Source organism: Taudactylus pleione, unplaced genomic scaffold (assembly GCF_031769625.1).
Source record: "Taudactylus pleione unplaced genomic scaffold, aTauple2 ptg000296l, whole genome shotgun sequence".
NCBI lineage: Eukaryota > Metazoa > Chordata > Amphibia > Anura > Myobatrachidae > Taudactylus > Taudactylus pleione.
Genome location: NW_028284698.1, coordinates 16,697,855 through 16,985,000, shown reverse-complemented (window position 1 = coordinate 16,985,000; position 287,146 = coordinate 16,697,855). Strand labels below are relative to the sequence as shown.

Genomic DNA, 287,146 nt, shown 5'->3' with positions numbered 1-287,146 from the left:
TTACAACTGCATACTTATTAAGGTGCATACAAACACAACGATTTTGTTATCAACGATTTTCTGAACGATTTTATGAACGATTATCTGTCAGATTTTTTAGAGTGTAATGAACGATTTTTTTTAACTACAAACAATTTTTGCATATTCCCTTAATGAAAATCGTTGAGTTGGTCAGTCTAATTGAACTACAAACTACAAAATACAAACGTGAACGCGCATGAATGATAATCGTTCATCGTTTTAACTTAGAAAGTGAACAATTTTTGCAATGATTGAACGATAAACGATATCTTTAACGATAATCGTTCAAAAAAAATCGTTGTGTGTGTATGCACCTTTAGTGATAACTGTGACACCTACAAACGTTAGCAAGTGGTCCTTTCACTTTGGCTGATGGTGATACCTAGTCATCTAATTTAGCTGACCCTCCAACATGATTAATTTTACAGAATTAATTAATTGATGAGAGAAGTGTTTTTAACATGTATTAATGAATTCAGCCCAGGTTACTGCAGTAGGAGAATGAATTAAACAATCAGGAGAATTCTGTATAAAGTTAAACGGATCATATTGTAATGTCATAGTGAGTCAGACATTGTTCTTAACTGTTAATTATACCCCTTCTACACTACAAACAATAACCCGGGTTATTGCACATGAACGCGCAGCAACCCGGCTTTCTGTGCAGTGTGAAAGGGCAGGGTTGAAATAAGCCGCGTCGAGTGACCCGGTATTTCAACTCTAGTCACGAGAAGGGTTGAAAGCTTATTCAACCCTGCTCGTGATGCAGCGTGAATGGGAAACCCGGGTATATGCGACCCGGGTCCCGTTCTCTGCATAGGAAGAGCTGGTGCTTGAAGATGAGATCGTCTCCAGTCGCTGGCTCACCACGTGATGCCGATGACGTCATCGACCCGGCATTAGTGCCAGGTCGGACCACCAGTCTGACAGGTGTCTCAGCCGGGGAGCATAATCCCGAGTGTGACCCGACAGTCAGATGTAAAAGTAGTATAAATCACATCATGTCTGGAACATTGACTTCTGAGTATGAAATTTACTCTGTGGCTTGTTTAGCCTAAATTATGTGATGAAATAAGCTACAGTAAGTGCAACCACACTGAAAGGCCACCATAGAAATAGAATATTTATGAGTCTGTCCTACAGTATTAGAATAATTTAACCTGGCTTACTTTGGGTGCTCTTTTCTGCGATTTGCAAGTACTGGTCCAATGGGATCCTTGTTTCAATATATTATATTAATTAAAAAAAAGAACATATAGTTCCTATAGTAATACTAGATAGATCTAGAATGGCAGGGAATGTTTTCTTTTTAGAGGCTTACTGTATATGGTGTTTTCAGTTAAGTTAGCTATCAATTTCTAAGCACAAAAATATATGGCTCATTATAGGTACCCTCATTGTTGACAGATAGCAGACATACACAGCTATAACTAGGCATTTGCACTCCATGGGCAAAAGATATCACTGCCCTCCCCCTCACACACACCTTGATATTAGTGATAGAATGAGCCACAAGTTCAAGTCAGTTTTTAGCGTGCTAAGACAGATCAGGTGAGAGCAGTTGCTGACCAGTTCGGTATCTCAGGCAATATTTTGTGGGGAGGGCTGCCATGACTGTTCAGTGCCCCCCTGGAGCAATGGCACCCTAAGCATTTATATATGAAGCCTATGTCCACGGCTGACTCTGAACACGTGGAGCAATTGTGCCCTATATGACCTAAGCCCAGAGGTGGCTCTGGATTTGGTGTGTTTCTTTCTTCATCCAAGGATAACTTTAGTATGGGGGTGTATAAAATAATATATGCTCTCTAGGTCGGGTATAAAATGGTTATTCTCTGTACTAATTCTCAGATGACTGTCAGTAACACTAGAATAATATTATGTAAAATGTTAGGAATGGTGGATAAGTGCGCAAAAGTGAAGACCAGCAGCAAGTCAATGAAATCTATGGAAGGTACTCCCACACCTGCACCATATATATAATAGATACAAAGAAAATGTAGAAATCATATAACCTGCACTTAGTCATAAAAAGTCAGACATGTCTGTCTCAGCAGAGTCCTTCAGTAGTCAATAAACAAACATATGATGGTATCTATTCATAGGGGTGTATATCCTCTCGTATCTCCGTCAGAGTTCCCCAAAGGAAATAGAAAATAAATACATATAGTGAAGCACAATTTATTATCAACATAAAATTATAAAGTAGCATTCATGACAGACGGGAATCCCCAAAAGTGACTGCAAAAGTAGCAATTACCGGATCGCTGCAAGAACTGTCAACGGGCTGTCTATTACAGAACGTGTGATGTCCAGGCCCGGATTTCCCACAAGGCAACCTAGGGCCCTGTGAGTCCCAAGGGGAATGTGGATGGGCCCCTTTTGACTCGCGGGGCCCCTTTTCCTCAAGAAATCTGTCCGGTCAAAATGCTCCCAGAGGAGCACTGTGCGAGTACCGTGTGACGTCATGATGTCACGAGGACCCGCTTATACTCCCAGAGTCCCGCTAAAGCGCCGCTGTCTGCACTGTCAGAGAGTGACTGTGCATAAGAGGGGGGAGGAGGATAACCGGGTCCTCCGACCAGCTCCATCCAGCTCCAGCTCACCCCCAGCACAGCAGCCTCTGCTACTGACTGCCAGGCTTGCAGCTTTCCACCTTCTAATCCTTAGCAATCTTCAGGCTTATGTATTGTATTTAATGGATAACGAGGAGTAAAACCTTAGGGTGTTAGGTTTAGTTTGGGTTATGGTATTAGGGATAAGGTTTTAGGGTTGGTGTATAAATTTGGGTTAGGGTATTAGGGTCAGATCAGGTGTTTGAGTTGGGGTAATAGGGATGGTGTAGGGTTTAGAGGTTAGGGTATTGGGGTTAAAGGTTATGGTTAGGCTCAGGTTTGAGCTTAGGGTTGATTTAGGGTCAGCATTAGGGTAGGGATGCTTTGCATGAATCAGGAATGCAAATAAAGTGCTATGGATTGTTTGAGGGAGAGGGGCCCCAAACTGATATCTTGCCTAGGGCCCCATGAGGTCTAAATCCGGCTCTGGTGATGTCAACACATCAGTGTCCATCCCAGGCACGTCACTGGTTCCGCTCGGTGCAGTAATCCTAGGAAATAGGGGTCCTTGTTAGCCGCTTGGTTCTCCACGTCTGTACCACCAATGTGTTTCAACTCTTGTTCTGGAGTCTTTTTTAAGGCAAGTCCTAATCGTGCCATCAAGCAAGATTCGTTTAATGAGAGTGCCATTTCGGTGAACTTTTTGGACATTACAATATTAGTTGAGGAAAATTCATTGCATACCATGAATTATTCAAAACCCACAGTCTCACATGCATATATTGAATTGGACAGTTGCCATCACTCCAATTGGCTACATTCAGGAGCTCATTCAGAGTCGGTCGAAGCGGCCGCACGGTCGTACGGGAAAGGGGCCGGATATTCAAATGATTCCCTCGCAAGTTGCGTCCCTAAGTTCGGATCAGTAGCTGGCCGACCAAGGGGAGGAAGCGGCCGGAATTCAAAAAAATACGCTCCCTTCTCGTACGCATTGCACGTCATCTCCGGGCATATAAGGATTAATCAAGACCATCGGGAACCATCGGAACTGGTCGTAGAGCTTAGGGTTGACCATACCCTCTCTTAAGCTCTACGATCATGTCAGTGTAAAAACCTCCCATGTCACATGTGCCATGATGCTACTTTGTTAATTATGCACTCCTATAAACCATATGCACTCCCAGAAAACGCTGTTCGCATAATTAGGCACGCCTGCTTTCGGATCTCCACTCCCCCGTTTTCAAGCACCTTCCCCTGTTACCACCCACAAACGCCTCAATCTGTCACTCAAACTACCGACCTGGCTGTGTTCAAGGAGAGAGAAATTTCTGATCGTAGCGGCTAGATTGCGTACGCGCATTGCGAACTTTACGCATGCGCAGTATAGCGAACATCGGTGGCGTACGACCGTGCGACCGCTTCGACCGACTCTGAATGAGGTCCTCAATCCCTGGTAGCCAACTAAGGAGTTTAAAACGTAACTGTAGCAACCCTAACACCTATGACACACAATCCAGAGATATACAGGCCAAGTTTTTGGCATCTGGATATTCATCTACTAATATAATAAGAGCAAAAGAAGAAGTAGAGAAGATACCCAGGGAAAATCTGCTAAAAAAACAAAATGAAGGATAAAGAGAAACCCCTATCTACAGAATGGTCATTTATAACCTCATTCAGTAGTCAACATAAGTACATAGAAAAAACGTTTAGCAAACATTGGGGAATCTTGCAGAAAGACCCTGCTCTCGATCCATATCTTCCAAAAAAAACTTAAATGTATCTACAGGAGAGCTCCCAACATAGGCTCCCGCCTAGTAAGAAGCTCCCTGCCTATTGAACGTAACCTAGGTGGCATCAAGTCACAAGGATTTTTCCGATGTGGATCTTGTATAGGAGGCAAAGGTATAAAGGGAGATGGACATAGCAAAACTACAGAAGCAATTATAAATGATAAACACTGTGCAATCATAGATTTCACCACATGTAATACTAAGAGTGTGATATATGCTATAGAGTGTAGCTGTAATTTATTCTATATTGGTAGAACCTCGAGGCCTCTTAAAATCCAGATTGGGGAACATCTTAGACATGTCTGCAAGGGACTTGAGACCCATGCCCTCTCAAATCACTTTAAACAATACCATAATAGCAACACAGCAGAAGTAAAACGCTTTATGGGTATACAAAATATAAAAGGACACTGGCGTAGAAATGATTTGGCCAAACAATTGGCCAAGGCATTGATGAAAAGCATCTTCGGACTAGGCACTTTAACCCCAGGAGGGCTAAATTTCAATTTTGAGATTAAATGGTTCTTATAGACACTTGTGTCTCTTTTGCACTTTATCTAATGCACTTGGGTCACCTTTTGAATATGCACTTTCTATTCTATCCTCTTGGTTTTAATGTGATGTTTTTTATACTTATTATATGCGTTTTTAATCTTATGATGTTATTTTCTTTTTCATTCTTTTCATTTGGGATATTTATATGATCAACAGGATATCGACTCCATCCATTTATATCGGAGTGAAAACCCAGAGGTTTACATTTAGTATGTACCATACGTACCACAGCCTAATACTAAGAACTGACTGTTTAGGCTGTATCCATAACGATTAATGGAGGCACGGTGTCTGTAATCCAATTAGAAAATCCGGATGTGACGTGTCGTGACTACATATCTGAGGACGACACGGCACAGCGGTCTATGGACGAGCGGTGAGAGGATGTTTGTTTATATCCATGGCAACTCCAGATATTACATTAGACTTGGGATTTCGGACATTGCTGGCGCAAAGGATCATGGACTTCCTGTATAGAGATCATCTGTGCTGGCAATCATGGACTTCCTGTATAGAGATCATCTGTGCTGGCAACGATCCAATTGGGTAGGTGGGGTTTATAAGGACAGAATCGTGCTTGATGGCATTCACGATTAGGACTTGCCTTGAAAAAGACTCCAGAACTGGAGTTGAAACGTGTTGGCGGTACAGACGTGGAGAACCAAGTGGCTAACAAGGACCCATATTGCCTAGGATTACTGCACTGGAGCGGAACTAGTGACGTGCCCGGGATGGATACCAATGTGTTAACATCACACGTTCTCTAAAGGACTGCCCGTTGCAGTGATCCGGTAATTGCTACCTTTACAGTCACTAATGGGGATTCCCGTCTATGTCATGAATGCTACTTTATAATTTTATGTTGATAATAAATTGTGCTTCACTATATGCATTTATTTTCTATTTCCTTTGGGGACCTCTGACAGCGATACGACAGGATATACACCCCTATGAATAGATACTATCATATGTTTGTTGACTATTGAAGGACTCTGCTGAGACAGACATGTCTGACTTTTTATGACTAAGCGCAGGTTATATGATTTCTACATTTTCTTTGTAACTAGAATAATATTACAAGCCATAGTATAGTATTCACACATAAGGGGCATCTTAAGGGGTCTGATGGCATATGAGGGGCATATGAATTGGTCTGTTGCACATAAGGAGCATGAGGAGAGGTAAATACTGATGGGATCAAGAAAAACTGAAGAAAATCCCTAAATGTTTATATGCTTCATAAATATGAAAATGGTGCAATCACTGAGACCTCTCTCTCTCTCTCTCTCTCTCCATTGTGACATTGTCAAATCGTCTCACTCAGAGGACAGACAGGCATGCCACTCATATATCACCTATTGTGGTGGCTGCTCTGGCACTACAGCAGGAGGGCAGCAGCATTGTGAGCTGGCCATGGCCTAGCAGACTTTCCGTAGCATGATGGGGCATGTAGCTCTTTTTACACATTTGCAAACGTTTGAATATAAGACGATTTTTTAAAAAAACTATTTTTTTTTAAATCAAAGATCGTTTTATTTAGTTTTTTTTCTTTTACTGACCCAGGTTTTTGCAGGGGGTGTTTTGTGTATGTTCAATAGTAAAAAAATTACTTCCCTATCTAGTACTGTGACATCATTACTACAGTATTTTCCCATGTTAATTTGCTACTGATAAATTATGCTGTGAAGTTGAGCGGTGGGATGGAAAATCGACTGTACAATATACAGTATAAGTTGCTATTTTAGGTTTATTGTAGATATATACCTAATTCTACTGTCATGTCCTCCATTCTGAGATTGCAGTTGTTACAATATAGAAATCTTAATATTGAACATATAATGCATAGTATATTCTTTTGTTTTATCTTGTATTATAATGGTATGCCCTGTTTTGTTTTACTGAACCAAACATTCAGTGCAGACCATTGGGTGGTACTTAGGGGAAACATTTGACTATTGGGCCTTCAAATACCTTGTTACATCCCTGTGTGTAGGCTTACAGTATATGCAGATCCATGTTTTATCATAATGATATGCTGACAATTTGTTCTTTGTCTGAACATAGTTTTTATTAAGTGATTTATTCCAATTCCTAATTAAAAATAACAATAGTTTGCTTTCTATGTAAATAAATTATATTTCCACCGGCCAATAACAGTTACCTCGATCACTTTTGATAACTCGACAATCCACCCTGCCCCACAACCTCACTGCCTAGGTGTAATACTTGACTCTGAATTGTCCTTTGTTTTCCACATTCAATCTGTCTCAAAATCATGTTACATACATCTAAAAAACATATCCAAAATTCGACCATATCTCACACAAGATACTGCAAAAACTCTAATCCATGCACTTATTATTTCCCAAATTGACTATTGCAATAGTCTCCTTTCTGGTCTTCCCAAACACAGGCTAATGCCATTACAACCCATTATGAATGTAGCTGTGAGGCTTATCTTCCTTTCCAAACGTTCATCAAGTTCTGCCCCGCTCTGTCAGTCCCTCCATTGGTTTCCGGTTTTCTACCGTATTCAATATAAAATACTTTTACTTACACATAAGGCTATTAACTAAACCACACCAACATACATCTCTACACTCATCTCAAAATATCTCCCAACCCGACCTCTCCGCTCAGCACAAGATCTGCGTCTCTCATCCCCTCACGGTTACAGGACTTTCTTCGGGCTGCACCCACTCTATGGAATGCCATACCACGCACAATAAGACTTTCCCTTGTCTCTAATCCTTCAAGCGTTCACTGAAAACTCACCTCTTCAGGCAAACTTATCAGATTCCAGAACCGCCCACATAACCTTCATAGCTTCCATATCTAATTACATCCCCTTTCACGCATAACCTCACACATTGGACCTCATTCAGAGCCGCTCGCAAAATGCGAACGCTCACTCTGAATGTGGACGGCCGCATGTAAAAAATGTTCTGGCCTCCTGGCCGCTCACTAGGCTGTGGGTGGTAACCCACAGCCTAGTGAGCGGCCAGGAGGCCAGAACATTTTTTACATGCGGCAGTCCACATTCAGAGTGAGCTTAGCGAGTAACCAGGTTGATGGTAGTGATGGTCGAGACCATCGCGACCATCGGGGCTTGTGACGAGACCCTTGGGGTAGGGTCTCGTGTGCCGCAAGCCCCAGAGAGCTTCCGGCTCTAATAGCGCCGGAAGCTCTCCCACTGACATCACTGGTGATATCAGAGGGGCCGCCCACAAATGGCAAGCGTTCGCTTGGGGACGCCTCCATTTGTGAAACCACCCCCCCACCACGCTTACAAAATGGGGCGAGCTGTCGATCAACATCGACAGCCACCCCTTTTGTAGTGATCCCCGGAGCGAGAGAATTTCTCTCTTGCTCCAGGGCTTGTGCAAGTGCAGTGAGGCCACTGCGCGTGCGCAGATCCAAACATCGACCCAATTGCGAGCTCTCAGGCGCTTGCGAGCGGGTCTGAATGAGGTCCATTGTCTTTCTTTCACATCCTCCTGATATTTGGCCGATATTCCTGTGTGACTGGATCATGCAGCCCACCAAGGAACTGTGCATTCTGCCTGGATGAAAATGCAATATACAGCACCTATCCTTGTGTATCAGTGCCTATTTCCCTATAGATTGTAAACTTGCGAGCAGGGCCTTCCTATCTATATATCTGTCTGTTATTATCCAGTTTTGTTCTATGTATGTTTCCAATTGTAAAGCGCAATAGAATATGCTGCACTATATAAGAAACTGTTAATAAATAAATAAATAAATAATAAATAATTTGGCTGATATAAAAAGATTTTAGCAAATTTTTATTAATCTGGAAATGTAAATTGTACTGTATGGCAGAATTTGGTAGTAGTCCAGGAAAAAGGATGTCAGGTAAAATAATGACATCATATTTAGGTGCTAAGTAGAGTTTCCAGGTTTATAAATGGTTAGATCTAGAAATGTTCATCACTTGAGTACTGTTAGGTAGTGGGTTCATTTTTCAGTTTGAGGAGGAAGAGATCTTCGTTCATTATTGTCCTTTAAAATTCCAGATTAACAATAATATTCTACAAGTGGACAATTGTTTTTAGGAGGGGGTTCAAAAATATGCACAATGTGCTGCTGGTCGTTAGCCAAACTTGGCTAATTTTCCCCAGTACCTCTATGGAGTTACTTACTGATGTTACCGATCATGAGAGGCCATCACCTGACCATTCCTAAGGCAAGTTGTGGTCAGATTTGGGGAAATAAAACTAATTTATTAAAGTAAATACTTCATCGTACAAAGCTGCCCAACAATTTGTCAAGAATATACCCACTTCCACAGGAGATAAATAATGATCATGATCTAAAGTGCCACGTTAGATAGAACAATATGATCATGATTGAATGAAACATTTTGAAATATATCAAAATATCAAAAAGAGAATGAAGGGTAAAGATGATAGATAAGATATTATAATTGTCATGCTCCGGCCCTTAAAAATCACTTTCTTACCACTCCGGTGTCTGTCCAGGCTAGTGCAGTGCATCTCTACTGGTTAGCACAGAGGTCCGCTCATGCTGCACATCGCTGCTGGCTGGTGCTGAGTTCTATCTGTGCTGCTCCTGTCCCGTCCGCTCAGTGTCCTGTCACTGAGCATGAAGACGGCTCTCCGCAGCCCCTTGCTCACAACGTGTCTTCCCAGCATGATGGCACACAAGCTGCACGCCAGAGTTCCCTACTAAACAACAGTATGGGCGCAGCCATGTTGGACTCTGTTACCTGACGCTCTTCTTCAATTCAGAGCGCTGCTCCCAGACCAGCTGATTGCAGCGTCCAATCTCTGGGGATCATCCCTAATAAATAAAATTTCCTGACTGGTCTCTATTGCCAGTACAACATCACTTCTGCAAGTTACAGCTCTGTGCTGAGCTCCCAGGTACTCTGTATCTGAACCGTTCCAGAACCTGATTCACTACGGTTCGCAATTTTGCTTATACGCACGCACCGCAGTTGCTAATATCAGCGGTGCTATTTAAATGTTTGCATTCACATTGCAATCGCATTCTGACATAAGGACGCCCACTTCCCCTTACTCACATCCGTATACTAGGGGAACATAGCAAAACAATCAGTAACATCAAGTAACATCGGACCCATATTGCTAACATCCACACATGCTATCAGGGCTTTGGCTGCTTATGGCCACGCAGTGAATAATTTATGCACGCCCCTGCAATGGCGTTGAAACATACTTGCACATCTGCATTTGCCCTACCACCCCCCCATCACCACCCACAAACGGCACTTCCTATCACTCTGCTTTGGGTCTGCGTAGCCTCTGCAAATCGCAGTACCGATTGCTACTGGCAGTTCCCACCCGCGCACTGTGATGTATACGTATGCGCAGAATGCTTGCGTGCGTATTACCAACTACATTCCTTGCTGAATCAGGCCCCTAGTCCGTACATTCCAGTTCCAAGTCTGGTTATCATGTCTCATATTCCATCTCACACTCCAGTCTGGTTTTACCACAGAGACTATTATCTGCCTCCATCGGTTCCAGCCGATACCTCCAACCATTGGTCCCATCCGATACTCCAATCATCGGTTACATCCGATATATTCAACATCAGTCCCAAACCTATCCAGTAACGTAATTCATTATCATCGGTCTAAAACCGAATCAAGGCCCTCATTCAGAGCCACTCGCTAGCGGCAGTACGCTCGTTCCGAGCGATGTTCGCACATCTGCGCATGCGTACGGATCATTATACGCATGCGTGAACCAGTCAGTGCGGCCGAAATTCATGTGCTCGCAAAATAGCGAATGCCTGCTATTTTGAGTGACAGAATGAGGCGTATGTGGGTGGTAACAGGGGAAGGTGCTTGAAAATGGGGAGTGGAGATCCGAACGCAGGCGTGCTTAAAGGTCAAAACGGGCGTTTTATGGGTGTGCATAATTAATACAGCAGCGTCATTGACCACGTCACTGGGTTATTTTAAAGCCAGAACTGCTCGCAAAATAGCGGTTGAAAACACCAACCACAAGAATAGCGAGCAGTTCATACGCTGTACGATGTACTCGATTAATCTAATAAATAGCGGACATGACGTATGGTGCGTGCGGCCAGGGGGCGTTTTTATAAAAAAAACGAGCGTATGTTTTGCTCGCTCGTTCAGACTTAGAGGTGGGAACAGACTGCAATTTGCGAACGGATCATTTGAATAGCCACCCCTTGTTTTTGAACGAACGACCACAAATAGCGAACGGCTCTGAATCAGGCCCCAAGTTCTTCAATTCATCAACATTGGTCTCAAACCGATCAAGTTCTACAATTCATCAACATTTGTCTCAAACTGATCCAGCTCTTCAATTCATTGACTTCAATGGAGGGAGCCATTCATTGGCTGAGAGAGGTGGGGGCTGTCCTCTCCCAGCCAATGAACGCTCAGATACGGCTCTATTCGGGAGGTAACAACCATCGTGGTTGTTACTTAGTGCGTGGTTCGTGTTTAATCGTTTTTTTTTTTTTAAGAAGACCATGGATACCTACAGGGAGAAGAGGACCGCTCCAGGTAATGTAGGTGAGTATGTGTGAGTGTGTATGTAAGTATTAAAACTTTAATTTTATAGTGTGTGTCTTGTGTTTATTTAAACATTTATTTATAGGTGAACTACAGGTACCAGCGGGCCCTTAATGCCCTGCATGCTGGTACTTGTGGTTATGGAAGTACCAGCATGCAGGGAAGGCAGCATGCAGTTCTACTGTAAAGACAATGTTCATACGCCTATTTTTTACACTACACCTACACTAACAACCCACAACCCACCGTCTAGGGGTGGTGGGGATAGTCCCGGGCTATCAGTCTAGGCCAGGGGTGCTCTGGAGAGGGAGACCCCTTTATTGGGGGTCCCCTATTCCCAAGGGATCCCTGGCCAGGGCTTACTAGTGGTCAGGGCTGATGCTGTGGCTGGAGGGGCCGGTGAAAGGGCTCCCCTGGCTGTGGCATCAGCCCTCTTCTATAAAGGGTCCAGTGCTGGTTCTGGAGATTACAGGGGAACCCTACACAATTTTTTCCCCTGTAATTCCAGAACCAGGACAGGATCAGAGCCCAGTGCTGGTTGTGCTTAGTACAGTTCAACCCTATGCAATTTTTTCCCTGTACTTACACAACCAGGACTGGCTATGAAAAGACCAGGGCTGGTTCTGTTTTAGTTCTAAATGTAACTCTTTCTAAGCTTTTTACAGTAAGATACATGCATGCATCTCACTGATGTCTGCATGTATCTGTGTCAATCCGACCTGCTCATGCTGAAATCGAAAGCATGAAGCAGGTCTATTCATTTGGGGATTTGAAGTTCGATTTGAAGTTCGATTTTGAGTTCAATTTCAAATAGAATTATAGTAAAAAAGGGATTTGTGTGTTGGTCTATGTAAAAGTACTGATGTTTTTCCGATGTTCGATTTTGTGCAGGATTTGAGTAAAATTCTGTTTAGTGTTCTATTTTGCCTTTAGTAAGTACCCCAATGCAAAATCAAATGAAAATCGAGTTCAAATTGAATGTCAAATCACTCAAATATCAAAATCAGCCTTTAGTAAATGTACCCCTCAGTCTGTGCTCATCACTCTCCAGCTGCACCTGATTATCCCTTATTGTCACCCTTAAAAAGGGGTCTTTTATATCAGACATATGGAAAGTCATTATTTGGTGTTTGCACTGAAATGTCTGTCTTCTGCTGAATATCATAAATGTTGTTGAGTATTAGTTTGCTTTTTTTTCTAACCTACTCTTTTTTTGATCCATGGTTATGCTTGCCTCCTGCCCTGGCAGAGAGGGGATTTAATTATGCATGGAGTTTCATGCCCGAAAGCTATTCAATTAATCGTCATTTTCCCTGCATGGTAAACCATGAGTTCATGCGACCTAACCCATAGATTATGCGCAAAGTGCAGGAATCTATGGGTTTCCCTGCGTGCTAAAATGCAGAGTCACAGTTGTGCTGCAGTTTGACCAACAATTTAAAGGCATCAAGATAGGAAATGTTGAACTTAAAATATCGTTCGCGGATGATCTGTTACTTTTTATTGCTCGCCCCTCCACATCCATCCCAGCTATCCTACATCTCATATCAGTTTTTAGTTCTTTCGCGGGATATAAAATAAATGTAGTAAAATCTGAAGTACTTCCATTGTATAGACCAGATTTAGTACCATTATTTATATTTATTTACAGGTGAACTACAGGTGCTTCGGCATTTCCTGTTATCTCCTCAAAACTGAAATACTTGGGTATCTTTATCACTCCATCCATTCACCAAATATACAATGCCAATTTCCCACCAATAATAACTAAAATGATACAAAATCTTCAACATTGGGTTTCACTACCACTCTCTTTATTGGGGCGAGCAGCTGTTATTAAAAGTGTTTTATTCCCTAAATTAGCATACCCACTCCAAATGATACCTATGTTTCTTTCTAAAAATTATACTGCCAAAAGTACAACAGCATTTCAACGCTTTTTATGGAATCATAAAAAACTTAGGATTGCTAGAGGCCGTCTACTACTTCCCAAAATTAAGGGGGGTCTGGGACTTCCTGACATTCTTACTTATTCATGTACCACAGCTTTTCGGTATATCTTGGACTGGTGTCTCGGCCAATCTAATTTTACTAATGGACTAGTAGAAGAGGCATTATTTGCGCCTTTTGCCCCTACAGCCTTGCTTCATTTACCTCGCTCGAAACTACCAAGGGGTATCATACACAATATATTTTTAATGGATACATATAGAGCTTGGTCCGTCATACATAAACGTTTCAAATTAAATCCTTATGTCACCAAATTTATCCCATTGTGGGGAAACACAGATTTTGCTCCTTCACTTACCATTTCTCATTATTCCTTGTGGAAAAAAAAAAGTCTGGTAGCCATCGGGAATGTATTTGACCCTGGAGACAATTTTTATACTTTCCAGCAACTCATGGATCTATATGATATTCCTAATTCCCACATTTTTTTATATTTACAAACCCGACATTATATTAATAGCAAAACAAGTCCGGGTTCATTTGAGCCCCTACTACATAATATTACACCTTCTACCTCTATATATTCTCTTTTTAAGTTGGTTTCAAATTGTAAATTTAAACTTCGCTATCTTTATAATGATTTATTACCCCAAGATATAGACAAATTGTGGCATAAAGGCCCTCATTTGGAGGCGGTCGCAAGAAGCAATCGCTCTCTCTGAATGAGGGCGGCCGCTTCATTTTTGAAATTCGGCCTCCTGGTCGTTAGTTACCACCCACAGCTTAACGACCAACCAGGTTGATGGTCACGATAGTGAACACCATCGCGACCATCGGGGCTTGCGACGAGACCCTAAGGTTGGGTCTCGGCAGCCGCAAGCCCCAGGGAGCTTCCTGCTCTGATCGAACAGGAAGCTCCCCCTGACATCACTGATGATGTCAATGCGGCCACCCACAAACAGGTAGGCGTTCCCTAAGGAACGCCTCCATTTTGGAAACCAACCCCCCGGCCCACCTACAAAACGGGGCAAGCAGTCGATGAACATTGACAGCCGCCCCTTTTGTAGAGAGATCCGGAGCAAGGGAGTTTATCTCTCGCTCCTGGGCTTGCGCACGCGCAGTGCGGCCGCTGCACGTGTGCAGGGCTAACTATCGACCGAGTTGCGAGCACATCTGAGACCCAAAGTGTGGTCCTTCTGGTCAGCAGATTTTCCTGATTTTACATTTTCTACCAGAATTTTCAAACAACTTTCATCCATATTGAAATGGATAAAATCGACTAAACTTCAGGAAATACATTTAAAATTTCTTAATAGAGCTGGTCTCCAATTTTAATACCTAAAAATGTATTACCACTATTAGTAGTTCTTGTAACCTTAGCTAGAAAACTGATCCTACAATATTGGCTCTCAAAGACAGCTCCATCAATAGAAATGTTGATTTTTGAAATGCTGTCCATACTTTATTTTGACAGACGTTCCACTCTCTACGATATTGAAAAGGGAGTTAAGTCATTTTATGTAAAATGGGCTTTATATCTAGACTATTTACCCACGGAAACTTCTAATAAAATTATGAAAGTATTTGAGGATACCACTTGGGCTTTACTTAGGCGTCTCACATAGATATAACTGCTTGACAAGACATACCCACTTTTATTTTTAGGTTTCCTAAAACTGTATCCGACGTGATTTTTAATAACTGATTGGCAACTTTTTTTTTGTTACATTATTTTGTCTGATTTCTATCCCTTTTCTTTTTCTTTTTTTCTCTCTCTTTTTATATAAAATAAAAATGTATTCACCGTTATTGTTGTAAATACAATGTATATTTTTAATGATATTTTTCATGTAATACAAAGTTTTACACTTTCTTATAATGTTGGCATTTTCTGAATACAATAAAATTGTTTTTCAAAAAAATGCAGAGTCAGCCATTTAACACAATTTTTTTTCTCGCAGCTCCTGAGGCTGCGCAGAAAAATCCATCCACTGGGGCTTAGCGCGTAAGGTTCCGGCAGCTAATTGTATCAGGCAGCGTGTTCAAGTAGATGCGGGGTAAACCCCGCACCTATTTGAGTGTATAGGAAAGGGGGCCATAGACTGCACACCCTGAATATATATAATGGGAGGTGCTACTTGTGGAGACTACTGTTGCAAACACAAGAAGAAAAAGTACAGGTGCACAACTCCAACATTACTTATTATATTACTAATTATATATAATATATTATGCAATAGAATTTTGCAATACATAGAGGTTTTAGCATAATCATGGCCATGGTTATGGGCCTACCCACCGCGCCCAGGTAACCTCTGAGTGTAGGTCCCTAACATACTGGGGTTGAAATCCAGAGCACAGGACACCCCCAAACAGGCTCAGATGAGCCACTCCAGGGCATCACTCTAATGAGAGAAGGTGAAGTGTAAGAAAGTGTAAGATGGATAAGAGCAGCTACTGCTGCATATATAAGAAGGTGAAAAATAGAGGTTTCAAAATAATACATATATATTAAACAAACATTAGAGGTGCTAAAAGTGCAAAAAAGGAAAATATGTTTCTAATGCGATGCCCTGAAGCCGCCCAACCAAAGCAATCCAGGGGACCCACGCCCCAAAAATCAACCCATAGCTGCACTGCAGTATAAATATTTATAGGACTTACCTAGAATTGTGCTTGTACAAATGAGAAGTCAAAGTGCCAGAATCCTTGCTTAAAACCAATGGGGGAGGAGTGCTAATCTAGGCTGAAGACATCTCATATCTTCAGGTGTGCATGGGAGCACACTAAATAGAGTATATAGAAAAGGGGGCCCTAGACTGCACACCCTGAACATATATAATGGGAGGTGCTACCTGTGGAGACTATTGTTGCAAACACAAGAAGAAAAAGTACAAGTGCACAACTCCAACATGATTATTCTAAAACCTCTGTGTATTGCAAAATTCTATTGCATAATGTATTATATATAATTAGTAGTGTTGGAGTTGTGCACCTGTACTTTTTCTTCTTGTGCCCACCCCTAATCGAGTCTCCCACACAGACTCTTCCCATTAACTGGTAATCCTTCGGCTCCTGATCCACCAGTCTATTAGTGCACAGGCCAAATTCTTCAGACTTGTACCTGTGCAGCCTCATTATACCAGTGCCACTCTAGCCATCTTTTCTGTCTCTCCAGTACTGTTACCAGTGCATCCTTGGTACCAGCATTATGTGTATAGCCTGTTACAGTACTTCTGTCCTGTTACCTGCACCAGCAATATATTCTGTATCAATTATACCACAGTACTGTTTCCTTCCCACTCCAGTTCTGGCAATTTGGCCTTGGCACAAAGCTATGCTTGTATGGATGTTCCTTGCTATGTAGAGCATTGGTACTGCTGAAAATGAACAATGTTACATTTTCAACTTGCTTTAAATTTAATTAAGGTGTTAAATTGCAAAGTTGATAATTTATGAATGGGTGCAAAGATATAGGACCTCATTCAGAGCCGGACGCTATTTGCTGTCGTTCGTTCAGAAAAAAGGGGTGGCTATTCAAATGAACCGTTCGCTCTTTCACGCCTCTAGGTCTGAATGAGCGAACAAAACTTGCGGTCGTTTTTTGGATAACTACGCCCCCTGGCCGCTCGCATCCTACGTCATGTCCGCTATTTATTAGATTAATCGAGTACATCGACCAGCGTATGAACTGCTCGTTATTCTTGTGGTTGGTTTTTCCTACCGCTATCTTGCGAGCAGTTCTGACTATAAAATAACCAAGTGACGTGGTCAATGACATTGCTGTATTAATTATGCACACCCATAAAACGCCCGTTTTGACCTTTAAGCACGCCTGCGTTCGGATCTCCACTCCCCGTTTTCAAGCACCTTCCCATGTTACCACCCACATACGCCTCCTCATGTCACTCAAAATAGCAAGCATTCGCCATTTAGCGAACAAACGATTTTCAGCCGCACTGACTGGTTCGAGCATGCGTATTACGATCCGTACGCATGCGCAGTTGGGCAAACATCGCTTGGAACGAAAGAGCAAACGCTTACAAGCGGCTCTGAATCAGGCCCATAGTTCATATTTTCTGCCATTATTATCAATGAACACTTAATATACACAAGCAGTACATTTTAGATTATATTTGCAGCTAATCAAATGTTCTTTCTGGCCATGAAAGTTGTTTATTTAATTTTTTCCCCCCAACTATTATTGTAGTGCCTTTGCCTAATTTGGAGAAGTTGTTTGTTTATTGAGTTTGATAAATGTGACAGTGATATGACCTACCTCCTTTTATTGGCAGAGAGGGAGGAAATGACAGGAAGACATTCAGTAAAGCACATCTTGTTATCATGCTTGAGTGGAAAATGTTCTCTCTTTTCCACTTACTCAAGTTAATTGCTCCTCTAATTATGCTTTTATGCAAATCTAGAAAAAAAAACTGGAGTAGCTATCATCTTTCTGGTTGCTAAACGACCCAGTGTACCTATACAAGTTTGTCTCAGTATAAGAAATTACAGCTACTTCTAACAATGTGTGGTAGAGTCTATTCTCATAGCCATTAGTAATGGCTATCTATCTAAGTGAAAAGACTCTGCAACACATTGATATACGAAATTGTATAAAAATAATACATGTAATGGCCCATTAGCTGTATTATTTTTATACAATTGTGTTTCTTCTTCTAATCTGTACTAAAGAATTGTTACTGCAGCCATTCTCCAGGTTAACACATTGTGAGGGTGATTTACTATACATGTAATGTAATTGCTTCCCATACATATTTGCCTGTATACAAGATAGAAGGAAACAATTAATTTTTATTTTTAACTCAGATCCCATAAGCTTGCTACAGTTACATGGGCTTGTAAATCTTTATATGAGCAGGTCTTTTAAAGTGACAGTTACCTACTTTTTGCGGCTTCCCTCGGTGAAATCTCAGTGGGCAAGTTAGCAGCGCGGTGACACGATTTGCATCATCACAGCCTCACCCACGCTGCAAAAGCCGTGATTCGCAGCATCACACAGCGGGAACAGGGCACAATGAACTGATGCTTAGTGAATTGCAGTGGGGCGAGTTTCTGGAAGCGGGAAATTTGTGAGTCTCCTAGACAGGGGGCCTGATTCACTACGGATCGCTATTCTGCTTATATGAACGCAGCGCAGTTGCTAATATCAGCGATGATATGTAAATGTTTGCATTCACATTGCGATCGCAGCCTAACATAAGGATGCGCACTTCCCCTTACTCACATCCGTATACATTGGCAACATAGCGAAACAATCGGTAACATCGAGTAACATCGGACCCATACGCACAGTTAAGGCAGGTCAGACCTCACTCAGGAATTGCTTACTTCAGCGCATGCTATGAGGCCTCAGGCTATGACTGGTATCGCAGTAGCTGATTTAAGCACGCCCCTGCAACGCCTTCCCAATGCACTGGCACGCCTGCTTTTCCCCGGCCACCCCCCCCTTCACCACCCACAAATGGTGCTTCCTGTAAATCACTCTGCGTATCCTCTGCGATCGATGTCCCATTCGCAATAGCTAGTTCGCGCACGTGCACTGTGATGCATGCGCAGAACGCAACAATCGGCCGATTGTGTGCGTATAAGCAACTGTGGGCCTGATTCTGACCCGCTTGCGAGGTCAGAATGGTGCCCTAGTGCGCATGCGCACGATGGAGGGAGCTCCGTCGTGCGCATGCGCGAGACCCAAATAGGTGTATGGGTCTCACACCAAAGGAGGCGTGCTGTCGATGTTGATTGACAGCATGCTTCCTTTGGTGGGCGTGCCGGGGGCGTTGCTGCCCAGACGGAGGCGTTCCCTTGGGAACGCCTACCGTCTGGTGCCGGCCCCACTGACATCACTAGTGATGTCAGTGGGAGTGCTTTTGGCTCTGATAGAGCCAAAAGCACTCCTGGGCTTGCGGCAGCGAGACCCTACCGCAGGGTCTCATCGCAAGCCCGATGGTCGTGATGGTCTTGACCATCGCGACCATCTTTTTGGCCGCTCGCATAAGCTGTGGGTGGTCACCGGAGGCCGCTCCAATATTAGGTAGGAGGGCCCTGATTCAGAGCGAGCGCTCTTGTCAGAGCATCCGGCTCTGAATCAGGCCCTGTGATCCTTGCTGAATCAGGCCATGAGAGAGTAGGAAAGGTTAGTGTGTGTATGTTAAAAATATTAATAATTATAATTAGCTTACTGCTTGTTCCAGAATTACTTACTGTTGTTTCACTTTTACAAGGTCTGTACTCTCATTTCTCTTGGTCTTTCCTAGGGGTCTATTCATGCAGCAGTGGAATCCCTTTATCAGTAATAATAGTTACTGCTGACTGCCCACTACCCCCCTTTGCCAATACCCTGCCACAGTCAACTTGCTCTGCCCCACCCCACCCCTGCTCTGTCAGGAGTATATGTTAGTGAAGTGACCCTTCATATGCCGGGTCACTACATACTGCTGCCTTCCCATTGCCTTCGGTTGCAGTGGTGTATCTATAATGGCTCTGCTGCTCCGTTGAATGGATGGTACTGGCAGCATATGCGCAGACAGGTACCACTTGCTGAGACCGAGATATCTCAGAGGAACACAACTGAAACCAGAGTTACAGAGGGCCTTGTTTTTGCATCGATTGGACAGGTGAATATACCTGAATTGCTACTTAACAGAACTATATATTGCATCAAAATGTTGCACGCCACTGCAGCTGATCAGGAAGCCATTAGGGTGCAGCAATTGGCCATTGAGGAGGCCGAGAGGTAACAGCAATTGGATGTTGAGAAAAAATGGAGACAACAGCAATTGGTTATTGATGAACTCTGCATGCAACAATACCACAACCGCAAAGCTTTCAAAGAGGTGGTGCAGCATCCAGTGGCAATGTCTGGCAATATTTTCATGGATGTCACAAATAGCTCAAGCTCCATATGAGCTAGTAATATTTTGCAAAAGATGATGATGTTAAAGCCTATTTAAGAACTTTCGAAAGACCTGCTGATGGGGAAAGTTGGTCTAAAGGTCAGTAGGCAGGCCTATCGCCACCATTCCTGTTAGAAATAACGCAAAAGGCATATTTTGCCTTGAGACGTATTGTTGCCATGGACTATGAAAATTCAAAACTGAAATTTTAACTTATTTGGGTGTCACGATGCCTGTTCAAACACAATGAGTTCATCAATGGGCATACCAAGTGGATAAACCTCCCTGCTCTCAATGCATGCCCTCATCTATCTCACCGAGAAGTGACTACAACCAGAGACTGTGACAGGGCCACAGATCATGGAAATGGTCACTATGGACCAATATCTATGGTCCCTGCCTACTGTACTGCACAAGTAATTGAGCCACAGTGACCTTAAAACATGTAGATCAGCTTGTGGAATTGGTGGAAAGATATGATGTGGCTGAAGAACTATTGAGTGTACCCCACATGCCCTAGTCCCACAACAGCAATGCCAGTAACTACTGCTAAGTGTTCCAGGGTGAAAGTGCGCTGGGCGGTGGAATGAACGTCCGAGACTGTAGGGTTTGGAACCTGGAGATTGGTCAGCTGTGCCAGGAAGGTTCTTGCCTTGTATAAAACTTGATAAAAATATGATAAGATGTTTTAAATGTTAAATTGGTAATGGAAGTTAAACCATCTAGAGGGTGTGCATAATAAAATCACAGGTGTTGAAGATTGAATAGGTTTTAATATATCACTTGATGTATACAAATACCAATTATAATAAAAAAAACATCTTGTACTAAACCATACACATCTACCTCATAAAATAAGCATATAATAAATATTAAAAATGGGGGCGTGGCCTGACTGTCAATTGAGGTAGTCGAGTCCTCTTTGAGCTCCAGCCCACTATAGCTCCAGCAAGCCTCGGTAGCCTTTATCGCGACCAGAAGAGCTCATTAACTGCCCTCCCCCACCCCCCTGTGCCTTATATTGCCTAAGAGGGTTAAGTCCGCGGAATCTGGGTGCGCTAGGCACGCTCGTGGATTGCTGCCTACCTGTTTCTTCCTAAGTCGGGGACTGGAGTTTGGAGACTAGCCGCAGCGTCCCTCTAGCGGTATCTGGTTGGCGCATCTGTCTGCAGGCGCCCGACTGAGTGCTCCCCGCTCCCCGTCACTGACCACAGGACACATCTATTTTGTCTTCTTTTCCCCTGATATTTTTCACTCTGGTACTGGTATTTGCTATTTCTTATGCACCGGCCCCCTCTTGTGGTACTTGGTGATCACTATATTAAGCTTTGAAAGTGGTACCTGCTATTATATATTCATTATTATTATTACATTTATTTATTTAATTTTTTTTTCCTTGTCTTTAATGATCCCCCTGAAGCGCACAAGCTAAAGATGTATGTATATTACCACTCAGCCTGCCTGGATCAATATTGTAGAACCATGTGTCTTATTTTATTATATTTTTTATTACTGCTTCACTATGTCGCAGAGAATTAAAAAAAATTCCACCATCCACTGCAAATTTTTTCAGATCTAAATCTAAGGGCTCTCAGAATTCTTTGCTGCTTCCAGAATCCCAGCCCTCTCCATGCCTGTCTGACGCAGGTACTGATCCCCAGATTCAAGCCGTTATGACGGGTTTGTTGGAGGGAGTCCAATATGCATTCAAGCAAGAACTATCTAAATCTATAACAGAGTTTAAATCGGAACTGACGTCTCTAGGCAACAGAACAGATGCTCTGGAGTCTCAATTGGACGACTTATGCCGTTCCCAACAATGCCTTGATAAAGAACTCTCTAGACTTCATGACGAGATGGAGATGCTCAAAGAAAGACAAGAAGAGAATCATTCTCGCCGTAATGACTTACTTACCTGTAACACAGCAGAATCAGTCCTTGGCTCTTCTTTAGCATCATTTCTAAAAGACTTTTTTCAACACATGGTGCCAGCCCTCACAGATGAAGATTGCTTATGTGACAGAGCCCACAGGGCGCTTCGTTCGTTCAAAGCCCTCTCCTACTCAAACACCTAGGGACGACATTGTCCGTTTTCATTATTTCCGTTCAAAGGAATGGCTATTGTCAGCTATCTGAGACTCCAGTGATTCCCTTACAAGATATGCAGCTGCAAGTTTTTCAGGACCTGGCCCCCTCCACTATTCAAAAACGGCGAGACCTTCAGCTAGTTACTAAGATTCTGCGACAGCACCAAATTCGCTAACGCTGGGCATTCCCCTTTATGCTCCAGGTTTCAGCAAATAACTCTTTGCATAATGTTAAGACTCTTACTCAAGGTCAAGAATTATTAGTCAAGCTTAATCTCCTCCCTACGCCAACCTCTCTTCCGGTAACTACTACACTTTCTCCCAAACCACAACGCTCCCAACCTCTGCTACCAGATTGGACGAGGGTATGCCATCACCATTCTGAGTACTCTGACCCCACTTGAACAGTGAGGTTACTCTATGGTTGTTCAATTTCTTTATTATAGGGTTTAATTCCCTTGCACTGTAATTTTCTTATGTTACTTGAGAGGAACAGTCCTTTTTCAGTTTTTTTGCGACAATATGTTATTATTTTTATGTGTATCCAGGTTTATATGTTGTTTTTTCTATTTCCCCTGCCCTTGCCTACCCCTGCTCTTTTCCTTTTCCCCTTCTTCCCTTCCCTGTTTTTCCCCTTTATTTATTTATTTTTTCTTATATTGACACAGGTTTATGATCCCTGTACTACAGGGATTTTTGTTTGATTTGGTTATTGCCGATCTTATATGTAAGGGTCCAGGCAGCCCTGACTCTATTAGACAGTCCTTCCACTAACCCCATGTTCCCTTTAATATTCTTGATAAATGTTATGTTGATTGATTTTATTGCAGTCCTTATTTGGGACCCAATTTACCAGGGTCTTTACCCAAATGGGTTCTCTGTTTCTCTCTCCTCTTTTTGTTTTTTTTTTCTCTGTGGCTCTCCCATGTTTTTCTCCCCCACTTCCTTTCTTTCTGTCCCCAAGGGTGGCTCTACATGGGCCAAATTTCTGATTTATTATATCTATGTCTTATGTATGTAGCATCTCTTTATATATTTGTCCATGTCTCTTAAATTGCTATCCATTAATGTGAACGGTCTTAACTCTCCTAAGAAATGTACTATTTTCTTGGGGGCTTGCAGGAAGGAGAAAACCGATGTTGCATTCCTACAAGAGACGCATCTTATGGGACTGCAATCCCAGCTCCGAGGTAGGTGGTTCGCCCAGACCTTCTTCGCTTCAGCGAATTGTAAAAAATGTGGCGTGGTGATTTTTATTCGGCATAATATCCCTTTTGTCCATATTAAAACTGTGATAGACCCAGAGGGTAGATTACTTATAGTGATTGGTACCCTCCGTACTGAGATTTTCACCCTGGTGTCAGTGTACGCTCCTAATCAAGACCAGCCCCAATTCTTTGATTCTCTGTTTTGGCGTATTAGCAGAGTGGTACAGGGCCATATTATTATGAGTGGGGATTTTAATACCATTATTGATCCCCTGATAGATAGATCTAACCCACCTGCAAACTCCTCCAGGATGTCTCTTCTTAGAGCTTCTCGTACTCTCCTGGCTTTCCTTAAACATTATGGCCTTTGTGATTCCTGGCGTCTTAAACATCCTCACGCCAAGGACTATACTCATTTTTCAGCTCCACATCAACATTATTCCAGGATAGATATGATCCATATTTCCTCCTCTATTACCTCTCTGGTTACGGAAGCCGGTATTTCTCCCTTTACATGGACAGACCATGCGGGTGTCTATATTCTTTTAGATATATATTGTTCTTTTCGTGGGAAGCGTAATTGGTGTCTTGATGACTCCCTCTTACAACATCCCCCCACTTTGCTAGAAATAAAATTGGCGATGACCCGCTATTTTGAGAATACCTTGCCTGATATTACCTCAAGTATCCTCTGGGAAGCCCATAAGGCTACTGTATGGGGTTTCCTTATTTCTAAAACCTCAGCAATTAGGAAAGCGGCTGCGCAAGAAATTAATCTCCTTGAGTCGCAAATCTCTGTACTATTGATTCAACATAAGACATCCCCTAGCGCGTCCGTGCTAACCCAAATTGAGAAACTACGAGGTCAGCTTAATGCCCTTCTGTCTCGCCACGCTGCGCTTATCTTGCAAATACTTCATCAGCGCTTTTATGATAAAGCCGACAAAATTGACTCAATAAATTGCGTTGCAGACAAGCATTAGGTGCGAAAGACAAATTATACTCTCAGTCTTCTGATTCTTTTACCTATGATCCTGAAGTTATGGCTGAGGAATTTCCGACCTTTTATAGTTCCCTTTTAATTTATCAGATTCTTCCCTTCCCACTTCTGCTGGAGCCGAGGGGGTGCGTTCATATTTGTCCTCTACCCCACTACCTAGTCTCTCAGAATCCCAACTAACCACTCTCAATGACCATATTTCAGTTGAAGAGACAATAGCTGCTATTAGATCAATGCGTTCCTCTGCTGCCAAAGGCTCCGATGTGTTTACAGCCCAATACTATAAGTTATTTGCAAAAGAACTTGCCCCACATGTTACATCTTTATTTAATGATATCTTGGAGGGCGCTTCTTTTGCTCGTGATACGACTCGGGCTGATATTGTGGTGATCCCTAAAACTGATCGTTATCCTACTCACTGTATTAACTATAGACCGATCTCATTGTTAAACGTCGACCTGAAAATTTATGCTGAAATCTTAGCGACTCGGTTAGCTCCTTTGCTTTCTTATTTGATACATCCGGATCAGGTTGGGTTTATATCTGGACGTCAGGCATCGGATAACACTAGACGGGCCATTGATCTAATATATTCTATTCATAAAAGGAAACTTCCTTCCCTGATTTTAGCTCTAGACTCGGAGAAGGCCTTCGACTAAATTTCTTTGCCCTTTGTATTTGCTGTCCTAGACAAAATGGGCTTCTCGGCCAAATTTTTAGATGGCGTTCTTTGCACTCTACCGTTCCCCCATGGCACGGGTCTCGGTTAATGGTGTTTACTCCTCTAGTTTTGGGATCACTAACGGTACTCGGCAGGGCTGTCCCCTCTCTCCCTTAATATTTGCTCTAATTATGGAACCTCCGGCAGCTAGGATCCATTGTAATAGAACTATCTCAGGAATATCCCCAGGCCCCTCTGAACATAAAATTGCATTATATGCTGATGGTGTTTTAGTTTCTCTCACTGATCCAGCCCAATCCCTAAATTCACTTCTAGAAGAAATAAATTCATATACTCAACACTCGGGTTATAAAATTAATGTTACAAAGACTGAAGTTCTCGATTTCTATATCCCAGATACTCTAAAACAAACCCTAGAGGCCATGCTCCCTTGTACCTGGCATAAAAAGAAGATCAAATATCTCAGTGTTTTTTTAACTCATCACTATCATCAGCTGTTTCAGGCAAACTTTCCTCGCCTTTTAGATTGTATTACGTTTGATTTGCATGACTGGTCCAATTATTTTATCTCTTGGATAGGCAGAATACATTCGGTTAAGATGAGCATTCTCCCTCAGTATTTATTTCAGACCATTCTGATTTACATTCCTTCCTACGTGTTCAAATTCCTTCAGTATCAAACTTCATATTTCATATGGAACCAGAAACGCCCGTGGATTGGACTAAAGCTGCTTCAGCGTCCCTCCAGGGGAGGAGGTTTCGGCATTCCTGATTTTAAAATATATTATTATGCTGTGCAGCTCTCTCATTGTGCTCAGTGGTGTAACTTTAATGCAAGGAAGGTCTGGATTGCTATCGAAGCCGAAGAGCTGGGGCTGACCACTGTATCTTCCCTGTTATGGCTACCTAGGATTCATCACCCCTGGATAGTCTCTTCTTACCCTGTAGTTTCCTGTTCTTTAGCAATTTAGGATTTAATCAATAGATGTTTTAAGTTAGCTCTAGGCCCGTTCCCTTTGATACCATTACGGTTTATGCAAATCATCTTTTATCGCCTGGTCATCGGGTAATATTTACTATTTAAATGATATCACTATAGATACTAATTTTCCACAATTTTCTGAAATCCAGGATAAAGTAGCAATTCCATCCAAAAAATGTTTTCAGTTTTTACAAATTAGACACTTCCACTCCAAAATTAGCAGACCTTTGAGTCTATATGTTGGAGACGACCCTCCACTAAGGGTCTTATTTCTACTATTTACTCCTTATTAAGGGAAGAAGTAAGTCCCAATCGGGACTCTCATGAATTGGCATGGGAACGAGATTTGGGGCACTCTACAGATGCTGAGGATTGGAGAGAAATTTGGGACAATGCTGCTGCCAGTTCCATTTGCGTCAAAATTAAGGAAAATATTTACAAATTGCTATATCAATAGTATTATGTGCCATCGCGGCTACAAGTAATGTTTCCTGATGCTTCGGATAGATGCTGGAGGGGTTGTAGTGGCGAGGGCACTTTTTTGCATATCTAGTGGACTTGTCCCAAGTTAGCCAGTATATGGCAGGAGGTTGTCGATCTCCTCTCGTGCCTCTTTGAGATTACAATTCCCTCTGATCCTCAGCATTTTCTACTTCCCTTACAGTGCCTTACAAAAATATTCACCCCCTTGGCTTTTTACCTTTTTTGTTACATTACAACCTGTAATTTATTTTATTTTTGAATCTGAATTTTATGTGATGGATCTGCACAAAATAGTCTAATTTGGTGAAGTGAAATTAGAAAAATATACTGTATATAAAAAAGAATCTTTATAAATAAAATTCAGAAAATCGGCATGTGAATATGTAATCACCCCCTTTGCTATAAAGCCCCTCAAAAGTTCTGGTGCAACCAATTACCTTCAAAAGTCACATAATTAGTGAAATGAAGTCCACCTGTGTGAAATCTAATTGTCACATGATCTGTCAGTATAAACACACCTTTTCTAAAGGCCCCAGAGGCTGCAACACCACTAAGCAAGAGGCATCACACCATGAAGACCAAGGAGCTCTCCAAACAAGTCAGGGACAAAGTTGTTGAGAAGTACAATTCTGGGTTGGGTTATAAAAAAATATCCAGATCTTTGATGATCTCCCGGAGCACCATCAAATCCATCATCATCAAATAGAAAGAACATGGTACCACAACAATCCTGCCAAGAGAGGGCCACCCACCAAAATTCACAGACCGGGCAAGGAGGGCATTAATCAGAGAGACAGCACATAGACCAAAGGTAACCCTGAAGGAGCTGCAGAGTTCCACAGCAGAGACTGGTGTATTGGTGCATGTGACCACAATAAGCTGTACTCTCCATAGAGCTGGGCTTTATGGAAGAGTGTCCAGAAAAAAGCCATTACTTAGTGATAAAAATAAGAAGACACGATTTGAGTTTACCAAAAGGCATGTGGGTGACTCCCCAAATGTATGGAGGAAGGTGCTCTGGTCAGATGAGACTAAAATTGAACTTTTCAGCCACCAAGGAAAACGCTATCTCTGGCGCAAACCCAACACATCCCATCACCCCAAGAACACCATCCCCACAGTGAAACATGGTGGTGGCAACATCATGCTGTGGGGATGTTTTTCAGCAGTAGGAACTGGGAAACTGATTCGAGTCGAGGGAAAGATGGATGGTGCTAAATACAGGGATATTCTTGAGCAATACCTGGTTCAGTCTGCCTGTGATTTGAGACTGGGACGGAGGTTCATCTTCCAGCAGGACAATGACCCGAAGCATACTGCTAAAGCAACACTCAAGTGGTTTAAGGGGAAACATTTATGTGTTGGAATGGCCTAGCCAAAGCCCAGATCTCAATCCAATTGAGAATCTGTGGTCCGACTTGAAGATTGCTGTTCACAAGCAGAAACCATCCAACATAAAGGAGCTGGAGCAGTTTTGCCTTGAGGAATGGGCAAAAATCCGAGGGGCAAGATGTGGCAAGCTCATAGAGACTTATCCAAAGCGACTTGCAGCTGTAATTGCCGCAAACGGTGGCTCGACAAAGTACTGACTTTAGGGGGGTGAATAGTTATGCACGCTGAAGTTTTCTGTTATGTTGTCCTAGATGTTGTTTGATTCACAATATAAAAAAACACAACTTCACAGTTGTAGGCATGTTCTGTGAATGAAATGATGCACACCTTCAAACAATCAATTTTAATTCCAGTTTGTGAGGCAAAAAACCATGAAAAATGCAAAGGGGGTGAATACTTTTGTAAGGCACTGTATATCTGCCCTCCTTATCCAGGTATCAGAAAAAGTTATGATACATAGTATCTGCTATGACCTGCCAAATAGCAGCAGATTGGAAAAACCCTGATCCTTCTCCTATGCAAGCAATATTATCATGTATATGGTATGCCTACAAGATGGAATACATGACCGCTTTATTACACAATACATTGAAATCATTTGATAAAATATGGACCCCTTGGTTGACATACCAAAACATTCCCTCCCCATCCAACATTTAATTTTGTATTTTTTTCTACCACACTTAGAATGAGTATCTTCCTACTCAAAGCCCAACCACCATTCTCTCCTCTTATTTTCCCTTGTTCTATTTATGTTTTTTTTTTCTTTTTTTCTTTTTTTTACTCTTAGACGGTTTACCACACCCTTGCCGCGAGATATTTTTCTTGCTTCTATACTTTTCTTGTTTTATACTGAGAAAATTAATCACTATATTATTGTTTTGAACTGTTACAGTTTTTATTTTATAAGCATATTATGTGCTGTAATTTATCTTTAATATTTGATTGTACTATTTTATTGTGATTTGCTCAATAAAAAGAGTTTATAAAAAAAAATATTAAAAACAATTAAAAATTATTATAAATATATTGTTTTAAATGTGGTGGCTTGGAACATGCTGCTAATTGTCCACAGAGCTAGCCTGCACTGCAAACCGACAGGCTGATCCAGATAAACAAATGTGCATAATTACTGTAGAAGTTAAACAGGTAGAGCTCTGTTTAGGGGCCTATCCATTAGAAGATTTATTTTGTCAGAGACCAAAGACTTTTCCTGCCAACAAAAAGTCTTTTGTGCAAATAGTCTTTCACAAACATGATAGACTTTTATGAACAACTTTTTATAGACCAAGGACCAAGGATTGTCCCTGAAGAGACAAGGGAGTGAAAATTTTTAATGAGTGCAGTGAATATTCATTAAAGAAGTCGTTTGCAGTTCACCGTTGGTCGTTCACTGCATATCCACTGAATGACTTTCTAAAGTCATTCAGCAATATGCAGAAATTGACCAGCATGTTGGAACGACAAAGGTCTTCAAAAGTCGTCTGCAGGAGTGCGCTTCACTGGATGTTTGCAGCCTATCCATTACACGACTTTGTGATCAATGCGACCGAAACCTCTTTGCCAATGTACTATGCAGCATGTGGTGTATGACACCCCCTACTGCATTTGTGATTCCAGCACTGCAACCGAGGTCGCAGGCTGGGATCACCATCACAACCATCGGTGGTTGATGTTTGTGGATGGCGCTGGGCTGTTGGCCTGCTGAATAAGCCTCAGCTTACTCAGGCTGGCCGGCTTGCGAGGCCAGGAAACTGAGCCAGTCGACGCAGTACCTGGCCTTGCCTCTCCCGGAAAATGGGGCAGGAAGAAGGGGCTCTGTGCAGAATGGGTCCTGTGCATGCGCCGATTCCCGATAATTGGGAATCTGCGTTCTGCATTGCACGCTGAATCAGTGTTTACAAATTGCTATATCAATAGTATTATGTTCCAATCCTGGGTCAGACCCAGGATTCTGGTGGAAAAGCGGTATTAGAGATTTGTTTTCTGACATGCCTGGTAAAACAACAGTCATTAAACATGACATAATCACTGAACCAGGGATTAAGGTTAATCTAAAACCCAATAGAATACCAGAAACCCAGAATTCCTAAAGTAATTTAAAAAAATGTTGGCGTTAGATATTATTGACGAGGCACACAGTGAGAGGTCAAATCCCATTGTACTCATTCTAAAACCCAATGAGAACTCTTTTGCAATTACTTCTGTAAATTGAATAGTGTGTCAAAATTTTATGCCTACCCGAATAGCAAGATAGTTCTTGACATTGCAAAATGTTAAATTCTCAGTGGAACATACTATGCCAGGCAGTCAACTGACCAATGCAGCTGCTTTGTCCTGTTTCTTTTGTTTAGGGACTATACTGTAGGTGTTCTGCTCCACAGGTAGAAACAGGAAGAGGGGTTATATGACAAAAGCACTTAGCCTTTAGAGAGGGTAACTTCTGTTTAGTTAGAGCCGGACAGGCTAGGGTTTATGTTTATGATTTTGTTTATTTTGCTACATAAATAAAACTACCTGCGGTTAGTTTGCTGGACATTTATAGAATTTTCACCTTCTGCCCAGATGGATAGGTTTGTGTGTCTTATGGTGATTTGTAGAACTATATAAAGTTGATACACACATGTGTCCTCATACGTTGTTGATGAATCCATGGCAAATTGCCCCTCACAGCACTCCAAGTATAATGCGACTCGTCTTGTGCCGAGTTATGCCAAATTTTATGATTTTTGGTTGAAAATGTGTCTCAGTAGCACATAGATATTCAAGAGGCACATATAACATCAATCAGTGCAGTTTCCTGGTGCGTCTTAAGGTGCCCATACACTTAAAGACATGAAAATGACTGCACGATTACAATGTCGTTTGTCAGTCTGTGATGTGCCTTCACTGAACGAGCAGTCGTTCAGTGTAGGCACATCAAACATCTGCATGTTTGCCCGATGATAGATGTCTAAACGACTTGCAGGAGGACGCATCGCTGGTCATTTTAGACATTTTTGCAAACGATTTATGAATGATTGAACGATGACGATATTGTTCAACTTAATCGTCTAGTGGATGGGCACCTTTAGTTGCATCGCATTGCAACTAAAGAGCATTTTTTTCAAAAAAATATGCAAAAAAGTAGCTCGGCGCAAGCAGGACCTGGCAGCTCAATCACATCAGGCGCCTTGGGCGTATTGAGACTACTGTAGGTATATATGAGGAATGTACACACCTGTAGTAGCATCTTTTCTCCATGTCTTCATAAAATATAGAGACTTTGGTAGTAAGATTATTGTCACTGTTGTATGTAAATATTGCATCTAGACATATGGCAAGATAAATATATATTAGCAGAGTATAGAGTGACAGCAGATATTATTAGCAGAGTGTACTGTCATAAATATGGGTAGCGGATTGTGTTTGATGCAATAGTCCTCAAGATATGGAGTTAAACCCAGCTACACATGTCTATGGTATAGTTTGTGTAATACATGTGTTTATGCTGGTGGCAGTTAATCAACACGTGGTATGGCAGCCTAGAGTTTAGGGTAATGTCGGGCATTGTAGTGTGCCAGGCGTGAGCTGGGTGAATGCACTGGCTGATGATAGCCCCAAAGTCCCTGTACGTATCGGTGATGGGATAGGTTACATGCAGTTATTTTTACTGGCTGTACTGGCATGTATCTGGTAAGAGCCTATGGAGTCCATCCTGCCCTCTGAGCTGCACTGGGTCCTAGTGACCGCTGGCTTATTTCTACCTACAGGATGCTGGAGGTAAGTAGTGAAGGAGTACACACCTTCCAACTGTATCAATCAAACAAATGCAGAATATTATCCTACAAATGCAAGAGTGTCAGTATATAACAAGCTCTAGAAAGCATAACTTTAGGCAGCGCCATCTATAGATGATGTTGTCTTTAGAAGTCTATGAGCTTCAATCTGCACAAACCCCTAAAGAGTGATCCGAATAGGACTCATGGGTCATAAACCTGGACAGCTCTTATTGGAAGAGGTGTCCAAGGTGGGAGGTATTCATGTAACCAGGCATTATTAATTATTGATATGCATGAAATAGAGGGTGTGATGTATCACATAGTATATCCAATACATGATACATGCTGACCATAATCTATTTCATGCTGTGCACTGTACATTACTTTTTGTTATTATTCTAGTCTAATGACAGCTTGTTTGTACTAGTTACTACGGTGAAAAGAGGACAATAGGGCGCTAATCAGAATAGATGTATAAAAATATATATATAAATAAAAAATAATAATTAATGAATATATAAAAAATAATACTTGGCTAAGGAAATTTTATTAGAATATTATTAAAATAGTGTCCTTGGATATGTCTAGAGTCCCGCTGCTTCCAATGAGGAGCTGAGCCTCACATAAATAATGCAGAACAAAAAAACAATAGATAGAAGCGCAGAGTCAATAGGCATAAAATAAGTAATAAATTAATTAATTGATTGAGAGTAATGAATATGAAAATTTAATACACTAAAAAACGAATATACGTAAGATCAGAGATAAGAAAAAAAGACAATAATACATGTAAAAAATGTAATAATATACTCAGAAAAATACATATATTTAATAAATATGACAATGGTTAATAAGAATCTGCTGCACACTTCTGGTAATGTAGTAGACAACCAAGGGCAATGAGATATCCTCCTAATTGGCAAAAAGGGACCAAGTATAGCAAAACTTGAAATAAATGTAACTTCTTTTGAAACAATTAGAAAGTGGCAAGAATATTGACCATTCCAAAATGTCTCTAAGTGGAAATCCTTAATTGAAGAGTAGCAAACTTGAGGAAAATGTAACTTCTTTTAAAACAATTGAGAGTAGCAAGAATATTGACCTATCTAAAATGTCTCTGAGTAGAAATCCTTAATTGAGGTTCCTCTAAGTAGCAGTCAATATATGAATAACTGGAATCTGTCAGATCTCCGGATCTGAAAAGCATGGATCGTGGGGAGCCAAAGCTTTGAAAAAACGGCTTATGCTGAGAGAAACGCGCCAGCGACACCCCCCCAGTGATTTCGGAGGCTCCAACCACACCACTCCAGAGGCTCCATTACCACACCACCCAGTGCCACTCACCACTGTGTGGGTTTATGCCGGGCGCACGGACATCAGGTGCCAGCTATTACTGCGGTGGCTCCTTCCCACAGAACGAGCATGGCCAGCCCGCCTAATTAGCAGCACGCATATCCAGGTGCACCTACCCAGTGCTGTTTTCCAGCGGCTCTGGACCCACACCGACTCCCCACGATCCATGCTTTTCAGATCCAGAGAGCTGACAGACAAACACACACTATCTCCTCCCAGGTACCTGATCCTATTACCATTTGAGGAGCATATACTGTCTAGGCACCAGGATTCTTTAAGCCAGTTTGAGTAGGTCTCACTGCCACCAATTGTGAGTACAACATTCTTTTAACCTCACCTGTTGGGACTTTTAAACCGACAGACTACTGTGACACTGATTCATATCAAGGTGGATATTTACGGTGTATTGTGGCATATAAGGTGTTAACACCAACAAAGGAGATTTTGGATTATTTCCAGTTATTCATATATTGGCTGCTACTTAGAGGGGCCTCAATTAAGGATTTCTACTCAGATACATTTTAGATCTCTCAATATTCTTGCCACTTTCTAATTGTTTCAAAAGAAGTTACATTTATTTCAAGTTTTGCTATACTTGGTCCTTTTGCCAATTGGGAGGATATCTCATTGCCTTTGGTTGTCTACTACATAGTGTGCGGCAGATTCTTATTGACCATTGTCATATTTATTAAATATATGTATTTTTCTGAGTATATTATTAAATTTTTTACATGTATTATTGTCTTTTTTTCTTATCTCTGATCTTATGTATATTCGTTTTTTAGTGCATTAAAGTTTCATATTCATTACTCTCAATCAATTAATTAATCTATTATTTATTTTATGCCTATTGACTCTGCGCTTCCATCTATTGTTTTTTAGTTACTATGGTGATGGTGCATTGGGTGCTGTCATCAGCAGAATTCTCTGTCACAGACTTCTGAATACTGGCATCATTCACATAGTGATTAGTGGGGTATAAGGTAAGAGTGTTTGGTTTTGTTTCTTTGTATCACTGAGGAAAAATGGGATTTTGGTACCTACCGGTAAATCCTTTTCTCTGATTCCACAGGGGACACTGGAGGTTCTTACGCTGGGGTATAGAGGCATGGATAGCTGGAGCCGGCACTTTAAATAATTTAGAAGTGTGAAGCTCCTACCTCTCTATGCCCCACCAGCCCTCAGTTTAGAAAATGAAGGCCGAGAGGAGATGGAGAACAAGCGGAGTAAAAAAGGGAGAGAAGAACACACAATAACTGAATCATACAACATACGGAACAAGCCGAACAGGCAGGCTAAGAGCGCTGAGGTGGGCGTCCAGTGTCCCCTGTGGAATCAGAGAAAAGGATTTACCGGTAGGTACCAAAATCCCATTTTCTCTTTCATCCACTAGGGGACACTGGAGGTGCTTACGCTGGGGACATCCCAAAGTTTTCCCCACGGGCGGGAGCGCTCTGCGGCGCCTGCAGGCGGCCAAAACGGGATGCCAACATAGCAAACATATCAAATTTGTAAAATCTGACAAACGTGTGAACTGAAGACCAAGTGGCCGCACGGCACAACTGTGACGTGGAGGCTCCTCTACTGGCCGCCCATGACGCACCCACAGAATGTGTGGGATGAGCTGAAATAGACAAAGGAGGCCAACGGTCAGCACTAACATAAGCCTGATGAATAGTCAGCCGGATCCAAAGTGCCTGGATGCTGGCCAAACCATGCTAACAGCATCATAGAAGACAAAAAGCGACTCGGACTACGGAGGGACGCTGTCCTGGCACCATAGATCCGGAGAGACCGAACTACATCCCAGGTAGAAGGACCACCAGAGTCCTCCACCAACGACGGTACCACAATAGGCTGATTAATATGAAAAGTTGACACTACCTTGGGAACGAAGGCGGCTACCGTCCGGAGTTCTGCCCTATCGGCATAAAACACAAGGTAAGGTGGCTTATAGGACAGAGCACCCAATTCCAAAACCCTACGAGCCGAAGTGAGAGCCAAGAGGAGGACCGTCTCCCAAGACAGGTACTTAAGATCAACCTTCTCCAAAGGTTCAAACATGGGTGACTGAAGAACAGAAACACCAAGCTAAGGTCCCAGGGAGCTATTGGAGGTACAAAAGGAGGCTGCACGAGCAAGACCCCTTGAAGAAACATCTGCACCTCAGGAATGAGGGCCAATTTCCTTTCAAAGAAAATGGAGAGGGCAGAAACCTGCACCTTTAAGGTTCCCAGACGAAGGCCAGAATCCAGACCCGTCTGAAGGAAAAGCAAAAAACCGGGACAAACTAGAAGTCCTAGATGGAAGAGCCTAACTGGAACACCGTGACATATAAGCACGCCACATGAGATAATGCGCAGCTGAAATTGGCTTCCTGGTGCATAGCATGGTGTGAATAACCGTGTCTGGGATGCTTTTGCGTCTTAGGATATCGGTTTCAAGAGCCACCCCGTTAAACGCAGCTGCGCTAAGTTGTGGTGTATGAAAAGGCCCTGCTGTAGATGATCCAGGCACAGAGGAAGGGGCCACTGATCGTCCAACAACTTCTCCGAGGCCAGTTTGGAGCCACGAGAATTACAGAGGCTGTCTCTTGTTTTATCCTTTCTAATAGACGAGGAAGAAGCGGAATCGGTGGAAAAATGTAAACGAAGTCGTAGATCCACGGACTTGTCAGAGCATCTACTGCTTCCGCCTGCGGATTTCGACTTGACATGTATATTGGGAGCTGATGATTCAATCGTGATGCCATGAGGTCCACCTGAGGACATCCCTATTGACGTATCAGCACGTTGAACACGTCTGGATGAAGCTGCCATTCTGACTGGTTCTCGGCCCACTGAAGGATCTGAGTTACTTCTCGCATAGCCATGTGACTCCGAGTCCCTCCTTTGCGGTTGATGTAAGTGACGGCCGTCACGTTGTTGGACTGAACTCTTACCGGACGAGTCTTTAAAAACTCTGTTGTCTCTATCAGAGCATTGTAAATCGCTCTGAGTTCCAATACATTTATGGGCCACTTCTCTTCTAGAGGGGACCATCAACCCTGAAAGTAATAATCGAGGACTCCTCTGACTGGAGAACAGTCATCAGAGTACGCTTTTGTGTGGTGGGTGCAGATGCCGCTGTACCCATAAGCTGTACCAGGGTGTCTAAAGACTTGGTTAAATCAGCCACCCAGAGAGGCCTGGATTTACGTGTCTCAGCTAACTCTGACGTTAAATCCGTCATTACTCCTACCATGTCAGTGGCCCATGGAGGAGCAGGTGTGGCCGTAATAGCCATCGTTGGATCTATTGCTATACAAGCATTACATAATGTGGATCCAGCGGCATGCGGCCTGGATGGTTTGTTGTTACACTTAGAACAGACAAACATCTTTTGAGCCGCTTTTGTTCTGTTTGACATAGATACACACAGTCACCCAGAGGTACACCAGAAGTGAATTAGAAATAAAACAGAATGCTGGTTGGGACACAGAGGAAGAGGTACTCCCTCCACAGATTAGATTCCCTGCACTTACACCCCAGTGATAACTCACAGCCTCTTGCCAGGGATGTAGTCAGGAGAATCAGCCTTCTGCATGTGCTGCACCCTACCTATAATGGAGAGATGCAGGCAACAGTGGGTTAAACAAACAGCAGCCACGCTGTTCTCACAGCCGCTGCCACGTAAATGGGACAGGGAGCCTGCGCTGTTAAGCTCCGCCCCCCTTCCTCAAGCCCACAGTGGCTCTAATATGACTGTACTAATTAATCACCTCCCCCTGCAAGCCCCGCTGTGCTCAGCAGCGGGGAGAGGGGAGATGCAAGTCAATAAGCCACTGCTCAAGCCCTGCTGAACAGGAGCCTCTAGCCGCTCAGCAGTGGGAAGAGGGGAGAAGCTCTATTATCAGCGCCATAGCGCTCTCTGCATCCCGCACTGGCCGCGGGGCAGGAGACGGGGGATGCGCAGGTGATTTACTCACTGTGCTCCCTGGACAGCTTCCCTCCGAACAGCACTTTCTCTTTAGGGGGAGTCACCTGACCGGCAGCCACTTCTGAAGACTGCCCGGCAACCCGGCTTTGTAGAAGTGCTGTGTGTGTGTGGTGGTAAGGAGCTGTCAGTGCTTTTAGTATAAGCACTGTGCACTCCTTCCTGCCTTCTATTAAGGACAGGGCGCCAGGTACCCGGACACCACCTTTAGAGAGGTGGCGAAGGGTACCTAAAAGGTGTAAAAAAAGATGTTAGAAAATAATAAAACTAAATAAATAAAATAAATGTGTTGCTGGAGCACAGCAGGTTGTGACCAGCTCCGTAGGCACATTTTCTAAACTGAGGGCTGGTGGGGCATAGAGGGGGAGGAGCTTCACACTTCTAAATTATTTAAAGTGCCGTCTCCCGCTATCCACGCCTCTATACACCAGCTTAAGCACCTCCAGTGTCCCCTAGTGGATGAAAGAGAAATACAACTAATATATTGAAACGTCCAACTATATACCTGCTTTTAAGTGTATTTTTTTTAATGCTGAGTGCCACCCTGTTTTTTGGATAAAATACAGATAGATAATGCAGAAAGTTATAGAGCAGTGATTTTCAACCTTTTTCAACTCGAGGCACACTATGTAAAATGTTTACATTGCCAATACACACTATCCGGAGATGCAGCGTGCGCGACCTATGAGACCACATACATATTGGCTCCCACATAAAAAAACACATTCATTGGCCTCCACAGGAATAAAACACGCTACATTGACCCCCACAGAAAAAAATATATAATTGGCCCCAACAGAAAAAAATTAACATTGGCCCCCACAGAAAAAAATAACATTAGCCCCCACAGAGACAAAAAAAACCAGAGAAGGGGTGGTTGTCCACGGGCGGGTGGGAGAGGAGGGCTGGCAGGATGACTGGCTGCCAGCGGGAGGGAAGCACTGACTGGCCGCCGGCTGGTGCAAGATAAGGGCTGGCTGGGTGACAGGCTGCCAGCGGAAGGGAAGCACTGACTGGCCGCCGGCTGGTGGGAGAGAAGGGCTGGCTGGGTGACTGGCAGGCCTCGGGCGGGAGGCAAGTGCTGGTTGAGTCTCTGTTGGGGCGGGCAGCCCTGGCAACACGGCGTGCGTGACCTGTGATATCACGCCACTGCATTTAGGCAGGTCACAGTCTGGGCGCGCCTGAGCCTCCTAGAGGAGCTCAGCAGCAGCGCTGCCCTGTCCGCACTAATGTGATCAGCAGGTCTGCGGCACACTTCACAACCGGCACAACGGTTGAAAGCCTCTGTTATAGAGAAAGTAAATATATATTATATATATCAATTAGATAAATACTGTAGATATATATTGAGAGGCAGTGTTACAAACTACAAACCGTGATAATAATGTCCCAGCATATTTTTAAAACAAGCACCAATTACTTTAGCAAATTGGTCAGGCCGTAAGTCTCCCAGGCATTCACAGACATTAACCACAAGATGAGAAAGGCTTCCAGTTTCTACTGTTGTTGGAGTCCTAGGGGCATATTTACTAAAGTGTGGGTTTTTTAGAAGCGGAGATGTTGCCCATAGCAACTGATCAGATTCTACTTAACAATTATCTAGCACCTTATAGAAGATAACAGCTAGAATCTGATTGGTTGCTATGGGCAACATCTCCACTTCTAAAAGCCCACACTTTAGTAAACATACCCCTTACTGTGTACGCACACCCAGCCATCTTCTGGATTCAAATTCTTGCCCCTAGTGCTTTAAAACAGGATCTCACCTAGCAGTCAGTGCTAGGTGATTGTTCTGTGATCCTGCGCACACCTAGCAAACTTTGGAAAGTGAACTTGGTTTCTCCTTATTGGCCTGTCTGATTATCCCTCTGTCTGTTCCTTAACTTATCTCTCTGTGTTCCGACCTGGCTCTGCAAAGTGGATTCCAATTGTATTTTAATTCTGCCATCTGACCTGCTGTGTACCAGCCATTTGGCTTTATAATTAGACTACAGTACATTTCTGTCTCATACCTGCATGTCATTACTGCCTTGCTGTGTACTGACATTTGACTATCTGACCATGCTCTTGACACTTCTAGACAGGTGAGCAGCACTCCTTCATTAGTATTTTATTTATGGGTGCTCACTTTCTGAAATAAAATGTGAGGATGTTTTTAAGTTTATCTTTAGAATTAAGAGTGATACAATACTGTATTACCTGTGACAATCAGATGTATACTGAGACCGAGATATAGAGATACATAAATGAATATATATATCTACTGTACCAGAAAAACTAAAATAATTATTAGCATAATTCTAGTATATACATGTGCTGGAAGAAGCTGCAACTAATAAGTGCACCATAAAATACATATAATTGCAAAAAATGTGTCGAGTGCACTTATTTCTCATGAAAAAATCTAACTTTATTTATTTCATTGACTGGTTAGCGAATATCTTTTATAATAAGTTAAGAATAATAATGTGCTGTTTCAAAAACCAATATAAATTAGAATTCTTATATCTACTACGTACAAGGATGGTTCAATACAGTAAATAAGGTAACAAGGCCTCTCATTGCGTAAATGTATTTAACTCGTACATATACGTATAATCAATAGTAGTGCCTTGGTACAGATGATTTCTCCACATACTTCCAATAGTACACCAAGGTATCTATCTCAGCATAGAAGAAATAAGTGTAATTTGCCTCAAACCAGGACATGATAGATTTCTGAACTTCACCATCGGTTGCGAATCACCGTTCCAACCAGGTGCTTCTTCAATGGTCCAACAAGATGGAAATCACACAGTGCCAGATCAGGGCTGTAGTTAGGATGGTCCAGTACCTCCCAATGGTAGCGCTGTAACAACTGTTGGCTGACTGAGGCCTGGCATTATCGTGCAGCAATACGAGGTCTGTTCACAACAACCCAGGTCGTTTTTGACAAATAGCCCTCCACAACTGGCTCAATGTGTCACAATACCGGACAGCATTCACAGTATCTCCCTTGGTGAGTAAATCAACAAGAAGCTCGCCTTTGTGGTCCAAAAACACGGTAGCCATCACCTTCTTTGCTGATTAAGTTGTTTTGAATTTCTTTGAAGGTGCGATGCGTGTTTCCATGTCATGGATGCTTGCTTCATCTCCAGTGTCACTTGGTGCACCCATTTCTTCGCATTTCACATTTCTGATACACTACAGGAATTGCACTCCCTCCTCATGGTGCTGCGTCAAGTGCATGAGAGAGAATCCCATCCTATTGGTTTTGTGAACTTTTGTGAGTTGCCTCAGTACCCAGTGTGAACACTTTTTCCTGTACCCCAGTTGCTCATAAACAATGTTGTGCACAGTGTCCACTAAGATGTTCAGTTTGTCAGCGATATCACTAACTCAAGTGTGTCTGTCCTCCTGAATCAGACCTGCAATGCGGCACAAATTGTCATCTTTGGTGGACGTGCTTGGCCGGCCAGGTAGCTGCTCTTCTTGAACGTCTGTCCTGCATTTATCAAAGGCAGTGCTCCAAACCCAAACCTGTTTCTGTGACTTGACGTTATCACCGTACACCTTGACAAGATGGTGATGAATTTCAGCTACTGATGTGCCCTAAAGACGCAGAAATCCTGATCACACTACGCTCCTCAATGTTTGACCATGTTTCCGCCAGACCCGCCATCTTACAACTGTTGATGGGACAGTATGACTGATATTAGGTGCAGTTTAATGGCTGTGAGGGGCAGCATTGGTCTACCTGCTCTGGTCTTGTTACCTTACTTATTGTACCACCCTTGTATGTACCTATATATGTAACCTATAGATGCATGCAGGAGAAGTTTAAGATATTACAGAGAACATGAGCAGACTCTATGTGGGCTCCCTCCTCTCTGGCAGCGCAGTAGACTCTGGTTTGGTGCTGTAAATGTCGCCCGTGCCTTATTCCTAAAGACATCTCTACTGCGCATGGGCAAATCACTGGGGAAAATGGCCCGTTGTGTAATTTTCCATATGATTTTTGCTGCTCTGCAGCACCGGACCACCGGCAGACGGAGACTGTGGAGAGGTAAGTATAACTATATATGGGTGCAGGGTGCGCAGAGCGGGCCTTCCTGCACCAAGGGGCCCATGTGCATTGCACACCCATTATAGATACACCATTGTATGCATGCATATAAATACTGTATACAGTATATAATATGTAAATGATCACCAGCATTATTTAAAAAGAAAAAAAATATAAAATACTTTGAGAAAATCACAGAGTGAAATGATAGAGATAAAGGGCAAAATTTACTAAGCGGCGGGTTCTAAACCCTGGCGGTTTGGTGGCGGTTTGGCAGCAGTTTTGCTATCCGCAGATTTACTAAGGCCAAAACTGCAAAACCACCGCAAAACCACCGTCAAAACAAATTTTAGACTAGAATAGAACAGGGCTGTCATTTAAAAACAGTCGTCTAACCGCCACCAAACCGCCGGGGTTTAGAACCTGCTGCTTAGTAAATTTTGCCCAAAGTGTTAAATATAAAACAAACAACATTTTGTGCATGTATCCACTAAAAACTACAATTGATAAGGTTGACTACAAATATGCAAAGAAAGCTTATTTTACCAATGAAATCACTGCATGTGCTGCTGACTTTGCTGTGCAGTAATATTATAAAATTGGCATTTTGCTTTGAATGACAACTAATTAAACGTTTATAAGACTCAACTTCTTCAAGGACCAAAAATTGCATGAAAGTCATTACTTAAGCAAAATAATCTAATGTTATGGTTATTTAAAAGTGTGAACTGATCATTTATTAAAACATGCATACATTTCATGAAATTTTCAAAAGCTTCAGAAAGTCAGATCATGACCTGTATATATTCTGTTATTTTCTACAAAATGTAAAATATGTGTTAAAATACTTTCTTCTATTGTTTATGCTTGTAGAAGCCTCATCATATTCAGACAAATGCTTTTGTTATTATCTGGTAGGGGATGGTATTGTCATCATAATCTGTTAATTATTTTATTATCTGGTAGGGCAAAGGAGAAATTATACATGAAAATAAACTATATTTATGTTTTTGAACCAAAATAGACATTCATTTTTAACTACAGTATTTAATGATACAAATAAAATATTGAATTATTGGGAAAAACTTAGGACACAGCACAATCGATCAAGTATTGGGGGTATATTTACTGAGAAGCGTGTCTGGCCATGTTCAAACATGCTGGGCATCTCAGGGACTCTGAACCCCAGAAGAAAAGGGTGTTCACTCCAACACACTGCAACAATATCAGCAAAAATACTTGAACCCTACATAATAATAGAAATTCAGAGGTATTAGTAGCATACATTTGCAAATATATGATTAAGCGCCGGGCCAGTGTCAAGGCTCCTCTATACCGGCGCCCTAACATTCAGGTGTTCACGTCTGAGGCGCAGGGCACCCCAAAAGAATCCAGCCAAGGACCATCCCCAGGGTGTCACACGAAAATAGGAAAAAAGGTGATAGTGAAGTGTAAAGTATAGATGTGTAAAGATAATCAATAAGTGTTAATATAGTAAGAAAGAATTAAAATTCCATGAATAATAAACAAACAATTGAAAAGGTGATTTGAAAATATATCTATGTGAGTTAAGTGGTGATGCCCTTAAGAAGCCCAGCCAGATCAACCCCGGGGGCCCCACGCCCAAACGTTCACCCCAAAATAATTAATGCTACCTAATAGTAGCACCCACTCTGGGTAATATAATTACATATTAATGTACAGCATAATAACAGCACATATATAAAAGCCGCAAAATCAGCAAAAATACTTGAACCCTACATAATAATAGAAATTCAGAGTTATTCGTTGCATACATTTGCAAATATATGATTAAGTTCAAGTATTTTTGCTGATATTGTTATAGTGTGCTGGAGGGAACACCCTTTTCTTCTGTGGTTCAGAGTAAACCTCGCCCTTTACAAGCACTGTGCAATACCATTAAGCTGATATGAGTGACCACTATATTTTTTATAGCATCTCAAGGACTCGCATGAATTTTTTACGCCCCAAATTACGGATTTACAAAGAATCATGTTTATCTACCTATTTTGGTTCAATGGCAGTGGCAAACGCAGGATTTCTAGAGGAGGGTTTCCAAATGCTTGATTTTAGAGTATTGTGCCCATGAAGAGGGCATAATTATCACTTATCCAGCTTTATTATGCATCAATCAAAGAGCATTGTGTGTCATAATTCCAGCATATACAGGACCAGCGATCACATTATGCCATTAGAAACGCCAATTGTGCCATCCTGCCTGAGCTGAGTGTTTTTATTTCAGATGTGGGCACCATTCCAGACCATGGGAGCAAGTCTGGGGAAGCAGCAGAAGAACCTAGCACTGCCCTGCACATATATGTATATATTGGTCTCATCATGCACTGGATAGTGTATTATTATACAGTATTATTAATTAATCCTATTGATGGTCTATGTACCAATGCATCCATATCAGTGCATGATTTCCAGATCTCCTAGTTGGTGCTCAGGTACATTTATTACTGGCTGACATATGTTAAAGATGCTAATTATTTTATTTGTGATACTGAGAAGAACATACAGCACTAGTAACATTCTATTATATTACTATTTCTATTGTATTCATGGTTTGGGCACCCCTCCCCCCCCCTGCGTTTGCCTATGAATGGTGTTACTGATCATGTTGCATGGTGTGCGAGTACCAGCGTATTGGCCCGTTCGTAAAACACTCCGTTGAGCACTGCATAGGTCAATGTGATCTGTGCAGTGCTTTTGAGTTTTATAGGTGAAATAAAGGGTTCACAATTAAGAATAAAAATAGTGTGCATACCATACTTGCCTAGCCTCCCGATTCGGCCGGGAGCATCCCGAAAATTAGGAGCCGCGCCCGCCCCCCCGGAAAGGAAGACATGCCTCCCGGCAACCCGTTCGCCCCCCCCAATTACAATATAAACACCGGCAGGAGGGAGGATTGGGATGAGATTCGCACTGAATCGCATCATCGTGGCCCCACCCCCTGCTTCACATTGCCGTTAATCTGGGCATTGTGAAAGGGGACGGGGCTATGATGACACAATTGTGCTGTCACGCCCCTTTTTGCTGCGACACGCCCCCCCGTGGAAGTCCAACAGCTCCCTTCCGGAAAGAAGGAGCTAAAAGTTGGTAAGCATGGTGCATATCCCTCAAAAGGATAACAGCACTGGACCTCTGAGCCCCTTCTGGTACAGGAAAATCAGGGGAAACCGCAGCGTGGGGTTCTCCCTATTTTGCTATAACCAGCACAGGGATGAACCAGCTGGTGGTAATGCCATAGCAGGTGGACACATGGGGGCATATTCAATAGGCTGCGAGAAAAGCAAAAAACCTGCACCTGCGAGGTATTTGCTGCAGGTGCGGGTTTTTTGCTATTCTATTATGTGCGTGTTTTGTTTTAATACACACGCTGGGAGGTATTTTTTTGCACACCTCCTGAGCAAGCGTGATTTTTCCTGAAATCGATGATTTCAGGAGAAATCACCGGGCCTTACTCTGACACCCCCGCGGCACCCCCCCTGAGGACTAATTAAGCAATTGGAAGTAACCAATTAGCTTAATTAGTCCTTAATTACTTACCTTCTGCAGCGCAGTCTTCTGCACCTTCTTCATCCTGGATTGGGAGCCGGCTCTTCTGCAGCAGCTTTGAGTATGTCAGTGTGTGTGCTGTATGTAAGTGTGTATGAGTGTGTGTGTTTATGAGTGTGTGTGTCCCGGTGTCAGTGTGCCTCCGCAGTGCTCGAGTTTGATCCCCCCGGAATGGGCGCTGGGAGAACTACATCTCCCAGCAGCCTTTGCTCCTCCCACCAGCCCCCCGGGACTCCCAGCAGCCCCCTCTCCAGTAAGAAGAGAGAGAGGAGGCCACCGGGAGCCGCGGAGACCCGGGCAGGTAAGTGACTTTTTTCTTTTTTTTAATTCACGTGGCGCGTGGTTTTCAGTGATGAAAATCCTGTGTCCACTGTTTTTTTAATTGAATCCCGCATTTATCGGGAGCGCGCATACCTGCGGGATTCCGAAATTGGGCACGAGGGGCTCGAGGTTTTGCTAAACCTCGCGCCCAATTGAATATACCCCATGAAGTGAGATCCCCCTGACAAAGCATTAGCCAACCCCAAACTGGTCAGCCCAGGACTGACAATTCTTGAAAAGTGGGGAAGCCAAAAATAAAATGGGGTCCCCCTTCTGAGTATCAACCAGCCCTGGTGTGAAGGCCGGGGCACTTCCCTGCACCTCTGGTGGCGGTGGGTGCGGGGGTAATGGGTTAAAGACCGATATTGTTCTTTACAGTGCAACTACAGCTCCCAGCAAGCCTGCCCTGCTGCACTTGTGTAACCACAAGTGCCAGCAGATCACTGCCACCTGTACCCCCACTGGACATGCAGAAACCAGTGCGTGCATCCTTGGATGCAGTTTCACTGGCCCCAGCAGCATAGTTTCCCCGGATATCCTGAGTAACGTGAGGGTTACTCAGATGTCCCATGGCCCAGCGATGTTTATGCAGTTGATCCGATGCTGCGTTTTCGGATGCAACAGATGATCAGAGAAGCCGGCAGTGTGCGTTATTTTACACAACATGCCTCCTGTGGCGTTTGCATATTTTAGCGCAGCCACTGCACATGTACAAAGACACAGTGGTGGTGACTTTACCATTGACCTCTAAATCAGCCCCATTGTCCAGGTGCAAAATTCTACCAATATGTATAGCAGGACACGTATTGTGCAAATAGATGCCTCCTGCCGGCTTCTGTGATCTGCTGCTGAGTCCGAGGATGCAGCATTGGATCATTTGTGTGAACATCAGTCATCTGAGTAACCCTCGTGCAGTGGCGTAACTAGGGTATTTTGGAGCCCAGGGCAAATTTGTAAATGGAGCCCCCACCCCCCCATGTGCGCGTGGCGTGATCACAAAGGGCGTGGCCACTGAAAAATGGTGCGTGTCAACATGACACACACCCCTTTCTTGTCACTGGGAACATTTCTTTCCGTTTGCACCTTGATGCAGTGCCCCTTATACAGTCCCCCCTATGCAGTGCCCCTAGTAGTGGTCCCCCTTATGCAGGCCCCCAGTAGTACCCCTTATATAGTACCCCCAGTATACAATGCTCCTAGTAGTGGTCCCTCTTATGCAAGCCCCCAGTGGTGCCCCTTACACAGTTCCCCCTGTAGTAGTCCCCGTTATGCAGCCCGCCATTAGTTCCCCTTATACAGTGCACCCAGTAGTGATCTCCCATATGCAGCCCCCCAGTAGTGATCCCCCATATGCAGTGCCCTTTATACAGTGCCCCAAGGAGTGATTCCCCCTTTTGCAGGCCCCCAGTAGTTATCCCCCCTATGCAGTGCCCCTGTAGTGGTTCTCCCTTTTCAGTGCTCCCATTAGTGGTCCCCCCTGTGCAGTGTCCCCAGTAGTAAGCCCCTTATATAGTGCGCCAGTAGGAATCCCCCTTGATGCAGTGCCCCCAGTAGTAGTCTCCCCCCCCCAGTAGTAGTCCCCAGTACAGTGGCGTAACTACAGCCCCCGCAGACCCCGCGGTGGCTTGGGGGCGCGGGGGCTTGTGGGGCACTGTGGCTGCAGATTCCGTGCGGACTAGCCATCCGCATGAAATCTGCAGAAAAAGTCCCTCCAAGGAGGAGACAGATGCTAGAGGTCCTACTGGACCTCTAGCATCTGTTAGTCACCCAGGCAGGGCGGTAGTGCGGACAGCACATAAGTGCTGTCCGCACTACACTATTAGTATAACAAACACACAGCCGCCGGCGCCGGCAGCTGTGTGTTTGTTTTAGCAGCCGATGAGAGTCAAACAGACTGCCGGAGCTGGGCATCTTCTGGCTCCTGCAGTGGCTGATGGGAGAGCTCTCCCATAATGCAGAGTGGGCCGGCCCGGGAGGACGCCAGACGGACGAGCTGATGCCGGAGCGGGGATCAAGGTAAGTGAAGGTCTTTATTTTTTGGTGTGTCTGTCTGGCCGGGGGGGTTACTACTACTGGGGGGCATTGCTGGGGGGGGTTAACTACTGGTACTGCTGGGGGAGGGACTGCTACTGGGGGGTATTGCTGGGGGGGTTACTACTACTGGGGGGCATTGCTGGGGGGGTTACTACTACTGGTACTGCTGGGGGGGGAGTACTACTGGGGGGCATTGCTGGGGAGGTTACTGCTACTGGTACTGCTGGGGGGGACTACTACTGGGTGGCATTGCTGGGGGGTTACTACTACTGGTACTGCTGGGGGGGACTACTGGGGGCATTGCAGGGGGGTTACTACTACTGGTACTGCTGGGGGGGACTACTGGGGGCATTGCTGGGGGGGTTACTACTACTGGTACTGCTGGCATTGCTGGGGGGGTTACTACTACTGGTACTGCTGGGGGGGATTACTGGGGGGCATTGCTGGGGGGGTTACTACTACTGGTACTGCTGGGGGGGGACTACTGGGGGCAATGCTGGGGGGGTTACTACTATTGGTACTGCTGGGGGGGACTACTGGGGGCATTGCTGGTGGGGGTTACTACTACTGGTACTGCTGGGGGGTACTGCTGGGGGGCATTGCTGGGGGGGTTACTACTACTGGTACTGCTGGGGGGGACTACTGGGGGGCATTGCTGGGGGGTTACTACTACTGGGGGGTACTGCTGGGGGGCATTGCTGGTTGGGGTTACTACTATTGGTACTGCTGGGGGGGACTACTGGGGGCATTGCTGGGGGGGTTACTACTACTGGTACTGCTGGTGGGTACTGCTGGGGGACATTTCTGGGGGGGTTACTACTACTGGTACTGTTGGGGGGGACTACTGGGGGCATTGCTGGGGGGGTTACTACTACTGGTACTGCTGGAGGGGACTACTGGGGGCATTGCTGGGGGGGTTACTACTACTGGTACTGCTGGGGGGGATTACTACTGGGGGGCACTGCTGGGGGGGACTACTGGGGGCACTGCTGGGTGGGACTACTACTACTGGGGGCACTGCTGGGTGGGACTGCTGCTAGGAGTACTGCTGGGGGGACTACAACTGGGCGCACTGCTGGGTGGGACTGCTACTAGGGGTACTGCTGGGGGGACTACTACTGGGTGCACTGCTGGGGGGACTGCTCCTGGGGGCATTGCTGGGGGGGACTACTACTGGGGGCATTGCTGAGGGGGAGGGGACTACTACTGGGGGCATTGCTGGGGGGGCTACTACTGGGGGTACTGCATTGGTGGGACTACTACTGGGGCACTGCACTGGTGGGACTACTACTGGGGGAATTATATAAGGGGCACTGCATAGGGGACCCCTACCTGGGGCACTATATAAGGGGCACTGCATAGGGGGGCCACTACTGGGGGCACTGTACAAGACCCCTGACAACGAGCAGGTAATTTAAAAGTAATTAGAAGCCTTACTGTGGGGTATAAAATGGTGTCAGGGGGCAAATATGTAAGTGGCACTTTGGTCATAGGCATTACAGTGTGCGGAATAATGTGTAATGGGCATTATGGTGTGTAGAATAATGTGTAAGGGGCATTACGGTGTGTGGTATAATGTGTAAGGGGCATTACTACAAGGAGGAAAAATACTGCAAACTGTCTAGGGGGGTAGGGCACATTTTAAACTTTTGCACTGGGAGCCAAATTGCATATAAATGGCCCTGTTATTATTTTACCAAAATGCCATGGGGGGGTCGTCAGAAATATTTTTGGCAGGGGGGAGCAAAATTTATAGTTATGCCACTGCCCCAGTAGTAGTCCCTCCCTATACAGTGCCCATTATATAGTGGACCCAGTAGGAGTCCCCCTTGATGCAGTGCTCCCTGTAGTAGTCCCCAGTAGTGGTCCCCCCCAATGCAGTGCCCCCAGTAATAGTCCCCTCCTTAGTAACAGTGCCCCCCCGTAGTGCCCCCCCCGGAGCAGTGCCCCCAGTAGTAGTCCCCTCCTTAGTAACAGTGCCCCCCCAGAAGTGGTCTCCCCCCACCCGAAGCAGTGCCCCCAGTAGTAGTCCCACCCCGATAAATACACACTGACATTAATGAATAAATAAAAGTAAAATACTTACCTGAATCCACGCTCCGGCTCCCGCCGCCGTCCGCACGTCAATCCTCCCGGGCTGGTGCGCTCTGCTTTATGGGAGAGACGTGCCCCGCTCGCCCTGCCCTAGGTACACCACTGCCCTCGTGTTACTCAGAATGCCTGGTGTTTTCACACAGTCGGGCCAGTGAAGCTGCATTGGATGACACAGCCACTGACCTCCTCCCACCCAAAACAATAGGAAAGACATGCCCTCATTTTCTAGGACATTGGCTATCACTGCCCCCTCCCTCCCCCAAACGCATGTCAGTCATGCTGAGGCTTAGGGGTCAGTGCGAGCGATCTCGCAGACCCTGATCGGCACATGCGCAGTACAGATCCGGTGCATGTGCCAATCGGCCACCATCGGAGTTGTACACAGACCTTCTGGTTTGCCTACAACTCTGAATCAGGCCCTGTGCTTTATAATGAGAAAATGTGAATTCATATTTCTGCCCGATACCCCAATATACATACAGTGTTATCAAAATGTATTTAACCACCGACACATTTTTTACATTTTGTTGCCACAGAGCGTTCATAGCGACGTCGCTTTTTGATCCTTCGTTGTCGGCTCTTCCTATCATTGTGAAGCAGATTTCACCAAGCGTTGTATTGTTCACCCACTAATAGGGAACGTGAGCTGGGTTTAGACCGTCGTGAGACAGGTTAGTTTTACCCTACTGTTGAGGTGTTGTCGCCATAGTAATCCTATGGCGACATCTCCAAGCGCTGTCATCTCCAAGCGCTACTGTCCCTGCCCAAGCAATTTCTTTTAGGCATGACCCAGGTCATCAAGAGCCAGGTCGCATCTTTCAGACTTGAGCTGAGTCGTCAACCTGGGTTGCACGTCCCAGGAAAAAACGATAGCGACCAGGGTCGTGGACCCGGTACTGTCAAGCCGGTTCAGACTTTTCACACATGCCAGCCCCGGGTCAATGCGCGTTCAACATATATCATGCTTGTAACTGCAAGCACAAATTTAGACAGGTGTAATACACGCACAATAGTGGTTGGCTTGACCTGCCGCAGGATTTTGTCCGCTTCCTGTGTACAATTTACGGTATGCCTGCATATGCCGCTGCACTGCCTTAATTAAGCACGCCCCTATAACGGTGTTATAACGCCTGCATTCGCCTGACCACAAAGTCACCACCAACAAAATGGCACTTCCTGTCAATCAATATCGGAAGGGTCTGCTTGCATACTGCGTGTAGTCTGCGTACCATAACCCGATCGCACTGGCTAGTTTGCACACGCGCAGTGCGAGCATATGCATGTGCAGTGCGAATTAATCAAACAATCGCGTGCATTCTCTCCTTTGCGTTCCTTGCTGAATCAGGCCCTCTGTCTCTGTAAGAAATCTTGCTTGTATATAGTTTACAAAATGCCATTTAGAAGATACTTCAGAAAGTGTTGTGATCTGAATGCCATGCTATATGACAATACCATGCAATATGTATAGTGGCAATAATACACCCAACAAAAGATAGCACCACCACTACTGTGAACTGTGGGCCTGATTCAGCACGGATAGCAACTGCTTAATCACAAGCAATGAAGCTGTACAAATATTCTAATGTCTGCCACAGCTCAGCCGGCATAGAGATGCCCACTGCTGCCTTCTGATATATATCATAGTCCTGCGTATACATTGGTAACATCGAAGCACATCGGCCCCTCACGCACAATTACAGCAGTTCTGACCTGTCACAGAAATTGCAAGTCTCGTCGCACGCAGTGAGTATTCAAGCTGCGTAGGCAATCGCAGTGGCTAGTTTATGCATGCCCATGCAACGGCGTTCAAACAGACAGACACGTCTGCGTTTCTGCAACCACTCCCCCCGATACCACCCCTCAAATGCTCACAGCCTCTCACTCACTCTGCGATAGATTCCTGTTTGTGTCCAAAATCGCAGTGTGATCGCTGCTCACGTGCAGTGCGTAACAATTGACCGATCTGCGTAAGTGGTTGTTATTGCGATCCATGCTGAATCAGGCCCTATGATAGTAGATGAATTAAGTCATTTGATACTTTCCAGCAGCAGGGACTATTAATTATATTAGTATTGATGGGAAATGTGAATAGTGCCAACCAGAGAAAGCAGATACACTTCACCTAAAGTGTCAAACTAGAGAGAAAGATTTTCTTTCAATAGGACACTGATCAAAAGCACATAGCAAAATCAATGACTCAAAAAGAATTAAGATAATCTAAATTCTCAGAAATCCTGACCTTAATTATATTGAAAATGTGCAGCGGGCCTTACACCTGCCATCCATCGCTGCACCCGACACACCTGAGCCAGCTTAAAGAACTTTGCGAGGAGGGTGGACAAAGATTGCTCCATCTCTGTAATCAAAGTTAAAAGAGACTTATGTAAAAAGACTACTGACTGTAATAGCTGCCAGTGGTGATTCAACGGTATGTAGTTATGAGACTGGCGGCCGCGATGCTGCTGGTCTAAATCCCGACGGGGGAAGCCCGGCAAGGAACTTAGGATAGGCATCGAAATACTGATACCTATCTTAATCCCAATGCCGGAATCCAGAAGGCCACCAGCTCAAAAGAGGTAAGTCCAGGGCGGCCTTAGTTTTAGCCGCAGTGGGGGGGGGGGAAGGTTAGGTTTAGGTAGCATAGCGGGGTTAGCATTAGATTTGGGGGGGTTAGGAAAAAGCACCCCTAGTGGGGAGGTTTAGTGTTAGGCACCACTGGGGGGGTTAGGCACTAAGGGGGGAGGGTTAGGTTTAGGAATGAAGGGGGAAACTTAGGTTTAGGCACTAACGGGGAGGGTTAGGGTGCAGCGTGGGTTAGGGTTAGGCTAAAAAGAGGGAGGGTTAGGGGGAAAAGGGGAGAGGGTAAGTATACTTACCCGGGATACCGACCATCGGGATGCCACTGTTGGTATTTTGACAGGAGGCATCCCAACAGCCGGTATTACATACCGATTCCGATTCAACTTTCTACTAAGGAAGATGAACACTTAATAAATTACCTTATTTATTTTTAGAATTTCATTATAGTTTTATTAATACCTTTTTTGTGGATCTCTGTGAAGATGTAACAAATCAAAATATTCAATTCTCAGCTTTTAAACTCTTGTGTGAAAAATGCATTGTAGGCCCAGTACTTTTTGAAGGGTTAAATGTGTTGTTACAGTCAATCCGCACATCACTTGCCAAAACTGCATTATTTAAAAGAAAATTCCATCTTGAGGTCTGCCTGCTTCAGTGGATGTTCACTGCAATAAGAGATTTCTTGTTCTATGAATTGTAGGCTTTATGTTTTTCTTTTGCTTGTTTTCTCCTTGGTTAAAATAATAACTCTCACATGGGGACTAGACATAAAGCTGTACTTTGCTATATAAAGTACAATAGATTATCTATAATACACATTTAGGCGCTGTGTACAAATATTTCCTCCTAACAATTATCATAACAAGCAAGGTTTTCAGGTAAAAAAACATAGACCTAACAATTTTCTTTTACTAACAATACATTGCACATCTGATAAGTACATACATTTACTGTATCAATAAAAAAGCAAGAATAAAGTGCTTCTCCACTTGGGATAGAGAGAATAAATATTGGTGTGTTATATCCAACACATGGAAGGAAGTCAGCAGTCCTGTACTGGACAATGGCTGTGAGGGCTATTCCAATGATTCCAAAAACACCACCAACACTTCACCGCATTCCTCCTTTACCATCACTCATTCATGAGATCTACATAGAATTATAAGAGAGGCATCTTATAGTGTAAAAACTTCAACATGATTTATTCAAAAAAGGTCAATTCAATTGCGGTACCAGGCCACTGTTCACCTGTGTTGTTCTTGTGGTTTTTACTAATGTATGAATAAATCATGTTGAAGTTTTTACACTATGAGATGCCTCTCTTATAATTCTATGTAGATCTCATGAATGAGTGATGGTAAAGGAGGAATGTGGTGGAATGCGGTGAAGTGTTGGTGGTGTATTTGGAATCACTGGAATAGCCCTCACAGCCATTGTCCAGTACAGGACTGCTGACTTCCTTTCATGTGTTGGATATAACACACCCGAGCGACGTTCAGAACATTTGAAGTATTTTTTATCTATTATGATTTACGTGACATTCAGAACTTTTGAATGATCTAATTATTTCATTATTTATTCTCCCTATCCTAAGTGGAGTGCTTTATTCTTGCTTTTTTATTGAATCATTTGTGATTGGTGTTTGTCACTGTTTAGAGCTGCCCCTCATTTTGGATCGCGGGTGATCAGATCTAATTCTAATAGATTTACTGTATATTTATTGTGGCTTTGGATTGCAAAATCTATGTATAACTATTTTATTTATAAGCATTGTTAATGCTGCCTATGTCTTTATTTTTTTGTTGCTCAAAGCTGGATCATGTTGGTTTTATATTACCTAACATACTGTATATAAACCTCTAGGAGATTGTTTCATATGCTCAAACTGTATCTGTTGCATTCACATTATTATAAGGGAATGTCTTGTTCTTCTCATGTGCATGTATTATTCAGTCATGAAACGCGTGTTGTATATTTTGTAGACATTCACAATGTCGACATGAGAATGTTAACGTGGCCACAATGTCGGTCAGCAACTTGACACTAACCATGACGAGATTCGGCACGTTAACACTGTTATGTTATCATTGTTGAAATGTCAACAATAATGAGTTTGCAACTGCATTTTATTTTTCCTACATGGCACTACAAGTCTCAGCATGGTAACACCTCTTATTATGTATAAAATTATGGCATGCAGTCTAGGAATGGTAACATTATAACCTGTAGTAAGGATTTTTAATATATTTTTCCTGATAATAATAGCCTTTTTGTTGTTACTGCTATTCGATCAGTTATATATTTGTGATAACACCCCTACTAATTTTATTTTTCACATTTTAGCTAACATTATGTTACTTACATATTTTTATTTGTAAATAATGTTATTGTGACCGGATCACTGTCTTGTTTCCGACGCCCCCGCTCCACCCACGTGGTTAAGATGGCGGCCACAGCGCTGAAGGCGCTATTTTCAAATGGATGAATTGGCGCTAGGCATCAATTTCAAATAAAATGTTGGCATCAGGTCCCATGTAACAACTTATGTGCGCCGCAGTCTGGCCCCCTCCGGCAGCTGCGGCAGGGGAATGGTTAAAGTCTTGGTCCTGAGGGAAGTCAGCGAGATGCTGGGACATGTACAAATATTGTGTTCAGTTGTGTTGCGCCAGCAGCCCCAGACTAGTTCCAGCAGCTGCAGCAATGCGGGAAGTGTTCACAAAGTGGCACGCTGGAGGGCCGGCTCCCAGTACCCCAGTGCAGAGAGCGGGACCAGGTGTGCCGCAGAGTCCAGCAGCTGGTGTGCTGAACTAGAGAGTGTTAATATAGAGCTGCTGCAGGGCTAAGTGCTGAATACTGGGGACTGGGAGCCTAGCTCCCAGTGACAGGATCAGATCATTTTTAATAATTTGTAACATGGCAAAAAGCCATAGTCCATGAGAATCTTAAACATATTTGGTAGGGAGGTGTAGGGACATGAGAAAGAGAACACTGGCCCTCATTCAGAGCCGTTCGCTATTTGCGTTCGTTCAAAAACAAGGGGTGGCTATGCAAATGATCCGTTCGCACATTGCAGTCTGTTCACACCTCTAAGTCTGAACGAGCGAGCAAAACATACGCTCTTTTATTTCTTAAAAACGCCCCCTGGCCGGAGCAGTTCTGAGTTAAAAAAAAACAAGTGACATGGTCATTGACGCTGCTATATTAATTATGCACACCCATAAAACGCCCGTTTTGACCTTTAAGCACGCCTGCGATCGGATCTCCACTCCCCGTTTTCAAGCACCTTCCCCTGTTACCACCCACATACGCCTCATTCTGTCACTCAAAATAGCAGGCACTCGCTATATTGCGTACAAATGATTTTCGGCCGCACTGACTGGTTCGCGCATGCGTACTAAAAACCGTACGCATGCGCAGATGTGTTAACATCGCTCGGAACGAGCGTACTGCCGATAGCGAGAGGCTCTGAATGAGGGCCCTAGTCAGCAAACAAAGATACTCTATAGGCAGATGTGCAGAATGTTATGCCATTGATGTCAGGCAAAGGCATATTTGTGCCGCAAAGTGGTCAATAGGTAAGGAAAACATGACTATTGCCATTTGTAATACATATAAAAGGCAAGTCCACTTACAGAGCCGATGGAACAGAGTATAAAGCCTGAATTCCAGAAAGTTACAACTAAACCCAAATTGTTTAAGGATCTCAAAACACAAAAAGGTCAACTGATTCTGTCATATTCTTTGTCCTCGCCCAGAGATAGCAAGAGAGCAGAATGTTAATGAAACAACGAGTCCCAGCATACCCTAGGCTCTAAATTATCCAGGCCCATTTCTGCCACATAAGACCCATTCTCTTCTCACGTCGCTGGCTGCCTGTAAGATGGCAAATCTATTTCAAGTTTGGCTTGCTGACTTTCACAACCCTACAAAACAAAATCCAAGGTACCTGAAGCAGCTTCTGATTCCTTACTGCCCACTCACTAACAATAATTTGTAGACGAAGGACTATTAGCAGTACTGTCAGGATCTGCAGCTTCCAGCCTGAGGCACTTCATTAATTACTGTCTGTCTGTGTGCACAGCATAGCTGCACACTGGTCTATCATTAACGGAGACTTGCTCTGGTTGGGCCTTGTTCCTATTAAATTCCAGACAGCCCTTCACTCCATGCCGGTTATAAGTTTTTCGTACTTCTGGTTTCCAGTCCCCTGCTTGTCAGTCGAGTTCCTGAGTCAGTCTAGCTGTGTTTCGTGTGTGCCGTTTATTCCATCCAGGCGGCTCCACCTGCATCTCTTCCACACGTGCTGCTTGTGCCATCTGGGCAGCACGGAGCACGTCCTACTCCAGAAGCATCTGTCACCATCCGGTGGCTTGTGTCAACCTGGTGTCACCGGTTGCAGTTCAGCGCTCCAGGTGCGCAATCTAGCACACCATCGCAAGTGTCATCCCGGCGGCACTGGTAACTACTCTGCGTTCCAGGTGCACAACCTAGCACACCGTCACCAGTGTCATCCCGGCGGCACTGGTAACAACTCTGCGTTCCAGGTGCACAACTTAGCACACCATCGCCAGTGTCATCCCGGTGACATTGGTAGCAACTCTGCGTTCCAGGTGCGCAGTCTAGCACACCGTCATCAGTGTCATCCCGGCGGCACTGGTAGCCACTCTGCGTTCCAGGTGCGCAACTTAGCACACCATCGCCAGTATCATCTCGGTGGCATTGGTAGCAACTCTGCGTTCCAGGTGCGCAGTCTAGCACACCGTCGTCAGTGTCATCCCGGCGGCACTGGAAGCAACTCTGCATTCCAGGTGCGCTATTAAGCACACCATCGCCAGTGTCATCTCGGCAGCACTTGTATGAGCCCCATGTTCTTGTTGCATACCTCACCTGAGTCTCATCAGCCCAAAGGCTGCAACGGTCCTGGGGCCCCAGGTCACTATCAGCCCTCAAGGCTGCTCCAACAGCTCAAATGATGCTTCACACCATCAGTCCCTTGGCCACGACTATAAAGGCCACAATCAGCCTCCAAGGCTGCTCCAACAGCCCCAAGGCTGCTTCACATCACCAGTCCCTTGGCCACGACTATAAAGGCCACAACCAGCCCTCAAGGCAGCTCCTACAGTCCACAGGCTGCATCACACCTCTTGCCCTCCGCACAACTAGTCAAAACAAACCAGCCCCAAGGCAGCATCGACAGCTGCAACCAAATCCTTAACCCTTGGCCATGACTAGTACAATACATTCCAGCCCTCAGGGCTGTCATCAGTTGGCTCTACATTAATACCTTCGATTCTCTCCAGGAATCATAACAAGTACCTAGAATCATCTTTAATTAACTTCAGTGTTGAGCTCTTGGCTTGGTGGCTCCAGCTTTATGAAGCTCGATTCCTAGCTCAAGGGGCCTTCAGAAACCGTAAAAAAACCACTCCAAACTTACCTGTTTACGCAAGCATTTCATTAATGTCCCCTTCGTTTCTGGAGAAAAAAAAATACAACCCAAATGCTTAGCTCCCTTTTCTGTAACTTTATTTTGTATCTTGTGTAATTTTGAAAAGCAAATGTAAAGCACTTTGAGTCTTATTGGGCAAAAAGTGCTATATAAATAACATTATTATTATTTTTATTATTATTAATAATAATAATAATAATAATAAAACAATACAAGCATATAAAAATGTATATTCACTTGTTGTTTTGAACCTGAATTCACAGTGACCCTAAATCAGAAAAAGTCCCAAATGTTTCAGATTGGACAAATTGATATGTCCACACAATAAAAGTGCTCCGTATTATGTATACTGTAGAATTCAATAAATAGCTTGAACTTGACATATGTCAATATGACTCCCGGATTACCATATGTTTAAAATGACAGTAAACAGAAGCTTAAGTTACTTTTCATGAGTAATGTTAGCTTCCACTTACGATCATCTTAGTAGTTATTTTCTGGTTAACATCAGGCAATAACACATTATATGCTATAGATACCATTAAGAAGTCCAGAGATGGGGGGTTCTAATACCAACATCTCCCACACCCTCATATCAATAAAGACAGGGGTCCACTCATTTGATACAGATGTTGTCTATCTTTGCAAAATTGTTGGCTTGTTGTGCTATCATATTGTTCCTACACATTTTATGCGTTTCATTAAAAAAAAAAAAAAGTAGTATAATTTTCAAGCACAAATTTTAGTATGAAAACCTGTATGTAGATTCCAGCTTTTTCCTGTTTTGGAAAGGTGCATTAATGTCAAATCAAAAACCACAATGTATTTCTTGGTGGGGTTTACAAAACAAATAGACACAATTACTTTTACTGTTGATCACTTCTTCCTATTTCAATAAAAAAACTTCTTGCCAAGTTGGTAGATTGTCTTTGCCATGTTAGGAGAAATAAGCATACACATGCTACTTTCAGGAATTTGAAAGTCTTCTGGAAAAAAAACTCCAAGTTATAATTTGTGTGAGCACTGCATAAACTATAGCTGATACTGGAATGTGACCATCCCAAATACAGGCTCAGTAGCAAAGGGGTTATTCCTGAATTGCTTAGTTGGTGATTTCTATTTTATATTGTTTTTAATGTAATATGAATCCTTTTTAAATGTATTGTTGGCCAGGGTGTCCTGAAAAATATATGCAGTGGTATATGAAAATGTCAAAATTAAACCATTATGTATTGAAAACGATGTGTTGAAATCACTTTAAATATTGTTCCAGTATAGCCTTAATTTTTGCCAAAGTAAGAGGTAATATTCCTTATGATCTCATTCCCCACAAAATGTGCAGGACAAAGTTATGAAACCAGTATGATTTTATTTCAAAGCCACTACATACAGTATAAAACATACAAAAGCTAAAACCCTCTGCACTTGCTTAAAACTTGGACTGTTATATTATGAAATATATGAAAATCACAAAATACAGTAGCTGTAAATACCGAGAAGCATAAAATATAATACTACATGTATTTCAGAATAAAGACATTGAAAAATATACACATTCTGACACAAGAAAATCGTCCTATTCAGGAAATGATGATACTGCATAAACATTGGCCGCTAACTTGGAGGAGGCATTATTATATGACAGAAAAATAGACATGGCAGTTTTGTAACCAGTGACCTGTATACAGGGTTTTATAAGACTTTAGGATTTTGCTTTTTTTGCATCCTTCTTCACACTGTCTGTACCTGGATCAGCTTTTCTTTTACAAGACTGAAAAAAAAAAAAAAAAAAATTAGTAAAATATTTCACTAAATTGCGTTAAAAAACAATTGTATTTGATTTAAGTGTTAATATGTAGAACTTAAAAGAGGACAGTCCGTTCTAATTCCTCTACTGATGACCAGGTGATTTGCTAATTATTGTTATTACTAATGTTTGTTACTTTTTCGTACAAAAACGCAAGCAGATATTACATTTGTTTCTTAACTATCTATTGATGTGCTGCATAGTTGAGCAGAAATATATTTAGTTTGGGAAGATAGTAATGTGTGCTAACACATTACTCTTGTCCAGTCTATCTACTACAATAGTATTTGGATGAGAGTCACCTCTGCTGTTGGTTTTTTAAGTACTTTGTTACTGCATTCTGCAAAATAATAAACCTTTGGTTCCTTGCTCATTGGTGTTGTGCTATAACTGAGTGACGCCGCAATACAGAAGGGATTGCTTTTGCATGTGGTGATGAGCGAGCTCTTGTGGTCGAGGAGTCGGACACACTAGGGATCCAAATGCATTCAACAGTAGTGAACTAAATAATAAAATGAGCATTAATGGGAAATTAGGCCCTAGCAGCGTTAGATTATGGGCCTGATTCAGAGATGGATGCTTCTGTACAGCCGCCGTGTCTTTGTACGCAGTAAGGTGTCTTGTGAAAGACTTCTCCGGGGGAAGCTGACACTGCAGTGTCCATTTCCTCAGCCAACTGGAGGCTGCGGGAGAGAGATCGGGAGATCTCTATCCTGCTCGTAAGCCTCAATAGCCTTAAAGCAGTTTACACTATCTGAAGCCAGGGCCAAACTTCTAAGAGCTTCACTGTTTAGAGTTTGGTACATAGGTCTAAAATCGCAGTCCCCATTGATAATAATGGGGACTGCGATCTGCTGGGCTAATTAGCACTCTGCCACAGATTTCTGTGAAATCTCCTGCACTGAGCTATTAGTAAGTAGCAACAATTCATGAAATTATGCAGAAACTGCAGTTTCTACATAATTCTATGATAAAAAGGATCCCAAACTCCACCATTACAGTCCAGGTTTTAAGGATATCCATGCTTGAGCACAGGTGACTTAATTAGTACCTCAGTCAATTTGATTTAACCATCTGGACTCAAACATGGATATCCTTAAAACATGTACTGCAATGGTGGAGTATGGAAACCTCTGCTCTAGCCTGCTGAGATCATAAAAGGAAGGTAAATGAACGGTGCTTTGTAGAACGTTTTTGCCTCTGAAAAGGTAAAAATGCATCTAACCCGGTATGTCAGTTATTGGGCCTGCAACTACAGTATTGCAGTACTGATTGCAGATCTATGTCCTGACTCATGCCTTCTTGGCCTCCTAAATTAAAGACCTTTATTTAAGATACTAGGCACCAGCTTCTACTTCCTGACTACCCAGTCAGTTTTTAAATTTTTTTTTTTTAATCACGTTTGTTTAATTATATATTCTGAATCACTGTTGGAACTGCAGACCACATTTTATCTGCAGAAATATGTTATGTTTTAGATATATATAAAATCTTGCATTCAATCATATTATTGTTTTTTGCTCACTTAATCAATTTACTTTATGACTATATGCAATTATAACATTGCTATCCAATACTATATATCCTGCTTTCTAACACAATAATGAGTATCATCAACACATACATATTCACATCCAATTATTTACAGGGACAAACACCTATCTTCCCAATTATATTCTAATGCTATTAATATTTACTTTCTTCTCCCACAATGTAAAGTTTAGTGTAACGGGAAATATCCACGTATGTTTCGGCAGCACAGTATTTAGACTGAACTTTGGCTGTACAAAGAGGAAGCACAGCTCTCTATAGTGGTAAATAATACAAAATAATGTTTGCAAAGCATTGTATTAGCAAGTGCAAGACTGTAAAAACAAAACAGTGAACATCTTATTTAAATAGTTTGTTACTAATAGCAATATAGTGTCACCAAGCTGCACTTTGTGTTGTCATTATATTTAATGTTATTGTTATATGTTTGTTATTGTATATTGTTTTAATCCCTACTTACTAACAGTATGTTTAACAGAAATCCATAATAGAGGCTACAGTATTTAAGCACACTTTAAGGCATGTCATAATTACTAACAGGGAAACCTACGTCTACTGTTTACTTTGAAATCTTCATAATATATTTTTTCTTTTATGTTTTTCCCAGTTTAAAATAAAAAAATTCCTGAAAAAATAAGTGCTATACAGTATGTCCAGAGAAAATAAAATTCACTTACAGTTGTGCCCTCATACTATTAGGCTCATTATTCCATACAGCGAGTTGCCTGGCTCGGTGTAACAGTGACTTTTTCTTTAAATTTGCTACTTATTTGCAACGTGAACTCAGCAAAACACCACTCAATCTGTACCAAAGACGCCGGGCTGCGACTTTAACTGCACAGGAATATTTTTATATATGTACAAAGCTGCAGATAAGCACGACAGAACTAGGCGTGAAAAAAGCTGCATCATAGTACACATCTGTAGGAAGAGTAAAAAAATGATTTCCACTAAAGCCGGAATATATTATGCAATTATCGTCCCAATCTGCTAACTATTGGCGAATCGGACAGATAACTGCATAGTGTATGACTGCTACTGATCAGCGATGATTGGACGGTTGGGCATGAAAAATCTTCCAACATGCACGAATGATCTGATAACTGGGCAAACGCATCTGGCAGTGTGTGAGTGCCCAACATTTCCCCTCTTCCTCCACATGGGGGAAAATCAGAAATATCTCAGTGTATGGGCACAATATCTACTGGATTTGAGCTTGTCAGATAAAATGTCTGTCGGTCTGGGAGACATTTTATCTCACAGTGTATGCCCAGCATTAACCCCAAGCACTACAAAAATGTAAACTGGGCAGATCTTTGAAGTACAAAACACCTCCAGCCATAAAATAAAAATAGGCGAAACCGTTTTATCATGACGCACATGATTTAATAATAATGCAGATGGAATAAACCCCTACCTCCCACAAATATAAATAACTAAATAGAATCCGGCTGTTTGGCCCTCAGGCTTAGCGCCTCCATCACAATCAGACAGACAGAGGCTTGTTAGTATGGTCTGGAAATGACTGCATAAACCAACATGCCTGTAAATGATCTAATCTATTTTGATCGTATTATTATTGAGCATCACAGTATTTTGCTGACCACATTCTGTGATACCGGCTAATAATCTAATATTTGCTGCAATATTGCAGTGTGTGGTCAGCAGAATGTATATGAATTATTTATTTTACTGTGATAAATGATATAGACACACACATTGCATGTCCAAATACTTATTTAACGTAATTTGTAATAAAAAGTATAAATATTCGCTTCTAGTATTCGCAGATCTACATTTACTAAGCATTATTAAACATGCAATTGTGTGTTCCTTAGTAAATATATTTACCGATGACTTTGATGTCTTTTTCTTTTTCTCTGCTCTTTCTTTTTCTTCAATCTCCAAGTTTTCTTTTTCTATCAGGGAAATTAGAGTATTGCAGCGTCTCTGTAGCTCCTACAAAATAAAAGAATGTAATAAAAAATTATAGAATGCCATGTATCAATACTATAGTCTATCTACAGGGATTTTATGGCATAATACACAAACCCATGCCTTTCTCCAGACTCTATTAACTAAAGAGTATTGAATGGAGGCTATTGCAGATGAACATAATTATTAATAACATAACATTAATACAGATGAATCCTCATCTGGCTCATATGGTGTAACATGACCAACGCGCCTGAGACACCTCGAGAAGTGTAGCATACCGTATTGTTCTCTGCATTTTGCATCTTAGTTGAATTGCAGATGCAGCAAAAGCTATTCACAGAATACTAGAGACGCTGGGCTGCAACTGTGATCTAGCAATGCAAGTGTTGCCGCTCGAAGTTCCAAGTTGTTTTATTAATGTGAATAAGATGTACATTTAAAGCATGAAAGACGCTAGGCACGGCCGAGTCATCCGGGACCTGTAGTGGTGAGCAGGACTATTGGACGCAACTGAAGCCACAATGTATGAAGACACATCTGTAATGTAGACTGATTAGGACTGAATGTCTTTTTATTTACAATAAAATATACGCTTACAAATATTTTTAATCTGTCCTCCAGTATCCTAGCAAGCAGTGGCATATCTTCCTATTGCCTAGATGGCCCTCACCAGGGGCGCCGACGAGCAAAGGATCCCTGGTCTCCTTTTATCTTGTCTCCTATGCGCTGCTCTGCTCTATCTCTCATTGACTTCTAATGTGTATCAGGCTTCTTATATGTCCCTTCATATCAGAAACATTTAAAATTAGAGAGACTAAATTTTTTTTTTTTTTACCTAATATATCTCTTCCCCCACAATACCCACCATATACCAATCACCACTCACTGATTCCCATATGTCAATCATGCAGGAGAAGAGTGCCATATCAATCACAAGGCTCTATTCGCAAGGTTATTTGCATATATGCAAATTATCTTGCCCACAATGCATCTAGTTTGTTATTGATGCCCTCTTTTCCTGTGTCGTTGACACATAGAAATTAATAAACAGTTCATTGCATGTATTAAGTGTTATAACTGAAAAAAATATAAATAAATATATATATATATATATTGTCTCCCTATTTCTGCAGGCGTGTAAATTGAACTACCCCCAGTGTAAGCATAGTAAATTCATGTTTCCTTAGTTTGAGGAACTTGCCATGATCCTTGTAGGTTGTGGATATTTCATGTTGGGGAATGGGACAAGATACTTATGGACAGTTTTTATTCTTAGGTTGGTTTTAGGAAAGGACCATTGTGGGTTGTCATCCTAGTGATGTACAAGGTGGAGTTGTTAAATAGCATAATGCAGTATAGACAGCTGTATTTAAATATATTTAAATTACTTTACCCATAATGCATTTTGTTTATTTTTGACGCAATGTTTTAAATCTTTTCCTGCGTGTTTTTTGCATAAATAAATTAATAAATAGTGGGTTGCAATAGAGTAAGTTCTATAAAAGATATATATATTCTCCCTATTTCTACAGGTGTGTGAATTAAACTACCCCCAGTGTGTCTTAGTTTTTTTTGTACCAGTAGAAACAGTCATTGGAGGGGGGCGCCAGTCCCTTGGTTTGCCAGGGGCGCTCGGACCCCTAGATACACCCCTGCTAGCAAGATCACCCAACAAAAGAGAGCATAATATATAAATTGTCCAAACGGGTTGGGTATGGGTTGCTGGCGATCAGGATCCCGGTGCTCAAAATCCCGACTAGGGGGCGAATTTAATTAGTCGCGAAAAGCCGAGATCAGCGAAAAGTGCAATGATTTTGCCTCATTCGCCTGTGTTGGACGTGATGTTTTCGCCATGCGCGGGACACTTACCTCCGTATTCAATTTCAAAACAGGCGAAAACGAAGATAGACGAATGTATTTAATAACAAAACTAGTGAAAAGGGCAGCAAATTTTGGGGAAATCAGTCTGTACCCCAAAAAAAGGCTCACTGACCCTGGAAATCAATATAGAAGAGTATTAATAGTCCTAACAAAAGTATTTAGTGATCTTAAAATGAGTCAAATGCCTGTTATATGTATGTTTGCATAAGTGTGAAAAAATTATATAATGCAATGTTTTTGAGAAAAATAAGTATCGCAGTTAAATTTGGGTACTAGTATATTTCGGTGTCTCTAAAGTGAAGATTTAAAAAATCTCAAAAAAACACCTGCTGCAGCTTCCTGCAATCTTATAGCCCCCCCCAAAATACCTGGCCCCTACTTTTTACCATTTTTCCAATACTTTTTACTTTTACGCCCCAAATGGGACATGTCTTTTTTTGGGGCAAATTAAGATAATGTTTTTGCCCAATTAGTCATTAGGGGGGATGTCCAAAGGGTTCTGAGCCAAGTCCCCACATTTGTACCCCAAAATATGGATTTTGCACATCTTTTCTCCTGCCTTTTGCTAGAGATACTTTTTTGCCTGTTTTTGCCTATGGAGTTTTCGCCTAGGTGAAAACTCCTGGGAATTGAAACAGGCGAAAAGCGCAAATCGGCAAAAACTTGTCGCCAAACGCGGCTTTTCGCCTAACTGAATTTTGTCCTAGATGAGAATACTGACACATGGAGGTAAGTATCCTAACGCTAACTCTACCCCTAAACCTAACCCTCTCCCCCCGCAGCCTAAACCTAACCCTTCCCTCTCGCAGCCTAACCCTAACCCTCCCCCTAGTGCCTAACCCGAACCTCTAACCCTAAGCCACACCCTCACACTTACCAACAGGATGTCAGCGGTCAGGTTACTGTCATCGGGATTCAAGGCAGCATTTCATGGGTCTTAGTGTGGCTGGCATAGGACTGCATACAAGAAGAGGGAACACCCCTTAGCAAATTCATCTAGGATTGAATACAATACATATGTACCGATTCCCTATAAACATACAGTACAAACCATAAATGTGTCTAAAATGAGCAGTGTTTTAGACAAAATGGAATGAAAGAGATAGCTCTAAAGAGCCATTACATATGTATTGTATTCATTCATAGTTGAATTTGCTAAGGGGTGTTCCCTCTTCTTGTATGCCGTCCTATGCCAGCCACACTAATTAAGGGAATCGGTATGTAATGCCTGTGGCTGTATAGCCGCTGGATCAAATACCAACAGCAGCAGCCCAACGGGTCGGAATCCCGACAGCTTCAGGTAAGAAGTCTAACCCTCCCCCCCCCCAACCCTCCCTTAGGGGTGCCTACCCGCTCCTTAGTGCCTTATCCTAACCCCCCTGTTAGTGCCTAAACCAATCCCCTCCTCCCCGCACCCTAAACCTCCCGGGGGGGTGTCTAACCCTAACCCCCCCTAGTGGTGCCTAACCCCCACTTTCCCTACCCTAACCCTCCCAGCAGGGTGCCGAGCCCTAAGTCCCGCCGGGGGTCCCTAACGCTAAGCCCCCCCCCGTGGCTACACGCTAAAACACCCGGCTTACCTTCGCTTGTTAAGCCGGGTGTCGGGATTTAGTAGTGGGGCTAATGATAGGCGTCAGGATTTTGACGCCTATCTTTAGTCCCATGTCGGAATATCGCCGGGCGGGATAGCGCCCGCCTGTATCCTAACTACATCCCGTTTATAGTTAGAGTGAAAAGTACAAGAGAAATAACATAAACTAATGTCTGCTACCCCAGTTGCTGAGGGGAGGGGGAGGCTGTGTGTTTGCATGTCACTCCCAGTGTGGGCCAGAGGCAGAGTGGAGGGAGAGCCCTGGGGTTCTTTATCCTCAATCCTCCTCTGTGTGGTCGCACTGGGGGCTGAATTGTGGCTGGGCTGCTCACAGCAGGAAGCTGGTCATGGCACTCTAAGTGCCAACATAGTCAACATATAGGTCGGGCTGGCCCTAAGGTAACAATTCTACAGTATATTCTCTCTTGATAATGAAGTTTTCCCACACTCCATGTGTTCTCGCCAATCATATAAGAACCTTTATTCTTTATGAACAATGGTTCCAGGTAGTAAAGTGATCGAACAAGCAAGCACTTTACTTCTTCCTGATTGCCAGGACGAGTTCTTCTCTTGGCGATTTTAAATTAATATATTACAGAACAATATGATACGTGGCGATAGGGATTCTTAATTTTCGGGGCAAAGTGTAAATAATAATAAATATGCCCTTTTGGATAATAATGTAAGAAATATTTTAGGCCACACTGTTTAAAGTGCTCTGGGGGAGGGGTCTTTAACCATTATTCTTGCTAGGGTCCCTGGTGAAAACTGTGGTTAATATTCGATTCTGCACCCCTAGTTAGGAATGGCATTATAATCATAGCTTTAACCATCAGTTTTAAAAAGGTGCAATAGCCAATAATTTTAATAGAAGTGATTTTTTACAGTAGTTTCTAAAGATTTTCTGTATCATGCTATGGTTTTTTTCACATAGTATACAACTTTATGATACACTACCTTTATTAAATGCAAATTAACCTACCATTTTATTTTGCGTAATTATCAGCATACAATTAGTACTATAACAGAATACTGACATTTTTTAATACCAGGACTGACACATTTCAATTAAAAAAAAAAAAATCATTTGATATGCAATATGAATAGGTTGAGGAGACACAGACTCAAAAATTTCATAGAAAATTTCCATAGCAAATGACTTAAGATTTCAAAAAAACTTCTGTTGATTCTTTGAGGTTTCAAATTTGTCCTTCCTTACCATATCTTGGGATCTCAAAGAGTAATTTTCATATCCATGTCTATAATGTACTGTCTGAGCATGTGGCAGTGGTACACATTCCTTTTGTGTGTAATACTGTTAGCTATTAGTTACTGTAATGGTGTAGGATTAATTGATTACAAGGTTAATAGATACTGAGTAAAAGAGAAGAAATGAAGATCTTGGGTATATTTACTAAGCTGTGGGTTTTCATCTTTGCCATTTTTTCAATGTTTTCCGACAGGATTGCATCTCACAGTTTATTACAGCCCAGAATCCAATCTTTACAATAGATAGTACCGTGTTTCCCTGATAATAAGACCTACCCTGAAAATAAGCCCTACCCTTACTTTTGTAGCCCGGTCTAAAATAAGCCCTACCCCGAAAATAAGACCTACCTTTTTTTATTTTTGAGCTGGGAACGCTGCAGAGACCAGCGTTCCCAGTTATGCAGTGCGCGGGTGACGTCATGACGTCACCCGCGCACTGAGGATCCTGTGCGGCCGCGCCTGCTGGATCATATTAGATCCAGTCAGCGCGCAAGTGAAAGGGACATCCCGGACGGCGGTGACTCAGGTAAGTACCGTACTTGCACTGCAATAAGGGGGCCTGCATAAAGGACACTGCTACAGGGGGGGGGGGGGCTGCATAAGGGGCACTGCTACAGGGGGGAGGCTGCATAAGGGGCACTGCTACAGGGGGGAGGCTGCATAAGGGGCACTGCTACACAAGGGAGGCTGCATAAGGGGCACTGCTACAGGGGGGGGCCTGCATAAGGGGCACTGCTACAGGGGGGCCTGCATAAGGGGCACTGCTACAGGGGGGCCTGCATAAGGGGCTGTCAATGTTAGTTAAAATAAGACCTACCCCGAAAATAAGCCCTATGGTGTTTTTTGGAACCAAAAAAATAATAAGACAGTGTCTTATTATCGGGGAAACACGGTATAAACACAGGTTGGGTATGAAATAGCGGCAGTCGGGATGCCAGTTGTCAATATACCGACACCGGCAACCCGATGCTCAGTATCCTGACAGGGGTACAAAACTACGCTAACCCTCCCCCTTTTCCCTCTTACCCTCCTTTCTTGCACCATAACCCTCCCACCCCAGACCCTAACCCTCCCTGTTACTGCCTAAACCTAACCCTCCCCCCTTGGTGCTTGAACCTAACCCTCACCCCTTAGTGCCTAACTCTACCCCCCAGTGGTGCCTAACAGCTATCCGTAGCCTAACCTTAACCCCCCATGGTGCCTAACCCTCCCTCCCCCCCACCCCACGGCTAACACCTATCCCAGATCCAGGCCCTGCTATTCTTATGTTCGGGATGCTGGCTGTTGGGGATTCCGGCATCGGGATTCAGGCGCCTATGTTTAGTTCTGGTTCGAGATTCCGACGCAGGGATTTCAACAGCCGGCATCTTTTCTGTCGGCAAAGTAACTACGTCCCTATAAAAACCCCTGATTAAATATGCACCGTCACAGTTTAGAGCCCACCCACAACCCTTCTTAGACTATACTACATCCAAACTATAGAATTATAATGAACATGATATAATGGAAGTCAGTGTAGTTATTTTTTTGGTTTATTTGAGCCAAGAAAAGACACTGGTTTTCTTTTGTGCCACATTGCATTACTGAGATCACCTTCACCCACCAAACAGTAATACAGGTCATAGGGCCAGATTTAGAGGGGACGCAGACGCATCTTTATGCTAATGCTGTGGCTGATTCTGACCATACTAAGAAGGCCACTTACAGCGGCGCTAATCAGTCTCGCACCATCGAAGCTTGCACCACCAATATGGCAGGAGCAATTTCTCCATCTGAACATGGCGTCCTGTGTCAGCGCTACTGCGTCTTCATACACGGCTCCTGTCAGCGACATGCCCGCGGCTGGCTAGCCACCCCCATGTTACCTTCCACAGCTCTTGCGTCCAAATATGAACTTCATCTCTCTGAGGTCACCATCGGGACGCATGCGCAGTACTTATAACATCGGCCAACTGCGTGCATATCGGCATTGCGTGCAATTAGCGTCCAATCAGGCCCATATAGCGGGATGTACTAAATTTGTGGTGTACTTCCTGCCAGTCACCGAAACCTTACTAATCACATATGTACTAACATATGCAATTAGTATCGCAAAGGACAGCTCTTGCGATAAGAGCTGCCCTTTGCGAAGCAGCCGACACCGTGTGAGGGGGTCTCGGTGGGACTCCGCCCCCTCCGAGCCCCGGGAACTTCCTGTTGGTGACCTGTGCAGGAAGTCCCGGGCTCCTTCTCCTCCCTGCACCCGGAAGAAGATTTGGAGGAGAAGGAGGTGGAGGACCCAGGAGGAGCAAGGGCCGGAGACCAGGAGAATAAGGTGAGTGGGGGCCAGTGCTGGGCGACTGCGGGGTGTCGGCGAAGCGTCGGGTGCGGGATGCGGTAAGAAGCCCATAGGCTTTTATAGGGTAACACCAGGGTTTTACCACATTTTTCCTTTATTACATCCCGACCATAGTGTGTTAACTAAATAAAATGAATCTTTATCAGGTAATAGCTTTGTCTACTGACTGATGGGATTACATAACAGAAGCTGAGGGGTAAAACATACATATTCACAGAATATCTGTATGTTGAAAACACCACTTTCAGGCTTCTATGAGACAACCATTAGAAATGTGTATTTAAATGTTCTCTTAAAATAATTTCGAAGGCCAATGCTAAATAATAATTAACTGCTGTTTGTATTCATTCAAAATCACTCCAGGGTTGCAGTGTATGAATAACAGCCAGCCGAGGAAAGGATGAGTAAAGTGGGAGCTGCAGCACAGGAACCCCATGGCTATACCTGACAGCGGTGGTAGATATTAGAATAAAAATGTTTATTACTTTAAATATTTGTATCTTTTCTCCTATTATGCTGCATTACATCAACAGCCTCTTGAACTGTTTGGTAATAGAGCCTGATTTAGAGTTACATACTATTGCTGGCCGCTGTGACCTTTGGGCCTGATTCAGGCCCACTCGCAAGCGTGTCGATGGCCGGGCAGTGTGCACGCGCGTGCGCGAGCCCCGGAGTGAGCGAGAAATCACTCGCTCCGGGGCTCGCAGCAAAACGGGGCGGCTGTCGATGTTGATCGACAGCTCGCCCCGTTTTGTAGGAGGGGTGGGGGAGTGGCTGGACAAACTGAGGCGTTCCTAAAGGAACGCCTGCTGTTTGTGGGCGGCCCTATTGACATCACTAGTGATGTCAGTAGTGAGCTTCCTGCTCTATTAGAGCCGGAAGCTCACTGGGGCTTGCGGCAGACGAGACCCTACCACAAGGATCTCGTCGCAAGCCCGATGGTTGCGACCATCGCGACCATCACCTGGTCGCTCGATAAAGCTGTGATTGGTCGCCCACAGCTTAGCGAGCGGCCAGGGGGCCGGCTCAAAAAAACCCAAAACTCCCTGATTCAGAGCGAGCGCACTGAAAGAGCGTCCGGCTCTGAATCAGGGCCTTTGTACGCAGTGGCTGTGCAATAAGATGCTAATGCCGCAGGAATCGTTTTGTGTAAATAAATGCCTTCTGCCAGCCTCTGTGATCCGCTTCTGTGTCAGAGGATGCATCATCGGATCACTTACGTGAATATATTTGAGTAACTCTCAGATTACTCAGGATAAGGATGGAATTTACGCAGCCGGGGCCAGTAAAGTTGACATCGGCACATATGTGTAAATGAATTCTTATCTTTTCTAAAAGGAAGGATCTTTATTTCTTACTTAATCAGCTCTCACAAGTGGGAAGGATAGTATGCTGAGACTCACAACAATAAAAAACAAAATACAAAGATAATCTACTGCAGCTTGTTCTCATTAGTTGTCTCCCAACCACAGTTTATATCCACATATTTTCCTTAGGAACTTATGGAAAGGTGGTAACAAATAAAAATAATATTTAAATTCTTTCTTATATATCATATATCCTTTGAAAAAAAGTTCTACAAACAAAATGTTGCAAAGTAATAAAATTTAATGATCATAAAATATTTAAAAAATCACCCATACATCCAAAAAGTTCGGGCCATTATGGATGAAACAGATACATCTTAATATACCAGCTTGGGTGAAGGTGGACTCATACCAAACAAGCTCGTAGAAAGCTCAGAAGATGTTATATCCCCGGGGATTCCAGCCGACTCTCAGGCACTGTTCCAGAACCGATTGCAAGGTAAGGTCCCGCTGTCCCCCCTCTCTGCCAATGCGTTTCAACCCAGGAAGGTCTTTTTCAAGGCAATCAGGGTACATCCTATTTGGGGGATCTGACCCAAGCAGCCTAAGCGCAATCATTGAAACATCTCTTTCTCTGTTAAACTGACCTCGGCACGTCTTGAAAACAGGGGGAGATGCGCCCGTTTATGAAAATGCTCCCTGTCGCCACCACTTCCCTGCGCCCCAAACAGGTGCAACATATCCATTGTGTTGCAGACACCGAAGAACACATTAGCAGTACAGATCCTGCACTGATTGGCAACCAAGGAGTTGCACGCAAACCATCGGGTTTACGTACAACTCTAAATCGGGCTCATAGTCATTCTTTAGGATCATTTTAGGGACTTTGTACATTTTTCAGGCATACTTGTGTTTTTTTCTCACCACCAAGTGTATGCTTCATTTCCATATTAATCTATATCCATGACAATAGCTCAAATTTTAACAGGTTGCAAGCTAATGGCAAGGGATTTCTAAATAATATATGAAAATATCAAGGACCAATCTGTATTGACTAATAGCTGGGAAATAAAATATTAACTATGAGTGTTTTTCATCTACACTGCTTCATATGAAAATGTTAAAATGATGCAGTCACTGTAAACTTCAATCTGCTGTGATGGGTCCATCCATACAGTATCTACTGAGTTACAAAGCCTTGAAAAAAACTTCCAATAATGCAAAAGAAAAATCAATCACTGACAGTTCAACAAGCACCGCATCATAACTGCAAAGCTGGTGTATGCTCTATGTATATGTGCTTGTGTGTTTTTATTTTATAAGATAGCTTTCACTTGCATTCTATTATATACATTTAAAGACCATGAATAAAAAATAAAAATGTCTTTGTGAAGACACCATGGGGTAAATTTGCCAATTGTCAGTTTTGTTTTTGGGGGCAATTTTCCGTTGGATTTGCAATATGACCATTTACTAAAGGCAAGCCGGCCAAATGACCGACATTAGAACATCGAAAGAACTATTGATTATTATACATAGATAAGTATACACACCACAGCTTTACTAAGCATCAGTTTGCAAACCGACCACAAACCGCCTGCCAACCAGTGAAGTAATAGATTACCAACTGACAGACGTGCATTGTTCTATAACACATTCTATTGGACAAAGCACTTATTAACATCTCTTTCACATGTAAGTGTACCTTTCCTTTGTGTTTTGTTACTGCAAAACTAAAAGTGCAGTAATGTTACCTCATATAGGATAGGTGCTTGATGGATATCTACACTGGCAATTGTTTAAAAATACAATTGAAACATTTGTCAAAATAGGCTTGTTGAATCATATTGGGGCTTGATTCAGAGGCGCATGCTATTGCAGCCGCAACTGCGACTTTTTATACAGCGTGATTGCATCTTTATGCCCTTGAGGCACCCAATGGTTCTCCTACTGAGACGCCCTCCAGCTGCAGCGCTAATCCACCAGTCTGTGTATTAAGATGCGCCATCGGTCACACCAACGGCATTGCACCACCATATGGAAGGGCAGAATTTCCATCTGAACATGCCCGCCAGTGTCAGTGCAACTGCGGCAAAAGGTGCCATTTCTGACCACGACAAGCCCTTGTCTGCCTAACAACCTCCCCGTCACCTCCCAGGAATGCCACTGAAATTCTTGTCTCTTGCATCCAAATTTGTTCTGCGTCTCCCGACGGTAACCATCAGGACGCATACGTTGTGCGAATTGGACACGTGCAGGCTATAAACATTGGTCGCTTGCATGTAGCATCGACAGTGCATACACCTCTAAATCAGGCCCATTGTGTGAATCATTGCACTACACCAGTATACCACATTTGGTGTACCTTTACAAAATATATTGTTTGTCATGTTAACAATTTTTTCACATAACCAATAAATAAATAAACATTTTAATGGTAAGTATGCTGAAATGAACTTAATGACAGCAAATAATGGGACATTATCGTTTCCTCTTAGGAAGTGAGGCTATGGATGGGTTTGTATGTGTGAGGGTCCTCTCTGCTCCTTCTCCTCTCCCCCTCCATCTAAACAGATAACAACTTAAACAAAGAAGACAGATAAGACAAACACTGAAAAAGAAAACCTATACTAATTATGGGTAAACACTGGCAGATATATTGGCCGATCAATCGGCCAGTGTGTACCAGCGATATGTCAGTGAACAACGTAATTTGGGTGTAGTATGTATTATCGCCGGACGCAGGGCCGGCAGTACAAATCCCGACAGCGGCATCCCGGCAAGGGTGAAAATCCTGATTGTCCTTAAGATAAGTATCGCTAACCTAATTCCCCACCCTAACTCTACCTTAGGGGTGCCTAACCCTAACCTCCCCCCCCAAGTGCCTAACCGTAATCCCCCCTCTAAGTGCCTAAACCTAACCCCCCCCTCCCCGCAGCCTAAACCTAAGTCTCCCGAGGGGGTGCCTAAACTCCTCTTCGCCTAGCCTAAACCTAACCCTCCCGGGGGGGTGCCTAAAGCTAAGTCCCCCCGGGAGCCCTAAACATAACCCCCCTCCCCCGCGCGGCTGCCCGCGCCCGGCTTACCTTCGTTCGGTATGCCGGGCGTCGGTCTTCTGGCATCTGGTAATGACAGTCGTCGACTTTTCGATGCCTGTCATTAGTACCACGCCGGGATTAGAAAGTCTGGAAGCCGGCGGTCGGCATTTAGACCGTTGGCTTCCAAACTACATCACCGTCATTTACAGGCATATCACGTAGGCTGTGCTGCACAGATATATTGGGGCATCGTGCTGTGTGAACGGGCACGACCCCCCGCCCCCCCCCCCCCGGCCAGATGATATTTGTTCAGTGTGTATGAACAACCATTTCAATCTGCAGACATCTGTTAAGTGTGTACCTAGCTTGACACTACACACCACAGGCACACACAAACAAACAAACAAACACTAACAAGAAAGACGAGAATTCACAGTAGACAAACAATGAGACAAAATTTTATCTAAAACAAGACTACACACAAAAGGACAACTTTCAAAAATTTGCTATAGAAGTCACCAAACTGCTCTCTCTAAACTCAACTCTCCTACCATCAACTCACTTCAACGCCTCACTAGACCCTCATAATGTGCTTGGGCGATTTAGGATTTTTATATAGGGGTTTGTGATGTATAAATTGCATGTGGTATGCAGGGGCATATTAAGAGAGGAGGGAGCCCGTGTGCATTCCCCGTCCGGGCCCCCTCATCTCTCCTCGGCAGCCGGCAGTGGACTGAACGCAGCAGTAGACTCTGGGCACTAGTCTGTGCCCAGAGTCTACTGCGCATGAGCAGGTCACTGGGAAAATGGCGGGGCCAACATTTTCCCAGCGATTTTCCCACTGGGCATGCCGGGGTGGCCATTTTTCATACGTTTTTTGCAGGGCTGCAACAGCTAGCGTGGGAAAATATGGGTGCAGGTTGTGCGGTGTGGGCCCCACTGGACCCAGGGGCCCTTGTGCACCCCACACGCTGCACCCATTATAGATACACGCCTTTTGGTATGTTATGACCAGTAGAAAAGCACTAGGAAGTGTTTGTTGGATTTCGGTTGCTTTTCAGTCAGCTTTTCATTTCTATTTGCCGTCTGTTTCCATCGTAAATGATAAACCGACAGACTTAACGCCAGCAAAAACTGACCAACATCGGTCAGTTATTAAATGACACTGAAAACGCCTGAATAATAAATACACATTTTTTGGTCACAAACACGCCACCTATACCAATCGGATTTCAAATCGACACAAAACCGATGGCTAGTAAATTTACCACCACATATGTATTATTATTGAGTGACATCTAGTGGCAGCCTAAACATATATGTACTGCAGGATAATGAATTGCATTAAAACATTAACATTTTCACGTAACTGGACTGCATATTGCTGGAATAGCAGCATATTTAATTTGGGGTTACTATGAAAGTCTGCAGTTTAGCATAAAATAAAAGAATGATATCATCTCACATCCCTACCACTAAAGAAAATAGAAAATGTTAGAAATGATCCGACTTAGCGGGCAATATTGACTACTACATAAATTGTAAGTATGAAAAATTAGCCTGAAGATAAATGTGGTTGATTTCTATTTAACATTAAAGAGAAAATTGCCTTGTACGCAGCTCTACAGAAAGCCTGGTGCTTTCATGTAACCTCCGACCTTGTTTTCCTTTTCTCGAGTGTGTTGTGATGCATCCACTGCCCATGAGCCATACAATAAGCAGATGTGCTCTCAGGCTGAGAGACAGACATGCTATGCATGTAATATTATTAGCCTACAAGATTAATTCAGTTAACTAATGCATTTTCCATTTTCAGCTCCATAAAGGATTGTGATATTTTCTTATGAAATTAGAGTAGAGTGTGAAATATAATTTAGTTTTTCCTAGAAGCAGTAACCCTTTGTGTGACCGATCTGCCTACTCAACAGTAAAAATGACTATCAGACTATGACTAAGGGCCTGTTTCAGAGATATATGCTAACTAGGGGTGAGCGGGTTCGGATTTCTGAAATCCGAACCCCCCCGATCCGAGGCCGATCCGAGTCAGGCTCGACTTTTCCCGCCTGACTCGGATCTGAAATCGAGGCAAAACGTCATCATCCCGCCTTCCGGGTCTCACGGGTTTTGGATCCTATATAAGGTACCCGCGTCGGCGCCATTTTCTCACTCGGCTGTGGACAGTGAAGAGGGAGGGTGGGAGTTAGGGCTGGCTGGGCTGTGTAGTGTAGTGCAGAGTAGTGTTGTGCTGTGCTGCGCTGTGCTGCTGTTGTCCATAGGGGCTGTGTCCACTACTTCAAAGTCCATAGGGGCTGGCTGGACTGTGTTGTGCAGTCAGTTGTCCATAGGGGCTGTGTCCACTCCAAAGTTCTGTGCAGTGTCCCAGTCCTAAAGGGGTGCTGTAGTGTTGTCCAGGGGGTGCTCTGTCCGTCAGGGGTGCTCCCCCCAAGTGCTATAAAAAAAAATAAAAAATTCTGTGTTTGTGAATTGTGTGCGGAGTAGCCGCACGTGCATCAACAAAGTAGTGCCAAGCGTGCGCCTGTGTCATAAGTAAAGGGTCGGCTGGCTTGACCGTTAAAGGGTGCTGTAACCCCCAAAGTACACTCCAAACCAAATAAAACATTTTTTTCTGTGTTTGTGAATTGTGTGCGCAGTAGCCGCACGTGCATCAACAAAGTAGTGCCAAGCATGCGCCTGTGTCCCATAAGTAAAAGGCCGGCTGGCTTGTCCGTTAAAGGGTGCTGTAACCCCCAAAGGGCACTCCAAACAAAATAAAAATATATATTTTTTTGTGTTTGTGAATTGTGTGCGCAGTAGCCGCACGTGCATCAACAAAGAAGCAGAGCCAAGCGTGCGCCTGTGTCCCATAAGTAAAAGGCCGGCTGGCTTGTCCGTTAAAGGGTGCTGTAACCCCCAAAGGGCACTCCAAACAAAATAAAAAAATATATTTTTTTGTGTTTGTGAATTGTGTGCGCAGTAGCCGCACGTGCATCAACAAAGTAGTGCCAAGCGTGCGCCTGTGTCCCATAAATAAAGGGCCGGCTGGATTGACCGCTAAAGGGTGCTGTAACCCCCAAAGGGCACTCCAAACAAAATAAAAAAATGTTTTCTGTGTTTGTGAATTGTGTGCACTGTGGCTGCACGTGCATCAACGAAGGAGCAGCGCCAAGCGTGCGCCTGTGCCCCATAAGTAAAAGGCCGGCTGGCTTGTCCGTTAAAGGGTGCTGTGACCCCCAAAGGGCACTCCAAACAAAATAAAAAAATATTTTCTGTGTTTGTGAATTGTGTGGGCTGTAGCTGCACGTGCATCAACAAAGGAGCAGCGCCAAGCGTGCGCATGTGTCCCGTAAGTAAAGGGCCAGCTGGCTCATTTCTTAAAGGGTGGTGTAACCCACAAAGTGCACTAGTCTCCAACAAAAATAAAAAATTATTTTCTGTGTTTGTGTGCGCTTTAGCCGCACGTATATATCAATATAACATAAATGGAGGACCAAACTTTCTCCGATAAAAATAAAATAGGGAAAGATCAAGAACCACTTCCTCCTAGTGCTGAAGCTGCTGCCACTAGTCATGACATAGACGATAACATGCCATCAACGTCGTCTGCCAAGGCCGATGCCCAATGTCATAGTAGAGGGCACATACAATCCCAAATGACAAAGTTCAGGAAAATGACCTTGAAAAAAACATTTAAATCATCTGAAGAGAAACGTAAACTTGCCAATATGCCATTTACGACACGGAGTGGCAAGGAACAGCTAAGGTCTTTCCCTATGTTCATGACTAGTGGTTCAGCTTCACATGACGATGGAAGCCCTCCTCCCGCTAAAAAAATCAAACGAGTTAAGCTGGCAAAAGCACAGCGAAGAACTGTGTGTTCTAAGAAGATATCACAAATCCCCAAGGAGAGTCCAAGTGTGGTGGCGGTTGCGATGCCTGACCTTCCCAGCACTGGACGGGAAGAGGTGGCTCTTTCCACCATTTGCACGCCCCCTGCAAGTGCTGAAAGGAGCACCCACAGTCCACTTGCTGATATGCAAATTGAAGATGTCACTGTTGAAGTACAACAAGATGAGGATACTGGTGTAGCTGGCACTGAGGAGGAAGTTGGCGAGGAGGATTCTGATGGTGATGTGGTTTGTTTAAATCAGGCTCCGGGGGAGACAGTTGTTGTCCGTGGGATGAAAAAGCCCATCACGGTCATGCCTGGGCAGAAGACCAAACATTCCACCTCTTTGGTCTGGCAATATTTCTATCCAAATCCGGACAACAACTGTCTTGCCATATGTACCATATGTATAGGTGAAATAAGTAGGGCTCGGGACGTTAACCACCTAGGAACATCCTCCCTTATACGGCACCTGCAGCGCGTTCATAAAAAGTTACTGTCAAGTTCAGAAACTTTGGCTAAGACCGTAAGCAGTCCAGGGACACCTAAATCCCTTTTTCCTGTTTTATCCAAGAAATCGGTGGATGAGGAGGATGAGGACGACATCTTGCCTCCGTAGAGCCAGTTTGTGCAGGGACACATTAATTGCCAGCTTGTTTTGTGGGGGCCCAAACGAACCAATCATTTCAGCCACAGTCATGTGGAAGACCCTGGCGCTGAAATGATTGGTTTGTTAAAGTGTGCATGTCCTATTTATACAACATAAGGGTGGGTGGGAGGGCCCAAGGACAATTCCACCTTGCACCTCTTTTTTTTCTTTGCAGTATGTACTGTTTGGGGCCTAGTTTTTCAAACTGCCATCCTGTCTGCCACTGCAGTGTCACTCCTAGATGGGCCACGTGTTTGTGCCGCCCACTCGTGTCGCTTAGCATAGTCATCCAGCTACCTCGGTGCAATCTTTTGGCCATAAAAACAATATTGTGAGGTGTTCAGAATAGACTGGAAATGAGTGGAAATGAAGGTTAGTGAGGTTAATAATTGCATAGGAGCAGAAAAACCCACAAATTCTGTGATTTAAGCTGTTTTTATGCTTTTTTTAAAAAAAATACAGATCCAAAACACAAAACCCAGAACCCAAAACACGGAAGGGTGGTTTTGGCAAAACCAATCCAGATCCAAAACACGAAGAAAGATCCAGATCCAAAACCAAAACACAAAACACGAAAAGTGGCCGGTGCACACCCCTACTGCTAACGTATTTGGAACTGCGATCTCTTACGGATCGCAGTTGCTAAAATATGCTAATGCCTTCCAAACTTTAGCCAAGCATAGGGACGGCCACTACTGCCTTCTCATATCTGTCTGATGACGTGCAGCAGTGTAAACATTGGTAACATTCTTGCACATTGGCCAGTCACGAGGCATGTAAGTCAAGTCACAAACACTGCAACTCTCCTGACATGAAAGCACTCTCATGCTGCGAAGGAGATCATTATGCACATCCATGAAGCGGCGTTTAAACAGTCAGACACGCATGCGTTTTTCTAACCACCCCCCTGAATGCTGACTACCTGTCACTCACTTTGCAAGTGATTCCTATGTACGAGAGTAATCGCAACGCAATTGTTGCGCATGCATAGTGCAGCGTTCATGCATACGTAATAGCAAGCACTTGTTCTGCAAAATATCAGCATTATGTCTGTCTCTGAATCAGGCCCTGAATCCGTATGGTATAACGCTGCAACCGAATATGAATCTAGAACATTTATCTGAAACTTTGCTTCCATCAGGGAAAGACCCTATAACCCACAGTGAAACATGACAGCCACCTGGTCTTGGACACTGGTGTATGTTGCCAGTATTGTCCAATTCAAAATGGCAAAGGGTCATCCCCTTTTAAGGTTGACGTGTCTCAGCCAACTGGGCAGCAACAGACTGTTGTCTGGACAATAGATCATGTGATTTTTCACACTTATACCCCTTTTCCACCAAAATCCTGGGCCGTACCCGGCTTAGACTCCTTTCCACTGCACCCTCGGCCTGGGTTTTTCCAGGGTTCACAACCGTTTCCACTGAACACGGGTAAGCCCAGCAAAACCTGTGAATGTCATTAAAATGGCCTTAATTCAGGTAATTTTTAATGACATCCACATTTAATGACATTTTTAATGACATCCTTTATTATTTCTTCTTATTATTATTATATTATTATTATTTTTTTATATTTATTTTATTTATTATGTATTTAATTATTATTCTTATTATTTATTTAATTTAATGACATTTTGGATGACATCCTTTATTCCAGCTTCTCCTCTGTTCTCTGGGTGATTGCATCAGCAGCCAGCACCCTGGAAGGACCAATCAGCTGCTCTAGCAATTACTGTAGTGTCACCGGGTTTTACCCGCTAAAAACCCTGCTCGATACCCGGGAAGAAATCCTGGGTCACTAAGCTGAATCCCAGGTAGACACACAATTACCCGGGTTTTTTAGGCAGTGGAAAAGGGGTATTAGAGGGTTTGCACGTAAATGGCACCTTACAAATTGCACAGGTGAATGTCGGGACTATCTTTTCCAGGACTTTCACACAGAAATGCATTGATGTCTACCTCAGAGCCAATAAACACTGTACAAGTTTTGCAAATAGGCTAATTTTCCTCTGGAAGAAAAACCTGTTGCTGTCAAGTGTCAAACAATAGACTGAAAAGACCACTCCTCTGGTTATGCTGGCCATACACGCTGCAATTATCGGGACGATCCGCCCGATATCGGCGGATCGCCGCGATAATTGTAGCGTGGGGGGGGGCGACCGAGGGTTAAATATTGCTCGGTCGGGCATGCTGGATTGTCCAGCATGCCCGTCCGATGCGATATTACCCAGTAAACTGTCGGCCGCATCGGGCAGTGTATGCCCAGCGTGGCCGACAGACAGACATTTCCTGTGTTCCTTCCTACGGAAGGAACACAGGAAATGTCTCCTCCCCCGGGGGGCGGAGCGCAGATGTCGGGCTATACACTGTGAGATTTCTCTCACAGTGTATGCCGCGGACATCTGCGGCTGGCAGCCGGTCAGATAAAATGTCTGTCGGTCTGACAGACATTTTATCTGGCAGTGTATGCCCAGCATTAGTAATGCATGAATTGCTTTGCACATGACCTGTTACATTTCCTGATCCACATGAAGACTGGTAGTGAAAAACACTGGTGTGAAGTTCTGGGAAGATAGAAGGTGAATCACAGGTCCATATCAATCCTCCCCCATGAATCTTAAGTGGAACTGAAATGCTGATCCCAGTAGGGTAGCAAAGGGATTGCCTTCACAGCTTCAAGCAGGTGGACAGTATGCCCATCAAACAGATTGTTTTATGGAGGGCTGGGTTGATAATTTAATTGCAGACAAAACCTTTTTTCCTGTCTTCCACGAGGAGCTGAAACCAAGAATGCCATCCTTTTTAATTTTAAAGAAGCAATTTGTTTCATTTTGGAAACAATTTTATTTTGATGGGAATTCTTATTTTAAATGCAGGGATGGCTATTGGTACCAGGTTTGCCCCCAGCTATGTTAATTTATTTATGGCATACTGAGAGCTTGTTACCATCTGGTCCCAGAAAAAGCTGAGATAAACCTGGTATGTTGGTTTTAATTTATTGAAATTTTTTGCATTTGGTAACGGGAAAAATTTGCATTTTCTAGAATTTTGCTTTAAGTTAAACATAAATAATTATAATATAATTTATAATACATGTTTGGTATCTTACAACTAATTTACTGAAAATCCATTTTCTACATTTGTGTATAAAAAAAAGAGGTAAAAATAAATACAAAAAAGGTGTAATAAACTCATGAATTACAATAACTTTAAGCAATTATATAGCAAACATCATAGAAATTGTGTTTATTCCTAGGCCAATTTAAATAAATTTATGTTTTTTTATCAAAAAACATTGAAAAATATTTGAAGTAAAGAACGCCAACAGGTTTTGTGCTTACTTTATATGCACTTGATTCATAGAATATAGTAAAGCTGTATAGACCCGTTGGACATTCCACTCAATCTCGGTACATAGAAATGTGATGGCAGTACATATGATAGTGTAATTCTGTGACGGATGGAATCCCCATCACCCAACAGTAATATGCTTATAAGAAGCTAACTCGGTTTTTAGACCTTAGGAATCTTTTAGGGTGCAAATAAGATGACTTTACAGCTTACACCTTAAAATTAGTATTTATTACACAGGATCATAGATGCCATGCCAGAAGTGAACTGTCTCGGCTGGGAGATCTTTAAAAGTACATAAACTGCATAACTAGAAGGATTTAATACATCCATCTATCCCCTCTCACAAGATGCAAGTAATAATGGCCAGGATAAAAAATACCATGTGTGGCCCTGGGACCAAAAGTGGCAAGTGCGGGAACCACAAGTGCCATTTCGGACAGAATCTTTGGAAAGCAAGTAGCGTGTTAAGAGGGCAATGCAGGTGTAAATATATAAAACTGTACATACCATTAGCATAATAGAAATTACACCCAACGCAGGTTTAAAAATAAGACATATATACGTATAATACTAGTCTAAATATAGGAAACAGTATAAACTATTAGCATAAATAAGAGGTCACTGCAGGTCAAAATATAAAAAATTGTATACACTATTAGTATATATAAATGTGGAATACAGGTGTAAATAATAGGAAAGGGTATGCAGTAAACTATACAGTAAGTAAGAGGACACTGCAGGTGTAAATATAGGAAACGGTATAAACTCTTAGTATAAATAAGAGGAAACTGCAGGTCTAAATATAGAAAACGGTATATTGACTATCAGTATAAATAAGGGCACTGCAAGTACAGATATAGGAAACAGTATTAGTATAAATATGAGGGCACTGCAGATATATATATATATATATATATATATATATATATAGGCAACTGTATACACTATTAGTATAAATATAAGAGGATGGCAGATGTAAATGAAAAATATGGTATATACTATTAGTATTTATAAGAGGGGAATGCAGTTATAAATATAGGAAACGGTATACAGTACGAGTATACAATAATAATACAAACTGATAATACATACCATGGCAGTCCTCGACTTGATGAACCAATCAAACCTAAATTGTGGAGCATTTCGGACGCACTGCCGTAATTCTTCATATACATTTTCTTTGTCAAAACCCATTTTATGCAGCATGCATATCAGAAACCGGTCTTCTTCTTCTGTGTAGTTTTTTCCTTTGTTTGTTCCATATTGTATCCTTAGTTGATGAAAAGGGGCCTTGTACCTTGCAATCTAAATACAGTGAATTCAGTAATCATTAATTATCTGTTTTTATTAAAAAAGCACAATCTGTTCATTTCCACACAAACCACGTTCCTGATACATTTGCATCTTGCCTTCTGATGCCTGAGCAAATGTCATTAGAAATCTAATGTTGCTTTTATCCTGCAGCTTAACAAGACTTCAGACAGTTTATGCAGGAATAACAAACTATACCTAAACCTATTTTTGCTTAATTACAGTAATGTTTTTTTTGTTTGTTTGTTTTGCTTGTGCAATGCAGCTTTAAATGTATATTAATGTATTCCAATGCCAAAATACAGCACAATAAAGTCTACTTTCCCTTTATCTGTCAACCTATGGACTTGGATATACAGTATAGCGCCTCAGCTGGGGAATGATCAAATCACAGCTTTTCTGTGGGCCTGATTCAGCAAGGAACGTAGTTGCTACTACGCACGCAATTGGCCGATTGTTGCGTTCTGCGCATGCATCGCAGTGCACGAACCAGCCACTGCGATCGGGAAGACCCATTACAGAGCGATTGACAGGAAGTGCCGTTTTAGGTGGCGACAGGGGGGTGATTGGGCGTCTCAATGGCGTTGCAGGGGTGTGCATAAATTATCCACTGCAATGCCCTACGCAGCCTGAGGCCTGATAGCGTGCGCTGAAGTTATAAATATCTGAGTAAGGTCAGGGCTTGTGCAAGTGTACATGAGGCTGCAATGGTACTCTATTGTACCGATGGTTTTGCAGTCCTCCTAAGCATTATGGATGTGTGGTGAGTAAAGTAGGTGTCCTTATACTATGCTGCGACGGCAATGTATTAGCATACTATGGCAGTTGAACTGCGTGCATAATCGCAGTTGTGATCCGTAGTGAATCAGGCCCTGTGTTCTTTTGGGCAGAATTTAAACCACTGTATTTATTAAAGACCATAGCACATGTAAATCATTGCAAAAATGCCCTTACAAATTGCCAACACTTTTTTTTTTTTTTTTTTTTTTAAGACTATAGTTTGTGAGATTTAGCAACCTGCAGCTTCACAAACAGAGAAACTGAAGCGGTTGAATCAAGTGAGATAGCTCCTTGTACCCCATGCCGGTGGATACTATGGTGATTAAGTAAAAAGTGACTGCAGGGCGGGTGTAGAGGGTGAGATACATCAAATCCAAAGTAGATTCTGAATTAAGGACCTCATTCAGACCCGCTCGCTTGATGCATACTCAAATTCGGGAAGGCAGGCGATCGCACAGCAAGGCATTAGCACGCCCACTATGTCTTGGCGTGCGATCGCTTTGTGTATGCAGACCCCCACCAGCCAGTCTAAAGATGCCCACTTCCGCAGGTCATCTCCAGGAAGTGTATGCAACCATCAGTACATCAAGTACCATCGGAAGTGAATTCAGCGCATGTGGTTGACTATATCCTAACGCAAGCACTTCAGTGTGAATTACAACCAAGTGACGTGTAGTATGACGCTGCCTGTTAATTATACACGCCTCTGAAATGGCGTTAAGACTCTCAGGCACGCCTGCATTCACATCTCCCCATTTTTAATGGCCAGCCCCTGTTGCCACCCACAAACGGCTTCTCCTGTCACTCATTCAGCCGGGCTGTCTATGCGCGGTGAGTGAACGCTTCACGATCGCTCACGCTGGTTCGCACACGCGCACTGCGATGCGTATGCATGCACGCAATGCAAACGTCAGCAGCCTGCGTGCGAACGCTTCCTAGCGAGCGTGTCTGAATCAGGTCCTAAGTGCCAAGCTCTCCTGGCTGAGACAGTATATACCAAGAAGTCCGGTATATCTCTACAAATTCAAAGGAAATTATTTATTAAGTATAAAACTCCAGTTTCAGTTTTCGCTAGTGCTCTGTGATCCCTACTTGTTATCAATACATTTTGTTTCTACCGAAGTGTTTAATAAAGAAATCATGTGATACTTCTAAAAATAAGCTGTTCTGTGTGCGACCGAGTCTGTAAAATCATCACAACAGACCGTAGTGTAGAAAACAGCTGCTGACACTGTAACGTAGCATTTCGTATGTAGATACAGCTGCAGTCGCACACAGAACATACACATGCAGCATGTCATTTTAATCATCAAAGTCAGCTTGTGCATCTTCTTCGTACCACATTGTGAATAAGATGCACAAAAAGAAGCTCAGCATGAGCAAACTCGCACAGGATTAGGTGTGACTAAAAGGGCAGTTTAACGCGACTGCAGTTACAATGACGGAGGACTCATCTGTACTTGTTTATCTTAAACTTTGCACACAGAAGGCATTATAGGGTAAATGTAGCACTTCACATTGCGGGGCTGATGCAAAGTGAGAACTACGCAGATTTGTGTGATTCTGGCATGTACCTTCATCTGCAGCTGAAGAAAGGGAAGGGGACTGGACACTGCAACATACGTAGGCAAAGTACAGTAAGAGCATGCTAGTGCAATTGAGGACACATGCAGACCGGCTCACAAGGCCTGATTCTGAGCTGGGAGTAAAGCAAAAAAGAGCAGGTAACTGTGGGTCTGATTCAGCACAGGACAGACTTGCAAAGCCGCACACAAGCAGCTTTGCAATTCCGTCCTTGGAATTATGTTATTGCAGCAGGAGGCGTCACGCTTCCTGCATGTATTAATGATCCCAGCTACGTCCATCAGCAATCTGCGATCAGCAGCGAACTGAATCAGCCCCTGCGCACCTTGACAAAACCATGTTGCACTTCAGGTGGGGCAGATTTAAAATGTGCAGAGAGATTTAGGGCCTGATTCAGAGCCGCTCGCTCTGACAGAGCGAGCGGCTCTGAATGACCACCCACAGCTATTGCGTGTGGCCATGATGATGGTCGCGATGGTCAAGACCATCGCGACCATCAGGCTTGCGATGAGACCCTTGTGGTAGGGTCTCGTGGCCGCAAGCCCCAGAGAGCTTTCGGCTCTAACAGAGCCGGAAGCTCTCCACTGACATCACTTGTGATGTCAGTGGGGCCGCCCTCAAACGGCAGGCGTTCTCATGGGAACGCCTCCGTTTGGACAGCCACCCCCCGGCCCGCCCACCAAAGTGTCGATGTTGAGTGACAGCTCGCCCCCTTTGGTGTGAGACCCGAAGCGACGGATTGCCCGTCGCTAACCGTGTCTCGCACATACGCACGACGGAGCCGGCTCCGTCGTGCGCATGCGTGTGGGCCACCATCGACCCGGTTGCGAGCGCTCAGCGCTTGCGACCGGGTCTGAAACAGACCCTTAGATTTGAGAGGTGTGAGTGCAAACTGACATCATAATTTCTGTGTAAAAAAAAAAAGCTATCCAGCATTTGTGGGCTACATGCAAAAGCATCCAGTATTTACGCTGCATGCAAAAAATAAAATAAATGTATGTGAACCCTTTTTATTGCAACATGGTTTGTCATGTACTCAGGGCCTGATTCAGCAAGGAACACACGGATGCAGACGCACGCACCTGACCGCTGAGAGAAAATGCTAATGATTGCATGCGCATGGCAATTGCAGCACAAAGATGCAGACGCCCAAAACTACATAATGCCGCACCCTATATCCTCCACTAATGTCCGTACTGATGCTCAAGGCTGAGAAAACATTGGGAACATCGAGTAACATCGGACCCGCACGCAGACTAAGGTAGACCTGACCCTGCCGTAGGCTTTGAGAGACTTCCTGCACTCAGAAGGATGCCAGGCTGCATCCAGCATCTCAGTGGCTAATTTATGCACGCCCCTGTAGCAGGGTGCGAACGCACTGGCACGCCTGCGTTCGGCCGTCCACTCCCCTTATCCACCCACAAACGGCACTTCCTGTCAATCACTTTTCCCTGGGTCTGAGTATCCACTGCGCTCGCTTTTGCGGACGCAGTGAGCGGATCGTGCACGCGCACTGCGACCCAGATGCATACGCAGAGCGCAAACATCGGCCGATTGCGTGCGTCTGCATCCATGTGTTCCTTGCTGAATCAGGCCCTCAGTTACTTGCACTTTTTTGCTTTACTCCTGGCTCAGAATCAGGTCTATAGACAGACAGGGGGGATGCAACAAGCCTTCTAACGAGTGGAGAATTGGACAAGTGTAAAAGTTCCCCATAGAAACCAACCAGCTTCTACCTATAGAATGTAGTTGATAAATGCTAGCTTGAGATAGCTGTAATATTTGCTGGTGACAGGTGCACCGATGATGATGGTTATGACAGTTATCGTCACTAAGAAAAGCACACTTGTGATTGACTGATTGTATCTACTGCATGCACGGTTTTCTTCGTTGGTGCTATTATGCTTTTATGTGCTTTTATGTGCATGTTTTAGCAAAAAAAATGTTTGTCTTTTTATTTGAACATGGGATGGAGAACTGTTTATGTTGTATGAGAGAGCTTTGTGACGTTTTGTTGATGCCCTAGCAGCTAATGTGCATATTACTAGCAAAACAAATGGTATAAAACAATGACTAAATATATATGACATACTGTATATGCCTGGCTTTAACCAGGCACATATGCTACCGGTGTCAACCTGCAAGCGTCTTGAGTTAGTAGCGGCACACAATTGCATTTTTGTTCTATAGTCTATGCCTTTTTTACTGCAACCAACTCTGCATCATGCCGTATACCTTCTCACATTCTGCCCTTTTCACAAGTAGAAAAATATGGCTGCAAACTTCAATGTATTTACCAAATTCCTTGATGAAAAATGTTCAAACTTTTCTTGGTCTGAGCTTTGTCTTTCACTTACTTTGTTAACAGACAATGGGGCTTATGTAATAGGTTTGAGAGCTGCAGCTGCTGCGGAAACTCCTGTGAGTCTTCCTGTATTTTTTAAGTGCCTTAAAATTATTGCTGCTTCAATAATATGGGAAGACTTACAGGAGTTCCACAGCGGCTGCAGCTCGCAAACCTATTACATATCCCCTTATACGTGTAACCACAGAGATCCATTTATCCCTTGACCTGTTTAATGTGTACTGCACTTTCTCTCCACAAGTATTCTGTTCAGACCTCAATGGAGGGATAACTACACACATTTGTACAAATGAATCATAAAAGACACCAGATTTCATAGGAATGCATATATTTTATACATCTTGAGTATATATTTGTTTTATTAAAAAAAATGACAATTACTTTTGCATCCAGTGCTTTTTTAATGCTGATTCTTCTTTGAATCCTTGCTTCACCTCTTTCGATCTGAGCCATGATTTTCTCAATATCCTGTAATTCATTGCAACGCTCCCAAAACACAGCTGAAAACAAACACACTTTATTTGCTAAACTTTCAATTTATGCATACATGGGCATAGATAGTGAACTATGAATTCAGCCATTTCCCCTTTTTGCTTACAATCATGAAATGTTTGGGACACAATGATTTGTTATCCAAACGACTTGTCGACATGTAGAAGATCGATAGAATGTCGACATCAATATGTAGACATGTATTTAGGTCAAAGTGGTTGACACATTCAAAATGATTGGCTGCCGATCTGCGAGCTCCATTTGGCTTGCGGACAGCGCCAGATTTGAAATGACTGTGGTGCTTTGCCGTTGTCTCTCCATCCATGGATGTCTGCCGGTGCGCCAGTAATCAGCTGGCGACCTGGCACCAAATCTTATGCATGATGAATAATCCCGACAGCCGGCTTCCTGACTGTCATATCCCGGCAAGGGTATAAAGACAGGCGTCGATATGCCGACGCCTGTCATTAGACATACACTGGGAAACCGACACCCGGGACCCCGATCGAAGGGACGCCGGGCGCTGAGCGCGGATCGCCGCGGGGCGGGTGAGGGTTAGGGTTCTCGGAGGGACATAGGGTTAGGCCCCCCCGGGAGGTTAGGTTTAGGCTAGGGGAAGGGGGGGGTAGCGTTAGGCACCCACCGGGGGGACTTAGGGTTATGCACTTATAGGGGGATTAGGGTTAGGCACTGGGGGGGAAGGTTAGGGTTAGGCACCCCTAAGGGAGGGTTAGGGGGTAGAAGTAGGTTAGTATATACTTACCTTTGATGATCAGGATTTCCTCCTCTGCCGGGATGCCGCTATGAAACTAGAGCAGCTGTCACTATAGGGGATCATTGATCTATGGCCCTGATTCAGAGCCGGACGCTCTGACCAGAACGCTCGCTCTGAATCAGGGCCCACCTCCATTAATATGGAGCGTCCTCCTGGACGCTGGTTTAGCTGTGGGTCACCACCCACAGCATATACGAGCGTGCAGGATGATGGTCGCGATGGTCTTGACCATCGCGACCATCGAAACTGCGAGCAAAAGCCTGCGGTTGAGTTTCTCAACCGCAAGGCCAGGAGTGATTTTGGCTCTATCAGAGCCAAAATCACTCCCACTGACATCACTAGTGATGTCAGTAGGGTTGGCTTCAGACGGTATGCACGCCCCCGACACGCCCACCAAAGGGGGCGTGCTGTCAGTCAACATCGACAGCACGCCCCCTTTGATGAGACACTCCGAGCGAAGGAAAGTCCTTCGCTCGTCGCGTCGTGCGCATGCGCAGTGCAGACCATCGACCCACTTGCGAGTGGACAGCCGCTCGCGAGTGGGTCTGAATGAGGGCCTATATCAGTTAAGTGCAGCCTCTGGGCACACCAGCTAAAATAATACATACAACATTTTAAATGTGAGAGTAGAGAGATTGTATAACCATAGAGAGTAATGGTCTTTACTGTGAAGCAGGCCCCACGGCTGTAGCATTACACCCCAAGAGTCCGGTGCTAGTTGTGGATAATATGGGGACCCCTACTTATTTTGTCCCCTGTATTTGGCTCACCGAGGTGCTGGTTGATAAAAATACAGGGGATTCCTACATCTTTTTACCCCCATATTTTCACAACCAGGACTGGCTCAGAAAAGCCCGGTGCTGGTTGTACTTTTAGGGAGGGACTCCACGTCATTTTTGTTTTTAAATTTTTATAGCTTTTGTAACACAGATGCATGCACAGATCTCACTGATCTGTGCATGCCTTTGTGCAATTTGCACCTTGTAATGAAATTCACATTACAAGGTGCAGGCTTCCCGCAGTTTTAACTCACATGTGAGTCAAAATGGGACCCAATTACTCACACCCTATTAAATTTGCGAGCTGTAGGACAAACTCGCACATTCTAAATGTGCAAGAATGTGCGAGTTTGATTTGCACAAAAACTTGCACCCCATTACTGTACATTTGGCCCTACGGCTCTCCTGACACGCAGAGAGAGGTCATGCTGCCCTGGAGGACACAATGGCTACTTTATGCACGTCCATGAAACTGTTTAAACAGTCTGTCACGCCTACGTTTTTGTAATCACCCCCACCTCCTCGTTGCCACCGCCAAACGCTGCCAATGTGTCACTCAATGTGCGGGTGGTTCATCTGTACGAATGTAATTGCATTGCAATCCCTGCGCGTGGTCAGTACTGCGTTTGCACGTGCACAATATAAAACATTAGTTTGTTGTGCGAAAAGTATTGCTATTGCATCCGTCTCTGAATCAGGCCCCAAGACACAAAGCTGAAGACAAAGTAGCACAATGAAGAAAAAAGTAGCAGGAAAAAGTAGCAAGGTTGAGGATAAAGTACACAGGGCAGGTCCAATATAAGCAACCCTTGCCATGCATCATTATGCTTAATCTACGATTAATTCCTTTGCAACAAAAGACCTAGTATACTACTTGTGAATTAAGACGCAAGATTGAGGAAAAAGTAAAGTGGAGAACAAAGTAGCAAAACTGAGGAAAAAGTACACAGCACGGGAATCGCACCAGGCTTCTTGCCCCATATAGCAGAAAAGAGATAGGTGTGTGATCTGTACAGGAGTTGAGAAGCCTAAAACCTAGAATGCCATAAATGGGTAAATGAATAGGATGCACAGTAGACAGAAGAGCATATATTATGATTATTGACTGAATGCATGAATACAAGTTGCAAGTCAAATACAAATCTATAGCTTATACACACTGTATAATCCAAACCTGTATAATCACCCAACCTTATTCTCACCCTGCCCAAACACTCTGGGCCTGATTCTGAGTTGTAAATAAGTGTGTGTCTGCATCATAGAGCACAGCATCGCATACACATCTCAGCCATTTCTCTGCCGCTGCTAAATGGCCGTTTCTGGGTGGAAACAATGTGAACACACGCAAGAGAAGTTTTGGTGCGAGCGTTGAGGGCATGTAGCCATAGTAATTTACTATTCATGCACATGCAATGTGGGGACCAAATTCAGACGGTTATCCTGCACCTATAGCATGAGCTAGCTGTGAGTGATGATGGCTACTCTCACGTATAGATGAGTACAACTCTGAATGTGTGTATAGTAACATTAGCATTCCGTTCTCAATCTCCATTCAGGTTCTGCAGCTGGAATATTGAGCTGCATTCACATTACATGCAACTTAGAATCAGGCTCCATGTCCCATCTGGTTCCACAGCATGTCACATTTAATATCCACCTTCTATATGCAGTCTTCTTTCAATTCAGAACCCTTGGTCCAATTTCCTTTACAATCCTACTATATAGTCCTTATCAATTTCATCTGTAATCTACTGTAAATGTAATGGCAAATTGTACTGGAAGTTTTGTAAGATTTATTAATAATATAAAATAATTCTTATCTAACCAACCACACATTTATAACTGTAATACTCTTAGAATACATAGGCATATTGAGACATCTGCTCATCTCCTGATGCCTTAAGCTACCCATACACAGTGCGATATGCACCTTGGGACGCGATGGCCGATCCGATGTCTGACATATCGGGCGGTCCCCACACACGGAGCGATCCGCTGCCCGACCACCCGATATGCCGCCCCCTCCCGCACCCACATAGTGCTGCATGGGATTGTACATGGCATCCCTAGATCAAGTGAACATGCAGTAAGATCTGGAGGTGCGATGTACAACCCCACAGGAGCGCGCACTGGACGATATCATGCCCACACACAGTACGATATAGCAGCGATATCGTACCAGTCCATTGGATCGTCTGCTATATCGCACGGTGTATGGGGCCTTTAGACTAGTACCAAAATTGTGACTTTCTGCAGAAATTGCCAGGGAATCACTAGAGGTAAACTGCTGGTGTGACATCCTTTGATAACATTTAATGGATATCTTTGAAAATATATTTGTGGCGATTTTCAGCTGTGATTTTTACTGACACACTGTCAACATGGTCAGCAAAATCACAGACATGAAACATTGTTGGAGAACATCTATTAATTTTCCTCCCGTGATAAACTGGCAGCCGCTTCTAAAAATGCTTTAGCCCAGTAAATAAAATGCTCCTTGTAAATATAGCTCAATAGAAATCATTGGTATCTGGCAATTAACAGCCACACAGAGCACATTCACAGTTGTTAGGCAGCAACTTGTCTAACCTCAAATTGTCCAGGAAAGTGTTAAGCAGCACAACACACGTTTGGACCGCATACCACCTGCAAATCTGATTTGTGCTCTCTCCTAAAAAGGGGAATAGCTAGACCCCAATAAACTAAAGGAGAAACAGAATACAAGGAGGGAGTGCAAATAGATTAATCAATAAACATACATTGATTATACCAGAATAACAAATTGAACCATTAGTAAAAAATCCATTTGCCACTGCGAGAGACAGAACAAACATATGCGCATATGTAAGTATAAAAAGTGCATAAAATATATAGAATACATTTTCTTTGCTTAGATGACTGTGCATGTATCCATGGAGAAGCAATTCTATTAGTAATGCAACATTGTATCATTCTCAAATGGCCTGCTGGCGGGGCCGGACTTCATGTGCCCAGGTTAGGTAACAGTGTGGCAGCCCTGCAGGATGGAGTGCTGTCAGGCCTGCTGGTAAGGTAGCGACTGTTCGTGGCTCCTTGTCTCTAGCGGCGGTATGGAGAATCCGTCTAACTGCGGCAGCAGGGACATATTCTAAGCTTCCTGGCACGTTTCTTGATCTATCGTGCCTGGTCGTTTCATCAGAGCAAATGAGAGGTTGATTGATTAATCTATTTCTGCTCCCTCATATCAAATTAATCAGAAGTCTGCTGGAGCGTCCTAGTCACATTGCGAATTAGACGTATTTTCGGCATTTTCAACTGTATGAAAGGTATCTTGAGGGAAAGGTGGCAGGTGCCTTGCTGTTAGCACCATTAATTCTATTCTGTTTTCTCTCAAAATAAGATGTGTCCTTTAAAAAAATCTCCTTGGGCCTATGCTGCCAAATACAGATATCAGGGTCTAAACTGGTAAGACACTTCTGTGGTGATTATACATATGAAGTATCTGGAGGAAAAATATCATCACATCTAAGAAATCTGATTCCAGCACAATGAATGTAGCTAGTAGTGGTAAAGCTAGAATATAAATGTTTTGAAGAGAATCTAAATTTATTGTAAAGATGAACAAACCTGAGTATTCAATGACCTCTTCCGGTGTCTTTCCTTCTACCTCTCGTGCAATGTTATCAATATCATCACGGCCATATTTCTCATTAGCTTTGATAAACTGGTTGAAGTCTCGTTTGTTCCAATTTGTAAATCCCTATCAACCAAAACAAAGGAAAATGTATAAAACAGATATCTATTTTATATGACTATATTCCAAACAGCTTTCTTGCACATCAAACTCTCATTCACTGGGATGTTCTCATGCAAAACCACATTTAATGGAAGCCCCAGATCAAATACAAGAAATCTCATGCACCAATTGATAATATGCTGAGTTGCAGAGTTGTAATACAGCGCATACAGTATGAGTGCTCCTCTGTATCATTAAGGCTTTGGCTATAAGAGGTGTAACATTTAACTGCAGGATACTATGTCATAAGAACTGTCTGATAATCATATGTGCAAGTAAAGAAAATGCAACAATATGTGACCAGTGGTAACAGAAGAGCAAGCAGAACTCAGACAGATCTCCGGTGATAGTCCTCTATAATAGTGTAGTGAGGTATAGCCATTTCTGCTGAGGTCAGATGTAGCAGGAAGGAGGGGGATAATAAAGTCATGATATTTCAACTTCATAAAGCATATTTGGTATGGTAAAATACAATTGGTAAGGGCTCTATTGTAGCCATAACCTTTATTTAATAAGAATGAATTTCAAATCATATTATTATGATAGGAAAGTAAAAAAATAAAATAAAAGAAGGTTCATTATTCTCATACTTACCAACTTTGCCCCCCCCTTCCTCTGGGAGGGGACAGCCAGGTCAGCACAGTCAAAGGGGCATGGCGGCCGGAAAGGTGGGCTGTGCAGGGGGCATGGTGGCACAGTCATATCATCATGGCCCCGCCCCTGCTATACACCGCAGAGAAGTCAGACACTGTATAGCGGGGGGTACGATAATGCGATTCAGAGCAAATCGTGTCATCTTCCCCCCCCCAGACCACACACTTGTGCTTTGTAAGTGAGGGGCTGCAGGGTGTGCGAGTGGGTGATGGGTCATGCGTGGGGGGGGGTTACAGGTGGAAGGGCGGTGCAGAAGACTTGTCCGTTTTTCCGGTTGGCCGGGAGCACCACACGATTTTCGGGTGTACGTGAGAATTCATGCACATAAAAAGTGAAGGCAATAATCTCTGTACACAGTGGGCCTGACTATGTGTCAGACAGATCTCTGTGCACAGACACAAATGGCAAGTGTTTGCATACAGCACATGCGCAGATACAAACTTATGCATCTTTGTGTATATCCCTCTTATTCCGAATCGCACAGAACTTGGCCGTAACTGACTTTCCATGAAACTGGGCTTGTCGGCATGGCAACAATGTGAGTACATAGAACCGCTCTGATTTGTGATGGTGCTATGTGAGGGTCATGGGCCTGTATCTAAAGCTCGATGCGATTCCAAGTTATGTGTAGGAGGAAGGGAAGCCTGTTACTGTTGGATCTGTTGCACCTAGCAAAGCGCTAGTGTAAGTGCTGATACTAATGATGACGGTTGTGCGAGTGGCGTAAATAAAGTGGGAACGGAGCGGCAGACGCATGGACCCCCTCATTAGCTGAACGGAATCTTGCATTAGCATAAGGTTAGTAAATCTGGCTCCTGCAGCTGCACACAGACACTCTGCATGCGGCTCCAAGCTAGCCCCTGTATCTGTAATACACAACCTTTGTTTGTACATAGTGTGCATTTTCTCTTTTAATACATCTTTGAAACTCACATTTCAATAATTTTTCTTTACCAGTTTGCTGTTTAGTTACATTTTCTGTCAATTAATTAGTATTACAACATAGGAGCACTTTTATCTGTTCTTTTGGGTACACACAAATATTTTATTTTTAGAGCTTTGCAAAAGACGATTTGGACATATAACTTGTTCTAAAATTTTAAGTCAGTTTCTAGAAAAAAACAAAACTTTTTTGTTAGGTATTTTCATGTTGTATCAGATCTGTGCGTGCATTTTAAGAGCTTTTCTTACTACACATTAGCAATTGTACAGCAAAAAAAATATATACATTTGTACCCTGTAAAGATACTGCAAAAACCATTATCTTTATTATTCTCCATAATGTACAGGTACTTTTCTCCTAAGTCTTCTGTAAGATTAGGGTGAATTGTTCATCTGAAAATTGAAGTGAAATTATAAAGGAAGTGCATCTTTAATAAGATACAATTTTGAACTATGATTGTCTTCAATCAGCAAATGCAGTTTCTGTTTTTATGTTTTCAAGTTAAGAAAATGAACATAAAGAAGACTGGTCCCAATCTTAGGAGTACTGCAAGCTTTTGAACATCTCTATACAGATGTGTCATCATACACTAATGCTGCAGTAACGCCATACAGCCATTATTGGTGCACCAGAGCGTCTTTTTGCGTCTTTTTCGCCTCAATGTGCAATGTGTTGCCTCTAAGGCGCACCTGGATACGGCAATGATTCATTTGATATGCGATGTGATATATCTGTATATGAAGTGCTACGATGCAGTGGTCGCAGCTTTTGTCCACGCCAAGCTCCATTGTGCTTCATTTACAGACTCAGTTGCACGCAGATGTACAAGTGTTGCATATCACATTAACCAGTGCAGTCTGCTGATGCGTCTTAGTCACACTCCACTAAGACGTATTTTCGGCACAAGCAGAGTCACACGGGACCTGGTGGCTCACTCACGCAAGGCATCTCGTGCCGCATGGCATATTGAGGCTAGGTGTATGAGGACACATCTGTATGGTGACAAATAGAATAGTGCTGTATGTTGGGTGTGTTATACACTATTTGGTATCAGTCTGTAAGGATGACAAACTAAAAAGTGAATTATATATGCACAGCATCATTTATTTCTCTAGCTTTTACGCTATTCTTACATTAGGGACTGCTAAGTGCCACTTCTCATTTTATGTGCTGGGTATAATTCACAACAGGGGCATTTTGTAGGAGCCCCTAAAGGGGTACGTCTCTCACATCCAGAGGGGGGTTTACTTTCTGGATGCATCTCGCCTTTATGCATCTATGCATTTCCCTTTACCTATCTTCTATTAAAGTTCTCTTCCATTCCCCTGTTTGTATTATTCTCCCTTGCCCTTATATGTTATGCCACACTATATTATGGATCCCTTTGCTTCCACTGTTTATATATGCTATCTCTTATTGTGATTGTTTTACCTATATCAACTAGGGATGTGCAGGCTCGGATAGGTTCGAGTTTGCACGTGGAGTTCGGATTTTTCCCTCCAAAAAAACGGAACTCAGAACGAGGCAAAACGTCATCTTACATGGACGAACATCATCATTCCTGGACAAAAGACCAGGAATGATGATGTTCGTCCATGTAAGATGACGTTTTGCCTCGTTCTGAGTTCCGTTTTTTTGGAGGGAAAAATCCGAACTCCACGTGCAAACTCGAACCTATCCGAGCCTGCACATCCCTAATATCAACCTATTGCTTATACTGCTTGTGTTATGCTCTCTTTCCCCTCTTCTGTTATTTTCCCATTCTCCGCTTATATTATGCTTACCCTCCTATTGCCTGTTTGTATGATCATGGGCAACCTGCTCTGCTGCAAACCCAACCAGCCATGCGCACTATAAGAGCTGACTTTACAAACATATAGTAGGCATGTAAAAAAACATTGCAACCTTAACAGATACTGTAACTGGGAAGGAGGTCCCCTCAGCCTCCAAACCACATGGCACTCGCACCCGATGCGGTTACTGTAGTTCTGCCTCTCAATCTCAGTATATTTACATTTTCTTATGTATAGACTACCATACAGTAAGAAAAATATGTTAAAAGGGCAGGGAGTATATAAAGCTTAAGGAGATAGGTTATATGAACAGAATATATTGACATACTTATTACGTATCTCCTCCAATAAGCTAATGTATAATATCAAAATAATGATTGGAATCGGTAATAAAATCTGTAGTAAAAAAGTCAGAAAGTTGGAGAGACAATACCTAAGAAGACATTACTACATAGTAGTAGTTATCTGCTCCATAAATAATGTATTATACCACTTTCAAACTTACAACCCGGAATTTCCCTGCTCAGACCCGGGTTTTTCACCTCAGCAAAATCCTGGATTTTTGCTTGAGACCCCCCTTTCACACTACACCTGAGACCCGGGAAATTCCCAGACATAAGCAGGGTTTTTCACAGTTTTCACAGTTTTGTCACTTTGCTGGCCCACAATAACGAGATGATGCTATAAATAGAATAAAAGGCAAGACAATTGTCGCTACACAACAATTTTTTTCAAAGTCATGTGGTAAGGGCCAACTTCCAAATTTGTTCTATATGAAAAGAGATTGAATGCTCATGTTAAAAGCATATACAGTATATATATATATATATATATATATATATATATATATTTAGGGATGTGCAGGCTCGGTTCTACTCGGTTCCGTTCGTTTTTTTTTCCCGAATCTTATTGGGTTTCAGCTGTCACGAGTTTTGGATAGCCAATAAGATTCGGTAAAAAAAAACGAACGGAACCGAGTAGAACCGAGCCTGCACATTTATAATATATATATATATATATAAACAGCAGCAGCTGTGGCACTCCTAGCAATAATACCAGAATAGGGCAGCGTTTAAAAGTCAACGTTTCAATGTTTTAATCACATTTTCCTCAGGAAACATTGAAACGTTGACTTTTAAACGCTGTCCTATTCTGGTATTATTGCCTGGAGTGCCACACCTGCTGTTGTTTTTACCCTACATTTGTGGAGGCACCCAGCCAAGTTTGGAGGTGCCGGACACCGGTGTGTTTGCTATATATATATGATATCCGGGTGCCCTCGGTGAGGTCATTCACAATGCCACTTTGAAATATATTTAGAGTTGTTACTCTTAAATCCTGGAGTGCAGCAGCATTATTTTCTGTTTTTATATATACATATATATATATATATATATATATATATATATATACACAGTCAGGTCCATAAATATTGGGATATTGACAGAATTTTCAGATTTTGGCCTCTATTCACCACCACAATAGTTTTGAAATTAAATAAACAAGATGTGCTTTAACTGCAGACTTTCGGATTTAATTTGAGGGTAATTACATCCAAATCAGGTGAAAGGTGTAGGAATTACAACGGTTTCAATATGTGCCTCCCACTTTTTAAGGGGCCAAAAGTAATGGGACTATCAACTCAAAAGCTATTTCATGGACAGGTGTGGGCTATTCCCTCGTTATTTCATTATCAATTAAGCAGGTAAAAGGTCTGGAGTTGATTCTAGGTGTGACATTTGCATTTGGAATCAGTTGATGTCGACTCTCAATATGAGATCCAAAGAGCTCTCACTATCAATGAAGCAAGCCATCATTAGGCTGAAAAATCAAAACAAACCCATCCGAGAGATAGCAAAAACATTAGGCGTGGCCAAATCAACTGTTTGGAACATTCTTAAAAAGAAAGAACGCACTGGAGAGCTCAGCAACACCAAAAGACCCAGAAGACCACGGAAAACAACTGTGGTGGATGACAGAAGAATTATTTCCCTGGTGAAGAAAAACCACTTCACAACAGTTGGCCAAATCAAGAACACTCTCCAGGAGGTAGATGTATATGTGTCAAAGTCAACAATCAAGAGAAGACTTCACAAGAGTGAATATAGAGGGTTCACCACAAGATGTAAACCATTGGTGAGCCACAAAAACAGGAAGACCAGATTAGAGTTTGCCAAACAACATCTAAAAAAGCCATTACAGTTCTGGAACAACATCCTATGGACAGATGAGACAAAGATCAACTTGTACCAGAGTGATGGAAAGAGAAGAGTACGGAGAAGGAAAGGAACTGCTCATGATCCAAAACATACCACCTCATCAGTGAAGCATGGTGGTGGTAGTGTCATGGCGTGGGCATGTATGGCTGCCAATGGAACTGGTTCCCTTGTATTTATTGATGATGTGACTGCTGACAAAAGCAGCAGAATGAATTCTGAAGTGTTTCGGGCAATATTATATGCTCATATTCAGTCAAATGCTTCAGAACTCATTGGACGGTGCTTCACAGTGCAGATTGACAATGACCCAAAGCATACTGCAAAAGCAACCAAAGAGTTTTTTAAGGCTAAAAAGTGGAATGTTATGCAATGGCCAAGTCAATCCCCTGACCTGAATCCGATTGAGTATGCATTTCACTTGATGAAGACAAAACTGAAGGGAAAATGCCCCAAGAACATGCAGGAACTGAAGACACTTGCAGTAGAAGCCTGGCAGAGCATCACCAGGGATGAAAGCCAGCGTCTGGTGATGTCTATGCATTCCAGACTTCAGGCTGTAATTGCCTGCAAAGGATTTGCAACAAAGTATTAAAAAGTGAAAGTTAGATTTAGGATTGTTTAGTTTGTCCCATTACTTTTGGCCCCTTAAAAAGTGGGAGGCACATATAGAAACCGTTGTAATTCCTACACCGTTCACCTGATTTGGATGTATTTACCCTCAAATTAAATCTGAAAGTCTGCAGTTAAAGCACATCTTGTTTGTTTAATTTCAAAGCCATTGTGGTGGTGAATAGAGGCCAAAATATGAAAATTCTGTCAATGTCCCAATATTTATGGACCTGACTGTATATATATATATACTGTCGAAGCCGGATGATTGGCTGAGACCAAATCTTGCAAATTAATATCTGGCGACGCCATTTTGTGTCGCCTCTGACTACGCTATTTTGCGTCCTCAGTACAATACCATTGTGTACGATGCTATATTTGATTATTAGCGTTGTGCATCTGTTTTGCTACCGCATATTGTTGAAAGTCCAATCAAAACCTATACGCACATTAGATAATACATATAAAACATACAAGACGCACAACGCAGTTGCGCTGTACATCAAAGCAGATAAGCACAAAACACATAGACGCACAACGCATGCTAGCAAATTTACACAATAACACCCACACATGCAATCACTTATAACAAGGTTCCCAAGCATTAAGGTTAATATTAGAGGTTTTATTAGCAAATACTTAAGTTGTGAAATGTAATGTATATGATATTTAAGGTACAGAAACTAGTAGACAAGTCATGTTTGGTACCGTTCTAAATCACTGTTTATTTGCAGATCTCCTGTTCTATCGGCAAGGAGATCGCATTATGCGTCTGCAAGTTATGAATCATAGGGAATTAGTGGTTAGAATGTATATCTGTATGTAGTGGCTAGTTTAGACCAGTTCTTCGGCGGGAAAACCACACAAAGCAACGTCTGAGGAACTGGGACATACCCCTTAGTGACGCTGTATGAATTGTCCAATGACCTGCATCGTACCAGAATGTCCAGGAGCAAGAACCAATGGAAATCTGTTAACTAGTTTCTTTGTTCTGTAAGATATATAACCTTGGTACTGTTTATAGTATACAGCCATTCTTCTTGGATGACCACAGGCTTCTGGATTGATGACTGTATACTGGGACCAGTGCACACACGTATGTATTGGCTTGTACTTTTGTATTTACTTGCTTTTTGCGCTAATTGTCTAATTGTCTAGATCACAGCGCATTAAACTTTTCATTGAACAATATAACTTTTTGTGCTTTGGAACCACAATTGGATTGGAAAGCAATTATTTCTTAAGCGACTTGTAGCGCTAAATAGCGACATTTGGGTATAGAGATTGAGTGGTACAATAATATATATATATATATATATATACATATATATATATATATATATATATATATATAAAATCCGCGGGTGGCACTCCCAGTAAAATAAATGATGTAGCAGGTGCCCTCCTTTCAGAAAGACAACCAAGTTGTCTTCCCATGTAGAATCCCCATAGGCGGCACTCCGCGTAAATATAAGACAACAAACAGGACTGTGATCAAGTCATACACCGACGATTCGGGGTCCTTTATTGCCCCGTTTTCAAGGTAACCTTGAAAACGGGGCAATAAAGGACCCCGAAACGTCGGTGTATGTATATATATACCCACTGGCAATGTTCTCCTGTGCACTGTCCCCACTAGCACCGTTTTCCTCCACGTGTGGCCTTGTGTGCTCTCCGGCTGCCGCTGATAATGTCATCAGCATGCCGCAGGTAGCCCTAGCTGGCCAATGGGAAGCTTCTAGGTGCAGCCCGGGAGTAAAATCCCGGGTTGCATCATCATTCAGACTTGAGCAGGGTTGTCTTCCCGGGATTTAAGTCTCAGGAAATACTCTGGTCAATTGCAGAGGAGAGACATACGCGAGACCTGGGAATTTTGGCTGAGGTATTAGAGATTATTCCCACACTGCATCCATAAACTTAACTTCTATTTGGGCTCTTTCACAAGCAGTAGTAGCAGACAAAATACTGTATCATGCTTTCAGTTTACAAAATGAATAGTATGTCATGTGAATGAACTTACGGGATATAATTTTAATTCTTGGAGGAGTTCTTTTTTTTAACATCTGCCTCCTTCTAATTAGCACAACAGTAGTGGTCCAGTGTCCAACAACTATCACATTAATAAGACACTTATACCTGGCACTTAATCAAGTCATTCTCCACATGGCAGAAGCAGGTGTATTTTGAATTTGTAGTGCTGCTGGGATCTCAGTGCTTTCTTCTGTTGAGAGCATTAAGTGGATACAGTAGCAGCTGTAGAGCCTCCAACCAAAAGGTATCAGTACTTAAACGGGCAAGTGGATTGCCTCTCTGGCCAAATAGGTAGCAGAATATTCCTGGATGTTGTTATTTTATTGCTCAAACTTCAGCTATGCGGTTTACTATTTAGCACATGTGACAATTATAGTATCAGTGAATGTACATGCAGTGACTAGAAAGGAAATATTTTCTATGTACCTGGGTTAAAAGTGTCTCCTTTTCTTCTGACTCTGATGCACCAAGTGACTCAGACTCATCAATCTTCCTTTGTTCTTCTTTTTGTACCTGAGACGCGTTTGAGAGGTCTGAATTCCTAGGGACCTGAAATCAGAAGTCAGAATGAGAATTGGCTGCGGAGGAACGATGTTATTATACATTCACACTCATATCAATCTTACTTTACAGCACACACTACAGAAATTGAGCAAGGTAAAGCTGATAAAAGAATTGATGGAGTTTTCCATGCAGCATTTGTCAGACTAACTCTGCAGCTAAGCTAATAACCCTACATTTAGAATAAAAACATTTTAGAACTGTTTTTATTCTAGAACAAGTAGTATAAAAAAATTTTGTACTAAGGCAGTGCAGGCAAACTGTTTGTACTAAAGCTGTGCAGGCAAAAACATTTATAACATAACATCAATTTATGTTCTAATATTATCCCACCCTGATCCAATTATTGACACACACAAAGAGAAAATATTATAGCCCCTCTTTTGTGCAATGGTGGGTAAAGCAAATGCAGAATATAAATAGATGCTTTATTTTACCAATTTGACCCTCAAAAAAGTACACAAAGTTAGACTTAACCTTTCATTATATATATATATATATATATATATATATATATATATATATACATACATACATAAACACACATACACATATATATATATATAAAACGAAAAGTGGCTAGCACTCCACATACACCTTAAACCTGCCCAGGTGCCATCAGAAGTATGAAAATACTTAATATATAAAGGGCAATACTGCGGCACTCACGGGTCTTGTAATGCAAGAATGACTCCAACTCAGGGAACGTTCGTTCAACGTTTCAGTCTTTTGGACTTTTATCAAGAACTCAATTTGAAAAGTGAAACAACACATACCTTTATAGCAACATATCGTTAGCTGCAGACCAGTCCTGCTTCCGCCCTCCGGCCGGCACCGTCCCGCAGATGACGTCATCCAATCATGTCTCCGGCCACCCGGCATGCATGATGATATCACACGCCGCCGGACCGCCGCGCTCATGGTCGACATCACCAGACCGGGTCTAAGGCACACCCACAGGTGGCGGAAGTGCATGATACTAAGCCAGTATACAACATTGTACCTATAATAAAACAGAATAGCACAATGGTTTATATGAGGACATGATCCGCGATGGTATAGTCAGACACTACATGTCTAAAGGGTAGAACATACAGTGAACAATAAACAAGACAATAAAAATAATAATAAAAAATAATAAATAAAATAAGTGCAGAGTGCGTTGCTAGGCAACGAAAATAAACTCAAGAAGGATAGACAATGACTGCATACATATCGTGACCACAATAACAATGTGTACACATACACCTAAAATAAAACAGATGTGCAAAAAAACAAATGATGGTGATACACCTGAACATATAAGCAGAGAAGAATAACGAAAAATGTAAAAAGGGTCAAAATGACTACATGAGATGGTGGGACATGAACTGTAAGAACTAAGGAGGTGAACCCCCCGAAGAAAAATATAAGGAAGAATCAAATTGTGGATCGCCTAGCAAAATAGGGACAATCTCTCAAATGAACTAGACAGTACAAAGGCAATGTGGTAACAGCACAATCCGCAATAAACTATGGTCCAAGGTTACGGAAGCAATCATTGAAAAAGTACCACTGTGCCTGAAGGATGTGATATGGTTAACTTACAACACCTGGAATTCTAAGGTGGTCTCCCATCCTTATACTAGCCAGGCCAACAATGTATTGTTTCCGAGATCAGATGAAAATCGGGCACATCCATTGCTGTATGATAGTAAGTATATAGAAAACTTAGTAACACCAGAGGCCCGGTAATCCCACTCGAGCATTCCGATAACCTAATTGTTAAATCAGACTGTGTCAGAGGAAATAGATACAAGATGCCGAAACCGAAGGAATCAGTAGTTGGAAGAAAAACCAAGCATCCGCCAATGAAGGTAAGGGGAACAGGGATAAAAATCAGTGAAAGTGTACATAGACTTGAGTAAGCTAAATATCAATGCAAACACAATAACAGAACAGCACCGTAATAGTTCAATGTATAGATCAACATCGTGGCGGTCCACCTGCAAAACATATTCACAGAAAACAGGCAAAAGATAACGTTTCATTAAGATCGAAAGGGGAGACAGAATTCATCCTGTGTATCCACCGTGCCTCAAGTTGAAGGAGTCGCTTATCCCTATCCCCTCCTCTCTTGGAGATGGGAACATGATCGATTGCTTTGTAAGACAGGGTGGCTAGCGAATGTCTATGTTCACTGTAATGTCTGGCCATTGGCTGATCAATGTCTTTGCCATCCAATGCCTGCCGAATGGCTGTTCTATGTTGGGCCATCCTCACTCTTAGAGTGCACGAAGTCTTCCCCACGTATACAAGTCCACAGGGGCATCTGATGATATAGATGATAAATTTGCTGGTACACGTAAGAACATGTCTGATAGGTATGAGCTTGCCTGAGTGTTGGTGTACCACATCTGGTCCTACTTCAAGGTATCTGCAAGTTGTGCACTCTGTGCACCGGTAGCATCCTGGTTTCTTAGTAAGAAAGTGTTCACTGGAATTAGAAGAGTATTTAGAAACATTGTTGTGCACCAACCAGTCTTTAAGGTTCTTGCCTCTTTTATACCCAATCATCACCTTGGTGTTCTTAAGTGCTGGAAGGCTGGAATCAGTATTCACAATAGGCCAAAGCTTTTTGGTGGTTGTTTTCACAAAACCGCTTCCGCTATTGAAGTGGTTAATAAACAAAATTGGTTTATTGGTCTTAAATCCAGGGGTGTCATTATGTTCGCTGACAATTGTCTGTGATAAAGCTTTTACTTTTGCAGTTTGTAAATCTTTCCAGTTGTACCCCCTGTTGAACAATTTCAACATCATCTTATTAATGTCATCCTCTGCTTTTCTAGAGTCATTGGTTATTATTTTGATACGCAAAAACTGTGAATAAGGTAGGCTCTTGATCAGGGAGATAGGATGTTGACTCTGTGCATGGAGTAATGTATTGCAGTCAGTAGGCTTGATATATAGTGTGGTTTCAAATGAGGACCCAGTCCAGGCAATATTGACATCTAGAAAGTGTACCTTTTCATGACTACAGTCAAAGGTAAACTTGATGTGGTCATGTGCTGAATTGATGTTGTTCATAATGGTGATAAATTCATCCTGTGTTGCAGACCAAATAACCAAAATATCGTCTATATACTGCGTGAAAAATAAAAGATGCTGATTACAGTTATCTAAAAATAAGTTTTTTTCAACAGAAAACATGTATGTATTAGCGAAGGAGGGTGCCCCCTCATCTGTAGAAAAAAATAATTGTCGAACAAAAAATAATTGCGCGTCAGTGTTTTTTCCAAGAGTTGGATATATAGGTCAATAGGTGGTCCATCATAGTCTACATGATACCGGAGAAGTCATGCATACACCGTAAACCTTCTTTGTGAGGGATGCTGGTATAAAGTGATACCACATCAATGGTACACAATAAAAGTTTCGTAGGTAGATTTTGTAATCCATGAAGTTTATCCAAAAGGGCATTAGTATCTTTTAAGAAAGTAGGTTCCTTCATGGTAAGTGGTTGTATATAAAAGTCCAAAAATTTAGATACTACACTGTATAAGGAACCTCTAGCCAATATGATCGGACGGCCTGGTGGAGATTGCAAAGACTTGTGAATTTTGGGTAACATATATATTTGAGGAACTACCGGGTGGCTTGTTGCTAATTGTTTGACTATATTGGTATCCAGGGATTTATCAGACAAGGCTTTTTGTAGAATGTTGTCGAGCTCTTCCTTGTACAGAGCAGTGGGGTCATGATCCAGTCTGGTGTATACCACAGAGTCACTTAACTGTTTATAAATTTAATCTTTATAATAGCCAATGTCTTGGATTACCAAGGCTCCCCCCTTGTCAGCTGCTCTGATGATAATAGTGGGATCTTTACTTAATTGTTTCAGGGCTGTAAATTCAGCCCTGGAAAGATTATGGTGCATTCGGGATTGGTTTTTGTAATGGGAGGTGACATCATAATCTAGTAACCGGGTGAAACTTTTAATAGAGGCATTGTATGATTGAGGCTTAAATGTGGATTTTTTCTGTAGAGGGCCTTTATGGTGTGACATACTGTCACTATCAGATAAAGGAAAAAATTCTCTAAGTTTTAAATTGCGGTTAAAGCGCCATAAATCCTGCTTCCAATGGAAGCTATCAAAGGGACAGGAGGGAATGAAAGTCAGGCCTTTATTAAGGACGGTCCTTTCTAAATCCGTAATCGGCCTGTTAGATAAATTAATAATCAGGTCTTCTTTTTGTATAGTTTCTTTCCTCCTTTCCCTCTCCCCTTGCCCTCCACGTCGCGTGCGGGCCCTCGTTCTTTTTGTGCACGCGTGGAAACGCTTAAAGGGGGTTTTTGTGTCAGGGGGGTAGGTGTGTAATCTTGGTCACTCTGGGACGAATTTGCCCCTGCTGATTCGTCTGTGTCAAAAGTGGGTCTAAATCTCCTAAATCTGGATCTCTGGAACTGGGTGGCAGACGTTCTGCCTGTTGCCCAGGAGTACATTCTTTGTTCCTGATAATCCATGTTCACTTTTTGCAATTTATCCTTTTTAAATTTAATTAGTGCTTTTTTGTACTCATCTATTTGTGTGTTGAGTTTGGTTAACCCGATGTATCATTAATCAAGGATGTTTGATGTAATTCCTCAAAGTCCTTAATTCTTTCTCTTAAACCAACAAGCTCTTTCCCTGATTCCTCTATTACAAGTAATATTAAATCTAGAGAACATTTATTGAGTACTGCGACCAAGCGTCTGCAGAACTCCACATTGTTTCTACCTATTGTGGGCACATTTTTAATGTGAAAGCCTCTAGGGATCTTTCTTTCCTTATGGTAGTCACTGAGCGTTACTCCATGAAGGTAGTAGTCGATCTCTTTTTTCTTAAGTTTTAACAAAGTCTGGTACAATTCTTGAACAGAATCTACACCTGTTGCTTCTAACAATGTATCTTTAAAATACAGATTCTCTGAGTCTGTTCTCTAGATTTGTTGGTTTGAGAACCCATGGCACAGGGGGTGTGCCATGGGTTCTCACGTGGCACCCTCCTTCGCTAATACATACATGTTTTCTGTTGAAAAAAACTTATTTTTGGATAACTGTAATTTCAATCAGCATCTTTTATTTTTCACGCGGTATATAGATGATATTTTGGTTATTTGGTCTGGAACACAGGATGAATTTATCACCATTATGAACAACATCAATTCAGCATCAAGTTTACCTTTGACTGTAGTCATGAAAAGGTACACTTTCTAGATGTCAATATTGCCTGGACTGGGTCCTCATTTGAAACCACACTATATAGCAAGCCTACTGACTGCAATACATTACTCCTTGCACAGAGTCAACATCCTATCTCCCTGAGCAAGAGCCTACCTTATTCACAGTTTTTGCGTATCAAAAGAATAACCAATGACTGGAAAAGCAGAGGATGACATTACAACTGGAAAGATTTACAAACTGCAAAAGTAAAAGCTTTATCACAGACAATTGTCAGCGAACATAATGACACCCCTGGATTTAAGACCAATAAACCAATTTTGTTTATTAACCACTTCAATAGCGGAAGCGGTTTTGTGAAAACAACCACCAAAAAGCTTTGGCCTATTGTGAATCCTGATTCCAGCCTTCCAGCGCTTAAGAACACCAAGGTGATGATTGGGTATAAAAGAGGCAAGAACCTTAAAGACTGGTTGGTGCACAACAATGTTTCTAAATACTCTTCTAATTCCAGTGACAACTAAGAAACCAGGATGCTACCGGTGCACAGGGTGCACAACTTGCAGATACCTTGCAGTAGGACCAGATGTGGTACACCCACACTCAGGCAAGCGCATACCTATCAGACATGTTCTTACGTGTACCAGCAAATTTATCATCTATATCATCAGATGCCCCTGTGGACTTGTATACGTGGGGAAGACTTCGTGTACTCTAAGAGTGAGGATGGCCCAACATAGAACAGCCATTCGGCAGGCATTGGATGGCAAAGACATTGATCAGCCAGTGGCCAGACATTACAGTGAACATAGACATTCGCTAGCCACCCTGTCTTACAAAGCAATCGATCATGTTTCCATCTCCAAGAGAGGAGAGGATAGGGATAAGCGACTCCTTCAACTTGAGGCACGGTGGATACACAGGATGAATTCTGTCTCCCCTTTAGATCTTAATGAAACGTTATATTTTGCCTGTTTTCTGTGAATATGTTTTGCAGGTGGACCGCCATGATGTTGATCTATACATTGAACTATTACGGTGCTGTTCTGATATTGTGTTTACATTGACATTTAGCTTACTCAAGTCTATGTACACTTTCACTGATTTTTATCCCTGTTCCCCTTACCTTCATTGGTGGATGCTTGGTTTTTCTTCCAACTACTGATTCCTTCGGTTTCGGTATCTTGTATCTATTTCCTCAGACACAGTCTGATTTAACAATTAGGTTATCGGAATGCTCGAGTGGGATTACCGGGCCTCTGGTGTTACTAGGATTTCTATATACTTACTATCATACAGCAATGGATGTGCCCGATTTTCGTCTGATCTCGGAAGCAATACATTGTTGGCCTGGCTAGTATAAGGATGGGAGACCACCTTAGAATTCCAGGTGTTGTAAGTTAACCATATCACATTCTTCAGGCACAGTGGTACTTTTTCAACGATTGCTTCCGTAACCTTGGACCATAGTTTATTGCGGATTGTGCTGTTACATTGCCTTTCTACTGTCTAGTTCATTTGAGAGATTGTCCCTATTTTGCTAGGCGATCCACAATTTGATTACTCCTTATATTTTTCTTGGGGGGTTCACCTCCTTAGTTCTTACAGTTCATGTCACACCATCTCATGTAGTCATTTTGACCCTTTTTACATTTTTTGTTATTCTTCTCTGCTTATACATTTGTTTTATTTTAGGTGTATGTGTACACATTGTTATTGTGATCACCATATGTATGTCGTCATTGTCTATCCTTCTTGAGTTTATTTTCGTTGCCTAGCAATGCACTCTGCACTTATTTTTTTTATTATTTTTATTGTCTTGTTTATTGTTCACTGTATGTTCTACCCTTTAGACATGCAGTGTCTGACTATACCATCGCGGATCATGTCCTCATATAAACCATTGTGCTATTCTGTTTTATTGCAGGTATAATGTTGTATACTGGCTTAGGATCATGCACTTCCGCCACCTGTGTGTGTGCCTTAGACCCGGTCAGGTGATGTCGACCATGAGCGCGGCGGTCCGGCGGCGTGTGATGTCATCACGCATGCCGGGTGGCCCGAGACACGATTGGATGACGTCATCTGCGGGGCGGTGCCGGCCGGAGGGCGGAAGCAGGACTGGTCTGCAGCTAACGCTATGTTGCTATAAAGGTATGTGTTGTTTCACTTTTCAAATTCATATATATATATATATATATATATATATATATATATATATATATACAGTCAGGTCCATAAATATTGGGACATTGACAGAATTTTCATATTTTGTCCTCTATTCACCACCGCAATAGCTTTGAAATGAAACAAACAAGATGTGATTTAACTACAGACTTTCAGATTTAATTTGAGGGTAATTACATCCAAATCAGGTGAACGGTGTAGGAATTACAACGGTTTCTATATGTGCCTCCCACTTTTTAAGGGGCCAAAAGTAATGGGACAAACTAAACAATCCTAAATCTAACTTTCACTTTTTAATACTTTGTTGCAAATCCTTTGCAGGCAATTACAGCCTGAAGTCTGGAATGCATAGACATCACCAGACGCTGGGTTTCATCCCTGGTGATGCTCTGCCAAGCCTCTACTGCAAATGTCTTCAGTTCCTGCTTGTTCTTGGGGCATTTTCCCTTCAGTATTGTCTTCATCAAGTGAAATGCATGCTCAATTGGATTCAGGTCAGGGGATTGACTTGGCCATTGCATAACATTCCACTTTTTGGCCTTAAAAACTCTTTGGTTGCTTTTGCAGTATGCTTCGGGTCATTGTCCATCTGCACTGTGAAGCGCTGTCCAATGAGTTCTGAAGCATTTGACTGAATATGAGCATATAATATTGCCCGAAACACTTCAGAATTCATTCTGCTGCTTTTGTCAGCAGTCACATCATCAATAAATACAATGGAGCCAGTTCCATTGGCAGCCATACATGCCTACGCCATGACACTACCACCACCATGCTTCACTGATGAGTTTTGGATCATGTGCAGTTCCTTTCCATCTCTTCTCTTCACATCAATCTGGTGCAAGTTGATCTTTGTCTCATCTGTCCATAGGATGTTGTTCCAGAACTGTAATGGCTTTTTTAGATGTTGTTTGGCAAACTCTAATCTGGTCTTCCTATTTTTGTAACTCACCAATGGTTTGCATCTTGTGGTGAACCCTCTATATTCACTCTTGTGAAGTCTTCTCTTGATTGTTGACTTTGATACATATACATCTACCTCCTGGAGAGTGTTCTTGATTTGGCCAACTGTTGTGAAGGGGTTTTCCTTCACCAGGGAAATAATTATTTTGTCATCCACCACAGTTGTTTTCCGTGGTCTTCCGGGTCTTTTGGTGTTGCTGAGCTCTCCGGTTCGTTCTTTCTTTTTAAGAATGTTCCAAACAGTTGATTTGGCCACACCTAATGTTTTTGCTATCTCTCTGATGGGTTTGTTTTGATTTTTCAGCCTAATGATGGCTTGCTTCACTGATAGTGACATCTCTTTGGATCTCATATTGAGAGTTGATAGCAACTGATTCCAAATGCAAATGTCACACCTAGAATCAACTCCAGACCTTTTACCTGCTTAATTGATAATGAAATAACAAGGGAATAGCCCACACCTGTCCATGAAATAGCTTTTGAGTTGATCGTCCCATTACTTTTGGCCCCTTAAAAAGTGGGAGGCACATATAGAAACCGTTGTAATTCCTACACCGTTCACCCGATTTGGATGTAATTACCCTCAAATTAAATCTGAAAGTCTGCAGTTAAAGCACATCTTGTTTGTTTCATTTCAAAACCATTGTGGTGGTGAATAGAGGCCAAAATCTGAAAATTCTGTCAATGTCCCAATATTTATGGACCTGACTGTATATGATCAGAAAGTGGTACTGTCTCTTTTGGTAAACTATAGCACTACACTGCAGCAGCCTATTGATAGTACACCAGTCCAGTGCCTTTGTACAATGGTAAAAGTATCTGCAGCTAGTTTTATATGTCAGCACAAAAAAACCCCAAAACATGAAAATAAAGACTGGCCTGTCCTGCACTAACTATACATACGTCTCCTTCTCTGAAGCTAGGTACAAAATCTGGTAATGTACAAAAATGTGGAAATGTATGGGAGCAAATGACAATTGACCATTTACTCCCACGCTGGAAAATGGACAAAACTGGACGTTTGGACAAATTACCTACCTCAAACATATTCAACCAATTTGTCTCAATGACCAGTTTTGTCTGTTTTCCAGTGCTTGGGAACAAATGGTCAATTGTCATTTCCTCCTATACATTACCAGGTTTTTGTTCCACCAGCCAGATTAGACAGATAATCTTATAGTGTACACCTAGCTTGAGTGAGAAAGCGACTAGAGAAACTGACACACCTTTTATTGGCGCCGGTATGTAATGTCGGCAGCCGGATCAAATATCGACAGCGGAAGCCCGGCAGGTCGAAATCCTGACAGCTAAAGGTTAAGTACCCTAACCCTCTTCTCTCCCCACCTAACCCTCCCTTAGTGGTGCCTAACCTTAACCTCCCCCTGTTAGTGCCTAAACCTAACCCCTCCTCCCCGCACCCTATCCGTCCCGGGGGGGTTTAACCCCAACCCCCCCTAGTGGTACCTAACTCTAACCCCCCTTTCCCTACCCTTACCCTCCCGGGGGGGGTGCCTAACCCTAAGCCCCCCGGAGGTCCCTAAAGCTAACACCCCCCCCCAGCTACACGCCAAGACTCCCGGCTTACCTTCGTTCGGTGAGCTGGGTGTCGGGTTTTAGTAGTGGGGCTAATGATAGGCGTCGGGATGTGGGTGTCGGGATAGCAGCGGCCGGGATGGCGCCCGCTGGTATCCTGACCGCATCTTCTTTTATTAGCCTCTAACACAGGGGTGGGCAATAGATAGCCCCCAGCTGTTGTAAAACTACATTTCCCAGCATGCCATGCAACAGTTTTACTATTTGACATGCTAAAAAATTTTAAAAAATTAAATATTCTTTTATTAATTTTCCCATGTCAAAAAAATCAGACAAATACAATTATCTCATACAATATATAGAATACATAAACATTGCACATCATAGGTGTTAACTGTACACTCTATACAGTTACATACCTAAGCACAGAAACAGATCGTCACAAAGAAAATAAAAAAGACAAAAAATAAATAAATATATATATATATATATATATATATACACACTAATATTTTCTCTCCTTCCCCCTCCCCCCACCCTAATCTACTTGTCTAACCAAATGTGCATACTTCTCATGGTCCAGTGTGGTATTAACAAACAATATCCATAGTTTAAAAACTGGACCTTCCTGGGTCATCCATGTACGGGCTATACATACATTAGCCAGGCTGCATAGATTCACAATATATTTAGGGTGTCTATCTTGCCCAGTTTCATCAACTGTGCCCAGTATGCACACATTTGCTGATAAAACAGCCCTCGCAACTCCAGTATCTGATATAGCCCATAATATAGGTCCAGAAATGTAAAACCTGTGGACAATCCTATACCAAATGTAAGAAAGTACAATCAAAAGCCCCACATTTAGGGCACTTAGAGTTTGCCCTACCGCTAAATTTATGCAAACGGATTGGAGTAATATATACCCTATGCAATATAAACAGTTGTATTTGTTGAAAACGAATGGAAACCGTAGATACCCGTGGGCATTTCAATGCCATTTTCCATTCATCCTCGCATAGGGTCCCCAAATCATTCTCCTATTAACTTCTAAGATCCAATAACTCATCTGAATGATAAGCATCCAGCAAAAAAGAATACAATTTGGATAAAGATCTACATGAGTCAGTGGTCATTATATGCTTTTTAAAGAGGAGTCAATAATATCTGGGGGATCCAAGAAAATTGAGCAGACAAGGGACCATGCTAAAACTTTTGCATGACATTCCAGGATGTGTAGTTCAACAACAGCTGGAGGACCGCTAATGCCCACCCCTACTCTAACAGGTGATCTGTTAATCAAGACTGCTCATTACCTGGTTAAGAACCTGGGACATATATGTACAGTGTTGAAGTGGGGCGTTATATGGCAGTATGACATACCACTTCTTCCAGGCCTGCGCAGCTGCTGTGATCAGCAGGGCGCATGCATGTATAGGGACCGGGGGAGCCAGCAGCCACTGTATCTATCTGCCCTGGTGGTCACCAGTACAATAATTGTAGTACAGCACACGTGACATCATGGCGAAGAGAACAAGGGTCATGGCGAAGAGAACAAGGAGCAGCCAGAAGACAGAGAAGAAGGTAAATGTCTGTTTGCTGGAACCAGAGGAATACGACTGGAGAGACAGAAGGGGACTACAGTTGGAGAGACATGAGAGGCTACAGCTAGAGAAATACTGGAAGGCTGGAGAGACAAAAGTGGACTGGCTGGAAATGGAGAGACACTAGGGGGGCTGAAGACAGAAAGATGCTGAAGAGACAGAAGGAGCTGGCTGGAGCTGGAGAGACTCTGGGGGTTTGGAGAGACACTCGGGGACTACAGCAGAAGACATGGGGGCATGAGGCTGGAGAGACACAATGGGGAAGAGGCTGGAGAGACACAATGGGGGAAGAGGCTTAAGAGCACTTTGGGGAAGTTGCTGAAGATTATCCACAACTGGCAAGATTATAATGAAAAGGCTTGGGAACAGTAATCTTCAATAAGCCACCAATTCTAAAGAAACATTACTGATATAAATTGTACCACATTAGCAAATACAGTTGAACAATAGAAAATTGTTTAATCAGGGAAGTTCACATTTTGACCTGCACCAAATCTTCTGTTACTATGAACCTCTGCTATATGATGATATTGGTTATATTCCTACACAAACGGGCGTCTTCCGGACAATGTGATCTCCTATGTGCATAGTGAGTACCAGAGGATCAATTTCTTCAAAGGTTCCCCATTGCAGAGAAACCACATTTAGCTAAGGAAGACTCTTAAGTGACTGGCCTGTACGGCCGGAAACCCAGGGATTATAATATAACTTTTTATTAAGTAGACTATTGATACAGTGAATAATAATCACAATAGTGATAGAATATAATAATACAAAATCCGAAGATTCAAGTTTCAAACTTGAAAAGCAAATTATTACATTATAATTGAAAAACAACTTTAGGGGGTAGGGAACGATGGAAGGATGAAGGGAGGAAGAGGCACTGCTGGCAGTCCAAAAGAAGTAAATAGGAAGTGTTTAAGAGCACTGTGATGAAACCATTGAATGGGAACCGAGGAGGGAGTGTGGTACGTTAATTCGACAAGCATCAGGTCGACATCCATTATGTCAAAATGGATTACAGAATTTGTACTTAAAGTCCCTGGTGGCTCAGTGGTTACATACCTGGACCCGGCGCCTGCAGATGCTCCAGAGTCTTTGTTCAGATCCCGGCCACCATGTGACCAGCACTTCCAGCAGTGAGTTTTCTCCCCTTACCCCTAGTGCCTAACTTTAACCCTTGCCCCCCCTTCCCCGCAGCCTAACCACCCCCTGCATCCATACCCTAACCGTCCTGGCAGCGCCTAACCCTAATGCTGGCCACACACATAGCAATATTTTACCCGATCTTGGAACGCAAGATCATGTAAAATATGGCCAAATCCTCAGTAAAATGTGAGTACCCATTCACGGTCATGATGCAATGCGCGTCTCCGCTGATCGCACATCGCATCATCAGATCTGCCATGCAGTAGGGAAGATCTGACAATCTAGGAGGCGATGCACTGTGAAAGTCTGGATGCAGGAGAGATCGTATGAAGATTGGACACCAAATTGTGTGCAGATCATGTGGAGATCATGTGCAGAGCTGCTGGGCAGAGTTTCCAGGGAAATCGTACACAAATCGTACACATCGGCTGATCGTGTGCAGATCGCCATGTGTGTGGCCAGCTTTACTGTCGGCTTTCTGAGAATGACGAGATTTCACATGAATTTTAAGTGACTAGCCACGGAACCCAGACCCGATCAAAAGTGGAGTATTTATCATTAAGGTGATATGTCATTTTGTTAACCAGAAATAGCTAATGACTGTGATCTGAATCTGAATACTTAAAAAATTTAGCTAACACATTTAGCAGCAGAAAATGTATTTCAGTGTTCATATAATGAAAGCTAATAGCTAATACTATAATAATAACGTGCTGTACAGACTCCTCGTCTTTTAAAGAGTTAATTCAAGTTCTAAGAGGGGTCTATATGTAAGTACCCTATCAGAAGTAAGCTGTTCTGACTTTCTAGTTGCAGATTTGTCCCTTTCCATTTACTCACTTTGCTTCTTGACTAGGAGCAAGTGATTGGCCATTATTATGGTTTATATTATTGTAGTTCTACAAGAATCATCATGCCTCAGAGCTTGCTGGAACTTTTACTTCCCTAGCCCCATAATTCAGTGCTATTTGAGCGGGGTGCACATTAGTTGCCACTTTCCTACCTCGCAATGTTTACTGTACTGACAGTAGGGTAGGGCTGGCACACACTTCGACAGGACAGTCTTACAGATGTGTCCTCCTACACTATTGCTGCAGTCGCTTTAAACGGCTATTCGTGGGTGCCCAGTCTGGTGTGAGGGGGCTCACCGAGCATCTTTTTAGCTTGAATATGATATTAATTTGATATGTGACACTTGTACATCTGTCTGCGAAAGAGTCTGAATCTCTATATATGAAGTGCTATGATGCAGCAGACACAGCTTTTTTGTACGCCAAGTTCCATTCATCTTGTACATATTTAAAACTAATTCCTGCGCAGTTAAAGTCACAGCCTGGCATCACTGGTACAAATGTTTTGCTGTGTCTGTGGTGCGTATAAGATAGAAATTGAATGAAAAAGTCACTATACTATGGCTCACTCGCGTCTTGTGCTGCATGGCGTATTGAGGCTAGGTGTATGAGGTCACAACTGGACATTGCTGTTCTTCCCTATTGTGATTAGCCCAGCCAGCTGCTGTTAATGATCTCAGGACCTCATTCAAAGTCGGTCGTACCCAGTGATGTTCGCAAAACAGTGCATGCGTAAGTTTCGCAATGCGCGTGCGCAAACTAGCTGTTGTGATCGGAAATTTCTCTCTCCTTCAACTTGGCCAGGTCGTTAGTTTGAGTGACAGGATGAGGCGTTTGTGGGTGGTAACAGGGGAAGGTGCTTGTGAACGGGGGAGTGGAGATCCGAACGCAGGCGTGCCTGACTATGCAAACGGCGTTTTATTGGAGTGCATAATTATCTAAGTAGTGTCATGGCACATGTGACATGGGAGGTTTTTACACTGACTTGATCGTAGTGCTTAAGAGAGGGTATGGTCAATCTTAAGCTGTACGACCAGCTCCGATGGTTCCCGATGGTCTTGATTAATCCTTATATGCCTGGAGATAACGTGTATTGCAAACGAGAAGGGGGCGTGTTTTTAGTCTTACGGCCGCATCCTCCCCTTGCTCGTCCAGCTAACGATCTCATCTTAACGACGCAACTTGCAAGCGCTTCATTTGCATATCCGGCCCCTTTTCCCTTACGACCGACTCTGAATGAGGTCCTCAGTCCCTGCATATTAAATAATTTGTGATTACACCCCGAAAATTAGTTTCTCTGAGCAAAGGGGGCTGCAAAATAAAGTTATTTTCAACTGAAATTTACATTTTGTTTTACTGCTCATGTGTACAAAGGTAATCATAACAGAAAAATTAACTCAATAGACCAGTATTCTCTTTATGACTGATCTGGCACCACTAAGGAAAATATATAACCTGGAAAGTACACATAAATGAAGAATGGGACAAAACCATTAGGACAGGCAACAAATTGTGTGAAGATAACTACAGTCACCGGCACAATCCTTCATACTACAAAGAATGTTTTATGTATGTGATTAAACTGCTTTTTCACATTATATTGCAAACGTTACAGGTACGAATGTGTTATCTTGCTCAACTTACTTATATGGCAATGGTATGCAGTCATTATGTTGCAAGTTAGAATGTTGAAATGGGCAAAATGTCAACATTCACAGTGACGCCACTGTCATAATGTCGGTATTGTCGATAGTCCATTTTAGTGCTAGGGTTAGGCTGCGGTTAGAGTCAGGCTTAGGGGCAACAATCAAACACTATGTCAACATGCCAACTGTTGATAATCGCAATGTCGGTATACTGCCAATGTCAACACCATGTCAATTTCGACATTTAACATGTCAGCATAACGTCCATGTGGACAATCTGAATTATGAATTAGTATCAGAACACACATGCCTCTCTTTTGGGCAGCACCTTCTTTAAACTTATAGCGCCTGATGCAGAGGTGTCACATAAATTGTCACTGAACTGCATGGTGTATATTCGCTCATAAGCATGATGTGTGAGACATAAGTCCTCTATGTGTATAATTCATTTGTCAATATCATCATGAGTGTGTATTTACTGTATACCTCCCTATACTTGGTATAAAAGAAATACCTGGAAACAAGCATATTTACACTTATGTTCAATCAGGCAGTAGCGACGGAGGCGCAAGGTAGTTTGTGGTGTCCGGGAATCCCTGGGCACGTGCTGGCGATGTCGCTGTCAGTGAGTCACCGGCCATCTTTTTTTCTGCTGAAGCCCACCCTACACCCTACATATTGTATTCCCCGTGGTTATGACTCCGTGAGTGACTGGTAGAATGGAGTCTGCCAGCTCAGGATGTGCTGTGAAGCAGGCTGAACTAGAGAAGAGGCTAGTTACCAGACGGTGAGTACATCTTCAAGTTCTTCATATTTATGATGTACCATTGGGAAGGGTTGATTCACCTCAGAATCTGGACATATATTTAGTCTATTTCATCAACAATTATTTGACAGACTTTAGAATACTTTGTACTGTAATATAGAAACATCCACCATTAAGATTCATCACTGATTGCATTTATTTCGGTGAACTTTGGGCATTGTTTTTGCTTGTCATGTATACTGGTATTAGCCTATATTTTGTTTAATTTTGCTGCTATTACTTACCTGTGTGCAGCATCACCCCTTCGTGCAGGAACGAACTGGGGCTTGACCATATATCCCGCCCTATGTCATTTTAGTTATGTAAGTGAAGCATGGGGAAGGAGGGGAGGGGGGCACGGTATCATAAACATGCTTCGAGCGCCATGGCTCCACGCTAAGCCTCTGTGTCCAACTCTCTATACTGTAGCGTGCAGTTCTGTCAATGCAGCAAAAAAGGGAGATGCAGGTGCACACTATAAGCACTAAGCATTCTAATAACTCAAATATTTATAATAAACTCCAACAATTAACATATTTTTCTTTCTTAAATTGTATTTTTATTGAAGCATCATATGAATTGTACAAACAAAACATAATATATTGATATAAAACTGAGGGGTCTATTTACTAAGCAGTGTTAGGAGACAGAGTGAAAAGTGATAAGAAAGTGAAAAGGTGCCAGCCAATCAGCTCCCAACTGTAATTTTTCAAACACAGCCTGTGAGATGGCAGCTGGGAGCTGATTGGCTGGCACTTATCACTTTCTTATCACTTTTCACTCTGTCTCCTAACACTGCTTAGTAAATAGACAATACCGTTAAGTCACAAAAATATCCATACATATAAAATATTAGGAACATAATTTGAAATGGTAACTACAAGCAAACAAACGTAGAGCTGATTATTATAACTAGCTTAACTTGATTTTTTAAGTAAGGTTTTAGGACATTTTAGGCCAAAGATGTTTGCCCACCTACTACGTAATAGTGAACCTCATAAGGTGGGTCCCCAACATCCCTAATACTGACACAATAAATATATTTATCTATGACTTAAGGTGCATACACACACAACGATTTTTTGAACGATTACCGTTAAACAATATCGTTTATTGATAATCGTTTGTAAAAATTGTTCACTTTCTGAGTCAAACGATGAATGATTTTCGTTCACGTTTGTAGTTTTTAGTTTAGTCAGACTTGTCAACTCAACGATTTTCAGTAAGGGAATATGCAAAAATCGTTTGCAGTCCTAAAAAATCGTTCATTATATTTAAATGAACATAGTAAATGAACAACTTTAGTAAACGATTTTAGTTAATTTTTTCAAGGGAGAAAATCGTTTACTAAAATCGTTCATTAACTAAATCGTTGTTTGTGTATGCAGCTTTACCTTTAATAGAGCCCATTTAAAATTACTTCCATGTAAAATACCCATACCAATTAAAATAACCTGGGGCAGGTGGTAGGAGTGCTAGCCCAAAAGAATCACTGCTGCCCCAGGTGATTTTAATTGGTATGGGTCCTTTACATTGCAGTACACACATTTTTATTAGGGATGTGCAGGCTCGGATAGGTTCGAGTTTGCACGTGGAGTTCGGATTTTTCCCTCCAAAAAAACGGAACTCAGAACGAGGCAAAACGTCATCTTACATGGACGAACATCATCATTCCTGGACAAAAGACCAGGAATGATGATGTTCGTCCATGTAAGATGACGTTTTGCCTCGTTCTGAGTTCCGTTTTTTTGGAGGGAAAAATCCGAACTCCACGTGCAAACTCGAACCTATCCGAGCCTGCACATCCCTAATTTTTATAGGTTCTATTACAGGTAAATCCTAGATAAATTTACTTAATGTGTCAGTATTAGGGATCCAGCTTATGAGGTTTACCGTGACGTGGTCAAACATCTTTGGCCAAATATGTACTAAAAGTTACTTAGAAAAAAAGAGTTTATTTGTTGGAGGTTATTATAAATACTTTGACCATTAGAATTCTTAGTGCTTATAGTGTGTACCTGCATTTCCCTTTTTTCTGCTGTAGAACTACAGGTCTCAGCATGGTAGCACCTCTTATTGGGGGAGATGTATGACGCCTAGAAACGGTATAAGCGCACGTTATGTGCGCTGATACCGTTTCTCCTCGATGTATAATCGGGGGTCTGGGCGCTATGCGGCCGTCATTATCGGCGCTGCTATCTACAAGATAGCAGCGCCGAGCGGCAGGGCCATGTATCAACGGTCATAACGCATGACCGTTCGGCCAGCTGTAGCTGTCGTTATCGACAGCTACAGCCTGGCGCTAGCCTATCCCCACAGCAGGGACAGCGCTGTCCCTGCTGCGGCGGCTGCCGGCTCCACGCGGGGATCTCTCGATACTTGCGAGATCCCGCGCATGCTCAGTGGAGCCGGCCGGGACAGAGACACAGCGCATCAGCACTAGGCTGATGCGCTGTGGTCTCTAGCGGGTAGCGCGGAGGGGGGAGTTAACGCTCCCCCTCTCCGGCCGATGAGATGTTCATACTTCTTATCGGTAGTGCTTCCTGCTTCGCCTCGGTAAAGAGGCGAAGCGGGAAGCGTTATAGCGGCACGTTAAGTGCCGCTATAATACATCTACCCCATTTGGTTAAGATTAGGATGTGCAGCCCAACCCCCCTTTAGTTCTGTTAATGTAGCTTCACTCAACAGAATGTTTTTGGATTTTCAGATACTGTAGACTATAGTGAATGCCCCATTCCAACCCACTTACGCCTTTCCAATTGTAAGAGTAGATGTGATCGAAATGTGTATAATTCTACATCATCCGTGCTTTCATACGTTCGGTTATCACGCATGTGCAGTAAGAAACTACAAAAGATACACTCTGCCAACAGGTGTATGCTGAAATCTGCATCAGCCCCATTTAATGCTAGAGTTATACCCCTTTTCCACCTAAATTCCGGGTCTGACCCGGAGTTGGAACAAAGTTCCTATACGGATCAGACCCGGAATTTTGCCGGCGCTGACTCGGGATGTTCCCGAGTCAGCGCCGCTCACACCGCAGTCGGGTCTGCATAGACCCGGCTTTTGCGGAGTGAAAGTGGACGCTTGGAGATGACGTCATCTCCAAGCGCCACTGAAGCCGGACCAATCGGTCGGCTAGCAGCGCACTCCAGGTCATCGTGACCCGGAGTGCGCTGTTCCCATAGCAGGGTTTCACGGGCTACGCCCGTGTTAAACCCTGCTATTTACCTGGGTTGGATTGCCGGGTCACTCGACCCGGCGATCCAACCCTCTCCCCTTTTACACCAGGGAGCTGCCCGGGTTAACCCTTCAAAAACCCGGGTTTTAGCTCTGGTGTAAAAGGGGTATAATACACAAGCATAGCATATGGATTAGCAAAAGCCATTAATGCTGCCAGTGTGGCAAGAGACAAGCTGAAGACATGAGACAAAGAATAGAATGCTTCCAAACACAGTAGCTATAATTATTTACTATTAAAACGGAAATCAGGTTGTGGGTAGCTTAAAAAATGTTACTGCTGCATAACTGTGTGCTCTTCCAAACCTGTTAAACAATGGGTGCAGGATATATAAGTGTTACAGAGAAAGATGACACAAGTAATGGTTGGTCACCATTGCCATCACTATAAAGTTTATGCTTATGGCTATAATGTAATTTTGCAATCTTATTATGTTCCCTAAAAAATTTGGGGTAATATTGTAGAAAATACAGTATTGTCAGCAGCAGCGGCTCCTACCCTCATGCAAGAGGGGGGCTTTCGCTGCTGGTCTGCCGGCCGGGTCCTGGCGTCTGCGGATTAGATCTGGCCGGCGCTGCATGTGCATAACATCTTCCAGGGACTGCCTGTCCTGTGCGTGATTGGCAGGTGCCAGTTACAGTGTACCCATTGCAGGCACTGACTACAACTAGCTCAGTCAAGAGGCGGATTTTATTGGGGGGGGGGGGGGGGGGCTGCAGCACCTAGGTAAAATCTGCCACTGACATTGGAAGGTGCTAATGGAACAGACGGAGAGGGTAAAATGTAGTAATATAGAAAGCAAGGCTAATGTGGTTCTGTTTTTATGCCACTGATTATTATCAAAGGAAGGAATGAAGCAAGTTAGCGGTAAGCTTAAAGTAAAGATATACCTGTATCTCAAGGCTGCTGTTTTTCGACAGATGTTGGCAAAACTGCACAATATATTCTTGAACTAAGTATTATTCTCACAGATGTTTTTCTGCTGCTATTGACTGCCATAGATGTGTCCTCATACACTTTTCCTTTTGCGTCATATGGCACGAGACCCACGGTTAGCAATTCCTGTGCTGGGAACTCTTTTCTCAATTTTGCGTATTAGTTTGCATACTGTACAGTGAATTAGATACTTAGGGCTCCATTTACTAACGAGTTCCACTTGCAGTGATATTTATCTTTATCGTTCACTACGTTATTTTTTAATTTTTATTAAGTATTTATTAAAACACATGCCTGGTGAGAGCGCTAATAAAGAAAGCTCTACTCAGCCCTATTTTTCTAATGCAGATAACGCATTTTTTTTTCCTTTCAAACCAGTTGTCCTGCACTTGCGCATCAGAGGAGTAGAATCCAGCGCATGTGCAGTGTCACAGAGCTAGTGTGATGTCGGGGAGTAGTTTTGGATGGAAGGACGTGCTAAAGGGTCTCCTCTTTTGACAGCATAGGTAAGTGTAAGCGAGTGGGGGCTTAACTGTGAGTGGGTGACTGGTGCTCTGAGCCGCTTCGAGGCAGAGTTGCTGCAGGCTGTGTGGCCATTCACAGGACCAGCACCCAGCACCGGCAGGAGTGCTTTGGGGGTCCCGCTTATTGCTGCACCAGGGGGGGGGGGGCAGTTGTCTGACGAGTGCCGGGTGGCTTTTGTTCGCTAACCCGGCAGAAGAAATTTGTGACGGGCAGCCTAGCAGAGTATCAGGCTGCTTGTCATTACAGTGCGGCAGCCATGCGGAGCTTTGAGTAGCGCTTGTGAGCGGTTTAACTGACGCCAGTGCCTGGGGAATTAATTTGACATATATACGAACGGTAAGTTATCGTTGCCGTTCGTTATTAAATAAAGGGTACCATATAATATCATGGATGATGCGCTACTGAATTTAAACTACTCTTATTTTTCATCACTAACAAGTTTAAACAGCTGAAACTCGTTAGTAAATGGAGCCCTTAGAATTAGGTTTTTTCTTGCAAAGGAATTGGTATAAAGCCGCCGGTCACTGGTATCACGTCTTTTACCTTTTTACCCTATATTGTGTACTTTACCTCAGTGTTGCTACTTTGTCCTCAATTTTGCATCTCAATACTCTTTTACGCACCTACAGCGTCACAAAGGGCCCCATTTACAAAAAAAGGGAAATACCAGCGGGAATTTTCGTTTAGTATCACTGTGATACAAACGAAAATTCCACTGGTATTTAGTAATACTTACCCCTCCGGCGAGGTCCCGCGAAGTCCAGCGGAATCCTCGTCCTCAACGAGGTCCTCTGCTGGGCTGCTGGCAGCCTAACGCTGCCAGCGACGGGACTCCATTGTTATGCGCATGCACGACGGTCCGTCTGCGCATGTGCATGACAGGGAGACCCGGCAGTGCCCGGAAGGCTTCGTTGAAGCCGGGTAGGTACCACCGGGTCTCCATTGCCGGCTATGGGGCCCGCATCGCTCTCACCATCTTTTAGATGGCGAGAGCGATGCTGTAGAAACAGCGGTAATCTTAGACAGCAAGAAGGTATAACCCCTTTAGCGAGCGCTAAAGGGGTTATATTTCGTTTATAAATGGGGCCCAGTGTCGGTGGCAATTTGTGGACAGGTGTATGTGGACACATCTGTATGAGTGTGAAATAAGGTTTTTCCAGGATGTCAAAACGCAAATAGAGGGAACTAGACAGCCCTAGCTGTAGCCCTGGGAGAAACAACTTCATGTAGCAGAACCAGCAAATTATTTTTTTTCGTGGAACCAGAAGCAGCCTGTGAATAGTTCTCCCACTCACTCCTGTGCCAGGGACCAGAAAAGCACTGGGTAAAACGACTGTATGTGGCTACCCCTGAGAACTCGGCTAAGGGAGCTGCACTACCACCTTTTACAAGGAGTTAATACACTATAACTATGTTTTTCGGTAATATTGTAATAAGCACACATTCAGGCAGACATTCCTTTGTTTTCTGTATATGTTCAAGGATGGTGTTAAAATTGATAAACATTATACCTTTATACATATATTTTAATGAAATGCTACTGCCATCTACTGTCATACATTAGTATTTAATTCCAAGTATTTTCTATTAAGCTTGACTTCACACAAATACTCCTATACTAGTTTATGCTTTGATGCTATTTTACAAATATGTATGCAAAACACTTCCCTGATGGACTACAATCTTGCACTGATTATAGTCTCTCTTGCAAAATCAAAAGTTCATAAAATACCAGCTTTCGATACAAACAAATCCTTTAACATCAGTCTACACATCTCTACTTCTTAATATCAGCAATCTGTATTTTGCCTTGCTTGTTTCTGTTCCTTGCCCAAATTCAGGGGCTACGAGATTTAAATGAGACATAAGAGACAGCTTTATTCAGCCACACTTTAACCATCTGAAAAATATGAGATATGGTAAGAACTTACCCTTGTTATCTCTATTTCTACGAAGTCCATAGGGTTCCACAGGATACCTTGGGGTATAGGTGATGACGTCAGGCATCGGGCACCATAGAGTTAAGTTTTCAGCCTCCCAGGATGCACTAGGGTCCCCCTCCTATACCCCACCCCCGAGCCAAGGCATCTCAGTTACGTACCAAGCCATAGGCCGGAGGAGGAGAAGGAAGAGAGAAAAAAAAGATCTGGACACACACAAGAATCACATTCTCACCAGAGGGAGACGGAAAAACCGGTGACCAGAGCAAAGCCCATCTGCAGCACAGGTGCGACAGGGCGGGAGTCCTGTGGAACCCTATGGACTTCGTAGAAATAGAGATAACAAGGGTAAGTTCTTACCATATCTCATATTTTCTACTTCAGGGTCCATAGGGTATCCACAGGATACCTTGGGGATGTCCCAAAGCAGTATCCTTCAAGGGTGGCGACGCTCCTGTGCTGAAAGGAGAATCCGCCACCCGAAGGAAGCATCCTGAGAGGCAAAGGTGTCAAATGCGTAATACCTCACAAAGGTATGGACAGAGGACCACGTGGCAGCCTTGCAGATCTGGACTGCAGAGGCACCACGTCGAGCTGCCCACGAGGGACCCACAGACCTAGTGGAATGATCCCTCACAGAGGATGGAACCGGCAGGCCTTCATGAAGATAAGCTTCTGAAATGGCCATACGGATCCAAGTTGCCAAAGTTTGTTTGGAAGCAGGCCAACCCTTTTTACGGAAGCCATAGAGAACAAACAAGGTTCCGAACGAACTACTTCCGAAATGAAGAAGTGCGGTCAACATAAGTCCTTAAGACCCGCTCAACATCCAAAGTGGCCTCACCCACTGAAAGACCAGGTGAGGTAAAAGCCGGCACAACGATTTCTTCGTTAATATGAAACCGGGAAACAACTTTGGGAAGAAATTCAGGACGAGTGCGCAGCACTGCCCTGTTCCCATGAAAAATCAAGAAAGGGGGTCTACAAGAGAGAGCCACTAAATCAGAAACACGTCTGGCCAAAGCGATGGCCAGAAGGAAAACAGTCTTAGCTATTAGCCATTTAAGATCCACTGAGCCCAGTGGTTCAAACGGCGGTCCCTGGAGAGCCCTCAGGACCACAGCCAAATCCCAAGGTGCCACAGGTGGAACAAAAGGTGGCTGAATTCGCAGAACACCTTGCATAAAGGTGCGCACATCAGGGATTGTAGCAATCCTACGATGGAACCAGACAGACAGGGCAGAAACCTGCACCTTCAAAGAAGCAAGGCGAAGCCCATGGTCCAGTCCCGTTTGTAGGAAGACTAGTACTCTAGACAGACGAAATTCCCTAGGTGTATAACCTCTCGGCCGACACCACTGGAAAAACGTATGCCACACACGATCATATATTCTCGCGGAAGACGGTTTCCGAGCTCTGAGCATGGTTCGCACTACAGAGCTGGAAAAAACCCCTGGACCTTAACATGGCCGTCTCAACAGCCACGCCATCAAAGACAGCCGAGTCAGGTCCGGGTGAAGACAGGGACCCTGTGACAGAAGGTCCGGTCGTAGCGGCAACAGCAGAGGACTGTCCACGGACAGACCCTGAAGGTCTGAGAACCAGTGCCGTCTGGGCCATGCGGGAGCTATCAACAGAAGCGTCCCTCCTTCCTGTTTGAATTCCCGGATTACCCGCGGAAGAAGGGAAAACGGAGGAAACAGATAAGCGAACCGGAACGTCCAGTGGACGGACAGAGCATCCACCAGAGACGCCTTTTCGTGTCTTGTGCGAGACCCGTACACCGGCAACTTGTTGTTGTGCCGGGACGCCATGAGGTCGATCTCTGGAAGACCCGACCTGTCCAACCAGCAGTTGAAAAACATCCGGGTGCAGGGACCATTCCCCCGGATGAACGTCCTGGTGACTGAGAAAGTCCGCCTCCCAGTTCAGCACTCCCAGGATGAATACTGCTGATATAGCTGGGAGATTGCGCTCCGCCCATACCAGGATTCGGGACACCTCTATGAGAGTCGCCCGACTTCGGGTTCCTCCCTGCCGATTTATGTAGGCCACGGTGGTAGCGTTGTCCGACTGGACTTGCACTGGGTGACCTTGGAGAACCCGATGTGCCTGCTGGAGAGCATTGAACACCGCGCGGAGCTCCAAAATGTTTATTGGAAGCTCTGCTTCTGCCTGAGCCCACCTGCCCTGGAACAAGTGTGGACCCGAGACTGCTCCCCAGCCCCGAAGACTGGCGTCCGTTGTCAACAGGACCCAATTCGCCACCCAGAACGGATGACCCTTGTTGAGATGGGTCGTCTGCAACCACCAGGCTAAGGACAGGCGAAACTCTGGAGTGAGCACCATCGTCTGGGATTTTAGAGACTGAGGCAGCCCATTCCATTTGGACAGGATCAGGTGCTGCAGAGGTCTGGAGTGAAACTGGGCATATTCCACCATGTCAAATACCGACACCAATAACCTCATCGCAGAATGCAGAGACACCCGGCGGCTCTGCAGACAACTGCGCACCCTCAACTGCAAGGCAGAGATCTTTTCCCCCGTCACAAAGATCCTTTGCTGTCCGGAGTCCAATAAGGCTCCGAGGTGCAGAATCCGCCGAGACGGGATCAGGGTGGACTTCTTCCAGTTTATTAACCAGCCGTGCCGTTGCAGTACCGCAATGGTCAGGTCCAAGTGGTGTAGAAGGAGCTCTGGAGATCCTGCCACCAAGAGAAGGTCGTCCAAGTACGGTAACATGCGGACTCCCTGCAGCCGCAGGGAAGCCGCCATGACCGCCATCACCTTGGTGAAAACACGTGGTGCTGTCACCAGGTCAAAAGGCAACGCCCGGAACTGAAAGTGGTCGCTGCGGATTGCAAACCTGAGGAACTGTTGATGGCGTAAAAGAATAGGGACATGCAGGTAAGTGTCCTGTATGTCCAACGACACCATGTAGTCCCCAGGTTCCAGCGCCAGAATGATGGACCCTAGAGTCTCCATCCGAAACTTCGGCACCCGCAAAGACTTGTTGAGAGCTTTGAGGTTGAGTATCGGACGATACGACCCATTGGGTTTCTGCACCAAAAAGAGATTGGAATAGAAACCCTGGCCCCTCTGGGAGAATGGAACAGGCACTATAACTCCAGCCTGGAGCATAGTGTACAAAACCTTCCGCAGTTCCAAGGCTTTGTTCCGGTCTGATGGCAGACCCGTGGTGAAGAATCGAGACGGGGGTCTGTGCCGGAAGGAGAGGGCGTACCCCTGAGAAACCACCTCGAGAACCCAAGTGTCTGTCGTGGTGACTGACCAACACCGGGCGAACTCTAGCAGGCGGCCTCCCACTTTGGGATCCCCCAAAGGGAGGCCCAGACTGTCAGGCCACAGGCTTGTCATCTGGCTTAGGGGCCGGACACCTGGTACTCCAGGCCTGCTTCCGGGGCTTGGCCGATTTTTTGAGGCCAGCCTGTCGGGGAAAGGATTGTGCTTTAGGCCTACCCTGGGCCCTATAAGGCCGAAAGGACGACGTACCTGAACCTGAAGGAACTGCAGCAGATGGGAGACATGCCGATTTGGCTGCCGCCAGTGTGGCTACAATTTTGTCCAGGTCCGGACCAAATAGAACTTCTCCGTTAAAAGGCAACGCTTTCAAGCCCTTTTTGGAATCCACCTTCCAAGATCGCAACCATAAGGTGCGACGAGCAGCTATAGCTGCCGAAGAAATGCGAGACGCCAGGGTACTGATATCCAAGGCCGCTTCGTTGATATAAATTGCCGAATCCCAGAGATTGCCGATCAACTCAGTCTGTTCAGCCGAACAGTCGGAATCGAAGTACGCCTCCAAAGTGTCAGCCCATCGCTCCATAGCTCTGGCAACCAAGCAAATGGCCATAGCCGGCCTAGCTGCCCCCCCCGCAAGGGAATAAACGGACTTTAGGTAGATCTCCACCTTGCGGTCCGTAGCATCCTTAAGGGAAGACATGGATGGCATAGGTAATGTGGCACTACGGACTAGGCGTGTCACATGAAAATCCACCTGTGGAGGGGATTCCCACTTAGAAATATAATTATCCGCGAACGGATAAGCCACCGCCAAACGCCTCTGTGGCTGGTATCATTTTCCAGGCTGTTTCCACGCCTCCTCTAAATGGTCCACCAACTGACCCGAAAGAGGAAACACTGTGGCATCGCCCTTCACATCTTTGAAAAAGGCATACTTAGATTTAGCCGCTGGGGGAACTTCGTCCTCAATCACCAAGGCTGTGCGGACCGCCCGAATAAGTCCAGGAATATATACTTTGGACTTAGCATCAGCGTCCTTAGTATGGAGAGGTTCCTGATCGTAAGGATCCAGAATCTCCCCATCATCAGACGTCACTTCGTCATCCTCATAAGGAGCAGACAGAGAGGCCACCGGCCGCTTATGTGGCCGCAACACAGACTCCCCTTGTAACACATCCGACAAGTGCTGTACAGAACTAGTCAGGGAATTAACCCACGCAGGCTCCTGAGAGACCGGGGGAGGGGAAATAGGGAGACTGTGGGGTACCATCAATTGCCTCAGGAAACCCTGCATGGGTGACGACACCACTGATTGCTGGGACAATCCCATCTGTGAGAACGCGGGCTGCGGAGCTAACTGGCCCGCCAAGGTTGTAAGCGCCTTAGCGAAACAAGCCCAGGGCGGCTCCTGTACCGGTGCTGTGACCGTAATTGGCCGCGCCAATAAAAAACACTGACGGCATAGCCCCTCCGTGCTACCCTCCCCCTCCGCTATAGGTACTTTACACGTAGTACACTGAAGCTGGAGAGGAAAGTCACTCTCAGACATGATGGTGGAAAGTATGTGACCCCTCTCACAATACTCGTTAGTATAGCGAGAGACCACCCTGCAGCACCGCACCGCAAGGGCTTTAGCAGAAAGAACAGGGACAGTGATAAGGCTGACAGTAAGAAATCAAAAGTACAGGCAGCAGCGCTAGCACAGTCACATACAATGCACAGAAAAATAAATCCTGCACTATCAGCGCTGATACTCAACTACACAGACACAGAGTCTGGTAGGACACAGCGCTGCATACACAGACCTGACCAAGCGGAGGAGAGGTATGCGGGGGGACCCAGACCACGATGCCTCCGATCTTAGGCTTCCAGCAGCGTTCACCATGCGTTCTGAAGATGGCCACCGAGGAGCATAGAGGAGGCTGGCCTGGGGGAGGAGCGCTGCCACAGGGCCAGTCGGCGTGTGCAGAGAGGGCTGTGTGCAGCGGGGGAGGCGCCGGCTGTGAGACAGGGAAGGCTTGCTCCCTTGGCATGCATTTAACCCCTGGGATGCTGCAGCGCTACCGCTCTGCCGCGGTCCGCTGTCCCAGGGGGGTAGTGGAAGCGCAGGTTAATATCTGGCTCCTCGCTGCAGCCAGTCCCCAGGGAGCCCCCTGCCTGGGGACTTTTGGACCATGTTCAGCAGGGTCCCACCGCGGGACCACTGCTGCTTACCTGTTGTCCCCCTTAGATCCGGCCATGGTCCAAAACATCTGGGGTCACTGCTAGCCGTGACCCCAGATGCTTACCAGCATCCCGGGATCGGTACCGGCGTTCTGGTACCGGCAGGGGTGTAGGGAAGACAGCATGGACGTCAGTACTGACTGTCCATGCTGTACTTCCAGATGTGCAGCCACAGCTGCAATGAAAACTTCAGGGGCTCTTCTAAGCCCCCCTCTAGCAGGTGCATCCGACTCCGGCCGGGCACCACACGAAACTGGGATGCCTTGGCTCGGGGGCGGGGTATAGGAGGGGGACCCTAGTGCATCCTGGGAGGCTGAAAACTTAACTCTATGATGCCCGATGCCTGACGTCATCACCTATACCCCAAGGTATCCTGTGGATACCCTATGGACCCTGAAGTAGAAAATAGGATGATCTCTCACATTGTATATTCTGTGGATGTTTGGATACAGATGTGTCCTCATACACCTAGCCTCAATACATCATGCAGCTCAAGTAAGCCGCTAGGTCCCGTGCCAATCGGCTTACGCCAATTGTATAATTCGCCCAAAAATGTAACAAACCGCCTAAAGGAGACTGAATTGATTAATTTGATATGCAACACTTGGATATCTGTAAGCTGTTGGATGGAGAATTAACTCATAGCAACCAATCAGATTGATCTATTATTTTCTAGAAGGTGCTAGATAAATGATAAGTAGAATCTGATTGGTTGCTATGGGCAACATTTCCACTTCTAAAAACCCACTTTAGTAAATATACCCCCTAGTATTTATGTTGTGGGAGAAAAAAATTAGATCTTATTAACAATTCTAATGCTGGGTACACGCTGGCCGACATACTGGCCATTCAATTAAACAGCCGATTTATCATGTGTGCGTCGACCAATGTGTACAGACGATATGTCTGTGAATTACGTCATTTACAGACATATCTCGTCGTCTGTGCAGCACAGTCAATGGCAGATATATCTGGAGATATATCAGCACATTGTGCTGTGTGCAGATGTGGTCAGACGAGGAGTGGGGCATGACGCGACCCCTGGCCAGCGGGACCCCCGGCCAGATGGCAGTGATGGTTGTTCAGTGTACTTGAACAACCAACATCTGCATATCTTTCACGTGTGTACCCAGCATAACATGTTTCTTTTATTGAATTTGGCATTCAAAACCTGAAAGCTTAAACTGCAGTATGACTCTACTGGGGATAGACAATGGAAACACTAGACAATACAGTGATTGAAACTGTGTTGGCTACACTGCAAGGACATTTATGCTGATATGTTATTTTTTGTTTGTTTGTTTGTCCTGTCTAATTCCGGTGTCAATATATTGCAGATGGTTGTGGAAATATTATTCAATGGGAGACTATCAGATTTTCAATGAGGACAGATCGTTGGTGCATGTTTAGCTGGAGCATTTGTGACAGAAACAACCACTTTCCAGAGCATCAGTTTCCTATATAAATAAAACATGCAGACATCATCAGCTAAGAGGAATGCAGCTGCGAACTAAAATAATAATAATGGGAGCACCAAACCTTGAAGAGGATTGTGTTTTAAAATCATAGTACTACTGTAGCAAGTGTGCCAGGAGAACTCAATATTCATCTTGCAGACTAGGTTTCCACAAAAACAGTCTGACAAGATATCTCCGGAAATTCAACATACACAGTAGAGCTGCACTTGCCAAACCTCTGATTAATGACAAGAAGGTGAAAAGTAAAACATTTTATCAAGATTATAAAACATGGATGTCTTATCGCCTGATGTGTCACCCTTCATACTGTTCCCTACGTAATACTAGCTTGACTTGTGGAGAACATCCAAGGAAGCCTATAATCTGGAATGTGACACATGGAAGCGGATCTGAGATGGTTTGGACAGTGATATCTTGGTATTCTTCTGTTACTAGACTTATTTTCAAAGGCCATAATACTGTGAGTGCAACCCATGAGCCAGATGTTGTTTCCCAAAAATGAGCGAAGTCACAAGTTGGCAATACCCTAAGACACAGAAGAGTTCAGTCTCTGTTTGAGGAGCATGAAGATGAACTTCAGCATCAAACCACTGTGGTCAGTTTTAAAGAGTATAGTGAGAGGCAGATTCCCTTCTCTGTCATCTCTCAAGCACCCCAAAGAAGTTATTAATGAAGTGTGGTACATCCACTAGATACTATTTAGAATTTATAAGAGTCTATTCCAAGTAGGGATGAGCGGGTTCGGATTTCTGAAATCCGAGCCCCCCCGATCCGAGCCGGATCCGAGTAAGGTTCGAGTTTTCCCGCCTGACTCAGATGGGAAATTGAGGCAAAACATCATCATCCCGCTGTTGGATCTCGCGGGTTTTGGATACTATAAAAGGTCCCTGCGTCTGCGCCATTTTTCACTCCGGCTGTGGACAGTGAAGAGGTAGGAGTGGAGTTGTGCTGCTGTTGTCCATAGGGGCTGTGTCCACTCCACAGTCCATAGGGGCTGGCTGGGCTGTTGTGCTGCTGTTGTCCATAGGGGCTGTGTCCACTCCAAAGTCCATAGGGGCTGGCTGGGCTGTGTTGTGCAGTCTGTTGTCCATAGGGGCTGTGTCCACTCCAAAGTCCATAGGGGCTAGCTGGGCTGTGTTGTGTAGGGATGGCTGGCTCGTCTGTTGAAGGGTGGTGTAACCACCAAAGTGTCGGAAAAAATTATTATTTTTTTTTCTGTGTTTGTGACTTGTGTGCAGTGTCCCATAAAGGCTGTAGTCCTAAAGAGGTGCTGAAGTGTTGTCCAGGGGGTGCTCTGTCCATCAGGGGTGCTCCCCCCAAGTGCAAAAAAAACTATTCTTTTTTTTCTGTTTGTGTGGGATGAAAAAGCCCATCACAGTCATGCCTGGGCAGAAGACCAAACATTCCACCTCTTTGGTCTGGAAATATTTCTATCCAAATCCGGACAACAACTGTCTTGCCATATGTACCATATGTAAAGGTGGAATAAGTAGGGGTAGGGACGTTAAACACCTAGGAACATCCTCCCTTATACGTCACCTGCAGTGCGTTCATAAAAAGTTACTGTCAAGTTCAGAAACTGTGGCTAAGACCATAAGCAGTCCTGGGACACCTAAATCCCTTTTTCCTGATCTATAAAAGCACCTGCAAACCACACCGTCAACTCCCTCCTCGTCAATTTCCTCCTTAGCCAGGATCGGAAGTAGTCCTGCAGGCCATGTCACTGGCATGACTGACTCTCCTATCCGGGATTCCTCCAGAGGATACTGCATTGCTACGCCTACTGCTGCCGCTGCTGCTGGGAGTCGTTCATCATCCCAGAGAGGAAGTAGGAACACCACTACTTCTTTTACTAAGCAATTGACCCTCCAACAGTCCTTAGCGAGGAGGATGAAGTACAACAGCAGTCATCCTGAAGCAAAGTGGATAACCGAGGTCTTGACAGCTATGCTGGTGTTAGACGTGCGTCCGGTATCCATCATTAGTGCAGTGGGATTTAGACAACTGATGGAGGTAGTGTATCCCCAGTACCAAATCTCATCTAGATTCCACTTCACTAGGCAGGCGATACCGAGAATGGACATATGATTGTGACAGCCCACTGGGTAGATGTATCGCCTTATGCAGCAACAACAGCAACGTCACCAGTAGCAGCATCTCAGAAACGCCAGCTTGTTCCAATGCAGGCTACACTGTGTATCACCAGTTTCAGTAACAGGCACACCGCCGACAACCTCTTAGAGAAACTGAGGGAAATCATCGCCCAATGGCTTACCCCACTTAGACTCTCCTGGGGATTTGTGATATCTGACAACGCCACCAATATTGTGCGGGCATTACATCTGGGCAAATTCCAGCACGTCCCATGTTTTGCTCACACAATAAATTTGGTGGTGCAGAATTTTCTGAAAAACGAAAGGGGCATGCAAGAGACGCATTGGGTGGCCCGATAAATTTCTGGCCGCTTTCGCCATTCAGCGACTGCATGCCGAAGACTGGAGCTCCAGCAAACACTCTTGAACCTGCCCTGCAATCACCTGAAGCAAGAGGTTGTGACACGGTGGAACTCATCCCTCTATATGCTTCAGAGGATGGAGGAGCAGCAAAAGGCCATTCAAGCCTATATATCCACCTATGACATAGGTAAGGAGGGGGTATGCACCTGACTGAAGTGCAGTGGAGAATGAATTCCGTGTTGTGCAAGGTTCTCCAGCCCTTCGAACTTACCACACGTGAAGTCAGTTCAGACACTGCCAGCTTGAGTCAGGTCATTCCTCTCATCAGGCTTTTGCAGAAGCAGCTGGAGAAAGTGAAGGAGTAGCTAAGACGGAGCGATTCCGCTCGGTATGTGGAACATGTGGATGAAGCCCTTCAATCACTTTGCCAGGATTCCAAGGTGGTCAATCTGTTGAAATCAGACCACTACATTTTGGCCACCGTGCTCGATCCTAGGTTTAAAGCCTACGTGGTGTCTCTCTTTCCGGCCGACACAAGCCTGCAGAGGTGCAAAGACCTGCTGGTGAAAACACTGTCAGCTGAAGTGGAAAGTGACAGGTCAACATCTCCTTCTTCATTTTCTCCCGCAACTGGGGCTGCCAGGAAACAACTTAGGTATCCTAAGCAACCCGCTGGCGGTGATGCAGGGCAGACAGGACCAAGTTTGGACATCTGGTCTGGACTGAAGTACATGGCAACAATTTCTGACATGTCTACTGTCATTGCATATGATACTGCCACCATTGACAGAATGGTGGAGGATTACATCGGTGACAGCATTTAAGTAGGCATGTCAAACAGTCCGTACCTGTACTGGCAGGAAAAAGAGGCAATTTGGAGGCCCCTGTACAAACTGGCTCTATTTTACCTAAGTTGCCCCCCCTCCAGTGTGTACTCCGAAAGAGTGTTTAGTGCAGCCGGGAACCTTGTCAGCAAAAGGCGTAGGAGGTTGCTTCCACAAAATGTGCAGAAGATAATGTTCATCAAAATGAATGATCGATTCTTCCAGGGAGAACAGCCTCCAGAAAGTACAGAGGGACCTGTGGTGGTGGATTCCAGCGGGGACGAATTAATACTCTGTGAGGATGAGGATGTACACAACACTGAAGAGGGTGAGGAATCGGTGGATGAGGACGACATCTTGCCTCCGTAGAGTTAGTTTGTGCAGGGACAGATTAAGTGCCAGCTTGTTTTGTGGAGGTCCAAACGAACCAATCATTTCAGCCACAGTCGTGTGGGAGACTGTGGCACTGAAATGATTGGTTTGTTAAAGTGTGCATGTCCTGTTTATACAACATAAGGTTGGGTGGGAGGGCCCAAGGACAATTCCATCTTGCACCTCTTTTTTTTCTTTGCATTATGTACTGTTTGGGGCCTAGTTTTTCAAACTGCCATCCTGTCTGCCACTGCAGTGTCACTCCTAGATGGGCCACGTGTTTGTGCCACCCACTTCTGTCGCTTAGCATAGTCATTCAGCTACCTTGGTGCAACCTTTTGGCCTAAAAACAATATTGTGAGGTGTTCAGAATAGACTGGAAATGAGTGGAAATTAATGTTATTGAGGTTAATAATAGCATAGGAACAGAAAAACCCACAATTTCTGTGATTTTAGCTGTTTTTATGCTTTTTTACAAAAAAATACAGATCCAAAACACAAAACCCAGAGCCCAAAACACGGAAGGGTGGTTTGGCAAAACCAATCCAGATCCAAAACACGAAGAAAGATCCAGATCCAAACCAAAACACGAAGAAAGATCCAGATCCAAACCAAAACACGAAAAGTGGCCGGTGCACACCCCTAATTCCAAGGAGCGTACAGTCTGTATTACATGAAAATGGTGGCCTTAATAAAAAATATGTATGTCTTTCATAACTGTTTCCATTATTTTTTATTGATGACCCCCTGTATTATCTGTCCATCTCTCTTTCACGCAGTAACTGTAACAATGTGTACATGGTTCTAATCTACGGCCAAAAAGCATCAGCAAAAGTATTCAGTAACAGAACATATGTTATGCCCCATTAATATGCCCATTAAGTGATTCTTGACATTTGATTTCAGACAATTTCTTGACAATTGATGTCAGGCAATTTTGCTAAAGTATACTAAAAGCAGAACATAATTCTTTAGCCATACATGTTTCAAGACATATGATAAAAACATTAAATTCCATTATTTGTATGCTGTACTATTGAGCTCTGTGACACTTTGAGTTTCTCCTTAAACTACAAGACTAGATCATAATTATTTTTAATCCATTAAATCTAAGATTAACCATTTACAAGTGGTGTGTATGCAAGCCTTTGAAATTGTTAACTTAGTGTGTCTCATAACTCATACAATAGGTACATCATTATAAAAGTATGGTTCTCACCTGTGCCAATTTCACAAAATATATCGCTTTTTTGTGAGCATTCCGTAGAAAAAGATCAGATTTAGTATTACAGAATAATATCTTTTATGATATTTTCAGCGAGATTTGTTGCCTTTATTAAGTGTGTTCCCTCTAGAGGGAGTCGGCAGATAAAAATGTTATAAAGGAGATATATATAAATGTCTGCAACAATATTGTGACTGACGATACAGTTAAATTGGGAGCTTGAAACCTAATTGCCAGTATCTTAAAAAGTCATATCTCTGTATACATGCAGCACACCGTATACGTTTTATATATATATATATATATATATATATATATATATATATATATATATATATATATATATATATATACACTCAGTATATATCTATATATCTATATAGGTAGGTGTGTGTGTGTAAGAGGGAGATGATATTTAAATACAATCACACAGCCAAAACAGTTTTGATTTTAGTAAAATCTACTACGTATATGCACTTTGAACCTCATGCTGAGTTAGGTGCACGCTGCTGTGCTTAGCATAAAAGCTGTACTTTGCATGACCACAAAAAAAAATGTACGTCTACATAGTTTGGGGTCGATTCAATTAGGCGTGAATTACTCGCGGCCAGCAGTAAGTGTAGCTATATGTTCCTCCGGACTCGTGTATTTTTGTTGGCAGCCCCATAAGGCTGCATACAAAAATGCACAAGTCCAGGGAGAGATGAGAAATGAGAGGGGCGAGTTGCGGTGCCGTTAGCTGAACTTCCACACTGCTACAACGGCAACTCGTCAAATTTAATTGACCCTTTGAGAGAGGAAATGGGGGAATGAAGTGCTGTACACATGTATATTTAGTTGAATGCATCTCTAGATTCATCCAGCTCTGCACTACTTTCATATGCACCAGGTTTACATCAGATACACTCACACCCAACCAGGTAATAAGCAATAATAAACATGATTTATTATATGTCAGTAAAATATAATATTATTATACTTAATTTGCAAATTATAGAAAACAAGAATTAACATTTGCTCCTGTTATCTATAATTAGTCTTTTTTCTAGTGCCATGCATACAAGGTGGGCACAGGGCTTTGCCCTTATATTATTTTATTGTTTGTATATTGTATTTATTTTTACACAAGTTAGGGGAGTCTGAGCTTTTCCATAGAGTATAAAGTCTTCACTTCATTTCCACCTGCTTTCATAATGAAAGTACATACCTCTGTCCTCATCTGCAAATCAAATGTACCCAATTCCAATCAGAGTAAAGAGTAGCAGCACTGTTCCACCCAACCCTGTTAACACATAGTTGTAGGCAGGTATGCCTAATGTTGGCTGTGCTCCTGGCAATCAGGCCTTTTCAGGGAGGGAAAGGTTATAGCAATGGAATACACTACAGTGTGTTTCAAATCAGGTTACCTAAACACATTATTCTGTGTTTTCCAAAATGGCAGTGGAGGAGCCAGCAGAAGTGCGAGTTTTCCAACCAATAAAATCTGCACACATGACACAAATCTGACAACAGTAGGAGTGCTGACATATCAGCGTATCTTTCTATCTACAGAATGCTGTACCAGTCTGTCTCCATCAGTCCATCCAGTTTGCAGATTGAGGAGATTTAAGAGAATTAAGTATCCCATAGATCAATCATTTGGACCAATTTGGCGTTCTGCCGATAATTTTGTAAAAACAAATTGGCAATGATTGGGTTCATCGATCACAGATTCCAACCAAAACATAACTGATCGGAATCTGCGAATAAGGATTTCCAACATGTTGGATTTTGCAGATGAAACGTGTATCAGAGAATGGTAAATCGTGGGATGGGGACTTGTTCAATGTGATTATTGGTTTATGGACTGCATCACTCTGTTGTTGCACTGAGGAACTTAATAAAAGGGTAAATACACCTTATGTAGGTGGTAGGATAACCTGATTACTAAATTGAACACATTAACTCCTATTCAAGTAAACATAACTTTCATTTAGTATTGATAAAGGAGTTAGAAAAAACACTCATGGAATACATGGCTAATTAAACATTAAAAATAGTAAGTGAAGGAAAAAAAGTAGTACTGTGAGTTAAAGTAAGGAATTTAGTGAAACCTTGTTTGTGTTTACACCTTCAATAAATTGGTGGACACAACAATATGAATCTCATGCTTGTTTGAATAAACAGGTGCATCTCTGCGTGTTTTATTTCCAAAAATGTTGGGTTCCCTTTACAATGTCCCTAACATAATTTTCATATAAATCTGGATATATATATTTTTAAATTGAGATATAGTTTACTTATTCTAGCGCTGGTCATCCCCCTTTCTTTTGTCTTTGTTTATATGGGAGACTGACACCCTCTATTGAATAGCTGCTTTTGTTTGGCAGCGCCCATTTGGTCATTATCTTCTGTTTATGTCCCTAACATAAGAGGGATTGGGTATGGGATGCCGGCAATCGGGATCTTGGCGGTCAGAATCCCGATGCCGGTATCCCGACAGGGTTAGGATACCGACACCTGTCGGTAAGTATCCTAATCTAATCCCTACCCTTCCCTCCCTGCAGCCTACACCTAACCCTCCACACCTAGTGCCTAAACCTTATCCCCCCCTCCCGCAGCCTAAACCTGACCCTCCCACCCAATGCCTAATGCTAACCCCCCCCTTCGTGCCTAACCCTAACTCCACTACTTACCGTCGGAATGCCAGCGATCAGGATTCTGACTGGTGTCGGGATTCCAGCGCCGGCATGCCGACAGCCGGGATAAAACATCCCCATAAAAGTATTATCAGATTTAAGTTGTTGTTAAGTAATATGATTTATATTTCTCTATTCAAAGGATAAATCATAGTTCATACTAAATTTAGGATCAGCAATATAATATAGTGTTATGATAGAATTAAGTTCTGCATACTAAATGGGCCAAGTGCTTCTTATCTGCCGTCAAATTTTATGTTTCTAAATTGTTCTTTATTTTCACATGAAAGAAAATATCATGTACCCATCAGTTTATAGCAAAGATACTCCCAGTTTATCTACTATATAAAAGTGAAAATTTGTCCTTCTGTCCTTCTATACAAATCCACAGTTTACAAGCCACGATCGTGAAATGTTACATACGAGCATATTAAAACACGGCGGAAGCAACTAAAAAAATTTGAAATCGAAATTACTGTTAATTTTTAATTAATGAAAAACCACAATTTTTGCATAGCATTCGCCCTCTACAGGTCAGGTACGGAATTACAAAAGGATTTAGCTTATCTACTATTTTTTCTTTTCTATCTTCTTTACTACATCATAGCGAAAATTTGTCCTTCTGTACTTCTGTCTTTCTATACAAATCCACAGTTTACAAGCGAAGATCATGACATTTTACATACGAGCGTATTAAAATACCACAATTAATTGCTGTTAATTTTTAAATAATTTAAAAACACAATTTTTGCTGGAACGCTCATTGTGGGGCCTCACTGCATATGGGTAGGTCCTCGGAGCAAGCGTTTTGTGTTGTCATGTTTTGTCATGATCTTAATGTTTATTATCGAAGAGAGCTTTAGCAGGCTTTGCCAGCATTTTCAGCTCTCTGACTATACCAAATTCCGCAACAACATTTACTTCTTTCTTCCAACTGTGTCAAAATGATGACTTTGCAAGGACCCTGCTGTACTGTGAGCTGCCAAATATTACACATAGAATGCTTCGACCCAAAGTTTTTCTGTGTAGAAAACAGGGAGTCGCTGTAGATGGTCATCCTGGTATCAGAGCAACAGAAGCTCTTGGCCGTATTAACACTTTACATCCTACAAATTTTGAATGCTTCTATATCCGAAGTTTGCATTACACCGTTACAGGTCCTACTTCCTTCGAAGACTTTAGGACTGTTGATGGGGAAGTTTGTCACACTTTTCGTGAGGCCTGCCTAAGGAGAGGTTGGTTGGAGGATGATGTGCAAACAAACATTCTTAAAATCCCGGGCAACGCCGGGTACTCCAGCTAGTATTGTATAATAACAGAGAAAGGTACAGTAGAACCACAATAAAAAAATAAGTATCAAAGTGTGACATGCTTGTGTTATGTTCACTGTGCTATATCGGTGGTTCTTTATTCCACAAAATTATTAGAATATTAAAATAATGTGGAGAGATTGTTAACAGAATCGTTTAAGTATCTTGGCCATCGGTTAACTGTATCACCAGACAGAACATTAAATTGTGTATTCATAAGAAAACCATTTGTTTCCTATATTGTTGATAATTTTGTTCGATTAGAGATTTTAACAAAACAAACCATTTAATCGTTACTGCAGGGTCAGAGCTTGTCAGTATGTTATACATAGTTAATAAAGGATATCATCCTTCAACTTCATTATAACTAACACATCCTTTTAATTACTGGAGGGGCAAAGCCTGTCAGTTCATTGTGGATATTATTTGTTAGAAGGTGAAGGTAATCCTAATTTTGTATAATGTTGCAACTATAAATTACACTGTAATAGAGAGCTGATTACTCAGAAACCATTCTTGCGGTGGAAATAGCTAAACAAAATGTTATCTTCAGAGTTAGGAATTTAAGTTCAACAAATTCTAATGGCTCCAATGTGAGATGGTATAATGTGTTTAACAATACATTTATAGTAGATCCCACAGAGCCACCATAGGAAAATATAAAATCTGAATGTGTAACACTTCCTATAAGAGATTCTGTATTTCGGGGAACTAGAGCCAAACTTCTCTGAAAGAAGACTTACAACGTAGAAACTGTCAAAGTGTTAAGTCAATCATTCTTCTATACCTTATTGTGAAAACAGGAGTAGTTTAGTTAGATTAAAATAAGTAGTTGAGAAAAAAACATTCTGATATGTACTACACTACCAGCAATAGCTTTAGTGTTTAAAACAACAGTTTCAATAGCCCATACCTTTAAAACCAGTTGATCAACAGTACATTTGGATGAAGGAAAAGCACTTGAGTTAGAAGATTCTGTCTTAACGGAAGAGACAGAGCTTGCCATGAATTTCTGTGTACTTTTTCTGTGTACTTTTTCGACAAATCTGGAGCCACTGGTCCCTCACCTTTCTTCCTTATTTTTTGTTAGAACCCTTGGTGACATAGGTATCGGATAAAATAAACAAATCATACAGAAGTTTCAAGAAATTGGCATGATGACTATAAGAACAGCCTGTGGATTTCTTGTCCTTCACAATAGTGGTTTGCCTTTTAGTTTAACTGAGATGACATCATGTGGTTATCAGATTAAAACCGGTTTTGGACTATCTGACGAATTATATCCAGATGAAGAGACAATTGTCCGGGGTGAAGAGTGTTTCTGCTGAGAAACTCTGCTTCCTAGATTCTACATAAAAATAAAATGGGGAGATCACTTAAACATTGAGTTCCACCCAGCACATGATTCCTTTCATCTTCCTCATTGCCTGGGAACACTTGGTTCCTCCCTGAATATTGATATATGAAACTGTTGTTGTATTGTTGGAATTAATCTTTATTTGTCTTCCTCTTAATAGGTTGAGCCTATACAATGGCATTTACGACTGAGTTCCAGGGCAGTGATTGGCAATTTAGATTCTAAACATGGCCAGTCAATGAAGATGACAATGATGGATCACTGTCCCCTCAGCCTTGAAGACTTGCAACTGTCAAGTTCCAAACTGAGAATAGATGACCTCTGCTGAGATTGTAAATTTTAGGAACTATAGGTGGGACAATTGTGTCTGAAGATGTGCATAGTTTTTGATGATATTTGTTCCATTTTGTTAACAATTCCATCTAAAACTTTCTTGAGTCAATATTGGGCAAACTGGATTTCCTCAGAAATAAGACACCCTTTTACACAGGAATTTCATGGCAGGTTGGGTACGGGATGCTGGCCCTCTGGGTCCCGGCGGTCAGAATCCCGACGCCGGCATTCCGATAGGTAAGTATCTTAACCCTACCCCTAAATCCTTCCCGCAGCCTAAACCTAATCCTGCACCCCCTGTAGCCTAAACCTAACCTCCCCTCCCGCAGCCTAAACCTAACCCTCCCTCCTAGTGGCTAGCCCTAACCCTCCCCCCCTAGTGCCTAGCCCTAACCCTCCCCCTAGTGCCTAACCCTAACTCAAACCCTCCCCCTAACCCTACTAATTACCATCAGGATGCTGATGGTCAGGATGCTGGCGCCAGGATTCTCACTGGTGTCAGGATTCCGGTGCCAGCATTCTGAGCACCGGCATCCCGACAGCCAGGATTTAAACTACTTCCCTTCATGGCCAGACACATCAAAATCTGTTTGAGAGACAATAGAAACCTGACCAGAACCTTGTCCATCGCAAAAACACTGTCTGCAACCAAACTAGACTTTTGATAATTGATAATCAATCCGTGAAGTGCTAATGTATGCATAGTCATCTGGAGGAATACCCAGAAATGTTAATACGATTCTGCCTTGATTCTCTAGATACAGAATAACAGTGATGCCTCTGGCTCTCAAGAGTAGCCATTATGCCAATGATCTTTTTAAAGACCCTGGGGCAGTCACAAGGTTGAAGGTAGGCTTCATAGTTAATAAAACACTACAGAAATACAAGAAAGTTCCAGTGGAACTTGAAAGAAAGGAAAACTAGTGACTTTCTGGTTAGGGCAAATAGAGGGGAAGCAGCAGAGACTTCAGCCAGCTTTATTCTTACAGTGTCCAAGTTCCTGCATGCACCTGTATATGACATCGTTCCAGTGTCTCCCCCAATGGATATAATAAAAAGGGGGATTACCAGTTCTTGTTGTCAACTGCCCTGTCTCCTGCCTCCCAGCATCTACTGTAGATCCCCTTACTGCTGAAGAGAAAAGGGATTAATGTAGCAAAATAAAATAAAAAAAAATCCCTTTTTCTTTTTGTTAGTTATGTACTGTAGCTTATTTAATTTTTCATTTGTATAACATTTAAAGATTACCTTATATCCAATGTTTTTTCTGTAATAAAGTATTTCTTTCTCCAGTAGCTCAAACAGTCTTGGTGGAAAAAACTGAAAGTCTTGAATGTTCGGTTGCTTAGGTGGCCGGGGTGCCTTAATGAGATAGAAATTATATTTTATCACTGGTAATGCAGAATTTATGAATAATGTGTTGAGTTAAAAATCAAAACTAACATAGGGCCAAATGTTATAGTCTGGACATGCAGACAGCATCGAGTTTCAGTTTCAAGCGGGTCTGCCGGAGGTTTTAAAGGGGCAATCATTTAAAAAGGCACAGCCAGGTTTGTTTTTTACTTTAAATGATTGCCCCTTTTAAAACATTGGGCAGACTTGCCAGAAACTCACTGATGCCTGCAAGTCGCAGGCTATTATACAGTACTTACCCCATTTGTGTTGAATTCTATATATTATAAAGACATGTTTTAGTGAATGAAACACACCCAACTAAATGAAACAAATACAAAATTGTCCTAATCAATTATTCTTAAATATTTATAATGAAGTGAGAAGCTTCAGCAGTGAACCATGACTCCATCTCCATTTCTAATGGAACCAATGTAATTTAGATGTTTGCCTGATGGTGACTTGACATGTACAGAAATAATAAGCAAACTCTAATATGTATTAGGCTAAGAAATGTGTTTGTGACCTGGAGAGAACTACCTACTGTTATTGAACTGCACCATCAATTCATTAAATGATAATGCCATCTTTACAGTGGTGATGACTGTGACCTTCACTGGTCCCGGTCATCATAACTCTACTATCAGCAACATTCCAAGTCCTAGTCTTGTCCTATTGTATATATTGGGTTAGCATCCCAAACCTGCACTACGGTGATGACACTCAGCATTGACAACATAAGAATTGTTAGTAGCCTACTCCTTTCTAAAGGCTACATTTCTTTAGTGATCCTGCAGTGCAGAGAATGGATAGTTAGCAGCAAGAGGTTGGGTTGTTAATTTTTCTACCAAAAAGGTGACATTTCCTAGTGCTAAGATACAGGATTTGTGAGGCAGGAGTCATTGGCTATGAGCACATTAACATATTATTTATTATTATTTATTTATTACCAGTTATTTATATAGAGCACACATATTCCACAGCGCTTTTACAGAGAATATTCGGCCATTCACATCAGTCCCTGCCCCAGTGGAGCTTACAATCTATATTCCCTATCACATGCACACACACATACACACCAGGGTAATTTTTGTTAGGAGCCAATTAACCTACCAGTATATTTTTGGAGTGTGGGAGGAAACCGGAGCACCCGGAGGAAACCCACGCAAGCACAGGGAAAATATACAAACTCCACACAGTTAGGGCTGTAGTGGGTATCGAACCAACGACCTCAGTGCTGTGAGGCAGTAATGCTAACCATTACACCATCTGTGCTAAAAAGTGGGTGTTCACTGCCCAACTTAAAATAAAAGTTATTTGGGTAAAGTATTTTTTCGGACACTATGGGGCCCATATGTAATAGGTTGTGAATTGCTTGTCCCAGCGTGATAGCCACAACATTTAAAGCAGCAACCTGGTTTTTTGCTGTAACACTATTTGCCACTTTAATTCTAGCTGAATGACCAGCATATCACAACCTATTGCATATGTGCCCATATATTTAGTATAATAAGCAATAAGAATTATGAGTGCTGCACTTACTATTCAAAACCTTGACAGAACAAGGGTCAGTGGATAAAACAAGGTTAACCTCCTGTTCATTGTTTATTATCAGACCATTAAAAGAATAGTTCATCTGTTAAACTTAAACCCCCTGCACTAATCTTTCTTTTGGAACTGATACATACAGTAGGCCCGTATTCAATTTGAAGCGAAAAGTCAGTTGCCGGATTTTTTGCCGTCATCGCTGGTTTTGCCAGCGAAAAAGTAATGCGCTCGTCCCCGTTTATCCCCGTATTCTATTCCAAATTGGCGAAAACGGGACCCGGCGAATGTGAAATCATCGAAAAGTTCTGTCGTTTTTGGGAAAATCAGCCTGACACTCCCCAAAAGATGCTCTGACAGGGGGGATCACTCTGGAAACCCCCGAATAGCCCGGCTGAAGGTATTTGGTGTTTTTAAATGGTCTCAATCTGAGCTATATAGCATTTTTACAGAAGTGGTGAAGAATAGCATTTTGGAGGGTTTTTTGGGGAAAATAAGAAGACCCATCAAATTTGGGGTACGTGAAAATGGGTACTAGCATATTTTGGAGCTGCTAATGTGAAGTTTTAAAAAACGTGAAAAATCCACCTGCCGCAACTACTTGCAATCAAAAAAACACCTGGGACATACTTAGGGACCCCCTCCTGAGTCTATTTCACTAATTTTCAAGTTTGTCCCCCAACTTTGTTTATTTTTTGCCCCCAAAACTAAAGTACTTTTTTGGGGTGTCATAAGGTACTTTTAAATGTATTTTTAACACAGATTACCTTTAGGGAACTGTCCAAGGGGTGCAGGGTGGTTTTGGGAAGTCTGCACCCCAAAACCCCAATTCTGCAGTTTTTCTCGCCACCTATACATAGGCGATACTTTTTCGCCAGGTCTGATGCAATGACTTTTCGCACCGGCAAATAGTCGGACTAATTGAATACAGGGATAAATGAAATCGGCAAATATGACGTCATCGGCGAAAAAGTATCGCTGAAACTGACTTTTCACTTCTAATTGAATTGGGCCCATAGTTTGGAAAATTAAATTATAGGAGTGTCTGATTGGTTAATAAATAAAACCATGAAAACACAAATCTTATGTAATATTTAGAGTTCTCCTTCTATTTTCTGTTTGTAGCTGTGTGTACTAATATTTTTATTTAAATGTCAAATCTACTGTGGTTTGTTGGCATAGTGTATTTACATATAAGCAAATGTGCATCTTTTACATGTAGAAATGAATACTGAAAACAAATTCTGAATACAAACATTACGAGACTGTTAGTACAAACTGCATTGTTACACACAGTGTATTAATAATGCAGAGTATATTTTACCTTTGGAGCTCTAGGTTCGCTAACTCGCAAGGCATCTCTGAAATATGCATCCACAGCATAATTGGCCTTGCGCTCTCGTTTTGGGGGCTCTATCCATTCCAACATGCTCAGCTAAATGCAAAGGCAAGAAAAAGAAGCACTTTAGAAAAGTATCCACTTTACTGGAAATTACAAATCAACATTATAGGCTTTAAGTGGCCAATTAGGATTGTATAGCAAGAAATTAAATTAAATTTTGATTCTGAACGGTTACATTATGACTCAGCTGCAATCTTCAGCAAGGATACAATGTATTTTATAGCAATACCAGAATGAAACAATATAAATAACTTTCTTTGACTTAAATGGCAATAAAGACCAACTATATCAACAATAAAGGCTTTGAGAGGTAAGTATCACATTTTAGGGTAAAACATTGTCAAAGACAGTGTAGGTCATTTACAAATGCAAAACAATGTAAACCTGCAGTGCAGAGCTGTTCTTGCCTTGTGACATCATATATTCATTGTTTTTCATACAGTATTGATGAATCTGTTCATCAACTGACAGTGACAAAAAGAGGATTTTTTATACGTACATTAAATCCTTTTGTTTGACTCCATTGGGGCACACTGTGAACACACTGGGGTATAGTACATGCTGAAAAAATCCAGGTACTTCCCCCTTATACCGCATGTGTGCAGGGGCAACTTCAGTTATGTTTAACTAAGCCGTCATAATAGGATAGAGAGAAATGTACAAGAATGATGAAAAGAACAATGTCCTCCTAGAACATCCAACAACAAACTTAACAAGGAGTGAGCACCTCATGTCCCCAATGGACTAGCCGTGTCTTGCTAGTAAAAGCATTGCCTATTTAAATAACAGGCAAAAAACATGATCAGTAGGTTGTACAAGCTGATGCTTCGTAAATAAACTTCTTAAAGTAGGATTTAAAGTAAGTACTACAATCTTCTTCTCTTAGTCCTCTGATTGAGTAACACTGGCAACATCCCAAAGCTGCCTCTAATTATAGGTATGTTCACTGGAGTGCAAAACACCTTGCCTCCAAAATTGCCATCCTTGGATTCAAACACATGAAATGGAATGTAACCCAAATACTTCAGGCCAACCAAACTCTTGGGCACTAGAGACTGACCCGGAAACCTTCTTGAAACAGTTGGGGAAGGGGATCTATACTCATGAAAAGTGTACAGGCTGGTTGCGCCACCTTGGATGTAGCACACACTAGCACAGCAGACACCATATACCCTGGCTAGCAGGCTGATCAGATCATGGTGACATCTGAGAATCCCCCCGGCAATGTAGCACTGGAGTTGTGGCAGATAACTCCTTTGATAGGAGTACACCTCCCAGCCCATGAAGCCCTGTAAATCTGGGGAAACTATATACTAAGAAAAACCACCCCCAAACCTGGGTGTTCACGGCAGACAGGATACAGATAGGGAGTGTTGGTGTTCCTAAAATGGCTGCTGCCTCTGGCAGGCTTCTGCATAAAATATGAGAGCCCACCAGGTAAAAGGTGCATGAGGAGAGAGGAAAAAATCCACAGGAGTCCAATCCCAAAATCGCGGCAATCCCTAAACCATCCACTCCAATGCAAGGAGGTGCAGTACACAGGAGACTCACTCACTGCCTTTCCCGACCCCAGGATCAGGAGCGGGTGTTTAGCAGCACATGCACTGCAATGGTAACTCTAACACCTACACAGCTTTCCATCGTTATGTGGACTCCTCAGCACAAGCCTCCTAACCATAGCCCGAGGCAAGGAACAAATAGAATGAACACAAATATAACAAAACAAAACACATGCTACAGGAGCAGACCTAAGGAAGCACACACACTCTGTGGCACATAAGTAAACTGAAGTGCTCCACAATTTAGACTGCCCTCACTCCTCCAGCACCTACTATTACTAAACGTGTTCACACTATCCCCCAACTGGAGGACTAAGGAATGGTATTGATTGTAGAAGTACCTAATATTTGCTCAACACAATAATCTTCCTGGACTAGGCAGAACAGATGTTACATGTCAATAGGGGCAACTACACATACAATATTTTCACCACATGTCAATAAAATAAAGACCCAAAATATTGCAATGTTGGAAATAAAGTCCCAAATGTCTCCTTACTGTTTGTTCTATAATAGGGATGAAAAGAAACAGTATTTTAGGAGACAAAATAATAATGAAGGGTTTGGACAGAGCATGAAAAAAGGAAGTACTCTGTAGAAAGCTTTTTACTCTTGCAGGCTGGCATCTCTCAGTTATACTTCATCCACAGACCAAAATTAGCGTGAAAATGCTTTGCTAAAATTGCCTATATAAATGTGGAATGGGGCGTGGATCTATGTATGTACAGTGCTCTTTGTCTTTTTCTCTGAATAAAGTGTGTATAATTTTATCTTAGCTATGCAACTTGAAATAAGAAACTAAAAGCAGGATTTTAAGTATTTTTTGCAGACTTGCATTGACCTATATTAGACACTACGGTACAGTTACATACATTCTTTATTAAAAGTCATATTTTAATTCATAGCTTTTATTCAAACTCACATTAAAGAGAATACTTGCCTTTAATGGTTTTAATAATTTTGACTTCTGTATTACTAATAAAATCAATGTAATCAATGTCTGTATTACAAATATATCCATGGACAACAATAGCAATTTGGGCATATGCAGATTTCAAGAAACTATTGCACCTCATTAGTAAAAAGAAACAAATTGCTGCTCTTGTGTAATTGTGACATGCAATTGCACTTTGTGTTTCCTCATACAGATATGTCCTCATACACAGAGTAAGTTGCGCCGAACGGTGTAGCGTATGAACTTCTTCTTTAAATTTGCATTTTCACACCGCAGATGCAGCAAAATACCACTCAGGGCCTGATTCAGAGATGTACGCAAACCTGATGGTTTGCATACATCTACGATGGTTCTGGGCATGTGCAGACGGGTCCTGTGTGCTCACTCGCAGAGCCCCCTTACCTGTAGCATGATTGACATGCTGCAGCATTTGGGGGGGCGTGCTGCTCCCATTTTGGAGGCATGCTGAGCCCAGGGTCTGCATTGTCCGAAGCAGACTTCCTGGACCCAGCTGTCTAGTTCTGTCGGCCAGGCTGAGTTAGTCTCAGGTTACCCAGCCTGGCCAAAGGAACAACTATCTCGACCAATTGTCACGATAGTTGTTGCTTTGGCTAGGCTGCGTAAGCTGAGACTAACTCAGTGAAAATTGGCCCAAGTCTGGTCACAGCAAGGCCATTGCTTCTAAGGGGGGCCTCTGCGAAAAAGCAGAACCACCTTTATACCCTCACAGAGTCTACCAAGCTTGGCTTAAGAGTGGTAAGGCTCTTTCCAGGCGCCAGGGGAATTAACTAATGTGGCATCTTTGCCACCCCAGACATCCCAAATTAATGGCCAAGGCTCCCTTCAAGCTTGGTAATTAGTAGTGAATATGCAGTTGCTCAATACAGCCTATATAATATACAAAACTAAATACATTTTTATAAATACAATTTTACCTTTTGCTTTTCTCGATAATCTTCTCCTTCAAAATTATATAAACTCGTTTCTGTCTCCATAGAGAAATTTCTAAGAGAGCTCTCGCCCATATTTTCCAAGCGCTCTGCCATTTCAGCAGTCTAAAAGAGAAATAACATTTTAGAACTTAATAATGTGAATAAAGGCTCCATAGACCATAATATTGTTTTCCTTTAATTTAAAATCTGAAGGGAAGATGTTCTAAAACTATCACTAGTTTACTGTAACAATAGATCTTTATAGCAATACAATAAAGCTTAATAGACAATAAAGCTCATTTACACAAAAGTCTTAAAAAAACAAAAAAGGGATATTTGTACTTATATTAAATTCTATTCTTTAAGTTCACTGGCTAACACTGGGGTATAGTGGGAACAGAAGGAGTGCGGACACTTTAAATCTAGAACACTCGTCCATGCTCCTCCTCCTGTACACCACATGGCTGCACGGAACAACTTTAGTTATCTCTAACCAAGACCCATGGGAGAGGATAGAGGGGAACATACAAGAAGGAGGAAAAAGCAATGTCCCATGAAAACATCAAACAAAAAACATAATAAAAAACAAAAGAATAAAAGGGTGGGTACTGAGTGTCTTCCAATGGACTCAAATAAAATATGTCATTTAAGTACCAAAATCTTCTTTTCTTAGTCTGCCATTTGGTTGACACTGGGTAAACACTGAAGACATCCCAAAGCTGCCTATGAGTGTGAGCACGCTCAGTGGATGCAATGCAAAACACCCTCTTTCCAAAGCTATCATCCCTAAATGTTAACGCATTACACATGTAGAATCTGGTGAACGTATGAACAAACAACCAGGTGATGGCTCTACAAAACTGCTTAGGCCAACCTTTAGCCTGGTAGAATGTGCCTTAAGATTCTCAGGAACTAACTGTCTAGTCTCAGTTTTAAGCCTAGTCTCAGTTTTAAGTTTTAAGAGTAATGAAGAAATTCACCTACTGCCTACTGTAGCAATGGACTGCCTGTCCTACAAACATTCAACACCGGATGACATGAAGTAAACCCTTCAAACATGTCTACACTTCCAGCAACAGGGTTTTTCTCTGGACCAAAAAAAAACCTGAGGTAGACAAATACCTGAACCTTTGGTGAACATAAGTTTAATTTTAGACACTCCTATAAGAATAGTAGCAATGTGAACAACCTAAAGGACAAAATAGTAATCCTATCACACTCTCACCAAGTGATGTATGTCTTCTACACACTACTGTAAGTTTGGGCTGAAACTGGTTTGCTTGCCTTAAGCATAGTCCGAATGGCATCTTTAGACAAACCCTTTGTTGTACGGAACATGGATTCAGCAGACATACCGTTAAAGGCACCAGTAATAACCTTAGGGGAAGCAAAGGAGTTTTGGCATTGTAAATCTAGCCTTGGTGGAAGTCACCAATATGGACCCTCTGCCATTTGAGAATGTGCAGCATGCTCTGTAAGGCCAATCCAGAGCATTCAGTATAACTGGAATGCCTCCCCATTTTACTTTTCTTATAACACTTGGAAGCATCACCTCTGGAGGGAACAAGTAAATGAGATAAAATTCCCCTTGCACCAACACAGCATTTATCAGAATGTTTGCACCTTATGGTACTTCCAAGACATTATCATGTTGAAAAGGTTTCTGGATAAAGGAACCACTCCCTAGGTGAAATTACTGGCAACTAAGAAAATCTGCTTTTAAGTTGTCAACATGAGGAATAAACAGTGCCATAATGGTTTGAGCAGCTTTCTCAGCCCATCTCATAATTCGGCGGGTGACTCCTGGTGCCCCATGATGATTTAGATATCCCACCACAGAGGCATTGTGGGATTGGATCTTAACTGCATTTTTGCACAAAAGATATTGTCCACTTACTAAAGGGTGCCTTTAGCTACAGGACACTGATTGGAAGTCTGGACTCCTTCTGTGTCCAATGACCCTGAAAATGAGCCTGAAGTATGACAGATCCTCCCCAAAGGCTGTGTCATGCTCCAGACACTTAAAACTACCTTTGTACGTCTTCGGTGCCTGTCCAGGCTAACCCTGAGGTGCACTCGTGCTATGCATCACTCCCAGATAGCACAGAGATCCGCTAATGCCGCACATTGCTCCCGGATGGTGCTGAGGTCTACTCCTGCCCGTCTGCTCAGTGTCCTGTCACTGAGCATGAAGATGGCTCTCCGCAGTCACTTGCTCACAGCGTGTCTACCCAGCACGATGGTATATAAACTGCACGCCAGAGTTCCTTCCAAAACAACAGTATGGGTGCAGTCATGTTGGACTCTATCACCTGACGCTCTGCCTCCACTCAGAGCACTGTTCCCAGACCAGCTGATCGCAGCATCCAATCCGTGGGAATCCACCCCTATAAATTCAATTCCCTGACTGGCCCTCATTACCAGTACAATGTCGCTTTTTGCGGTCCTGTCTCGCTGCTTAGTGAGGTAGGGCTGAGTTCAAAAGGACTGACCCCTCGCACCACCTGAGGTACACAACTACTGAAACCTGGGTCCCATAGATCTAATTGCAGTAACTGGTAAGAGAAGATACTTTCAAGTCATAACTGAGTATCACTTCACCCTCCTTACCGTGATTCATCCCAAATCTGAAACATCAAATGAAAGTGAACCTGAAAGAAGCCCACAGAGTCCAGTAAGTCTTAGGGAACTAACTACTGTACTCAGAATAACCATACCCAAGCTTTGTACCTCACAGCAGACAGGGTACAGACCAAACATTGCGGCTTTCTAATAGCTGGTAGAATATGCTGGGACTTGAATTTCACACCTGTAGGCAGTGATGGATTAAACCCTATGGAGGCCCCTAGGCAGTCGAAATCGCGGGGCCGCCCTTGTAAATTGACTCCTAATACGTTTTTAATTTTACCAACCAACAATTTTAGTAAACCATATGCACCAAATTTTTTTTACAATCTGACAGCAGACAGAAGATGAGCTTTTAAGAGACAAACTGTAATGTGAATCTGATGTCTATGGTTTATGTACTTTACTTGTTAATGGATACATTACATTAATACAGTATTTCTCTATAAAGTCTTTAATGTAATGTTAAAGTTTTTGTTTCTTTGAGTTGATTAATTTTTTCTATCTTTTGGAAACAATTTAAGAAGGCTTGATAGTTATTTACTTTCAAGATCAAATCAATATTATTTTGATCCGTTGTTTTGGGGCCCCTAAAAGGAGCAGGCCCATAGGACGGTGCCTACTATGCCTATTTGGTAATCGGCACTGCCTGTAGGGACATAGGTTGTGCTCTAGCACCTGAGAGGCATCTGCATTGTTCATTAAGCAGACACTGAGACAGATTCAGTGATGGATGCAGTGCTGGTTTACACAGCTGAGCGATGTTTTGCTATTGCACATGCGCGAAGAGTCCGGTAGTCCCTTACTGCGCAGGCACGAAACCAAGTGTCCCATACCGTTCACAATTGCATATTGTATCTCTAACACTTGAAAAGGGGTCTGCGTTCCCTGGGTGTTTCAGGGTGGAGACTGGGAGATGACCTACAGTGGTCACAAAAAGGGCCGTTTCATGGGCACGTTATGTGAGTGTCACAGGTGTGGCTGGGAACACTGCTGTTTTCTCCATCACAAATCCACAGCTTCAGAGGCCATGTTTATTTGGATATGAGAAGAGTAGCAAGACAGACTACCACTACCACAAATGTTAATGGTGCGACCGATGCTGCGTCAATGTTGGAGTGTTTACAATCTCCATCGCAAATACACAAACCACGGAGCCGGAAATTGGGCATCTCACCACTTGTACACTCCATCGCACCGTCCAGCACAAAAGGAAGGCTGAGATTGGCAGTTTCATTTTACTGCAACCGCTATTTTGAGAGCGGATGTGAACGCCATTGCATTACCAACCATCTCTAAATCAGGCCCCCTGCTGTGTACAAAGGGCATTATTCAGCACGGATTGCAAGTCTGCAGATGCACGCACCCAGTCGATGTTTGCGTTCTGCGCATGCGTATGCACCGCAGTGTGCGTGTGCAAACCGGCTGCTGTGATCGCGAAAGCAAATGCAGCGGATACACGGAGCCATCTCAGAGTGTTTGACAGGAAGCACAGGTTGGGGTGGAGAGGGTGTGTGGTCGAAGGAACACAGGAATTCCTGTGCGTTTGAACGACGTTACAGGGGAGTGCATAATTAAGTCCCTGCGAGGGCATACGTAGCCAAAGGTCTAGATGGTGACAGGAAGTTTTGCAGTTTGTGAGTCAGGGTCAGCTCAAACACAACTGTGCAAATGGGTCTGATGTTACGGATGTTTTTGCTACCTTGCGGATGTATGTAATGGGAAGTGGGCGTCGTGGTATAGTGCTGTGAAAGCCCTGCGATCACATAAATTTGCATAATTTTGCAGCGACCGGGTGCGTGTGATTGCAGACTTGCGATCAATGCTGAATGATACGCTAAGCTCAATAATGAATGTGTGTAAAATCTACACTGTGTACCACCAGAAGCATCTTAAACTCAAGTTACCAATTAACGTAATTTATTCACTGACATACAGATGTGTCCACATACATCTATCCTTCGTGCGCTACAAGTCGCGTCACACATAACACGTAAGCGTCATGCAAATAAGACGCATTTGAAGGGTAAAAGGCACTCAGCGTTACGGAGTTATGTCATGGCATGGCGCGACTAGAAGGGTTGTTTAACTCGCATGAAGGCTAGGTGTTTGTGGACACATATGTAAAATATTGGTAATCTATTAAACAGCAAAAAAGTGTTGAGCAGCACAATTTAGGTTCTGTCCAGTCCAGGGGGGGATTGGGCCGCTGGGACACTGGGCCAGTTTCCACTGGGCCACTCCCTACAGTGGCCGGTGGCCGCCCTCCACTCACATACGCTATCTGTCGCAATCAGAGCTCAGCTTAGATCGGGCATCTCTACAGCTTCTTTCGATTCGCAGAAGCTTACTAAAGTAAAAAAAAAAAAAGCGCCCAGCGGGGGAGCTGTTGCGCATGCACAGCCTCAGCAGCTCCTCCCACAAGCCTTTGCAGAGCCTCTCAGTCACCACTGGTTTCGTACTGATGTGTACTCTTTTTACAGTATTCCGGTATTATTGGTGGGGAGATCGCATCATGCATTCTCGAGTTATGGATCGCTGAGCCTACAAGCAACAAAATGTATATTTCATGAATAACTGTTAGGATGTTGCAGGGGGCGGGAAGGGAAAGATTCCCAGCTGTTAGAGGCAGGGAGAGTCTATTTGAACCAGCCTGTTAAATGCTCTGTAACAGATGCTTCTCCCCTGGGAACCAATGACATCAGCAACAAATTTCTCAATTGTCCTGTTTATTCTGGGGGGGTATAAATATGTGTGCTCAAACGCTGGGTTCTTAGTCTTCGTGCTGAATGCTGAATGACGAGGGTTCTCTTGCTGATGCCTATCTTCGGGTCCGGAAGCGCTGCGTATGTATATTGTACTTGGGTCTGTATAATTCCTTTTGCGCCTAAATTGTGTCTGGATCAATTGCGTGTAACTGTCTGAACTTTTACTTGAATAACACTTGTGCTTTGGAACCACAAATTCCAGGTCTAAGTCTTTATTTACTGTATGACTGCGTACGCAAATTAGCGTCATCCTTAGAGGTTTATAGGAAGGATTTTAGAAGGTACAGGCAGGGGTATATAGAGGTTCTGATCCAGTATCGTTAGTTGGATCTGACGACACAGGGCTAGGGAGGAGGTTAGAGCTGACGACACAGGTCTGGGGTGACACAGGGGCTAGGGAATGATGCTGAGACACACAACTGTGGCTAGGGACTGTGGCTGAGAGACACACACTGGGGCTGGGGAATGAGACTGAGAGACTTTTCCAAGACAATGTGCATGAAATGAAAGAATTGGATTTAAATTGGGTTGAGATTAAGTTGGCAGTGTGGAGAAACCATTTAACTGGCATATTTAATTTTCTTTTTTTTAATAATACGCCATAAAATATGGCTCATGGAAGCAACATAAATTACCAAAATAAATATGAATGTAGAGGTGGTCATAATACAGAGATTCACAATACATATAAATATAACCATTCCAAGAGATTTTTTGCTAACTTAGGGCCTGATTCAGAGATAAATGCAACTGCAAATTGCACACAGGGCCTGATTCAGACCCGCTCGCTAAGATGCATACTCTCGCTGTTGCTGATAGGTATGCAGTGTGTATGGATTGTGCGCATGTGCAAACCTTAGCGAAAGTTCACAATGCATTCGCTCGCTGCACATAGACAGCCCAGCAGAGTGAGTGACAGGAAAAGCCGTTTGTAGGTGGTAACAGGAGCTCGTCATTAAATACGGGGGAGTGGAGGTGCAAACGCAGGTGTGCCTGTGCATCTCAACGGCATTTTAGAGGTGTGCATAATTATAAGACAGCATCATAGTACACGTCACCTGGCTTGTTTTTACACTGAAGTGCTCGCAGTGCTTGCGGCAGGGTATCGTCAACCTCAAGTGCTGCGATAGCATCTGATGTACCGATGGTTGTATACACTTCCTGGACATGACGTGCACAAGCAGGCATCTTAAAACACCCTGGTGGGTGTCTGCATACACTATGTGATCGCTCTCTAAGAAAAACTGGGCGTGCTAATGCATTGCTGTGAGCTAGCACTGCTACACAATTTGCATACACATCGTGCGAACAATTGCATCTAGAGAGCGTCTCTGAATCAGGATTATTTGCCATTGCGCATGCATCGCAGTACGCGTGCATGAAGGCAGCAGTGCGTTCGCTGTGCGTTCACGCAGACCACGGAGGCCCATTGCAGATTGAATGACAGGAAGTGACCGTCTGAGGGTGGAGACAGGGGGTGGTTAGCAAGACGCAGGCGTGCCTGGCCGTTTGAACGACGTTATGTGGGCGTGCATAAATTAGCCTCTGCAATTGCATACGCAGCTCTGCGTGGCAGAAGAGCTCCCTGGCCTGAGTCAGGTCAGACCTGCCGCAGGGGTAAAATGGCCGCCAATGTACTTCGATGGTACCGATGTTTAAGTAGGTATGCGTAGTTGTATGCAGGTGAGAAGGCAGCAGTGGGCATCTTTATGCTCGGGTGATCTTTGCGAACATTAGCATATTTTTGCAACTGCGTTGCGTACAGATACGCAGTTGCGGTCACATTAGCGTACATCTCTGAATCAGGCCCTTAGTTTTATTTTTCAAATCTATTCATTTCCTTTAAGAACTAAAGACAAAGGGGCCTGATTCAGACACGGACACAATGCCGGTGATTGCGCAGCTGAGCTACTATGGGTAATCTGCACATGTGTATTAGTCACACTGCACATGTTTCAAGTTTATTTTTCATTGTTGCTCGCAGTGAGGATTTATTGGCAAAGTGATTGACAGGCAGCTACCATTTGTCGGCGGATAAAAGGGGGTAGCGTGGCGTGTCTCAGCTTGCGACTGTGATCCCATACACAGAAAAAATGACTCAAGCGTCTCCTTTCCCACGGCCATTCTGTGTGACCAGGAGTCTGATAATCGACTGATCTGCGCATGATGCTGCGTCTTTGTAGCCGCTTGGATTTGCAAAGCCGTCAGAGGCTGTCTCAATACAAATCCTGGTGGCTGCGACATTTACATATTATTGCACAGCCGCTGTGTACAAATACGCAACTGCGGAGACATTAGCGTACATCTCTGAATCAGGCCCAAAGTCCAGTAGGATTTAGCAAGCACTATAGTGATCAGTCAATGAAAGGGTTACATCAATTCATCCCCTTGTACATATACTTTACCAGGATTTACTGTCTTTTTCTTCTCTTTCAGAAAAAAACAATGACTTTATTAAGATAGAACAAAGAAGCTGTAGCAATGACATGATGAATTGAGGAAGCAGCACTGATGTTACCTTCTTCTCCCCCCTTTCCAGAATGGTGGTTATATCTTCATCTGTCAGTTCACTATCCTTTGATGCAAACACATGGGTGGCTCCATGGCGTATCATCTGCAGCATCTCATCCTTTGCCAGCTTGTTTGACTGCTGGTCTATTAGCCTCCCTACAGATAGAAATGACATACACTCTGACAGCTGCTTGTCTAAAATAAATAGTATATAATGGTGAACAACAGTGATGACAATGCCCCAATAGTTGAATACATAATACAAGTATGCAAGATTAAGTTAAACAACAAATACAATGTAACCTTGGCTGGAAAAGGAAAACTTTACACTACATGATGCAGCGTATCCTACATACAATAAGTAATAGTGATCCCTGAGACAAGGACTGGATAAAGGATAGTGGGATTCTTAAACTGAATCCTTTTCTCTGACTCTATTGGGGGAGATTGGACCGCGTGCATAGAGCTTCTTTTGGGAATCTGGTGCTTTAAAATATTCAACATAGAGAAACTAACCAAGAGAGAGTAATAATTTCACCCCATTTTTAAAACTTTGATCAAGTTTTAACGAGAAAACTAGAATATAAATGGGTGGGCACTCAGTGTCCCCAAATGGATTCAGGGAAAAGCACTTACAATAAGTATGAAACAGATTTTGTACTTCAAAGACAATGAACCCATGGGCTGTAGGAGCATGAGTACCAGGGTCGTAACTTGGGCAGAGCAAGTGTGGTGACGCCGTGGGTGCAAGGTCCTGCATGAGTGCCACCACGGTCGCCCGCCATTGCCCCTGTGGAACCCTGTCTTGTATTCCGAAGTAGAAACAAGACAAGGAGAAGCCAGGGGCACATATTACAGACTATGCTTTGGAGAGGGGGTCACACTACAGGCTACACTATGGGGAGGGAGGTCATACTACAGGCTATACTATGGAGGGGGGTACACCACTGGCTATACTATGAGGAGTGGGGCTACGCTACAGAAAAAAACATTTAGCTCATGATCAGAGTGGATCTTCTAGAATTACTTTATTTTGATAGACGAGCAGCCCTTCTAGACATTCAGAAGGGGGTTCAAAAAACAAATAAAAATCTGCGCTCCAAGATGATAAGGAAAATGCTGCTAAGTAAGAATGTGGTCCCCACCACACTTACACAAATATAAAATAAACACAAATACCAAGCGCAATATCCTATAGGGTACCTATAATAGAATAAATGTCCACTACTGTAAGATTATAGGTTGTCCATATACATCACAAATCTTCCATCCAATGGAAATGTATTTCTTCCACTTTATTCCTCCAAAAGAAGAGAGAGTCAACCAATCAGTGGGTGCAACTTATTTGAGTGGAATTATAATATTCTTACTCACATCTAAACTTGAAACAAACGTCTCTCCTCAGACTTTTCAATCAAATAGATTCTCCTGGATAGAAGTTCTATGTTGGTTAGCGTTGCCCCTCAAAGAGAATTTAAAAACAGGGATATCCCATAGTGTAATTCTTAACAGACTTTATTTAACACATATAAACATCAATAAAATGACCGCGTACCAAATGGGGCCTTCGGACCAAGGCAGGTAATATCAACATACAACAGTGGACCTTTAACCCGGATAAAAGCCCACGTCCATATGGTACCTCTCAAATCCCGTCTGATCCCAAAAAAGGCCAAAGTCCTTGCAGTCACACTCCTACAGTCACACTAACGCGTTTCGGCTGGTTGCCTTTATCAAAGTGTGACTGATCAAAGATACTACCGGTTTTAAATACCCTTAAACACACCCCCTAAACTAATTGGAAGGTTGTTTTCCCATAAGATGTGGATAAACCTGGGCGTGTCTATTGTGCGCCGACACTGACATCATTATGTCTTTCTCCGGTCTCCATAACTACATAAACACTCTCCGGACCGAGAGTGAGCACCGGAAGTGGCGTCTTCCTCTCCACGCATCACTCCCGGTGCAGTGGGTCCTGCTCACCAACTGATCCCCACCCGAAGTGACCGGGTGTCTCATACTGCTTCCGGCAGGACAACACATGGCTGGCATGGTGGGTCCATCACCTGATGCATTCCCCGCCGGGAATGCCTACTTCGCTTCCGGTAAAACAGCACGTGGCTGGCATAACAGATCCATCGACCAGGCGCTCCCCACCGGAAACGGGCATCTAAACTCAATGGAACAACCAATTATGTTCCACTCTATGTAACAGGAACAAATATTCTGACATCATAATAAAGTGCTTAGTTATACAAAATACAGTAAATACACTATGACAAAATCTCACAAATAGCACCAAATACAATACATATTATATGCACCATATCAATAAAAAAGGAGAGAGGGCATAAAAAGGGGACTAAAAGGATAAGACTCTTATTAAGAATAAAAACATGAATACATATAAAAATATGAATACATATAAATACCTAAATTCCATTATTTAAAAAACTTTTTTTATAAAAACCACTTAATTTCGATATCACTTTTTTAGTGATTTCGAAATTAAGTGGTTATATATATATATATATATATATATATATATATATATATATATATATATATATAAAAAGTTTTTAAATAATGGAATTTAGGTATTTATATGTATTCATGTTTTTATTCTTAATAAGAGTCTTATTTTTTTAGTCCCCTTTTTATGCCATCTCTCCTTTTTTATATGTGATATGGTCCGCGCCAGGAGTGAAACATGGGGAGGAAGACGCCACTTCCGGTGCTCACTCTCGGTCCGGAGAGTGTTTATGTAGTTATGGAGACCGGAGAAAGACATAATGATGTCAGTTCCGACGCACAATAGACACGCCCAGGTTTATCCACATCTTATGGGAAAACACCCATCCAATTAGTTTAGGGGGTGTGCTTAAGGGTATTTAAAGCCGGTAGTATCTTTGATCAGTCACACTTTGATAAAGGCAACCAGCCGAAACGCGTTAGTGTGACTGTTGGAGTGTGACTGCAAGGACCGTGGCCTTTTGGGGATCAGATGGGATTTGAGAGGTACCATATGGACGTGGGCTTTCATCCGGATTAAAGGTCCACTGTTGTATGTTGATATTACCTGCCTGAGTCTGAAGACCCCCTTTGGTACGCAGGCATTTTATTGATGTTTATATGTGTTAAATAATGTCTGTTAAGAATTAAACTATGGGATATCCCTGTTTTTAAATTCTCTATGAGGGGCAACGCTAACCAACATAGAACTTCTATCCAGGAGAATCTATTTGATTGAAAAGTCTGAGCATAAACGTTTGTTTCAAGTTTAGATGTGAGTAAGAATATTATAATTCCACTCAAATAAGTTGCACCCACTGATTGGTTGACTCTCTCTTCTTTTGGAGGAATAAAGTGGAAGAAATACATTCCCATTGGGTGGAAGATTTGTGATGTATATGGACAACCTATAATCTTACAGTAAAGTACATTTATTCTATTATAGGTACCCTATAGGATATTGCGCTTGGTATTTGTGTTTATTTTATATTCAGAAGGGGGTTGTTCGATTCCATAAGAAGTGAAAGCTCTATTTAAAGTATTTACTTGCAACTAAGCAAGAGGCAATTATAATGAATCAACCGACTGGTACCTTCTACCACACTTTTAACTAAAGGATCCTGCCTTGGTTCCCCTGGTTGGGACATCACTCTCTTGGTATCATTTCATGACTTCCAGGCCGCTGTTCTGCATTTACTGGACAAGACATTCCCTGATCAGCATGGTTTGCACAACCCTCACATTCATGCCAAGCCAAGCCCATGGTGTTTTTCATGCCAAGAGAAAACCATGGTGTTTGTTATTTTGTTTCTAGTTTGCTGTTACGTCTATGCTTCTCCCTATTCTGCCTCTGCTGAATGCATATACTATGCCCTATTCCATGCCACCTCTATCCACTTATTCACTTCCAATCTTCTTTTCATTCTGTCTTTTTTCTTTAATTTTTTATTTATGAAAGGAAACCACAACAAAAGATGACATCATAGAAACAAATAATTTCCTTTGTTTTCTGTAATTTTGATAAAAGAAAGAAGAAAAAAAAGGAGAGGGGAAAATGAGGGGGAGAGCAAGGTACATAGTGGGCTTATAACAGTAGTCAAAAAAGAAAATACAAGTGTAAAAATAGAGTCAATACCAAAAAAACAAATAAACATATAGATAGCTAAATAGTTCTTACATAAACAGAAGGGCTTGTATCCCTTGTGGAGGACACCAAGCCAGCAGTAGAGCAATTAGTATGAGATCTCCATGGTCAAGGGATAAGGGCTGGTCCAGAAGGGGGAGAGAAATTACGGCCCACTCTATAAAACCAGGGAGCCCATATAAGATCAAACTTATGAGGTGTATCATGCAGATAGTAATACTTTCCATGCTTGCAATAAACCAGACATAATTTCTTAGGACCTGAAGTGTAAGCGGAGCAGAGGTTTTCCAATTACGGGTGATTAGAGATTTAGCCGCAGCCAAAATATGGGAAAACAATTTTTTGGATTGTGAGTTCACATCTGGGAAAGGGCGAGAGAGCAGGAAAGACCAGGGGTCCAGGGTAAATTGCTGCTCAGATACAGAGTTAATAATATAAAGGACCTGAGTCCAAAATGGAGTAATATGAGGGCAGGTCCACCAGTTGTGGAAAAGAGTGCCTCTTTGACCACAGTTCCTCCAACAACTTGGATTGGAGGTAGGGAACATTTTGGAGATTCTGTCCGGTGTGTAATACCACCTATAATAAAGTTTGTATGCAGTTTCTTTAATTTGCGTGGAGATGGAACTCTCGGCAATCTCTTCTCTAACCTCCACCCAACAGGACTCATCTGGGGGTGGTCCAAAGTCCCTTTCCCTTTCCATTCACGTTCATGACGGCTCTGAGACTCACAAGTAGTGTCAATTAATAAATTATAGTTAGTAGAACTCAAACCTTTACAGAGAGGGGAACTAAGGCAAAAGGGGTAGGGGAGCGTAAAGCCTCTGCCTGAGGAAGGGACAAAAGTAAATGACAGATCTGAAAAAAATCAAAAAAGAGGGGGCGGAAGGAGGGGCATTTTTGCTGAATATCAGCCATGGAGGCCCAAGTATTACAAATTTTAAGGTTGTGTAAGTCTAATCCCCGCTTGCACTCAAAGCTTAAAATGGGGAGAAGAAACCCCAGGCAAGAAATCTCTATTACTTCCTAACAGGACCAGGGGAGAGATGGGGGAAGATAAACCACACCGGATTCTGCATGAATCCCAAATAGACAGACACAATTTAAGGAAGGGGAAATAATTAAGTGAAGGAACTAGATAAACCCCATATAGAAACCCCATATAGAAGCAAAAAAGTGGACCCCATGTGAGGCAAAAGTAGCTGTCACTTGGCTTGCCAAATAATAGAATTTAGTATCAGGGTATCCCCTACCTCCTCCGGATCTGGGTTGTTTAGAATATTCAGAGAGATTCTAGGGGTCTTATCATTCCAAACAAATTTCAGAAAAGAGGATTGCAGATCTTTAAAGACTACCGCTGGAACCTTAACATGGAGAGTTTGGAACAGATAGAGGAGTTTGGGAATCAAATTCATCTTATTAGCAATGATCCTTCCCAGCCACGAAATGATATATCTCCTCCACACAGCAAGGTCTTGTTTGATTCTGGAAAGAAGTCGGGGGAAGTTTTCTTGGTACAGGTCTTTATAGAGGGAAGTGATAAATACTCCTAAATATTGTATTCTACAGTCTTGCCATTTAAAGGAATAAGACAACTGTAAACTCGCCCTCAATTGATATGGGACATGTAATAACATAGCCTCAGACTTGGAAAAATTTATTTTATAGCCCGAGAGGGTACCATATTCGGCCATCAATGAAGGGATGGTAAAGAGGACTGAGGGTGGGTAAGGGAAAGAAGAACATCATCCGCAAACAGGGAAATTTTAAATTCACGGGAACCCACCTCCACACTACATATAGAAGTAGAATGTCTAATCATGGAAGTCAGGGGTTCAATTATCAAAGCGAAGACCAGAGGAGACAGTGGACAGCCCTCTCTAGTTCCATTAAATAGGGGAAAGGACTCAAGAGATGGAGCCATTAGTGAGCACTCTTGCCGTGGGAGATGAGTAAAGAGCGGAAATACCTGTAAGGAATTCCGCAGAGATACCATAGGTTCTTAGGGCATTAACCATAAAAGACCAAGAGATCCGGTCAAATGCCTTTTCAGCATCCAAGGATAAGATAATTGCTGGAGACAGTCTATGGTGTATCATTTGGATAAGGCCAATTGTCCTCATAGTGTTGCCTCTGGCCTGCCGCCCTGGTATGAACCCTACTTAGTCATAATGTACAAGGGCACGAAGAATCCTGTTGAGGCAATCAGTCAGAATCTTTGCATAAAGTTTAAGATCAATGTGAACAGAGATATAGGACCTCATTCAGAGTCGGTCGAAGCGGCCGCACGGTCGTACGGGAAAAGGGGCTGGATATGCAAATGATTCCCTTGCAAGTTGCGTCCCTAAGTTCGGATCGGTAGCTGGCCGACCAAGGGGAGGAAGCGGCCGGAATTCAAAAAAATACGCCCCCTTCTCGTACGCATTGCACGTCATCTCCGGGCATATAAGGATTAATCGAGACCATCGGAACTGGTCGTAGAGCTTAAGGTTGACCATACCCTCTCTTAAGCTCTACGATCATGTCAGTGTAAAAACCTCCCATGTCACATGTGCCATGACGCTACTTTGTTAATTATGCACTCCCATAAACCGTATGCACTCCCATAAAACGCCGTTTGCATAATTAGGCACGCCTGCGTTCGGATCTCCACTCCCCCGTTTTCAAGCACCTTCCCCTGTTACCACCCACAAATGCCTGAATCTGTCACTCAAACTACCGACCTGGCTGTGTTCAAAGAGAGAGAAATTTCTGATCGTATCGGCTAGTTTACGCATGCGCATTGTAAACTTTACGCAAGCGCAGTATAGCGAACATCGGTGGCGTACGACCGTGCGGCCGCTTCGACCGACTCTGAATGAGGTCCATAGGTCTGTAGCTGGCACAGTCATTCTGTCTTTTTAATATCCATATTTTATGTATTTGCCTAGGCCTTCAAACAAATCATAGTTAACTGTGTTATATTCGGTCACTCTATAACTATACGAATCAGATTTCATTATTATTTATTTTAAAACAGTTCAAAGAAAAAATAATGTACTTTTAGGCCTACATAACATACATACTGTTTATTTTCCTTCTGTTGTATTGTGTACAATAACAAATGTCTTATTTTTGTTTTTTGTTTTTAAAGTTACAGTAGCTCTATTCTGCTATGCAACAAGGCTTATAGTGACTTTGAAATAACTATAACATCTAACTGGGGAGAAAAGCGTTATATAAATAAAATTATTATCATTTCAATTTTAATTGGCATATTAGGTCACACATAAAACATAAAAAGCTATTTTTTCGTACTGAGAAACACATGTACATAGTAGACTTTATATACAGTATGTGATACAGATGTGTCCTCTTACATCCTTGCCGATCGCGCTACAAATGTGTACACGCATCGCTACGGTACGCACTGCGATCACACCATGCAATCCTATGGAGTCGCGTGTGCGAAAGCAGTGCACGTATCTGCTAGCGGATACACGCCTTGTGCCATGTGTGGCGTGATTTGCCAAGTATGCAGCAAAGATGTAGCAGTACATATCTGTACATTATATAAACTCTATGGTGGAACAAACTGTATTTGCTAGTGGATCCCAGTTCAAAAATGCATACAATATGTTATATTTATAGACAGATTTAAAAACTGAATCCACAGAATGTTCTATGCTGCATACAGTATATGCTACAATGTGTAAGACTTCTCCTGACTTAAGTATTTTGTCTTTGCAAATAATGCGGAAACATTTTTCTCTCAAGTAAGGGAATCCCTTAATGAATTCCTCCAGTCATGTAAATTATTAATATTCAGATAATATATTAGTGCACTAAAACTAGAAGGTGGTCGACTGTAATGTTGACAGGAGAAAAGCAGCAGTTTAAATGACATACTGGTATATCTTTCATCATTAAGTTTAGGAGTGTATAATAAAAAGTTATGCATTTTTTTCAAGAAGAAAACTTAAAGAAAATCCATCAAATTGTGCTCTGCATTACTTTTATGGTTTACTACAAAAAGCCTTGAGCATAAAGTAGTTACTAAAAAATATTGGGTTCCCTTAGAACCTCTTTGCTCCTAAGAGAGCACTTTATTCAGTAAGCTACGCTCTCTCTCGGTAAGGCTTCCTCTAGCCTGGAGACTTTAGAACTGTAACTTGTATAGGAAGCCAGGCTGGAAAGGAGCATAGTGCCGTTTGACTGCTAAAATTTGAAGCAGAGTAGAGCTGACTGACTAGAGTGTTATTTCCCAAGCCAGCTTTCTCTGCATCTCATCTTTATTGCTGTGCAGGTCTGGAGAAAGCCTGCCTGGGAGAGACTATAAAGGGTTTTATTAAATGCTCTAACCCAAACGAACAACTTATTCTTCCTCACTACATAGTGCACAAGGCACCACCATGTACTAAAGCACAGAAATAACACTAGAGGATAACTGAGCCAATAATAAGAACTGCAGAGGTGGATATGATTAATTCATAAAAGATGATTTGAAAACATATAAATTGCAGATACCTTGCTGTATGACTATAGAGTCCAATCTCAGTTTTAGCTCAGCTCTTTCCACAATCCGTTCTTCAACTGTATTGTCAGTAATGAGACGGAACACTCGTACTGTCTTAGTTTGGCCTATGCGATGTGCTCGATCCTATTGCAAGTAAAGCAAACAATTAAAAATATTCTGAGGGATCCTAAATGTTTAATAGTAACATATAATATGCTCTAGTCAGGGGCATAATAAGGCATTTGAAGGCCCCATAGCAAAAGTTTGTAAGGGCCCCTATGTATCACTCAATGGTGAAAAATGTATATAACACAATTGTAACTTTGGCAAGGAAGATGGGCTCCCCTAAGCTCTGGGCCCCATAGCAGCTGCACCCCTTGCACCTATGGTAGCTACGCCCATGGCTCTAGTACTTCCTTAACTAAAAGGCAGGCTGGTAAGGGTGGAAGAAGGAGCATTTTCCCTATAGCACCAGTCTCTCCTTATCAGTCAGGTCTGGCCATGCAGTGCTACAATAAATGACGGAATCGATATCTAATGCCGCTGGATCTATTCCCGACCAAATACCGACGCCGGAAGCCCAAACAGTGAAGATCCCGACTAGGGCTGGTAAGAACCCTAACCCTCCCCTCTTCCCCCCTTAACCCTCCATTATGGTACCTAACCATATCCCCCTCTGCGACTAACAGCTAGAAAGCCCCGGCTTACCTTAGTACTGGATGCCGGGCATCAGGATTTCGGCGTGGTGCTAAAGAGAGGCGTCTGGATTTAGACGCCTATTTTTAGTCCCTGATCGAACTTCCAGCGCCGGGATTCCGACGGGTGACATTCCGGGCGGCGGTATCATTACCACATCCCATAAATTACAACTAATCCTTTTGGTGCTTTGGTTCATCACAAATTTTAACCATCAGAGACCACACAAATTCTTGCATTTGTGTTGCAGTTGTTGTACTGGGAATAAATTCACCAGGACATATAGTAGTTTATTTTTCTTCTACAGTACATGCAAGTAAATACAATTTTTATTTTACAGGCATTAAATAGAGCAGGGGAACCTTTTTTCTGCCGAGGGCCATTTTGAGATTTATATCACTATTCGCGGGCCCGGTGCAGGCCACACCCCCGCCTGAGGATGCTCTGGGGAGCTGTAAGGGCAGCAGTGTGACCGTCTGAAGCATCCTAAGGAAGCTCCAGGCGGCACTGCTGCATAAATACTGGCTGCAGGGTGCCATTCTAGGCACCCTGCTAGCCAGATGAGGCTAGCAGAAAAAATGTCAGAGGACCAGACCAAACGATCCCGTGGCCTTATACGGCCCCCAGGCCTGAGGTCCCCCATCCCTGATATAGAGCAACAAAACATAACAATGCACATTCTTCCATACTATACTACTATAACAAAATGAATGTAACCCATGATATTGTCTGTGAATTCCTACATTTGCAGGGATACAAAAGTGATGTTGCCCATAACAACCAATCAGATTCTACTTAACATTTAACTAGCACCTTCTAGAAGATAACAGCTAGAATCTGATTGGCTGCTATGGGCAACATCACTTTTAAAACTCACTTCTAAAAACTCTCACTTTACCAAATTTACCCCAACATATGTGCACTGTATTGGAATTTTGTTCTACGTCATTTAATATTTCATGTATGTTGGTTTATTTTTAATTAAACTTATTTAATAACACTTTATTATCCAGATAACAGCTGGAGGGAGGAATGACAGTGGGCGATGTACTGTAGTCAAGTCAAATAAATACCAATTACAAAATCCACTTCTGGAATAGAAAATTCAAATACAGTAGCTTTGAACTGAGGGCCTGATTCAGAGCCGCTCGCAAAAAGCGAGCGCTCGCTCTGAATCAGGGCCGCCGCATGTTTTTTTTTGTTCGGCCTCCTGGCCGCTCGGTAAGCTGTGGGTGACCACCCACAGCTTTAGCGAGTGGCCAGATGATGGTCGCAATGGTCACGACCATCAGGCTTGCGACGAGACCCTTGTGGTAGGGTCTCGTCCATCACAAGCCCCAGTGAGCTTCCGGCTCTAATAGAGCCGGAAGCTCACCACTGACATCACTCGTGATGTCAGTGGGGCCACCCCCAAATGGCAAGCGTTCCTTCGGGAGCGCCTCCGTTTGGCCAGCCACCCCCCCCCCCCCCCCCCGGCACACCTAACAAACGGGGCGAGCTGTCGATCAACATCGTCAGCCGCCCCTTTTGGATGCGAGCTCCAGAGCGAGTGATTGCTCGCTCGCGTGTGCGCACTGCCCGGCCATCGACCCGCTTGCGAGCGGGTCTGAACCAGGCCCTGAGATCAATATGAGTATATTAATGACTATGTACTTATTTATGTTTGTATTTATTTTTAGTTGTTTCTATTTGGAACAGGTTTTGACGTCTGCTTAAACTGTGAGAATGTATACTTTATTTAAATGAGCTGCTATTTTGGGGGATTAATAGGTAATGCAATATTTGTGAAATTTTGCAGGTGTTTGGCTATTTTAACCATACTGTAATATTGATGAATTCAACATTCTCACAAACTAAACACTTGAAATTCCTAGAAAATAAAATTTTTATATGTTACCGAGAACTATCCTATCAACACTGGCTTTTTCTCTGCCACCAATATAGACGACTGACACTTTATTTCTCATAATCCAAGTCTGGCACTCATTCTAGAAAATGCTATTACAGTAGTCATAACACTAACCAGTAATTTAGTCACATTTACTTTTATATCCAGATCAAAAAATTGCTCAGAAAAGGCCTACCATTAAACACCATGTTGATATATGTTAAAAGGAAACAAATATTAACAAATACATAATACATTTAAAAAAAAAACATGTATTTCTAACCGTTGCTTGTAAATCGACCTGAGGGTTCCAGTCTGAATCATACAAAATCACCACATCAGCAGTTGCCAAATTTATTCCTAGGCCTCCAGCGCGCGTACTCAGCATGAAGATGAATTTGCTGCTGTTAGGTGCATTAAATCTTTCTATGGCTTCCTGTTAATGGAAGAAAAATGTATAGGTATATTAGTTTTTAAAAATTAGAATCTACTTACATGGATATACAGATGTGTCCTTACATATTTGCTGCAGTCATGCCAAAAAGCCCCTCTCGGCACATCTGGTCCCATGAGACTCTAATGGTGCATACACACAGTCAGATTTTTCCGCAGATCTGAACGACAACGATTTAAAAAATCGTTCAATCGTTCATATCTAAAGGAAAATCTGACATATCTGACATGTCTGAACGATGAACGATGCGCGTTCCCGATGGTCAGATAACGATATCTGACATCTGTTGTGTATGCAGTCAATTTTGGACGATTTCAGTCACTTTAATGCAGTCAAAAATCGTTCGTAGTTCAAATCGTTCAAATCATTTGCAAAATCGTTCAAATCGTTGGTCAAATCATTCAATCGTTTATCTGACACATCTGACCGTGTGTATGCTCCATTAGCGCTAGGGGTCATTTTTGCCGAAAATGCATCTAAGTCACAATGTGATGCAACTAGGATTAACCAACAGACTGTGCTTATTAATTTGATATTGGACACTTGTATATCTTGTGCGACTGAGGGCCTGATTCAGAGCCGGACGCTATTTGCGCTCGCTCGTTCAGAAAAAGGGTCCGGCTATTTAAATTGAGCGCTTGCTCTTTGCGGTCTGTTGACGCCTCTATGTGTGAGCGAGCGAACGAAACATGAGCTCGCTATTTTGTAAAGACGCCCCCTGGCCGCTCGCATCCTACGTCATCTCCGCTATTTATTAGATTAATCGAGTACATCGAAAGGCGTCTGAACTGCTCGCAGTGCTTGTGGTAGGATTTTCCTACCGCAATCATAATGCGAACAGTTCAGGCTAAGAGACAACCAAGTGACGTGGTCGATGACGCTGCTTTGTTAATTATGCACACCCTTAAAACGCCTGTTTTGACCGTTAGGCACGCCTGCGTTCGGATCTCCACTCCCCGTTTTCAAGCACCTTCCTCTGTTACCACCCACAAAGCCTCATCCTGTCACTCAAATTAACAGGCACTCGCTATTTTGCGAGCGCTCGATTTCCGACCACACTGACTGGTTGGTGCATGCGCATTCCGAACATCGCTCGGAGCGAACGAGCGGCCGCTTATGAGCGGCTCTGAATCAGGCGCTCAGTCACTTAATCTGTATACAGTATGAAGTGCTACAATGTAACGGCAGCAGCTTTTTTCCTTCCAAGTTTCGTTGTGCTTCATATACAAACTCGGGTGCACACAGATATACAAGTGTCACGTATCAAATTAATCAACACAGTCTCCTGGTGCGTCCTAGTAGCATCACATTGCGACTTTCAGCAAAAAAAATGCCCGATGCTAGCAGAGTAGCATGGGACCTGGCAGCTCACTCACGCCAGGCATATTGCGCTGCATGGCGTATTGAGGCTAGATGAGCGAAGACATCTGTAAACATGAAGCGTGCAGTAATATAGAATTCAATAGAATTATATATGAAGGTGGCTTTAGAGACTGTCATAGCATGATCCAATTTGAGCAATGTTTACATTGGGGCATATTCAATTGGGGGTGAGAATAGCAAAAATTCTGCTCCTGCGAGGTTTTTCCTGCAGGTGCGGGATTGTTGCTATTCAATTAGGAGTGGGGTTTCTTCTATTTTGAGCGCCGGGAGTTTTTTTTTTTGAGCACCTCCAGAGCAAGTCTGATTTTTCCTAAAATCATTTATTTTAATAAAAAATCAACGGGACTTGCTCAGGGACTATGGCGACACCCCCCCTGCAGACTAATTCTGCAATTTGAAGTTTCCAATTAGCTTAATTAGTCATTAATTACTCACCTTCCAAAGTGCTGCCTTCTTCCTCCAGCATCGGGACACGGTGTCCTGCAGCAGCAGTGAGTATATCAGTGTGTGAGTGTTTGTGAGTGTTTGTAAGTGTATGAGTGTGTGTGAGTATGAGTGTGTGTGTGACCCCCAGTGTGTGTGCCCCCTCCCCATGTGTAAGTGTATCCCTGTAATGGGCGCTGGGAGAACTACATCTCCCAGCAGTCCTTGCTTCTCTCTGCAGCCCATGGAGCCTCCTAGCGGCCCCTCCCCAGTGAAAAGATGGAGGGGAGGCCACCGGGAGCCGCAGAGACCACCGGGCAAGTAAGTGGCATTTATTTTATTTTACACGGCGCAGGGTTTTCAGAGAAGAAAACTCTGCAACCACTTTTTTAAAATTGGATACTGTGGGTATCGGGAGTGCGCAATACAAAATTGGGCGTGAGGGAACTTTCTTGAAGAAAAATATCCAATATTCCATTGGGCACGAGGTTTAGTGAGGTAAAAAAAACTTGTGCCCAATTGAATATTGGGTATTTTTCTTCAAGAAAGTTCCCTCTATGAAGATCACTTTCTACCACTTAGGATATTGTGAAAAAGGCGATTTTCTGCACACTTAATTTCTTACATCACCTGGCAACCTAAATCTTTGTATAGGCCAGAGGTAGGTAACATGAAGCACTCCATCTATTGTAGAACTACACATCCCAGCATGCACTGCCATGGTTTTAGCATGTCCTAACAGCAAAACTATGGCAGGGATGCTGAGATATGTAGTTTCACAGCAACAGAAGTGCCATATGTTGCCTACTCCTGGTATAGGTAAAGTTTTCATCTTACTGACACCATTGCGTTATGCACCAAGGTTTTACCATTAAATTCATCCTAGATCCCCACATTGCATTTGTCATTTGTTGTCATGCACAGCATATACATATTTCTATTGTAAGTTTGGAACTGAATGAAAACACAGTCATGTTTTCGATCACATAGCAGAACTTTAATTAGAATTAGGGATTCCAATACCGGGATTGTGTGATCCTGGACAGATTTTGGGTCCCAAAATACCCGTATTATAAATATTAAATCCCAGTTATTACGGAATTCCAAATACACTCTGGACTAGCCCGTGGACAGAGCGGCATAAGGTGCTCATATTCTCGTCTGCAGGTGCATTGTCCGATCCTCTGCCAGCCATCCACAGAGGAAGACCTAGAATCTCATAGAAGTACATGTGATAAGGTAGCTCTCAGTCACTAATAAAATAAGAGCACGCCATGTGAGTCAGTATAATTGTCCCATTTCAAATTGTCCCAGTCCCCTACTGAGGTTGTCATCCCTCCGCAACCAGACACATAATTGGCGACAAACTGATTTAGAGTCTGATCAAGTGATGGTACCACTTGTAATACTTTCAGATGAGTTGGGAAAGTTTGCATGGGAAGTCCATGCAAACTTACCTACTCGAAGGAGAGGACCATCTTTCCCAGGACTTTCATGCAGAAATGCGCAGAGGTCCTGCTTAGAGCCAACAGACATTGTACAAGATTTTTTCCTCTGAAAGAAACACCCACTGCTGACACAGACTAATTTAAAACAGTCTTAGAATAGGAACTAGAATGGATGAGCCAACAGTTGACCATGCCCTCAAAGCAAAATCCCTGCCTTAATCACGAGATCATTCACATAAGGGATAATCATAATCCCTCTGGACATTAGGAGAACCGTCAAGAATTGGATATGGTGAAACTAACCCGCAATCCTCAAAAAGGCACTAGTGACCTTCATAGACTGAAACATGCTAGTAAGCATCCTTGACATCCATGGATGCTATGTAGTCATCTTGTTCCATAAGCTGAACAATTTCATCTTGAACCTGTCCAACCAAACATGAGTGTTCACTGACTTGCGGTTCAAAAGTATCTGTTTAAATTTTGTATCAAACACGGATTTGAATAAAAAAAAAACATCCCCTATTGTTCAGATTATCACCTTGCAGTAGGTTATGTGTTACCTCATGCCATCTAGCAGAATCATTGTCAAAACACAAGCAATCTGCAACATTTTAATCTTCCACTACTACCTGGTATGCTTCTTGTCAGTGGGCAAAATAAAACTACAATACAAGAATGCAAAGTAAGTGCAGAGCACATTACAGAGGAAAGCTTGGACTGCTGGCAGTGTCTGTATTGCCTGAATTTCAGCTGTGTATAAAATTCCCCAAGAACCCAAAGTCTCCTCTCCTTTGCAGTGCCTAGTGCAGGGCAGCCATTATTGAGGCTGCTCCCATCTGTCAGTTTCTCCAGTGGAGTCCCGAGTCTGTAGAGCAGTGATTCCCAACCTCGGTCCTCAAAGCACACTAACAGTCCTGGTTTTAGTGATATCCATTAAACACAGATGGTTAAATCAAAATAACTGAGGTACTTATTAAGTCACCTGTGCTCAAGTATGGCTATCCTTAAAACATGGACTGTTAGTGTGCCTTGAGGACACAGGTTGGGAATCACTGCTCTACAGTTGGGAAACCCTGCTGTAGAGGTCTAGACAGACAAAAGGGCTCCTCCCCTGGAAGCTTACAGCAGCTTAAATGGAAATAACTGTTGGTATATATAAAAAAAATAGATATATCTGTCATTTTAATTGTAGATTGACAGGGTATCAAAAAAAATTTTACCAATCTATGATAGAAATCCATACTTAATCTATCTATTTTTATAGAACTTAATTTTTATTTAATGTACAATAAACTATAACATACTTTACATATATGTTTTTTTATTTATTTGTAAGATTTGATGACAAAGTATCTGTAACTTTAAAATCTTAACAGAAATACCTCAATCGTTGCTGATAAACTAGTCCATTCAGCATCACAACCTACAAAGTACTCTGTAGGAAACATACAGAACTGTAAATTCCTTTTAGTCAGCTCTGTGTGTCTGCAGATGAAAGGGATTTGATTTTACCTCTCTTTCTTCATGTGGTGTCTGTCCATCTAGGCGACAATATCCATATCCACGCCACATGCAGTAATCTTCCAGGATGTCGAGCAGCCGGGTCATCTGACTAAAAATCAGAACCCTGGAACCTGCCAAAGAAAAACAGGCAGATTACTTGTATCATTTGACACACTTTTATCCAGCACACAAATTTATAAAAATGCTATGTGTTTTTTGTTCATAAGAGTAATCACATAAACATATTCTGCTATTTACCTATAATTTGTTATTTTCCAAAATATAATAGTATCAGAATTTTCTATCAACCCTAACACCCTTTAAAAAAGCAAGCATTGTAATGTATAATGCATGCAAAAAAGGTAATCTAAAGGTGTAATAAAAAGTGTACAATTCATAGCTTTTCTTTTTTTTCTACACAAAGAAACATTCTGTGAGGCACTGTGAAAGCATCACAATTGAAGGCAAACAAGTGTACTAAACATTGAGCAACAGCACCATCTAGTGTACTGTATAAAACAATCATGTTATATACAGTATAGCTATATATATTGATCTTGTGATCAATGATCATTTAAGAACCACTAAAAACAAAACTACAACATAAATACTCTTTTGTGAATGAATGCGTCTACATTTGTACAGTATCATCTGACCGAGATTTCCAGGGTCTGTGGCATTTTGGGGAGTCAGGGTGGTGTCGAGTGCCTGCTCAGTCTTGCACCTACATGCTTAGTTGGATATGACTATTTAAATGAGATTAAAAACAAAAGTAGAGAGTGTGCACCAGCTATGCAGGAAGATACAAGCAAAGAAACAGATGTATCTAATGTGGTGCACTAAATAAGACAATTCTGTTGCTTCTTTCTTTTTCTGCTTGTACCATATGTCTAATTGTCAGTGGTAGCATCCCCTTATTATGATATATGCTATGAATACCTTTGTCTCTAAATCACTAGGGGTCCTGAATGTGCTGATATAATCACTCCTATAATTGCAGTGAGTTGATAGCTCACATATATTTAGCAGTAAGATGTACAGACCTCTCTTCCCAAAATGTTTTGGTATTATCAGGTCTCATCCTATACTTTAAAAGGAACATATTTTGCATCTTACAGTTGTATTTGTACAGGAAACCTTATATCTAGGCACACTTCAATGCATTAAATATGATATATAATGTCCCCTCACATTCATGATTAATTTTACTTATAAATAAGGATAAATTGAGCAAAAATTAGTAGAAAAAAAATGAAATAGATAAATGCATTATCATAGACTTTCAGACATTTTAGTCTTTGCACCATGTGCATTGTTAGGTGTATCCACGGATCAAAAAGTTCATTTCTACCCTTATGTAAAGTAGATGAGCAACTTGAAAGTAAAAAGAATTCCACATTAGGGCTTAGTAAATGACCCTTGCAGCTAAGTATAGCACATATTGTACTGCAAATACTAGTTATTAAAATATATATTTTCTGTTCCAGTAAAGCTTATGAACTATGCCCATTCCCATTCAAAAAAGCTGCTATCAGAAGCTGGCACATCTTTGTTTGCATACTGTATATGTAGCTTTCATCTGCTAATGTTGTTTCCCTTTTATAGCAGAGCACTTCTGCTGTGAATATGCTGTCTGCAGTAATGTAACACTATCAAGTGCTCATGTTTGAGAGGTAAACAGGGTTTGCCATTGATGAGTCACTTATGAGTCACCTGTGGCAGTTTCTGAAGCCATTTTGTTCTGGCTTGAAAAACACTAGTGTAATACAAATCTTAACAGATTTACATGTAAGAACTATGTTGAGATTTTATAATCATATTAATAACCGTGAAGCTGGTGTTTTGGAATGGCATGTCATTAAATAGATTTTCTTTTCATAAAAAAAGGTGTTTCTGGGCAAGCCAATAGGGCGTATTAATAAAATGGTGGAAGGAAAACACACAGGGCCTTTTTTAGAGCCACACACAAATCCGCTCGCAATGCCGATGTTCCTATAGTTTAGTGATTTGCAAATGCCCAAAAATTTCGTAAAACTCCTGTGCGAATGCGTTACAAAGAGTGCACGCACTAAGGTGCTGTGTGATCGGGACAGATTATATCAGAAATGTTGTGGAAAAGTAATGGATGTTCCTGGGCGATGACTGATAGGTGGCTAACAATTAATGTAAAAATGGTCCGTTCAGTGGGCATGTTATGGGAGCGTTGCGGGCACATCAATGCAAGCCACAGGCATAGGAGGCCATGATCAGACGGGCGTATAAGGATGCACTAATCGGTATTACAGAGTGCATGAACACTAAAAGTGGGCATCTTAGACCTATATGCCACACTTAGGGTACTGCTGGTTTCGTAGACTTTTGTTCGCAGACCCATAGGGCTGTGCGAGTCCCCACTGCGAGGGGGCAAGTTCCAATGGCATCGCAAAGGCAACTCACCCCCCTCGCGTGTTGGGCAAGTTAATTGAATTCCCCACTATTTGGGCACATGCGTAAACTCTCAGACATGCGACCACCAATAGATGCAGCTGCTGCGAGCATTTTTGCATGCCACTCAGAATCAGCCCCTTATACTGTAGACATTACCAAATAAATCATCTCTCATAACACTGACTGGAATGATTAAACACCTAGGACCCTCACTCGTATATTTCTGCTGGAGCTTAAATGTGTGTTACAGGACCTTAATGGCTCCCCATTTGTGGGCCCATAACACAGCCCAACAAAAAAAAACATTTTATTTAGTTGCTAAGGATATTTGAACAAATTTAGGGTATTTTGTGGTTGCTGAATTAAAACATGATAGTAGTTCTTTCAAAATTGGCTCCAGTTCTTGAGAAAATAGATACCCTCAAGTAATAGAGAACTTAGCCATAACAAGTGCATATGGGAATCTCAGAACATCCTAGAAAGTGAGACACGGGAATACTCTAGGTCAGAGGTTCCCAAAAGCAGTCCTCAAGGCTCCCAGACAGTTCAGGTTTTAGAGATATCCATGGTTGAGCACAGGTGACTTACTGTAATTTTTACCTCAGTCAATTTGATTTAACCACCTGTGCTCAACTATGGATATTTCTAAAACCTGAACTGTTGGGGAGCCTTGAGGACCACGTTTGGGAACCACTGCTCTAGGTGGTCACTCCGCAATCGTTCTAGAATATTCCCCCTCCGTATATAAGTTATCGGTCACGCAACCAACAGCCATTTGACAGTTGTCTATTGTGTTTTTCTTGTTTCTCATCCGTGTATCTCAACGATTACAGCCAATCTAGCAAAACCGATGTCATATTCGGAATCAGCACCACAAAGTTACAATAAAATCATTATAATATGATTGCCAATAAAATGAGTGTTGATCAGAGATAATCAGTCAGGCTGGAGAGCATCAGGGACATCATAAACTATCCAGCTTAGGCATTTGCCGCTGATTGTATTTGTATCTGGTACAATATATAGAATTTGCATATACTAAACTAGGGGCTTCATTCAGAGGCGGCCGTACGGTCTACGACCGCCTCGATGTTTGTCCAGTGCGCAAGCGCACGAGGGAGCCTGCTCCTTCGTGCGCATGCGTGAGACCCGGTACGACCGACAGCGCCGGTCGTAGCGGGTCTCTTTCCAAAGGGGGCGAGCTGTCGATGTTGATTGACAGCTCGCCCCGTTTGGAAGGCGGGCTGGGGGGGTGGCAGCCCAAACGGAGGCGTTCCCATGGGAACGCCTGCCGTTTGGGGGCACTAGTGATGTCAGTTGAGAGCTTCCGGCTCTGACAGAGCCAGAAGCTCTCCGGGGCTTACGACAAGTGAGACCCTACCTTAGGGTCTCGTCGTAAGCCCCGATGGTCACGATGGTCTATGACCATCGCGACCATCACCCTAGCGGTCGTTAGAGCTGTGGGTGTAAACCCACAGCCTAACGACCGAAACAGAGGCGACCGCTTGCATCCTCCGACCGCCTCTGAATGAGGGCCTAGGTTCCAAATGTCCTGTAGTAGGCTCCGATTTGATGGTCCAGGTGTGATTGCATTGAGAAGGCTACTAGATTGTGTGGCAATTAGTTTTAAGGAAAAATATGGTTGGTTTTGTCTTAAAACTAATTTCCACTTTAAATCTAGGAGCTATCTCACCAGAATCACACCAGGACCAGAAAATCAGAGCCTATTATATTTGGGCCTAGATGTCCATTGTCTTTTATATTTATTGGTTAGAACTATTTACGTATTGCCACATATGGAATAAAATAATGAAAATTGAAATGTGCATACTTAAGCATTCTTAATACTGTGTGACCCAGCAACACGGCGATGTGATGTAACGATACATTGCATGTGCCATACACACTGCACGATCCGGCATACGACAGCACGATATATCGTTACATGCTGCATGTAACTGCACAGCGTCATGCATTGCATCATCTCATCTGACATGCAGTACAGCAGATGGGACGATGTGAGGAACGAAGGATCGGGCGTACAGACTATACGATGTGTACAATATATTGTTTCGATCTGCATCGGGACGATATATTCTACGAAATATTACTTTACAATACGCACCTCAGTGAATTAGAAACAAGTATTACAGGATGATGGTTAACTAAATGATTAATAGTGGTGCGCTCTGGGGCAATTATGATATGTGGATAATGGGCCCAAAAAAATGAAGGAAAGAAAAGAAAGGAAAATGTCCAGCTAATGTTTCAACATAAAGTCCCGAGTTGAATCTGTAGGTAGGTTGTTCTTAGAATTAATTAGACAACTGAATAAATGGCGTGCGTTCCTAGTCCCTGACCGGGAATGTGTACAACAAAAAATCCTAGTGTCTCTTATGGAGTAGGATCTTTGAATAGTCTCAGAAAATATGTAGCTCTTAACGAGTTAATTTCGTAATGTCTGTAGGATGGATGTTCTTATATTGTGCTTGGTGGTAACATACACCTCTTTATCCGCATTCCACCTCAAATATAATACATGGGAACAGTATCAGGGATCATGGTGAACACGATTGATGCAGGTAGGTAAGAAATGGATTGTACTTACCCAATATGTGGTATCGCTCCTGCTGGTTCTCCTTGTCCCGGTGCTCCTGCAAATGCTTCTGAGGATACTTGATATGTGGGGTATGCTGCTGCACACTAAGTGTTGTGGTACAAATTGTACTGCCGACTACAGTCTAATAAAACTTGATTTATTGATAGTATTCTATGACTCAAAAGAGTCTCTAAATACACATCCTGTACACAGGAATCATGAACTCAAAGTCACTAAAGTATATGAAAAGTTCTCTCATAAAAAATCATGTGGGTAAGGGGCGTGGTCCAACGCGTTTCATCCGATTTGCGGACTTTATCAAGGTGCCCACCTTTCCCTTTATTGTCTTTATATAAATCTAGCGACAAGATGGTCGGACCATTTTTTAGAATTTGGGACCAACAAATACATGACGGACCAAAAAATAATGACACCAAACAAAAGGAAATTAGAAGACACAGAAGGGGATGTAGGGGAGGGGAAAAACAGCAGAACAGAAACCAAGGACCAATAGAGGAGATTTTACCAACAGGTATATTTAAACTGAGTAAGAAATCACTGACACCCTCACAGATCACACTACTAAGTAAAGGATTGAAGTTTGCTCCTAGCAATCAGCTGGATAATTTTGAAACCTACTTAGATATCAAGAAATTTACACGTAAATTAGCCATAAAGAAATATTTTATGGATCAAAATACAGCCATCATCACTAATTATCAAGCGAGTAAATACCAGCATCCGAATCTGAGTCCTCAATCCAAATTCAATCCATGTCATCTAAAAGGGAATTTCGTGCAGACATTCGAAAAAGCTGTTTTGCAAGATATACGTAAACTTAAGAAGAACAACACAGTAGGAACACACAGTAATTTAACAAAAGAAGAGTTGAATGCATTGCAGGAACTAGAAAAGGACACCACAATAGTGATCAAACCAGCAGACAAAGGGGGGGGGGATTGTGATACTGAATAAGGAAGATTACTTGAAAGAGGCTTATAATATCCTTAACGACACAGACACATACCTTAAAATAAAATGAGACCCCACATCCAAGTTCAAGAAAGAACTAGATAAGACACTACAGGAAGGGAAGTCCACTGGGATTTTAGACAAACATGAATTTGAGTTCATTAAGAATGACCAACCTGTCATACCTGTTTTTTACTACTTGCATAAAATACACAAAAACAGCAATAACCCTCCAGGTAGACCGATCACATCAGGGATAAATTCACTAACATCATCACTCTCACAATATATAGACCACTTCTTGCAAAAATATGTAAAGGAACAAAGATCATACCTTAGGGATACCACTCAGACCCTCAACATCTTGCAGGACATAGAATGGAAATCTGAATAATGGCTGGCCACCAGTGACGTTACTTCCTTGTATACGGTTATTGATCATAAACAAGGCCTAGAGAGTGTTAGATACTTCTTGGAACAAGATCAAGACCTTGATGGTATGCAAATTGACTTCATTTTGAAAGGCATTGAGTTCATACTCACCCATAATTATATGTGGTTTGAGGAAGAATTCTATCTACAACGCCGTGGCACTGCAATGGGGACCAAATATGCACCAAGCTATGCAAACCTGTTCATGAGCCTTTGGGAGATCAGGAACATATGGGGTGCGCATGAGCTTGGTGCAAACTTGGTCCACTGGAAACGATACATTGATGATGTGTTGTTTGTATGGCAGGGGGATGAGGAATCACTGAAAGAATTTACACAATATATAAATCTTACCAATCAAAATCTAATCTTTACCACCAAGTACGATAAAGAGAGAGTGGAATTCCTCGACTTAGATATATACATTGAAGATACATGCATTAAGACTAGAACACACTATAAAAAAGTAGATGTGAATAGTTACATCCTGGCAGCGAGTAATCACCATCCAAGTTGGATTCGGAGTATCCCCCAGAGCCAATTTACACGCATTCGAAGGAATTGCACAGACATTAAGGAGTATAAGGTACAAGGACAAAGATTAAAAGAACAGTTTAAGGCAAAACAATATGATGAAATAGAAGTAGAGATAGCTTATGAAAAAGTGAAAGAGAGATCCAGAGAGCAACTATTAATGTATAAAGACGAAAAGAAACAAAGCGAAACTGAGAGTAACAAAGTATACTTCATTACCAATTACAGCAACTCGGCCCCCAAAGTCAAGAACATACTGAAAAAACATTGGTCCATCTTACATCTGGACGACAAACTGACAGCTATTCTCCCAGACATACCTGACGTAGTGTATAGAAAGGCTCCTGATTTAAAACAGAAACTAGTTAGGAACCATTTAAAGACTAACAAATACGCTAGACAATCCACATTAGATGGTACAACCGCCAAGAGCGGTTTCTACTATTGTGGATATTGTCAACCATGCAAAAATCAAGGACATCAAAGTACTATTCCAATTAATAATATAGTAAGCAACACAACCAAACAAGAGCATAAAATAAGACATACTCTAAGCTGTAACAGCAAAGATGTTATTTACATCCTTGAATGTCCATGTCACTTACAGTATGTGGGACGCATCACTAGAAGTTTGAAGATTAGGATTGGAGAACACACTCGCAACATCAGGAAAGGGTTCAAACAACACAGTGTGTCAGAACACTTTAAGAAAGAACATCACATGAACCCTAGGGGACTAAAATTTGTAGCCATTGATCAAGTCACACCAAATTGGAGAGGTGGTGACCACAATTCCAGAATTGATAAAATAGAAAGTAGATGGATCTTCAATTTACGGACACTTATCCCAGAAGGATTAAATATTGACCCATAAGTACAGTTGTTCAAATTATAGAGGGAACCACTTGGAGATGTAGGCCCTCTGCATCATTATATAGTGTGAATCCCAAAAATACAACCCCATAGAACATGTCTAACAATCTCACTATTATCAGCAACTAATATGTATAGGACGAGTCTGGAATTCGAGCCCCATATAGAGATATACATGGTGCTGCTCTAGACTCCGCCCTTAATTCGTCCATGTTCAATTATCTACTCACATACTTGAATAATATAATAGTTGGTGTTTCAACAACCAATTGCCCCAAAATTAAGTGACATTGTAGTCTTTAAGTAAATTATATTACTATAAGAGGTAGTGAGATGATAAACATACATTTAAAAGGAGTTTGCAATACCCTTAATAAGAAAAGATAGGGGAAACCTTGTTTATTCTTTATTCATTTATTTATGCAAATATTAGCGAAGATGATCAGATTAGGAATATTGTAACTGATTTCTAAAGAGTATCATTATAGTTTATTGTTATGTTACCAACTAACAAGATGGCTGCCGTATGTACAGCACCACTTAATCAATCCAATTTCTAACAACCATAAAGATGGCTGAAGTAAGGCAACACCAAAAGAGCTAGTCTGTTAATAACCAACAAAATGGCCACCTTGTGATACACTACAGCAATACAATCGATCACAGACAAAATGGCCGCCGGAGGTGGCTGATACCCAACACAGACTCTAGTGATAGCAGCATAACATCAAGAGCAGGCCGGTACTCTAAGACATTACTTAAAGCTATGACAAAATGGCCGCCGGAGACGGCGCATGCGCAGAATGAAAATAGGGAATCCTATGCACACTCTAGCGTTAGAAGCTCCGCATACCATCACTGGCTATGACGCGCCAGTGTGCGCAACCCGGAAGTATGGGCGCACACCGGAGCCCCAGACAGACTAATTCCCCACTCTTTATAAAGACAATAAAGGGAAAGGTGGGTACCTTGATAAAGTCCGCAAATCGGATGAAACGCGTTGGGCCATGCCTCTTACCCACATGATTTTTTATTAGAGAACTTTTCATATACTTTAGTGACTTTGAGTTCATGATTCCTGTGTACAGGATGTGCATTTAGAGACTCTTTTGAGTCATAGAATACTATCAATAAATCAAGTTTTATTAGACTGTAGTCTGCAGTACAATTTGTACCACAACACTTAGTGTGCAGCAGCATACCCCACATATCAAGTACCCTCAGAAGCATTTGCAGGAGCACCGGGACAAGGAGAACCAGTAGGAGCGATACTACATATTGGGTAAGTACAATCCATTTCTTACCTACCTGCATCAATCGTGTTCACCATGATCCCTGATACTGTGCCCATGTATTATATTTGAGGTGGAATGCGGATAAAGAGGTGTATGTTACCATCAAGCACAATATAAGAACATCCATCCTACAGACATTACGAAATTAACTCGTTAAGAGCTACATATTTTCTGAGACTATTCAAAGATCCTACTCCATAAGAGACACTAGGATTTTTTGTTGTACACATTCCCGGTCAGGGACTAGGAACGCACGCCATTTATTCAGTTGTCTAATTAATTCTAAGAACAACCTACCTACAGATTCAAGTCGGGACTTTATGATGAGACATTAGCTGGACATTTTCCTTTCTTTACTTTTCTTTCCTTCATTTTTTCGGGCCCATTATCCACATATCATAATTGCCCCAGAGCGCACCATTATTAATCATTTATTTAACCAATTTTTTAGAGGTTGGGATACCTCTACCAGTGGAGCAGCTAGGGACAATTCCAAGACAGGATTGAGAGCGCTATAACCCCTTAATTTATTACAGGATGATGAAACAAGAGTATAGTGGTAAAAACAAGTGTCAGATTTATGTGTTTTGGCTGCTATTTAATAATTGCTTGCAGAGCGTTTGGTTACTGAGACCACCATAATACCAACAGCAATGTCACATAATTACTATTGTTTATCTCAGAGCGTTGGACAGTAAAGAATCATTCATACATAAAAATACGGTCACAACCAGAGAGAGGGCTATGTTCGTTGTTTGAAGTCTATTTTTAACTGCTTAAAATCTAGTCTGAAACACAGTGTGTGTTCATTTTATCCCCCATTCTCTCTAACACCACATCAGGAAATAGCTTTCATCAGCAGGACACCTTGACATTTAACAGTCGTAAAAATTGTATTTCATATCAACAAGTAACACATAGTCTGCATAATATTACAGGCTGTGAGAGAAGAAAAATATCCTTACAAACACTTTCATCCTAACCACACAGCACAGAAATGCTACATGGTTGTAGAAACTTTTTAATGCATCTGAATCACATATTTTGGTTTTTACATATATGTTGTAAGTTTTTCAAAACATTTTTCCTTGGACACACTTGCGCCAAAAGCATATAGATAAATATATCATGCATAAAAAAGATATTTACATACATAAGTCTGGCGCATCCTATTGGGGGGTATCCACTTAGCGATTTTACCAAGCGATTGCACGATAACTACGTCGTTATTGTGCAATCGCTTGCAAATCGCGCATGCATCGTGCAGGTTTTGGTCGGAAACGACCAGCGATGTGCGTGCCCGCTGGTCGTTTTCGACATCTATCATCGCCCGTACATGCTGGTCAACCTGACGATCCCGTCAGGTTCAGCATGTGCGGGGATGATGGATGTGCCTAGACTGAATGAGTGAACGTTCAGTGTAGGCACATCACTAGACATGGAAACGACTGCACGATTACAATGTCGTAATCGTGCTTTCGTTTCCATTTCTACTAGTGGATACGCGGCTTAAGTTGCATTCAGGTCTGTACTGCTAGCAGGGCCGTAGCTAGGATAGTGCGGCCGGTGCCATCGCACAGGGTACCACAGGTCAGGGGGCGCTGTTTGGGCCTGTAAAATTTCTGTTTATTATCATTCTTGCTTGTAGCTTCCTCTTATTTCATCCCCAGCAGCTCCTGGCCTCTCCTATCTCTTCCCTGGCCCTTCCCCATGATGCCATTCCCCTTTTGTGGGTGCATTATGTCCCTTTGAAAAATGAAGGGGGCACCAATGCTCTTTCTGGCACAGGGCACCAAAAAGTATAGTTATGTCTCTGAATGCTGGGTACACACTGGCCGATATATTGGTCGATCAATTGATCGGCAAATATATCGTGCCCCAGTAGGCCAGTATATACAGACGATGTGTCTGTGAACGACATCATTCACAGACATATCGCATTGGCTGTGTTGCACAGCCGATGAACAGATATGTCTGCAGACATAACTGTCCATCGGCAAGCGTGTACGGGTGATCAGCCAATCGCCCATACAAAGGTGCGCCAAGAGGAGGGGGGAGCAGGTGAGTGGGTACTAATTACCCGGGTCCGGCACCGCTCCGCATCCCTCTTAGGTCACGGCAGCCCAGCACACACTGCTGTGTGCTGGACTGCATTGGGAGACTGTCCGAGACTGCTGAAGCAGCAGCCGGAGAGTCTCCTATACCAAAGGGGGGGGAGCGATCACGGTGATCACGCCCCCCATTGGCTGTGCGCTGGGCTGAGGAGCACACAGCGTCCCTCCCCAGCGGTATGGCCACGAGGTCCGCGATTAGGCCACACCCCCTACCCACCCCCGGTCCGTCCCGACCCGCTGCAGCATGCAGATGATGGTCGTTCAGATATATAGCTATAGTGTGTACCCACCTTAACACTATAACATTCACCAGGTCTAGGTCAGTTGTACAACAAATGTCCTTGCCTTATGGCCCACACTAAGTTATCACCAGCTTGCCACCTCATCCAAGCATGAAAAATATTCAAAGTCCAAAAACTGTATCTGTTCACCTTACTCCTAAGAGGAACATTTGAAGTCTGTCCCCTCCCAGCAGTGGACCTCAGCAGCACGAGTTTGAGGCCTAGCTACAGATGCGCACTTTAAAATCCACTCTAAAAAGAGGAAAGTTTCACAAAGCCCTGCACAGACATAGACAGGCTTTGAGCTCAGGCTGATTGCTTTGATGGAAATACTACATACCCCAAAGAACACTAGCTGTTCATTTCCTGGTAATCATTCCCGGAGGAGGCAGAAGGAAATATACCTGTACTCAACCATACAGCATATGCTGCAAACTGAGAAAACCCAGCAATAGACTGGGTCAAATATTTAGCCCAGTCTGGCTGTCAGACTAGACTGATTCAAGGTTTGCAGACAGATCTCATAAATTTTAGCACAAGAGTGAATGTGTTGTAGTAGAATGGGCGCATCTACAAGCCATTTAGTGCAGTACGCATCTTAGCCCCTTCTCACATATAACCAGCAGCGACTCCTGCCCTCTTACCTGAGGGGAGCTTCCTCGCCTGGACAATGAATGACAGGCATCGGGACTTGGGCATGGGCATAACACTATACCAGCTTCTCGGGGCTGCACCCTCGCAGCCCCTAGGTAAAATTCGACACTGCTTATAACTGAATGGGCGTAACTGGGTGTCATCGAGGCATTCACACATAGGCTAAGCGATCTGAGGGTGTGAGGTGAGCGTGCAGGTGGAATTGCAGGCTATTCCGAGGTAATCGTACGCAGCAATCCGTCTGATTTCAGACAGATTACTGCTCTAGGAATAGGATGGTGCAATTCCACAATGACGGATAGGCTGGTGCAATTCCCTAATAATGGCTACTTCTATATGCAGATGGATAGTGGTGGCGCAATTGCAGAGATCTGTGTAATTAATAAAATCTGCATTTATTTCCAGGCATGCAATGCGGCAGACTTGTGTGCAACTCGGAATCTGCCTCTCTCTGTAGTGTTGATTTATCAAGCAATGAAAAGAGCGGAGAAGAGTACCAGTGAAGAAGTTGCCCATAGCAACCAATCAGCTTTGAGGAAGCATTTATCAAATACATTTTATAAAATAAGTTGATGCTGATTGGTTGTTATAGGCTACTTCTCCACTCTTTTCACTGCTTGATACATCAAACCCTGTGTATCAAAATTTACCTGTAAGCAAGAAAATATAGTAATTTTTTTCTTACCATGTGAACGGATGTGAATGATAGACAGACAACATAAAATTACACTTGATATTCACCTTGTTCTTTCAGTTTGGGAAGCAATTTATCCAAAGCCACCATCTTACCACTGTTGTAGACAAGATGAGTGTCAGTGGTATATGGAGGACCTGGCTCAGCACCATCAAATAGATATGGATGGTTACAACACTTGCGTAACTGCATCAGTATATTTAACAAGCGCATCTTGTCCATTTTCCCAGCAGAATTCAGAATGTCAATGTCTTTCATTAGAATTTTTGTGTACCTAATGAGTTATAAAAAAAAATATTTATATATATTTAAAACAACATAACACAAATAAAAATATTAAAAAACATTTGTGAAAGAAAAATATTAACCAACAAAAAGGAGAATAAGCATATGTTTCACAGGATAATATCACCAACATTCACTTATACAAAACCTACACAAATCCACACCTTCTGCTCCACGGGAGGGGTCTGTCCTCCTTGAGCTCGCATTAGGACATCTGTGTTAAGTTTGACAGATGCACCGCCCCAGTCAAACTCCCCACTTGCCACTGTCCCCTGGAAATGCAAGTGTTCCAGGCCACAAAAGTAATATACATGCCTGGATATGAGTGTCATGTGAAAGCATAATTACAGTCACAATACATCCTGTTCAGCCAGGAACATCCCCAGAACAAAGTGTTAAATCATGCAAACAGTTAGACCTTTAAATATAATATCTTGCTTGTTGGTCAAATTTACTTTATCCCTCATTCCCCATTTTATCTAAATACAGCACAGCTGAATTCCTCAAATATTAATTAGCAATTTTTTTCAAATTACATAGAAGATGAAAAAGATGGCAGATATTTGAGAAGTCTACAGCTGACTAAATCAAAGGTATGTTGACATTGAAAGACCCAATTTTTCCAAAATATGCTGAAAGACTTTCAGGTGAAGTGACCAGTCTCAAGGGTGTAGACTGTAGAGCATGTCTGCAAAGAAAATCTGCTTCCCAGTTCCCACCCCTAGAATATATATATATATCTGGAACATCCCGCTCCACCCTTTGCATGATTCAACTACTGTATAAATAATATATTGGCTGCGCAGTCTAGTCAAATTCGTTCAAAGACATAATGTAGAAAAATATTTATTAGCAAATCCCATGTAGAGAAAAGCAATATAAAATCACAAATAATACATTTAAACATACAGTGCCTTGCAAAAGTATTCACCCCCCTTTGCATTTTTCATATTTTCTTGCCTCACAACCTGGAATTAAAATGGATTGTTTGAAGGTGTGCATCATTCACAGAACATGCCTACAAATGTGAAGTTGAGTTTTGTTTATATTGTGAATCAAACAAGTTAGGACAACATAACAGAAAACTTCAGCGTGCATAACTAATCACCCCCCTAAAGTCAGTACTTTGTCAAGCCACCTTTTGCGGCAATTACAGCTGCAAGTCGCTTTGGATAAGTTTCTATGAGCTTGCCACATCTTACCCCTGTGATTTTTGCCCATTCCTCAAGGCAAAACTGTTCCAACTCCTTCATGTTGAATGGTCTCCGCTTGTGAACAGCAATCTTCAAGAATGACCACAGACTGAGATCTGGGCTTTGACTAGGCCATTCCAACACCAATGGTCGGAAATACGCGCTATAGAGCGTATTTTACCCTAAATTGAGGACTGGGGACTCACTATTACAAAGTAGATGGGTCCCAGGGGAAGCGCTCTGCTGCAGCCAATCCCGTGGCTTCTGTATCTCTGCCGGGTCCCGCGGCCAATCCCGTGGCTTCTGTATCTCTGCCGGGTCCCGCGGCCAATCCCGTGGCGCCTCTGATGTCTCCCGAGAATTTGGGGAGGAGCCAGCCGCCCGCTGGTGCCTTCACTGTTCAGGATGAAGAGGCTGCGCTGCTGTACCCAGTGGAGTGAAGAAGGCAGCTCCAGCGGCATGGAGAAAGAGGCATATACAGCTACAAAGAGCTGAGGAGTTTGTGTGGCTGGACCTCAAGCAACCGCAGAGCTGAGGGAGGAGTATTCTTGTAAGTTATGTGGGGGTGGCGTCTGCTAACGGGGTAAGAAGAAGCTGCTGCTAACAATCCTCATGCAAATGGTTATGCAAACGGGGGAGAAAATTGTGTGTGTAGTGAGCTGGCAGTGCTGCAAAACAGGAGGTGGAAGAAGCTGCTAAATAAGAAATCTGCTAATCTCCCTTACCCCTCCCTACCTCCAGTACTGCCTGACCCTCTTTCTCCCAGAACTGTCCCAACTGCTGCCTGCCCTTATCCCTTCTGCCCTACTCCCTTATCCTAGTACTGCCCCACAGTAAAGCCTGCCCTTATCCCATCTACCCCAACTGCTCCCTGCCTCAACCCCCAGCTCTACCCCAACTGCTGCCTGGCCCAAGCATTGCCCAAACTGCTGAAAAGTCAAATTCACATGTACGGTAGAAGTCCACTTTTTCTTACTCCGAGTTTGTTGTATTTATCTGCAGTGACCACACCAGTGTTCTCTTCTTTTCCAGATATGATCCAACAAATGAATCTCCGCAACATTTTTACCCAAAAGAGAAGAAAAAATATATATATGGTGCAGCATGTTCCAAACATGCAAAGGTATTTATATATAAAAATTCTCATATGTAAAAATTATGACATACATAAAAAGAAATAACGCAGTAACACTTGTAGCATTTAGTGTACAGCTAATTGTGCGGAACCGTACCATGCACTAAAATATGGTAGGGAGGGGTTTCCGGTACTCCCACATTTAAGTGCACTTCTTCGCTCCTTTTACAGAAGCTATCATTGTACATTTCCACACAATTATCTGTATTCTGAATACTACAAGTGTTACTGCATTATTTGTGTTATGTACAGTATGTCATCACTTTTACATATGTGAGAGTTTTTTTTTAATAAATACCTTTACATGTTTGGAACGTTCTGCACCATATATATCTTTTCTTTTGGGTAAAAATCTTGCGGCGATTCATTTGTTGTTTATAACCTGAAAAAAAAGAGAACACTGGTGTGGTCACTGCAGATAAATACAACAAACTAAGAAAGAAAAAGTGGACTTATCCATGTGAATTAGACCTTTTGGATGATACGATTCCTAAGGTAAGTTTTCTTTTAATAAATATTGTTTATATTCTGTGTGGGACTACCAGAAACACCAAAGAACGTTTTCTCCCTTTTATTTTTATCATTGCGTATTTCTGGTGGCAGGGAACCAACGTGTAAATGTATAGGCCATATAGCTAAGGGCGCCAGCACAAATTCTACTCCATTTTACTATATATGTATTGCCCAAACTTCTAACTACCTTTACCCACCCCCTCCCTACTGCCAGCACAGTAATGTTTGCCCTTACCCCATCCCTAGCACTGCCTGCACCCCCCTTTACCCCAACGAATCCCTGCCTCAACCACCAGCACTACCCCAACTGCTGCCTGCCTCAAGCTGTTTTTATAAGTACTGTATGTGTAAGCAATGTGCAGTGATCTGATGTGATGTGGGGAAGCATATGGGTGCTCAAAAGCATAAATTGTGATGGGACCCAGAAAAGGTGATGTAGGACCCCATTTTTTTTTAGTGAGGGGTGCCTGGGACCCACATTTTTTTTTGCTCAGCACGATCACTGAACACATTTAAATGTTTCCCCTTAAACCACTCGAGTGTTGCTTTAGCAGTATGCTTCGGGTCATCGTCCCGGTCTCAAATCACAGGCAGACTCAACAGGTTTTGCTCAAGAATATCCCTGTATTTAGCACCATCCATCTTTCCCTCGACTCAAATCAGTTTCCCAGTCCCTGCTGCTGAAAAACATCCCCACAGCATGATGCTGCCACCACCATGTTGCACTGTGGGGATGGTGTTCTTGGGGTGATGGGATGTGTTGGGTTTGCGCCAGACATAGCGTTTTCCTTGGTGGCCGAAAAGTTCCATTTTAGTCTCATCTGACCAGAGCACCTTCTTCCATACATTTGGGGAGTCGCCCACATGCCTTTTGGCAAACTCAAATCGTGTCTTCTTATTTTTATCATTAAGTAATGGCTTTTTTCTGGCCACTCTTCCATAAAGCCCAGCTCTATGGAGTGTACGGGTTATTGTGGTCATATGCACAGATACACCAGTCTCTGCTGTGGAACGCTGCAGCTCCTTCAGGGTTACCTTTGCTGTCTGTGCTGCCTCTCTGATTAATGCCCTCCTTGCCTGGTCTGTGAGTTTTGGTGGGCGACACTCTCTTGGCAGGTTTGTTGTGGTACCATGTTCTTTGATGATGGATTTGATGGTGCTCCGGGGGATCATCAAAGATTTGGATATTTTTTATAACCCAACCCAGAATTGTACTTCTCAACAACTTTGTCCCTGACTTGTTTGGAGAGCTCCTTGGTCCTCATGGTGTGATGCCTCTTGCTTAGTGCTGTTGCAGCCTCTGGGGCCTTTCAGAAAAGGTGTGTTTATACTGACAGATCATGTGACACTTAGATTTGACACAGGTGGACTTAATTTCACTAATTATGTGACTTCTGAAGGTAATTGGTTGCACCAGAACTTTTGATGGGCTTCATAACAAAGGGGGTGATTACATATGCACATTCCAATTTTCAGAATTTTATAACTTTTTTATATATATTTTTCTCATTTCACTTCACCAAATTAGACTATTTTGTGCAGATCGATCACCTAAAATTCAGATTAAAAAAATAAATAAATTACAGATTGTAATGTAACAAAAAAGGTAAAAAGCCAAGGGGGGTGAATACTTTTGCAAGGTACTGTATTTTCTAGTTGTAAATGACTAGGATGTATTGTCCCATATTAAAGTGCTAATTATCACTGTTAGAATAAAGGGTAAATATTTACCAAATCCTTGTATTGTCACCTTATTAGATGCCTGTACTGCTATGTACAACTCCTGATAGCCTAACTGCTGGCTCAAAGAATATCCGCAAGGTAGGCGGGTCACACAGTAAGGCAAGTATCCGGTTTCAGTGTCCCGTGTGCTGGCATCCCACTTGTCTCCGGTATGCTCAGTCAATGTGTAGCAGCCGTGGTAAGCCGGATACTGGATGGTATAATAGCAAAAATCATCTGCTGGAGTTTGTGGAGAGTCAGGCTGGGAACTGGTGTTCTGTCTCCAGTGTGCTCAGTACAGTGAACTATATTCGGAATGTGGCAGCCTTGGTATTCCAGGTGATGTAATAGCAAGGCTCTGTTGCTGGAGTTTGCGAAGAGCCAGGTTAAAACTGGTGCACTGTAAAAGATGGTAATGTAAACTCCAGCATATGCTGAGATGTCAGGTGTAGTGACGTGGACACACAATCCCGTTTAGCAGCTGCAGCCTAGTATAGGTTTTTAGGAGTATATCCAGCATTGGGGTGGTGAGTATTATATTCCAATGGATTAAAAGAACTTCCGTGCTCATTAGCACCTTCCTCTGGAGTATGAAATGACTTCTATTGCGGAAGCCTTTTTAAAAGCACACCATATAGCAATCCACAGGTGTGTTTAATTGTCAGCAATTGTGATAGTTCACCAATTAAGAACGACATTAAACAGATGCGTCTTCTTGCTGTGTATATACAAATAGGGATTGGCAAACTAAATGTGAGGTATGTTAAAACAATCTCACTTGTATATAACATTCTATATATTTCACAATAACTCCGGAATAAATCACATATGAATAATCATGAATCTGGTATGTATGTGAGGCTCAATAAACACTAGTATATTGAATTTACAGCTCCTAATGTGCATATCTATGGGTACTTAAATCGCTATTATTCACATATATGCCCAAAAGATATAGAAAAGAGAGAAATTATAATATAGGTTTAAAGCATCATTATTATGTAAATAAACTCGAATTCTCTGGAGAGAAATATAAATGGATCACATGGTCAAGTGTACGATATAATATGAAGAAAGTGTACAAAATATAGTACATATATATGCATATTGTTCCCTTTCATCCTGGATATCTAATGTTCTTTCCAGTTTACAGAGCTGACTCATAGACAGGTACACCAGTATATAGTTTCAGTAGTTGCAATATCAATTTATTAGAGACCCTAGGGCTATGCAACAAGTTATTCTATGTATATAGGGCCTTAAAAAAGTTTTTGTTAGACAGTATAAGTTCTATACTGTCTCATAACTATTTCATATTTAATTGCCAATATTATATCCAAACCATGGGTACGGCGATGGGGACCAGGTTTGCCCCGAGTTTCGCCAACCTCTATATGGGTCTCCTGGAAGAGAGACTCATTTGGGGTGGCGAATTCGGGGCGAACCTGGTCCTATACGGTCATTTCATTGACTTTGTGTGGGACGGGGATGAGGAGTCAGCAAACAGATTTGTTCAGTATTTGAATCAAAATCCTTTTCAAATAATGTTCACTAGTAAATACACTAGGACAGTGATTCTCAAACTCTGTCCTCAGGACCCCACACAGTTCACGTTTTGCAGGTCACCCAGCAGGTGCACAGGTGTAATCATTACTCACTGACACATTTTAAAAGGTCCACAGCTGGAGCTAATTATTTCACTTGATTCAGTGTGGGGACATGGAAAACATGCACTGTTTGGGGTCCTGAGGACTGAGTTTGAGAACCTGTGCACTAGGGCATCCTTAGATTTTTTGGATATCACAGTGTCGATCCAAAATGGCCATATCTCTACCTGTACATATCAAAAGGAAACAGATAGCTATAACTTTATCCCATTCAATAGCAACCACCATAAAAAGTGGTTCCAGAACATACCATCAGGACAATTACGTAAAATCCATAGAAACTGTTCTAATATTCTAGATTTTACTGAAGCCACAAAAGTTATAACCAAATACAACTCCGAAGCCGAGAGTATTAGAAAAATCATTAATACCAACCAAAAAATATTATATACAGACCCGATATTGAAACACAGAATGGGGACTGGGACAATAATTATTTTTAAGAGAGCCCAAAATTTGGGATATTTACTAGCATAGACACTATTTAAATGTGTTTAATGTTACAAACCATCAATGTAATAGCAAACATAATTGGTTACCCACAGGCATGATGAGTTGTTATAGATGTGGCTCCACAAAGTATATAACGTGTGACTATATACAACATAAGACTGTGTCCTTTACATCCTACAAAACAGGAACAATTTCATATAAAATCATATACAAACTGTAACTCTACTTATATTATATACCTTGTTAATTGCTCATGGGGGATCCAAAACGTGGGTCATAGCACACGCCGACTTAAGGATAGATTCCTTGAACACCGTAGGAACATCCTCAGGAAATCATTAGATCACTCTCTTTCAAAACACTGAATGGAAGAACATCAAGGAAACACCAAGTGTATTAAAATCACAGGGATAGAAATCATCACCCCCACCATCAGACGGGTGATAGATATTCTAGACTGTGTTTATGTGAAATGTATTGGATCCACAAATTGAGTACTCTGCAACCTGATGGCCTGAATGGGATAACAGATTCAGACTTTGACATATAGTCTATTTAGCACTAGAGATCCCTCGGGCTTTAATTGTACTATTGTGTTATACAGTCTGTAACCTTCTTACAGCTATAATTAGATATGAGACTGATAGAAACAATAGGAGGAATCCCATAATAGGTACTACTATGGTTTGGTGCACACCTAGATATATGTGTGTGTGTTTAGGCGCTTTTGTATATATACACATATGTGTATATGTATATATTTATATATATAGTGTGACATGAATGTTGCGCATAATATGCTTTATATGTTAATATTACTATCTTGTGATGTTTACGGATTAAATATGACTAGCACATATACCTTTTTTATAGATAGAGACTAAATAATTCCTCCTATATACATAGACTAACTTGCATAGTCCTAGGGTCTCTAATAAATTGATATTGCAACTACTGAAACTATATACTGGTGTACCTGTCTGAGTCAGCTCTGTAAACTGGAAAGAACGTTAGATATCCAGGATGAAAGGGAACAATATGCATATATATGTACTATTTTTGTACACTTTCTTCATATTATATCGTACACTTGACCATGTGATCCATTTATATTTCTCTCCAGAGAATTCGAGGTTATTTATATAATAATTATGCTTTAACCCTATATTATAATTTATCTCTTTTCTATATCTTTTGGGCATATGTGTGAATATAGCGATTTAAGTACCCATAGATATGCACATTAGGAGCTGTAAATTCAATATACTAGTGTTTATTGAGCCTCACATACATGCCAAATTCATGATTATTCATATGTTATTTATTCCGGAGTTATTGTAAAATATATAGAATGTTATATACAAGTGAGATTGTTTTAACATACTGTCCCTCACATTTAGTTTGCCAATCCTTATTTGTATATACACAGCAAGAAGACTCATCTGTTTAATGTTGTTCTTAATTGGTGAACTATCACAATTGCTGACAATTAAACACACCTGTGGATTGCTAAATGGTGTGCTTTTAAAAAGGCTTCCACAATAGAAGTCATTTCATACTCCAGAGGAAGGTGCTTATGAGCACGGAAACGCTCTGAGGGTCTCATTCAGACCCGCTCGCGAGCGCAGCGGAGCAGGGAGCTCCATCGTGCGCATGCGTGAGACCCGGACAGCGACAGCCAAGCTGTCACTCCGGGTCTCGCACCAAAGGGGGCGTGCTGTCGATGGTGACTTACAGCACGTCCCCTTTGGTGGGCGTGGCTGCCAGACGGAGGCGTTCCCATGGGAACGCCTACCGTCTGGGTCCGGCCCCACTGACATCACTAGTGATGTCAGTGGGAGTAATTTTGGCTCTGATAGAGCCAAAATCACTCCAGGGCTTGCGGCCACGAGACTCTACCGCAGGGTCTCGTCGCAAGCCCGATGGTCGCGATGTTCTTGACCATCGCGACCATCATCATGGACGCTCGCATAAGCTGTGGGTGGTAACCCACAGCTATGCGAGCGTCGCATAAGCTGTGGGTGGTAACCCACAGCTATGCGAGCGTCCAAAAGGCCGCTCCACATTTAAATACGACGGCCATGATTCAGAGCGAGCGCTCTGGTCAGAGCGTCCGGCTCTGAATCAGGGCCTGAGTTCTTTTAATCCATTGGAATATAATACTCACCACCCCAATGCTGGATATACTCCTAAAACCTATACTAGGCTGCAGCTGCTAAACGGGATTGTGTGTCCACGGCACTACACCTGACATCTCAGCATATGCTGGAGTTTACATTACCATCTTTTCAGTGCACCAGTTTTAACCTGGCTCTTCGCAAACTCCAGCAGCAGATCCTTGCTATTACATCACCTGGTATCTGGAATACCAAGGCTGCCACATCACAAATATAGGGCCTGATTCAGACCTGGACGGTATCTGCAGTCCGTTCGCAATGGTCGATGGTTGGTAATCTGCCCATGCATACTGTATGCATTGCAGTGCGCATGCGCAAACTACACTGTGCGATCACAGATCCCTCGTTCGCCCAGCAAAACCAGCCCAGCAGAGTGAGTGACAGGAGAGGCCGTTTGTGGGTGGTGACAGCAGCAGTCCAGTAAAAACGGGGGGTTGGAGATGCGAACGCCGTTTACTCCGTTTTAGAGGCGTGCATAATTAACAGGCAGCGTTATAGTACACGTCATCAGCCATTTTTTTCTTCTGTTCTCCTCGCAATGCTTTCGGTAAAAAAAAGCTACCACAAGCACAGCGTTCACATCCAATAATGGTCGATGTACCAATGTTTTCAGAAACTTCCAGATGACGTGGGGCAGTGGGCGTCTCTGCATACGCTAAGGAGAGTCTGCATACACAAAGTGAACGCTCGTACAGGTACGATGGGCGTGCTTATGCCTTGGCAAGCAATCGCTCCCCGCCGCGTCACTTTCAAATATTTGCATACGCATCATGCGAGTGTACGCTCATAGCAACCGGGTCTGAATCAGGCCCATAGCACACTGTACTGACCACACTGGAGACAGAACACCAGTTCCCAGCCTGACTCTCCGCAAACTCAGCAGCCGATTTTTGCTATTATACCATCCAGTATCCGGTTTACCACGGCTGCTACACATTGACTGAGCATACCGGAGACAAGTGGGACGCCAGCACACGGGACACTGAAACCGGATACTTGCCTTACTGTGTGACCCACCTACATTGCGGATATTCTTTGAGCCAGCAGTTAGGATATCAGGAGTTGTACACAGCAGTACAGGCATCTAATAAGGTGACAATACAAGGATTTGGTAAATATTAACCCTTTATTCTAACAGTGATAAATAGCACTTTAATATGGGACAATACATCCTAGTAATTTACGACTAGAACATATGTTTAAATGTATTATTTGTGATTTTATATTGCTTTTCTCTACATGGGATTTGTTAATAAATGTTTTTATACATTATGTCTTGGAACAAATGTGACAAGACTGTGCAGCCAATATATTATTCACTGTTCTTTTGGAGACATTGCACAGCTTTCCTTGATTGGCAGCTGCACTCTGGTTAACTAGTCATATATCCCTGCATATGTGAGCTCCACTGCCAATAATATATATTTATAATACATGATTCAACTATAGCAATGGAGCTCCTGGTGCTTTCTGATGATTGAGGTAAGCCACTACAATGGATTTTTATGGTCCTTCCTCACAAAAAGCAAGCATTCTCTGACTAGAATGTTGAACACTGAACATTTATCAGGAGCTTTGATTAGTCCATGGTCCAAAGTCCCTGTTAACGGCACTGAAGGTAAACAGTCACCTAACACCAAAGTCTGGCCGCCATTATCACAACTGTACAATACCAAATGGTGAATAGCTGGCCCCTGAGATTGTCTACCTTCAGCTACCAGATGGGACACTGATGCAGCTTTGGAGACAGTCTGATGAAATGGCTGGTCAGAGGATGATGTGACATCACTAGCCCCTTAAGGAAAAGGGCCTGATTCATTACGGATTGCTATTACGATAGCAGCTGCGATTACGCATGCAGGTCCACTGTGAAAATATGCTGATGTTTGCAGTCGCAATGCTGTCGCAGCCTAACATAAGGACGCCCGCATCCCCTTACTCACATCCGTAATACTTAGCAAAATAGCGAAACCATTGGTGACATAGAGTACTCATCATCGTAGCCTCACGCACACTTGCACAAGGTCTGACCTTACTCAGGAATTGCTAACCTCATCGCACACAGAGAAAGCCCAAGATGTGTATGGCATCGCAGTGGCTAATTTATGCACGCCCCTGTAACAGCGTTCAAATGCACTGGTACACCTGCGTTTCTCCGACCACCCCCCCCATCACCACCCCCAAACGCTCACTTTCTGTCAATCACTCTGTGATGGGTCTGCATGGTCACGGTCATCGCAGTCCGATCGCAGTGAGGCCTTCGTGCACGCGCACTGTGATGAATTTGTAGAACGCAACAATCAGCCGATGGCATGCGTAATTGTAGTTTCCATCGGTAATGAATCAAGCCCTTTGTCCTCTGACCAGAAAATATTTTGCCGTCAAATGCAGAACAGCAGCCACAGGAAAACTATCCACTGGGAAGGTGTTAAGTTGGATTTCTGGTTTATGATCCAATATAATACTTTAAGGTCTCAGCTATCTTTTTTATATGGGCCTGTGGCAATGTAGGAATTCCAACCTTGATCGGACAATTGTCTAGATAGGAAATGGTCACCATCTGGACCGCAGAATGGCAGTCATCACTACCATGATCTTCGTGAACATCTTCAGGCACCTTCACCTTGCCAGGACAAAATGTAGGAAGATTTATGATATATCACAGACTTATAATTTGTCTCACCAACATGTCTGGGGTGGATTCGATTTACTGGTCTCAGAAGAGAAACAAATGGACTCCCACCACAGGATTACCTGGGAAGGAAGCCTGTCCATCATGCCAACTGTTTGTCTGAGTACTTTGGAACTGGAAGCCTAGGAGCTGATTCAAACCGGTCGCTAGGATGCGTTCGCTCGTAGCTGGCCGATTTTCGCTTTCTGCGCATGCATACGCATCGTAGTGCACATGCACGAACCAAGTGTGCGAGAGATCGGGAAGCGTTCAATCGCTGCGCATAGACAGCCCAGTAGAGTGAGTGACAGGACAGGCCGTTTGTGGGTGGTGACAGGGGCTGGCCATTAACAACGGGGGAGTGGAGGTGTGAATGCAGGCGTGCCTGAGCGTCTTAACGCCGTTTCAGAGGTGTGCATAATTAACAGGCAGCGTCATAGTACACGTCATCTGGTTGTATTTCACACTGAAGTGATTGCAGTGCTTGCGGTAGGGCATACTCTTCCGCTTCCAATGGTACCCGATGCACCGATGATTGCATACACTTCCTGGAGATGACGTGCGCAAGTGGGTGTCTTAAGACAGGCTGGTGGGCATCTGCATACACAAAGCGATCGCACGCCAAGACATAGTGGACGTGCCTTGCCATGCGATTGCCTGCCTTGCTGCTTGTGTGACGGATTTGCATATGCATCTAGCGAGCGGGTCTGAATCAGCTCCCTAGTCTCCTTTCTGCTGACCTCCACAAGGAATGAAGATTGTCCATTAGATGAAAACACTCCTAGTTCTGGGAGCAATGACTGGTACAAATAAAAAAAATTCCCTTTAACCAAGTTAATAACATTACCTAATTCTGGACCAAATAAGTTATTCCCAGAGAAAGGAAGGGATTTCAGAGTGTATTTTTAATATAAACATAATAAATGTATGACATATTAGCTTGCCAAATATAGACCACAGTGTGTAAAGTCTGAAAGAAGAAGAACCAACTTTTTCTTAGTTTCCAACTTACTGGAAGCAGGGCATTTACCAACCAGTGTCACCCAATGAAACATTGCGAGTTGTTATTTTGTTTTGCATTAATTGTTAATAAAACACACAAAAAACACAACACTAGTTTGAGGTAAGACTAATAAAGTTTAAACATAGGTTCATTCTCACCATTCCCTCTGCATTTTACTGAGTCCAAGATAAATTTTCACTTCTTTTTTGGGGGGTAGGCTCTTTTCTACTTCAGCTTTTATGCGACGCAACAGGAATGGCTTTAAGACCTGTTAAAATACATTGAGACAGTTTCAAAACATAGTTTGAAAAATAGGCTTTAAAAGTATTTTTATAAAAAGTTTTAAATTGACTTGTACAATCTTACTTACTGCATGAAGTCTTTCAACAAGCTTCTGATCCCCGAGACAATTGTTAGTATCAAACCAAGAATCAAAATCCTGTAAAGAGCAGAACAGTTTTTACTAAATGCATGTATGTGAACACTGCATTAATCATGTGACCAGACAAGGCAAAAATAATAATAACAACTCCATGTATTTCAGCATTTTATCCATACTAGCTAGTTTATGATGGGAGACTGTACAAGTATCACTTTTCAATGTATGACCTTTAAAAAACTTGCTTATGCCATCTTCTTCTGTACTAAGCTATGTAAATGCATTGTATGCATTGCAATGGATTACCATGGAGCATTCCTATAGACAACAAGGTCTGCATTTTAAAATATGTAATATACTTCCATAAGCAAACGCTAGCAAAAAAAAGATGACGATGAACTGGTGTTTTATTCCTTTGCAATTTACACTTATTCGCACTATTCCAAAACCTTCAAACTAATGTAGAAAGCAAATTTCATCACACTGGGCAAAGAAAAAAAAATGTGTTGCAAGAAAGAAAATAACTGATTCTTACAGTATTTTTTGTGCTGAATACAAAAATATTTGTGAAATGCAATTTATTTTTTAAAATCCCATATATTTACATGAAAAACGAGAAAGCTATGGAGTGCTAATGCATGAGATACGATATTCTACAAAAGTGCAAACCACTATGAAATCTCAAGTAAAGTTTTACATATTTATTAATCACAATAAATAAATAAAAAGTGCAAATAAAAGTCACGTGATCTTAAGCAAATATACACGTAGTACAGATTCTGTCTTAATTTTTTTTATTAATAATAATAATAATAATAATCTCTCTTTCTAATCATACAAAATGTTGTCATTCAAAATAAAGATTTCTATATCAGACTTATTCCCACATAATGTATAACATCTGATATTATTAAGAGGATGGATGTAGTTTGAATCAAGAATGTCTCTCTTAAGAAGCCAGCAGTAGTCAAGCCAGTAAACTAGGCTCCACTTGCCTTGTAAACGCTTTTCCATGTTAGAAATGTCCAGATAAAAACACTCACTGTGTTCGTCGCTCACCGCACTCAAAAAGTTTGTGCAGGCACTTTTGAAATATGGCCACACGGCTTTCTCAAATTCACTCAGCTCTCCTTCAAAACTCCTAATTTCATAGTAATTCTCTGATCACAGGACCTAATATATACCTTCTTTAATCTAGGCATCACTAAAGCGGGGAAATTTATTTCTGTAGTATGTGAATTCAGTTAGTCCAAGCTTGATGTGCAGTGAAGAAAGGTACACTTTATTAGGGTCAATAAGTGAACTGTTCACAACATTTGTCTTGCCTGGAACAAGCCAAATATGTAGTGGTTTTACTTGTCCCTACTGTCCAGCTCACATAAAAAACAACAGCACTTGGTGTAACCTAGCTGCAACCATAGCATAAGTGCAATGACCTGTCAGCCCCACAGATATTCCACTTAAATTTCTGATACTGAGGGCTTAATTCAGAGGCGGCCGTACGGTCTACGACCGCACGGCCGCCTCAATGTTTGGCCAGTGCGCATGCGCAAGAGGGAGCCAGCTCCCTCGTGCGCATGTGTGAGACCCGCTACGACCGACAGCGCCGGTCGTAGCGGGTCTCTTTCCAAAGGGGGCGAGCTGTCGATGTTGACTGACAGCTCGCCACGTTTGGAAGGCGGGCCGGGGGGGTGGCAGCCCAAACGGAGGCGTTCCCATGGGAACGCCTGCCGTTTGGGGGAGGCCCCACTGACATCACTAGTGATGTCAGTGGAGAGCTTCCGACTCTGACAGAGCCAGAAGCTCTCCGGGGCTTATGACAAGTGAGACCCTACCCTAGGGTCTCGTCGTAAGCCCCGATGGTCGCGATGGTCTCTGACCATCGCGACCATCACCCGAGCGGTCGTTAGAGCTGTAGGTGTAAACCCACAGCCTAACAACCGAAACAGAGGCGGGCGGTCAGGATGCAAGCGGCCGCCCAGTTTCGGAGCGACCGCTTGCATCCTCCGACCGCCTCTGAATGAGGCCCTGAATCTTTTCTAGAAGCAATTTCCAGTTGGTGTACGACTCTTTCATGTTTACAACATTTGCAATAGGTACAGAAGGAAATGTATTTCCATTATGAAGAAGGCCGGCATTTATTGTAAGCTGTCTTTTCAGTAGTCAATGAACAAGCTCCACTTGTCGACGTTGACCAAGACCACACATGACTAAATGACCATCTTATCCTGTCAGCATTATCTAGTTTACAAATACTGCTTAATTAAAAAAATTAATAATATATTATTTTTTTTAATCTTGTGATTATTCTAAATGAGGAAAATAAACTTGGTGCCACAAGTAAACTAGCCTGATAGAAAAAAATCTAATTGTTTGTTTGGATACAGCATAAAAAGTATACTTACTGTAGAACATTCATTAAAACATTTGGGACAAAATTGTTGTGTTATGAAAATAATGCATTAGCCAGACATTCAGGAATTAATAAAAAGTTCACAAGCTCATAAACTAGGTTAGGTGGAAACTACGCTTACCTCTGATGAATTAAACACATCAGGTAGGAGGAAATTGAGTAATGCCCACAACTCATGGAGGTTATTCTGCAGGGGAGTTCCCGTCAATAATAACCGGTTTGTTGTCTTAAACTCACGAACAATCTCAGACAGCTAAAATATAAATAATTATTTTTAATATAGATATAATACATGTGTGACATCTTAGCATGAAGAAAATAAACTACAGTATGTTAAATAATAGACAATTATTCTGTCAATAAGGTTCATTGAGGGGGAATTCAATGCAGAACGATGGCCCTATGTGGTTCCAGAACAATCCGACAAAGGCTCTTCAAGGCTAATAACATTGCTAATTTATAATTGCACCACATGGAGGTGCACAGGAACCTTAGCAATGTTTGCCAACCGTATCAAGTATGATAGACAAGTACATTTAAAGGTGCACACCCATTTTTCAGTCCTTGGAATTGCCCAGCAAAATCATTCGGCACTTAGGTTTTCTAGTGTGCAGATCCTGAAAATAAGTATGCTGCAAACAAAACAGTTCAGCTTTCTACCACTTTTAGATTTACACATTTTTTTTATCATGAGAGTGAGGAGAGATTAGGGCTCTATGGGGGAGATGTAAAAAGAGGTGTTAAGTGCCAAATGTGCTATAACCAGTGTTATTTGACACTTACTGTACAGCAACCTCGGTATGTATGATAGCAGATAATGTAGAGAATATCACTTTTCTCTACATTATCTTCAAATATCGAATGATTTTGGCAGCAATGGAAAACCATTCAAATGTTATAAAAAAAACGATAAGCGCACTTTTGTGGCTTATCATTTCTTGATATATCAGAAAGATTACCTGCCGGTATGTGTACTGACCTCCGACGGCCGTGTGGCTTCTCTGGGGGTCTCAGGCTGCTCCTGAGATATTGCAAATTTTGGGAGATCTCGTGCATGTGCAGTGGGCCCGGCCAGGGGGTAAGACACAGCGTGTAATCACTAGGCTGATGCGCTGTGGGTCTTGCATGGATTGCTGGAGGGGGGAGAGAAAACTCCAGCGGCCGAGATGTTAATACATCTCAGCTTTATTGCTTGATAAGTGCCCCTATAATACATCTACCCCTTAATTATATGGGACAAATTTGTGTGTTTGAAGGTACTGTATTACTGTACATTGGTAAATGTGCACCTAGAAAAGTAATATGTTTAAAAAACACCCCAGTAACAGTGTACAGCAAGGTCTGGTTTACTCCCTCTGATTAGGCAGCAACAGAGCCGTAACCAGACTTTTTGGTGCCCTGTGCCAGAAAGAGCAGTGTCGCCCTCCCTCCCCTATTTTTCAAATAGGGTCATAAGACGCGCATCCGAAAAAGGGCCAAAGCCTCATGGGGAAAGGCCAGGGAAGAGATAGGAGAAGCCAGGAGATGCTGTGGATAAAAGAAGAGGGAACTACAAGTGAGAATGATAATAAACAGAAAACTGACAGGCCCAAACAGTGCCCCCTGCCCTGCGGTGCCCTGTGTCACGGCACAGGTCGCTCTACCCTGGTTACGGCCCAGCAATATAGATTTGTTTGCGGGAAGAAAAATCATTTTCACCTAAATAGAAAAAAGAGTGTCTCTTAAATGTCTGCATTCTTCAAACATGTTCTGCAAAACAAAATCTTTCCACTTAGGTGCAAACCAAGATGAATCTGTGCACCCAATACTTACTTAGTAATAAACTTTAGACCTGATTCAGAGATGGATGCTGTTAGTATCGCTGCTGTATATTTAGCGTTAAAAAAAAACCACCGCCACTCGCATCGGAGCCCTTCTTACACAGATACAGACTCAGTCGCATACAGATATACAAGTGCTGCACATGAAATGGATCAGTGCAAGCTAGCTATGTAGTTTTATCACTCCCAGTTGTTTTATTTACACGAATAAAATGCACATTTTGAGCGAGAAAGATTCTTGGCGCGGCCAAGTTACCCAGGACCTGGTGCGCAAAGATGGACTATTTGGAGCAACTTCAGCAACAGTGTATGAGAAGAACACGACTGTAAATAACATTTAATGTCACATTGTTTCAGTACTTGCCTCAGAACTCAAACAATAAATATATCAGATATAATGATCACTTTATTAAATGCATATCTTAAAAACCTTTGTGGTACATGCATGGGAGGGATTTTATAAGGTTAATTATAAGGTCATCCATTTTAATTGCATCTAAATCAGAAATGATTGTGGCAGATGACTGACCTTGGATTTTTCATTCTTTATTCTGTGTGCCTCATCAATGACCAGGTATCTCCAGTTAAACTTCTTGAAAACAGATTTTTCTCTAATGACCATTTCATAGGAGGTAACACAGACATCCCACTCTCCTGGCATCATGACATCTCGTATAAAAGCTGCCTACAAGTCAATAATTTGTACATGAACATAGAATCTGCAACTTTCCATCTTTTTGTGTAAACTATATTCATTACAAATGCTACTTAACTAGGAAATGTTTAATTACATATTTACGTTTACAATACCAACCATAGTACATGAGTACAATAATGATAGAACAAATGATAGAACCATAAGAAGTATTCTGAAATGAATTGACGACATATCTTTTTTTCCTTGGCTAAACCAACTTTTTTTAGCAATGTCATCCCTAAAACAATTTGCTGACTGCACACAAGGCCTGATTTAGATATGTACGTAAAACCGATGGTTTACGTACATATTCCTTTGCAAGAGACCTGCGCATGACTCTGAGATGTGCAGAACGAGTCCTGCGTGATCGCTCGTAGTCCATTAGCTGCAGTATGTTAATCCTTTGGGGGGGCGACCATCACCGTTCTAAAAAATGGGTCGCGCCGACCCCATTTTGTAGGCATACCAAGACCAGACTTCCTGGACCTGACAGAGAGGTTGTGATGGTCAGGCTCAGCAAGCTTTACCAGGACCGATGGCTGTCATTGTGATCCACTGCACTTGGATCACAGATGAATGCAGGAGGGGTCTATTTCCTACAGACACCTCCTGTTGCATTTGCATTTTAGTTGGACGGTATTGCACAGCCGCTTCCTTGCAACTTAATAAGACTCTGGAAGAATTTAAGTCTGTATGTGGAAATGTCTGTCTGAAGAATTTAAGCCTGTATGTCATTAGTGAACCCACTACCCCTTAACAATTGGAGTTAGCTAGAATTGGCCAAGATATCTCCAGATATTATTTCATCAGTCTGAAATCTCATGTAAAATATAAAACCACACATTTTACAAAAAGAATTAGGAATGCACTGGACTCAAGGGTGGAATTTTCGCACACAGATATACAAGTTTCGCTTATCAAATTAATCAGCACAGTCTGCTGGTGCGCCCTAGTCGCATCGCATTGTGGCTTAGACACATTTTCATAAAAAAAAAAATGCCCAGCGCTAGCAGAGTCTAATGGGACCGGTCGTGCCGAGAGGGGCTTTATAGCGTAACTGCAGCAAAGATGTATAAGGCACATCTGTATTATGGATTATTCCAAACTACACCAACAAAGGTCTGACGATCCGACAGGACAGTTGGCACGGATCTCCTATATTCAGCTGGCAATCGTCCTAAGAAACCATTTCTGTAGCCGGAACGACAGCTGTCAGCTATTTTTTTTTTATATATTCACAGTCTCTATCAATAATATATTAAGTCCTGTATGACTTATAAATATTTCAGTTATGCATGAACTATTTAGGGAGTCTATATTACTAGTACTGAATTTAGGGATTGACTTACTAGCTACTGTTATACAATTAAAATGGAACTTAAATTCATATGCTCTGATGGAAAACATTAGCTGCATTTTAATAGCTCATTTAATAAATATCGGGGGATTTTCATATCTTTATTTAGGAATCTATATACAGTATATTCCTTTAATTTTCACCTAATTAAGTTAATGGTTTTGTTTTTGTCCTTATGCGCATATGTGTCCTATTGTTTATATTGATGTGTTTTTTATTGATGTATTTTATTATTGATGTATTTCTTTATATTTATTGACTGCAATAATTAAACTCACCCACACTTATTCAGCGCTTCCTCCTTATTGATATGCTTTTGCATGTAGCCTACAAATACTGGAAAGCTTTTTTTTACACAGTAACTTAGAATTGAGTTTGGACATGCCCCTCTCATATCTAAATCTGCCTGCACATTTTATACCTTCCCCACCTGCAGTGCAGCATGGTTTTGCCAAGGTGCAAAGTTACTTGCTTTTTTTTGCTTTGCTGCAAACTCTTAATCAGCCAAAGGATTTTTTTAACTTTTAATTTAAACTCTTTTTGTTAAAATATTGTTTTTTATATTTAAATTAATAGGGTGGCACAATCTTTATTTCCTATACACTCTCTAACTTTCAATTTTATTTGACTGGTTTTTAATAAAATTGTAATACAATCAATCAACTTTACGTTCTATTTGTGCATTACAAAAGGACACTTCTTTTATCTTTACTATTGTATTAACTGGTCTATACAATTGTCAGTGGTTGCAGCCACTTAAAGTATAATATAGCAAATGTTGATTAAGACTATTACAGCGATTCCTGTTTATTATATTTATACTATTTCAATGTGGTTGAGCCACATAAATGTATTTCATCCATTTATACTGTCACCAGCAGGATTCTTTATTTTATAAGGTTACCTAAGGGATTAAACTGGTAACAGTGCTAAGTGCCAGAATGATGAAAGATAAGGTCAATAAAAGACCTAGCTCATTTGATTCGTGCTGCGAATACCAGAGGCTCTGCACTTCTTTGTAGGCCCTTATAGGTTGAGGCTTAACTAATGTTAAATATTAATACCAGGCTTTCCTACAAGGCCAAGTCGTCACTCGGTTCTCTCTGACCCATACCATGATAAAGGTTAATTTAGAAGCCTTCTTTAGTGAATTGGCATTAATAGTTCTGATACTGGACATACCCAACAAAAACAGGTCCATTATAACTCCCACCATCCTGTTATTAATTTTTCATGCCAGATTTGGGAACATTGAAGCTTTCACTTAGGCTAACTACTCTCCCATGCCTCTCAGTGTGGCATAACCTAGCATTCTCCCCTGGATGCCTCTATCACCCTGCCTTGCATAACACAATATAATCAGGGTAGCAGAGTACTAGAAGATGGTTCAAGTGCTCTTTTGGTCATTATACTGTAAAGCAAAGATTTGAACTGCTAGAAGTAGGTCCTTTTTGATACCTCCAACCCATATACTCCATCAAAACCCCCAAAAGAGGACAACTCCAAATACTTAACATCTTTTTAAATTATATGCAATTGTAGACCCCAAAGGTTTTCCCCAACTAATAACTCTTGGGTCACAATCAGAAAAACATTATCAAATTCTAAATTCTGACAATAAGATGACATTTTTTTATTACTTATGCTGGCCATACACACTACAATTATCGGGACGATCCGCCCGATATCGGCGGATCGGCGCGATAATTGTAGCGTGTGGGGGGGCGACCGAGGGTTAAATATTGCTCGGTCGGGCATGCTGGATTGTCCAGCATGCCCGTCCGATGCGATATTTCCCGTTAAACTGTCGGCCGCATCGGGCAGTGTATGCCCAGCGCAGCCGACAGACAGACATTTCCTGTGTTCCTTCCTACGGAAGGAACAGGGAAATGTCTCCCCTCCCCCGGGGGCGGAGCGCAGATGTCTGCCGAATACACTGTGAGAGAAATCTCACAGTGTATGCCGGCGACTTCTGCGGCTGGCAGCCGGCCAGATAAAATGTCTGTCGGTCTGACAGACATTTTATCTGGTAGTGTATGCCCAGCATAAGCAGTATAATTAAGTGCCCCATTGCAAATGACAATTGGCCCTTCTTACTGTACTTGCTAAAAGAGAAAATAAACAATAATGCTTGCAAACTGGCCTTCCAGGTACTAAAGACAGGTAAATGTTTAGCAAACTAAAAAGGACTGTGCCCCAGTTTCCATAATCTGGCACTTGGCTGTCATAGGCAAGATGGCAACTTACCTGAAACCCATAATTACCTCCACATATGGGAATTCTAGAACTAAAACTCAAGGGCTATTGGATATGCTCTTATAAACTTGCTTAGTCTCACAGTTAAGTTATGCTTCTGACCACCAGTGACTCCTGTTTACATAGTCCCACTTCATTTACCTCTTTCCCCACAAACTACCCTACCTACAGAATATGCCCTACCTACACCCTTAACCTTTTTTTTACTAAGGTTTACTAAATTCTATCTATTAACATTGACATTCTGTTGGATCATCTCTTAACCTGGCCCATATGTATTGTACTTGTCTTTTTATAGAAATGTATACATATTATCCCTCGGAAGAGGTAAATTATCTATTATTTATAATTAAGAATTAAAACAAAAATATTTTTTTTAAAAGTTCTTTATTTCAATATGCTACCCAAAGTAAGTCCTAGCCGTACTGAACAAAACAATATGAAAGCCACTAACATACAAAAAAATTGCATTTTGCATTGCATTTGTCATATAAATAATGTATTTTTTCCACTCGTGATAGGGCCTGATTCACACCCGCACGCAAATGCCATCCCAACTACGATATCTCACGGATCCTAATAGGGAAAATATGCTAATGTCTCCAAAGTTTACCCAAGCATATGGACGCCCACTGCTGCCTTCTCATTATTCGCCCAATGACGGGCAAAGGAAACATCAACACAGATCTGGCAGCCACGCAGCTTCTGAGTAAGTCTGACCTGTCTCAAACATTGTGACTCATCTAACACGCAGAGAGCTCTTATACTGCGAAGGAGATTGCGTAGCCACCCCCATGTTACCTTCCCTAAACACTGACTACCTGAGACTCACTTTGCAAGTGAATCCTCTTTGGGAACATAATCGCAAACAATTTGCTGCGCATGCACAATGGCTAACAATCGCTCAATCTGCGTAAACATTGGCATTTGCATGCAGATCGGAATAAGGCCCATAGTTCATGAAGTTAACTGGCAGGAGCTCTGACATTTCCCTGCCCAAATACAATAGTCAAATTTCCAACTTGTTTCCACATAAAGGGCCTGATTCAGACAAGCTTCTTGTGCGCGAGCCCCGGAGCGAGCGCAAAAAGCACTCGCACCGGTGCTCGCAACAAACGGGACGGCTGTCGATATTGATCGACAGCTCGCCCCGTTTTGTAGGCGGGGAGGGGGGGGGGCTGGGCAAAAGGAGACGTTCCTGCAGGAAGTCCACTGGGGCTTGCTGTCATGAGACCCTACCGTAAGGGTCTCGTCACAAGCCCGATGATCGCGATGGTCTTGACCATCGAAGACCATAACTTGGCCGCTCGCATAAGCTGTGGGTGGTCACCCACAGCTATGCGAGCGGCCAGGAGGCCGCAACTTAAAGAGCAAGCGCCCGCCCTGATTCAGAGCGAGCGCTCGCTTTTTGCGAGCGGCTCTGAATCAGGCCCAAAGTCCTTGATTTTAGCCACTTGTTGGCCCACAATGCCCTGCATCAGTTCAGATTTTGTGTCATTTGTTTCTACATGATTTTGCTTTGTATTGTATGAATACTAGATACCTGCTATTCTTTGATTTTTAATTCTTTACACTTCCTATATTAACAGGCATTCTTACCCGTATATCTTTGTCACCAATAAGACAAACAGCATGAAGAGATGGAACCCAACGTTTAAATTCATTCATCCAGTTGTGTAGAGTAGACTTAGGCACCAAAACCATGTGTGGACCTGGAATGTTCCTGTAGTGCTTAAGATAGCCCAACAAAGCAATTGTTTGCAGGGTCTTTCCCAAACCCTAACATAAAAAGACACAATATTATACATAGGGGAAATACATCCTATTAAGTTTTACAATATAAAAATAAGTACATAAGTAAATTATAGGAATGTGTTAAAACACGCTAAAATGTTTATAAAAGTGATAAAATTATTAGTAAATTATAGTGTGTGCGGCTATCTTTATTTAGGCTATACAGTAGATCAGTGATGTGCACCAGGTGGCTCTAGGGCCACATAAAGACTTCACCTGTAGCCAGCAGCTCCTTCCTGCATTAAGCATTGTCTGTGTTTTCTTTTATTAGGTTTATGCCCCATTGTCCCCAGCTCTTATTTATAAGGAGCATTGGATGAAGCTATGCGGGTTATAAAAAAAAGAATACAACTGATCTTATATTTTCCAGGAGCAGCAATCGTCTGCATCACATGAACTCCTTAGCACAATGCATGGTAGACACACAGCACTGCACATCTAAAATCAAGAGAGGCGTAACATGCAGTCTGTACCATGTTGATAGATGAAAGACTCTGCAGAATTGCGTTGTGCCTGGCCTATTCCACCGAACTTTCAAAAGTTGGTACAAAATCCAATCAGCCAGAAGTCACATTGAATTGTAAGGGGTAGATTTACTAAGGTGCAGAGTTCTTTTCTATGTCATACGAGATCAATCTTGGATGACATCATCCGGATTCATGTGTTTCATCTTTCGAACAGGTTACTGAATTTACTAAGCTGCCGAGTCCCTGTCATTTGTGTTGTTCGATGGTGTAATAATTAGTTGTCATTCGCATTATTCATTTCTATTTACCGTTCGGTTTTTAATAACTCGAACAAACAGACGCATGCATGGATCAAGGAGATCCGTGATACATGCATCTGTGTGTAAATAAACACGGAAGCACGTACAGGATCAGTGAGATCCGTCTGTACTTCTGTATTTAAAAAATTAAAACCAGTGTAAAATTTGGAAAAAAAACGCATGGCCCCATCCCCAAAAGTATAACCAGCACCGGGCTTTGGAGCCCCAGTACTGGTTGTGCTAAATACAGGGGACAAACGACGTAGGCGTCCCCCGTATTAAGCGCAACTAGCACCGGGCTCTGAGCCAGTCCTGGTTCTGGAAATACAGGGGAAAAAATGTGTAGGGTTCCCCAGTAAATTCCAGAACCAGCACCGGATTGTTTCTAGCCGGGAGCTAATGCCACGGCCAGGGAAACCCTTTCACTGGGTCCCCTGGCCAAAGCATTACCTCTGACCACTAGTCACCCCAGGCCAGAGATCTGGAGACCCCCCCAATAAAGTGGTCCCCCTCTCCAGGGCACCGCAGGCCTAGGCTGATAGCCCGGGGGTATCCCCGGCACCCCTGGCCGGTGGGTGCCGGGTTGATGCTGGGTGGGTGCCGGGTTGATAGTGTAGTGTGGTGTGACGTCAATGGTGAGAACCGTGAAGATTACTTAAGGTTACTTTCGCGGTTCTCACCATTGAAGTCAATGGTGGGACCCGTTCATTGGCCGAAAGGCGCTCGCCTCTCTCAGCCAATGAAAGCTCAGCACCAGAATTTCTATACTGAAATCCTGCGGCGGTGCGCTCATTGGAGTAGGTCAGTATGGATTTTTTATTCCATGTACCCAATGTATTCTACTTGGAGAAGTGGACGTTATGGCTTCAGGGATACATAGGTGAGTATGTGAGATTTGGAATGTGAGTGTGAGAGTACATGTGTGTGTGCAAATTTGTACTTTCACGGTGTGTGAGTTCTGTGTTTTCTTTTGCTGTGAAACTACAGGTACCAGTGGGCCCGTAATTCCCCGCATGCTGGTACTTGTGGTTCTCCAAGTACCAGCATGAGGAGTAGGCTTGCTGGGACTGTCGTTCTATTATTTTTAGGACAAGAAAAGGGGGGGGAAAGGGGGAGAAAAAAAAGAGAGGAAAAGATAACACACCGCACAGAGAAGAGGTATGTGGTATACACTCTGAAAAATTAATTAATGATAAGCTGTTCTTATTGTCTTTTATGAGGGTGCACCCTAGGAGCAAAAAGACAAAAAGAAAAAAAGTACTCCTCTACTTAGAGGTACACCTCATGTAGTCGTTAGTTAAACATAACCTTTAATTGATCACTGGGAATTCATTGTTAATCACTACCAGGTACTTTATCTTATCTCCACTGTTCTCTCACTGGCCGTGGATCCATGCTGACACCCTGCAATGCATAGCAACAGGGTAAAGCTGTGAACCAGTGCTAGCAGCAGAAACAGTTCTATTGTTCCTTAACTGTGCCATTGCATAGGGACTCCATCTCCAGTCTGATGCCTGGCATGACTGGGGAAAGCAGATCCCAATGTATCTAAATGCCCACATACTGCATTTTTCTATCTAATTATCATTGAACTGTTAATTACCTGGTAATTTAACTAATACATTCCGAGTTATTTGAGGGACTCCTCACCCAATAATAATTAAATTATATAATAAGACACATGGTCTGGCTCTAGGTGCATTTTTAATCTGTGTGTTATTCACCACATTTGTCAAACTTCACTTATACTGTATGTTCGCCGATATTTACCTAGAAGGTAAATATGGTCACCTACTAGCACATTGTATATATATGGATTTCAGAATTCTTTAATATTTTCTTTTTTGCTCTATATTGTATCAGGTGTGATATATAGCGCTATCTTTCCTCACATCTATGAGGACATATAGTAATGAACTCCCCAGGGCAACAAACATGGTTCATAATTAGCATATTATGCATGTATATGAATTCTACCAACTACTGCATCATTCCCATAGTGTGAACACTTTGCTTTATATCGCTACCTTTTTCCTATATTTCACAAAAGGATATTTATTAATTAAATTGTTCAAGTTCATATGTGTGTTTTATGCTCTCTTTCAATTTTATGGAATTGATCAATTAAAGGTTATATTTTACTAACAACTATATGAGGGTGCCCCTAAGAAGAGAACTTTTTCTCCTTTTGCCTTGGGACCTGTAGTTCCACTGCAAAAGACAATATTATCTCATCTATTTTTTTACACCACACTACACTATCAACTCGGCACCCACCAGCCAGGGGTGCCGAGGATACCCCCAGGCTATCAGCCTAGGCCTTGAGTGCCCTGGAGAGAGAGACCCCTTTATTGGTGGGGTCTCCAGCTCCTCAGGGATCCCCAGCCTGGGCTGATTAGTGGTCATGGGTAATGCTTTGGCCGGGGGAACCCAGTGAAAGGGTTTCCCTGGCTGTGGCATTACCCCCCCCCTCCCCCCCCGCTAGAAACAGTCTGGTGCTGGTTCTGGAATTTACAGGGGAACCCAACACATTTTTTACCCTGTATTTCCAGAACCAGGACCGGCTCAGAACCCGGTGCTGGTTGCGCTTAATACGGGGGATCCCAATGTCTTTTGTCCCCTGTATGTAGCACAACCAGTACTGGGTCTCCAAAGCCCGGTGCTGGTTGTTCTTTTGGGGAGGGGGCCACGCCATTTTTTCTTCTAATTTAAAAATATTAAAAACTATGGGTACTTACAGATGTGTCCACATACATCTATCCTCCGTGCGCTACAAGTCGCGCTACATATAATGCGGGAGATCCGTGTGACTCGTAGCGCCGAGCGTCTTTTTGTGCGATATTTTACCTTTGAATGCGTAATAGGTACCACACGCAGCTTCTGCTGATTAAAATTATATGCAGCATGCCTACGTTCTGTGTCGCTCACAGAATATAGGCATGCTGCATACTTTTTTAATCAGCAGAAGCTGCTTGTGCTACCTATTACGCATTTGAAGGTAAAAAGTTGAAAAAAAAAACGCTCTGCTCTACCGAGTTACGCCACGGCATGTATGACTTCACCATCGGCCAATGTTGACCATGCTCAGTTTCATGACCCTGGTTTCTTCCAGCCTAGTGGCAGAGCCTCAGGTATCTCACAGACCCACAAGATATCCATCCAGCATAGAAAACTCTGCCATGCTTTGTTTCTCTTTGTAACAGGAGAGAAGTGTATGCATATGCTTAACCCCGTTTCAGTGGCCACAGATTTGAGGTGTCAGTGATGGTTAAGTATGTTCAGATGTCAAACTCGAATTGAAAAAAGGTGTTCTATTTGAGATTTCTATTTGGGTTCATTTTAGCGTCTTTTGCGAACGATTTGCACTACATTTTGGCCGCGATGACCAATTTTAATCCTTAGTAAATTTGCAGGTCTTATTGCTTTCTATGACAAAGTGCTGCCGAGCTGTTCCGATGGTCTATGTGTGTCCGAAAGCATGTTACAGGCCGAGTTACAGGTATTGTTGGCAGAGTTTTAGACATTGAATGGGGCAAAGTCGGCAGAGTTTAGCCTTTAGTAAATTCCGAATATGCATTTAACGTGCGATTTAGCCACATTCAATGTCATTCGACCTTAGTAAATTTACCCCTAACAATTGCTTGTTATAACTTGTAATTCTAGTTTATGATATATTAAAATGCCTGATGATTGCAATTACAGTATCTTTTTTATTGTTATTAGATCCCTTTTTAACAAATCATGCTTATTTCTAGAACTATAAGATCTGCACAACAATTAGTGCAAACAGGACAGCAAACCCTTTAGTATGCTTCTTGGTGCTTCTGCTGTGTCCAGTGGACAGTACAAAGGCACGAAGAGGACAAATATTTCAGCTTTGGACAGGCATTCATCTACCCCAGTGCTAATTGTACAAATGATTTACCATTTCATCGGCTAATATGCCGTTAATGCCATTTTCATACAAAGAGATCATCCAGTTGAGGCCTCTGACTTGGTAATCTCTCAGTGTTCCCCCTTTTACATCTGCAAAACAAATATTACAAAATTAATTAACATGAATTAAATCTAACTTCTATAATGTCATATAAAGATTTTATTTCTGTCATCAGGAGTAGTTTAGTTCTGGCATTATGAGTTTAAGAAAAGAAAGCTATAATATGATCCAACCTTCCCTTTCAAGACTAATGCATTCGCTCCTGATATATTTATTGGATGTCAAAGTGACTGAATGTAAGGGAACACCATGTGTATACAACATGGTATATCACTTTTCTTTTAGAATACACCCAGATTAGGGTATAAAAAATGCCCTCTTTGTGTGTTCCCTTATTTCTATTTTTTTTTTTTAAATGTCTGTTGCTTTTCAAACAAAAAAACATTTATCCAAGTCTGTCATGGGGAAATTTATTTTGTTTACATCATGGAGAAGTCACTGGAGGTCACTGACTAAAGGCAGAATTTACACATCAAAAAGTAGTATTACTGGATCCCAGTGGCGCAAGTCAGCTGACCTATTCATCCATATGGTGGGCCTGATTCAGCTTGGATCGCAGTTGCTAATATGCACGCAATCGGCCGATTGTTGCGTTCTGCCCATGCGTATGCATCGCAGTGTGCAAACTAGCTAATGCAACCGGGACTGCGATCGCAATAGATTAGCATACTATTGCAGTGGAACTGCATGCGTATGCAATATTGTGATCCGCAGTGAATCAGGCCCTGTATCTCCACTTTAAGGCAAGCTGTAGAAGTGAATGGGCTGGTGCATACAGTTTTCTATGAGCAGCGAAAGCCTACATCAATCATGTTTACTTTTTAGATTTTCTTACCCGACAGGTGTCTGCATCGTAACCCTGTCGGGATGCCAGCGCCAGGATTCTGACCGCCGCTATCTTAAGTGCCGGCATCCTAAGTGCCGGCATCCCGTACCCAATCCATTTCTTCTTTGTATAAACCAGCACTCACATTACCATTCTAGTAGTATATATTTCAAGCTCATTTATGAATATTAAAGACCCCACAGTGTCCCATAAATTCTGCTCTGTATAGAATCATCTCCCCTACATCTTCCATATCGTAAGGCAAATATGGCATCTAGCCCAGGGCCGGACTGTTCATCTGCCAGTTTTGGCAAATGCCAGAAAGGCCAATAGCCAGATGGGTCAGTGTGCCCATGATTTGGTGTTGGGCCGCCAGCACCTGCATGCAGCCGCGGCAGCTCTGCTTGGCTGCCGGTCCGCGAGTTCCAACTGGCTCGTGACCAGCGCCTGATTGAAAATTACATTGGCGCTGTTTCCCCACGGCTGCGGCTGCATGCAGGTGCTGGCGGCCCGGCACCAAATTCACCAGGGCACACAAGTGAAGAATAGAGGTTGCTGGATAGACACAGGGGGAGGTGAGAGGCTGCAAGAGGGACACAGGGAGAGTTGCTGGGGGGGAGGCATAATATGTAAGGGGCAATACTGTGTGTGGCATTACTGTGGGGCATAATGCGTTTATAAGGGACATTACTGTGTGTGGCATAATGTGTTGGGAGCATTAATGTGGGGCATAATGTATAAGGGGCACTACTACTGAGTGGCATAATATATAAGGGCACTGCTACTGTGTGGCATAGTGTGTTATAAGCATTACTACTGTGTGACATGATATATAAGGTCACTAATACTGCGTGGCATAATGTGTTATAAGGGGCACTACTACTGTGTGGCATAATGTTTATAAGGAGTACAACTGCGTGGCATAACGTGAATGGGCTCTGTGTGGTGTAATGTGAATAAGGGGCACTACTGTGTGATGTAACATGAATAAAGGACACTACTGTGTGGTGCAATGTGACGAAGGGGCGCTACTGTGTGGCATCATTTGAATTGAAAGTGCTATTTTGTGATCACGCCCCTTCCCAGCAAGACCACACCTGTTTTTTCGGCGCGTGCCTTTGGGGCACACTATCCCTGCTGTATTTGTTGATGGCGGCACCAAAGCTCTTTATGTACATAGGGCACCAAAATGTGGAATTAATCTTTTATATATTTTTACATTTTTGTTTAGGTTTTATTTTCCGCTCCTTAAAACAATTTGCATAATACACAATTTTATACATTTTTAATACTTTTTCTATATATATCAATACAATTAAGAGCAATCACTATATTTTTCTCTTTATTGCTATGTTTCATTCATTTTTATATTTAATTTTTATTTTTCCGATTTTTTTTTTAGCATTAGGCTTGAGGGACATGTGTTTACTGCCATGCAGGAAGGAATTTGTTTTTTTACTTCCTTTTGAAAATAAAGTTAGTTCTATAAAAAGACATACAAAGGACATTCCAAACCTCCTTGACAAAGCACCCGCAGTGGCGTGAAACGCATTGGAATATTGAGTGGTGAGACTACTGAATCTTGTGGAGCATTGCCGGGTTTGCTACACACTGTCCGGAAGGTGCCTGAGCACCACAGCAACACATCGTCTCAGTTGCCACTGATCCTTGCTCGGAAGAAGACAGCCAGTGAATAGATAGGGTAAATCAGGGCAAGTGTTTAGTTACAACTAAAGCCAACCTTGGCTCAATGGACTGTGGTGTGATCATTTGTAGCGGAGAAGGACCAAGATTTCATTTACTCCCACAAATATTGCCCAATAAGTGCTATAAGCATTACTTTTATGGAGTTTGTAATATGCTTTTAATACATTTTGATTTTACACTTGTCTCTTAAATTTTATGCTTGCTTCTTATTCTTATCCCCTGCTCGGTTATTTGATTTTCATACAATATTTATTGGTACTGAGCTGCTTTTTAACATTTTTATTCACTTCATGAGCGCGGAATACTGTTATATCTTTTACTGTAATTATGGTTCTGCTTTGGAGTGCACAGATGTGTCATCCTCTGTGTTCAGATGCTGACATGAGGTGGGCCTGTGTGCTTTAAATGTCAGGGCCTATTTTTAGTCCCAGTCCGGCCCTGTCCTAGCCCATAGTAATAAGGAAAAAACAATCCTCCAGAACTCTACCTTTCATTAACAGGCACAAAATATTTGAATTCAGTAAAACCATCCCTCTGCTCTTGCCAATGCAGGTGTAGCCCCATGAGTCTAGGTGCATATGCTGATTCATACCATTTCACAGGTGTGCTGCAAAGTGTAGTAAGTTACTCCTAGTGAAATACAGTACTACGGAAACACATACATAAAGAAAACTAAAATAGAAACATGTGTCCAAGAGCATTATTAAAACAATATTTCTAGAGCACTTTGTTCTATTCAGGTTTTCTTAAATATATCTAACTTCTGAATAAAAATATCACTTTCAGCTAAGGTTGCCCAGATCAACTAATTAAAACTAGGATTTTTGTACTTATGTAAAATTCTTTGCTTGTTGTCCATTGAGTGACACTGAAACAGTAAGATGTAGTGATGCTGGTAGAAGCTTGGGCACTGAAACTGAATAAACTGATGAAGTCCAAGGAGTATATTTACTAAAGTGCGGGTTTTTAGAAGTAGAGATGTTGCCCATAGCAACCAATTAGATTCTAGCTATTATCTTCTAGAATAAGGATGGGGAACCTCAGGCCCGGGGGCCGTTTAAGTCCCCCGGAATCATTTTGGTCTGGCCCTCTCTACTAGCCTCATATGGCTAGCAGGGTGCCTAGAATACCACCCTGCAGCCAAAATCTATGCAGCAGTGCCGCCAGGAGCGTCCTTAGGACGCTTCAGATGATCACACCGCTGCCCTTACAGCTCCCGGAGCATCCCCAAGATGCTCTGGACATTGCTGTAATTACCGGCGATTATAGCTCCGCCCCTGTGTCATCACATGGAGGGGGCGTGGCCTGCACCAGGCCTGCAAATAAATATATACATATATATATATATATACATATATATATATATATATATAATGGCCCACGGCAGAAAAAAGGTTCCCCACCCGTTCTGGAAGGTGCTAGATAAATGTTAAGTAGCATCTGATTGGTTGCTATGGGCAACATCTCCACTTGTAAAAACCTGTACTTTAGTAAATGTACAGTGCATCCGGAAAGTATTCACAGCGCTTCACTTTTTCCACATTTTGTTATGTTACGTCCTTATTTCAAAATGGAACTAATTCATTTTTGTCCTCAAAATTCTACACACAATACCCCATAATGACATGTGTAAAAAGTTTTTTTTAGATTTTTGCAAATTTAATTAATAAAAAAAAACTAAGAAATCACATGTACATAAGTATTCACAGCCTTTGCTCAATACTTTGTTGATTCACCTTTGGCAGCAATTACAGCCTCAAGTCTTTTTGAATATGATGCCACAAGCTTGGCACCCCTATCTTTGGGCAGTTTCGCCCATTCCTCTTTGCAGCACCTCTCAAACTTCATCAGGTTGGATGGGAAGCATCGGTGCACAGACATTTTCAGATCTCTCCAAAAAGTAGGGAAATTCCTGAAACACCTGCAGCAGACTGTTCAGAATTCTGCTACTGTAGACCTAGGAATAGCAGCTTTATAAGTGTTACACTAATAAATACAAACTCCCCTAGCTGCATTTCAGCAATATTTACAAAAATATCAGGTAGGTGATTTGGTCAAACCACTTTTATAAATTGTGCATTGGAATACTAATTATTTTATCCCTAATCCCCAGGAGCTCTATTGCAATCACCTAAATCTAAGCTACCCCCCCTGCTTGCTATAAAATATGTTTAGAGGCACTTATACCTGGTTGCCATTACCAAAATGTACCTACTGTGCACAGCGCTCGGTGGCAGCTGGGGCATGAGCGGCTCACATTAAGTGTATTTTTGTTCATGGTAAGTAGAACGTGTGTATGTTGCAGTCGCGATTAGGTCATTATGCAAATGTATGTGATGACCTCATTTTTACCATGCTCTAATTATATAATAATAGTTTGGGCAACTCTACAGTGCATCCGGAAAGTATTCACAGCGCTTCACCTTTTCCACATTTTGTTATGTTACAGCCTTATTTCACAATAGAATAAATTCATTTTTGTGCTCAAAATTCTACACACAATACCCCATAATGACATCGTGTAAATAGTTTTTTTTTAGATTTTTGCTAATTTAATTTAAAAAAAAACCTAAGAAATCACATGTACATAAGTATTCACAGCCTTTGCTCAATACTTTGTTGATGCACCTTTGGCAGCAATTACAGCCTCAAGTCTTTTTGAATATGATACAATGCCACAAGCTTGGCACCCCTATCTTTGGGCAGTTTCGCCCATTCCTCTTTGCAGCACTCATCTTTCCCTCTTTCCTGACTAGTCTCCCAGTTCCTGCCCCTGAAAAACATCCCCACAGCATGATGCTGCCACCACCATGCATCACTGTAGGGATGGTATTGGCCTGGTGATGAGCGGTGCCGGTTTCCTCCAAACATAACGCCTGGCATTCACGCCAAAGAGTTCAATCTTTTGTTTCTCATGGTCTGAGAGTCCTTCAGGTGCATTATCGCAAACTCCAGGCGTGCTGCCATGTGCTTTTTACTAAGGAGTGGCTTCCGTCTAGCCACTCTACCATACAGGCCTGATTGGTGGATTGCTGCAGAGATGCTTGTCCTTCTGAAAGGTTCTCCTCTTTCCACAGAGGAATGCTGTAGCTCTGACAGAGTGACCATCGGGTCCTTGGTCACCTTTCTGACTAGGGCCCTTCTCCCATAATCGTTCAGTTTAGACGGCCGGGCAACTCTAGGAAGAGTCCTGGTGGTTCCGAACTTCTTCCATTTACGGATGATGGAGGCCACTGTGCTCATTGGGACCTTCAAAGCAGCAGATATTTTTCTGTACCCTTCCCCAGATTTGTGCCTCGAGACACTCCTGTCTCGGAGGTCTACAGACAATTCCTTGGACTTCATGCTTGGTTTGTGCTCTGACATGCACTGTCAAGTGTGGGACCTAAGATAGACAGGTGTATGCCTTTCAAAATCATGTCCAAACTGGGGGGCGTGGCCTGGCTGAGAAATAGAGTGGACGTGCTTCACTCTATTTCTTGTCCTGCTCCGTCTGCAGGACAAGAAATAAGCACCTATTTTAGCCCTTTCCTCGTGCTGACCCTCCCCGAAGAGACCCCTATTGAATTCCTGGTCCCAGGATACCCTGCTGTACTTTTTGCGGGACTCCCACTGCCTGATTACCGCAGCGGCCTACACCAGGCTAGAAACCTCAGCCTCAATTTGGTCATCATCCCCGGCAAGCCGCCGGCAAAAACGTGGCCCTACCTTCAACCCCGGCTCCCGCTCCACTATGCTTGGAGGTCCTCTCCTGAGGCTGTGAGACCCCTGCTGACGGCTGCCTGAGGCAGGTGACTTCACGTGGAGCCTCTGGTGCACTGATCTGGACGCTGCCGCGCCCATCAGCTGACTGACACCCGGTGCTCCATCGGCCCAGACGAGATACTGCGGCTGCTGCTATTATATTTCCCCACCTGTGTGGCCAGTATAAAATACCTTCTAAAGGGCCACCGCCGCTGCCTGTCAGAGTGAACAGAGGATTCAGAGGTGCCGCCCCCTTGCATCTCAGGCTGCTGTGTGAGTGTCCCCTGTGTTCTGGACCCATGCATTGGACCCACAAGGTAGGACAGTTTGTCCTAATTATTGGCCAGTATTTAACCAGCCTCTGTGAAATAGCCGGTGTCTTCATTTTTCCTGCAGCCTTGGCAGCATATAGCCTTCTCCCAACCTGGGCTACACTCTGTGGACACCACATCTATACTGTGGGTGACCCAAATAAGAGAGTACAGAAGGCTAACCATTAGATTTGTGCCTTTTGAGTGTTCCACAATATATCCTGATTCCTGGACTGTGTTTATACTTTTATATCATATCATCACTGCTTGGTGAGCATTACATGATCTCTATAAATAGCAATTCCTTAGTTCAGTGATTCTACGCCATCTTGTGGTTATTCTGTATTACTACAAGTGGAAAGTTCCCTCAGGATTTGTATAACTCTCTAATATTGGATTGCTGTTTTGCTATAATTCTACAATTCAATGGCTGCAGCTGGGAAAGGAACCATGTTCTGAGGTCGTAATATTTTTGTCCACCCGGACCTTAATTTGCATTGAGATACCTCTTCGGTCTATAATTATATTTGCTATACAAAATGAATCGAAACGCTAACAAAGGGAAGAAGAACGCCCAACAGGGTATAAAGCCACATTTATCTCGTTCTGATTCCCATCAAACCTCATTCTCCTCCGATATCCCCTGGAAATCCACTCGCTACTGCTGAACCTATAGAAGCTGTATACGCTACCAAAAATGATATTCAGGATATGTTGGCGGAACTTAATAAAACACTCACTTCTAACTTCCAACAACTCTCCGCAGACCTCCGCAACTTCTCTATCTAAACGCACTTCAGCAGTGGAAGCCAAGACGGAATCACTCTCTAGGGGTTTGAATGATGCCTCACATGACATAGATTTTTTGCTCCGTGAAGTGGAGTCTCTTAGAGACAAAAATGAGGACCTTGAAAACAGGGAAAGACGAAATAACTTGAGAATTCGTAATATTCATGAAACAATTTCTCCACAGTCTCTTGAATTGTATCTGAAACCTTTTTTTCGGATTCAAGTACCCTCTCTCCCTGAGCAATCACTGCTTATAGAAATGGCCTACAGAGCTCTGAGACCAAAACCAAAAGAAGATGCCCCTCCGAGAGACGTTATCTTAAAGTTTCTGTCCTTTAAAATTAAGGATCAAATTGTGGTTGCCAGTAGACCTACTCCACAGATTTTTTTTGAGGGTTCTCACTTACAAATTTTTTAGGACTTGGCTCCATCAAATATCCTTAAAAGCATAGATTTGCGCAACGTTACCAAGATGTTATGGGACAATGAATACAAATATAGGTGGGGCTTTCCCTTTCGACTGATTGTGGAGGTAAATGGCAGACAACTCTCTGTGCGCGACACTAAGGAAGGCAGAGAACTTTTACATAAACTCCAACTATCTGATACCGATGCCCATACTTTTCGTGATGGGCAAGATGATCTTGCTCCTTGAGTTATGGGCTGTGATGGAGTTCCGTTCCTGTCTTTTCTATGCTATACTTAAAGGTTATATTAACATGTTGTTTGTTCCTTTTTTTAGGATACCTGGTCTGGTATAATATGTGCTAAAATTGTATTGCATATGTTTATCTTTTATTGTTTTCTTTGAACTGGTATTGTATATGGTTTAATTGTATTGGTTGATGGTATCGGGTGGGCAGTTCCTCGTCCACTCACTCTCAAACCATCCCCCCCCCACAACGTGGGACCAACGAGAGGTATCTCTCACCATTCATTAGTAATTATATAGGTATATTTGCCCTCCCAAACATAGCGCCCACTAGAAGTGTTTCTATTTTGAAGTACTTCATACATCTATTTTTCTAAGGGGCGTACTAATTGTGAACTTAACCCCCCAATTTTTTCTTTTTTGGGGAAAGAATTGTTCACTTTTCTATTGTTTTTCTCTCCTCCTCCCCCCTCCTTGTTTTTTGTTTTTTTTTTGCTATTTTACTTTTTTTTTTTTTTCTTGTATTAGGCAAAATTATTGGTTTCTAATAATAACAGATGAATAGTTTTGAATCATGTCGCTAACTGTATTATCGCTTAATATAAAGGGCCTCAAAACCCCCCCAAAAAGATCACTTTTAATTAACAAAATTCAATCTCAACGGGGGTGACATAATTTTTTTGCAAGAGACCCACTTTAAAAAGGGAACTCATCCTTCTCTAGAATCAAAACGATACCCCAATGTCTTCCACTCTACCCACAGCTCTAAAAAACAGGGGGTGGCTATTATGATTCGTTCATCGGTCCCTTTCCAGCTTCTTTCCTCTAAGAGTGACTCAGACGGGAGATATCTTATTTTGGTTGCGCAACTAGGCCATCAAATCCTAACTATTGTGAACTTGTATGCCCCAATGCAGGCCAAGCCCAGTTTTACCGCATCCTGTTAGCAGAAATCTCTAAAATCCGTAAAGGCCTACTATTAATGGGAGGGGATTTCAATGCAATTTTGTCTCATGATTTGGATAAAAGCACTCCAAAATATGCCCACCTTCCTCGTTTACCGTATGGCACTCTTCACAAGACAATGAACGAATCTGGTCTTTTTGATACTTGGAGGGCCCATAATCCGACCTCAAGGGACTACACATTTTATTCGACCCCGCATGACTCCTATTCTTAGATAGATATGATTTTGGGATGTAGTGGGATACTGAAAATGCTAATCAAGGTTGAAATAGTACCTATTGTGTGGTCAAAAAAATAACACAAACACTGCGCTGTGATCACGGCTGACTGATAGATTAATCATGCATAAGGATGTGCACAGACTGAACTTTGCTGAATATGAATAGATTATACTTATAAATATATAATGACATCATAAAATTAGATACAAACTATGCACACAAAAAAACGAGACTTAGTAGGACCTGTCTGTCCAAATCGACGAGTAATGGTGGTTTGGGTCTTCCCATCTTTGATAGATACTTTTCCGCAGCGCAACTGAGCCACACTACATCATGGCATTCGGAAGAGGGGAGTAGGAAATGGGTAACACTTGAAAATTAACTGGTGGGAACCCATTCGGCTAGTTCCCTTCCTTGGGTTCCCCCTAATTTCAGACCAACCTCGGTTCGAGAAATTCCTTGTGTAAAAGCTGTCCTACAAGTTTGGGATAAACTAAATAAACACCTACAATTGGCACCATATCCATCCCCCCTGACCCCATTATGGCGCCACCCTCACTTCCCATTGGCATGCGTGTACTCTTATATGCATCCTTGGATATCGGCTGGGTTAGCTAGATTTATGCATATTCTAGGCAATTTTGCCCCCCAAAATTTTGCAGACCTGAGCGAAAAATATGGTCTATCTTCTAATTTTCAATTTGCATAGTTTCAAATTTGCAGTTTCATTCGCTCACTTAGCAAACCTCACAAAATGCGAGAACCTACCACATTCGATCTATCCATCAATGGAGCATCCTTTCAGGAAATGGGCATTTCTCGGTGGTAACTGGGCAGCGAACATGCAGACGCACAGAACTGATCCATCTCGTGCAAGTGTCATTGGAGTGTCCTGGGTGTGTAAGCCGACTTCTGTGCTCATTCACAGCATATGGACGCAGATGGAATGGTTTTGTCAGCATCTTTTGCACTCCTGATACTAATGCTAACAGCTGTAGTTGTGGATGTAAAAACAGTGGGGAGCTGGTATTCCACATGCAGATGCACGGATACTGTGCATACACGGGCGGATTCTTGCATTTAGCATAAGGAAGTACATAGGCTTCCGCTGCTCTACGCAGTCTAGTCTGGCTCAGAATCAGGCTTAGAGTTTGAAACACAGAATGTAACTCTTACCTTTAATGTCTTGTGGGGCTTGCAACAATTTGTTAAATAAAATTAATCTGTAACCTGGCACTAAGGGCATGATTCTGAGTCGCATGCAGAAGAGCACACATCAGTGTCTCTTGGTGGTCGCCTACTTTATGTAAATGCTGCTACAAACTGCTTCCCTCGTGTACATCCTTAGGGGCAAATATGCACTGAGAAACCCACTTTTAGTGTCCATACATGCTCTATTACCGGTTGGTGCGTCCATCATTTGCACAATCAAAACTTGCACCAGTCCTAGGGCAGGTACAGTGTATCTGTCTGACTAAAGAACTCCTATGCCTGTGCCTGTGCGTTTCTGAAAACAGCCGCTTGCACTGACACGCCCACAACACTCCTGTATGGTTTTAAATGTGAATTGTCTGAACTAATTAAAAGAATCTCACAAGACCTTTACTCAGTTAATGCTCTGCTGAGCCACAAATCATACAGTATATATCTGCCTTTCAGAAACCGTTCTCTACTCCCTGCAGCTGGGGAGAACAGAACAAGACTGACGCAACTCCAGCGTGCAGGTTTTGTGCTGAAAATGCTTTGGACAGCAACCACACAGGTCCCCAGTCACTACCTACGGAAGCAGTGACCAGGTCCCTCTCTGTAGATTGGTAAATGAACAGAGACAGCGTCTGGAAGAAGTGCCTTTGGAACCTCAGTCCCTATTCATAATATATTAGTAATATTGTTTCACAGCCATTTGGCTTTCACAAACTGGGGACGAATGCTGCTAACAGTAAATAAAGATTGTAAGCTCAAATAACTGCCTTTCAGAAACCCTTTTCTGCTTCCTGCAGCTGCGGAGAACAAAACAAGACTGAAGGAACTCCAAAAAAGATTGTGTAAGCATGTAAGCTTACACAATCATCAAAATAATCAGGTACATACCTGTACAAATAATACATGCCATAGGGCTGTTATTGAATAGAAGTAAAATAAAGGAGAGGACACCCCCTTTTTATATATATATATATATATATATATATATATATATATATATATATATACTGATTTCCATTATATATAATTTTCATTCTCTATTTTATTTATTTTTATTTCATTTATTGTTTCTTCCTTTTTTTTCTTTTCCTTTAACATATATTTATATATATATATATATATATATACACAGGGGCATATCTATAATGGTCCAGGGGGGCCCACGGCGCACACCTTGCACCCATAGGTAATTATACTTACCTCTCCGCCGATTCCCGAAGTGCTCCTCCGGACCGGCGCTGTAGAGCAGCAAACACTCACTGGGAAAATGGCGGCGGACATGTCAGGGCAGCACATAGCGCATAGTGTTACCTGGTAGTGCCGGGAACGCTGACTCCACCAGGAGATGTAGAAAGTTGAATCTTCTCCTGTGAAACCCCTGACAACGAGCATGAGACCCCTGACAACGAGCCTGAAACCCCTGACACCGAGCAGGTAATTTAAAAGTAATTAGAAGCCTTACTGTGGGGCATAAAATGGTGTCAGGGGCAAAAATGTGGCATAATGTGTAATGGGCATTACAGTGTGTAGTATATTATGTAATGGGCATTATGGTGTGTGTAATAATGTGTAATGGGCATTACAGTGTCTGGCATAATGTGTAATGGGCATTATGGTGTGTGGAATGATGTGTAATGGGCATTACGGTGTGTGTCAATGTGTAAGTGGCATTAAGGTGTGTGGCATAATGTGTAAGAGGCATTACGGTGTGTGGCATAATGTGTAATGGGCATTATGGTGTGTGGAATGATGTGTAATGGGCATTACGGTGTATGTCAATGTGTAAGTGGCATTAAGGTGTGTGGCATAATGTGTAAGAGGCATTACGGTGTGTGGCATAATGTGTAAGGGGCATTATGGTGTGTGGCAATAATGTGTAATGACCATTCCGGAATGTGGATAATGTGTAATGGGCATTACAGTGTGTGGCATAATGTGTAATGGGCATTAAGGTGTTTGGAATGATGTGTAATAGGCATTACGGTGTGTGGCATATTGTGTAATCGGCATTATGGTGTGTGGAATAATGTGTAATGGGCATTACGGTGTGTTAAATAATGTGTAATGGGCATTAAGGTGTTTCGAATTATGTGTAGTGGGCATTATGGTGTGTGACATAATGTGTAATGGCCATTACGGAGTGTGGCATTATGTGTAAGGGGCACTACAGTGTGTGGCATGATGTGTAAGGGGCATTATGGTGTGTGGCATAATGTGTAAGGGGCATTACTATAAGGAGTAAAAATTACAATTAATGTAAACTGTCTATGGGGGCTGGTGGTGCATCTTTAACTGTTTGCACTGGGAGCCAAATTGCCTAGTTTTACCAAAATGCCATGGTGGGGAGGGGCACCAGAACTTTTATTGGCAGGTGGGAGAAAAATTTATAGGTACGCCACTGCCCTGAAATTTATGTGAAAAAGTCCCATAACCAATCAGGATGTCTAATTTCTTATGAGCCGGGGAAATAAAAAATCGGAACTCCAGCTGTGCCTATCATCTCTGACAAAGCCCCTGGCGGGGTGAAACACGTTAGTGGTTTTATATGCACAGCACCAATAAATCTCATATTTGAATATATGTGCCTGATCATAACGGAAACCTTGCTAGCAAGGATTATACAGATCATGTGGAAGCCTCTGTAGGACCCAGATCGAAGTATACATTGGCGCTATACCGAAGGGGAACGTGAACACTGCAGCACCTATCGGTCAGATTACGTCCCCCGGGTCAAATCAGTCAAGAGAGCCGCTAATCTGCCATTGCCGGCAGACACCTCAGTCCTAGATTACATCAGGTGCTCTCCGAATTTTCTGACAGCAGAGGGGACTCAAAACACAGTGGATAAATGTTTGCCCGATCAGCACCAGAGCTTTAAGTGAGGACAGGCACTTGTTGAACATCTTACCGGTAACACTATATAGAGGGACACCGCTTAACTATATATTAACTACCTATACCCCCATTTTAAATTATATGGCTATAAACTAAATTTTGGGGGAATTCCAGAATTTATTCATTTATTCCAGAACACCCCAATTTATCTCTCTTTTTTTGTCTTTGGGACTATTAAATTTTTTATTGTATTTTATAGTGCATCCTCTCCTCTAATTGGGACATTTTAACTTGTGGACTATGGGCCTGATTCAGACCTGCTCACAAGCACATAGCGCTCGCAAGCGGGTCGATGGTGGCCCAGTACTGTGCGTGCACGAGCCCCGGAGCGAGCGCAAAAAGCACTCGCTCCGTGGCTCACTACAAAAGGGGTGGCTGTCGATGTTGATCGACAGCGTGCGAAAGCAGCCATGCGATCCAAACTGAATCAGGCCCTATATATGTGTATATAATTATATATTCTTTCTGATGATATTAGTACATTTTATCACAAGGTATAATTTTTCACTTACAGTGTTCCACTATAAATGTGTCTATTTTCTGACTAAGCAACACTGAATACTATGTTGCAAGTAAGAATGATTATGTATTTTTAAAAGATTTTACATTGCTACTGTACATTAGAAGCAGGATCAGTGTAAAACATACAAAAACATACTGATTACTAAATGAAACCTGCTCTTTTTAGGAATTCATATTTTAAATTATCTATAATTATAGTCACAGTCAGTTTGAAAAAGAATAGGCAATTGTTTTATGCATAATTAGGAGTTTTACATATGTCTGTCTGTTTTTATGTGCTTCCCCTTTTCTTTCAATAAATTATTTACATGCGTGTGCTTTTAAGAGAAGTAATTGAAGCTGGTTTATCCCTCTAAATTTGTATACATTTATCTAAAATAAGGGGGGGGACCCCAGTTAATAGATTGCAGCCGCTTGGTGGGACTCCCATAGTGATTAGAATGGTCGGACCTACCAATATTCTATGCTATAGGGCTGTGTATGAATAGTTTATCTTAAATATTATCTTTTTGCATTATGTATTTTTCTCTTAAAGCTATTGGGACACTGGAAGAATTGGGTATAGAAGTGCTGATAGGAGCTTGGGCACTTTAAGAAAAAACTGAATGAAGCCTAAGCTCCTACTACTCCTCTATAATTCCAGGATGGAAAATTATTTCTAATGCTGGGCATACACTATACAATTATCTGTCAGATATCTGTCCAATCTGGCTGGTTGGAATGAAAACCTGGTAATATATGGGAGCAAATGACAGTCCATCATATGGTCTTAAACACTGGAAAACGGACAAAAACAATTGTTCAAATTTGTTAAATTTGTGTGTTTTAACCAATTTGTCTGAATTACCATTTTTGTCTGTTTTCCAGTGTTTGTGAGCAAATGGTCAATTGTCAGTTGCTCTCATACATTACCAGGTTTTCACTCCAACCAGCTAGATTGGACAGATATCTGACAGATAATTGTATAGTGGATGCCCAGCATAAGTGTCTTGGGAGGGAGCAGGGCATGTTACGGTACTGCTGCCATAGGATGCTTTTACTTATATTTGTATTCTTATTTTAATTTGTGACACTTGTATATCTATGTGCGTCTGAGTGTGAATCTGGATACAAAGTGCCACGATGCAGCGGCCACGGCTTTTTTCCACGCCAAGTTCAGTTGTGCTTAATATACAGATTCAGTTGCACACAGATATACACCTGTCACGTACCAAATGAATCAGTGCTGTCTCGTGAAGTGGTTTGTCGCATCCAATTGCCACGTTTTTGGCCAAAAAAGATGCAGAAAAAGACGCCGTGCAAGCCAAGTTGCATGGGAACTCAAAGCTCACGCCAGGCATCTCATGCCGCACGGCGTATTGAGTCTAGGGGGTATATCTACAAAAGGTCGATTTAAATCAATTTAAAATTGATCAAAATCGATGCTGTGTTTCTGGGGCTAAATCACACATTTACTAACAAGTAGTTTTTTATTTGCTTTTTAAGTATTAGTAAATGTGTGACTTAGCCCCAAAAACACATCGATGTTGATCAATTTTAAATCGATTGAAAACTATTCATACAGTCAGATGTCACCCAAGTCACAGGACAGGCTATTGCCCTGGAGGATGCAGCAGAGGGGACTGGAGAGACCCTGCAGAGCAGAGAATGTCTCGGTTTGTGTCTATGCTCCATAAAAAAAACTTCTCTCTGTTCTCACTGATTTGATATTTCCACAAGTGTTATTGTCTGCTGACCGAGGGCCTGATTCAGAGCCGCTCGTAAGCGGCCGCTCGTTCGCTCCGAGCGATGTTTTCCCAACTGCGCATGCGTACGGATCGTTATACGCATGTGCAAACCAGTCAGTGCGGTCGAAATTCATGTGCTCGCGAAATAGCGAATGCCTGATAATTTGAGTGACAGAAAGAGACGTATTTGGGTGGTAACAGGGGAAGGTGCTTGAAAACGGGGAGTGGAGATCCGATCGCAGGCGTGCTTAAAGGTCAAAACGGGCGTTTTATGGGTGTGCATAATTAAAACAGCAGCGTCATTGACCACGTAGTTTTATAGCCAGAACTACTCGCAAAATTGTTGTAGCAAAACCAACCACAAGAATAGCGAGCAGCTCATACCCTGGTCGATGTACTCGATTAATCTAATAAATAGCGGACATGACGTAGGATGCAAGCGGCCAGGGGGCGTAGTTTCCCAAAAAACGACCGCAAGTTTTGTTCGTTCGTTCAGACCTACAGGCGTGAACAGACCGCATAGAGCGAACGGTTCATTTGAATAGCCACCCCTATTTTCTGGACGAGCGAGCGCTAATTGCGTCCCGCTCTGAATCAGGCCCCGAGCCCATACTGGGCTACAGCTTACTATGTTCTCTACCGTTACTGAATTTGCTGTGTTTTGTGGTTTATCATTATATGTGCCCCTTTTTTTCTTTTGCTACTAAGTTTTGATAATTAGTTTATATATTTTTGAAGCAGCTTAGTGCAGTTGTGAACAATAAGAATGTAGTTTATCCGACGTGTAGCAGCCATAGGGCCTTCCTCAGGGATATGATGTGGGTTACAAAGGGGGATTCCTTTTATCCCTGTTTCCTGTGACATCACATGATTAGAAGGAGCCCCGGTTGTAGTGGTGATGTGACGTTTCAATGCTCGGGTTGAGTTTGTCAACCTTTGCATTGCTGTAGTTTCCTTTTGCACAGTATCTATGCTCAGTTACTTATACATGCTTCTTAATTAAAAGTCAAACTAGAAAGTAGAAAATAAAGGAATGAGGTATATTTGATAAAGTTGCGATAGGTATAGTTGCATTTTGGTTACACAGCATTTTAGTGGGTTGAACATTGTTGTATATTAAAACCCCTTCTGTGTTAGCTCACTAATCTATATTATGGAATCAGTTACAATAAGTGGTCTATTATGTTAATGGGCCATCAGTCACACTATTAAGGTGGGTACACACTATATAGATATATCTGCAGATCTAGTGTTCTGCTGATGATGGTCGTTCATACACACTGAACGGCCATCATCTGTGTCTGGCTGCCGGTCCCGGCGCTCAGGGGGCGTGTCTCGCCCCCCTCCCCGCGGCTACCGCTGTGTGTGTACGGGCGGTCTGCAGACCTCCCAGACACACTTGCGGATGGACAGATATGTCTGCAGACATATCTGTCCATCAGTTGTGCAGCACAGCCAAAGCGATATGTCGTTGAACGACGACGTTCACCGGCATATCGCGGGTACACACTGGCCGACGGGCAGCAGATATATTGGCCGATCAATTGATCGGCCAATATATCTGTCAGTGTGTACCCAGCATTAGCCTAGTCATATTATTCTGTGGCTTTGTGTGGTGTTGTATTCGCCCTCTTATTTCTTATATCATCTTATTAGTTAATTAACCTGTAATCACTGCTTTGACTTCATTATCTATGTTTAAACCTGCAGGTTCTAGAGTTTTCAGATTGAAAGTTCATTGAAGTTCTTCCTTACATATCTGGTGTTCAAAGTTTCCACCTCTTCAGCTGCCTTTCACTTGTGTAATACCTATCATTTTTAATAATCGCGGATTATTGTTGTGTTTAATTTTGAAGTGGTTAGAGAGACTATGAGTCTCTAGACCTTTGCGGATGTTATTCACGTGTTCAGCTGTTCTCATTTTTAGTTTCCTGATTATTCTGCCCACATATTAGCGACCACACAGGCATTCTGCCAGGTATATTAGTCCTTTGCTTTCACAGGTGATGTGTTCTTCAATCTTGTATTCTTTTTTTAGTTGTATTGGATATAAATGTTTTGATGCATTTGGTAGTGATGTTAGTCGTTTTGCATCTTACGCAAGTGCCACAGTAATAAAAAGCATTTTGTAGTTTTTTGCAAACATATTGTTGTTTGTGTGGGTTCAGTTTTCTTGACGTGATTGGGGACTAATTTCTTCTTCAGATCTGGTGCTTTTCTGTAAGTTACTGGTTGTTTTGATGGCAATATGTCGTTCAGTATCTCATCATCTAGTAGTATATGCCAGTGTTTTTTCAGAATTGCCTGGAGTTTCAAAGCGTCCCGGCTATATTCTGTTATAAATCTTACTTGGTTTCTTATGTTCAGATTTGTTTTTATTCACTTGCAGAAGTGTGTATCTCTCTAATTTTGAGGCTTCCTTGAGTGCCTCTTCTACTTTAACTTGGTTATAATATTTCTTGATGAATTGTTCTTTTATTTCCGTCACTTGTCTTTCAAAGTCTGTCTGTCTCTACCCTGTTTCTACCCTGGTCCTCCTCCCCCTTTCCTCCCATCTCATAGTTGTTGGAAGGAACTTAGAAATGTGTCATCCATCTCCTCACTAATTTCCCCACTTACTTCTCTAATACATAACATACAATTTCCCCATGGTGTTTTAGGAGGGCTCCTTTGCTTTATTGAATAGGGGAGGCCCGTGGTGGGTCAGTCAGCTGATGGTTCAGGGTTCGCTTGGAACCTTTGCCTGTCTCAGCGTTCTGGCCTTATGCCCAAATACGGCATTACAATAATACTCTGTCCCGGTTCTCACCCTTGAGTCAACAATTAACTGTATTTGAATCGTGGTATTCTTCTAAGCCTCCTATTCGCCTCTTGGTCTCCTGGATCTACCAATTGCTGGATTTGGCCGATCACCCTACTGTACCTGATTTTACAACACTGTGGCACAAAACCTGACAATTATTCCTGGAAGACTCCCAATGGGAAAACAAAGCAGCTCACACATGTTAGTTCCCAAAGTATGTCGGTTATACAAACCCACTACGATTTTCTGTTCAGATGGTACTGCAGCCCCACTATGTTACATGCTATGTTGCCCTCTGCACCTGACCTCTGCAGGTGATATGGTATCCACCCCGGTTCATCAATGCTGCCAAGGCAGTGATCTTGACACACTGGAAACTTTGAGACAAATAGCAAAGTGTACATGGAAACATTCTTACACAGGTTTGGTATATTAGATCTCTATTCATCATATCTACATGCTCATAATGTCGATAGGGACAATGTCGACATTCATTCAGCAAGTCAAATTTGATGTCATATCAACACAATCGTAATGTTGACACTGTCTGTTAAATGTCACTCTATCCCTAATGCTAACCTGAACGGTAACCCTAATGCAAATGTCAATTTATTGATATTCTATCAATATCAACATTTTCTAGGTGTCGACATTTTTGATGTTGACATTTTAACCATGCCAACATCATGAATGTTGACCTTTCTTTCTTAAGAGTAGGAGACAGACCCTATACTGACTCCAAACAAGAAACAAAGCCATTTGGGAATACTACACAAGACATCTTCATACATAAGGAAAACACTATCACATGCACTGCTGCAAATACAAACAAAAGACATTAAAATGATTACATACAGGAAGGTGACTCTTCAAATCGCACACACACACTGGAGGTTTTACGGCTTTCGGATAGCAACTCCTCATCTTCTTCTTGCTCTGTACGTCGGTGCCGATTGCTACATAAAGAAAAGCACATTTCAAAAATGTTGTAATTTACTGGTATACGTTGGTGTAACACACACAAGGACTAATATGAATATGCATGAACTTTACTGGTACCAGTATATAAACAAACTAATCAACTAACAAATAACACCAAAAGACTAAATCTGAAACTAAAGCTTCATAGTATGTATTGAATGATGTTATTATATCCGTTTCTTTTCTGAAAGTTTTTCTTTCTGCTGAACTGTTTTGAGAAAGAAAATCAGTATTACAACTGTGCCCTTCCCTTCCTATTACCTACCTGTATTACCTACAGTACATGTATGCTCATGCCCCAGCCTTCTAAGGCAATTAGGCAAGCAAGATAATTGATGAGACTGGGATCCTCATGTGTAAAGCCTACAATAGGGTCCTAGCAATAACCAAACTGACCGCGTCTACTACAGTGCATACTGAAAGGAACAGTGAAAGTTGGAATACAGGCCTAAGGTACTTCTGTATTGTTGTGTAGATGATACTTTAACAGATATATTGAACTACACTGAATGGGTATACTACTTGGAGGTGACAGTAAAAGGCTCTAGCGGATGTTCTGTTGATAACATGCATACTGTAAATGTGCCGAGTTTACATGTGTGTCCAAGTTAGTAGAAAAAATAGTGCGTTACTAAATCATTTATGACATCTGCTTAATTTGTTCTGCTTCTCTGGTCCAGAAGCCAAGAGTTAGGCACTTGCCAACCATAAGAAGTTTTCCGTCAGGATCAAGAGACTGAGTTATACTCCTTTCACACATAAAACCGGGAAAATACACAGCTACAACCCAGGTCTATCAACCCGGCTTCAACCACGGGTCTTAGCCTGAGACCACCATTCACACTACATCATAAACTCGGGAAACTCCCATTTCGGATGTGTTCACACTGAAATGTAGACTGCTACATAAGGTAAGGGCAGGTCTACAAACCCCAAGGGTACTGATGCTTCAGTTATTTAGTATTGCATTTTTAATTCTATCATAGAAGTTCTTTGCTTTTCTACTACACAGAGACAAAGAGATAGGGCTAGATTTACTGAGAAGAGGCATTTGCAAGCTGACAATTCTGTGCGTTTTTCACCCCAAAGTTTAAAACCGAAATAATATTAAATGCAGGGGTCTGTATATAATGTTATTGCTGTTTTTAAATTCGGAGTCAAAACGGCAGAGAATCGGAAGCTTCCAAAAGCCTCTTGTCAGTAAATCTAGCCCACAGAGTTAGACACACATAGAAGCATAGAATCTGACGGAAGAAGAGAGCCATTGGCCCATCTAGTCTGCCCCTAACATTCCTGGCTTGTGTTAGAACATTGTATATAGTTTATGTTTATTTAATTGCATTTATAAAATATAAATGGATCTCAAAAGTAATTTACATACTCTCCAGCAGACAACAAAGTCTGTTTCTCATCTTTCTTTATCCTTGGGCGTCCTAATTTCACTTTGAGGGGAGAAGTTGGAGACTTCTGTGAAGCAGGCTGAATGAAATGTGCAAACAATTCTGTCTGCTTCAGGAGGAATTCAAATCTTTTTGAACAGTCTGTTTTCTAGAATACAAAATATAAGTAAATAATACTTTTGCATTAGTTTTATCATCAAAGAAACAATTTAGAATATTTTATACATATTAGCATTTATTAAGCAAACAACGGCATCCAACTATTGAGATCTACAGTGCAAGATCAGTTTTATATCTCACTAACGGCAGGTACGTTTTCATACGGAAATAAGCCAGTATGCCCATAGAACCTGATTCTGAGTTGGGAATAAAGCAAGAGCAAGTAACTTTGCACCTTGCTAAAAGCATGTTGCACTGCAGGTGGGGCAGATATAAAATGTACTGAGAGAATTAGACTTGGGAGTGGTGCGTCCAAACTGACATCTAAATTGCAGTGTAAAAGTAAAGCATTTGTGGGCTACATGCAACAGCAGCCAGTATTTACCTTGCATGCAAAAAAAAAATGTGTGTATTTGTAGCTCTTGCATTGCAGCATGGTTTGTCCAGGTACACAGTAACTTGCTCTTTCTTGCTTTATTCCCAACTCAGAATCAGGCCCATAGGGACTAATTTAAAGTTGACCACAGGAGCATTCAAGTATTATGGGCCTGACTCAGAGTCACATGCAAAGCGGCCAAATCTGCATTTTTTTTGCGACAAAGGCAGACATATGCATTTCTCTGGATCTGCGGGCTGTTTTGTATCGTACGCATCTAAGCCTTTCCACTGAGGCTTCTGAGCTGCAAGGAATGAGATTTCTGTTCAGACAAAGGGAGAAAATTAAAGTTTACCAAATTAGCCCCTCTGAAAACTGCCCAGTTTGAAAGGCTTCACTTACAAAATCAGTCTAAAGCTTAACAGTTAATCCTTATTGGAAGCTGACTTTTAAAAAGCTTCACATACTAAACCATAATTGTCACTTGAGGATTAAAGAGGAACCTCAACCTAGAAAGTATATCTTTTTGAGAGGCCTGAGCCACTAAAACCAAACACCCTTGAAGAAATCATGATTGACGAAACATGTTGGGTGATACCATTTGTCGCTTACTGTGTATCAAACTGGTCGACATCAGAACCTTACCCCAAAGGGGGGGGCGGGGTGGAATAACAAGAATAAAATCTGTGATTCTGTATTATGTGAAAATGTTTTATAAATGTTGCTTTTAATGCAATTAAATTGTTCTTAAAAATACTTTATTGAATTTCGAAAAATAGTTTTGGGTGTACTCTGTAGATGCTAAATTACATACTAATCATATATATATATATATATATATATATATACACATACAGTGCTGGGAGAGGCACTTTGGTTATACTCTTTAAGCTATGCTGATATTTTGGCTGCCAAATAACATTTGAAAATGTTAGTTACTAAACATAAATAATGTATCTATAGTAGATAAGTGCAAAGTCTGCACGACAGAAAAAAATGATATGGGAGCTTGCATGTTCTCCCAGGATTTGTGTGGGCTTTCTAAATAAACAACACTTTTATTGTACCACCAGAGGGCAGTAACACACCAGGAGAGTCACTTTATTTTATACCGATCGGCATCATTAATAAATATTTCATGTTTAGATTTCAAAATTAGGATGATTTATAAATTTTGAGCCAATGACAAAAAATATAATTAACATAAACCTATAATGGTGCAGATGTGCACTAATCAATACATTATATTTTACATTTGTAAATTAGTCAACTCTTCACGTCATCACCATCTCATGAAATATAGGCATATTAAATTATATAATTTCAAAACAATTAAAATAATGTATATAATCCACATCTTGACATATCCAGTATAGAGTATTTAGTGAAGGAAATTGTATTTGTGGCATGTATTATACTAAAGGTACAAACTTCAGTTTCACTGTATGAAATAGAGATAATGCAAATAAAATAAAATGTACAGGCTGATCTGCGCTGTAATGGTATAATATTATGGATTGTATAACTACCCATTGGTTCAGTGCTGTGTCTGCATAGTGAGACATAAACAGACCCTGCTAGCAACATGCTGCATTTTGGTCAGTTTGGCATGTGAGGGCACAGTGACAGTATAGTCCTATTGTACTGAAGGCCATGACCAGGATAATGTGCGTTACCGTATATAGCTGTCCATTTCAGTCATCCATGTTTGGCGTTGTTGTCATTACTATCATCAGTAAAATAGTTTAATATCACAGCAAGATTATTGATTTCAGCTAAAATGTACATATTAATCTATTATCAAAGCAAAAACAAACATAAAAGGACAGACAGTTGTCCTGACAATGACCACAAGGAGGACCTTCATACCAATTCCTGGTTATAAATAGTACAACCTACACTCTCTCCAGCCCCTGGTGGGACAGGAAATCAACTGTGAAAACCAAAAATAAAGGCAGCATGAATATAACAAGTTTGCTTCCTGTCTACTCTAATCGTGAACTCATTTATGGATACAAGAAAAAAAAAAAGGATGATGTAATTAAGATTAAGCTATTAGTAAAGAATTTTAAAAACTACACAAACTTGTTGGCTTTCTGCTTGTGGCATTAGATATCTTTTCTAGCTGGACTTCATACCGAACATACTAGTTCAGTCCACCTATTGTTTATTTACAGTTGCATATTATATATATTATTATGAGTATTAGCATTATAGCAAAATAATGAGTGTAATATTTATAACAAAGACTAACTGTCCCCTCGTAGGTCAGCTAATATATTGCAGGTATGCGCTAGGCTTAGAACATCCCACATTGTCATTAACGTGTTCTGCAATTAGTTTTTGAAACTTCAGTTTAACTGCTGAAAATTGGATCTTTCTTGAGAGATTGTAGGTCCTGCGCAAGTGGTGTAGATGGTACTGCTTGCCACAGGTATGCTGCTGCACTGGGGGATGCCTGACCTCATCCAGTGGGTAAATACAGAGAAACGTGGGGACCAGATGCTGCGCACAACCTATTTCCTGAACTCTGTATATTCTAAATATATTCTAAAGTAGTAGAACCCAAAATGATGAGAGGGTACCAACTAAGAAACACCCGTGACGCAGAGTGATCCCCGGCGCTCGCCACAGCCAGCCTCCCCCACACTACACGGAGAATAACCCGGGCAACGTACAGACATCCACAGGACTTACAGCATACCACCGAGGTACCCCTTTGGAACTAGCGGGACGCCGCTAGATCTCCCTGACTAAACACTATACTTTAACCATCTATCAGATTGACTATTCAGTTGGCGGCATCTAAGGTTGAGACCAGTACCAGTGCCTATTCACAAATAGATCGGCACATTTGCTATTTATATTTTGTCTACATTTGTCTATATTTTGTTTATTTTTGTTTATATTTGTTTACTTTTCCTTCTGACAATTTTGACATATTGCAGCATTGTCCATTGTGTTTATTTGTTTGTTTAATCTGTTGGTGTATAACCAATGGTTTACAGGCACCATAATATATTGCATTACAATTGTAGTGACTATTATTGTGAAACTTTTATCAGTAAAAGCAACATTTGTTTCTTAGTTGGTACCCTCTCATCATTTTGGGTTCTACTACTTTAGAATATATTTAGAATATACAGAGTTCAGGAAATAGGTTGTGCGCAGCATCTGGTCCCCACGTTTCTCTGTATTTACCCACTGGATGAGGTCAGGCATCCCCCAGTGCAGCAGCATACCTGTGGCAAGCAGTACCATCTACACCACTTGCGCAGGACCTACAATCTCTCAAGAAAGATCCAATTTAAAACTGACCAAGGTCCAGCAGCAGACAGGAGTAAATGGGACTTCTAGATATTAGAACCAATAGGGAAGAAAGAGCCCATAAAGCCTTTTCTGCACTTTCACAAACAATCAATGCCAAACATACTACAAACAACTTCTGTGACATTTTTCTAAAATTGGAGAAACTTGTCACTAAAGAAACACGCATATGGTGGGACACGCATACCCTGAAATGGTATCTTGACAATGAAACCATACCTAAAGGTTTACATGTGAAAAAAACACCCACCTGTAATCATGACAACCAAGAATTTATGACTAAATGGGACAATATTCTGAAAGACTGCTCATTTAAACTAATAAAACTTTTAATAGATCAACACACGATAGAATTAGACCAACTAAAACCAGAAATTGAAAATCTAGATCAACAACTTGACCCTTACAAATCAGATCCAGAATTTATCACACTCTCGAGTTTGACACTAAAAAGAATCGAAAAAGGAGAAACTGGCCTAATAGAAACCAAAAAAAGGGAAAATTCTTAGGGATAAATTTGGAGGCAAACAAAACAAGAAAGGACATATAACCAAAACAACACCAAAACTACTCCGTATTAAACATAGTCCTATATACAAGAAACTAAACTTGACCTACCAACAATATATGACACAAATACACAATAATACAAAACCATCTGGAATAAAAGAACCAGAACTCAATCCAGATCATTCAATTCATCCATTGACAATTTAGAGGAATTTTCCAATCAATCATTCTCTGTGTATGAATTAGATAGTGTTCCAAATTACGACGCACTCGCCAGACAATCATTAGATATTGGCTGGTCAATCAATAACACTAATGAATTATTATCTTCAATAAGTGGCGAAACATCTAAAGCTAATCAAACATCAGTACCAGCTATATCCACTGAACACGTGACACACAGAATTAGACACAAGTCATTCCAGCCATGTACACCACAGGAACAAGATCCTTCTTCTTTTTTAGACCAAACCCCAAAAACACCAGGGATCTCAGATATAAAACAACACCTCGATATCCCAAAAGCAACAAAAAGAAAACTGGAAAAATCAGAAGGGGATGTAGAGGAGGGGAAAAAAACAAGATTAAAATCATAAATAAACAAGAGGTACGAGGAAGAGGAGTCTTCAATTTAAGTACCACCACACTTACAGATGATCATCTAAAATTACTGGACAAAGGACTCAAATTTGCCCCCACCAACAACATCAATAAATTTAACACATATTTAGATTTACACAAATTTGTGCGTAAGTTATCTTTAAAAAAATACTTTTTGTCAACTACACCAGCGGAAATCCGAAATCTAGCAAATAATGAGACAGATCCCTTTAGACATACAAATTTAAAACCAGCATCATCCTTCTACCCAAGCCATATGAAAGGAACTCAAATAGAAGCATTCACACATATGGTAGAAAGGGACATCGCAAGATTGAATACCAATACAACAAGGACCAGTAATTTGACTAGAAAAGAATGTGAAACATTAAAAGATCTTCAGGAAACAAAATCAATTATCATCAAACCAGCAGACAAGGGGGGAGGGATAGTCATCCTGAACAAAGAGGACTATCACACGGAAGCCATTAGGATATTGGGGGATACAACAACTTACAAACAATTAGACCATGATCCCACAGAATTATTTAAAAAGAAATTAGATCAACATATACTAAAAGGCTTGACAACAGGAATCCTGACAAAATTGGAACACAAATTCATAACAACATGTCATCCAATCATTCCGGTATTTTATTACTTACCAAAAGTTCACAAAAATTCAGTCAACCCCCCAGGAAGACCCATAATTTCTGGAATAGGATCATTGACATCGAACTTGTCAGAATATTTAGATTCCATACTTCAACCGTACGTTCACAAACAAAAAGCACATCTTAAAGACACTACACATATCCTCAATATACTACAGGACGTACAATGGGATGATGACTATTGGTTAGTCACTACAGACGTGACATCTTTATATTCAGTGATAAACCATGAACAGGGGATCAACAGCATCCGTTATCATCTAGAGAAAGATCCCAAATTACCTCCAATACAGTGCGAATTCATATTACAAAGCATAGAACATATTCTTAAATACAATTATGTCTGGTACGACAACAAATTCTACTTACAAATTACTGGTACGGCAATGGGCACGAGGTTTGCCCCAAGCTACGCCAATCTATTTATGAGTTGGTGGGAGGAGCATAACATCTGGCATACTCAAGAGCTTGGGGCAAGCCTCGTGCTTTGGAAGAGATATATAGATGACGTTTTTTTCATATGGAGAGGTGATGAAAACACCCTTAAGAATTTTCTGATCAAAATTAATAACAACTCGAACAATCTAATCTTTACAGCCAACTACAGTAAGACTGACGTCGTTTTCCTGGATCTCAATATATTCATACAGGATGGACAGATACACACCAATACTCACAAAAAGCTTGTAGATGTCAATAGCTTTATTCTTTCAACAAGCTGGCACCATCCAAACTGGCTTAAAGCCATACCCAAAGGACAGTTCCTACGTTTAAAAAGAAACTGCTCCAGACAAGTAGATTTTCTGAAACAGAGTGAAGATCTTACCAAACAATTTGAAGAAAAAGAGTACCCACAAACCCTAATACTTCAATCACTAGAGGCAGTACAAGATAGAGACAGAGCTGATTTACTGACTCATAAAGTATCAGGCACAAATCGGGAAGGAACATCGAACGACGAAGTCAGATTCATTACACAATATTCACAACAAAGTAGACAATTAGAAAAGATCCTAAGAAAACATTGGGGAATACTCAAAGAGGATGATATGCTGGCAGGATTAATACCCAATAAACCCAAAATAACATATAGGAAGGCACCAGACCTGAGGTCTAAATTGATAAAGAACCATATTCCGCCTAAAAAAACAATACAGACCACTTTATGTACACCATCAAATGGCTTCTTCCATTGCCATTCATGCTCCGGATGCAGAAGCACAGGAGCAACAAGCACTAAACCAACTACGACATTTGAATCTTGCTCAACAGGAGATACATACAATATCAAGGAAACATTAACATGCAACCATAAGAATGTCATTTATCTTCTACAATGTACATGTCCGAAACAATATGTGGGCAGAACTACTAGACCCCTGAAAGTAAGAATTATGGAACATGTCAGAAACATAAATAAGGGATTGGACAGCCATAATTTATCCAAACATTTTAATGATCATCATGATAATAATCCAAAACATTTGAGTTTTATAGCATTACAGACAGTTGAACCAAACTGGAGAGGGGGCAATTTTGATAACTACATAAATAGAGTGGAACTAGAATGGATGTATAAATTACAAACTTTTCATCCTAAAGGTCTGAATCGTGACAATGAGGTAAAATCCATAATATGTAAAAATTAGATTACAATTCCATTCCATTCATTATGCAGACCGTATACCCCATATACCCCCTACTCGGATATGATTACAGAAGTATTGGCTTCTTTTTGCTTCACTTTCTCATATACACAATATACAATATGATAATATACTATTGAGGTCTAGGTTTGAGCCATCTATATCCCGTTAGACAATAATATAAGGAAAACTCTTATTCACCTTTATGTATCAATTACACCTTAGGTGATACCTAGGGATATATCTCCACTCGTTTATTAATTTCATCTCTATTCAGTATTTTTGGTTTAGTTATTCTTAATTTATTTATTTATTTTCTTCATTTATTTTCTTTCTATATTTATTTATTTTTTTCATTAATTATTTAATTAACTAATTTTTTTTATTTTTTTTACATTTATTTATTTATTATATTTATTTATTTATTTATTATTATTTTTATTTATCTTTATTTTATCGTTTATTTGTGTGTATGTATATATATATATATATATGTATACTTTGCATATATATATATGTGTAGATACATTTATACAAGCAATATCATACCTATTCATCTATGTATGTGAAACCTTATTATCCAGCCTATCAGCTACACATTATAGATAGCACGCTCAGGAGGATGTAATCACCAAGGTGACCCGCCCTCCTGTCAATCACAATTTGAACCAATCACAGACATTGTCGCTGTATTTGAAGGCTCAAGCAGCAGTACTAGAACAATTCAACTCCCAGAAGAAGACCTGACAGGTCGAAACGCGTTGGAGGAACACTGCAATCCCTATCTAACAGCGTCTCCAGTACCACATTTGCCGTCCAACTGTTTCAGCTTACCACTACCGGAACTTGAATCTACTAGCGAGCAACAGAAGCGCGCCATCACCGCCGACGAAGACCGCAGCTTGGCATCCGGTTAAGTATCCTCTGGTGCAGAGTCGTCCGCGGCCCCCGGCTTGCGCAAGCCAGGACCGTAGGCACCCCTCTCCCCTGTCCGGCACCTGGTGCACGCGCACGGACCTGCCCCCTGGCAACAGGGACAGTGTCCGTGATCTCCGCACTCAGGGCGCCCGTGACGCAGAGTGATCCCCGGCGCTCGCCACAGCCAGCCTCCCCCACACTACACGGAGAATAACCCGGGCAACGTACAGACATCCACAGGACTTACAGCATACCACCGAGGTACCCCTTTGGAACTAGCGGGACGCCGCTAGATCTCCCTGACTAAACACTATACTTTAACCATCTATCAGATTGACTATTCAGTTGGCGGCATCTAAGGTTGAGACCAGTACCAGTGCCTATTCACAAATAGATCGGCACATTTGCTATTTATATTTTGTCTACATTTGTCTATATTTTGTTTATTTTTGTTTATATTTGTTTACTTTTCCTTCTGACAATTTTGACATATTGCAGCATTGTCCATTGTGTTTATTTGTTTGTTTAATCTGTTGGTGTATAACCAATGGTTTACAGGCACCATAATATATTGCATTACAATTGTAGTGACTATTATTGTGAAACTTTTATCAGTAAAAGCAACATTTGTTTCTTAGTTGGTACCCTCTCATCATTTTGGGTTCTACTACTTTAGAATATATTTAGAATATACAGAGTTCAGGAAATAGGTTGTGCGCAGCATCTGGTCCCCACGTTTCTCTGTAACTGCTGAAAATGTCATACAAAATGATTCTGTATAGCAGGCCTGCAACCTCTCTACCTGTTTGTGTAACAACAAGTCCCACCATGCCCTGCCACAGTTTTAGCATTCCCTAATAGAAAAACTGTGGCAGGTCATGCTGGGACTTGTAGTTTCACAACAGCTGTAGAGCCACAGGGTGGTCAGTCCTGCTTTATAGCATGCACTCGTCTTTAATGAAAAGTTAGGCACAGGGGGGGGGGGGGGGAGAGCCAAAATAGAGCCCGTAGGTGATTATCACAAGAAAATGACATATGATTTCTAATAAAGTTCATCATGCCATAATGGAAAACATATTTGATGCATTTTGTATTATTTTATAACTGTGATCTTTAAGAAACTGTTTAACCTACAGTAAGTTCAATATATTATACATAGATGATGTCATGTTGGGACAGCAAACTACAACACCCCCACGTTACATTCATAGGAGTGCACAGAAAAAGGCACAATGATTAGCTACCATATATATGGACGTGCGCACTGCATTTTGACGTGCCTCGTGCCGGAACATGTGATATAAGACCGCAAAAATGGAATAGATATTTATATGACCACAATGGCATTGCAGTGTAATGGTTAACCCCAATCAGCTGTCAATTACATTATTGCTTATTTCTAACTTAACATTGCAGATGTTTCATTGAGGAATGTAAACTTCTCATCCAGGGGCTTAATGAAAGTGTCTGACAGAGCTGATATAAAGGGACATTGGGTGTTTGAGAAAGAATGGGCACTGACAATTTCCTCACTCGCTCTCTCACTAACTTTCCTTGTAACATCCTGTCAGTAACATTTCTGCTTCCTGCTATTGTGCTCCTTTAAACCATATAATCTGAGACACATTTAACCATCTATTACCCTTGTAACACTGCTTACCATCTTTTCTTCATATTCTGGATCCACTTCCTTTTCAGGACGTACGGCTTTAGGTGGGAGTTTCAGCTGAAAGGGGGGATCAGTTTTCTAGAACAAAATAAATTTGACAGAGAATTACACACACTGTGCTTACTGTATGTCAGAATATCCAATTCATGTGTAAATCTACAATGAATGAAGTAAGTTTATAAAAGGTCTCTTCCTTAAAGGAGAAATTGAGGAAAGAAGAAAACTAAATAAAAATCCATGTTGGAGGCATTAACAGATATATGTAAGTAATAGGTGCTAATATCTTATACTGGGCAGGATGCATGACGCCGGCGATCGTATCCATGTCAGCTTGGTAACACCAGTATGCATGATGATCACCGCAAAGGACCACTCTGTCGGTAAGAGCGGCCCTTTGTGATGGAGGGATTTCCGTCCTTCTGCGTATGTGCAGAAGGACGCACGTGCCATGGTGGGTGCTGGGAGGGATCTGATTGGATACTTCTCTTAGCTCACTCCCGATAGAAGCCCATAGGCTCCTATGGGTAATGCCATCAGGAAATGGCGTTACCCACCACAACCAAGCCCCGGAGTGCATAGCATTCCAGGGCTTGGTGCATATGAGAAATGTGGTCAAGCCTGCATTTTCGGGGTTTGACCGCATTTTTCTCATTGATGCATCCCGCCCACTGTCTTATATCAGTTCGACAGTCTGGTCGGCGGAGGAGACAACATACGATGCATTACACAACCTAAAGAAGACCAGCTTCACTCTAGTCCAGGTAGCAGTCTATGAAATGTAGAGTACCATGGGTCCCAAGTAACATGAAATGATGACAGTGTCACAGAGAAGGGCAGTTATATACTCCATGGAGGCTAAGTACCAAATTCTGTTAGTTAGAACTGTCATTGATGGGGCTTCAATGTGATTCCAGTTCGCAGCAATAAAAAGTTTAGCCACATTGTAAATATGGCCACAAAATTTATTCTGAGGTTTCGGTAGGGATCTAAAGGGTTTGCAAAGAAGCATATGTAATGGGTCCTTGAAGGGGGGATACGCCAATCACATTTGTCACCAAAAATGTGACTTCGTTCCTATATTCAGATATCAGGGAGCAGTACCGCCACACATGTATAAAGGAACCAGTCTGGCCGCACTGCCTCCAGCATAGGTCCGAAGTCCCTGGAAAAATATGGTGCAGCTTTGCAGGGACCATGTACCACTGTGAATACACTTTATAAGAATTTTCTTTTATGTTGGCATTAATAGGGGACCTAGCAACCCACTGTCTGATGTCCACCCAATCATCCTTAAAATAATCCCCAGGTCACACTCCCAGATCCGCTCGAATGGTTATTTGAATGCGGGAGGTGAGGGGCTAGCGAATAAAAAAATTATATAGAGCCCTTGCAGCTAGAATTGTAAATACAGTGACGTTCAAATGAAGTGTGAGGGCGCATTTTGTGATGTTTGCAGAACGAGTGGAAAAAACGACATTTGAATATATACAGATAACCAGATAACACTGCGCTTAATTATTTAAACACTATTGAATTGTGAAATGGCAGAGAATCACATAGCAGTCAGGGTTCCAATTAATTTTTTGGTTTTATCACATATAAAAGATAAAAGTACACAACAAAATCATTTCAAAATACACTGTTAATAATACTACTGATATTAAACTGTGGTTCTTATATCAAAAAACAATTTATATCAGAGTTAGGACTAAATATATACTTTAAAGTAATGACCCGCAAAAACACATAATAATGAAATAAAGTTAATATCTTCTTTTAGTAGAACTCATGAAGTTCTTCAATGTGTTAATATTGCTCCACTTATATTCGTATCCATAAGGAAATCCGTGAGGATTGGTTTATAAAGAATCACATATGGTCTGTCAGTTTCAGAAATGAATAAGACCGTAGAAAGTAGCGGACAAATAGCTCATACAATGTCACAAGTGCTGACCACACTGGATATACCTGATCAACGGAATCACTTTGGACGGCAGCCTGAGTCGGGCAGCCCCCGCTGCCGTGTACGTATACTCCTTACTATAATTTTCAGCATACCGTCCTATTAACACCAACGCATTTCAACCCTCTCCGGGGACTTTTCAAGGCAATGATCAGGCAATACCTTTGAAGTGGGAGACCCGGGACCCAAACATATGGTGTCTGATGACACAAACCTTATAAGAACTGCCCGTCAGTTCTCACCTGCCGCTGGTTGGAATTTACCATATACTCTATGCATGAGGATTGTTGAGGAGATTGGACCACAGAGGACGATATTCATGTGGATTACTGATGAACATTGGTGGACTTTGTAAACTTTACACCTTCAGGTTCCTTATGTGAAAGCGCTCACAAGACGGTTACTCATTTATAATTTGTGATTCATGTATGTAGAGTGTGGGGTGCACTCTTGGGATTATTGTCAGTGAGCTGCAGGTGACCTGCGCATTTGGAGAAATTACCTTTTTTCTGTTACTCAATATTGTTATATTAGTCACTCTGGTTATGTTGTCCTTGAAAGAAAGTGTCTCTGGACAGCTGTCGGGCTACTAGTCTGATGCCTCAGTTTGTTGCCAAAATGACTGCTTATGTGAATGGCTGCTGATAAGTATATTTGCTGCTCTATGCCACTTATGCTAGTTTTGTACGTTAAAGCACTATTTTTTGTTTGCACTTTTTGTGAACTGATGGTTTTCTAGGCATGCTAAATTGTGGTTTAATAAAAAAAAAATTAAATTATTATTATTATGGTTTGCTGGTCTTTTGGTATTTACTGGATTTTGCTGCTTTCAATTTACGTATGATCAAGTACCCATATTATTTCACAAAGTTTGTGTGTGCATCCTTGCTGGACTTTTCTTATATTGTTATATAATATCATTCTTATCTATATCATTCCCAGCGCTGTGCTATTTACACTTCTCCCGCTAGGTGGGTGCAAACTTTACAGACCCAGACTGCCACCATGTGGTAGTTCATGCACTTCCTATACCAGTGTTGGCTAACCTTGACACTCCAGCTGTTATGGAACTACATAACCCAGCATACACTGCTACAGTTTTGCTATTAGGGCATGCTAAAACTGTGGCAGGGCATGCTGGGATATATAGTTCCACAACAGCTGGAGTGTCAAGGTTAGCCAACACTGTCCTATACCCTAAAGCACATCTGTAAAAGAACAGGTGCATACCCAGAAAAATGTAATCTCTAATGCAAGTCTTTATTCTTTAAGCTTATCAGCTTGCCATTACCAATATTAAAACCTCCACAACACTTGGATGCAATCTGTCAGGTGGGAAGGACAGTCTTAGCATGTCCCATAAGATCAAAAGGAAGGGCTTGTATTAATAATGACTGACAATAGACGCTAAGGTGACTCATATGCAGACTTCCTAACCAAAGTATTTTGCTTTTTTAATTACTTTAGTGGTGATTCCATTAGTGACTCAGGGTCTGCGTCAGAGGTGGACGCAATGCCATTGTTTGCACAGTTGGCCAATGTTTTTTCTACTGCACATGCATCACAATGGCTTAGAGACGGCAGTCGCAGTAAGGATTTGGATGCAGAGTGAATGACAGTCAGGAACAGTTTGTGGGAGGTAACGTGGGAGGGGAGTGCCTCAAAAGATTGCATGTCACCACAGCTTCGGGGGCATGACTGTACCTGCGACTGTGAATTCGTAAACAGTGGCTAACACTCTGGCGGCTTACTTCAGATATAAATTCTGAGCGACCACAGGGCTGCTCAGAACATAGATGATGCGACCGATGTACACAATTGGGGGACTCTAAACACCGCTAGTGGGCGTCTCAATAGAAATCCCAGTGGCTATGAAATTTGTATATATCCACACAACCGATGCGTGCGGGATCGCAGCCATGTGGGATTTGCGTCCATCTCTGAATCAGGGCCACATCTAGCAAATATTGAACCATTAGCAATTAGTCCATGATCACAAACCAGTTTACTAGCAAGCTGCCGGATAACATACTGTTTGGGCCAGATGAACACTACTGTGCATACAGGTCATCTGACATTTCTACTGTATGTAACAGGTTTACTTTATGTCTATACACACTGAGGGAGACCCCACAAAAATATAATTTTCTCCAACAATACGTGATTGCCTAGGTTATTGTATTGGTTTCCTTCCTAAAACTTTACAAAATCCACAGTAAAACCATTGGACAAAACAGCAGACTTCAGTCACACAAAGAGCTATAGGTCTTCTTCTATCTAAAGTAGAATCACTGTGCACTGCCGATCTTCCTTTGCTTTACAAACCCCCTGGGACAGAATTATACAGACCATATCGTTTTTTCATACTATCTTTCTGATATTTCAGCATCACTTTAACAGAGCCATTCTCTTCCTTGAAACTTGCTGGTGGTGTGGCACACATCACTGCTCAGCCCCCACATTACGTGGCTGAGCCTGGGAAATCTAGAGGCCAGGAAGCACATCAAATGTTTCCCAGCTGATGCACTGATAACAGAAGGCTGAGCAAAAGGTTTAAAGAGCAAGTAAATGCACTATTTGGGATTAATATATATGAAAGGTTTTGAGCTGAAATGTTTGTACATTTTACTATTAATTAAACCTACATTTTATTATTTACTGTTTATAAGGGATGTAGTTAGGAAGCCGACCGCCAGCTTCCCAACTGTCAAATCCTGGCAGGGGTCTAATGATAGGCGTCGAAATCCCGACGCCCATCATTATCCCTACACCGGGAGCCCGACGCCCAGCATACCGAACGAAGGTAAGCCGGGCAGCGGGCGCAGACAAAAGCGCGGGGGGGAGGGTTAGGTTAGGGGCTCCCGGGGGGGACTTAGGGTTAGGCACCTCCCCGGGAGGGTTAGGCTAGGGGAAGGGGGGTTAGGGTTAGGCACCCCCGGGGGTAGGTCAGGGTTAGGCAACCCCCCGGGTTAGGTTTAGGCTGCGGGAAGGGGAGGTTAGGTTTAGGTACTTACAGGGGGGAGGTTAGGGTTAGGCACTAGGGGGGGAGGATAGGGTTAGGCACCCCTAAAGGAGGGTTAGGGGGGGAGAGGGTTAGAAATAGTTCATTTACTTACCTTGTCGGGTTCTTCACTGCCGGTCTTCCGGCGTCGGGATTTGAACTGCCGGATTTAGGTCCGACGGTAAATCATACTGATCCCATTTATAATCCTGGCATACTTTAACAGTAAAGCTGGTGTAAAACTAGTATTTGTGTTTTCAAGAAGGCAGATAGAACTTATGTTAGTAGCATGCACTCTCTTTTATTATACAAACATAAAAGTAAAGCATGAAAAGATCACTTTCCTTAAATATTTTTCTAATACTCTCTTTTTAATGACATGTGATAATACATATATCCCTCAAATATATTTTCCTAATAATTGCAATTATAGCAACACCATATATCCATTATTCAAGATATGATAAAGTAGTATAGTTTAGTAATAAAGATGTATAGCTCAAATTTCAAAGTAAAATTACTTTTTTTAACACGCTAATACGATATGACTGCAAAGGACCTAAATACCCCTAAATCATAGGATTTTTTTCCTAATTTATAGTAATATTTTTGCCGACACTGTTGCTTCTCAATGATATATGTAACAATGCACATCCCAATGCCATCTGCCTTTTTTACCATTTACCACATATGTCTTGGCAAGGTACATCGGCCATACCTGAATGGCACTGAGCATACAATTCCCCTTAGGAAACAGGATTCCTGTGATAACAAAAATCTGATACACTAATGCTGGGCATACACGGCCAGATAAAATGTCTGTCAGACCGACAGACATTTTATCTGGCAGCCTGCCAGCCGCAGATGTCGCCGGCATACACTGTGAGATTTCTCACACAGTGTATCAGCCTGACATCCGTGCTCCGCCCCCGGGGGAGGAGACATTTCCTTGTTCCTTCTGTAGGAAGGAACACAGGAAATGTCTGTCTGTCGGCCGCGGCTGGGCATACACTGCCCGATGCAGCCGACAGATTACTGGTAAATATTGCATCGCATGCTGGACAATCCGGCATGCCCGACCGAGCAAAATTTAACCCTCGGTCGCCCCCCCACACGCTACAATTATCGGGGCGATCCGCCGATATCAGGCGGATCGCCCCGATAATTGTAGCGTGTATGGCCAGCATAAATGATGGGAAGCTGTTGGTGCTGTACTAGAACTCTGGGCCCGATTCAGACCCGGACACTAAGCCGCGATCGCTCGCTATGGGCAATTGTCGCCCGTCTGCGCATGTGTATGCGTCTCAGTGCGCGTGCGTGAACCAGTCTGTGCGATGATGGTGAAGTGTTCACTCGAAGCCCGCAGACGGGCCGCTCTTTTGAGTGACAGATAGTGCCGTTTGTGGGTGGTAACAGGAAAACGTTCTTTAAAACAGGGGAGTGGTTGTGCGAATGCAGGCGTGTCTGAGCGTCAAAACTGCGTTCTTTGGGCGTGCATAATTAACATGGAAGCGTCATTGTACACGTCATATGGTTGTATTTCAGCCTGCAGTGATCGTAGTGCTTGCGGCAGGGTAGGGTCTACCTTAAAGGCTGCGAGCAGCTCCGATGGCTCTCAGTGTTACTGATTATTCATACATTTCCTGGAGATGACGCGTGCTAAGAAAGAAAAGTGGGCGTCATTACACCGGCGTCCGATCACTCTGCCGTCTCTCTCTAAGACATAGAGGGTGTCCTTTAGCCTGGCTGTGCGATCGCAGCATTTGCATATCTGCCCCGACAGCTGCGAGAAAGCGCAGCTTAGCGTCCGGGTCTGAATCGCCCCCTCTGTTTCAGACCAGTTCTATTTGTCAGCACCGATAAGTTCAGTGTTACTCGGATCTAGGAGTGGCAGACATTTCAGCTGCTGTCACAAATTACACTGAATGTACCAAACTGACACTAGGGGTCTGATTCTGAGTAGGACGCGGCTGCGTCTTATGCTAATTCTGCAGCTGAATTTCCAATTACTGAGATACCCACTTGCAGCGTCTTGCATCTGTGTAAATCTATCTCGGTGCATCCTTAGACGCACCATCGTATGCACCTTCAGATGCACCATCGTATGCACCTTCAGATGCACCATCGTATGCACCTTCAGACGCACCTTCAAAACTTGCATCAGCCCTATGACAGGTACAGTTTCTCCTTCTAAACATGGCCTCCTGTGAGCGGCTGTGCGCCTTTAGATGCAGCCGTTGTCAGCGACACACTTGCAACACGCCCGCATCTGTCTTACCACCCCCCTATTCAGGGGCATTTCTAGAGAGGCCCGTGTGCAGTCTCCGACACGGGCCCCCTCCACTCCGCCCGGTGGCCGTCAGCGCACTGAGCTTTGCACGGCCAACGCCAGAGTTATAGACTCTGGGCACTAGAGTGTGCCCAGAGTCTATAGTGTATGCACAGGTCACCGGGAAAATGGGCGCCGCAGCCATTTTCCAGTCGTTTTACAGCGCCGGACGCCCGCACCGACATGGGACTCCGGAGAGGTAAGTATTATTATTCGTGCAGGGTTTGCGGTGCGGGGGCCCCTGGACCCAGGGGCCCATGTTCCCCGCACACCCTGCACCCATTATAGATACGCCCCTGCCCCTATTCCTGCCATTAACATTCACTAAAATCCCATTGTCCCCATCTGTTTCCCTTCCTTTTGCTTCCATTTGCTCCCACTATACACTCCCCTCTTCATTATTTTTTTTCCTACCCTTCTGGTCATTGTGATAGGCAAAACCAGTGCTAGCACGTGGACAAACAGAAGGACAACCTAAGGATGACAGGTAAGCACAATTTTCCTAATTTAATATTTTTCTGATGATTATCTCAATTAGAAATTATTGGCCAAGGGGTTCTCTCAAAAAATGCTGAGACTGTAGGGTGTTGATTCACGAAAGTTTTGAAACCACTGTCTTACCTAGAGAAAGCTCTGCCTGTCCAAAAAACAAGAAATTCACATTAAAAGTAAAACAAAGTAAGTTAGCATTTTGCCAACACATAGAACTGTTCTAGTGACAAAGACCAGGAAGGGGTTTACAGAACGGACTACCCAGCACTAGCAAGAAGTCCCTAGGAGAATTTGGAATGGTTTGAAAAGCACATTAAAAGGAATGTTATCAATCACGTGCCGTCAACACTTTTTCTCCTAGCAGTTCCCACCATTAAAGTCAATGAGGGAACCACTCATTGGGTAAATGGCGGAGGCTCTCAGCTCTCAGCCAATGAACATTCAGCCAATGCATTTCTATGGGAAATGCGGCGGCAGAACCAGCATTCGGGAAGTACCGTCCTTCAGTTATCGCGCGGTCCTGGGGACCACTCACTTAAAAAAATCAGGGTCCTACTTCACTGTTTCTGGGTCCCATCACATATTATGGGGGTGAGGGCAGGCAGCAGTTGGGACAGTGATGGGGACAGGTAGCAGTTGAGGTAGAGGGGGTTAAGGGCAAGCAGCAGTTGGGGTAGAACTGAGGGTAAAGGCAGAGAAAAGGCTCCCACTGGAAAATGAGGGTCCCACAACACCTGGTGCAACACAAGGGGCCTCAGCTCACCCTGGTACCCCCATGTTCCACACGGTACAGCACCACAACAAACTGGTACCACACTGACACTGCACAGCAAAGATGTGCCCCACCACACGCTGGCAGCCCCAGGTAAGACACCGGGCATCGGATAACAGAGGATGTGGCCCCAGAGAGCGGCTACTCACAGTCCAGGTACTACTTCTTGGGGTGATCTCATGGGTTGTAGCCTTGCAGATGATCCTAGTACAATCCGTGTTGCTCTGGTCGGACATTGCTGCTCCGGGTGGGGGTCTGGCATGAAGAGGATCGGGCCCAGGAGGAGAAGGAGGGAATCCGGAGTCACCTAGCCACAGAACTGAGCATGGAAGCCCGGGGCACAGTCATACTGTCAGCTCATGCAGCGCAGAGAACAGCAGTCTGACATGAAGAGGATCCGGTCTGGGAGGAGAAGGGGGGAATCCGGCGTCACCTAGCCACAGAACAGAGCATGGGAGCCCGGGGCACAGTCATGCTGTCAGCTCATGCAGCGCAGAGAACAGCAGCCTGACATGAAGAGGATCGGGCCCGGGAGGAGAAGGAGGGAATCCGGCGTCACCTAGCCACAGAACTGAGCATGGGAGCCCGTGGGCACAGTCATACTGTCAGCTCATGCAGCGCAGACAACAGCAGCCTGACATGAAGAGGGTCGGGCCCGGGAGGAGAAGGGGGGTATTCAGCGTCACCTAGCCACAGAACTGAGCATGGAAGCCCAGGGCACAGTCATACTGTCAGCTCATGCAGCGCAGAGAACAGCAGCCTGACATGAAGAGGGTCGGGCCCGGGAGGAGAAGGGGGGTATCCAGCGTCACCTAGCCACAGAACAGAGCAGGAAGGTCCGGGACACAATCACACTGTCAGCCCATGCGGTGCAGAGAACGGCAGCCTGGCATTAAGAGGATCCGGTCTGGGAGGAGAAGGGGGGAATCCGGCGTCACCTAGCTGTAGAACAGAGGCCCGGGCACACTGTCAGCCTGTGCGGCGCAGAAAACAGCAGCTGCTGGAGAGAGCCCGGTGGCGTCATGTGACCAGGAAGCGGAAGTCTCAGGCACCAATTGGATGATGAGACGCACGCACAGCGTGCCTGTATCGCATAAATACGTGCTATAGCGCGTATTTTGCAATCACTGGGTCCTTAATAAAATATTAAAACCTACGGTGTGTGTCATGTCTTTTTTTACTATTTATTTTACGAGAGTAACAGCGGCACCAGCTGGGCCCTTAATGCCCCTCATGCTGGTACTTGTAGTTGCACAAGTAGTAGCATGCAGGGGAAGCTTGCTTGGACCACTACACGCCCTGTAAAAGATAATTTAACTTTATCAATACTTATTAACCCCATCAACTCTGCACCCACCGGCCAGGGGTGAGGAGGATAGCCCCGGGGTTTCAGCCAGGGCCTGGGTACGCTGGAGAGGGGAGACCCCTTTATTGGGGGAGTCCCCAACTCCCCAGAGATCCCTGGCCTGGGCTGACTAGTAGAAAGCAGCTGGCGCAGTACTACTGGGGGACAAGGAGGGGGTAAGGGTAGATAGCAGCTAGGGTAGTATAGGGTGTATATTGTGATCACGGATTATACTATGTAGTTACATTTTACTTTTTGTTTTCACACTTCTGCCAAATTATATAAGTTTACTTATATGGCGCATGATGAGGTATTATTATTTTAAACACCAACATATTCTATAGCACTGTACTTTCAAGCCGCATGCCAAAGACACTTTACTCATGGAGCACTCTATACATAAACATTACACAGGCTACACACTTCTAAAACTGAGGACATAAGTCAGTTTTACTCAAAGATTCCACCACACCAGGGTGATGATGTGTTTAATCTGAACAAAGTAAGACTGGCAGGACACATACTTGCTGAGCCATCACTCTGTAATACTGCTATAGGAGTGTATGAGCCGGGCTCCCTGTAGTCACCGTGCTGGACTCCGCTCCTGGCTCTCCAACAATGAGTGATCACGTGCAGACGTCACTCTGAGTACGACCTGGGAACAGGGGGAATGCGGGGAATAGACGCTGCCTCGCTACTGCTGCTCCCGGGCAGTGGGCGAGGCCTGAGTCCCAGGATGGGGCGTGGTGGGCCGGCCAGTGTCTCTCTGACTGGTCACAGTTAGCTGCTGTAGTCAGAGATTGGGTGAGGAGACACCGCCGCTGGATATTTGTTGAGAAAACGCAGCCATCGGTGATTGGCTGCTGCACACAGCACAGCCACACACAAAGCGTCCTGCAGGACCCGTTAAGTTTTTAAAATCGGGCTGCAACTGCCTGTAGAGCGTAAAAAAAGAATGAACGTATTTTGCGATTACTGGGGGTGCGAATGTGTCCCGCGGCTACAGCATTACACCCTCGCTGGGGGAGCCCGGTACTGGTTCTAATCCCATGCCATTTTTGCCCCATATGTTAAGTACCAGCGCTGGATCATTAAATACGGGGGACTACTACTTTTTTGTCCCCCATACTTTTTTAACCAACGCCGGCTCAGAACAAGGGCAGAAAACACGATCACATACACCATCAATAAACATGATTAAAGAAAACACGATTCTTGGTAAATTTGAGCATTTCAGCTGATAAAACTCTCCTGTGTCCCTGCAATGCTGTGCGTGTTTATACTCGGGCAATCTTGGACCAGATACGATTCTTAGTACCCCTCTTAGTAAATGTACCCCTCTTAGTGGGAGATGATGGGTGTGGAGGTGGAGGTGAATGCACATATTGCAGGGTGTGCCAAACTTGGTTCTCAAGGCACCCTAACAGCCCAAGTTTTAAGGATATCCATGCTTGTGCACAGATGGTATAATCAAACTGACTGAGGTACTAAATAAGCCACCCGTGCTTAAGCATAGATATCCTTAAAACCTGGACCATTAAGGTGCCTTGATGACCTTTGAGGACCATTGGGAACTACTGGCATATTGGTTGCTCTGATTATGGAACAATGTGTAAAACATTTACAGACAGGATGTGCAATTGAAAAATGACTCCCACCATTGTTATTGACTTTAGTAAACATGTAACTGTGGTTTTATGTACATGGATTGGAAGAGTGTATTGGGGCATTAGGGGCAGTAAGCGTTGCTTAGGGCGCCTAGAAACCTCACACCAGCCTTGGCTGTCCAGGAACAGCACATTGCTTCCTGCCACCATTGCAAGCTTTCCCTCACACCTCTATGGGGTGCGAGAGAAAACTTACTATGTCAGAACTACTGTAATTAGCGGTTATGTGCGCAGCTGGGCATAGCTGCACTTCCCATAGAACTGAATTCCTCCCATAGACAAGAAATATTACGATTTTCTACTCTTTTTATACAATGGCACCTTCAGAAATAAATTCATTTTAATTAGCGGGATGCGTACTTGAGTTGTCTTCAATATTACCATCAATTAAAAAGACGAGTACACCATACTTTCCAACTCTCCCGGATTGTCAGGGAGACTCCCTGAAACAGGAGCAATCTCCCTGACAAAGCCGTAACTACACATTTTGGTGCCCTGTGCCCAGGGGCGTCAAGAGGGGGGGGGAGCGGGTACAGATTACCCGGGCCCGGGCTTCCTGAGGGGCCCGGCGTGGGCCCGGGTCCGGTGCAGCCCCCCCCTCACAGCAGCCCAGCACACAGCGTGTGCTGAGCTGCATTTGGAGACTGCTTGTGGCTGCTGAGCAGCAGCCACAAGCAGTCTCCTATGCCTGTGCGGCGGAACAATCACACTGAGAGCGCACCCCTGGCTTTGCGCTGGGCTGAGGGGGCTCAGAGCGCCCCCCCTCCCCAGCGCGCAGCAAATCTTTTTTTTTTTTTCCTCTCGGCAAGGGGACGTGGCCACGCCTCCTCTATTAGGCCACGCCCCCTATTACCGGGGCCCGCCACGGCTCTTGGCGGGCCTGCCTGTGCCAGGAAGAGCATTGGCGCCCCCCTCATTGTTCAAAGGGACATAATGCACCCAAAAAAGGGCCATGGCTACATGGGGAAAGGACAGGGAAGAGATAGGAGAGGCCAGGAGATGCTGGGGATGAAATAAGAGGAAGCTACAAGCAAGAATGATAATAAACAGAAATTTGACAGGCCCAAACAGCGCCCCCTGACCTGTGGTGCCCTGTGCGATGGCACCGGCCGCACTACTCTAGCTACGGCCCTGCTCCCTGACGAGTCCAGCAATCTCCCTAATTGCACCTTAAACCCATTATGTAGCTGTTATATAAAAAAAAAACAGAGATATATACATTCAAATGGGATCATTAGTATAATTTCCTTGTATTGGTTATGAGGCACAGTGATCCCTATGGCTAGATGCATTTTCTGACAAGTATCAGTGTGTTTTCATCAACAAGTATATTTTACTAACTGCTTACGGGCTTGTTTACATTTGGATGTAAGTCAGGTTTATGACACGCCCCTCAGATGTAGTAGTACAGACCACTTTACCACCGCGCTCATAGGTGCTGCTTTCACAATCTCCCTAAAATAATTTTTCAAAAGTATGGAGTAGACTGCATGGCGTTATCTCACAAGACCTACAGTATCACCTTTAATAAATAAAGAGAAACTGCTTAATGGCACGCTCCATGGGGCTATTCTGTATTTATTCCTTTAGTTTTTATTTAAAAGTGTCACTGTAGATTCCTTGATATGTCTGCCGTCAGTCCCACAACAAGGATGCTATGGAACCTGAAATACAATACAATTTGAAATTCGAAAAAGTACATATTTAGTGGAATAGAAAACAAAGTGTCACCAACCATTTAAAAACTTTTTGAAGCAATGTGCATAAGGATGGCAATACTCTCTGCCAGTGATTACTTAATGGCAGCACTGAATAACTTATACTGTGGCTATATGGGCCTGTAGGAGTCATGCTCCCTGCTCCCTGCAGTGGGCGGGGCGTCAGCACATCAGGACATAAATACAGAGGGTTCCCGCCACCGCCAGGTACCTGATGATGACGTCAGACATACGGTAGGTGTCAGCTGCGCCATCCCGCCTTTATTTATTTTATTTTTTTACCTCCTCGGTATTAATAGGTGCCTCTGTCTCTTCTTCCCGGGAGGTGGACGGCATTTCCTCATCTGAAACTAGTGTCTCCATCACTGCAGCTCCCGGCTCTCCGTATCCGCCTTCCAGCTTTATAAAACGGCCAACGCAGTACGGTAACGTGGGTGAGAGAGAACACCGTAAGCTGGGAATAAGCGACGTCACATCGCAGACAGGGACACGCCCACCCCGACACGGTGCTGACAGCCGCCGCTGGAGTGACAGGCGGAGGGCGGTCCGGTAACGGGAACGCGCAGATGGCAGCGGGCCTGCGCCTCGTTCTCCTGTACTGTCTGTGAGCGGAGGCCGGGGCCTGTCCTCCAGCTGCTGCCAGCCTGTGCCCTGGCATAGATGGGGAGTAGGGATAAAGGTGACATAAGTTGCCAAGCTGCACCCTCTGCATACTATAGCACACACCACTGCTGCTACTTTCCCAGGTAGTTAATGTAATAGTGACTATGAAGTTTTTGAGGTGTAACATAGACATAGTGCATATAGCAAAATGATTCAGCACACAGATAGATACGATAAGAAATGGATATATGATAGAAATATTGCCCCAGTAGTAACACTGGTAGAATATATGATCAAAAATATTGTTTTCATAATTTACATTAAAAATGTATTTAAACAAAAAAGCATAACTATTTAGAACAACAACATAACAATCAGTTATGACAAAGAAAGCAAACTCCATTCCTACAACTTTAGTGTCAGCCAAAGATTACAGTGAGCCGCCACTTCTTACCTGTCTGGCCAGGAGAAGGGGGGGGGGGGGGGGGTCTGTAATTGTGCAGAATCACAATCCTGCACATGTGCACAAATTAGCAAACTGGCCCTGCTTTTAGGGACTGCATGAGCTGCAACCCCTAGAAGCTGGTAAGGGCTGCCATGGGTTGGGTACGGGATGCTGGCGGTCAGAATCCCGACAGGGTTAGAATACTGACTGGTCAATATTCTCATCCTCCCCGGTGCCTGACCCTAACCTCTTTCCCCACCCCCTCCTCTCCCTAGTGTGTGACCCCGGCTACTTACCGTCGAGGTGTCAGCGGACAGATGTCAATATTCTGGCGCCTGCATGCCGCAGGTCAAGATTTTAACCGGATCCATAGCAGCAGGGGAGTGGTTTCTGAAGAGCTCTCTGGTATTGCATATAAATATTATCCTCCCGCCTCCATCCCCCCACCACAAATACATGGAGCAGTCAAAATGTAATGGTAATACACACTATCCCGTCCTGGCTGCCCCGCCGCCCGCACCTCCCCCCCCCCTATACATACAGCAGTCAAAAATGGCATCTTTCTAAAAATATTACTCCTTACCGGCCGCCCCCACCCCCCCGCCTCCAAGACCCCCGGCGCTCTGCTGACATACAGCAGTACTGTATGACTCATCAGGCTTAAACAATAAATATTATCCGGCGGGCGGGGCGGCACCCGGCCACTTACTTGTTGCGGCTGACAGTGGATTACACAGCGCGCCGCTGGCACTTGTGACACAGTGTCCAGGGCGGGTGGCATGAGAGGCGCTGAGTCGTGCGACATCACTGCCTGGGAACTGACTGGGAGGGGCTTGCGCGCTGCAGCTCCCCCTACAGCGAGCCCAGGCAGTGTCAGTTTGAGTTTGAAAAAAAAAAATATAGATTTTGTTCAGCACTGCTCGCCGGCTCGGGCAGGGGGTGTTTCTAGGTACTTGGAAACCCCCCCTGTGTGCGCAGGTGACCAGGGAGAGATTGCCTGTTTGGCTGTGATTAACAGGGAGCACTTCTGATGGGAATCCAATGCTAGGCAGTCCCTGCGGGTGGTGGATACTACTAGGGGTGGCTGCGGTAAAATCTGCCACAGATTACAGCTGGCCAGCGACTGGGTAACAATCAATGTATTTCTAATGGTGCATACACACGGTCAGATTTTTCCTTCAGATATGAACGATAACGATTTAAAAATCGTTCAGTCGTTCATATCTGAAGGAAAATCGTTCATATCTGACATGCCTGAACGATGGACGATCAACGATGCGCGTTCCCGATGGTCAGATAACGATTTCTGACATCTGATGTGTTTGCAGTCAGACTTGGACGATTCCATTCATTTTAATGCAGTCAAAAATCGTTCAATCGTTCAAATCGTTCAAAACTTTGGTAAAATCGTTCAAATCGTTTAATCGTTCAATCGTTCATCTGACAAATCTGACCGTGTGTACGCTCCATAAGTGTCGGCAGAAAGCTATCAAAGGTTTGTGACTGTGCATGCACATTCCAGAGGTGATAGACTTTTCACTATTACATGAGTATTCAACATGCGGCCTTCTAGCTGATGTGGAACATCTCAACATGACCTTGCAGAGTTTTATTATTCTCTCCTAGCAAAACCGTGGCAGGGCATGTTGGGAGGTGTAGCTCCACGGCAGCTGGAGGGCCACTTGTGGAATATCCCTACACTAATGGATCTCCATCATAGATAGTTAGCAACCATCGATCAATGGTTTACTATCAGTTATGTTTCCAACCTTACCATATATGGTTCCTGGCTACACAGCCTCATACAACTATATTATTATTAACCGTTCCTTATACAGCGCAGAAAATTCCGTTGCACTTTACAATTTGAATGAACATTTTACTGGGTTGTAACAGTCATACTCGCATAAAGGTAAGAGGACCCCAGGGGAGTATCTATACTTTGGCCAGGATGGCACTTGCCGGGGGCGCCACCCGGCAGTACCACCATAGCAATACATGCGCCCCGCTGTGGACCGGTTTGGTGTGCTGGGCACCCGCTGCAAAGGATAGGTAGGGAAGCCGCACAGAGTGGAGAATGCTCTGGGGGCACACCCAGACGCTGCTGCAATTTCTGTTTGCCAGGTGCCTGCTGTGATTTATATAAGCGGTGCACCTGGCTGTCCTGACTGCTGTGAGGGCTGTGTATAGATCCCCTTCAGTAGGTACATCTACGGAAGGGGATCGATCCACAACCCTGCTGTGAGCTCTGCCTCCCCCGGATACCTCATGGCGCACTGGCTTTCCAGTGACTCAGGTCCCAGTGCAAGGGATCGAGGAGCTGTTCAGCGCGGCATGGGAAGGCGGCACGGCACTGAGAGGTTAACAGGTCAGTCTCTTGTTAGTGTTGGCCGGGTAGGGGGTGGGTGTGTGTGTGTGTGTGTGTTAGATCAGTCTCTTGTTGGTGTGTGTTTGTAAGTATGATGTGTGTATGTATGCTGTGTGTGTGTGTTTGTAAGCATGTTTGTTTGATTGTTCTGTATGTATGTATACATATATACAGTGTGTGTGTGTATATGTATATATATATATATATATGTATATATATATATATATTGTCTATATATAATATAATACCCCCCCCCCCTGAAAATTCTGCGTTTGCCCCTTGCTGCCCTGTCAGAATAGAAATATATGTATTTATAATATAGGGTCCGGCTCTCCTGGTAAGAAAAGATACTGATGAATGATCAGGATAGAAATACCCTTCTTATGCCTAAAAATACAGTAGTTCCTAAACCTCTATTACCATGGGTATCCCAGTTTAACCCGATTAGTGGGCAAATCAATAAGATCTCAAAACAATTGTGGCCGATAACCCAAAATGATAACTACATTAAACTCAGACACTAGACTTATGCCATGCTATAGACTAAATAGAAACTTGAGAGATATTCTTGTTAAAACCAATATTACTACTTGTTTACCATCCATGCATACTTTTATACCTACTAAAATGAGATTCTTTAGGTGCTCTTGCTATCTCATCCCAGGTGATACATTTTATCACCCTCATATCGGTAAGGCATACTCTATTCGCTTTAGATTAACATGTAATAGCAAGTTTATAGTCTATCAAATATTGTGCCCATGTTGACTATCGTATATTGGCAGGCCAGAACGTACTTTTAAAGAACGTATTACAGCACATCGTTTTGCCATTAGATCCACAATTTCAACTGGGAATAGTGAACAGCCTGTGGCTCGCCACTTTTCTAATGCATCTCACACATTGGCATTGTTGAAATACAGAATGATTGACCATGTACCCCCATTAGCACAAGGGGGAGATTGCGTTCTTAAACTCCTACAGACTGAAACCCATTGGATTTACAAATTAGGTACCCTTGTTCCCAGGGGCCTGAATGACCATTTGGGTTTAGGTAATTTCATCTAGATGTGTACTATATAGTATAGTGCCGTGCATATCTTTATACATCATGTGAGATATGCGGGCTATTTATAATATTGATTTGCTATCTTTAGTGATGCACATATCGTATTATATGGATCTATGTCAAACAGGTGCCTATGACTGCTATCCCGCTATGTTGTTGATATTTCTGCATTAGGTTTTTTGTTAATGATTATAAATTGCACCAGTGATAATCTAGTCATAAATGGGGTGTTATCCGATATATATATATATATCCTATGTTTTCTTGATAGTACTTTGACGACTGCATTTAATTATTCATATATTGAGATTACGGCAGTAGTATTGTAGCTGCAGAGAGAGTGATATACATATTTGCTAGTTATGTTTATTAGTATAGCGTGGTGCCTTTGTCATAATGATGGGCACAGGTGATTGACTCACGGCATGGAGTGACATCATTCAGTAGCGCTGCCGGCCGGGTGATTGCCCTGCAGTGCTGCACCACCCTAGGACGTGTTTGTGTGTATATAATATATTATGGGGAGGGGACACACAAGAAAAGTGTAAGTGTAGAGAGGCCAAAAATTCTCTGCGCTTTATATATAATTTATGTAAAAGGGAGTAGGGGACAAAGCAGTATTAAACAAAACACACACGCATACATATACAGTAAGTGAATATGAAGGGTAATAGGGGACCATTAATTATAAATAAGAGAAGGGGTGAGGGCGGCAACAACAAAAAATAATTTAACTATACATATAAGTGAAGAGTTACTGTGGACAAAAATATTAATCAGATATACTGCAATTAACAATGCAATTGGAGGGGTCAGGATTGGAAGTAGGAGGAGTCAGGGTTCATTCTTAAGCCGCCCCCGCCCTACTGTGTGGTAGGGGAAATGCAAGAGAGGAGGGGGCGCTGTCCCTTAGCTTGCCAGGGGCGCTCACTCCTAGATACTCTCCTTGAGGACCCTGCTCGCAAGCTTACAATCTATGGGATATTCCAATAGAATTGCAGCGAAGCCAAGAGGGGGCAAACACAAAGTACATGGGTTTCCCTCTTACATCTGCCATGGCAATTACATGGGATCCATCATAGGTTTTAGAGCACTAATGCGTAAACCAGTTCCTTATACATATCCATTCAATACTGTCTGAGCTGGTGGTGCCCTATTGGACCTACTAATGGTGCGTACACACTGGGCGATTAAAGTGGACGACTGAACGATATCGTTATCGTTCAGTCGTCCACTTTATCGTCCATTTTTAAGCCCAAAAAGATGAACGATGACGACGCGCGTTCCCGCGGGTCGTTCGTCATCATCGGGCTGACATGCAGGCCAACCTGACGATCTCGTCAGGTTGCTGCATGTCAGGGAATGGGGGAGAGAGCCCGGCGCTGAACGATATCGTTAATGATATCGTTCAGCGGCTGTGCTCAATGTCATAAACGACATTGAGCACAGCCTGCCGGGGACACACTAGACGATATCGCTCAGGGAGCATATCGTCTAGTGTGTATGCACCTTAAGTATTGTTTGTCTGTTACCATGGACAATTCTGGCCAGCTGCTGCTGGTCACGGTCATTAAGGACCCGTATTGCGTGGCTAGATTTTCAGTGCACAAATCTAAGCTCTTTGCTAGTCAAACTTCTGTATACTGTGCCAATATAACAGTGGTGTGGCTATTATTCCAAATAGCACACCGATCGGCAAGGTCATTAGTCTATGGGCTAGATTGTCATATCAGTGGAATCTCTATACATGTTTGCTGGCTCATTTTGCTGTGTTGTTCTTATACCAAACAGATTATTCGGGCAACAAAGCTAACTCACTTAAATCATTTGCTTAACTATAATTTGGTTTATTTTATATTGAAATTAATTGCGAAGTCCTTACATACTTTGAAGGCTTATAAAGCTGTGCGGCTATCACAAGGACAATGCTCTAAAGCTGTGTGTGTGTATATGTGTGTGTATGTATATATAATATATATATATATTAGTCAGGTCCATAAATATTGGGACATTGACAGAATTTTCATATTTTGTCCTCTATTCACCACCACAATGGCTTTGAAATGAAACAAACAAGATGTGCTTTAACTGCAGACTTTCAGTTTAATTTGAGGGTAATTACATCCAAATCAGGTGAACAGTGTAGGAATTACAACGGTTTCTATGTGCCTCCCACTTTTTAAGGGGACAAATGTAATGGGACAAACTAAACAATCCTAAATCTAACTGTCACTTTTTAATACTTTGTTGCAAATCCTTAGCAGGCAGCCTGAAGTCTGGAACGCATAGACATCACCAGACGCTGGGTTTCATCCCTGGTGATGCTCTGCCAGGCCTCTACTGCAAATGTCTTCAGTTCCTGCTTGTTCTTGGGGCATTTTCCCTTCAGTTTTGTCTTCATCAAGTGAAATGCATGCTCAATCGAATTCAGGTCAGGGGATTGACTTGGCCATTGCATAACATTCCACTTTTTAGCCTTAAAAAAACTTTGGTTGCCTTTGCAGTATGCTTCGGGTCATTGTCCATCTGCACTGTGAAGCGCTGTCCAATGAGTTCTGAAGCATTTGACTGAATATTATTATTATCCTTTATTTATATGGCGCCACAAGTGTTCCGCAGCACCTTACAAAGTACATAAACAAATTATTTGACAACTGACTTACAGTACAAAATAGGACAAGGACATGGATAATATACATTGATACATAAGTGACCATAACACCTAGATATGCAACAGAGTGTAAGCAACCAAGTGTTAGGTGCCCTGGAGGGGGGTAAGAAGTAGGCAAAAGTAAAGTAAGGAGAAGCACAAGAGGGTAGAGGCGGCAGGGGAGGGGGGCGGGGAAGGGGTTAAAAGAGGCAGCCATAGAGAATATGAGCATATAATATGCCTGAAACACTTCAGAATTCATTCTGCTGCTTTTGTCAGCAGTCACATCATTAATAAATACAAGGAACCAGTTCCATTTGCAGCCATACATGCCCACACCATGACACTACCACCACCATGCTTCACTGATGAGGTGGTATGTTTTGGATCATGAGCAGTTCCTTTCCTTCTCTTCCCATCACTCTGGTACAAGTTGATCTTTGTCTCATCTGGCCATAGGATGTTGTTCCAGAACTGTAATGGCTTTTTTAGATGTTGTTTGGCAAACTGTAATCTGGTCTTCGTGTTTTTGTGGTGAACCCTCTATATTCAGTCTTGTGAAGTCTTCTCTTGATTGTTCACTTTGACACATATACATCTACCTCCTGGAGAGTGTTCTTGATTTGGCCAACTGTTGTGAAGGGGTTTTTCTTGGCCAGGGAAATAATTCTTTTGTCATCCACCACAGTTGTTTTCCGTAGTCTTCCGGGTCTTTTGGTGTTGCTGAGCTCTCCGGTGCGTTCTTTCTTTTTAAGAATGTTCCAAACAGTTGATTTGGCCATACCTAATGTTTTTGCTATCTCTCTGATGGGTTTGTTTTGATTTTTCAGCCTAATGATGGCTTGCTTCACTGATAGTGACAGCTCTTTGGATCTCATATTGAGAGTCAACAGCAACTGATTCCAAAGGCAAATGTCACACCTAGAATCAACTCCAGACCTTTTACCTGCTTAATTGATAATGAAATAACAAGGTAATAGCCCACACCTGTCCATGAAATAGCTTTTGAGTTGATAGTCCCATTACTTTTGGCCCCTTAAATAGTGGGAGGCAAATATTGAAAAAGTTGTAATTCCTACACCGTTCACCCGATTTGGATGTAATTACCCTCAAATTAAATCTGAAAGTCTGCAGTTAAAGCACATCTTGTTTGTTTAATTTCAAAACCATTGTGGTGGTGAATAGAGGCCAAAATCTGAAAATTCTGTCAATGTCCCAATATTTATGGACCTGACTATATGTATGTATGCATGTATGTAGATATAAATTATAATGATATTCCCAATGGATACTGCTATAGAGATAAGTGGATCATGGACTTGTAACTCACCTTATTGTCCTGTAGATGTCATATGCGTTATGTTCCACAGGACAGTTTATCAAATCCAAGGAGATACTTTATGAACTGGATGTGTCAGAATCAGGACGCCAGCATCCTGACAGGGTTAGACACCAACACTTGTCGGTCAGTATTCTAACCCTACCTTACCCCTCCCTCCCTGGTGTCTGACCCCAACCTCCCTCTCTTCCTCGCACCCTAGACCTAACCCTTAGTGCCTGACGCTAACGCTCCCTCCAACCCCACTACTTACCTTCGGGGGGGTTGGCGCCGGGGCTCTGACAAATGCCCCACGGTTGGGATACTGACCACATCCCTTTATGAACATCCTTGGGACAAGATACCTTTAAAGGTATTACACCTAACAACCTAGTTTTCTCTAAGCACCTTTAATTATTTTATTAGGTTATTCCTACTAGTATTACATCCTTTATTTATATTTGATTACTGCATTCTTATGTGTATTATTCTGAGCTGCTAAAAAGAGCAACATTGTTTATGATATTGTAACTCATTGGAAGATACATTATAACATACCATGGTTTGCTAATTTATTTCAACTGATGCTACATTACGTGTTACTTTTAAATCCATTTATAGTCCCATGGACACTTATTTAATCCTTTAGAGGACTAATAAAATAAATGCATCCTTGCGTAAGTTGCTGATTGCCCCTGTGATTATAATATATCCTGGGATTCAATATAAAAGACTGCGGACTAAGCAACACTGGTGGAATCATCACCACATTAAATTACAGATTATATCTCTAGCTGTACTATTATGTGGAACAATCTTTATTGAAGCTTTTCTGGATGCGTAATATCAGGTATAACTAATTTAGTAGTTTTAATAACTGAAAAAAATATTTTCTAGATTTTAAATAAACAAATCATTCCACAGAAGAAAAACAAAGGAGTCCAGCCTCCACAGGTAAACATAATTGTCCCTGAAAGGGAAAAAATACACACACACTGGCCCCACAGGGAAAAAAATATATACACATTGGCCTACACAAAAAAATTAAACGCATATGCAATGATTGCGCCCACAGAAAAAAAATATAACACATTGGTTCATTGCCCCCACAGCCAGAAAAATAAAACAAACATTGATTCGACCAGCCCCTACAGAAGACTGTGACCTCAAGTGCTGGGCTGTCACAGCTGCAGAGCTAATTGCAGGAGACCAGCCTCCAGTCGCTTCAAAAAGTCCAGACCAGTGAACATCTCCCTCCAGAGAGGCCAAGCCAGTGGGTTGAAACTTGGTCCCACTCCCTGCCTTACTCGGGCGCTCAGCCCCTCATCACTGTCCTTGGCCTCTCCTCCTGCTCAGCCCTCAACACCATACTCCGCCAAAAACCCCATCATCACATTTCTTAGCCTCGTTACAAGTTGTTCAAATTCAATATAATAATATTCACACACCAATAAATTACATTTCAGCCCCACACCCGAAGTTCATGCCAGTCAGTGGATCTTGCTTGCTGCAGCCTGCAGTGCTGTTCACATTCCCAGCTTCTCTTGGTCAAGTCTTCACACTGGCAGCGGCTCACTCCTCCTCCTTATTCCTCACTGGTCTAATCAGCAGGGGGAGAAGCGGCACGCCCTTGCACCTCCCTTTGCTAGAGATAGATAGATAGATAGATAGATAGATAGATCTATCTATCTCATAGGTACAGTATTGGTGTAATTAAATATAGTACATAAAAATATAACAGCACAAATGTATCTCTGGAATTATCTGCCATACCTTGATACATGTGATACAAATATAAGAGCACACTCACACTAGCGCACAAGATTTAAACCTGATCTTTAGCCTTTTTTCCTATTTATCATTTCTGTTTTTATTTGGTAAGTCTCGTGCAATTTATGTATAAAATAGTGAAATATTATTGTTTTATGTGATTATATTAATAAAAGTTGTTTTATTCATGATACTTAAGTGCACCAATTATAGACTTTACCTTTTCTCTTGATATTGCTATATGTCTACCACTGTCTATGGTCGCACCCCTTCTCTATTATTAACTTATACTAGATGACACCAATAGGGCTGCCGAGAGGAGGGGAGAGGGTTTTCTTTATCCAGGCTTGTTGGAGGGGCTTGGCGGAAGCCCAGGTCCTGCAGACCCCCATCACTGGAGGATACGGTACTTCAGATAGGGAGAGAGAGGACTGACTGCTGCAGCAGTCTCTCACCGAGCTGTGTGCTCAGGTAGTGAGAGAGACTGCTGCTTTAGCAGTCCTCTCTTTCCTTGTATGATGTGTGGGGGAGGGTAAGCATTCATCCCCAGATACTGGCTCCCCCAGACACTGGCATCCCCCCTGCGCGTGTGGCCACTTCTGCAGCCAGGTGAGAACTTTTCCCCGTATTCAATTGCAAAGAGTTTCCGCCGGTGCAAATAGTCTGCGCCTTGTAACCAGCGGACAAGATTCGCCTCTGAAAGGAAGTGGAAAAGTGCAGTTTGGGGTGCAAAGTTGCGGGAACACCCCTGCAACCTTGGGACAGCCCCCCAAAAGTAAACTGCGTCAAAAAAAAGATTAAAGAATACTTTAGAGCACCCCAAAAAAGTACTTTAATTTTAGGGGTGAAAAAAAACAAAGTTGAGGACAAACTCAAAAACTAGCAAAATAGACTCCAGGGGGTCCCCAAGTATGGCCAAGGTGTTTTGTTGTTTGCATGTGCTTGCTGAGCGTGCGTTTTTGTTTTTTTTAGCGATTTTTAACCATGCACCCATTTTCATGTACCCCAAATTTGCTGGGACTACTCATTTTCCCCCCAAAAAACTGCTAAATGCTATTCTTCACCACTTGTGCAAAAAAATGCTAAATAGCACCAATTGAGAGCATTAAAGCACCCCAAATACCTTCAGCAGGGCTTTTCGGGGGTATCCATAGTGATCCCCCATGTCAGTGCATCTTTTGTGAGGTGTCAGGCTGATTTCCCCAAATCTGACAGTACTTTTCGCCGATCTCAGTTTCGCCAGGACGTGTTCTTGCGTCCTTTGCAATTGAATAGGGCGAATCGCGGTGAGCGCAATACTTTTTTCCAGAGGCAAAACTGGCGATGACTGCGAAATACGGGCCTTAGAGGGAGTCTTAAAAAGTCAGTAAGTGTGCTACAGGGCATTCTGAACACTGCCAATCTGTAGCAGCTAGACTTTGCTCTTGATAATCATTATAACTTAAAGTTTTTGAGGAGAGGGTTTATCCCCCAGAAACTTTGTACTAAAGGGGTTAATTTAATCTGTGACAAGAAAAATATAAAAGTTTGATTATTTTTCTATTTGGCCCCTGTACTAGTGTGGGGTGGGGAGGCAGTATTTATTGATTTATTGTTTAATTTCTTCTTCAGGGTCCATAGGGTATCCACAGGATACCTTGGGGTATAGGTGTGACGTCAGTCGCAGGGCACCAAAGAGTTAAGCTTTCAGCCTCCCAGGATGCACTAGGTCCCCCTCCTATACCCCGCCCCCGGGCCAAGGCACCTCAGTTTAGTTTGGTGCCCGGCCGGCGTCGGGTGCACCTGTCGGAGTGGGGGCTAGAAGAGCCCCTGAAGCTTTCTTCAGTGCAGCTGTGGCTGCACATCTGGATGTACAGCATGGACAGTCAGTCCTGACGTCCATGCTGTCTTCCCTACACCCCCGCCGGTACCAGAACGTCGGTACCGATCCGGGGATGCTAGTGAGCATCTGGGGTCACAGCTAGCGGTGACCCCAGATGTTCCGGACCATGGCCGGATCCAAGGGGGATGAAGGGCGATGCCACAGTCTTTCCTCTTTCGGGTCAGTTGGTGGACCATTTAGAGGAGGCGTGGAAACAACCTGGCAAAAGATACCAGCCGCAGAGACGCCTGGCGGTGGCTTATCCGTTCGCGGATAATTATTTTGCTAAGTGGGAATCCCCTCCACAGGTGGATTCTCACGTGACCCGTCTTGTCCGTAGTGCCACATTGCCGATGCCATCCTTGTCCTCCCTTAAGGATGCTACGGACCGCAAGGTAGAAATCTGCCTGAAGTCCGCTTATTCCCTTGCAGGGGGGGCAGCACGGCCGGCTATGGCCATTTGCTGGGTTGCCAGAGCGATGGAGCGCTGGGCGGATTCATTAGAGGCTTCTTTTGAATCCAACTGTCCGGCCGAACAGGCGGAGTTGAGTGGCAATCTCCGTGATTCGGCCACCTACATCAACGAGGCGGCTCTAGACATTAGTACTCTGGTGTCTAGAATTTCTTCAGCAGCGGTAGCTGCTCGTCGCACCTTGTGGCTGCGATCCTGGAAGGCGGACGCAGATTCCAAGAAAGGTCTGGAAGCGTTGCCGTTTACCGGAGAAGTTCTCTTCGGTCCGGATCTGGATAAGATTGTGGCCACGCTGGCGGCAGCCAAATCTGCTTGTCTCCCGTCGGCCGCTGCTCCTTCTGGTTCTGGACCATCGTCCTTTCGGTCATCTAGGGCCCAGGGCAGGCCCAAACCACAGTCGTTTCCTCGACAGGCTGGCCCTAAGAAATCGGTCAAGCCCCGGAAACAGGCATGGAGTACCAGACGTCCGGCCCCCAAGCCAGATGACAAGCCTGCGGCCTGACGGTCCGGGTCTCCCCTTGGGGGATCCCAGGGTGGGAGGCCGCCTGCTGCAGTTCTCCCGGTGTTGGTCGTTCACTACGACAGACACTTGGGTTCTGGAGGTGGTCTCCCACGGGTACGCCCTCTCCTTCCGGCACAGACCCCCGGCTCAATTCTTCACCACGGGTCTACCATCAGACCGGAACAAGGCTACGGAGCTGCGGAAGGTATTGCACACTATGCTCCAGGCTGGAGTTATAGTGTCTGTTCCATTCTCCCAGAGGGGCCAGGGTTTCTATTCAAATCTATTTTTGGTACAGAAACCCAATGGGTCATATCGTCCGATTCTCAACCTCAAAGCACTCAACAAGTCTTTGCGGGTCCCGAAGTTTCGGATGGAGACCCTACGGTCCATCATTCTGGCGCTGGAACCTGGGGACTACATGGTGTCATTGGACATGCAGGATGCTTACCTGCATGTCCCTATTCTTTTGCGCCATCAAGAGTTCCTTCGGTTTGCAATCCGCAGCGACCACTTTCAGTTTCGGGCGTTACCTTTTGGCCTGGCGACAGCACCACGTGTTTTCACCAAGGTGATGGCGGTCATGGCGGCTTCTCTGCGGCTGCAAGGAGTCCGCATGTTGCCGTACTTGGACGACCTGTTATTGGTGGCAGGATCTCCAGAGCTCCTGTTACACCACTTGGACCTGACCATTGCACTGCTGCAACGGCACGGCTGGCTAATCAACTGGCAGAAGTCCACTCTAATCCCGTCTCGGAGGATTCTGCATCTTGGAGCCTTATTGGACTCGGGACAGCAAAGGATCTTCATGACGGAGGACAAGATCTCTGCTTTACAGTCAAGGGTGCGCAGTTGTCTGCACAGCCGCCGGGTGTCCTTACACTCGGCGATGAGGTTACTGGGCTCCATGGTGTCGGTGTTCGACATGGTGGAATACGCCCAGTTTCACTCCAGACCTCTGCAGCACCTGATCCTGTCCAAGTGGAACGGGCTGCCTCAGTCTCTGAAGTTCCAGACGATTGTGCTCACCCCGGAGGTTCGCCTGTCCCTTGCGTGGTGGTTAAAGACGACCCACCTCAACAAGGGACGTCCGTTCTGGGTTCCAAATTGGGTCCTGTTGACAACGGACACCAGTCTTCGGGGCTGGGGAGCAGTTTCGGGTCCACACTTGTTCCAGGGCAGGTGGACGCCGACAGAAGCGGAGCTTCCAATAAATATCTTGGAACTCCGTGCGGTCTTCAATGCTCTCCTGCAGGCACAGCGGTTTCTCCAGGGTCACCCGGTGCAGGTCCAGTCGGACAATGCTACCACCGTGGCCTACATAAACAGGCAAGGAGGAACTCGCAGTCGGGCGGCTCTCGTAGAGGTCTCTCGGATCCTGGTTTGGGCGGAGCGCAATCTTCCGGCCATATCAGCGGTCTTCATCCCGGGAGTGCTAAATTGGGAGGCGGACTTTCTAAGTCGCCAGGACGTTCATCCAGGGGAATGGTCCCTGCACCCGGACGTTTTTCCACTACTGGTGGACAGGTGGGGTCTTCCAGAAATCGACCTCATGGCGTCCCGGCACAACAACAAGTTGCCGGTGTACGGGTCTCGCACAAGAGACGAAGGGGCGTCTCTGGTGGATGCTCTGTCCGTCCGGTGGACGTTCAGGTTCGCATACCTGTTCCCTCCGGTCTCCCTTCTTCCACGGGTAATCCGGAAATTCAAACAGGAAGGAGGGACGCTCCTGTTGATAGCTCCCGCGTGGCCCAGACGGCACTGGTTCTCAGACCTTCAGGGTCTGTCCGTGGACAGTCCTCTGCGGTTGCCGCTACGACCGGACCTTCTGTCTCAGGGTCCTTGTCTTCACCCGGACCTGACTCTGCTGTCTTTGACGGCGTGGCTGTTGAGACGGCCATGCTGAGGTCCCGGGGGTTTTCCAGCTCTGTGGTGCGTACCATGTTACGAGCTCGGAAACCGTCTTCCGCAAGGATATACCATCGCGTGTGGCATACGTTCTTCCAGTGGTGTCGACCGAGAGGTTATGCACCACGGGAGTTTCGTCTGTCTCGGATTCTCGCCTTCCTGCAAGCGGGACTAGATCATGGGCTTCGCCTTGCTTCTTTGAAGGTACAGGTTTCGGCCCTATCTGTCTGGTTTCACCGTAGGATTGCTACAATCCCGGATGTGCGCACCTTTATGCAAGGTGTTCTCCGTATTCAGCCGCCCTTGGTTCCACCTGTGGCGCCTTGGGATTTGGCTGTGGTCCTGAGGGCTCTCCAAGGACCGCCGTTTGAACCACTGGGCTCAGTGGATATTAAATGGCTAACAGCTAAGACTGTTTTCCTTCTGGCCATTGCTTCGGCCAGACGTGTTTCTGAGTTAGGGGCTCTTTCTTGTAGACCCCCTTTCTTGGTTTTTCATGGGAACAGGGCAGTGCTCCGCACTCGGCCCGAGTTTCTTCCCAAAGTTGTTTCCCAGTTTCATGTTAACGAGGAAATAGTTGTTCCGGCCTTTAACACACCGGGTCTTTCCGTGGGTGAGGCCTCTTTGGATGTTGTGCGGGCCTTAAGGACTTATGTTGACCGCACTTCTTCGTTTAGGAAGTCGGACGCTTTGTTGTCCTCTATGGCTTCTGTAAAAAGGGTTGGCCTGCTTCAAAGCAAACTTTGGCAGCCTGGATCCGTATGGCTATTTCTGAAGCTTATCTTCATGAAGGCCTACCGGTCCCTCCTTCTCTGAAGGCTCATTCCACTAGGTCTGTGGGTCCTTCGTGGGCAGCTCGACGTGGTGCCTCGGCAGTTCAGATCTGCAAGGCTGCTACGTGGTGTTCTGTCCATACCTTCGTGAGGTATTACAGGTTTGACACCTTCGCCTCTCAGGATGCTTCCTTCGGGCGGCGGATTCTCCTTTCTGCACAGGAGCGTCCCTACCCTTAAAGGATACTGCTTTGGGACATCACCAAGGTATCCTGTGGATACCCTATGGACCCTGAAGTAGAAAATATGAGATATGGTAAGAACTTACCCTTGTTATCTCTATTTCTACGAAGTCCATAGGGTTCCACAGGACTCCCGCCCTGTCGCACCTGTGCTGCAGATGGGCTTTGCTCTGGTCACCGGTTTCCCGTCTCCCTCTGGTGAGAATGTGATTCTTGTATGTGTCCAGATCTTTGTTCTCTCTCTTCCTTCTCCTCCGGCCTAGGGCTTGGTAACTAACTGAGGTGCCTTGGCCCGGGGGTGGGGTATAGGAGGGGGACCTAGTGCATCCTGGGAGGCTGAAAGCTTAACTCTTTGGTGCCCTGCGACTGACGTCACACCTATACCCCAAGGTATCCTGTGGAACCCTATGGACTTCGTAGAAATAGAGATAACAAGGGTAAGTTCTTACCATATCTCATATTTTTGTTGGTTCTGTGCATTACTATTTTTTTTTATTTTTTTTTTATTTTTTACAGATGCAATTGTACATACTTTGGCCAATCAACCAGTCTGAAAACTGACAGAGCAAAACTTTCCGGAGCTGAAACCCAATTGGGAAATCCATCTATAGATGTGGTGCCTAATAATAAAAGCCTATGGGCTTATTTTCGCATAATTCCCTGAGCGGTATCCAATAGGATTCCTACCACTTTCTTTAGCGGCTCATGCATGCAATGTATGCAAACCCAGATGTCCTCAAACTGCAAAAGACTGCTCTAATTGGAAGAGCTGTCCTTTGTAGTCTTAATCACAAATCTACTTTCATATGGCATTAATAAACTCCACTATGCATGCGGGATGTATCGATTTGAAAATGTGATGCTCAATACTTCCCGCCCTTAGAGGTTTACACAGAAAAGCTATATCAAAATTACACCTGTGTACAAGCCATTATACAGGCTTGAATCTTTAAATAAATGTGATTGTACTGTTGCAGAAGAATAGAACTGAACCATAATATTTAATTTTAATTATATAACACCACCAATTACACAGCGTTATACATAGAATATTTGTTATTCACAGTAGTCCTTTTAGTCAGCAGCCAATTAACCTGCCAGTATGTTTTTGGAGTGTGGGAACGCACTAATCATGAGGTTTTGTTATGGGTTTTAGATTCAGACTTTACAATACTTCATCTTAATCCTCTCATTGTAATATTCATTATTGTAATTTCTCTTTGTGCGCACACTAATGTACCCTTTTTTTCTAGTTGTTTTTTTTTATATGGGCCGAAAACCGTATTTCATATCTTTGAATATTCTCTGATGTATTCATTTATACAATGGTTTACTGTAGCCAGTTTTATTAGGTATAGTTTCCCTAGTATCAAAATTAACACTGCATATTTCTAATTGAGATCAGTATGACATATTTATAGACTTAAAAAATTATTTGTGAATTCATTCTTGATAATGTTATTAGAACTTAACATGTGACCTAGTGTGTGATAATTATTAGGTACACTCATTGTTCCGCCTTCTCATTATTGTTATTCTTATTATTATATGCTACTTTATACTTTGGAAATCGCAACGTATCTTTGGGTAAAACCTGGGAAACAAAGTAAATGTTTCTAGGGTTTATTGGTGTGCTAACATTTTTCCTATACAGTACTTATTATAGAAATCAACAAGCGCTCTGCACTCACCATAATAACTAACTATAATAATTAACAGTGGGGTTTTTGGTTCATGAATTGATCAATGCATTTAAGCTTGCAACCCCCGTCAAGGAACCCCACTTTACTGCGAATCCCTACACTATTGCTCAGAATTATAACGTGGAAATGGCATATCTGGATTTTAACAGTAATGTGATAGCTATCTGGTTTAAAGCTCACAGCAACTTTGCCTTTAGGGGTGAGACTTAAGGTGCTCACACACTAGGCGATGTGGTCACGATGCGATATCGTGTCCAATTTTCCCTTGAACTCTCCCCGGCAGTCGTGGGCACAATTTGGTATTAAAAACTGTCCAATGTGACAAACGATCAATCGTGCCTCCTAACTATTCCAGTGCATCGTGACTGAGATTGTCAGATCTTGCCTGCAGCAGGCAAGATCTGAAGATGCGATGTACGACCAGCGGGTACTTCGCATAGGCATCGTGATCGTGAGTAGACACGATTAGGACATATTTTACACGATCTGTCGTCCCGTTTCGTTGGAATCGGGCTGATTGTGTAAAATATTGCCTAGTGTGTGGGCACCTTTATTATATGTAGCTCAGCAGGACAATTTCCTTAGACAAATGCCATGCTCAATTAACCCTGCTGAGGGTTTCCCAGTCCTGTGCTGAACCCATTTTGATACATTCCAACATCAATATCACTCTTATTTTTATTTTTTATGTAGAACCCACACAAATTATACATTGTTTTTTTATTTACAGAAAATTTTATTTACATTTCCAAAAATAACATTAGACTTGTTTCCCTCATCTAACACTTACCAAAATAGGCAAAAAATTACATTTCAATTAAGTGAGCTAAAAGCAAATGCGATTATTTTTTATAAACACCACAAAGAAATACTTTGTGGTTTTTGCTTCCACTTTAATCCAATTTTCAATAATTGACAAAAAAATGGGATGGTTTTCCATAACAAAATCTGTACTTGAAAAGGATGGTTCATTTCTTGAATTTCTCACAATTTTTCGCCATCTTGATTTAAACACTAGCAATGTGTAGAATAATATAGTAGCCCAACAAGACTTATTTTTTAAACTATAAAATCTACTGCATTAAAGTAGCAGACACCTTTTTTATTTTGCACAAGATGGGGGGGGACATCTGGGCTTGAGATCACCTCCAGGTATGGAAAATATTTTTTGTGTACAGTTTTAGTCATTTGGGGATATTTATCATAGCTTGGAGAGAGGTATAGTACCAACCAATCAACTCCTAACTGTCATATTGCAAACTAAGGGGTCTACAGTATGTAGTAATATCTCTTAATATGCCCCTTGACCTCTTGGCAGTTGTTGAAAGGTGATCAGCAGACAATGGGGGAGATTTTTTAAATCCGCTTCTGTAATTTTTTTATGTACAAATCCTTGGAGAGAGAGAGAGAAAGTGGACGGAGATAAAGTACCAACAAATCAGCTCCTGACTGTCATTTTTTTTCAAACAGCCTGTAACGTGACAGGGGCTGACTGGTTGGTACTTCAAATCAAATCCATTTACTGTCACATCCACATACAATGTGTCAGCAAAAATGTAATGCAAAATACTCAGTCAATAAATTACATAAAACCATTAAAAATGGAAACTATTAATTGCAGCAGGGAAGTAACTATTCCGTAACCTGCTAGTGTGACACCTAAGACATCTAAAATGCTTACGAGAAGGCAAAAGAGAGAACAGAATGACATGGGTGGCTGTGATCGGTGACAATCTTATTTGCTTTAGAAGCACACCTTTTAATATAAATATCTTCAAGTCTAGGTAAAGATTGACCAATAATTCTTTCGGCTGCTTTAATCACCCTATCCAATGAGCTACGATCCAAACACTTGGAGTTCCCATACCAAACAGTGATAGAATAAGTCAAAAGGCTCTCAATTATACCACAATAAAAATGTACCAAAAAAGGCCTAGATAATCCACTTGCTTTTAGCTTCCTAAGAAAATACAGGCATTGCTGAGCCTTTCCCACCACTGAAGAGATATGCGAGGACCATGACAAATCCTCAGAAAAATTAATACCAATAAACTTAAAACCTCCATCCCTCTCCACTTCAACACCATTCAAGAATAAGGGATGGGGTGCACTTTTCCTGGACCTACTAAAATCTACCACCATCTCTTTTTAGTTTTCTTACTGTTTAACAGCAGCTTGTTGTCCTCTCCCCACCTAACAAGTTGATCTGCCTACGCTCTATAACTATCCTCATTAGTGATCAAACCCACAATCATGGTGTCATCAGCAAATTTCACGATGAGATTAGATTCTGAACTAGAGACACAATCTGATGTATAGAAAGGGACTTAATACGCAACCTTGAGGTACTCCTATATTCACAACAATTGGAGACGAAAGCAGATCTCCCAACCTAACTGACTGCAAACGGTCAGTCAGGAAATCCAACAGCCAATTACAGATAGGCACACCAAAACCAATTGCTTGGAGTTTAGCAATAAGTAAAGATGGTACTACAGTGTTGAAAGCAGGACTGTAGTCCACAAACAACAATCTAGTGTAAGAATCCTTGTTCTCTAGATGACACAGTACCTTGTGAAGAACCATAAGGGCAGCAACTTCATTAGATCTATATGTACTTTATCTCCATCCACTTTATCTCTCTCCAAGGCTTAGTGCATAGACCCCACAGCCTGTAAAATGACAGAAGCTGCTTTAAAAAATCTCCCCCATTATTGCAAGGTGATCAGCAGACAACTACCAAGAGGTCAAGGGGCGTATTATGAGAGGAGGTGGCTCGAGTGCAGTTTTCATCCGGGGCCCCCTCCTCTCTAACCGGTGGCCGGCAGTGCACTGAGTGCAGCGGTATAGTCTGGGCACTAGTTTGTAGCAGAGTCTACTGCGTATGCACAGGTCATCGGGGAAATATTGTTTGCAGCCATTTTCCCAGTGATTTCCCTACTGCGCATGCTCAAAACGCCGGGAAAATCCCATTTTTCAAACAAAGGTGATCCCATCTGTGTTTAAACCTGTATTCAGAGAATAGGTCACAATGTGACTTCAACCCAAAATTTTCTGTAGAGCAGAGAAATCCCATCTCTGGGTACCTTTTTTAATTATTAGAAGTCAGACTGGGGGAGATCTTCCCCCCATGCCTAGACGCCATAATTTTTCTGTAGTGCAGTGGTTTTTGCCTGGTGAGCACACATTTATATTTCTGTTTACAAAACTGGCATTGAAAACAAAATCAGGAGAAGTTTGGACAAAACTTAGCTGCACCCAGAAATCCACAGTTAACACACTTTAAAAGAAAATAGCTATAACTTAACTTGCCACTTTTCTGGTTGTTTCAAAGTATATGGTTTAGCTCCGGGGAATAATTTGCAACTGGATGCAGTATGTGTTGTTCTAAAGACTGCAAAGTCTACGCTGCATGAACTGTTCCAAACATGTATAGGATTTACATGCAAAAAACAAATGCAGTTTTGCACTTCAAGTGTAAAGTTCACCCTTGTATTGTTATAAATGTTCTGATATGTTTCAAAAACATGTTATTGTTTAAAGATACCTATTGTGATTTACTCACTGTTACCGAGGCAACTTACTGCAAGGTCAAAGGTCTACAACGAAATTATCTGTTTTACAATTCTGAAGCTGTTTATAACAAAAAAATGTAAACTATAACATTGTATAAATATCAAGTTTTATATGTGTATCAATTATTATATTCTGAAAGAAGTGTTGTGTTCTTAAAGAAAAACTCAACACAAAACTACGAATTCAGTTTTGTCAGTAATATTAGCAGTTCTTCTCCATCCCAAAAGTTTCCATACTGTACCTGGGGACCAGTGGTTGAAGGTTTTGCAGGATTCTCAATGCATGCATTGTGTGCCCTAGCACCGCTCTGCTGACTCCTGGCAGGGTGTTGACAGTGTAGAACATAATGGCTGTCTGGATAATACCGGATTTGGAAAAACAAATTCAGCAATAGATGCTACAGTCTTCCTTGTCCCTACTGACCCAGTGATTTCTCAGATGGGCAACACGGAACCAGCAGAGGGACAGCAGGCGTGTGCAAGATGTAGGGGAACCCAGTAAACTTGTGAACACTCAGGAAAGTAAACTTTTGGGATAGGGAATTACTTCTGATATTCCACTCAAAACTTGATTTCAGCTTTGGGTGGAATTATTCTTTAAATGTAGTCAAAACCTCTTACACCACAAAATTAGACCAAGCTAGAGGAAAACATTACATACCTTTTGAACAGTGAGAAGATATACTTTCACAAGTTTCTGATGCATATACATATTTATCTTCATACACTATTGCTGCAGTCATGCCAAACAGTCCTTCTTGGTGTACCTAGTCCCGTCTGAGTATGCGTCTAGCGTATTTCTTGCCTGAAAAATCATCTTAATCGCACACTGATGCGATAAACTGCTTCCTGAGACTTCACTGATTAATTTGATTTGTGAGACTTGTATATCTGTGCAACTGAATCTGAAGTGCTACAATGCAATTTCTGCTGCTATTTTCCACTCCAAGGTCTGTTGTGCTTTGTATACAGATTCATTCACACACAGATACCGTCCGCTTCTGTATATTTACACCTACAATGCCCTCAAATTTATACTAAGTGTATAGTTTTCTTTTATATTTACACCTAGACTCCCCTCTTATTTATGCTAATAGTGTATACTGTGTTCTATATTTATACCTACAGTTCCCTCATATTTGTACTTGATGTATACCATTTCATATTTATACGCCTGCACTGATCTTAGTTATACTAATGGTTTATACTGTTTCCTATATTAACTGTACATCTGTCTTCCCCTCTTATTTATACCAATAGTGTATACATTGTGCTATTTTTACACCTGCAGTGCACTTTGTATTATACTAATAGTGTATAGTTTCTTACATTAACACCTGAAGTGTCCTCTTATTTATTCTAATAGTCTATATGGTTTAGTGCCGCCTTATTAATACAAATAGTGTATATTGTTTCCTATATTTACATGTCCAGTTCCCATTTATCAATACTTATGTTTACATTTTTTGTATATTTTACACATTCAGTTAACTCGTACTGTGTATATACTAATAGTGTATATAGTTTTTCCTATATTTATACCTACTATATATATTTACACAAATATACCAGGTTTGTAAGCGACTGACGTAGGAAATGTGAATATAATAGTAAAAGTGCTACATATAACATATGTTAATATAAAATAACAATTTATTATATATGACAACACTGATATAAACAAACACAAACTAGTTAAGTTTTACTAATATGATGCCCTTTCTTTGAGAGGGGCTCAATAAGTGCAGCTGGTGAGGTTTTTCAAAGTGCACAGTGCCAATAAAAACTTATAAAAATGTGCCTTATTTAGTAAAAATACATATACTGCGAGCATTTAAAAACTCAGAGGAAACTACATAAAATTTAGACAAGAGTTTCTAAAATCTGTTTTTAAAAACTCTAAAATCATTTATGGAAGTGTTTAAGAAATCATGTAGTGCTTATCTGTGGTAGTTCATTCAGGCAAGAGGCAGCTTTATAATTTTATATATATATTTATTATAGAAATAGTTTATACCATTTCCTATTTTTAAATCTGTAGTATCCTTTTTATTCTACTAATAATGTATACAGTTTCTTATATTTACACCTACTGCACTTTTATGGCTTATTTTATTGTATGTACCCCTAATCCATGCCTAATGTATGCTCATATTCTCTTTATTGCAGGTGTACCTACTAAGGAGTGTAATCCCCTTTTTATATCCCTGTTGATATATTAATATATGTTTACAATCCACTGTTGTATAGTATTGTGTACGTGATTTGTGTTTGGAATATGGACTATTTCATCAATGTGATTTACCATTTCCGTTTTGCACAGGTGTCACATGCCACTTGTTTTCCAAAGATTCTGACTGAATTAGTACTTACGGACACAACACTTGCCACTTCCGGTCCCAGGGCCACATGTGATGTTTGTTACCCCAGCAATCATTGCTTCCCATCTTGTGAGAGGGGATAGAGGGGCACATCTAAATCTTTCTGGTCATATAGTTTATTATGTACTTTTAAAGTCTCTCGGATGCGGCGGGTCACAAAGAGCAGCGATCCAGAAGTGACTCCCCTGGTGGTAATAAATACTGGACACCATAGTTTATCTCCATGCCTTGATCAAAACGTGTCTTCCATTGGAGTGATGACAAGGGAGGAGATCTCTACCGCACTATCCACCATTGAAAGTAGTCATAATGACTGGTATCCGGAATCGGGATGCAGTCAGGATACCGGTGGGCACTATCCCGCCCGCCGATAGCCCGACACTTACATCCCAACATGGGACTAAAGGCAGGCATCAAAATCCCGACTCCTATCATTAGCCCCACTACAGAATCCCGACAGCCGGCATACAGAACGAAGGTATGCCAGGTGTCTTAGCGTCTAGCCATGTAGGGAGGGTTAGGTTAGGCACCCCCGGGGGGACTTGGGGCTAGGTACCCCCCTGAAAGGGGAAGGGGGGGTTAGGCTTGGGCTCCACTAGGCGGGGTTATGGTTAGGCACCCCTAAGGGAGGGTTAGGGTACTTCAGCTGTCGGGATTTCGAACCGCCGGGCTGCCGCTGTCGGTATTTGATCCAGCTGCCGGTATTACATATTGATTCCTCTGGAACCAACCTGAGTTCTCTTCAAAGCAAAGAGCATCTCCTATTTAGTACAAGTTCTGTCCACACCCCTTACTCATATAGTTTGTATTTACTGTATGGTATGTATCTACCTGTGTATCAAGTACTATTTTTACCTTACGAACACTTTTTTAATTTGCATGTGACTTTGGAAGCACCACCCTGGTCTAAGCTAATAGGCATCATATTTGCTTCATGAAAGAGACCTAAGGGCTGAAAACCAAGTTAATTTCTTGTAAGCATATTACTGTTGATGGGGGGCTGGTCCTGTTATGGGGACTCCATCCATCATTGAATTTTACTATTGTATACTTTATCTTCACATTTCTGTGTATCGAGCTTGACTGGAATGTACCATGGTGAAACAGCTGCTACTAAATACATGCTATGTATCAAGTGCATATGAAGGAAGTACAAATCCTATAGGGGTTCTTAACATCGACGATTTTTCAACTGCTTCTCATGCTCTGCATTGTGACATAGGGTCCATATGCTTCACAGCTTTGCGCTTAATGCATCTAGGTTGTCATCACACTGCATTACACTATTGTTTTTTTATTTCACTTTTCTACAAAATCTACGAGCTACCATGCGGCAAAAAGAAAATTCATGAATAGTCCAGTGTAATCTAAAAGGAGAGTACTCTTCCATTTTAATTGTACTTTGTTTATTTGCATTTTATTTATTCTACAGCACACATTACCGTATTTACTCGTCCTGTGATATAGTTCTGTAACATAGTCCTGGCCAGGTTGAGTCAGTCTTGTACACATATACAAAGTCTTAGGTACAATACAAAATCTTGTGTAACATACAGAGCTCGTAGTGTTGAGTAGTTGCAGACCTTACAACATCCTGGGGTTCCTACTTGCAGGTAAGTGAATAGGCAGGTGTAGCCTTTTGCACCTGGATTCATTGGGATAACTGTTCTTTAGACGTTCAACACTTCAGGTGGTGCAGGTGTTTGCTGACTCCATTCGGGTTCAGTTCGCTTCTCCCATGTAGTTCCCCAGCCAGGGATTCCTACTTGGAGGTAGGTGAATAGGCAGCTATAGCCCATATAGCTGTGTAAAGTGGGGTACTTGTTTTTCAGACCTTCACCATTTCAGATGTCGGATTCCTAAGTTAGTGTAGCTATCCCGGCAAGGGACACTTATGTTGTGGGAAGTGCGGCTGTTCTTGGGGTATAGCTGTCTCAGGTCTGTTCATATCAAACAGTAGGTATAAGAGCTCCAACACATATTGGTCCAATAAGAATACCTGGAATAGTTTGGAGCTCAGCCCCAATGCTTTATACTACAGGCATGTCCTTGTTCCACCTATCAAATACATTCATCATGTTCTGGTCCTTATTATGGTGTTGTCACCCAAACCGTTGTTTTGCTGTAGTTTGAATTCAGCTTTTAATTTTATGCTGTTCAAGTTTCTCTACTGTGTCATCATTGGAAACAGATTTTATTTCTTCTGCTGGTCATGGGTCTCTTTAACCAGGCTGTTGTCTCCGTTCCTAGTGTATGCCCTCAGGACACCTTCAGTTTCATCTATAGCAGTGATATCACTTTGTGGTCTTTCATTGAGCGTCTACATTGCAATGTACTCCATTTGAATAGCTTCCAGCCTTCATGAGGGTCCCAACTATTTGTAATTGTCCCAACAAACATTGCAATCTCTAATGAACCATTCCTGATGGTCATCATCAAAAATTCTTCATCTACTGGAGCAATAGACTTTCTTAACAATTAGTGTAATTGTAGATTTTGTTCTCCCATATACTGGGCCATAGCTTCCTCTATGATCTTCTCTTCAGAGATGTCCATTTCAATATCAATGAAAACATTGGGTAGTAGATTTCTCTGTGATGTTTTCAGAGACATCCATTTCATTATTAAGTGGTTGTTCTTACAGGCTGTAATTCAATGATTTCTCCTTCCAAACATTGGGTAATAGATTCATCTATGATGTTGTCTTCAAAGGAATCCATTTCAATATTATTAACTTGATGTGACTCAAGACCAAACACCAAGAGCTGCTTAACTGTCCTGTGAGTCTGCAGCAAGACAGGTGTCTATACAGTAAGCAGTGCTTTAGTACCGTTCTGTTCCAAATGCCATTGTGACATAATGCTGACTGCCTGTTCCTCTTTGTAGTTGTTTTTGTTAAAAAAAAGCAACAAAAAGTTATAAAATTAAAGTTTAATGTCTTATATTTGATCTGTTCATACAATTTTGTGTCTCCATATAAAAGATAACTGTTAGGAGAGAATTCCATGCACTGTCTCGCCATCCGGGCACTCCGACCCCCAGACTAGTGGAAGTGCGACCTCCAACCTTATGCTCCGTCCTCCATGCTGGAAGGATGAGTCTCAGAGTCCCAAATGTAACCTCATAGCAGAGACGGTGTTGCACAGGCCACAGACCCTTCATAGTTCCGCTGCTCTTACAGAACCAGATTGCATACTCCAGTGTCACCACTATATGTACAGACACAGGTGTGTGCTCCCACCTGTCGCAGATCATCTGTGCACCCTTATACGGTTCTGGCTGGATCTGGTGCACACAATTATACCTGCTTCATTAACCCTGTGTCATTCTGTATGTCTGGTTACTAATACACCACTGCCACCTAGAACATCTTTTTGGGCATGCCAATAATAACAATGAAGTCACTTATTTTATCTGTATACAAAGTAGAATGTCACACTGACACTGGTCCCACTGTCTCTCATGTATAGTTTAATAAAGTCTGCATTATGAAAAGTAGGGAAATTCCTGAAACACCTGCAACAGACTG

The 287,146-nt window shown here is 42.7% G+C and overlaps 1 protein-coding gene and 1 long non-coding RNA gene across 2 annotated transcripts; one reads left to right on the top strand and one right to left on the bottom strand.

Annotated features, from left to right (window-relative positions):
* Positions 1 to 58,731: 58,731 nt before the first annotated feature.
* On the bottom strand, positions 58,732 to 260,436 carry SMARCA1 (SNF2 related chromatin remodeling ATPase 1). The gene is made up of 24 exons (XM_088482874.1): positions 260,260 to 260,436; positions 246,682 to 246,768; positions 236,793 to 236,959; positions 235,286 to 235,386; positions 215,993 to 216,093; positions 211,107 to 211,286; positions 205,727 to 205,882; positions 203,499 to 203,630; positions 200,956 to 201,024; positions 200,744 to 200,853; positions 187,814 to 188,040; positions 174,901 to 175,022; positions 169,961 to 170,113; positions 167,105 to 167,237; positions 158,450 to 158,598; positions 150,542 to 150,661; positions 147,015 to 147,125; positions 144,002 to 144,115; positions 102,520 to 102,642; positions 93,676 to 93,808; positions 88,405 to 88,523; positions 83,076 to 83,288; positions 62,582 to 62,689; positions 58,732 to 59,143 (listed from the first exon to the last, which is right to left on the bottom strand). The coding sequence occupies exons 1-24, from the start codon at positions 260,338 to 260,340 to the stop codon at positions 59,075 to 59,077; spliced, it is 3,078 nt and encodes a 1,025-aa protein (XP_088339000.1). The 5' UTR covers positions 260,341 to 260,436; the 3' UTR covers positions 58,732 to 59,074.
* LOC148511743 (uncharacterized) lies at positions 260,157 to 277,437 on the top strand. Its single transcript, XR_015880235.1, has 4 exons — positions 260,157 to 260,211; positions 260,303 to 260,723; positions 268,483 to 268,577; positions 276,475 to 277,437. It is a non-coding gene; the product is annotated as an uncharacterized LOC148511743 (long non-coding RNA).
* The last annotated feature ends 9,709 nt before the right edge of the window (positions 277,438 to 287,146 follow it).

Excerpts from the sequence above, each read along its gene's own strand:
- SMARCA1 (XM_088482874.1), bottom strand. The coding sequence starts at position 260,340 with ATGGAGACACTAGTTTCAGATGAGGAAATGCCGTCCACCTCCCGGGAA. Across the intron at positions 175,023-187,813 it reads TCCCAAACTGAAAGAACAAG|GTTCCAGGGTTCTGATTTTT; the intron begins GTGAATATCAAG and ends TTTCTTTGGCAG. Across the intron at positions 93,809-102,519 it reads AGGAGACACTTTTAACCCAG|GGATTTACAAATTGGAACAA; the intron begins GTACATAGAAAA and ends TTTGGTTGATAG.